This window comes from Stenella coeruleoalba (assembly GCF_951394435.1).
Source record: "Stenella coeruleoalba genome assembly, chromosome: 6".
Taxonomy (NCBI): Eukaryota; Metazoa; Chordata; class Mammalia; order Artiodactyla; family Delphinidae; genus Stenella; species Stenella coeruleoalba.
The window spans coordinates 77,905,641-78,193,998 of NC_137151.1; the positions used below are offsets into that span (position 1 = coordinate 77,905,641).

Here is a 288,358-nt window from a genome sequence, read left to right on the forward strand (position 1 = left end):
AGAGATTACAGTTTATTAAGTTAATAAATATCATTCATTTTCCTCCGTCCTTTCAAGGAAGGTGAAATACAGCAATATCTCGGGCAACATCAGGAAAAGCAGAATAGGTGTCAAATCCCTGGGTTTTGCAGAAGATAAAGATTAATCTTTGAGTTCTAAGAATTATGTAAATGTCCTCTTTCATATAAAATGTCCTAAACTGTGTTAGGCCCGAGGTTGGTAGGGTACTTACAAGATTTTTAAAATGCCAAAGGCATCCAAAGCTGTCCAAAAATGGCTCAGCTGGACACAAGGATGAAAAGAGCAGCACCCCCACCCCGCCTCCTCAACACCCCTCTGGCTGCCTGCTGCTGCACATCGCATACAGATACACCCATCCACACAGACTCACACAACCAGACATGTGCACACACACTGCAAACCTTGTAGACCACTTGTTCTCACACAGGTCTCTTTAGCACCTATACTGCTGGGAGCTGAGCCGCAGTGAGGCATTCACAGAATGCCCTCTGCGGGTGGGCTCAGCTGGGGCAGACTGGTGGTCTCTCTGCATAATCATCTTCACCTCTTCTGCTCCTTATGTGAGAGAAGGATTCAATTAAAACTCTCCAAGCTACCTTAAAAAAAATTGCTGGGGGCTTCCCTGGTGGCACAGTTGTTAAGAATCCGCACGGAACACGGGTTCGAGCCCTGGTCTGGGAAGATCGCAAGTGCTGCGGAGCAACGAAGCCCATGCGTAACTACAGAGCCTACGCTCTAGAGCCCGCGAGCCACAACTACTGAGCCTGCATGCCACAACTACTGAAGCCCAAGCACCTACAGTCCATGCTCCACAGCAAGAGAAGCCACAGCAATAAGAAACCTGCACACTGCAAAGAAGAGTAGCCCCCGCTCGCCACAACTAGAGAAAGCCCGTGTGCAGCAACAAAGACCCAACGCAGCAAAAAAAAAGAAAAAAAAAAAAAAAAGAAAAAAAATTGCTGGCTCTTTTAAAAAATACTTTACTTGAGCTTCTCTGGTGGTGCAGTGGTTAAGAATCCTCCTGCCAGGGCTTCCCTGGTGGCACAGTGGTTGAGAGTCCGCCTGCCGATGCAGGGGTCACGGGTTCGTGCCCTGGTCTGGGAGGATCCCACGTGCCGTGGAGCAACTGGGCCCGTGGGCCAAAACCACTGAGCCTGCGAGCCACAACTACTGAGCTCGTGTGCCACAACTACTGAAGCCCACGCACCACAACAAGAGAAGCCACCGCAATGAGAAGTCCACGCACCACAACGGAGACCCAGTGCAGCCAAAAATAAATAAAAAATAAATTAAAAAAAAACTTTTCTTCCTTGGAATTGAATATACTCAATATTGTTCCATCTATTCAATCAGCTATTGCTTTTTAAACAAAAGGTCTCACATATTTATAGCTGAACCAACCTATTAGTGCAGAAGCATAAAGAAAAAAAATTTTCCCAATAAAATATGTCCAACTGGACCGGTAGTGGCAATTTTTCAGCTTGATAGGGTAAAATGCTAGTGACCTTTATACAGTATAAATGTGAGCCTCGGATGTGCGATTCCTTATAGACACAGCCTGGTTCCTCGCCAGTGTCTCCTCTTGGAGCTGTACCTGACTGTATTGTGAATTTTCATTTGAAGTCTTTGGGGAATGAAATGACTCTGCTTTTGTTTCTTAGCCAGAAATCACCTGATCCTGAAGGTCTTGTAGAAGACATGACAAGGAAAGGAGTCAACCGCACATACCACGATGGTGGAGAAAGGAGTCGATCAGTTATTAATTATTACATCCACTACATGAAAGTCTCTGGGTCAAATCAAAATGTGTCAGACACAATCTTGCCATCAAAGACTATACACCCTTGTACAAAGATGAGAAACACTATTGGGTCAATAAATAAACCGGGTAGTTAGTAGGTATAAATTGTTTAAAGAAACAGGGATTAATCTGATCTCAGTATAAGATACATCTGGAACCTACCTTCCTAAATAAATTTATATGCTTAAAATATATAAGCAGTAGGGGAAAAAGCTGCCAACACGTTTTAGCTTAACAGCTAGCAGCAGAATTCTCCTTAGAAAGGAAACTATCTCAGTTTAGGAAATGTTTTCATAAATGAATGCCAGAGCTAAAGGTCAGCAGCCGCCAAGACAACAAACAGAAATGTGGGTGGCAGAAGAAAGAGAAGAGATAAAGAAGGGAGAGGAGCACCAGGCCACAGAGCGGCAGGGCAGATAACAATAAGAGCGATAATGATAGTAAGAGCAGAAGGAATGGCTAACCACTTCATGCCAGGCATTGTTCTAAGTGTTTTCCATGGTTTACATTATTCAACCCTCACAACAATCCTATGACTTAGGTATTGCTATTTATCATCATTTTATAGAAACTAGAGCCCACTTTTAAAAAATGGCCAAGGTACTTTCAAAATCAAGAATAACCAATATTTAATTTGTAAGTTAACATGTCTGTAAAATAAATCCTCTACCTGAAACTTCATCAAGTTTTCTACATACAAATAAATCTTTTGTGAGTACTTTTTGTGTATGTATGCAAAATAAAATCACTGGGTGACATGTCAGGGTCAAAGTGGCACAAAACATGGACACATTCATGGCATGGTGAGACAGTCCCTTAACAAATAATTTGGCAGAAGCAGGAGACGGTAGTCATAGGTGACCATGACCATAAACTCCTCAGGAATTCATAGTTATTTGTTGGGAAAACACTGGATTTTCTGCAGTTAGTGGAATGGTATTCAACACTTAAAAGGGCAAAGTAACCCCCAGTAACACCTAGTGGAGCCAACATACTTAATGAGAGTCCCAAATGATTGTTTATCTCACCTCCTAAAAAATGTTTTTCTGTAGGCCAAGCTTGTGCTAAACGCTGGAGCTACGTTATCTCATTTAATTCTAAGACACTGTGAGTTTTTAGGTCAGTCCAATAGCAAAGAGCTGGTGAGTAGTAGATTTGGATTTGAACCCAGGGCTTTCAGACCTCTGACCCAGTCCATTTAATATCACCAATTCCAGGACAGTATTCTCTTTTTACCACCTACAGCTGAAGGATGATGCCGCAGGCTAAATGGTACTAAGGTTCCATTCCATTATATGTTTACCTGTTTTATATTAGAGAAACACGCAGGGATGTTCCATTGGAGATAAAGGGAGTCAATATAAAGAATCACAATTAGAAGCAGATTCCCTCTTTTTCCTTCACTGGGCAAGGCTATGGAAACCTTGATAACCTAAAATAAAAGGAGAAGATAAAAGAGCAAGAAAAGATTGAAATATATAGAAAAGGGGAAATAAAAGAAGGAAGTCAGAGATGAGTGTGAAAGAAGACAAAGTGAAGAGGTAGGTGCGTATGTGAAAATGGCAGATGCTACACAGGGGCAGTAGAGTCTTGGGACACCTACCTCTACCCAGATCGTGCCTACCTCTATCATTAAGTACTTTCTTCCCAAATTGCATTTTCATGTGTTTTCGTTGATATGCTACATGAATCCAATGCAGATTATCCCATTTTACAGTAACTCCTAGAGTACATCTATCCTTAAGTATGCAGCATTGGTATTACACGTTTTATATAGCAGCCCCTTAGAGCTAGTTCCTCTTAGTTTGTGAAGATGCTCTTAAATACCATAGGTTAATATTTGAAAATGCAACAAAAACTAGGGTTGAATAAATTCTGACATATTGTAGACTTCACAAAAACTTCTTTTTCAAATATTTTGTGTTTAGCAAAATGTATTTTCCAACCAGTATAATTTTCTTAAGTCAATGAGTGTTGTCAGAAAATTTAATCTATTTTTTAAATTTATACTTTACTCACCAATTCTATTTAAAGGATATTTTGAAATCCAGGAATTTATTTTAGTTTCTTTTTACAAGTCTCTTTTGTTCTTTAGGAACTCTAAACACATTTTATTATTTTTTTTAACATTTTTATTGGAGTATAATTGCTTTATAATGTTGTGTTAGTTGCTGCTGTATAAGAAAGTGAATCAGCTATATGTGTACATATGTCCCCATATCCCTCCCTCCTGCTCCTCCCTCCCACCCTCCCTATCCCGTCCCTCTAGGTGGTCACAAAGCAGAGCTGATCTCCCTTTTACAGATCTCTTTAAAACCTATTTTGTCCTGAAGTTGCCCTGAATTAAACTCTCACATATTAGAATTCATTTTGAAACTCTGAACTGAAAAAAATGTATTACTATTAAAAAACGAACCATGCCACTCAACTAAAATAACAGTTCTTTGAATATATAGTTAAATGAAATTCTGGCAATATAGCTAAAAAAAAGAAATATAACTGGGAACTCTGCTGACCAGGAGTCTGTTCTTGGTCTTTGCTTGACCTAATCTTAGTTTCCTACTTCAGCCAAATATTGAATGTTTTTCACTAAACCAAGTATAACAACCCTTTTCACTCCCGTGCCTAGGAGAGAATAAATTGTTAAGTGGATGTCTGCGTGAAACTTTGAGCTATTCAGATAAAGAATACCCTATAAGAGTTTAAAGTAATGTTTGGTAATGAGGCAGGGAAGCAGGCCCTCTCAAACCCTGCAGGTGGAAGTAGAAACAGGAACAGACCATCTGGAAGACAGTGTTGTTGAATAGCAGAAGCCTTACAATTTTGGCTCATAATTCTACTTCTGCGAATGTATCTTAATAAAAAATAGGGGACTGGTAAAAGTATGGCACATGGAATACGATGCATTAAAACATTAAAAATGATTTAGTAGACTGTACTGTAGTAGAAGAAAATGACATGGAAAATGCATATGATATATGTTAAGTTTTAAAAAGTTATCAAACAGTGGGTACTGAATGATCTCAAGTAAGTGTATATAGATATAGATGCTGAAATAGATAAGTAGATCAATAGATAGATGTACGGGGTAGATGTAGATATAAATATAAATATAGAAATGCATATAGCTCTAGAATATATATATATGTATGTACGTATACATATCTATATTTATAGGTATATCTAGATATACATCTTTTTTTGTTTTGATTGTTTTTCAAAGAATGATTTCTTTTTTCAAGATTTACAAGAACTGGTATTTATTACCATGAGGGTCAAAGTATATACCTTTATAACTCATTAGTTTTCTCTTTTATACATAGTATCAATAGTGTATGTATGTTAATCTCAATCTCTATAGATATCTTTATACCTGTATCTAAATAAAATGTTAACAAAGATGGGATTTGGGGTGATTTAACATTTGTGTTTTTTCCTTGTCTGTATTTTTCCTGAATAAACATGTATTTTCTTCAGTAAATATATGTTTCCTTCAATAAACAAGTATTACTTTATAACATGGAAAAATTATTTAAGTAGATGACACTAGAAGAAAAAATCATATATTAACCAATTAAAAGACTATATCAGGGCTTCCCTGGTGGCACAGTGGTTGAGAATCTGCCTGCTAATGCAGGGGACACGGGTTCGAGCCCTGGTCTGGGAGGATCCCGCATGCCGCGGAGCAACTAGGCCCGTGAGCCACAACTATTAAACCTGCGCGTCTGGAGCCTGTGCTCCGCAAAAAGAGAGGCCGCGATAGTGAGAGGGCCTGCGCACCGCGATGAAGAGTGGCCCCCGCTTGCCACAGCTAGAGAAAGCCCTTGCACAGAAACGAAGACCCAACACAGCAAAAATAAATAAATAAATTAATAAGCTCCTACCCCCAACATCTAAAAAAAAAGACTATATCATACTCAAGGGAAAAAAAATGCATATTTTTATGTATTTACACTTTCCGAGCCCAAATCTATCAATGTAGTCTCATGCCCTTTAGGCTTTGTGGCAGGCAGAGCTGATCTGTGCTGTAGGGCCTGGTGACATGGGAACCAAGTCACAGCTGCCATCCCAGGCCTTGGGTTGAGAACACTTACACTTACAGCTTTTGAACTCCTAGGACCTCCTGAGGCTGCTGACTTTTCACACAAATTTGAGGGCAGTGAGCCTCCCATAATCTGAAACATGATAAAAGGGCATTTAATGGTTGCTTAATGTACTCTAAATTCATCTGGGAAACATCTTCAGATTTTTGAAGTGAAGATGAACCTAATTCCACACTGTACCTTTACACGGCAAGCAAAATGGTAGCTAACCTGTCAACCTAAGTACTGATGGCTGGGGAGTACAGGGAAAATTGTTTGTTTTAGCATCCAATTCCTTCCTGTTTTATCCAAGACTGCCTCCCCAGTTTAATAACAAAGGAGGAAATGTGGTTACCTCCACAAGGAAATACCACCTTAGAGTCGAGCAGTCCTAGTATATCCTCTCTGTAGAACGCCAGCTCTTAAGATGAAGGCGTTAAAGAAATAAATATGGAAATGTTATTTTTCAGCTATAGAAGACTGGGATTCAACCCGATGATGAGAGGCCTAGGTGTTGTACACGTAAAATATAGGAATCATTAGTGAATCCATTTTTGCATTATTATTTAAGCTATGGTATACTCCAGAAAATAGCACATAGAGTAGAAATGAATATATCCTAAAAGGTTCAGTGTAAAGGTCTCATGGAAGGAGATTCTTTTTTTTTTTAATTTTCTTGAATGTGGTTTGTAGGTTTTCCCCCCTCTTTTATGGGGCCCTCCTTAATTTATTCCTAATGTATCTAGCCATGAGGTAGCACTTCTTCGACACTCAGGAGAAATGCATTTCACTTAAGTCTGAACCCTTTAGTTAATAGTCCTGCAGTTTCTGGACTTTGTAGTCTGTTCTCTGACTCACAAACATGCCTTGCTAGAATTGTAGCCACAATCACAATATTCAGAACAAGGATCATGAGTGAAAACAGATGCAGATTGTCAAAAGGTTGAATCTGGGTTTCAACGCGTTTGATACTGAAATTCTGAATTTCCACTTGCCCGTCAATCCCTTTTCAGATGAATGCATCCTATGACAGAATTAGTCTTCTATTTGTATGGAGAAATGTCTCTTTTCCTTCAGAAAAACAGTCTGGTTGCAGCGAGATTACTACTACCACTGTGAAACCTTACACTCGAGATACACGGAGCCCAGACACCTCAAGAATTCAAAGGAGTTAAACTGGAATCTTGCACAGTGTCGAGGTAAGGGATACACCTTACAAGTCTCATCTTAATTACATCCATTCTTGCTGAGGTTATAGGTTGGAGATGCAAAGTCAGATGGGAGTGGTGCTGCAGGTATCCTGGAACACCACCAAACTTGGATCTGAGGTGCATAGACTTACCTGAACAAAAAGTTTGGTTCAAATCCACATATATGGTGACTCCAACATAGGCTTTCCAAATGAACTGGACTCAAAAAAGTACAATTGTTTCTCCTTTTCTTTCTTTTTTAAAGGTTAGTTTTCTGGTGACAGTAATTAAAGAATAACTGTTGAACTTCTCTTCAATGGGCTAAAAGAAAGGGCGCGGGTATCATTCAGGTTCATAAATAATGCCTCCTTGAAAAAATATATTGAGCCAATAAACCATGTGCTTGACATAATTCCTAGTTTTTAAGTCACCCTTTTTCTTTCCAAACTAATAAAATGTAGTGTATCTTTTTTGGTCTAATTTTTAAAATTAATTAATTTTTGGCTGCGTTGGGTCTTCGTTGCTGCGTGCGGGCTTTCTCTAGCTGTGGCAAGCGGGGGCTACTCTTCGTTGCAGTGTGCGGGCTTCTCATTGCAGTGGCTTCTCTTGTTGCGGAGCACGCGCTCTAGGCACTGGGGCTTCAGTAGTTGTGGCTCGCAGGCTTAGGTGCTCTGTGGCATGTGGGATCTTCCCGGACCAGGGCTCGAACCTGTGTCCCCTGCACTGGCAGGCAGATTCTTAACCATTGTGCCTCCAGGGAGGTCCTTGGTCTAATTTGCTCATGGGAAATGCCATTACATATAACCTTTCATGAACCTAGTGTCAAATGCCTCTTTTCTCTTCATTTCAATATCACAGCTGATTACGTGCTAGCTACAGTGCAGACACAAGCTACTATTACAAAGAGGTGGCAAATATACAAAACAGGTTATTATTCAGCAGAGGCTATTTAGCAATACATAACTTACAATGTAATTTACTTGTTTCCCCCACAAAGTTACATGACTATTGCAAATACCATAAACTATGTTCAATTCAGCCATCAAAGGAGGATTTATTGTATGTTTCCTGCTTCAGCTGAGATCTTATTATAGCTCCCACAGGTAGTCAAAACACAAGAGAATTTTAACTTCCTTCAATAACTGCTCAAACTTGAATGTAGCTAATATGGAAGGAAATAAGAATGGGCTGTAAGTCTGTCGTATCCTCTGGGTGTTTGAGAATCTCTGGTTTGTATTTCTAAATTGATATGTAATCATTTTGTCTTTTTTTTTTTTTTTTGCCGGTACGCGGGCCTCTCACTGTTGTGGCCTCTCCCGTTGCAGAGCACAGGCTCCGGACGCGCAGGCTCAGCGGCCATGGCTCACGGGCCCAGCCGCTCCGCGGCATGTGGGATCTTCCCGGACCAGGGCACGAACCTGTGTCCCCTGCATCGTTAGGCGGACTCTCAACCCTGCGCCAGGGAAGCCCCATTTTGTCTTTTTAAAAGAATTAATTTTAAGAGTTTTTTCCTTAAGAAAAAAAATCAACTAGCTTGTTAAATTTTACATAGTATATTGGACTATATCATCAAGGCCAGATTTCCTCAGCCACATTTTAGGCCCTTTCCTCAGCAATATACACTTGCTTCTTAAAAAATAATAAATAATAAAAATCATTTTCCCAAGCACCTCAGTCTAAAGTTACAGCTGTATCTGGTTACTCTTTGGATGGGAAATAGGCCGGTTGCTTTTCTTCTTGGTCCTCCAAGCCTTGCTCCTGAATCCTTTCCACACACATGACTCTTATTTCAAAGAGAAACCCCACTGGGAGGGTGGAAGACCTGACTGTGAGAGAAGGAAGTTATGCTAATTTCCCACCCCAAAGACGCCACTGAGCACTTCAAATACTAGCAGCTTAGGAGGGAAAAAAGGCTTCATTCTAGATCAATTCAAAGTTAGGTGATCACAACTGCAAGTTTTCAGGCTATGCCATCTCCTCCCCCACCTCTCACCAGTGCCTTCCTCAGCCCAAGAAACAGCGTTGCAGCCTGAGGAACAGAGCCAGGCAGAATGGGATGCAGTGTCCCCATGAGAGCCGGGCCCTGTGCTAATTGAAGACATGGACGGCTGTGTTGTTTCTGGCTGCACCACAGCCAGAACTTTATATTTGGAGGAACAAATGGCTCCCAAGTGTTCGGGCCACAACTTGTCTGTGTAGCTTCTCTGACGTTCAGGAGTACTTTGCCTCTCAAATATGAAAGATTCCAGAAAAGGGGAGTAGGGAGCTCTGGGAGAGGAAAGAATTTTTAAAAAATGTTTACTCATTTACCTTTGTTAGTTGAGGAGTTTCTAAAGGAGATATTGTTCAAGAAGAAATGGTACATATTAAAATAAATCTTTCAAGAAGAAATACAGTCCAATGCAAGCATTCATGTAACAAATATTTTATATATGTCATATGGTGCAATTATTCTTAACCTTTTCCCTAGCCTCTTTGAAAATCTGATGAACAATATGAATTATTTCCCTAGGAAAAAGCATACACATATGGAAGTACAGAGCCTTTGTCACAAAGTCCCTTAAGTGGAGGCAGGAGTGATATTACCAAAACAGTGATGGAGAAAACCCTGCCCTCCATCCCCCAGTAAAGATCAGCAATTAGACAGCTCTCCATGAATAAGAACAACTCTGGAGAGCTCTCGAGTCCACTTAAGAATCTTCAGCAACACAGTGGAACAAAAATCTGAGAATAACCTCATGAGAAGAGAAGGAAGAAAGCTTCATTTTGCCTGCATTATCCCATTCCTCAAGCCAGCACTGCTCAGGGTCAAGAGAGAACTTCCCAGCTAGAAAGAGCTCCCCTAGCCAGGAAACGAAGAGTGGATGGAGTGAGCAACCAGCTTCCCCAGCCTTTGGGGCACCATATGAAGGTCCCATTACAGTTTCACCCCACCCAGAGACTGGCAAAGCTGACACACAGAGAGACAGAAACAAGGAAGAAAAGCAGGAGTTACCAATAACAATCATGGTTTGTAGTGACTTGTGACTTGCTCTGCAGACAAATCCAGAAGATTTTGCCACTGAAGAAACGTGTTAACACCAGCACAGTTGCCAGAGACCCCCTGGGGATTTCACCAGCTTTTGCCCCACAGGTATTTGTATTTACTGACACCAGCCACCTGAATCCTTCCCTGCTACCTCCTTCTTCACCCATGCCAGACCCCAGGAACGTAGCCCAGGCCTCTGTGGCTACGTGAGTGCTAGATGCCAGCCTAGACCCCCACAGCTGACATCCACTTCCTAGTGTGTACTTGACATAGCCCCTCCAGGTGTGCATTTGCACGCCACTAGCCTGATACCTGTCACCAGTGTCCATTGCAGTGTGCACACCCAGGGGAAGACAATACAGCCACTTAAGAGCATGCTGACAGCCAAGGTCCCCATAACTGCCTGTGGGCTTGGATCAGGCCTTGTCTTCTGTCACTGTCTTGCACCACTGCACCACACTACCTGCAATTAAGGCCTCCAGCTGTGCACCTGCATACTCCTGGCCTGACCCCCATTACTGGCCTCCCCTGCAGTGCACACACAGAGGGAGACGATGCAGTCATAGGAGAGCACACCAACAGCCAGGGCCCCCCACAGCTGCCTGTGAGCCCACAACTGGCCCAGCCCTTGCTGCCTACCCTGGCCCCCACCACTGTGTATGTGTCTGCAGCTGATCCAAGCTACCACACAGGCACCTGCAGCAGGCCCCATAGCCCAGTGTATGTACACTACTGGCTCTAGCCACCATCATTGTCTGGCCTGGTCACTAGCTGCTGGACCTAGGGGCATAACTGAGGACCCCAACAGCCCTTACAGCCACTGTAGACCCCCACAGTGCTCCCAAGGACTACACAGTTGTTGATGTCGTGGACCTCAGCAGCATGAGCCAAGGAGACACCATGCACCCCTGGACCCAGTGCCACCACATGTCCCCACACTTAGTACCTTCCTCCACTAGAACCAGGGTCACAGCACATTCCAGCATGTCCCAAACCACAGGTGAAAGTCTTTCCTTGCTGAGATCAGTCCATGAAGCCCAGAAGAGGTGACTAGTTATTTAAATGTAGAGACATCTATGCAAGGCTACAAGGGATCATGAAGAATCAGGGAATCACGACTCTCCTAAAGGAATACAGTAAGCCATCAGTAATGATCCCCAAAGAAATGGAGATGCAGGAATTGCCCAACAAAGTGTTCAAAATAATTATTCTAAAGATGCTCAGAGAACTACAAAGAACACAGATAAATAATTTAACAATATTAGGAACACAACAGAAAAACAAAATGAGAAGTTCAACAGAAAGATAGAAAACATAAAAATGAACCAAACAAATTTTGGAGCTAAAGAATACAGAGTGAAGTGAAGAATTCAGTAGAGAAATACATAACAAAGAAACCTCCATAATGCTAAGAGCAAATTTCTCAGCACAGACCTTACAGACCAGGAGAGAATGAAATGATATATCCAAAGTACTAAAAGAAACAAACGGCCAATCAAGAATAATTTACCCAGAAAAACTGCCCTTCAGAAGTGAAGGTGAGACAGTTTCCCTAACAAACAAAAGCTGAGGGTGTTCTTCACCACTGTACCTACTTTACAAGATATGCTGAAAGGAATTCTTCAAGCTGAAATGAAAGGATGATAATTAGTATCATGAAACATATGAAAATATATACCACACTGGTTAAATTTGGCATATAGTTACATTCAGAATACTCTAATACTGTAATATAGTGGTAGGTTAACTACTTAACCTTAGTATAAAAGTTAAAGGACAAAAAGTATTTTTAAAAAGCTATAGCTACAATAATTTCTTAATGGATACACAAAATAAAAAGATGTAAATTGTGACATCAAAAATATAAAAGGGGGAGTAAAAGGTAGAGTTTTTGTAGGTAATCGAAGTTAAATTGTTATCAATGTAAAGTAGATTGTTGTATGTATAAGATGCTTTATGTAAGCCTCATGATAGCCACAAAGCAAAAACCCACAGTAGATTCACAAAAGATAAAGAGAGGGGTGAGTTCCCTGGTGGCCTAGTGGTTAGGATTCTTGGCTTTCACTGCCATGGCCTGGGTTAAATCCCTGGTCAGGGAACTGAGATCCTGCAAACCACATGGTGCAGCCAAAAAAAAAAAAAAAAAAAGAGAAGGGAATCAAAGCATACCCACTATGGAAAATAACTAATTTACAACAGAAGACAGCAAGAGAGAGGAAGAAAGGAACAAGGGAACTACAAAACAGCCAGAAAACAATTCATAAGGTAGCGTTAGTAAAGCCTTACTTACAATAATTAATCTAAATGTAAATGGGTTGAACTCTCCAATCAAAAGACATGGAGTGGCTGGATGTATTAAAAAAAATAAGACCTGACTATATGCTGCCTACAAGAGGTTCACTTCAGCTTTAAGGACACAGGAAGGCTCAAAGTGAAGGAATGAAAAAATATATTCCATGCAAGATAGAAACCAAAAGAGAAAGGGTAGCTATACTTGTATCAGACTAAATAGACTTTAAGCCAAAAATGGTAACAAGAGACAAATAAGGTCATTATATAATGATAAAGCAGATGATTCATCAAAAAGATTTAACAGTTATAAATATATATGCACCCAACACTGAGGCACTTATAGTAAGCAAATACTAACAGGATGTAAAGGGAGAAATAGACAATACAGTAAGTCCCCCACATACGAACCTTCAAGTTGCAAACTTTCAAAGATTCGAATGTGCTTTTGCATGCCCAATCACGTTAGTTCACGTGTCTGGCATATATTGTCACGTGTGTGCATCCTCTAGAAGTGGTTGCGCAGGAAATGGCAAGGGGATTTTCTTTATTTGAGGAGGCACTGTTAGCCTTTGAGGCACAGGACCCGAATGCAGAATGGTACACAAAGGGTGCAGCAGCAATTCAGAATGCAATCTAGTGCTACCATGTCATCTATGATGAGAAAAGAAGGGCTACTACCCAGACATCATTGGATCCTTTTTTTAAGAGGGTAGATAGAATTGAATCCAGCAAGGAACCAGAACCTGTGCCATCAACGTCAGGTGTGAGTGAAATTGCAGCTTGCCTTCCGTCTTCTATTGCTGACGATCCTTCGGCTCTACTATCTCCCACCTCCTTTCCCTCTTCCAGTCAGTAACTCTTCTTGCCTGCTCACTCGATGCCAGCCCCTGTATGCCAGCTGTTGTACTGTACTACTGTACTTTTCAAGGTACTGTACTGTAAGTTAAAAAATGTTTTATTTTTTATGTATTACTTGTGTGAAAAGTATTATAAACCTATTACAGTACAGTACTATATAGCCGATTGTGTTAGTTGGGTACCTAGGCTAACTCTGACTTACAAACAAATTGGACTTACGAACGCATGCTCAGAACCAAACTCATTTGTTTGTAGGGGACTTACTGTACAATACTAGACTTCAAAACCCTATTTTCAACAATAGATCATCCAGACATAAAATTAACAAGGAAACGTGGGATTTGGCACATACTTCAAACCAAATGGGCCTAACAGACATATAGAAGAGATTCCATCCAACAGCAAAAGAATATATATTATTCTCAAGTGCACAGAAAGCATTCTCCAGGACAGATCATATGATAGGTCATGAAACAAGTCTTAGCAAATGTAAGAAGACTGAAATCATACCAAGTATCTTTTCTAACCACAATGGTATGAAACTAGAAATCAGTAACAGGAGGAAAGCTGGAAATTTCACAAATAGCGGAAATTAAACAACACACTTCAGAACAACCAATGGGTCACAGAATTAATCAAAAGGGAAAAAATTATCTTGAAACAAATGAAAATGGAAACACAACAATATAAAAGCCATGGGATGCTGCAAAAGCAGTTCTAAGAGGGAAGTGTATAGTGATAAACACCTACACTAAGAAAAAAGATTTCAAATAACCAGCTTTATACCTAAAGAAACTAGAAAAAGAACAAACTAAGCTCAAAATTAGGAGAAGAAAGGAAATAACAAAGATCAGAGCAGAAATACATGAAATAGAGTCCAGAAAAACACTAGAAAAGATTAATGTAAATAAGAGCTAGTTTTTTGGAAAGATAAAACAAAATAGACAAACCTTTAGCTAGACTAAGAAAAAAGAAAGAAGACTCAAATAAGAGATTACTGTGAATAATTATATGCCAACAAATTGACTAACCTAGAAGAAATGGATACATTTTTAGAAACATACATCTACCAAGACTGAATTGTAAAAAAAACAGAAAATCTAAACAGACCCATAATCGCTAAGAAGATTGAACCAGTAGTCATACACCTCCCAATAAAGAAAAGCCTAGGACCAGATGGCTTCACTGTGAATTCTACCAAACATTTAAAGAAGCCTTAAGACCAAGCTTTCTCTCAAATTCTTCTAAAACACTGAAGAGGGTGGGAGACTCCTAAACTCATTTTACAAGTCCAGCATTACTCTGACACCAAAGCCAGATAAGGATACTATAATAAAAGAAAACTACAGACCATATCCCCAATGAACGTAGATGCAAAAATCCTCAACAAAATACTAGCAAACCGAATTGAACACCACATTAAAAGGATCATACACCATGATCAAGCAGGATTTATCCCTTGGATGCAAGGACAGTTCACACATGAAAGTCAATAAATGTGATACACATTAATAGAATAAAAGATAAAAATCATATGATCATCTCAATAGATGCAGAAAAAGAATTTGACAAAATACTATAATCCTTTCACAATAAAAATGCTCAACGAATTGGGTACAGAAGGAAAATACCTCAACATAGTAAAGGCCATATGTAGCAAGCACACAGCTAACAGCAGACTCAGTGGTGAAAGGTTGAAAGCTTTTTCTCTAAGATCAAGAACAAGACAAGGATGCCCACTCTTGCAATAAATTTGACATAGATAGTACTGGAAGTGTTAGCCAGAGTAATCAGGCAAGAAAAAAAGGTAAAAAAAAAAAACAACATCCAAATTGGAAAGAAAAAAATTAAAATTGTCTCTGTTTGCTGATGTAGAAAATCCCAAAGACTCTACCAAAAAACTTCCAGAATTAATCAATGGATTCAGTACAATTGTAGGATACAAAATCAACACACAGAAATCAGCTGCATTTCTATTCACTAACAATGAAAAACAAAGAAAACAATATCATTCACAATAGAATCAAAATCAATAAAATACTTAGGAATAAATTTAACCAAGAAGGTGAAAGATCTGTACACTGAAAACCATAAGACACTGATGAAATTAAAGAAAATGCAAATAAATGGAAAGATATCCTGTGTTTATGCATTGGAAGAATTAAAATTAACTTGTTCATAATACCCACGGTCATCTATAGATTCAATGCAATCCTTATTAAACTTCCAGTGGCATTTTTCACAGAAATAGAAAAACAATCCTAAAATTTGAATGGAACTACAAAAGATGTCAAATAGCCAAAGCATCAATTAAAAGAAGAACAAAGCTGGAGGCATCACACTTCCTGATTTCAAACTATACTACAAAGCTATTATAAGCAAAACAGTATGTACTGACATAAATTCCAATGGAACAGAAGAGCACAAAAATAAACCTATGTGTATATGGTCAGCTAATATTTGACAAGGGAGCCAAAAACACTCAATGAGGAAAAAATAGTCTCTTCAATAATGGTGCTGGGAAGACTGCATAACCACACGCAGAATGGAACTGGACCCCTATCTTATGCCATTCACAAATACAGGAGACCTGAAACCATAAAAGGTCTGGAAGAAAACAAGGAGAAAACTCCTTGACATTGATCTTTGCAATGATTTTTTGGATATGATGCCTAAAGCACAATCAACAAAAATAAAAATTAATAAGTGGGACTATATCAAGCTAAAAAGCTTCTGGGGCTTCCCTGGTGGTGCAGTGGTTGAGAGTCTGTCTGCTGATGCAGGGGACACGGGTTCGTGCCCCGGTCCGGGAAGATCCCACGTGCTGCGGAGTGGCTAGGCCCGTGAGCCATGGCCGCTGAGCCTGCGCGTCCGGAGCCTGTGCTCCGCAACGGGAGAGGCCACAACAGTGAGAGGCCCGTGTACTGCAAAAAAAAAAAAAAGCTTCTGCACAGCAAAAGAGATAGTCAACAAAATGAAAAAGCAATCTACAGAATGGGAGAAAATATTTGCAAATCTTATATCTGATACATGATTAATATCCAAAATATATAAAGAACTCATACAACTCAACAGCAAAAAAAAAAAAAAAAAAAAAAATCCAAAACAAAAAAAACCCCCCACAAAATCCAATTAAAAATGAGCTAAGAAAATGACATTTTTCTAAAGAAGACAGACAAATGGCCAACAGGTGCATGAAAAAGTGCTCTACACTACTAATCATCAGGGAAATGCAAATCAAAACGACAATGACATATTACCTCATACCTGTTAGAAGGGCTATTGTCAAAAAGATGAGGGAAACAAGTGTAGGTGAGGATGTAGAGAAAAGGGAACCTTTGTGCACTGTTGTTGGGAATAGATATGGGTACAGCCACTATGGAACAGTATGAAGGTATCTTAAAAATTAAAAATAGAACTACCGTATGATGAAGCAATCCCACTTCTGGGTATATATCCAAAGGAAATGAAAACAGGATCTGGAAGCGATATCTGCACTCCCATGTTCACTGCAGCATATTCACAATAGCCAAGATAGGGAAACAACTAAGTGTCCATCAACAGATAAATAGATAAGAAGTGGTGTATATGTACAATGGAATATTATTCAGCCATGAGAAAGAAGAAAGTTCTGCCATTTGTGACAACATGGATGAAGCTTGAGGGCATTATGCTAAGTAAAACACGTCAGACAAAGAAAGACGAATACTGTACATCACTTACACGTGGAATCTAAAAAAGCCAAAGTCATAGACACAGAGATTAGAATAGTGATTACCAGGCAATGGTGGGGGTGGGGGAAATGGGAGATGTTGATCAAATGGTACAAACTTCCAGTTATAAGATGAATAAATTCTGGGGATCAAATGATTATAGTTAATAATGCTGTATTACATACTTGAAAGTTGCTAAGAGAGTAGATCTTAAATGTTCTCGCCACAAAAAGGAAGTAGTAATTATGTGACATGATGGAGGTGTTAGCTAATGCTCTGGTGGTAATCATTTTGCAATATATATATTTGCAATATATAAGTGTATCAAACCAATACTTTGTACACCTTAAACTTACATGTTATATGTCAACTATACCTCAATAAAGCTGGGGGAAAAAGACTTTATTAAATTAAAAAAACATTTTAGGGGAAACCTTCCCTTATGTACTCTTTTATAACTGCCTTGACAAATTTGAGATGGTTATACTTTTTTCAATTTAATTTTTTCATAATTGTATTAGAAAGCAATAACTGCTTTTGTACCCTTTCTGATAGCCCACTTGAGGATGACTTTTGCGTTTTTTTTTTGCGGTACGCGGGCCTCTCACCCCCGCAGCCTCTCCCACTGCGGAACACAGGCCCCCGACGCGCAGGCTCAGCAGCCATGGCTCACTGGCCCAGCCGCTCCGCGGCACGCGGGATCCTCCCAGACCGGGGCACGAACCCGCGTCCTCTGCATCGGCAGGCGGACTCCCAACCATTGCGCCACCAGGGAAGCCCCTTTTGCGTTATTTTTCACAACAGACTTTTCATGTCTTTGAATTCTTTTAGCTGGAGTAGGAAATGCAAACAAATCAACAAATGCATTTAGCCCTTGAAAGTTGGAGTCCAGCTGAGTAGTTACAATATCAATTACATCATGAACAATTCCTTTTACCTAAAAAACTGCTAAAACTCAGAGGGTGGCAGTATTATTTCTCAACATAGGACCAACTGGAAAAGAAAATGTAGACCCCTTTTAAATCTCTCTGAATGTTGGCAAACCTGGGGAATTTTTTGATATGAGAAAAATATGCATTTGCTTTTAAGGCAACATATTGCCTATTATGTATTAATCAACTGACTTCAACAAAGACTATCTTATCTGTTGCTAAAAATCGACCAACAGCCACTAGAGTGCTATCTTTGCCAGTGCCAAAAAGATTTCCAAATCTTTTCAGCTAAAAAGCCAGCAAAGATCAAAAAGAGGTTTCACATGAGCTCTCTACGTGCCAATGAGATACAAGTGCCATTTTTAGCACATTATAATAATCCTGTTGTACAGCATTCTTTTCCAATGACCTGTAAAAATTATATATTTGAGAGAGGTACTTATTTTCAGCGTAAGAAAAGTATGAATTAGGAAAGGTACATTTAATAAGTTCAATGATCTATTGCTACAAGTTAATATACTTTTTTTCCATTCTATGGAGTTACAAATTCCTGGCCAATTAGCCATAATAGAGATGAAACTTGACTGCTACAGTGCAACTTGACAAAATGATTTATTACTCCTTAGTCACTGGAATAAATATGTGCTAACATTTACAGCTTTTCACTTATTTTGTTATGAACGCCTTCCACCAAATTAAAATATGTGCACTAGCATAATATTGTAGCCAGAGAAAGGAAGAGAGAGAGAAAGGAAAGAAGGAAGGAAGGAAAGAAGGGAGGGAAGGAGGGAGGGAGGGAGGGAGGGACGGAAGCCCAGCCCATGTTGAATTCTAGTTAAGTGCAATTTATTTTATTTGCTAATGATATCACACTAATTTTCTAATGCATTCACATATCGATAATCACAGAAGAAGGGAGCCCCCATTAGGAATATCTCTCCAAGATGAAGCTGTGAGTAGGGCAGGTCACCACAGACTAGTTAAACTGTATTTTTAGTTTTATCATTCTGCCCCTAGTATCTGGCACATAGGAGGTAAAGAACATTTGTTGAACCGCTGCTAGGATATGACATAATACATTGTTTCTTTTAATTTTAGAATTATGTGGCATTGAGAAGGAAAATGGAGAGAGATGAAATAATAGTTGCTGAGGTTTGGGATTCTGGAAAGATATATAATGCTCCAAGGAGGAGTAGAATTAGAGCTGGAAATTTGTTTCTTTAATTTCCCGACTCAAGCATTACTTTTAAAATGAAAACTCTTATCAAATTAATCTTTGAAAAATCAATTAAAACAGCTAAAACAGAAAACGAGAGACTCTCAGAAACCCGTTGTCCACAATAACCATTGTTGACAATACTGCACATTTGAAAAGTGCCAGAGTATTCTTTCCCTTTTCTGATTCTCTTTAGAACTTAAGCTATTTAGAATTACACAAAGGGCTCTATTAATTTCAAGATTGAAAAGGTAAGGAAACAAACCCCTCTAATAAACTTCCCCCTCAGAAAATATGCTGTGAGGAGGAAAAGGCTGACGGCTAGACAAATGTTACAGAAATCCGCTGGTAAAGATGCCCTTTGCTTCACGTTGGGAGCAAGTAGTTATGTCAGAGCATGTGGTGAGCACCTCTACCTGGGTGTTCCGCCCAAGAACACAGGTACTCTCACGGTGTCCTCCTTCTCACACGAAGAGAGAGTTAAACTCATTATTTTAACAGGGCTCACCCTGTGTACACTCTTTTAGGAATCTCTACCTCAATGGTACAATGAGGTTAATACATGAAGCAAAGCAAAATTCCTATGATAGGTTTACATAGGGTGGCCTGAGGGATTCATAAGCTGTTCTTGAAACACCACACCTATCTTCCAACTGTCACAGGCTGTATAGAATCAATATGCAGCCTGCTTTTCTAGAAGCCTGAATGGCTTAGGGCTGAAGAGAATATAGTTGGGTTGTGTGGTCTATCTTTCAGACGGGAGTCATGGTATTGGTCAACTTGCCAGCAACCCTTGGACTTGGGCTTGGATATGACAGGAATAGCAGAACTCACTAGAGAGGTCATCAGCTGCTTCCTCTAATCACTTTCTGGGTGCCGTGACCTCCAGTGGCAGAGGCATTTATTCTTCAAGGGTGTTTGGCTCTCTTGGAAGCCTATGAACCTGGTCGGTCCTCACTGTGTGATCAGCTGCCAAGGGAATTAATTGCCAGCGCAATGTTGAGAATAGATGTGAAGTTATACTGATAGGATAACATTTCAAGGTCTGCTAATCCTTGTGTCTAGTGACGTGAGAAGACCATCAAACCTGCTTGAGTATGGGAGGTATTTCTGCAAAGGGATAAGATTACAATTAAGTGTCTCAAAGCTCCTGCCTCTTTTATGAAGTACAGACTCTACCTAGAAGTAAGTCACCAGAATAAAAGGATCATTTCTCTATTTCAGAACAGTGACCTGAGCAGTCACTCTGTAATTTCTCTGGTGGTCCTTCTTCTTTGCCCTTGGCATTTCACTTAATTTCCAAATTAAAAAAATCATTTTCCTATAACATGTAACACCTTTTTGATCTCCCACCAATGTTCCCATCCTTATGCCTATTTATCGATATATAAGAACCTCAGATCCCTCATCTTTTCCCCCAAATACTCCAGACATGTGAATCGCCTCATTAGGAGAAATCACAGAAACCACTTCTTTGTATCACCAATGAGCTACGTCCATTCCAGGTGCTAGAAACCCCAACCTACCTGTAACTAATAATGCCCTCCTCCTCCACAAGAACAAAGGGAAAAATAACCACTTGTTCCCATCATGAAGCAATGGGTATCATCAGCAATGGAGTTCTATAGTATCTGTCTAGCCATCAGTCTTTTCCACCTCACAGCATATTTTCTGAGGGCTGTGCAGGGCTGGGGGGATGACTAAACTGAAAGGTGAAATGAACATGGACCCTGACCTTAAGGCATTCCCAGACTTGAAGAAGACACAGACACGTAACAAATACACTGTGATTCAGTGTATGTAATAAAGCTACCTAAAATGTTCAGTGTATGTAATAAAGCTACCTAAAATGTTCAAAAGAAACAGAGGATGATGTGCTAAGAAAAAGGGAGGTGATGATTTGCCAGCCAGAATATAAAAGAACATTCTATTTCCAGAGGTAGGAAAACAACATGAGGAAAAGTACAGAGGCTTCCAATGAGCAACTGTTGAAACTGTTCTGGATGTTGCAATGATATCTGAAAATACAAGCTTTACCTCTGTTGTATGTAGTATATAAAAACCAGTATAAAGTAATACAGTACAGAGCAGTCTTTAAAAAAAAAAAACTTTCACATTTAAGACAACATAACGACTTTCAAACCAGAGCTAGAATATAGACTGACACGAAGATGCCTCATTCTCACGAATGTAAATTGTGATGTTATACTATTCAAAAAACATGATGGAACTCTCAGAAGGCAATTTTATAAGCAAAACCAAATAGCCGAATAACACCAGAAAAACAACCACCATTAACTGAACGCCTATGTGGCAGGACCCAATCTCATTGATTTATATACATAATCTCCTTTACTTTAATTCTCATAATAGTCCTTGAGGTAGGTATTATCCCTATTCTACACTTAGGGAAACAAACTCAGAAGAGTCAAGCGAATCATCCCTAAGTGACAGAGTTGGATTCAAATCCCAGGTTAATTTGATGACATGGCATCATACCTCACATCCACCCCCGAAATCCTACCAAGAACCAGTGAAAGCTCATTATGATTAAGACTTTATGACTATGTAACTACAAGCATATATGCAGCAGCACTGCACAGCACAAAGAGCACTATACCAAGAATCATGAAGATAGTATTCTAATCCCATAGTCTTTTTCTAAGTAACTTGGTTTAATTACTTAACCCTTGAGTAAGATGAAGCAGACAATTTCTAAGGCTCTATCCAGCTGTAAAACGCTCCTTTATTACAATCACTGCTGCATAATGGGTTTTTCATTTAAGTATTAGCCATTATCTTAAAAATAAGGCCATCTTTCAAAAACGAAGAATCATTTAATCAGTCATGTTTACAGAGCTCCCTACACTAAGTCTAATGCTAGGCCAAGTGTTGAATAATCCAAAGTAGGATCTCACTTCAACAGCTGGGTTAGCTTTGGGACTTCCCTGGTGGCACAGTGGTTAAGAATCCGCCTGCCAATGCAGGGGACAGTTTCAAGCCCTGGTCCAGGAAGATCCCACATGACGCAGAGCGACTAAGCCCGTGTGCCACAACTACTGAGCCTGCACTCTAGAGCGTGTGTGCCTAGAACCTGTGCTCCAAAACAGAAGAAGCCACCGCAATGAGAAGCCCGTGTACCACAATGAAGAGCTGCTCCCACTCCCCACAATTAGAGAAAGCCCGCACGCAGCAATGAAGACCCAATGCAGCCCCCCTCCCCCCCAAAAAAAGCTGGGTTAGCTTCTCACTGTTATTTACCCAGGGAATGTTTTTCAGTGTTTTGGGAAAGAGCACAATACAGTAGTAGTAATGGGCTAGAAATCCAACAGCTGTAGATTTTAATCTCAGTGCTGTCACTCAATAATTCTGTGACACTGGGGCAAGGGATTTAAGGCTGTAAAACAGTTTCCCATTCACTTATGAAAATTGAAAAAAATAATCCTTACTAAGTAATTTGGTTTAAGAGATTAAATAAGGGACATGAAAATGCCTAGTATCAAGAGTGGCACAATATAAGCACTGAGTAAGGGTTATTCTTCTGCTCCTTGAGCTGCAGTTAAATTAGTGCAAAGCAGCTTTAAACACTACTGGAGTTTAAAAAAAGCCCACATTCATATCTGAGAGACAAAGTACTGATAAAAGTACAGTTCTGGGCCAGATTTAAATCTTGACCCTGCTACTTCCTTGCAGTGTGAGTCTGAACAGCTTACTTACCTTCCCTGAGTTTCTGTTTCCACATTGGAATGAGGATAACCATCAAACACAGTTATTGTGAGAACGAAACGAGCAACAGAGAATTAAATTAGATAAAACTTACCTTATACCACAGTGTCTAGTACATAATGAATTCTCAATAAACATTAGTTCTCATTATTACTCTAGCCAACATCTTCAGTTTGGACAAACCCCCTATTAACAGTCAAGGTCTTCAAAAAGAGTCATGTACCAAAATGTTCATTGCAGCTCTATTTACAATAGCCTGGAGATGGAAACAACCTAAGTGTCCCTCATCGAATGAATGAAGAAGATGTGGCACATATATACAATGGAATATTACTCAGCCATAAAAAGAAACGAAATTGAGCTATTTGTAATGAGGTGGATATACCTAGAGTCTGTCATACAGAGTGAAGTAAGTCAGAAAGGGAAAGACAAATACCGTATGCTAACACATATATATGGAATTAAAAAAAAAATGTCATGAAGAACCTAGGGGTAAGACAGGAATAAAGACACAGACCTACTAGAGAATGGACTTGAGGATATGGGGAGGGGGAAGGGTAAGCTGTGACAAAGCGAGAGAGAGGCATGGACATACACTACCAAACGTAAAATAGATAGCTAGCAGGAAGCAGCCGCAAAGCACAGGGAGATCAGCTCGGTGCTTTGTGACCACCTAGAGGGGTGGGATAGGGAGGGTGGGAGGGAGGGAGACGCAAGAGGGAAGAGATATGGGAACATATGTATATGTATAACTGATTCACTTTGTTACAAGCAGAAACTAACACACCATTGTAAAGCAATTATACTCCAATAAAGATGTAAAAAAAAAAATGTCAATGTCAAATTTTCTCTTCATTGCCGCCTCAAGTTCTGCCAGCTGGGCCTTGCTTCATGCTGCATACAAGGATCCTTGTACGTTTTGGCTGAAGGTAAGAACTAGGAATGAACTGAAGCTCAGCTTCAGCCTGGGAACTTGTACATTATCTGCTCCTCAACTTCAGCCTTTGCAAGGTTTAACAGTTGAATGCCTACTTCAGATTGCTTTCTGGCACCCACAGCTTGTGTATAATCAATGACTATGTGATTACATAGGTTATGGTCATACCTAATTAGTATGGCATCTTGATTTATAATTAATCATTGAATGTTCACTTTCAAATAAACATTTTAGATGTAACTTGGGAGTGATAATCTCCCTATGTGCTTAACATGTTGAAATCTATCCACCAGTTTAAGTGCGAATGTGCCTTTAGAATGCAAGTATTTCTTACATGATGCTTGCTGTAAAGATTCTCCTTCTACTGCAGGGAAGATGCTGAAATTGGTGTGCATACACGCAACTAAAAATGATATGCAACTTGAAATTCAGAAGCAATATTTTTATCTTGAGAGCCAGTCACATCACTCCAGTGCCAGATTTCTAGAACCAACATTTACTGACAATTGTTTTCTCAAGCAAATGTGTGATGCAGTAAATCCCTGCAAAAACATTAGAAAAAAAAATAAACAAGGGCAACATATCTTAGGTTTCTGAAAACTTTATCCAATTGTGCATAAAGTTTCAGTTAGTGAGAATACTTTAATAAAACTGTATCATCACCACTGACCCCCAAAACTTTAAATCCAGGAGTTAAAGAGGAAATACCTTTTAACTTACTAATGGAGAAAAAGCAAATGATTTGATAGAAACTTCATCATGAGTTGGTCTCTGCTCTACACTTGAAAGTAACTACTTAATACCTTAAATAAGTAGTTTAACATTGAGTGTGGGAGCAATTGAGAAGTTGAAAAAAGTGAGAAATTAATGATTCTGCACTACACTAAAATTTTAAAATATAATTGATGTAATAAAATTATAATTTTTGAATAAAATTAATTCATGTATTTTAGGACTTGTATACTATGATGGTACTTTTCAACTTAGGCCTTGGCCAAATATTAATTTCAAGAATCAACCATTGAGCATTTGGTCAATATGTGCACTATAAATGTGACTCAGCCATATACCACAGTTAAGACATGGCAGTCAGCAAGGTTGCATACCCTATCTCCAGCTTACCCACTTTCCAGGTTTGTGAACCTCATGTAAGAGGTTGACCAGAGCCTACACCAAGACTTGTCCATCCATCTTACTTCCGAAGAGAAAGAAGTAGAAAGCTAAGGGTCAAGTGGGTGCACTTAATCAGAAATGAGATATGGCCCTCTATGGCTAGGATCCTGACTTTAGATTGCTAATTTATCTTATTTTGTTATTTTCAGGTCAAAATGAAATGAAAACTTTTCTTGGAAATGAAACATTTCAGTTAGGCATGCTTGAAATGTTAACTACAGCAACGTGTATGGAAAGTTTGGTTCATACAAGGAAGAATGCAATTTTAATACATTTAAAGCAACTTTCCACTCTGAAAATAACCAGAGCAGAGTCGATAAATATTTTTCCTTTTCATTCAACAGGACCAAATAACTCAAAAATCATTTCTCATTAAAGATTAAAGCATTTAAAATTTCAAACCGATTCTTTTCCCCAAAGTCAGAAGTCATGGTATACCTTTAGAAAAAGAGGGCAAGTTGTCTATTTGGAAATTCAGGCCAAGACCATCAAATGAAATGATACTTCATGCTCAAGTGGCTATAAAAGAGATGAAGAACAGATATAAGGAGTTACACTACTTTAAGGATTATTCATTCACAAGTCTTTACAAATAGCACAGCTGAAATCTCCCAAAGGCAAGTCATTGTAATAGAAGGGTGGGCATGATTTCATATAAATTAACTGGAATGTTAAGGTTCACTGCCTGACAGAACTTGGGCTTGGTTTAGAAAACCTGGTGGTGTGTAATAGACCTTACCATTCTCAGATCAATGCCACAGCACCAGTGAATTCAGTTCATTTCCTTCTTTACAACCAACCTACCTTGACTGGATCTGTGAACTCTTAATATACAATCAAAGAACAAAGGAAGACAGGTAAACCAGAAAAAGGAGAAGCGCTAGCTAGCCAAATGAGGCTCTGTCAAGTGCTCCTTCTGACAGAAATGCTAATTTGTGTACTTCTACTTCTCATATATGCCAAGTTTATTCTTGTCTTCTGGGCCTTTACCTTCACTGTTCTGTCCATTTCTGGTTCCTTCTCATCCTTCATGTTTCTCTTACAGAGGCCTTCCCAGATGACACTTTCTAAAGTACTGCCCCCAAGCAACTCTCCTCCACTCCTCAGTTCATCATCCTGGATATTTCCCCATCACTATCAGAAGTTTGCTCCTTTACTGTCTACCATCATTAAAATGTGAACTTAAGTGTAAAGGGGAACCTTCTTTATTTTGCTCACTCTTATACCCAAGCATCTATAAGTATTTGCTGAATCAATGAATGAACGGAAAAGAAGAAAATGATTAGTAAGAGTGACAATGACTATAACTCGAAGATCCAGAATGGCAGTCATGGGAAGCACGTGTGTCAAGTTCCATGGTTACCTCTGGAAAAGAGGATGGAAAAATTAAGAGATAAGTTGGAGAAACAAAAGGCATGAGAGTCTAGCAGAAAGGAAGGAACAACTCATTTTTAACTCTTGAGGTACTGTTTTAATAACTGGGGAAACACAAAGACTTGGTAGGAGTATTGCTAGCTTAAACTAAATTGATCTCACCCAGCCAACACTCGCACAACTGCATCTCACAGCTATCAGCACAGTACTGTGCCAATTATAACCCATAAAGCCAGGCTCTTGAGTTTTTTTTCTGGACCCAACCTTCTCTTGCCTCTAAGTTCCCAACTGTCTTTTCTCCTGAATAGATACCAGAGCCCTAGTCCTATGGCAGTGAACTTCTAATATTTTCCTATCGCGGGCGAGGTGGGGTAGTTTAAGAAACTGGCAACACTGGCACAACAGAATAAATAGCTGACTAAATTATGACCTAAAACAGTACAAAGTTCACTCTAAGCTCCTGGAAGGCAGGGGCAAGATCTTACACATCTTTTTCATCTCCAACAGTTCAGACATCTGCTCTCAAACTGACTGAACAGAGGACACTTTGTGACCAGAGATCCTGCATTAGTTCAATCTATTAAATAGGTAATGATTACAGTAAATAAAGATGGATTAATGACCGGTAGGGCAGTGATTTCCTTTCTTAATTACATTTAAAATAATATATTGTATAGATTTCTATTTCCTCTGTATATTTAATAACAAAAAGGCCACTTTACCTAGGTTCCAAAACATTTTGTAAAATGGGAAAACTTTCCAAAAAAATGAAGTCTGGGCTGGAATGAGTAATACAAATGTGACTTTAGCAAGCATATTAAAATATAAAGAGTTTTACAAATTAACTTTAGAGGGTGTTATTTTACCTGGCTATTTTATTGCTAATTTAAAAGGTTAGTATTAATTACACCAATTTCGGGGGAAAATATTTTTTTCTTTTTTGAAAATTAGGTATACCAGGCTATTAGTATGAAAGGCAAGGAAAGCCTTACAACTTTTTACTTTCTGATTGGTTGATGTTTTTACTTGAGAAAGATAAAGCTTTCAAAATGACATCTCTGAGAAATGAGGTTAAAATTGGTATATAGTTTCCTACATACAGTATCTAAACACACAAAGGGCAGCTTTTGGAATTAGCTTATTATGTCATTTACAACACCTATTTAATAGTATAAATTTACAATTAAGGAATTAGAGTTTGGTATAATTTCAATCTACTCTGTAGTTCATATATTTAAACTGGACATCTTTTCAGTCTTTAACAGGTATATACCCTTTTTTTATCAATGCTGTTCTTAACTTGGATTTGGAAATAAATGTTTTCTACCTCTAAAAGTCAATTAAAATTCAGTAATCAAAGTAGCTGTATACTAACTTTAATTACTATGCACTGTTAGTATATTTTAATAGTCATATCACTATACTCAACATTGTATGGGGGTGTTTTCAATCCTAAATACATGCACTAAAAAATCTTATACATGCAAATGTGTTCAATTAGTATTTTAAGAGAAAATCTTTTGACCACTCCACTTGAAAACAACAAAAAGAATGAAAATGAATAATTCACTAAATAAAAACCAGTAAACATAAAAAAAGATATTCCACTTTACTAATAAGCAAATGTATGCAAATTAAAACAAGATTTATGTTTCATCTTTTAAGGAGGAAAAGATGCATCAACAATAGTAAAATTGGTATATAGTTTACTTATAGGAGGAAATTATCCTCACACAATTGCAGGACTAAAACTGATATAATCTTATTGGAGGGAAATTTAATAGGTATCAAAGTTTAAAATGTATATACCCTTCCACCAAGCAATTTTACCGGTGAGAAATTATCCTAAGGAGATAACAGTCCAAGTTCACTAAGATACAATATATTTGTAATACAAGAATACTTCATTTTATTGCGCTTCGCTGTACTACACTTCACAAATCCTGAGTTTTTTGTATAATGAATGCTGGTAGCAACCCTGCATTATCAGATGATGGTTAGCATTATTTTAGCTATGAAACATTTTAAATTTAGGATGTACATTTTTTAAGACATAATACTATTTCACAGTTAATGTACTACAGTGCAGTGTAAACATAACTTTTATATGTACCGGGAAACCAAAAAATTCGTGTGACTTGCTTTATTGTGGTATGCACTTTTATTGTAGTGGTCTGGAACTGAATCCACAATATCTCCAAGGTACGCCTGTAGTGAAAAAGAAGAAATCTGTCTAAATGTTCATCCAGATGAATCTTTTAAACTAGTTATGGTATATATGAAGGCTTTAAAAAGAATATAAATATCAAAGACCCTTTTCTACTTGAGTGAAATAAGTAGATTACAGGCAAGCATACATGGTATGATGACATCACTGTTGAGAAAATAAAAACAGTATGTTGTAGTATAAATTCAGAAGAAAATAAGAAAGTTAAGAAAAACAAGATGTTAAAAATAGTAGTCAATTTACTTTTAACTTTATTTTAAAAAATGTTAAATTTATTTATTTTTTGGAGGTAGAAAGACTCTGCAAAAAGCAATCACACAGGACACCAGTCAGTCAGTCAGTTTGAATATATGAGAAAAAACTGGGGCAAGGTAAACTTCACACGACTATAAAAGAGCGATTTTTTTCTTGGCCCGAAGAGGGGTAAATTATGTCTTATGTACATCCTTATACCCTTCAACATATCACCCCAGTCAAAGTGTATATACTCAAATGCCTACTGTACCTCCGAGGATATCATTATCGACAAGTTATTACCACTCTAGGATCCTAATATTTCAAAGCAAACAGCACTTAATCTTAGTTTCAGCTGTTACCTGTGTATTTAGGCTATTTCAAGTTTAAAATATTCCATTTAAAAATTCCTTCCCTTTTAGAAAATCCTCATGGAACCACTGGAAATTTTCAACAGATAGTGACAACTATTCCCTGCTTTAAATACAGACTGGAGAAATCATACACAAAATAGAAATATGATAATCTTGTGGCACTTCAATTTCATCCCAGTATCTGAACAACAAAAAATTGTAACTAAGTTCACAGGAGCTTTCTTTTATCTTAACATGAGTTACCAGGGTGTATACATAAGAAGCTGTGAACAACAGAAGCTCTATAAGATATCCAGATACACAGCTGTTGAGAAACAGTCTTTACAATGCCAATCAAAGAGCAAAACATCTGGTTAGTTTTCAAACTAAATGAGCTGCTCTGCCCTCTGTGACAACTGCCAAGCAATAGGTCCTTTATGTCTTTCCCATTCATTACTGACTGATGCAGTAGTTCTCAACATTTTCACTAATTCTATGATCATTCCATTTTTTCCCCCAATCTTTCAAATGTATCTGTCTACTTGCTCACAGATAAAATTAGCAAGTTGATGGCACACAAGATTCATTTTAGCTCTTAATTTTAAAAAAATGTTATGGAGGGACTTCCCTGGCAGTCCAGTGGTTGGGACTCCACACTTCCACTGCAGGGGGCGCGGGTTTGATCCCTGGTCAGAGAACTAAGATCTGGGGAGCGCACCCGCCCCCCCCCCAAAAAAGCTATGGAATTTTATTTTCTAATTTTAATATTTTTTCTAGCGGAATGTTTTTCAAAACATTTAAACAAATCTTATAATAGGTGACCTGGTATCAACATGCTACTTAGACATTCCTAGAATAAATTAAAGTTTACTTTAAACTAAGTTTAAATGAAAACTTTCATATTACTGAGTAAATTTCTGAGGATCCCAAATTAAAGAAATCATTCAAAATGTGATACAGTCTAGTGTTTATTTTATGTTATGGCAGGTACACTTGAATTTCAAAAATTTAAAACATATAAAAAGTGGTTAGGGACTAACATTTGTATCAACAGTTGATAAATGTCTAAGATTGTTTATTATACAGCAGGGTTCAATGGTAATGCTAATGCCAACAGGGCACCATGGAAATTAGTCTAAAAATTATCATTAGGCTTTATACAAGCAACAACATTTGCTGCTGTTTTAGAATTTTGGGACACAGCCTGCTTCTAATGCTAAGCAGTCCTTTAACATTTTTAATGTTATACAGTGTTATAGTAATTAGTTTGGCAAATGTTTCAAAATAAAGTAGAAATGTATTCATAACATCACAGAAATGCACATCCAGTTTTGTTTTCAATAAGAACCATAATAGGTACAGGTCAGAACTCTTCCCTATATGAAATAATTTACACACAGATGAATGCTATAATATCACTATCTAAAATAATCACTAAATACAATTCTTTTTCAGAAATAAACAAGCAAAGGTTTTTTTTTCCATATCAAATATCAAAAACATAGAGAATGCATGTTTTTCAAACAAATGATACTCTAAAATTATTGAAATAATTTCAGTGAATTCAGTGAATGTGCAACCTAAATCAACCAAGTATACTGAAGTACAACGATATTAAGAAACCAATGATCAGAAAACACAACTGTATGAAAGAAATTTATAATCCACGAAACTGTTTCTCAGGCCTTAAGGTAAAATAGTTCCACAGTTTACAGGTAAAACCGAGGCAACAAAAATGCGTGCTTGTCTTCAATAAGTAGGTATTTTATGCAGAAGATGTAACACTTTGCTTGTAGACAGCATGGTATGCATTTCTCAGCAAGACATAAGGAAAACAAGATTCCAAAAGATCCATTGTCAGGAATGGGGATTCCTGCACAATCTGAAAAATCCCAAAAATGCATCAATTCAACTTATTTATAATGGGAACATTTACTGACAACTAGTAAAGCACAATTTTATATTGCCGTTATTGGGAACAGACATAAGTTTTCCCTTCACTTTAAAATCTGAAATGCGAATGTGCCACAGTGTATGCTATCAAAACATTTTAAATCACTACTTTTCAATTAAATCAATTAATCAACAGGAAATACTGAGCACTTGCATTGCCCTCAACAATATATCACATTTAAAATGTGGTCCATATCATCAAGTCTAACTGGAACCCAACATTAAGCTAAAAAGCCAAATCAAACATGAGACCATCTATGATTAAGTGGAAAGCTGTTAAGTTCCAGAGAGTTCAAAAGAGTAGAAAAGTTAACATAGGCCAAAGTAATCAAGAAAGTCTATCTGAAAAAAGATTCGAGCTACGAGGTATGCCGAATCATTATTAGGATAGACACAGACCTCTGCAGATAAAGGAAATTATTCTAAGTGAGGAAAGAATCACATGGTAGAAACAAGCACAGGTGGTTTCATGGCAGTAAAGAGAAGGAACTGACGAGGCACAGAAAATTACAGGAAATGTTATTAGATGGGTGGGATGAAGTCAAAAAACAGAAAATTCGGAAAAGAGTTCAAACTGATACACTAGGAAAATATAAAGCCTGAGTGTTTCCCAATAGGTTGAAAAACTATTCATAAAAGAATACTCTACAGGTGATGGTGATCTTTTATTCTGTTGTTTTCTGATGCGATTGCCATATGGTAAAGTACAAGCGGTATCAGTCTATTTAGCAATTATTAGAAAGTGTGTGGCTTGGGTGGAGTGAATATAAATGGTCAAAAAAATACACCACTGTTATAAACCAGAAACTAACACACCATTGTAAAGCAATTATACTCCAATAAAGATGTTTTAAAAAAAATACATCAGCTCTTATTATAATTTAATGACTGAAGTATCAAGAAAAGACTATCAGGAATGACTGGAACTTATTTGTTGTTAGCAAAAATTAAAATAAGACTTACCATATCTAGCAGTAAATAAACAGATTCTCTATTTCTTGTTGTTGTTTTATCTGTCTCCTGGCCAATTTTCAGTAGACTGGAGGATGCAAGCTTAAAAGTGTACATACATTTTAAATAAATAAGTATTTTAAAATAAATGTTCACCACTTATTTTCAGTACGCTTCAACTTGCAACACATTTCAATCATAAGGTGAGCTTAGGCTCTTTACATTCAAGCAACAATTTAAGAGCTATTAAGGTATACACCAGATACAAAGGTAATAAATGTAATCAAATATTCTTATTGGTTTTTAAAACTGATTTTTTTCAGAACAAGTCTTTTTTTAAAAAACGATTTAAATTGCTTTTTCTCTTCCCAGTAACTGTATTAACTATATTTCTTAATTCCCAAATAAGAAGAAAATTTCACATTGAGTTTGAGTTAATAGGACCACAATGAGATTAAGACATTAAGTCTTAAATAAAGGAAATAAAGAAAATGAAAAGAAAAATTTTCACTCTTAATACCGTTTTCTTTGAAATAGATGTTATTTTGTCCTCAAGTTAGTTTGCTACTACGTTTACTTTAAAAATAAAAATTTTTTTTAAAGCTAACAGGATTTATAACTTAAAAAGAAGCAAATATTCTAGTGTTCTTTATACCACACTGCATCTTTCTTTTAATTAAAATATGAAAAAGGTTAAGTTGATAAAGGGAAGGAAGAGCTACACTACCATAGAAACTAAAAGCTATACTTCATGAGGCTAGAGTTAGCACTACTACCCTCTTTTGGCAGTGAATAGTATTCTTACTTTTGAGTTTGATTCCATTAACAGTCTTTCTCCAAATAAATGGAAATAAGTAAAACACATCCTTTTAGAGGGATACATTCATCTTTTGCCTCAATTTTCCTTTGTTTTGTTTTTTCCTCTTTCAAACTCTAGGCAAAATTCTAGGGCAGTCCAAACATCAGCTTAGAAAAAAAAGTCACATTGCAGAGCTCTAGAAATGAGAGACTTCTAAGTCAAAGGAAAAAATGCTAAACTAACTGCTCCTTGACTTCAATGCCCTGTCTTTACTTATTCCTTATTCCAAAAATTAATTAATTAATTAAGAGAATTTACTGTTACACTTCATAGTTATGATTTTTAATTTTCTCTAAAAATTGTCATGAGTTTTGTTTGATTATACACACCGCCAGAAATTCTTTAAGCCGATCTTCAATGCTTCCCTTGTGAATTGTAAACAAAGCTGCAGCGATCTGGTTGATGGCTTTGGCCAAGCAGTGTATGTTGTTGCAGTGCCCTGAGAAAGCGCAAATAGGGTTTGTGGTTTCTGTGTGACCCCAAAATATCAAATCTTTAATGACTTCATAATCTACATAAATAGTGGCATGATTAAAAACAGAGCTGAAGCATCATAACCTGCCTTGCTTGCTCTCCCTTCACTTTCATGAGAACTAGTGCTTTTAAGAACAGTGTAGAAGAGAACAACAAATAATTATATCTATATTAAACAGGCACATTTTCAAAACCCCCTAAAAGAAACCATGTATTAGTTTTATATTGTCTTGGAAACTTAAAAAATAAGTGCTTAGCTGCTTTACAAATATTTCCTCATTCAATCCTTAAAATAATCCTAAGAGTTGGATACTCCCTTCACCATCCCCTGCCACACACACATTCAGGCACCCACAGGCTCACATATACACATTTCATATGTGTATACGAAACTGGGGCTTAGAAAAAGAAAAACTGACTATCCAAGGTTATACAACTAGTAAGCGGCAGAACTTAACCCACTTTTTATTATAAAAAAAAATCAATTACTTGAAAAGTACCTACTATGTCAAAACTCATAACTTTTCCAGTGCCAAAACAATTTTAAACCACTATTACCTTCTATAGCAGGGCTATACTGAGACATCACATTACTGGCCAGTGTTGGCAAAGAAACTGCCACAAAGACCATGAGGAGGCAGGCAATTTTATATTCTTCTTCTGGACTTATGTTTTCTAAGGGATAAAAATTAAAAATAAAGTCAAGGTATTTCTGTCAAGATTAGTTAAGAGTTGATCACCTAAACCAGAAAAAGCATATTTTAATTCTTGTGTATTTTACTGAGTCTCTATAGAACTGATTACAATTTTGTTACAAGACATATAGAATGAATAGAAATAAAACACATTACTATTGGCTATTATCAAGTCCTTAGGCATATTTCAAGGACCTCTAATAAAACAATAAAGCAAAAAAAAATTTTTTTAAACTGTAAGATTTAAAAATATTAGTCCTGTAACTAAATACAGTTTTAGTTACAGGACTAAAAATATGTTTAGAATTACTGGAATCCTAAAATTTCCTAATTGAAAACTAATAATAACTTACTTTATAGGAAAATTCTATGTTTCAGTATAGAAAATTATGTCATAACTTACTCTGCAAAATCATCCAGAAAACTCTTAAGTTTTTTTTCTAAAATAGATATAAGTGAAATGTACTATTAAAAAGAGATAAATGTGGAAAGTAGACTGGATTTCTAATTTCTCCATTTTAGAAGACAGGAGAAACCAGTCATAAATGAATACAACTAGTATTGTCCTAAGGTTTTAAATATTTATTGTAAAATAATTTATCTAAAATATTTATTGTATCCATATACTAAAACTGTGGGTTATCTAGGTACTTCACTTATCGGGTACCTGGGAACTTCTAGTCACCTTACTATTTATCAACACATATAACTAAGAATTGAACATAAGAAAAGAGCCAGAATATATTTTAAAAATCTGGCTGGTCATGACTATTCACAATAGCTAAAACATGGAAACAACCTAAATGTCCATCGACAGATAATAGATAAAGAAGATGTGGTACATATATACAATGGAATACTACTCAGCCATAAAAAAGAACAAATTAATGCCACTTGCAGCAACACGGATGTAACTAGAGATTATTAAACTAAGTGAAGTCAGTCAGGAAGAGAAAGATAAATACCTTATGATATCACTTATATGTGGAATCTAAAATATGGCACAAATCAACCTATCCACAAAACAGAAATAGACTCACAGACATAGAAAACAGACTTCTGGTTGCCAACGGGGAGGTGGGTGGAGGAGGAAAGGACTGGGAGTGTGGGATTAGCAGATGTGAACTATTATATACAGGATGGATGAACAACAAGGTCCTACTGTATAACACAGGGAACTATATTCAATGTCCTGTGATAAACCATATGGAAAAGAATATAAAAAAAAGAATGTATGTGTATAACTGAGTCATTTTGCTGTACAGCAGAGATTGGCACAACACTATAAATCAACTATATTTCAGGGAAAAAAAAATCTGGTTGATTATGAAAAATATAGCTGTGGCAAATCAAGTAATTATAGTAATTATCCATGTAACTATAATTAACATACTGCACGAATGATGAAACAAAAGTAATGTCAAATCAAAAAAGAACTGATGAACTCAGTCAAACACCATGTTACATCCAAGGAAGTAGGGGAAGGTATTTTAGTGCCAGAAGCAGATGAAATGTTTTTACTTTGTAGAAAAATCTAGAAATATGTAGAGAATTCTGTGTACCACATTTCAAAGGGCTGATTTTAAAATATTCTGAACGTTTAATATTACATAATAATGCACAGACTCTTTATGGTAAGTAGCTCTAGTCCAATTAATATAGGACACCCTTTTCTATTTTTCTATACATTTTATCTATTTGTTTGTTTGGCTGCACAGGAGCTTGTGGGATCTTAGTTTCCCAAGCAGGGATTGAACCCTGGCCCTGGCAGTGAAACAGCTGAGTCCTAACCACTAGACTGCCAGGGAATTCCCAAGACACCCTTTTCTAGGTAACAATGCTTCTATCTATTAGACCATCTCCATCAGCACACAAATGCTATTATTTCCCCATGTGAAAAATATCCTTCTCTTGATTTTACTCTTGCCTCCTGCTACTATAATTTTACTTCTTTGCTCCCCTTTTTACAGTAAAACTCTGTGAGAGAGTTGTTTTATACTCATTATCTCTAATTTGTTTTCTCCCAAGCCCTCTTTAATGAGCCTTTTGCCTCTAAGACTTCACTGACATTGCTCTTGTCACACGTATTAATTCTACATAGCTGATCATTCCCTTTCCACTCTCCTCGAAGCGATTCTTTCCTGGTTTTTCTTCTCCTTCACAGATCCTTCCTTCTCAAATTTATCTTTTAGTAGTTCTTCCTTCTCCCTGAACTCTTAAACTTGAGAGTGTACCAGGACTCAGACTCTGATCCTCTTCATTTCTGCACACTAAATGGGCTTAATAACCTCATACAGTCTTATGACTTAAATATCTAATCTGTATGTACAACAAACAAAAAAAAACCTTGATATAAAGCAGGCAGTTGAACAAATAGATAAGTATCACAGCTATATCTGTGTTGTCCTGGTTATTTACTAAGACTACTACATAATTACTAATGCATTTTACCTGATTTTTGTGAGGAAAGAGCTACCACCAAGGCAGGATCAATCTCACACGGTAATCCAGCAGCTGATGACAATTCATATACATTCATTGCAACCTAAAAAATACAAGAATTATAGAGTAAGAAATATTCTAACAAATTTCTGAGAAATCTCACTTTAGTAAGAAAAAGTATAGTGTTTAAATTAGAGTCTGCCTACAAGAACACTAGAGAATTTCAGAAACTTGGCTATAGAAGGAACTACAGCACAACTAACTACACTGAACAAGCTGATTTAGTATTTTGTGTGTGTGCACTGCTGATTATAACTTGACACTACTAAGCCAAACAAAACTTCTATACTTTCTGTGGCAATTCCAACAGAATCATTCTAAAGCTATTATTTTTCTTGAAAGCATAAGTGTAAGACCAAGATCAAACCAACAGATATGAAAAAAAGAACAAAAGTGAATCAAAATTACCGGCCTTACGTTTTATGTCCATACTTGTCTAATTTAAAATTATAGTGCCTAATCATATTGTATCTATAAATACAGTAAATTACTTATTATAATAGATTTTTAAAGGAGTACTAATTAAAAACCTGATAAAGCAATTTCAAATGACTAATTTCTTTTGGTATCACATAAGGATTTCAAGGATACTCCGCTCAATAACTCAGTTAAAAACTACCTACACGGGACTTCCCTGGTGCCACAGTGGTTAAGAATTCACCTGCCAATGCAGGGGATACAGGTTCGATCCCTGGTCTGGGAAGATCCCACATGCCGCAGAGCAACTAAGCCGGTGTGCCACAACTACTGAAGCCCGTGCGCCTAGAGCCTGTGCTCCTCAATAAGAGAAGCCACTGCAATGAGAAGCTCGTGCAACGCAACGAAGAGTAGCCCCTGCTCACCGCAATCAGAGAAAGCCAGCACACAGCAACGAAGACCCAACGCAGCCAAAACTTAAAAAAAAACAAAACTACCTACATAATTGGTTAGCCTTGATATTACAACAACAAATGTTTACAATCTAGTATAAATTTAAGTGTTAAAACATAACTATAATACAGGGCAGAATATATTTAATTCTACAATGAACAAACAAAAAGTTCTCTGTAATACTAAAAAAAAAAAAGAAAGAAGAGATGAAATGATCACTTGGGGATCCAGCAATATTTCTTAGAAGATGGCAACTGAATCAGGCATTAAAAGATGAGCAGCATTTCAAAAGGCAAAAATAGAAGAAGCCAGGATTTTCAGGAAGAATAAGTTAGAGAACAAAGTAGAAAATGTGAGAATGCACACAACAAGATTTGGTCATCTTACAGGACCCAATGGAAGAGAGGGATAGAGTAAGAAAGTAAAGAGAGAGAGAGAAGGATAGAACAAGTAATGGAAGATAAGCCTCAAAAATAAATTTGAGACTTGAACGCCATACAAAAAGTTTAGAAATAACTTTTTCAAGTCAGAGCTTTTCAAAATATGCAAAACAGAAAATAATCTTTCCAAGAAACATTAAAGTTCAGAAAATATAGATATGACAGGTCACTTATTAGATGTGTAACCACTGGTAAATCTGCTGGGATTAAATCAGTGGCTGATTTAATAAATAAATGATCAATAAATTTACAAAACAAACAAAACCTGTGGACTCTGGTAAGGCTACCAACCTTCTTATATTTATTTAAAACAGGATACTAATTAAAAAAATTATAGCCTATAATTAACATCCTTTTATAAGATTTTAACATCAATTTTTAAAAACTGAAATTAGCTTTATTTAAAACAAAACAACTCTCATTTCACTGGCTTATCTTTTTTTTTTTTGCAGTACGCGGGCCTCTCACTGTTGTGGCCTCTCCCGTTGCGGAGCATAGGCTCCAGACGCGCAGGCTCAGCGGCCACGGCTCACGGGCCCAGCCGCTCCACGGCATGTGGGATCTTCCCAGACTGGGGCACGAACCTGTGTCCCCTGCATCGGCAGGCGGACTCTCAACCACTGTGCCACCAGGGAAGCTCTGGCTTATCTTTTTCATTCTGCTTATGACCATGTATAAACAGCTATCAGTTTAAGGAAAAGGTGATTGATATTAACCCATTTTACATTGCTATAGGTGATCAAGGAAGATTGACTTTCAAAATGCCTATATACTATTTTGGTGCTGAGCTCTCTAAGATGCATTTTCAAAGGCAAGCATGCTAACCCATCACTCTAAAATATAAACTTTATAGTAGCTTAGGATTTACTTAATTTTACTTCATATGTAAGTTAAATATGTCATTTTAGAAACTGTAAAATCCAAATAGAAATTTTATTACCTTCATATCAGTTTCCCTTGGAATGTGATCCTTGAAATCTTCAATTGAACTGACAAGAAAAGGAATGTGGTAGGACAAGACCTAGGCAGGAAAACAAATTAAGAATGCAGAATTATTTTTAAAAAGCAACCTCTAAACTTATGAGATATTACCATTCAATTACTTCTAGTTTGCATAAAAATTGTTTTACTTTGTCTATTTTCAAGTGATTTTCTGAAGTACTACAATACACATAAACGGAATGTATTTGATGCCAAACCAAGTATAGTCAAAATGGAAAATGCTCTAATGAAGAAAAAAGTTGAAAAAGTAGCACAATATTCAGGCAAGTTATATCCCCTAAATTTCAATACCAAAACAAAAAATGAGTTTAAGTAACTATAATTTTTATATGCTTTATTTCATATAAACTATGAAAACTGGAATTTTAATTATATTACTGCCAACTATAAATTTTTAAAGTTACTTTTAAATTTCTGGGAAATTAAACAGGATTATTTGGCTATAGGATATGTACTCGTAATGGTTTCTTACATCTCTAAGTGCTTCTTGTGCCAATGATCGGAAGGATAAAATTACACCAATTATTGTCATCCTCTTCAAGACACTGTCAACAGCTAAATTTGAAGGAAGGGGAGAAAAGAAGAGAGTGAATTGGATTCTTTCTCAACCATGGAGAAAACTCTTAGTCATAAAATCCCCATGATAAAAGGCACAATTAAAAACAATTTGATTACAACCAATGATTAAAGAGGCAAGGGTACTGAAAACTGATGTTAAAATTAGGAAATTATAGTTTACTTCCAGTGGAGTACACTCTGTTCTTTAAAATGGTTTAGATGGTTCATCAGAATCCTGAAACAGTCATGCAAGTAGCCACCTGTATAATCCTATCACATTAATGGTAGTGATAGGAGGAAGGAGAGAGAGACTAGGGGAAAAAGAAGAAGTTGATCAGAGCGGATCCTCAAAAATCAACTGGTGGGACTTCCCTGGTGGTCCAGTGGTAGAGAATCCACCACCTTCCAATGCAGGGGATGAGGGTTCAATCCTTGGTCGGGGAACTAAGATCCCACACGCCTCCGGGCAACTAAGCCCACGCACCACAACTACTGAGCTCACACACCTCAATGAAAGAGCCCGCGTGCTCTGCAGACCACGTGCCACAACTACAGAGAAAAAAACCTGCACACCACAACTAGAGGGAAGCCCACGTGACACAATGAGGAGCCAGCGCACCGCAACAAAAGATGCCGCATGGCTCAATGAAGATCCTGTGTGCTGCAACTAAGACCCGACGCAGCCAAAAAAAAAAGAGAAAATATCAACTGGCCCTGGAACTTGGAGATGCTAAATTAAGTAGTTGAGATCTAGAGAGTCCAGAAACAAAAAATGACTATTGAGATCATAAGCAGTAAGACCAGGTTTCTGAAGACTATGAATGGATTTGATCACTTACATTTTGGTTAGAGAACATTATTCTGAAATTTATTGCTATTATATTCAATATCAAAACTTGGTTAAATAAAACCAGGAGATATTAGAATTAGAAGGATCAATACCTTCATATTTTAAAAAACCAAAATTTATTGAATTACTCCCCATACACAAGTCATTGTACTATATAAGAAACAAATATAAACAAAATAATAATCTAGACCTTAATAACAGTCTAAATGGACTGTCAAGAAAACTAAGAAAATATGATCCTATTTATATGAGAGAAGATATATATGTATATACATATATACACACACATATTTGTATATACATAATAAATTTCTTGACAGATGTACAGAAAACCGTTAACTGTAGTTAAACCTTTGAGAAGTAGGACTGGAGAGAATTTTGTTTTGACTTTCTACCTCCTGTGTGGTTTGTTTAAACCTTTACCATAAGCATCTTTTATTAATACACATGGAAAGGCATAATAGAAGCCAAAATGTGATGAGAATTAAAAGTGTTAACAAAATCATGTAAGGCACAAATATAAATTCCACAGGAGCAAAGTCTTATCTTTTTATCTATCTATAGCACTCAGCAGAGTGCTTAAGACCCACAAGACTAGAAGATGTTCAATAAAATGGTTATTCAAGAAATGAGACTAAAGTTGTTACTATCCAGATAAGGAGAGAAGAAATGAGGGTAAAAGAAAATATTTCTCTGAGAATATGTCATCCAATTTATGGGCATAAAGGAGTGAGAACAAAAGGGCATTCCAGTCCAAAAAACAAGACAGCAAACCCAGAAAAAAGAATGCAGAGAATAAGGTGAACAATCAGAAAATAAGTAGTGTGATATAATCATATACTTCGATGTTACCCAGAATTTAATGAAGTTTGCAAAGACTATAGCTATAACCTCCTCTTGAATATGCACAATAACATTAAAAGTTCTGAGAAACTTCACATTAAGAAATCTTGTTTAACTTATTGTTTTAATAAATAAAATAAATGTGCTCAAGTCACATAGTCAGAAATTCCAAAAAACTAAAAGTTAATTTCAGGTTGTCTCCCAATTCAGAGCTACTTTTTTTTTTTTTGGCCGCACCATGTGCCTTGCAAGATCTTACTTCCCCAACCAGGGATTGAATCCGGGCCATGGCAGTGCAAGTACCTAACTATTGGACCTCCAGGGAATTCCCCAGAGCTACTTTTAATAAATTATATTGCTTTCTCTTTTTTAGGGTATTTAAAAGAATGTGTTTGTTGACTATGAAAATCAAACTGCTACAAAAGTAAATCAATTTCTGTATATGGGATAAAGGCAGCACAAAGGTAAAGAAGAGATCAGAGACAAAAGAGAGTATTCTGGAAAACAGTTCAACTCAAAGCGTAGCTTTCTCTATTCCCCTAAATAAGTCACTCTCAAGCAGATCTTTTCTTTTTCCAAATCACAAAAAAGATTTTGTTTCAAATCCACGAATAGAAGAGTTAAAGTAACAGTAAACATGCATTGAACACTGCAGTGGATTAGCTGCTTCTAACCAGATGACACAGTCAAAACGTTGTTTATTAGCATGAAATTAAGTAGGGTTAAGGCCAGCTGGGTGATCAAATGAGTATTTAAAAATTAAAGAAATGTGAAAAAAAAATAATAAAGTAAAACATACTAGAAAATATAAGTATATGGTATAACAATGAACAAAAGATTGCCGGCAAACACAAGAAAGGATGCTCAAAATCACTAATCATTAGAGAAATGCAAATCAAAACTACAATGAGGTATCACCTCACACCGGTCAGAATGGCCATCATCAAAAAGTCTACAGTCCCTGGTCTGATTCCGTCCTGCGTGACTGTTCCTTCGAACGGTAGTCTTTTATCTCCGTCCACTTTCTCTCCCACCGAAGTGCGTGCCACCAACCCATGGAAGATTCGATGGACATGGACATGAGCCCCCTGAGGCCCCAGAACTATCTTTTCGGTTGTGAACTAAAGGCCGACAAAGATTATCACTGTAAGGTGGATGATGATGAAAATGAGCACCAGTTATCTTTAAGAACGGTCAGTTTAGGGGCTGGTGCAAAGGATGAATTGCACATTGTCGAAGCAGAGGCAATGAATTATGAAGGCAGTCCAATTAAAGTAACACTGGCAACTTTGAAAATGTCTGTGCAGCCAACGGTTTCCCTTGGGGGCTTTGAAATAACACGACCTGTGGTCTTACGGTTGAAGTGTGGTTCAGGGCCTGTGCATATTAGCGGACAGCACTTAGTAGCTGTGGAGGAAGATGCAGAGTCAGAAGATGAAGAGGAGGAGGATGTGAAGCTCCTAAGTATATCTGGAAAGCGTTCTGCCCCTGGAAGTGGTAGCAAGGTTCCACAGAAAAAAGTAAAACTTGCTGCTGATGAAGATGAAGATGATGATGATGACAACGACGATGATGATGAAGATGATGATGATGATGACTTTGATGATGAGGAAGCTGAAGAAAAAGCTCCAGTAAAGAAATCTGTACGAGATACTCCAGCCAAAAATGCACAAAAATCAAACCAGAATGGAAAAGACTCAAAACCATCAACACCAAGATCAAAAGGTCAAGAATCCTTCAAAAAACAGGAAAAAACTCCTAGAACACCGAAAGGACCTAGCTCTATAGAAGACATTAAAGCAAAAATGCAAGCAAGTATAGAAAAAGGTGGTTCTCTTCCCAAAGTGGAAGCCAAATTCATCAATTATGTGAAGAATTGTTTCCGGATGACTGACCAGAAGGCTATTCAAGATCTCTGGCAGTGGAGGAAGTCTCTTTAAGAAAATAGTTTAAACAGTTTGTTAAAATTTTCCGTCTTATTTCATTTCTGTAACAGTTGATATCTGGCTGTCCTTTTTATAATGCAGAGTGAGAACTTTCCCTACCGTGTCTGATAAATGTTGTCCAGGTTCCATTGCCAAGAATGTGTTGTCCAAAATGCCTGTTTAGTTTTTAAAGATGGAACTCCACCCTTTGCTTGGTTTTAAGTATGTATGGAATGTTATGATAGGACATAGTAGTAGTGGTGGTCAGACAAATGGAAATGGTGGGGAGACAAAAATATACATGTGAAATAAACTCAGTATTTTAATACAGTAAAAAAAAAAAAAAAAGTCTACAAACAATAAATGCTGGAGAGGGTGTGGAGAAAAGGGAACCCTCTTGCACTGCTGGTGGGAATGTAAATTGATACAGCCACTATGGAGAAGAGTATGGAGGTTCCTTAAAAAACTAAAAATAGAACTACCATACACCCAGTGATCCCACTACTGGGCACATACCTTGAGAAAACCATAATTCAAAAAGAGTCATGTACCACAATGTTCACTGCAGCTCTACTTACAATAGCCAGGACATGTAAGCAACCTAAGAGTCCAATGACAGAAGAATGGATAAAGAAGATATGGCACATATACACAATGGAATATTACTCAGCCATAAAAAGAAACAAAATTACGTTATTTGTCGTGAGGTGGATGGACCTAGAGTCTGTCAAACAGAGTGAAGTAAGTCAGAAAGAGAAAAACAAATACCATAAGCTAACACATATATATGGAATCTAAAAAAAAAGAAAAAAATGGTTCTGAAGAACCTAGGGGCAGGACAGGAATAAAGACGCAGACGTAGAGAATGGACTCAAGGACATGGGGAGGGGTAAGGGTAAGCTAGGAAGAAGTGAGAGAGTGGCATGGACATATATACACTACCAAATGTAAAACAGATAGCTAGTGGGAAGCAGCCACAGAGCATAGGGAGATCAGCTCGGTGCTTTGCGCCCACCTAGAGGGGTGGGATAGGGAGGGTGGGAAGGAGACACAAGAGGGAGGGTATATGGGGATATATGTGTATGTATGTATAGCTGTTTTACTTTGTTATAAAGCAGAAACTAACACACTATTGTAAAGCAATTATATTCCAATAAAGACGTTAAAAAAAAACAATGAACAAAAGAGATCAGATAGGGATTTAAAAAATAATATCCTACTAAGATTTTTTTTTTTAAATTTTTTATTTTTGGCTGTGTTGGGTCTTCATTGCCATGCATGGGCTTTTTCTAGTTGCGGTGCACAGGCTTCTCGTTGCGGTGGCTTCTCTTGTTGCAGAGCATGAGCTCTAGGCACACAGGCTTCAGTAGTTGCAGCACGCGTGCTCGGCAGTTGCAGCACATGGGCTTCAGTAGTTGCGGCGTGCAGGCTCAGTAGTTGTGGTGCACGGGCTTAGTTGCTCCGCAGCATGTGGGATCTTCCTGGACCAGGGATCGAACCTGGATTCCCTGTATTGGCAGGTGGATTCCGAAGTGCCACCAGGGAAGTCCCCTTACTAAGTATTTACTCCTCCTCCCTATAATGCTACCAAGTCAATCTTTCCTTTTTTTCATTTCATTTTTTAAAGTTCCATACAGTAAACTTGACTTTTCCCCCTTTCAGTGTACAGCTCTAGGAAAAATTTAACATGTGTAGATCTGTGTTACCACCATCACCACAGTGGTGACCTTCATCACCCCAAAAAACTCCTTTGCTGCTTTCCCTTTACAGTCCTGGCAACCACTGATCTGTTCTAAAAGGCAACCTGTAGTATAGTTTTTTTTTTTTTTTTTTTTTTTTTTTGTGGTACGCGGGCCTTTCACTGTTGTGGCCTCTCCCGTTGCGGAGCACAGGCTCTGGACACGCAGGCTCAGCGGCCATGGCTCATGGGCCCAGCCACTCCGCGGCATGTGGGATCCTCCCAGACCGGGGCACAAACCTGTGTTCCCTGCATCGGCAGGTGGACTCCCAACCACTGCGCCACCAGGGAAGCCCCTGTAGTATAGTCTTATATTAACTTTTATTAAATAATTTTGTATTTTTTTATTCATTTATTTTTTGGCTGCGTTGGGTCATTGTTGCTGCGTGTGGGCTTTCTCTATTTGCGGCGCACGGGCTCTAGGCGTGCAGGCTTCAGTAGTTGTGGCACAAGGGCTCAGTAGTTGTGGCTCATGGGCTCTAGAGTGCAGGCTCAGTAGTCGTGGCACACAAACTTGCTCCACGTCATGTGGAATCTTCCCGGACCAGGGCTCAAACCCGTGTCCTCTGCATTGGCAGGCAGATTCTTAACCACTGTGCCACCAGGGAAGCTCCAAAGTTTCTATTTTTAAAAGCAGGATAAGATAGCCTAATAAAGTGATTCTCTAAATCATTTTATAGTTTTATAAAATTTGATATAGCTGCAAAACATTTAAAAGAAAAACATCAAAGGGGAAGTATATAAAATATATGCATCTTTAATTTACTTCAGGGTTATTTTTTACTTGGGAAAATAAACTCTCTGGTTTTCTCAAATACGGAGAATATTTTATTTAGGATTTCACTAAATTTTTAATGTTGTAAAGGCTTTTGAATGAATTAGTAAGAAGTATGACTTTAAAATAATTTTTAATTATAACTTTGAGTTCAAGGACAAAAATCAAATGAAATCAATTCAAGTACATCTAAAATAGGTACTTGGCTAAACATACTTTAATAAACACTTAAGATTCACTGCTATTTCACATATCTCCCACAAAGAATCAGTATCAAGAAGATATTTTTTTAAGTTGTAGGCTCAGGTTTTCATGCAATGAATACTAGTTAGCAATAAAAGGAATAAAATACTGATCCACTTAACACAGAGGGGTGAATCTCAACAATATATATGAAAGAGTATATACTGTGTGATTCTGTTTATATGAAGTTTTGGAACAGGCAAATTTAATCTACAGTGATAGAAATCAGATCAGTCACTGTCTAACGGTGTGAAACTGACTACAAAGAGTCATGAGAAGCTTTCTGAGGTGAATGGACTGCTCTACATCTTGACTGTGGTAATGGTTATGTGGATGTACACAACATTTGTCAAAATCCATCACACCGTTCACTTAAATGTGTGCATTTTACTTACATAAGCAATACCTCGATAAAGTTGATTTTCAGAAAATTACAGACTCTAAAGTTAAATCTCCTTCAGTCTAAATTAATATAGATTTATTGTATTTAATTTACTGGGTTCATGAACTAATTGATAATGATATCAAATATCTGACACATGGTACTAAGTATTGTAAAGAAAAAAAAATATGAAACAGGTAAGCCATTCACTTAAAAGTTCCTTTGACTGCAAAAATTTTCTAGTTCTCCTCATTACTGAAGAGTACTTTTCATAACTTACTATTTATAAAATTTGAGCAAAAGCTAAATACTGAGTGTCAAGGTGTTCTTAATGCTTATAAAAAGTATCATGATTTACTCACACGATAATCTTTTAAAGAGTGCAGCCATCTGGTCGGGTTTGTCAAAGCTGGTCCTCATTTGTGTTAGCACATCAACATTTTCCACCACAAGTTTCTAAAGAAAGGAAAAGGAAGATCCTAGGTCAGGCATAGACCTCCTTATGTTGATGAGATAAGAACATGCTTGGAAATTACAATCTAGCAAGTAGGAAAAATAATACATGAAATCTAGATGCTCTATGCTATGTTTCTGTTATTGTTTTCATAAAAGAATTTTAAAATTATTTACATAAAATTAATGTTTTCCTTCAGTTTGCAAATTCAAGAAGGGAGGAGTTCAGGAAAAAGCAATAAAGATAAGTAGTAGTATAAAGGATTATCTTCTGCTTAGACACAGAACAGCACCAATAATAAAAAGCAGACACTGAAGTGGATATAGAGAGCAATAAATTCCAACTAAAACAAAAAGAACTTGCTAAAGTTAAAGCTGGCTAAAGATAGCCTAGAGTTCATCATTGGATATATATATAATCAGAGGGAGAAAAACTTGTAGGGGTATGGTACCACTTCACAGAGAACAGAGCAATGTTTCCTAGCACAAAAAGGAAATGTCAACTATCTACCTCCTCTTTCAGGGATCACTGAGAAAAGGGAAGAGAAGAGAGGGAAGAGAGTGAAGGATAGCTAATTAAGAAAAGTATAACTCATTAAACAATGCTTTTCTTAAAAGGAGTACTGGAAAAGTAATTTCATTTAAAAGTTATAACTCAAACAAATATAATCAATTTTATTCTGGCAGAGATAGTGGGTATATGTATTTGGAAAGCCTGGATATCTCAGTTCAGCAGGTCTGGGTGTGGAGATGTATGTAGCAAGCATATTGTTGAAGTGCCATAGTGGTTGTGTTACAAGCCAAAGGCTGATGACAACTGATTTAAGGGGAGCATGAAAAACTCCATGGAAAATCTATAAAAGTAATTTTTCCCATACTAGTATGAATTTTGCTTATGTTCCACTTGAGATCATTTCTGTTTATGCTCTCATTCAGATGTTCAGCTCCAGTAACATTTATTTGCTAAATTCAACCTCTACAGTGTCTAATTAGACTACCTGCTCTCTCTGAGGCCTATTCAATACTTGTCCCATCAATCAGTATACACTCAAATATATGCCCAACCTTGACTGTGCTCACGCACCTTGAACATAATATCATGTATCAGTGAATCAAAGACAGCAATGAATATTAAATGCACCATTATCTAATGTGCCATTAAGAAAAAAAACTCGGGCTTCCCTGGTGGCGCAGTGGTTAAGAATCTGCCTGCCAATGCAGGGGACATGGTCTGGGAAGATCCCACATGCCACGGAGCAACTAAGCCAGTGCACCACAACTACTGAGCCTGCACTCTAGAGCCCGCGAGCCACAACTACTGAGCCTGCGTGTCGCAACTACTGAAGCCCGCATGCTGCAACTACTGAAGCCCACGCACATAGAGCCTGTACTCCGCAACAAGAGAAACTACCGCAATGAGAAGCCCACGCACCGCGATGAAGAGTAGCCCCCGCTCGCCGCAACTAGAGAAAGCCCACTCACAGCAACAAAGACCCAATGTAGCCAAAAATAAATAAATTAAAAAAAAACCTCTACCAATTAAACTGACACAATGTTTTCTAATCATATGACTATAAGACATGTATAATTTCAGAAATGCTAATATAGGATAATTGTTTTAGAATCAATAAATTATTGTATATATTTATTTATTTATTTATTTATTATTTTTATTTTTTTTTTTTGCGGTACGCGGGCCTCTCACTGTTGCGGCCTCTCCCGTTGCGGAGCACAGGCTCCGGACGCGCACGCTCAGCGGCCGTGGCTCACGGGCCCAGCCGCTACACGGCATGTGGGATCTTCCCGGACCGGGGCACGAACCCGTGTACCCTGCATCGGCAGGCGGACTCTCAACCACTGCGCCACCAGGGAAGCCCTGTATATATTTAATAGTAAGATTCTGTAATCATTTTTAAGCTCCTCTACTAGGCAATTTACAAACAATCCCATTTACCCTCATCCAAATGAGGGAGGTGACAGTCCAATTTCACAACTGAGAAAACTAAGGCTCAGAGAAGTTAGATAACTTACCCAAAGTTATAGATATTAAACAGTGGAATTTGGAATTTAAATTCAGGTATGCCTGATTTTAAAATCCATGCTCTTAATCCCCAAAGAAATGGTTGTTAATCTTCAGTGTGCATCAGAATGATCTGGAGGACTTGTTGGGTTCTAGCTCCACAGGTTCTGATTTAGCAGATCTTAGGTAGAACCAAAACTTGTGCATTTTTTATTAAGATCCAAGTGGCAAGGCTGCCACTGCTATCTGGGGACCATGGTTTAAGAACGATTACCCCGAATTATTTGTTTGCACATTACTCTTAAAAAAAAGTTAATGATGTCTCCTCTTAAAAGTATAGTTTATATAAATTTCTTTTCTCCCTCGATTGCACCCTGAAACAGAGCTTTCTATACATTTAAAGCCATTGATTAATATCTCTGACAAATGGCCCAAAAGCTGTAACTAGGAATTATAACTAAATGGTTTGGAACAAACTGAGACTAATCAAGTGAAAAGAATCAAGACTACTAAAAAAAATGTTGGTTTTCTGTTAGAAAGTGTTAAATTCTTGGCACAATTCATATTTAAATTTCTTACTTCATCCTTCTAGGACTCTGAAGAACTAGAAGAACTGAAAGAACTGGCAAGACTCGAAGAAGTTGACTCGATGGGCACAACTCCAAATGAAACACCCCAAGAATTTTAGTAGGAATGGAGACACTGGTTGTTTTCTTCTCCAGAAATAAACACGTTTTATCATTAGTACATGTGCATAGTGTTGACTATGTCTGACACACGATTTACTCACAACCATTAAGTATAAAGAAGCTTTCCTTTTTTTTAATTGGCCCACAAATTTACTCTGAAATAAAAAAGGTCCTCAGCTAAAACAGGAACTGAAACAATCAATTAAGGTAATCTTTAAGATAAAAAGAAGATGCAGCCACATAATATTTAGTTTATGTCAGTTTAGATTAAATATAAAAAAAATAGAGAAAATTAAAAGCTAAGATGTTACAGAACTATCTTAAAAATATTATAATTCCCCCCAAAACACTGTATTCACTAATTTCATAAAGATTAAAATGCTATTTCGGCATCATCATGCTCTAATATGGAGAGTGTGAGTTACAATCTTTTCTGAGGGATATTTGACAATATCAGAAAAAAATGATCCACTTTCAGAAATTTGTCGTATAGAAATGTTCAAACAAGTATGTAGACTACATGCTGGCTAAATGTAGAGAACTCTATATCTATGTCTAAACTCTGCTTCTTCCAGAAATACACTGAAGTGATAGGAAAAAAATAAAAAGGCATAAATCTTTGGTAACAAAGGAGATAAAAGAATGAGAGACACCAACAAAATTCTAGAAGATGAAAACCGGAGCAAAGAATAAGTGGAGATGAGAAATTTGAGCAGTTAAGTTCCTGTAGGGGAGATACTATGCAGAAGGCACGCTAATGGAAGCCTCAGGGCCTAGGTAGGACTCAGAAATTGTAGGCAGTGGCATAGAAAGGAAGACTTGGGCTTGATAACAAGAGGGTTATTACATGTCTGTAAGGGGGAGGGGGTCGTTACACACCCAGCTTCTCACCGTCTTAAGAAGTGATGCTGACAAGGAGGACTCTACATTCAGGAACATCAGGAACAGAAGGTGGCCAGAGAGAAAGGGAGAACGACCTAAGAATCATGATAGCCAGCCAGATGTATTAGACCTCCTCCCTCCTCCCTCCCTTAATCTCCAACGGACTTCCACTCTTCAGCTGGAGGTGACTGCATGTGAAAAATTATTTGCAGGAATCATTTGAATCCTAGGATGAAGATACCTTTCTCCAGAGAGGATTTTTATTAGCGTCTGCCAAGCACCTTGGGGCACTACTAATCTAGGACCGCTTTTAATCCACATTCAAGACTTGAGATTCAAAACAAAAAGAGTAACACAGACAGGGCTGAAAATCCTGGGGGGACGGGGGTGTGTGTGAATCATTTCCAGTTCACTGTTACCCTGAAGGTATAACTCTTTGGGGTATCTATGTAAAGAGGGTGAAAGGGAATTTAAGCAGAATTCCTTTCCACTCCCACTCTGGGCAGTCTTTGGGTTTTGATTATGGAGCCCCTTGCTCCACAAGACCACCAAGACTCAGCTGAATCTTAACAAATGTTACTTCTGGATCAGCGAATGTCCTCACATCAGCACAGTGGCTTCCAGTGCTTTCCTTGATTTTAGCCTAGAAATAAACACCTCACTGACCTTTTAGCTCTTTTTTAGAAAATGTTTTCTTTATATACATATATATATTTGTATATATACATTTCAAAAAAGTTGTCCTTAAGGGAAAAGTTGATCTAAATAATCTAGCCTACCAGTATTGGAAGCAGCAATCTGTATGTTATTTTACTTCTGTAATTTCATAAATTTGATTATTCTAAGGAAAGTAATTTTATAGGACACTGAAAAATGCAAAGCAATTAGAATCAGCACTGAAAGACAAGTACTTTTGGAGATTTATCTCAATGAGATATAAAACACACTGAACTTGTCTATATGAAACACCATTATATTATGATCATAAGATTTCTTATGGAATAAATTATAAGAATACACATTGAAGTATGCCTCAGTACACAGAGGCTGAGAATACAAAGTCATAAATAACACCTCCAGTTCTTAATAATATACAAGTAGTTAAATTCAGAGGGACTTCCCTGGTGGCTCAGTGGTTAAGAATCCACCTGCCAATGCAGGGGACATGGGTTCGATCCCTGGTCGGGAAAGATCCCACATGCCACGGAGCAACTAAGCCCGCGAGCCACAGCTACTGAAGCCCACGTGCCTAGAGCCCATACTCCACAATAAGAGAAGTCACCACAATGAGAAGCCTGTGCACTGCAACAAAGAGTAGCCCGTGCACTGCAACAAAGAGTAGCCTGTGCACTGCAATGAAGAGTAGCCCCCGCTCGCCACAACTAGAGAAAGCCCACGTGTAGCAACGAAGATCCAACGCAGCCAAAATAAATAAATAAATTAAAAAATATAATAAATTCAGAGAAATCTGAATTACAATTTGGGATTATTAAGAAGGATCTCTAAGAAAACCACTGTAAAGCACTGTGCAATTCCAGAAAACTAAATCCTCAGGACTAGCTTTGTTTTGCAGAAATCTAAATGATAATGGGCACAATGCTAGAAATGTAAAGCTTTCATATTTACGGTTGACCACATGAAGAAGACGTCTGAAAAATACTCAACTAAATCAGGATTTAGTGTTTGAGAAGCAAAAAAATAAAAATAAAAAGCCCCTAAATACCAAAACATAATTATGTGATTTTCTAAAAGTCTTACAGCTAACATTAAATCATTAATAAAATAGGCAAGTTTTTATGAAGGTAAAAAGAAAAGTTAAGGAAAATCACATAGATTACTAAAATCAAAAGTTTTAGAGAAAAAAATGTTTTAGTATCCTAAACCATCTTGGTTTTGGGGTATACTACATTTAATGAGAAACCCAAGCTAATTCACACCCACGTATCTCCAAAGATAATAAATCTAAGCTCTTACACAAAAAGTTTCTCTTGTCTAGCTTTTTAACTCAGGTTTAATATTACCAAATATTTGAAAAAGAATCCAGCCAAGAAATAACACTCGTGAGTCAGAAAACTCATAGTATTAAAAAAGAAGTCAACACTATACTATTATGACATCAACTTTAAATTAAATTTTAATATCTGAGAAAGAAAATATGGTCATTCCAAGATACAAAAGAGAAATGTTAAAACACAAGCTCCTTCCATTTCTTTTAAAGAATAGGAATGTATTTGATAACATTGATACTTAAGGACATAGCTAAGACAGTTAAGTTTATAAAAGGATTACTGAAAGACTATGACAAAATCTGAACTAAAAAAATATCCAGAAATAATGAACAATATCTAACAAGATAAATTATTAAAGGAACAAAAATAAAGGTCTAAAAAACGAAATCACACAAAATACAAGATGTAGAAAGCCTGGTTCAAGTCTGTATATGAAAACAAAAGGGGAGGGGGACAGGGGAAAGGAGGAAAGGAGAAGGAGGAAGGGGGAAGGGAAAAAAAGGTACCTGATTCCAAGTTGAAAACAGGATGGTATAGCTATGTAAAGTGCTGATGCTATCTTAAACTGTATCAGTAAATATGGTGTCCAGGGTAAGTAGGTGCACCCTCACTACTCAGATCTCTAGCTGATGTTTATTCTCAGCTCAGGGCACCAGCCTCTAAAAGTGACACCAATAAGATAGAATTTGTAATAGAAGAGAGTGAGACTAAATATGAATATACTTCACCTAGGGAAGAGAAATACCAACAAAAGTTTCTAAATATGTGAAGGGTCATGTTGTTAGAGGCAGTCTCTACCTCTTGATGTAAGAATGAGGACCAATCAAAAATTACTACTTAGATATTAACATAACTAGAGATATGCAGTAATTGATAAGACTGCCTCATTTTCAACAAGACCAAATCATCCACCCAGAAAAATGTATATTCCGGCATCAGATAAGGGTGGGTTAGCTGACTGCTAAGATCTCTTGCATTTCTCGAGACAGTGTAGTAGGGTACTAGTATAAACTCTGGAGCCAGATAGACTATATAGATTCAAATTAAAAGTTTCACCACTTATTAGCATGTGAGCCTGGACAAGTTACTTAATCTTTCTTGGTCTTACTTTTCTAATTTGTAAAATAGGGACAATAGCAGTTTTAAGAATTTAAAGGAGTTAATAAAAAATATATAAAGAGCTTAGAAAAGTCCTAGAACAAAGTAAAGAGTAAGGAAAGCTACCTGTTTTTATTTTTGAATCCAACAGATATTTACCAAGCACTACTATGTGCTGGACACTAATTTAGCACCAAGGTTTTTTTTTTAAATTAATTAATTAACTAATTAATTAATTTTTGGCTGTGTTGGGGCTTCGTTTCTGTGCGAGGGCTTTCTCTAGTTGTGGCAAGCAGGGGCCACTCTTCATCATGGTGCGCGGGCCTCTCACTATCACGGCCTCTCTTGTTGCGGAGCACAGGCTCCAGACGCACAGGCTCAGTAGTTGTGGCTCACGGGCCTAGTTTTTCCATGGCATGTAGGATCTTCCCAGACCAGGGCTCGAACCCGTGTCCCCTGCATTGTCAGGTAGATTCGCAACCACTGCATCACCAGGGAAGCCCTAGCACTAAGGTTTTAAGAGAGTTTATAATTGAGTTTTTATTCTAGTGAGTGACATAAGATGCATGACATGAAAGGTCACAAGTAAAATACAAATAAAGCTGGATAAAAAGAATAAAAAGTAATGGTTGCGATTTTTAGAAGTGTGTTCAAGGATGGATATTCTGATAATTGAAAATACATGAATGTTATGAGAAGACAAGCTGAGACAGTATCTTAGTGAAGAGTATTTTGAGATGACACAATAGCAAGTAGGCCAGCCAGGATGGAGGAGTGTAAAAGGTGAGAAAAAGTGGAAGGCCAGATCCTCTAGGGGCCTTGCAGCACTGTTAAGGATACCAGATACCTTGAATTCTCATAGATATGAATAGACTAGTTTTTATTATCACATCATAGTACTCAACCCACCACATTAAATGGCAAAGAAGCACTAAAAATACAAACAGTTCTAGAAGAATCTGCTTATTCAGTCTGAAATAAAAAATAGTTGGCAAAAGCTAAATTACTGGACCATAATTCTTCTATTATTTCATACTGAAAAGAACACAAGAAATTAAAGATGAGAAATTTGTTCCCTGAGGCTTCTAGGCTTGCTGCTCATATTCTTGAAATGTTTTAAAGCTAAAATCAATAAAGACTATATTACCTTAAGTTCAGCAACTTGTGACGAAATATGCCACATAAGGCTTTCACTTAGGAACTTCATACCATATGGGCCTAGCAGTTCTGATAACGACCTCATTTCTGAAAGGAAATGAAATTTTATACTTTGACAGAGCAAATATTTTAAGAAACAAATTATTAATGGAAAACCCGAAGAAAAGTCAGTAGAATAAATAAGAACACAAATGCAAAGCTAAGTCTAAGATACAACGTATGATTATCCATATAATTGAATAAAAATAGTCACAACAGAATCAAAACCAAAAGAATCAAGCTTTCTTCATTCTCTAAAACATGTCAGAGTATTATTCACCTGATATGTCAGAATATTCCTCTGCGTTAAATGTTAATTCATTTTCCGTAGGTAAGTTCACAAATGCTTTCATTGCAGGGAAATAAGCTATATGACCATTGCTGACTTGTCTTAACAAAGTTTCCAGATACCTAGGGCGAAAAGTAAATTTACAAATGGAGAAATTAATTCAAAATTTATTATGGTATACATTACTGCATATAATTTTAAAGTTGACTAATAACATGAATGAGCAATTATCCATTAAAAAAAAAAACTTTCAGAAGGCATTCATTACAAAGAAACTTTATATCACTCCAAATTTCTAAATACGTTCCTTACCAATTTGTGTACAGACTTGTAATGGTTGGCTCTCCATGACTGTCTAAATGTTGTGTTTGTTGAAGAAGCACATTATTAAATACTCTTGTAATATCAATTTGCACATAGTTTTCTATTGACTGGAGTACAGTCATGTATGCTCTTACACTTGTCAGAAGCTCTGACGGTTTTGCAATTTCCTGTGTGGCTTGATTATACATAGTCATTCCAACAATAGACCTGGGGGGGGAGGGTAAAAAAAAATTAAAAAGTTCTAATTGTTGTATCTATATAAACAGGCCATTCAATCTACTGATCTCTAATATTAAATAGGCAATGAAATTTTAAATACACTTTGTTACAAGTTCATGAAATTACTACTATGTTTATCTTCCAAAGAAACAACTTTAAAAAAGAATATACACCTAAAAGGTATAATGAAATGGGAATGCAAGTGATTAAAAAAAATACTAAGGGCATCAGTAATAAAAATTATTTAAGAATAAAGAGGTTTAAAAAATTCCTTTAACACGATATGCTGTCTCCAGCAAGTACAGTGGACTATTTAGTCCATAGCCTGAATTCCTTTGGCACTGTTATGTGCCAGTAGTTTTTTAGGCTTTATATATATTACCTACAATCTTCATATTTAATAACCCTACTATGCAGTTATCACCACCATTGCATAGAGGGGGAAAAAAAAAACAACTAAGGTGCAGAATTCAAGTAAACTGCTCAAGGTCACTTTGTTTGGAAGTGGTGGGTCTAGGATTTGACCCCACACCTACCTGACTTAGGGCTACCTCTCAACAAAATGCATGACAATCAAAGCATGGCAACAACAAAAGCTTTATTGTACAATAATCACTCACACCACATAAAACACAGATCTGTTTGGTTTATACCCCAAGAAACTGTATAAGCCTAAAAGGAAACAAATGTTGAAAATACTTTCCTAAACTATCTTTTCCCACATTAGCCACCTTCTTTAAAACTCCCTGAGCATTAGATTTACAAAGATCTTAGACTTGTATTTGTAAGGATGAATCCATAAAGACACCAGACAAACCCCATCACTAGTATCAGTCCCAGAAGAACAACTCAAGACAAAAACTGCTATCCTTGTACACAGCCCCTAAGTCCTAAGACTGTGCTCAAGTGATCAGCAAAAATCAACAAACTAATACTCACAAGCTATTTGTCCTGGCATAAAAATCTTTCCCAGGTAAACAAGTTTATATAGCCTTGCCTTGATCCTGATCACTAAGTAGATGTTTGGTAAAAAGAACATCTGCTTCTCCGTGGATTAACGGACCAGACTGTTTACAGAAGGAAAACAAGGGAGTTGTAAACTGAATCCTACCTTCCACCCACCACTCCCTACCCCACCCAGTTGAGAGCAATAAATACCAGAAGGCATAATGTCCCTTTGGTCTAAATACTGGAGCAGTCTGGGTTTCACTTTCAGGATGCCTACCTTACTAAAGAAGAGCAAAAGATAGTCTTTGCTCAACACTGGACTCTTCTCAGCTGATGACTTAACACTCAATTTACTGCCTATTTAAATATTCTACTTTGTTCTATAATTGTCGAAGCTCTAAGCTTTATACCGTTTCATTACTACTCATAGTACTTAACAAACACAATGTTATGCATATGGCACAAACACTTGTTAGTGACTACAACCTTTTGCTAAAGTTTTTGAAAAACCTTTGGCAAAATTTTGTTTCATAAATTGCCTTAAGGCCTTCAAGAAAAACATGTTGAATCAATATTTTCTTTAATAAATAAGTGTGTAATTTTAGAAAAAGGCTGAAGCAATGTTTACAAAATTAAGATTTCTGACTTGTTACATAAAATATCATTGCAAGAAACATATATATAACTTATAAAATTAGAATCGAGCACCTCAAGAGTCTAGAATTCTACTGGCATAACAGCATACGTTGGAATTCACAAGACTTAAGTGTTCATCTAGTCCTGAGGTTTTCACACATTTGACTGTGATCCACTATAAGATATGTATCTAGCATCACAACACAGTACACACATACATAAACAGTTTCATGAAGCAGTATTTCTACTTACTACATGCAATGCACTGATTTTTTTCCTATTTCTTCTTCCTTCTTTACTTCCCTCCCTCTTCTTTCTTCCTTTAAATATTGACTACAACCTTCTAAACTGATTTCATGATCCTACTGGGTTGCCACCTGTCCGCTGAAGTACACTGATTTGCTCTAATCTTCTCCCTTTTTCTTACAAGGAAGTTAAGACTCACAGAGATTAACTGGCTTGTCCAGTGTTACAACTAGTTAATAAATATGGGATAAGAATCTGGATAATTTAAGTAATTCCCAGTTCACTATTCTTTATACTTCCCAGTTCATTATTTTTTATACTACCGTTTCTACTAATTTATATATTATTTATATACCATTTCTACTAATGCTTTCCCTCATAAAAGTAAACATTGCATAGATATGAAGAATAAATATAACAAACTCATTAACTAAACCAACAAACAAAAACAGTTTATACTCTTTCTTACTTAGTAAAGCGGATTTCCAGATGAGAAGTCAAATATTCTCGTGGGGTAAAGGTATGTTCCCAAACCACCATGTTTGGTACATAATTTATAGAGAAACACAACTCAGAAAGTGCAGTGTGCAGTTTATCAAGGCTGAAAAAATATTATTAAACAGTAAATTAAAAATTTTTTTTAGCATTTCATCACAGCAATACAAAATTAATTTTATAAACATATCAGACTTTATTTGGGAGTAATAACTGCAAAATCGATTTTTTCTCTCTTAAGATCTGAACTGACAAGTTCAAAATCTCTAAGGGTATCACTAACCTTTGAGAGCAATTTTCTAAAGACAGCATCATTCATTTGTTTCTTCATTCAGATGATGACTATACTGACTTAATATATAAGAAAGAGCTTATTCTGCACTCATAAAGAATTATTTCCAACTCCTGCTGTATTTTCTGTTCTGGAGGAAGAAAGCTGTCTACAAAATGGCCAATAGCTTGCTCAACACAGGAAGCAAGGAAGTAGGAAATTTACTTTAAACAAAAAATACTCACCTATTATTGCTCATCTATACCTCCCCTACAAACAAACAAACAGCACTGAATGCTATCTAGTCTAATATACCCATTAAAAAAAAAGGACATCAAGTATTTTCTAATATATGACAAGATGCCAAAATAGTGTCAGACATCTGACTTTAAATAAACTGAAAATTATAGACTGCTTATAGTATACCCCCCCAAATTTTTAGACAGATTCTTGGCCTTCAATATTCAACATATAAAGACAAATGACATCTATTTCATGTATTTTCTTCAAAAATCCAAAATATGTATTTTGAGATGAAATAAGCACTTACTGGCTAATCAAGTTCAAAAAGGTCAAAAAAATTAACTGGGAAATGAAGAATTTACAATTACCAGCATTTCCTCAGTACTAATGCCATACAAAAAATGAAAAAAAACTCCTCTACCTGTAACAAAAAGATACAATAATAGTGGATGGCTTACTTGGTCACTACCAGCCTGTTTTTCCTCATGCTCTCAACTCCTGGTTTTTCCCTCTCAGGTTCCCCTTTCTTACCAGTCTGTTTTTTTGACTTCTTATTCACTGCTTGACTGATGGTTTTGGCACAATGCTTGGGCAGCAACTAAATTTAAAAAGAAATGAAATCATACAAACCAATTACTTTGAAAACATTAACTACTGAAACAAACCTTAGCTAAATCCAGACTATGTGGCAAATATCATGCTAGCACTAAAAAGAGAGGTAATAGGTGAGATGTAGAGTTTACCTAGCCAGCTTGGAGAGCCCACTCAGCTTGGTGAAAAACAGAAACAGGTAAATCTTGTGTGAAGAAACACTTCATAGAGGTAGTTATATCAAAGCTACAGTTAAAGGACAAGTTAAAAAATACCAGGCAAATGAGGAATAAGAAAGAACATTTTACTGAAAGGAAAATGGCCTATGAAGACCAAGACTATGATAGGACATGATGTGTTCAGAATCTAGTTAGAATGACTAGGTAGTGGAGTATAAAGTACAGGCTAGAGTGGTTTGAGCTACCTTAGGAAGGGACTTGAATGCCAAGCTAGAAGCTTAATTTTAAACTGTAATCCTAAGGACAGAGGGAATTTTTAAAAAACCTAATAATGGAGTTTCACAACATGAGGTAATGAGATTTACTGATAGTGTGAGAATAAAATTAAAAAATGGAAAAGAACTAGCTAAGAGATCATTTTCTTGCCTTCCTACACAATTTTCCTATCTGTAAGGGAACATTTAAATTATCACCTGGTCACTAAGAGTACACTGTTCCGTGCAAATATCAGTGATGAGATTTCTAGCTTGTTTGGCCATTTCATCGAGGAACATATTACATAAGGAAAGACTGCGATCTCCAATATGATGTCTCTGTTAAAGCAAAATAGTAACAACAACAATAATAAAAATTATAAGAAAGTAGTTTGAATTAAAACACTTTTTAAATAAACATGGAAAATAAGGTTCAAGTCTATTCTACAATAAGGAGTGAGGATGGGAGATGTTATAGATTTCTTTTATCTCTTTTAACAACTAACCTACCATACTGTATTTGCACACAACCGACATAAAGTAAGTACCTGGTGATTATACAATTATGATTGCAAGGAATCTGAAAGGATCAGTGTCTTCCTTAACATGAAAAACTATTAATTTTCAAATTCCAATGTCCTATATCCAGTTCTTAAATACTAGAATATCAAACACACAATACGAAAGATCAGACTTAAGAGTTATGTTTTCTGATCTCACCTAATTATATACAAAAATCTTGAAAACACAGAATTTTGTAGTGTATAAACAGAAATGTTAAAATATTTAAATAAAATCATTAGGTATCAACTCAGTAAAACAAACAAATGCACAAGGCATTCAACTCTCTAAAATCAAACTCCCCATCCCAGAAGAGAAAAAAAAGGCTGACCACAAATGCATTTTCTGAACACAACAGGGGAAAAAAGAACATTATATCTAATGTTTGGGAGATTATATACGTATATGTAGATACATACACTCACTCAAATCAATCTATCTCTAGCTACAGAATTCTGTATCATTTTAGTTTTGGTGGGCGTTGCAACAGTTTAATGGGTTTTTCTTATCAATGGTAACTGGAATGTTGAGTATATAATGCTGTACAACTTTGCACTATACATTTGCAATACTTACAAAGAGACAGCTTTTTAAAAAAATTTTATTGGAGTATAGTTGATTTAAAATGTTGTGTTAGTTTCTGGAGACAGATTTATAAGTTTTCCTTCCCTGATCTTCCATAATTATATAACAAACATATGCAGACATTACAAACATTATTTCTATGCTGAAATAAATATAAGATAATATAAAAGAATATAAAAATACTTAAACATGTAAAATAACTGTTCCTAGATGTACCATGCTACCTTATAATGTATTTTAAATGCCCTTTAAAACTTGAATAGGAAGCAAAACCTAAAGGGATCTACAGACCAGATACAATTAAATAATGGTTCACTTTATTTAAGGAAAAATTTCAAATTATAAACATTTGCGTTTTATTTAACCAAATTCTGACTCCTGAAAGATAAAACATATCCCTTGCTATCCCTTCTTCCTGAAAAAAAGAACTCTGAACCAGCATTGCTTCAAACTTAATAGACTAACTTATTTAAAATACAGATCTGATTTCACTACTTCTCTTCAATGGCTCAAAAATGCTAAGACTGGAAGGAAAACAACTAAGATTTCTTAACTCTGGCTCTGTGCTGAGAACAGAGGATAATGGCAGAAGCAAAGAGACCACTTAGGAGACAATAACAATCAACCAGGCAAAAGATGATGTGGCTTGTTCAAGGGTGAGAAGAGGCAGGAGTTTGAATATCTATATATACATATATAAAGGCAGAGCTCAAAACAGAAAGGCTCCAAGTTGGGGTGGATGTGGAAAATCAATAATTCTATTCTGGACATGTTACACTTCAGATGGCTAAAAATACCTAAGTTGCAGCAGGATATAGAGAAAATCTAACTCGAAGGGAAAGGTGTGGGCTGCAGATATAGATTTAGGAGACATTAGCATATGGAAGATTTTTAAACAATGAAACTGGAAACTGGAAAAGATGAGTGAACTACTCTACTGGATGGTACAGTTATAGCAACATGATAATTAGTTTCTCATTAGTACTGGCTACCATTATCTGGGAATCCTGCTGACCCAGGAGGGTGTGAATTTCAAATCTAGTTCAAAAGGTACCATCTTTCTTCAAATTCACTGTAAGTACTACAGCTTAAACTAAAGCCTCAGCATTAAGAAGTTGTTCTAGAGGCCTTTTCTATAACCTTTCTGATCTAAATGAGATGAATGGCTAAAACTAAAATAACAAAGCAAGACTGCACTGAGAACTATTAACTGTGCACACCAACTTACTCTATCCTCACCCTTAGGTGAATTCCCTCATCACCCTTAAGTAAATTCCCTCAATGTTCCCAGAGTGCCCCATGTATATTTCTACCACAACACAGATCATCAGATCACGGATTTGTCTAGGGTAAAGACTGTGTCTTTGCATCCTTTCAATCACAGGTTTAAGAAGGCACAGCTGGAATATAACAGGCTTTAACAAGTTTGCTAAATGAAAAACAGAATAGTACCACTTACTAGCTATATGAATATAGGGAGAAAAAAACCATCAGTCCACCAGAAATTATCAGTAGTTCTGACTATGCTGTTACTTTGTTGTAATAATCAAATGCAACAAAAGATGAGAAATGCTGTATAAATTTTATGGTTCTACATAAATATAAACACACTATTAATTACCTGTTGTAATGATTTGGTAAGAATTGAGTCTTACCCCATTAAGGAACCATAACTTTACCAACAAAATGAGGTAGAAACGTTAAAATAAATGATACAGGTTAGATGATGATAGATAAAATAATGATGAAAGTGCTATGAAAATATGGTTAAGGAGGGACAAATTTTAACTGGAGGAATGCTGAAAATCTTTTTGGAGGAGGTGGATTCAAGCTGATCACTGAAGAAAAAGTAAGAGTACGACAGGTAGAGGTGTAGTGAAATGAATTTTATGTATGAGGAAAAAGCCTCTAAGATGCCAAAAAGTAGACTAGTAAATGAGTACAGTTTACCTAAGGTGGGATAGTTACAGTAGGGAGTGGAAAGTAGAAGACTGTGAATATATAGTGGATAAACAAAATGTGATATATACATACAATGGATTATTATCATTCATGAAATGAAAGTTCTGATATATCTATAACACGGATGAGCCTTGAAACAGTATGTTAAACGAAACAGGCCAGACACAAAGGGACAAACATTGTATGATTCCACTTATATGAACTCTCTAGAAGAGGCAAATTCATAGACAGAAAGCAGACTGGAGTATACCATTCCAATGGAATGCTGAAGGATGGGGAGTTATTGCTTAAAGGTATACAGAGTCTCTGGTTGGGGTGATGAAAGTTTTAGAAATGAACAGTGGTGAGGTTGCACAACACTGTAAAAGTAATTAATGTCACTGAACTATACATTTTAAAATACTTAAAATTACATTTTTATGTTTATATATATATATATTTTTTCTTAAAGACATAAAACAAAAGAAAAAAAAGAATGGGGGTAGAGATCAAATTGTTGAGGATTTTAAATGCCTAAGAAATTTTTACTTTCTCCATATGCAATGGAGAACCACTGATGGTTCTTTAAGAAGGAAAGAGGCACTCTGGTGGCTTTGTGTTAGTCTTTAAGGCAGATATTGAAGGAAGAAAAATTATTTAGCAGTACAGATGAAAAACACTGAAAAGCTGAACTACAATATACCATACAAATAAAATGAAGAGGACTTGATGGGTAATTAATGGGAAGGATGATGGTGAGGAAAAAGTGACAATGTATCTTAGGTGTCACGATTGGGGGAAAAAAATCTTTTAATTGTAAAAAATCTACAAATCTATTAAAATTGGTGGTATTATATCCTCACAGGTATTAATCCTAAAAGCACTCCCTAATAAACTTCCTGTAGGCTAATTTCTGTCTGAGCCTGCTTCCAATGGAATGCTGAAAAACAATCTACAACAGATACTACCTAATGCTTAAAGATAATAATAATGCTATTTGTAAGGTTTTTTTTGACAAGTTCTGCAGCTCTAAGTAAAGGGATTCAACACTAAGTTAAACTATTTTTTAAAATACTATTTAATTTTAATATATATTCTTACCATACTCACAAAGTGATATTTCTTCTTGAAAGATTAGAAGAAATACTGAGTACATTTTTGATAGATACTTGGTATCTGTAAAACTTGAGTAGTTCAATTACTCAGTAACTGTGTGTGCCTGTATGTGAATATATTACAAATACCAGCAAATCTGGATTTTGCTTACTGTATCTATTATATTGACAAGTCAGTGAAATTCCTCTTTGAAATGTTTATGTTTAGTCAGTAATCTCTCCAATTTTCAAGTCTTTTCAATGAGCGTTTCAGAGGAAAACTAAGCATTCAAAAATCAATCACTATATAACTTTACCATAAATATTAATACCTGACTCACTATTTTAATAAAGGTAATTCCAAGTGACTTTATATGTTCTTACAAACATGTACGTATATTTATCTGATTATTCAGATATATATTATGTCTATATCATATATCTATTCAAGCATTCTTCTGATTCTGCACAGAGATGCATTAGTGGGCAGCTAGATTAGATAATTAGGACTTTGTGAGTCTTTGTGAACATTCGGTCAGCTTTATGTTTGGAGTAGTTTTTTCTGCATACCATATAAATCACAATACTACTCTGAAATTACCTCTTCTGGACACAGTTCATGTGTGCAACTCATAAAATGAGTGCAAAGTAGTGGGAATGCAATTGAGTATCTTGACTGAGAGGGTAACTCCAAACATTGTTGAAACATCTTCTCAAAAGCACGACTATAAAAACTATAAGGAAACAAAAATTAGAATCACAATTTTTATAGTTAAAATTAAAATTTTATGAAACAGTACCTTATAATTAATTTAATTTGATTCAAGTGAGTAAAAATTACCAACTGTAGCATTTATTCTCTTAGGAAAAGAAAAGTTATTTTTCCAAAGAGTTATCTCTTACACACCAATAATCATTTCAGAGTAATAAAAATATTATTTATATAACATTAACACATTTTTAAATAAAAAAATTAAAGAGAAGATAAACCATATCTATGGCATATGAATATATGACATTCAAATCTTACATCATCAAATTTTATCAAAGCTAAGTCACTATCAATTTTAAGAAACACCATTATTTTATGTACCACTAAGAAAGAAAAACATTGTCAATTAAACAATGACACACCATCAATTTTAAATTACTTCCGGATTTAAGAGATGTTAAATCTAAAAGAATGTGAGGTGATAAAATATAGTACATCTTGGAATAATGAAGACAAACAGAAGTCGTACACATGTCTTTATCTTGGATATGACAAAGTAAGACTGTGGTTAAGAGAAAATATGGATAAAAATTAATTAAATGACTGAAAATTTGCAAATTTTAAACATTATTCAAAGTGCCTTTATTTCCAAGAAAGAGAAGAGGAATTTCTGATTGCTGTATCCTTCTTTTGCAATAGGAACCTTTCTGTAGCTCAAAAACACCTAAACGTAAAATGTTCCATTTTCTTTCCAAGGTAGCCTTTGGGTCAGACAATAGGATAGGGTTCCAAATAATCCTTAAAATTCTTACAAACTTGTTATGTGATAACTGTGTTTCATGACTTGCATTAAGAGATCCCTATGTCTTCCCCACCTGGTGATTTGGATTTCTTCTGTAACACTGCTAATTAAAGCCATACTACAAACTGCAAAAATCAGTGTAGATTGGTTTTTTCCCCCAAAAATAAAAGCAACGAGACACTTTTCATAATGATCTCTATTCAATACAAAGAAACTACTATCACTATCCACTGAGACTATCTCAGCATTTTAGAATTAAAGGGATCGACTAGACTATTCCCATCAGCTTCCCTAAAGGAAAAAAGGTCAGGAAGCAGAAACAGAGTTGTTATTGTACAGCTCTGGTGTAAGAATACTTAAGTTTGAGTCCTGACACCACTGTCTATTAATTTTATTACAATCAAGCTCACTTATTCATTTAGATATTTATTAAGTACCTACTATATTAGACATTAAGGAAACAAAAACATGACCTTCTTCAAGAACCATATTATGGGGCTTCCCTGGTGGCGCAGTGGTTAAGAATCCGCCTGCCAATGCTGCGGACACGGGTTCAAGCCCTGGTCTGGGAGGATCCCACATGCTGTGGAGCAACTAAGCCCATGCGCCACAACTACTGAGCCCGTGTGTCACAACTACTGAAGCCCGCGCACCTAGAGCACATGCTCCGTAACGAGAGAAGCCACCGCAATGGAAAGCCCACGCACCATAACGAGGAGTAGCCCCTGCTTGCCCCAACTAGAGAAAGCCCACGCACAGCAACAAAGACCCAATGCAGCCAAAAATAAATAAATAAATTTTAAAAAGAACCACATTATGTGGGGGAGAAGAAGAGTTGTAAAGTACTAAGTATAACAAAAGAGCTATATGATAGAAGCAAAGGAGAGTGGAGCACAATGGAGGGAATAGTCACCACATCATCATAATATAAATGTCTAACTTAATACTGCAGAGTGAAATTATGTGCTATTTAATTTCCAATGTTTGCTCTATTTAACCCTGACCCAAAACTTTTTTCCTTTAGTCTAATGACACAATCTGAAGTGACTGTTTTCACCTCCTCAAAGAAAGTGTAAAAAATAAATTCACATCAGTAAGAGTTGCTCTTATAGAGAAAAATAGATATAAAATCCCAACTTGGTAAACTTCATTTTATTGGCAAGTTGTCCACTATTCCATTTATTCTTAAGAGTCTATTACTGAACTGTATTAAGCACCACACTAACATAAATAATCAAGAAATATACCTTTGGATAATAAAAATTTCAAATTCTGATTTAAAGAAAATTACAACATACCAAAATATGGAGAGATCTGATGTTTCCACCAACATTTCCACCAGGGAATCTACCATTTTTGTGTGAAAAATTATTGTATTCATCATCTTTCCAAGTTCTCTGTGATCTGAAAGACTAAGTGAAGCCTTAGAGACACTAGTATATGCCTGTAAAAGTAAAGCAAAAAACAAAAGTAGTTTAGGTAATGACTTTAGGTATAGACCAAGTCTACAGGGGGGAAAGAAAAAAGAAAAACACCCACTACTGAAAAATACTTAAAGTTTATTATGAGCAACATCACCTTTTAAAAATTGTCTACAGTGACCCAAACTTGAAATTCCTATCAAGAATTTCTTTAAATAAACTGAAATACTGTCCATAAAACAGAATCTAATACATGGGTCATTCATCTTGAATGCCCAAAATAAGTGAAGTTACAACATCAAAAGTATAAAACAATGAATTGTCACAGTGTCCCTACCAAAAGAGGTTTTCAATCTATTTCAAGAGAAAACATATATAGGAAACAATAAGATGAAAGTAGGTATTGCACATGTTGATTCAGGGAGGTTTTAGATTATACTGAATCATTAAAAACTGGATAACATAACACATTGTATTAACTGATGGATTCTAGAAAACCACTGTGAAGATGGTAAAATTAGTGTACGTTGACCAAAAAGGCAATAGGTTTTAACCGAAACCATCAGGATAGGTTGTGAGGGAAAGAAATTCCACTAAAGAGGTACCAACTCACAGAAAGCGAAACCTGCCCACAGATGGCGGACATTTCAGAAGGGTGGAGAACAAGAATAGGAGGGGTGCCTACAGAACAAAACACTGCTCACTATGGCTGTGGTTAGAGTGCAAGGAAGAGAAAGGAAATGGTAAAAGAAAAGATTCACCCAGATCCTGCAGACCCTTGAAAATCATGTTAAAGAATTTAAACTTTTTGGTGAACCACCGAAGGTTCTCTGTGATAGCTAATTATTGTTTAGAAAGATTATTCTTTGTGGAAGGGGAAACAGAGAGGGGTGGGCAGAAAGGGAACAGGAGGCAGAGATCTGTTAGGATGAAGTGGTGGCAATAATCCAGACAGGATTATGCTATGGTCTAGGGTCGTACAATTCAAAAGTGTTTAATCTGGGAATGACTAGATGTGAGAGGCAACAGAGAATTATGGATGATGGCCAGGGTTCTGGCTTTAGGGAGACATTCCTTCATAAATCTCATATGTGTGCCTACACACCCTGCTGGATATGCCAAAAACGCAAGGCCCAGACCACTCACTATCCAGGCCATTTCTGGGGATTATACTTGCATCTACCAAACTTGAGAAATAAAGAAATGTGTCCCTCTGGAACAAAGAGCAAGTATGCTTACTGTTGATGACAAAACAGAGGGTTCCTCAAACTCAGTCCTCCTTAGCTGCAAGACATGACCAATGCATAGCATTCATCTGGGTCTCTCTGTACTACCCACATGAGACACGGAAGCAAGGGAAAAATGATGTATATATACTGATGTTCATGCCACTTCCTGTGCAGTGAATTAAGTCCTTTGTCTCTGATCCAAGACCCCCATGTCTTCTGCTAGTACACATGAAATATTAAGAGACTAAATAATTATTGCCTTTTAAGTAGGATAAAAATCAAACCTCAGCTTCTACAATGGGAAATCTCAGCTTCTACATGGAGGAAATTACCATTCACTGAGGCAGGCACATCACAAAGCAGAGTTTTATATTTGTTGTTTGTGTCTGCCAGTAAAGGGAAGAGAATGAGGAATATGATGGCAGTACTCTAATGGCAAGATATATTCTGGACATTCATCACAAACTCAGTCTAACGGAAGTTTAATTTACTTTTCATCAGATTTAAAGTATAAAGAGAAACCAGTAGTGGCCATGAGTTCAATAAAGACTTCCATTAACTGAGCCTCATTTTAAAAATTCTGAATTAAAATATCACTGTGAAAATAAATTCAGATGAAATAGATGGTGACAAAATGAGATAATTTGATTTAAAACACTCATTTGAAATGCCTGACAACAATGGAAGAAGAAACATACATTACTAAAAAAGAATTGGTTTAAATAAAAGTCTAAGATTTGAACAACCCACGTAAATTAGAAGGCAGAAGAGAAGAAGCTAAAAGAAAGAGTGACTGAAGATGCTTAAGGGACTAATGAGACACAGTGGAATGAGGTGCCTTAGGAAGCAGAAAAAAATGGCAGAGAATACATGTAGAGAAGGAGAACTCTTCTTTTAAGACTACAAAGACTCCAGTGAAGGCACAAAGCATATTATAACATTCCCCCAAATGCTTATCCTTCTAGCCCTGCTCTACTCAAGAAGTGATATCTATAGAGCTCAGGACATCTCTCTCTGGCCATATGCTTATACCTAATAACTCTTGTCCTTCTACCAGATCACTGATCAAATGCAGATCATTCATATCTTTTGTGAAGATATTGATATTTTCCTTCTTGTAGTAATACTTTACACTAAAAAGTTTCTTTACTTGCCCTTTCCTGTGTAAGCTATGTTCCTATTCAAATTCTACCTATCTTTCAATGTCTGGGTTAAAACGTTGCTTTCTCTATAAAGCCATTACTAGCAATTCCAACTTGAATAAAACTTTCTCCTTCCTAAGAAAACTATAATTAATTGTTAATCATACTCTGTTGGTGGCATATTTCAACTTAAGCTTTTAGATTTTTAAACTGCTATTTAATTTTTCATGTTTTATGCCTTGTCTTCATAGCCAGATTTATAAAATACCCAAAAGAGGATTTGTACTCTTCTACAGATTATATAATACTACTGTCAATATTTTATATCCTGCATCCTATGGTCTAGTCTGTAGTCTTAGAACCCTCATTGTTGACCTGCTCTTAATAATCTCTGCAAACCTCCTAGATTCTGGACACTGCCACCCACCTCGCACTTCTGCCCCCTTTTCCTAGTTAAGACTTCTCTGGCTCAGTTTTATGTCCCATTATTTCTTCCTTGGTATGTTCTGACCTATTATCACTAAAAAATAAGAACCTATTATGCAACAGAAAGGGGTTGAGTGACTGTATGTCACAATCCTGGTTAAGAGCAATGTTACGGTTTAAATTATGTCCCCCAAAATTATAATCCCTAATACCATAGAATGTAAAGAGTCTTTATAGAGGTAATCAAGTTAAAATGAGGTCATTAAAGTGGACCCTAATCCAATATGATCAGCGTCCTTATAAAAAGAAGAAATTTGGGCTTCCCTGGTGCCTCAGTGGTTGAGAGTCCACCTGCCAATGCAGGGGACACAGGTTCGTGCCCCGGTCCGGGAAGGTCCCACATGCCGTGGAGCGGCTAGGCCTGTGGGCCATGGCCGCTGAGCCTGCGCGTCTGGAGCCTGTGCACCGCAGCAGGAGAGGCCACAACAGTGAGAGAACCGCGTACCACAAAAAAAAAAAAGAAGAAATTTGGATACACAGATAAACAAAGAAGGAAGACTATGTGAAGAGAGATAGCAATGTCATTACAGTGTTGCATTTATAAGCTAAGTAAAATTAAAAAATCTCACAGAGGGATATATCAATTCTATATCTCTAATGCTCACTCAGATGCTTTATATTCTGCTGTATGACTGCACTGGACAAAGGTAAAATTCTCAAGTAAATTTTTCAAATGAATAAGATTAAGAATCCTGGAAGTATTTAATAAGGGTATATTTGAAATGCATCTAAATCTCTAAAATTCTCTGAACCTAAATGTTGGTTTAGGCACTCCCACAAACTAAGAGTAAGAGACTGAAAGCAGTTCAAACTTTGTGACAATGACTTTTAAAATTTTTGATGTATATATCCTTTGGCAAAGTAATTCCACTTCTATTTTCATTCATTTTATAAGCACTGCTTATGTATTGTTTCAGAGGTTTTTTTTTTTTGGGGGTTTTTTTTTTGCGGTACATGGGCCTCTCACTGTTGTGGCCTCTCCCATTGTGGAGCACAGGCTCCGGACGCACAGGCTCAGTGGCCATGGCTCACGGGCCCAGCCGCTCCACGGCATGTGGGATCTTCCCGGACCGGGGCACGAACCCGTGTCCCCTGCACCGGCAGGCAGATTCTCTACCACTGCGCCACCAGGGAAGCCCCAGAGCATTTTTTAAAACAAGAAAATGTTAATTTCTAAACTTTATTTTTAACTGGAAGAAAATAACCTATAATATATACACATTAAACATTTGGGGATGGTGGTATCTCAAGTATTCTTCCCCTGATCTCCCACTAACCAGCTCTGTAATCTCAGGCAAGTTACTTAAAACTGTGGCTTAATTTATAAAATCTTAATTTCTAAAAATATGCTGTTGTAGAACACAGATCAACAGACACAAAAGTACCTATATATTTTGACACTGGAAGGAAAGAACCTAACAAAAGCAAAAGCACCTCAGGGAACTAAGCAGACTGCCAGAAAACTATGCTCTTTCTATGAGTCCTTCCTGAGACTGTATTCATCTAAAAATCTCTTCCTCAAACACATGGTGCTTATATTTTCACTTTTAATTAAAACACTTTAAAATTTTTTTATGTTGCAGAACAGTATACAGTATAACCTCATTTATAGGTTTGAACATCTAAAAGGATACTGCATAGGCCAATTATTAAGAGTTAATATTTCTGGGGAATGAAACTGGGAAAAGTGCGAATTTTCCTTTTCTACTTTACCTCTGGATACTTTGACTTTTTATAATGAGAACATATTATTATTATTTTTAAATATACAGTTATTGAAAATACCATGCCACAGTTTCCCCATAATTACTAGAAATATTTAAGGGGCAATTAAATTCTATCATTAAATTTACAGTACATACAAAATTTCAGGCTCGAATTTTAAAAAGTCCTTAAAAACTATTTATGTGATGGTTATATATTGAATAAAAACTTTTTAAGTCTAATATTTATTTCTGCATTTCATAAAAATGAAGCTTTTAGCACTAGATCAGGGGATGGTAAACTATGGTCTGTGAGCCAGCTGCCTGCTTTTATAAATAGTTTTATTGAAACGCAACTATGCCCATTTGTTTACATATTAAATAAAGCTGCTCTCACACTACAATGGCAGAGTAGTTATAACAAAGACTACGTGGCCCAAAAACCTAGTTATGTAAAAAATATGATACTGTAATCAAAACTTTTATATTGGTATAAGTGAGAAATATATTTATCCAAATTTAACAACTAATACAAATTATGTCTTCTATATATAGAACTCAATAGCAAAAAACCAAAACAAATCAATTAAAAAAGTGCAGAGGATCTGAATAGGGCTTTTCCCAAAGAAGACATACAGATGGCCAACAGGTACATAAAAAGATGCTCAACATTACTAATCATCAACTCACACCTGTTACAATGGTTATTATAAAAAAGACAATAAATAACAAGTGTTGGTGAGGATGTGGAGAAAAGGAAATCCATGTGCATCATTGGTGGGAATGGGAATGGGTGCAGCTATTATGGAAAACAGTATGGAGGTTCCTGAAAAAATTGAAAATAGAACTAACATATGATCTAACAATTCCATGTCTGGGTATTTACCTGAAGAAAATGAGAACACTAATGCAAAAAGATATCTACACTCCTTTGTTCACTGAAGCATCATTTACAATATTCACAACATGGAAACAACCTAAGTGTCCACTGATGGATGAATGGATAAAAAAAGTTGTGGGACACACACACACACAGGAATATTATTCAGCCATGAAAAAGGCAGGAAATCCTGCTATTTGTGACAACATGGATGGACCTTGAAGGCATTGTGCTAAGTGAAAGAAGTCAGACAGAGAAAGACAAATACCATATGATCTTACTTATATGTGGAATATAAAATAACAAAAAAACAAAACAAAATGAACAAAAGAAAAAACCAAACTTGCAGGTACAGACAACAGATTGGTGGTTGCCAGAGGCAGGGAGTCAGGGGTAGGTGAAATGGGTGAAGGTAGTCAAAAGATATAAACTTCCAGTTACAAAATAAGTAAGTCCTGGGTATGTAATGTACAGGATGGTGGCTATAGTTAATAACACTGTATTATATATTTGAAAGTTGCTAGGAGAGTAAATCCTAAAAGTTCTCATCACAAGAAAAAATAAGCTTTGTAACTACATGTGGTAACGGATATTAACTAGACTTACTGTGATCATTTCAAAATATACTTATATATTGAATCATTATGTTGTATACCTGAAACTAACAGAACCTTTCATGTTAATTATACCTCAATAAAAAAAAGTTTCTTTCATGAAGTAGACTATGTTAGTTATACAAAAGGAGTCTTTTCAATAGGTATATAATGAATATCTTTTTCATATTAAGTTATGTTTTCATGTTAACTAAGGTATTCAATAACAAAACAGAATGACAATGAAAATTATTCTTACCTGTAATCTAAACCAATCTAATCTCATTCCTCTGAAATCAAATACTTCCCCGTCTTCAACTACAATAATAGAAAAAAGATTACAAACCAAATTAATGTAATTAAGTTGTAATTAATATAATTTGTAATAATGTAATTATACAAACCTATAATCACATTTTAAAATTTAAGAGCTAAGACAATTCCACTTCTGGACATATATACAAAAGAATAAAGCAAGGTCTTGAAGATATGTGTACACGAATGTTTATAGCAGCATTATTCACAACAGTCAAAAGGTGGAAGTACCAAAAAGTCCATCAACAGGGGCTTCCCTGGTGGCGCAGTGGTTGAGAATCTGCCTGTTAATGCAGGGGACACAGGTTCGCACCCTGGTCTGGGAGGATCCCACATGCCGCGGAGCAACTAGGCCCATGAGCCACAACTGCTGAGCCTGCGCATCTGGAGTCTGTGCTCCACAATGAGAGAGGCCGCAATAGTGAGAGGCCCACGCACCGTGATGAGGAGTGGCCCCCGCTTGCCACAACTAGAGAAAGCCCTCGCACAGAAACAAAGACCCAACACAGCAAAAATAAATAAATAAATTAATAAACTCCTACCCCCAACATCTTAAAAAAAAAAAAAAAAGTCCATCAACAGATGAATGGATAAACAAAATGTGATATAAACACACAATGGCACATTATTTAGCCTTAAAAAGGGAATAAATTCTGCCACATACTACAACATGGATCAAATGTTGAGGACATTATGCTAAGTAAAATAAGTTAGTGACAAAAAAGACAAATACTGTACAATTCAGTTATGTGAAGTATCTAGAATAGTCGAACTCATAGAAACATAAAGTAGAATAGTGGATCCAGGGGCTGGAGGGAAAGGAAAATGGGGAATTGTTATTTTTTAGAGTTTTAGTTTTACAAGATGAAAGGTTCTGATTATTTATTACACAACTATGTGAGTATACTTAACACTACTGAACTGTACACTTAAAAATGATAAGATAGTAAATTTCATATTATGTTTATTTTGCAATTTAAAAATAATAGGTAAGAGTGAAATAATTCTCATATCCTATAAAGATGATGATAAAGGAGGCAGTTATGCTAAGAGAAGTGTAAAGTACAGACTTCTCTCCTAAACCCTGTGACTCTCAGTTTGCTTACATGTCAATTTAAAGGACCTAAAATAGAGCATGAGGAATCCTGCAAATAGAAACTTTGGATAGCATGCTGAAGTCCCACAAAATAACTTTATATAAACCAAACACAACCAGGCAAGGTTACAGTAGATTCATTACTTAAGTGTGATAGGTTAATAAAACTAAATAAATTTATTACTCAGAAATTTTCAAGGTTTCTGATACCTTTTACTTAAAGATTGTAAAACTAGAACATCATATCAGTCTACTGGAATAGAGTATTCAACTAATGGAGAGGCAGTCTATTATATGACATCAACTTTTGAGATGGACAGACCTGAACTTAAGATCCTACTGTAGTAGTTAACATCTGTTAGAGTGTGGGCAAACCATGTTAAATAATTGGGCGGTTAACCCTTAAACCTTAAGTTTCCAAATCTGTCAAATAAAAGTAGTAACAGCTTTTTAACACTGATGAGGATTAAATAGGATAATACATATAAAGTGCCTGCCCAGATTAACCATTTTATTAGTGGTATCCATTACTGTCATAGGTAATGCTTGGACCAAATATGCACTTTGTTACGATGTGGAGTGCTCATTTTTCTTTATTATTTTTTTATATTACAAAATGCTTTCTTCCCCCTGCTGAATAATAAGAAATGTTAAGCTATACTTCTTATGATTTTATAATCATCACACATCCATTCTGGAAACCTTTGCTTCAGAATGAACAAAGTTAAAACAAAAGAGAACAGGTTAAATATGTCCCAAAATAAGATAAGTAATTCTGTAAAAACTAACTGCTAAATCCTCTCCTTAATAATCTAATTTGAAACCTGATTACAAGAAAATGTTTTTATTTAAAAGACTTATTACCTTGTTTTACACTTAGAGAAGTCATAGTGTTCACAAAAGAGGACATGATGATTGATTCATCTTCAGGGCAAACAGAAAGATTCTGAAAATCAAAAAATAATGATAAAAACATCTAGCTGGGAAGAAACTCATAGGTCCATCAACTGGTAGATGGATAAACAAACTTGCATATCCATAATATGGAATATTTTTCTGCAATAAACATTCCTTTCTGGAATGGAAGGTTGATACACACAATAACATGGATGAATCTCAGAAACATTATGCTAATTGAAAGAAATGAAAAACAAGAAATTATATCATGACAATTTCATTTATAGGAAAAACTTTTTTACAAGGCAAAAGGTGACAAAGAGCAGACAAGGGGTTGCTGGGGGTCTAGAGAGGGAATCAACTACAAAGGTGCAGAAGAAAACTTTTAGTGTTGGAAATGCTCTACATCTTGACTGGTAATGTTACATGAATGTATACAGTTGCCCAAATTCAAACAGTACACTAAAAATGGATGATTTTTATCATACATAAATTTTACCTCAACAAAATTACGGCCAAAAAAAAATCCCTCTCAAACTGGCTAAAAAAAGTGAATATTTGATAACTGCATGTAAAGTAGATGCTAAATGATTAACTTTTTAAAAAGTGGATGCTTAGCTCACAAAAAGCATAAATAATTTTCAAAACATTTAGACTTATACAACAATGTAAATGTACACAATGTCCTATACTATACACTTAAAAATGGTTAAAATGGTAACTTTTATGATATGTATATTTTACAATTTAAAAAAATTTAATACCTATTACAATGAACTATTTTAACAGGTTAATCTTAGTTCTAAATTTAAATCCTAACAAATGGTTAAAAACACTATGCATATACTTTACAACAGAAGTGGGTGGTAAAAAGCTCAGACATTTGAGTTAAGACTTGAGTTCAAATAGTGGCTCTATTACTCATGAACTGTGCAATACTGATCAAGTTACATAAGGTCTTTTTTCTTCACTATACCTACCGTCACAAAGTTGTTGTAGAGAAGTAATATACTATCAATAAATTTGCCAATTATTAATATTAGTATTATTATTGCTGCTGCTACTACTATTACTATAATCCCAGAAAAAAATAAAAAATTAATTCTCTCAGTATTGTTAAAATCCAATTTATATAAAAGACACCAAAAGACATGGAGTGACTTAAAAATTCTAACACTTTAACATAAATCTGTAAAATATATTAATAAATATCCAACTAGTCACAGTAAGTTTCAAAATGCCATGAAACCAAGAGTCTGGTTTACTTTTTTAGATTGTGATAGCACAGTAGACTTTGGTTTATCTGGTAAGTAATAAGTATTCCAAAAAAAACTGCAGCAAAGCAATAACACTCTAAGCATAAAATCAGCTTTTCTATCCCCCCTTTTAATAGACATTATTAAAGGAAGCATATGAGCTCCATCTAGTGGATAAAAGAAATAAACTAGTTTAGGATAGTAAACTATAAACTGTATATAATCCAGGGTAAACAATTACATGAACAATTTTTTTTTAATTTGCATTTTTAGGTAGGTTTGAAAGAAAATTCGGATATCAAAGTATGGTTATTTATGTGGAAAACGAGTAGTTTTAGAGTAGTCTTAATATAAAGATAATTCGTGATGCTCTTCCTCTGTACCATGTTAGCTTATAGTAGTTTATAGACATTTGATTTTTTAAAATGAAAACACTGAAATATTATTTTCCTTAAAGTCAATTTATTTGGCATAAAAATAAATCTATATTAAGATTAAAAAGACTGAATCAAGAAATTATGGAAAGCAAAAAAATGAAAAAAGCTAAGACTAAAAATCAATAGAAGAAAATGCAAACTGAAAATAAAATTAGGACATTTTATTAAACTATGACATCTAGATGAATTTTTTTTTTTACTCGCCATTCTCTAACACACTATGCAAAAAGATTTATCTTCTGTTTTCCTCTAATACTTAATTATCAATTATAATGTCTCCATGAACTCTTCTTGATCTCCATAGCCACTGCCCAAGTTCAGGCTCTCAGCAGCTCTCACTTAGCCTACTACAGTAATTTTTCTTCTGATCTCTCTGCATCCTCACTTGGCCCCAGGCAATCTATCACCAACACTGAGTCAGGGTGATCTTCCTAAGTATTAAATCTGATTTATGACTAACCTCCTCTTTTGCAAGACCCTCTATAATTTGGTTACTGTACCTCTCCACCCCCAAGATAAAGAATTATTCCCTGCATGTGTTCACTATGAGTTTTATACACACGTAAGCATAATGCCCATCACACTGAACTACAACAAAATGTTTTTGCCCCTCTAGATGATGATCCCCTTAACAAAATATGACCATGACTTACTTACATTTGTATCTTCACCACTTGGCAAAAGATTACTTTCGTAAATGTTTACTGAGCAAATAAATCAGTTATTAGAGAGGAGGGAAATAAGGAACAAAAGGGAGAATATGACATAATTTTTTACCTGCACAAGTTCATTGAGGACAACAGCATCAAAGCCAGAAAGGTACTGCACGTAATACCTCTGCATTACAGGTCCGTATTTCCTCACATGTGCTCTAAGCTCTTCCATGTAAAATATTAATTCAGCAATGTGCCTTTTTAAAAAAATTCAAGAAAAATATTTCAAAAATTAAATTCACTGTTATCAAGGAAAATATGAAATGCCTTTGATATTGCTACATTAAGTTTTTTCCTTAGAAAAAGCACTGTTAAATATTTAATGTCAACTAATTTCTTTTTATATTATTTCATATAAATAAATCATGGAAAGCAAAAAAAAGCTAAGAATAAAAGACTGATAAAGGAAAATACAAAATAAAAATAAAATGAGGACATCTCATAAATACATCATTAAAAAATCATAAATGAAAGAAGATTACAGTATTAGGGAGAAGTAAGATTTTTCTGTATGCTCTTATTTCTCTGATTCATTTACCTAACTTGTATTGAGGGACCGTGGACTAAAATGAGAGAAAGATATTACAAATGACACAGTTGCAACTCCATTAGGATTCTTATTCAAATTTTTGTGTAGTACATAGTTTTGAAACATGAATTCCATAAGAAATACTATACTATAGCAAGAAAACAAACAAGAATTCTATGACCACCTAGAGTACTAAAGAGAAAACATTTAAAGCCCTAATTCTAAGCTAAAGTTGACTTTGCATTGTAATTCATATCACCTAACGATATATTATAAATACTCCCTCCATTACGACAAATATGAAAAGCCTTAAAAAAAGTTTTTAAAAATAATGTTACTTTAGTCCCCAAATTCCATAGCCCATAAATCAAAATATACAAATATTATACTTTTTAAATGTTGCTAAACTTACTTATCTATAAAGTCATCTGCACTCTTCTTTGGCATGTTATCTGCATGACGAAGTAGCCAGATAATTTCATCACGGGCAAAGGATAATGCCATAAAAACAAAAAGTGCCTGATAGATATTAAAAAAATAATAATAACATTATTTACTCTCATGCAAAGATTAAAAACAAAACGTATTCATAATCTTTCTCCAAGTGAAAAGTCATTAGCAAAACTGATAATACCAACTTTAAAAGACAGAAATGAGAAAACAGAGGAAAACTTCAATGTATCAAGGAAAGCATGCACATAAGCAAGATGTGAGGAAAATGCAGGAAGGTCTGATTTACGAGTGCCAAGTCAGCAAATCCACTCTCAGCTAAATATAAAATACACTTATGTAGTCCCTGACTCAAAGTTTTGTAAAATTTCACAGAGAGAGAAGAAAAAATTTTTTTTAATTTTAATATGATACACTGATTGTAGTTGAAATAAGGATTAAATCAATTACCTTGGGACCTAGCAAGCCAGGTTGATCAGAGAGGACAGTAGCCAATTCTTTCAGTGCAGACCTTAAAAACTTGCGTCTTTCTCTGTGCATTGAACCGCTATAGGGAAAGACACCCACCATTACAGTTTATCTGTTTCTTGTAAACTTATTATTGGCAATTAAATAACATCATTTCAGGGTCAACTTCCAAAGTTTTCTTAGGAAACAGAAGCCCTTACAAATATCTTCTATGTGTTTGTCATTAAGTGACTTTCCAATCTCATCTTTATCCCTGCCTTTCTTGTGCTGTTTTTAACCATGCTTATTTTCTTCTCTCTAGCTATCAAAATCCTACCCAAACTTCAAGACCAATCCTTCAAGAAGTATTTCCCAATATACAGATGTCTATTTCTGAATAATTTCTGCCAGTTTAGTACCATATAGACTAGCACTGTATAAACTATACTGTGAAATCCTCAAAAGTAAGCACTGTTCTATTGTATACTTGTCACCCCCACATAGAATCAATAAATATAACTTAATAAATATCTGATAATCTATATCCTCCTTTATTAGGTATATTCCTATTAAATATATAAAACTGACTAAATAGGGGCTTCCCTGGTGGTGCAGTGGTTGAGAGTCCGCCTGCCGATGCAGGGGACACGGGTTCGTGCCCCAGTCCGGGAAGATCCCACATGCCGCAGAGGAGCTGGGCCCGTGAGCCATGGCCGCTGAGCCTGCGCGTCCTGAGCCTGTACTCCGCAACGGGAGAGGCCACAACAGTGAGAGGCCCGCGTACCGCAAAAAAACCCAAACAAAACAACAAAAAAGAAACTGACTAAATAAAAGCTATATTCAATAAGGTACTGGGATGAAATCTATTTGGTGCTACTGTTCAAAAACAGAAAGATGAGGAAAGGATAATCATAGATATTCATGTACTAGGTATCTTAAAAATAAAATACAAATTAGAAAAATTTATTCTCACACATTAACAAGGAAAAAAAAAATCACAGAATATTCTATGAATTCCAACTCCTCATACTATTCAAAACATACACCATTCCAAAAAAGTTTTAAAATTTAGATAGTTGCAAAAAATAAATGGCCACACACACACCACACACACCATATGCCAAAAAACTAAGTATTGATAGAAGAAATATGCAACACCAGAAATTAAGCTGTGACACAACAGATTAATTTTAGAAGACACATTAAAACCCAATCTTTGCCTATGTGACCTCAGGTTCCATCTCTCTAAGCTTCAGCCTCTCATCTATAAAGCAGGGATGATGACATCTGACTCAAAAAAATACATCTTTCATGATACCTAATATATAGTACCTTTACAATGTCAGTATAATTCTAATAACAAGCTCTCTTTTAACTGACAATAATAAACACATCTGGTGTAATAGCTAAGAAGAAAGTGGGCAAATGTTTTGATTATTTTGCTACTCAGGGTCGCTGCAAGGAATATTAACATCCAGAGAAAATATGGAGTACTATGGCACGTGTTAATGAAGGATAAGAATTACTACTCCTCACTATTTATACCTGTTTTATATAATAAATAAAGGGAATAAAAATGCCTTACTTTTAAAAGATCTTTATAAAAGATAGCTGAGACACCATATATCTGCCTAGGGTCTAACACATGAATAAGTCATAATCATATGTATTTCTGTAGGTCAGGAAAGAAATTCTAACACATTCCAAAGTATGTTATTTGTACTAGAGAATAATTTTATAATAATATAAGTACTTTATTCAAGTGAAAAAATGCATGGGAAATAATATACTACAGTTAGCAATGAATAAAGATGATTTAAATTCCCAATATCCATTTTACAGGCTAAACCTAAATTCTAAAACTTCTTGTGGTTTTATATTTTTACCTGTGACCATGGTGCTTATCTTTTCTCTGCCTTATAGAAATACTGATGGATCAGATAATGTTATCTCTACATTACCTAGACTTACTGGAGAAACTATTCTATACAAGTATATCATACATAACAATTAAATGAAATATCAAATTATTCATGAGAAAATTGAAAAGTTGTTCAAACATCTTAAATACACTAATTTATATATTTACTAACAAAATATATTTACTAAAATTTGGGAAAGGTATGGGATTAACATACTTTGAAAAGTAAATATCATTTGGGAGAGTGTAAAGATATGTCAATTTTCATGAAGTATCATAAAAATCATCGTAACTTGCAAAGTATTGGCACCAAAGCATAGTGGCAGTAAGAGAACTGAATGATACCAAAATAAAGTCCTCTGTATAGTATTCCTTAGAGCATTTTTAAAAACAATTCAAAAATACTTAAAATCTGTCTGCATTAGCACCAATACAGAGATGTTGGTGTTAATACACTGTACTCTGGTACAGATACAGAGGTTATAAACTTATTCCTCATTGGTTGAAAGTCCTTCACTTCTACGACCATATCTTACACACCATTAATCTGCACTCACTTCAACAAAATAATGCTTTAAGAAAGGAATTCTTGATTAAAAGTTCCACAGGTAAGTTAGAACTACTTACGCATGTGACACAGCTGCCTCTTTGCATTCTCTTATGTCATTAATACGCTTATTATAGCTATGAGCAAAAAGAAAAAAAAAGGAAATATGTTAATCTTAATTTGGTCAATAACAGTAAAAATAAGTTAGTCAAATACTAGTCAATTAAAAATGTCTTATTATCAACAAGAAAAACTGGCCTTCAAACTGGAAATACATGGAAGAAGTCTATCCACATCCTTTTCTAGCACCTTAAGTATCCAATCAACTATTCTTAGAAAAATAAATCTCATATTATATTAAAATCCAGTAATAAAATTAAAATTTACCACGTAGATTTTTATTTTATTAAATACACTTCCTTAAACCCCCAATAGAGATATTAAAATTATACTTCTAATATAATTAGCAGTGATTTCCAAAAATTGGAAGTGCTGACAAAGCTATTACTTCTGGCTTTTTATCACTTGACTTTTTATGCTATCTCGCAAGCATAAAAAAATTTCTCAAAGGACACATACTAGTGATCAATACTAGTGACTGGGAATACGGCTTTTGTGGTGGAGAAAACTGGGGCAGGAAAGCATCTGACTACTTTAAATCATTTTAAGGAACAGAATTATGGGTGATTTTTACTCACCATTTTTAAAAAAACACTTTTTTTTCCGAATTAAAAACATTTAAATAAAAGAAACCGAACACCAACATCAAACAGTTTGAAGGTACCATCTAAAAAATAAACACTAATAAATATATGCTAATTTCCTTACTACTAAACGCAAAAACTCAAAATTCCTAAAATGTTAAAGAAAAATTATCTTCCTGACAACCTGGCTAAAACCACTTAGACCAAGAACTTCAACTTCTAAATTAAGTACGCTAAGATTTTTGTGTTCTTTAGGGAAATGTCCAAAATACACTAATTCTGTAATCACTGACCTGTATAAATAATGAGCTTTTATACTTGTGGTCTGACTTGTAATTACTATAATAATTCACATTTTAAGTTGGATCAATCACTCACGATTTAATAAAAAATTAAAACTTTTCAACTTTAAATACAGAGATTCTTAAATGGTAAATTTAACAAAAATTTGCATAACAAGGGAATTCCCGGGCAGTCCAGTGGTTAGGATGCAGGGCTTTCACTGCTGTGGGCCCAGGTTCAATCCCTGGTCAGGGAACTAAGATCTTGCAAGCCGTGTGGCACAGACAAAAAAAAAGGCGTAACAAAAAGACAATCAGTTTCATGATGCCATTAAACTTATCTGTACCATATGTACCATATGCTCACTCGATATATGGAGACTGTCTGGTTCTAAATGTTTACATATATTTAAATATAATTCCACAGACAGGATGTCAGTATGCTAAGACATCACATAAGTTTCAGGATTTTTGAACTGAATCAATCAGAAAATGACAAAGCCCACAACGACACAGGATATTTCCAGGTACTCCACCCTATATAATAAAAGGTGAACTAAGAGTTGAAAAATACAGAGGGTACTGTTTCTCGTACTATGACTGAGAGACTACCTGCATGAGAATATCAGAATCACTTATGGTGACAAAATCAAAACAGTGGTCACTTGAGAAGGCTACAGCGAGAGGGATCAGGGGTGGCAGTACTGATCAGAAAGAGGCACAAGAGAATTTTCTGGGGATAACGGAAATATTCTGTATCTTCATCTAAGTGGTCACCAAGGGTATTCATATGCAAACTTGTTGAGCTGTACACCTAAAATTTATGCATTCTTCTGTTTGTAAATTTACCTCAATAAACTACTGGGGGGGGGAAGGGCAGATTTCTTTAATCTCTCTAAGATACAGATAAAGGAGATACAGAAGGTTAGAGGTGATGCCCAGGAACCTGGATTTTAATCTGCATCCCAGGGTACTTCACATGCACACTAAAATTTGAGATAATATAGTGGCTTAAACTGTCAGTACTAGACATAGCTTTACGTTTTAATAACTAATAGATTTTTTTAAAATCTCAATTTCTTTAGGACATTACTGAATTGGATATGAAACAAATGTAGGTAAATTTCACTTCTATGAAGCTGACAAACCCAACACAATTATTCAATATTTTCAGGTTCGGGGGACCCCCAGGATATTTTAGATGCTCCTAATTTCAAAACATTTTAAAACCAAGCCTGAATTCAACAAATGCAGGCATTAAAAATTCCAAGAAAACAAATTTGAGGATCATTTGTGTTACAGGGAATGAATCACTTAGAATACTTCCTTATTATAAGGAAACATGATTTCCTTTTTGCAGTGTCTGACTTCTGTACTTGTTATAATTAATGAAGTGTTTTTGATTGATTCATATACTTTTCTAAATGCAAGATATTCTAAAATACACTTGTAAAATAGCACTTCTAAAAATTTCAACTCTTAAAATGTACATTGTGCTTTTAGTAATATTTATGTCTAAAACCATATTACAATATGCAAAACAGTACATATCTTCTTTCTCCTAGAATGCACATTTTGAAAGGGCAGGAACACTAGATTTTTTAACCTGTGAAATTACCTGTAAAAAATATCAGGATCATTGCTAAAAACAACTTGGTGTGACTGGTAAGTTGGTATAGGCTACATCTTCTTGTGTAATATGATCCTTCTCTATCCCCAAAACTTTAATAGATATTCCACTCACTACTCTTCTCCAAAAAAGACAAAAAAACTGAAAATGCCATACCCTCGTATGTTTACGAATAAGTCTTCTGCAGCTTTGTGAATGTGGAAAACTTCATCCCGAAAGAGAGAGAGGCAAGAGCTACTTTGAAGAGCTAGCTTCCAAAGGTTCAGTGCTGTTGCATCAGTATTTAGGATCCCATGGCACAAAATAAATCCAACTTTAAACAAATGAAAAAGAAGTGCAAATAGAAAAGTATTCCAAAGTTAGATTATTTCAGTTACAGGGTAGCTTTTTAAAAGTAAAGAAACATTAACAGATCACTAAACTGAGGCTTTTAAGTGACAGTTAATAATACATATACATACAAGATACCAGCAATATTTCTCTTTTTCAATTATAATTTTCTGTACTCTGCAAAACCAGTGCTTTGAACCTACACTGATGAAATGGGAAAAAATGTCACTTCTGGGTTGAGAAGGAAGTGGTTTTAAAAAATGAGTAAAAGATACTTTAAGCCAGAGATCAGAAGCTACCAATTTACACATAATACAGTAATCATTACAGTTTTTACAAAAACTGAAAAAGCTAATCTACTCTTCTAAATCTCCAGAAGAAATTAAATAGCATCTCACATTTTCATAGCAAATTATAGTTACTAAATAAGTCCTTTGACATGATTATCCTATAGTGTAGAAAGAACCAGTGGTATCCTTTTCTTATAATTGAAGAAATGAAGGTCAATGACTTGACTAAAGTTATACTAATAAAGTATTAGAGCTAGACTTTGCCTCAAGCAGTTACCATTAAAGTCCAATATTCTTTCAATATATTACGCTGTTCTCTATCATATGAATTTGAGTATCTTTTACCTTCTGTCATCTAATTTAGAAATCCTACACAAATGTGTAATGCTGTATGTTTGTTGATGTCCTCCCTAGCGCTCTATTCTAGGCCATAGAACCTCATCTTTCATTCTTTCAACATTACTGAGTGCGTATTATAAACTAGGTACCGTACTGGCCAGTTACAAATTCAATCCTATTTTCTGAGATTTCCCTCTGACTCTCAATAGTCACTCCCATCTTTAAACTCCTGAATCGTTAACATTTAACTTGCCATTTGTCTTTTATTCTTAGCTCAACCTTCCTTTTAAAGGGTCACTATACAAGCAAGCTAACTGTTAAGCATATATTGAGAAGTCATACATACAGAAGTACATTGGGGCTTCCCTGGTGGCGCAGTGGTCAAGAGTCCACCTGCCGATGCAGGGGACACGGGTTCGTGCCCCAGTCTGGGAAAATCCCACATGCCGCGGAGCGGCTGGGCCCGTGAGCCATGGCCGCTGAGCCTGCACGTCCGGAGCCTGTGCTCCGCAACGGGAGAGGCCACAACAGTGAGAGGCCCGCGTACCGCAAAAAAAAACAAAAACAAAAACAAAAGTACATTGAACTTCCTTAAATTTCCTGAAATATATTAAGATGTTTTTCATACAACAGGGCCCCTAAATGCAAGCCTAATTATTTGATCTAGTACGTAACCAAAGAAATAGAACATACTGTATGAAAATTTTAAAAATCCTTGAGAAGTTTTGTAAAAATTTTTGCCTCGTGTACTGACTTTTTTTAAAAAATAAATTTATTTATTTATTTTTGGCTGCATTGGGTCTTCATTGCCGTGCACGGGCATTCTCTAGTTGCAGCGAGTGGGGGGGCTACTCTTCGTTGTGGTGCATGGGCTTCTCACTGCAGTGGCTTCTCTTATTGCGGAGCATGGACTCTAGGCACACAGGCTTCAGTAGTTGCGGCACGCAGGCTCTAGAGAGCAGGCTCAGTAGTTGTGGTGCACGGGCTTAGCTGCTCCGTGGCATGTGGGATCTTCCCGGACCAGGGCTCGAAACCATGTCCCCTGCATTAGCAGGCGGATTCTTTTTTTTTTTTTTTTTAGCAGGCGGATTCTTAACCACTGTACTACCAGGGAAGTCTCATATACTGACATTTTATACTCTAATCCCCTTAGTACAATGAAATTTCACTTAGTGCCTTGTACCTCAATGTATACTTAGATTCACAAGATTGCTGTTGATAATAAAATTTCTCTGAGAATATTATCAGTTTCATTATGGGTTACTGTATATTTTACTTTTTTAAGATATGAGTCACATTATACATTAAGATATATTCATTTGTTTATGATAAGATCAATAAAAGGTAAATTAATTTAAAATAGCCCAAGATTAGGAAGACAATTTATTAACTGAAGCACACATTAACCTCCTTTCCCCACTAAGGTCCCAATAAAAGGACAGGAAAAAAAATTTTTTTAAGCCATAAAAATATTAGAAAACAAGATAGAAGACCAATACTAGACAAGAAAGTTGGAGAAAATCTTTGAAGAAAGACAGACTGTACTATCAATTTAAAAAGAGGTCTTTCCCAAGGAGTCCTCTTAGTGTAATTAATAGAGTAAGAACAGACCCTGAAAAGAATATCAGGATAAGTTATGGTGTAACTGCATTCAAAAGAGCAGGGTCCTCAACATTGCAGACCCTCAACAATGCTTGGTCCTAGGCTATAATCTAGATCAGTGACTCTGAAACTTTAGCTTTCTAGCAGGATCACTGGGAAGGCATATTAAATCACAGGTTGCTGGGATCCATTCAGAGCTTCTCATTCAGTAGGTCTAGGGTAGAGATCAGTATTCTGCATATCTAACAAGTTCCTAGGTGATACTGCTAGCCTTTGAACTAATCTAGAGCAAAGCTCTAAAGAAAGTAGACCATCTTCTATAGAAAGTCCTAGAGTGGGAATTGATGTCAAAAAGAGAAGTGCACAGTTTGACCTAATTCTATTAATTCTACTCAAGGCTCAAATAAATGAAAGCAGCAAAACTGAGTAAACATTCCTTACTTTGGGCAGTTGTGGTTATCCCAAATCTGTTTGCCTTTTCCATGCCCAGGTATCCTCCCCTTAGGGTAGTCTGTCTTCTGACTCACATTCCTGGCTCATTACACAAAGCCTGCATTCAGCATTCCCTTTTAAGGTAAAGACTGCGGGGAAACAGTCCTATTTAATGCTAGAGGTCACCTAACTCATGCCACCTAACTCTACTAATCACACTAGTTCTTTATCCACACATCCATAAACATAAAACAGTCAAGGATCACCATACTTTTGAGCAAAATCAATACTCTGAAAGTTGTGTTTTTAAATCAACAAAGCACGAAAACCTTAACTACCATTATAAAAGAAAATATAAACATCCAAACCTGATCAACATAAAAATTATAATTAATAAAAATGGCGAAGGGCAGGGTGTGTGTGCTAAATTCTTCCTCTTTCATACTAATAACAGTGCTACTCAAACTGCCAGTGCATACTGAGATTAAGTAGAGAACCGAGAGTATTTAGAAACTTTAATTTAGAAAACTTTTCACTGACAGCAATTTATAAGTAGAAACCTAATAACAATCAAATTGTTAGATTAAATTGAATCTAATAATTAAAATGTGGGCTTTCATTTTGTCTTTGCTTATTACTTTATTTCTGATAATGCCAGTAATTCAGTTCCACTGTATTTTATAAAAGTATCAATCTAAAAATCACTAAAAAAGAAAAACTGGTCCTTCACCAGTTTTAGAAACAGTATAATAAAAAGTCATCAAATAGTACCTAAATGTTAATAAATTAAGAAACAAGAACTATAAGAACTAAAAAGCACAAACTGCTCAAAATTATTCCCCTCTGCCAGTGGACCTGGGGTGGTAGAAAAAATTATAGCAATTCTCATTTATATTATATCTGTGTGTCTATTTCTCCCATAGTTTGTGAACTTCCTAGGAGTGCAAACAAGTAATTTTATCTCCCATGCAAACATATGAGTCATCTATTACATATACTAAAGTAATTAAGACCAAAAACTTTAACTGAATAAATGCAATATGAAGAAAATCATTAAAAATAAAATAAAAATTTAGTTTGGATGGCCGTGTTGAGAGGAAATATAATGTAGACCATCAGCCTTGGATTTAGTGTGGGTTCTCTGTCTTTGTCACTTACTAGCTGTGTGGACGAAACTTTAGATTCCTCATCTATAAAATAGACCATCTACCCTAACAGGGTGAGTATAAGGATTGAATGAGGTAATGTACATAGAAGTCTTAGTACAGTGCTTGGCACAAAAGTAATACATGTTACCTGTTATTTTTCTCTAAAACTTAAACCTGAGGGGGTAATCAAAAACTAACCAATTTTACTTACAGATAATCCATTTTTCCATGGCATCCAAAGAGAGATATTCGCAAGGCATCTTAAAAAGAGAAAATATAAATTTGTGGCTTAAAGAAATTCTTAAAAAAAATATTCTGTACTGAGTCACTCCTCCTTCTCTTCCTCCTGAGAAGTCTGACTACTCAACTCTTGGTTCAAATACCACCACAACATATTTGAAAAGTTGGATGAAAGTTTTATAACCTATATTTATACTTGCAGTCCATAAAGGACAATGAAAGCTGTGCCTCTTTCACAGTTACACACCCTGAAACTTCTCTTTAAAAAATATTGTTGCTAAATTGTTTTCAATCTGGTAAATGACTACTTCCAAATTTCCCAGGTCTATCGCAGAGTTTGCAGTATTCCAAAGGATAAAATTTTAGTCAAGTTAAAGAAAAGATTTATGTACCTCGATGTTCACTGTCTCACCCAAATCAGTAATTATGTGTGTGTATTCTCCATATGCGTAACATCTATGTTCATATACACAGAAAAAAGCTTGAAAAGAAATGTAACAGAATACAACAGCGATTTTCTCTAGCTGGTGAGATTTGGGATGATTTTTGTTTTCTTCTTTATAATTTTCTGAATCTTCCAAATTTTCTACCATAATAAGGCTAAGCAAATTTTTAAACCTTAGAAGAAAATACTCGTACTACTAATTTTACTAACTTAGCATCAGAATCTAGAAATACAAAAACTAAATGGTATGATTTAAATACTGAGCATTTTACAATAAATAAACTTCACTGACAGGCTAATACTTATTAGAAGAAAAACTGCAATAGCACTGCTTAACTGATATTTTTTTTAAAAAATCAACTTTACTATTTTCATTCAAAAAAGAAAATACAGAACCATACAGTGTCAGACTGTGCAGGGTTAAGCATTGTACTGGGTGCACTGATGAGACTCAGTAATTGAGCATTTCTCCACTGGTCAGCTGAAAGATTCCTTCGTGGATACACCATCTGAAGAGAAATCAGTGCATCTGAAAGAGACTAATTAAATAGAAAAAAAGAAAGTTGAGGAATAAAACGGGTTTTTTTTCAATTTCCATTTAAATTCCAGCTACAACTGCTGTTGTGTTTCTAACTGTATCATCGTAAAACAACAAGGGTATAATTACAACTACGCTCCATATAATATTTGAGGTGGGTTCCAGTTATCCTCCTCTAGATTTTTTTTTTTTTAACTTCATGAAGCTACATAGATTCTGCATTCCTCAGCAAAAGCTTAGCTCAAGAAATCATGTTACTTTCTTCAGGTGAAAATGTTTGGCAATCTTGAGATCTTTATTTCAAAAAGGGTAGAGAGTCTAGGGTAATCATTTTGTGCATCACTTTCTACTCAATAGCTCTCACTGAAAGAAAAAGACATTAAGGTTACATGACTAAGTGTTAATAGAGCTCAACATGTTTCATATTTCTTCAAAGAATGCCTTCTAAAAATAACCCACTGTACTTTATCTTAATAAATTACTTAACTTCTATTTGCCATTTGGTCTATTAATTACAGCTTTACTATCTAGGTATTTAATTTTTCATCTCATCTGATTCTTGCTTGCTTTTAACTATTCTTTGCTATTCACTCCTCCTTCCTAAAAATTCTGTACAAGTGGTTCTATAATCTGGCTGCACATAAACTGCCAGGGAAGTCTGTCCAGAAAAAGAGAATCCAGGGCTCTGCCTGAACCAGAACCTCTGGGAGTAAAGCCCAGGAATCTGTTCTTATCACACTCCACCAAGTGATTCAGAATAGCTTTTTAAATTAAATTAACTGAATTTTAACAAATCCTAGCAAATACATGATGGTCTTTCTATCAAAACCCTGAGATATCACAGAACATCGGAAAACTCAAGATTAGGAAAAAACTGGTCTAATTTAAATGGACAATTCTCCTCAAGTAATTATTAATTGTCTAATATAAGCTAATGGCTATGGAGAACTTAGAGATCCAACAGCCTTTAAAAGAAATTTTCATCAACTAACTGGGAAAAAAACCAAATTTGAAGTGGCTAACTAAAAACAAGGCCATACATGATTGGCAAGAAGTTAGAAACAGATCCAGAGAAAAAACAGGAAAGGAGTAGGGAAGACATTTCTAGGTGAGGAAAAAGGACTATCAAAATCAGAGAGACAGACAACAATGATCTGCTCAGCACTTTGAGGAATCCTGGCACTTTCATCTACAATGCTGATTTTTACTTCAAAACTAATGTCATCTACTAGCCTCTTTCAAACTAATGATTCAACTAACTCCAAGACATTAAACCTACATAAATTTGTAGATATAATACAGCTATGCAAAGAAATTAAACTGGAAATGCATCTTCAGAATTTTCATGGGAGTAAGAAAACTGAAGGAAAATTCTTGCTGTCAACTGTATGTCAAAAAAAAAGCATAGATTCATACAAAATACTGTATTACTAAGAAGTCTAACTCCGGGCTTCCCTGGTGGCACCATGGTTAAGAATCCTCCTGCCAAGGCAGGGGACATGGGTTCGAGCCCTGGTCTGGGAAGATCCCACATGCCGTGGAACAACTAAGCCTGTGCACCACAACTACTGAGCCTGCGCTCTAGAGCCCGCAAGCCACAACTAGTGAGTCCATGTGTCACAACTACTGAAGCCTGCGTGCCTAGAGCTTGTGCTCCGCAACGAGAAGCCACTGCAATGAGAAGCCCATGCACCGCAACGAAGAGTAGCCCCCACTCGCCACAACTAGAGAAAGCCCGCGCACAGCAACAAAGACCCAACACAGCCAAAAATAAAATAAATAAATTAAAAAAAAATTCTAACTCTCATCATTCAAAGAGAACAATGGGCCAAGATTCTAATATCCTGGGTTTTAGCTCTAGTTTTGCCACTATTGCTACCAAATGGCTTACTTCATCATATCACTTCTCCAGCCTCAATTTCCTTATCTATAAATAATGAGGATACCTGTAAATTTCCTTGATGTGCTTAGGAACTAGCCCTCCCTCAGAGAAGCCATAAAGGCAAGACTCTAAACCAAAACTATTTCATTAAGAACTAGTTTTTTAATATACCATAAAAGACAGACATGCCAAATTATCACAAAACTCCTGTAGTATTTCTCTCATTAAGAGGCTATATTATAATAATATAGCTAAAATTTATTAAATACTATGTACCTAAATACTCTTTACAAAGTAACTCATTTAATACTGCACTTTTACAGGTAAGAAAACTGAGGTACACTGAAGTTGGTTAAGTAACTTGCCCAATATTACACTGTAATTGGCAGAGTTGGGATTAGAACCCAAGCAATCTGATACAAATATAGACATTCTCAAATACTAAACTTCACTATATACACTATATTGAACCTAAAAACTACAATGGATCAATATATTCCTGAATCTCTATTCACTATTCTGAATCTAATTAATGAGTTCTCTGGTTCACAATTAGATAAAACCATGCATAACTATTATTCACATCTCATTATAATTTTCTTTCTTAAAAGTAGTTTATCACTCTAACTATCCACCCTTAAGCTATCTCATATGCCTATTGAAGCACCCCTAAAAACCAGCTCTTACCTTGCTATGGGGTACAAATTCTTCCATCATCTTCTTTAAAGGGTTTTCATAATCCACAATCATCTGACCAAGACGTGGGTATTCTCGGTCACTTAAAACAGACATATCAAATATCACTGAGTTGTAAGCCATAAAATTAATTGGGAATTTCACACAGATTTTTATAATGCAGGTTTACCTTGCTCCATGGGTCATTTCATGCGCATAGTTGTATAATCCAATGATTGCCTTCCTTTCTTCAATTCGAGACAGCAGTATCATTAGTGTTGTATATGTTATGATCAAATCTAAGTAGTTCTTCGTTAAATCAAAGTTTACAGTCTAGGGGAAAAAAACCATTAAGTTCAACTCCTTCCTATTCCACAAACTTTTAAGCACACACACAAAAATCTTCATGGCAGCTACTGAAAGCTAATAATTTTCTATAGTTATTTGTTTTATCCCCATTTCTGAAATTCTATCTAATTCCTTTCACCAAAAACATGCCTATAATTTTGGAGTTATAGATAATAGTTTTGTGCTTGTGACACAATTTTATGGCTGAAACAGAGTCTGTGATCACCCTATTCAAACTGCTAACAGTTTAAAAGAATAACCAAAACCAGAAAAATAATAAACATGAAAGCAAATCTCACTAAGCAGGAAAAAAGGAGTATTAAATAAATAAATAGGTTCACCATTAAGTCAGTGGAGACGTTTTTCACTTTGACTTCCTATATCTAGAAATTGACTTATCAAGAAAGATTTTTATCAAGTATGCTTTTTATAGAGAAAAGGATTATTTGTGTAACCTTTTAAAATTGGGCCTATTAAAATACTAAAATTAACAACTATTTCCAAATATGTACAAGATTTATATTCAATGACAATCAAATAAACAAGTGAAAATACAGTATAACTCCTTACCTTAAAAAATACAAGCCAAATTAACAATGCTGAAACTTTATATACTAATCATTTACATTTTCTCTAAAGAAAAGCATTTGATCCCCTTAGTTCTACTAGAAACAGACAGAAGAATTGGAAATTTTTCTGAAAATAATACTTACAATATCAAAGAAGACTTGGCAAACATCAATAGTATTCAGCAATTCACAAACATGGTCCTGAAAATAAAAGTTTATTTAAACCTTTTACCTATATGTATACTACTAAATTCAGAAAACACACACAAATAAAATGTATTTTGAATTTTTGTTCTAGAAGAATTCTAATTTTATTATCTACAAGTGACAGAACAATTTATATGATTAACAAATATCAATCTATCTCTGAAATGTTAAATTCTATACATTAAAATACATACCTTAAATTCCATAACATCTACAAATGTGAAGTAATATAATGCCAGATTTTTCAGAATCTCTGATTTTTCTTTCTGTAGTTGTGCAAGCTGTTGCTGTGAAAACAAAATTAGAATGCATTGTTTACAGAGAACAAAATTATTTAGTTTTACTACAAACTATCTTCTTTTATGATTGCTAAATGGAAGCACAAGCTTTTAGGAAAATATTTCTAGATGATTAAGGCTCTTTTAAAAAACCAAAATACTTGAGACAGCAACTGCTAATAGTGACCAGCAACTGACATTGTGAGGCTATAAAACGAATCAAAGCAGATTAGTACCAAACTGCACTACTATTAAGGAAAATTGGAAAGTGTTAGGAAAAAATAATTATCAAATGAACTCTTTAAAAAAACTAAAAACAACTCATGAGCATGACCACATTACTAGAAGTGGGAGAAAAGAAGGTGAAAAACATTATAACTTACACTACAAAAAAACAATATGCTTTATAAATTTGGAACTTACCAAAAAGAACATCCAGGCAAAGCCACGTTACGCATGCAAAATAAAATGTAGATACAAACATAAAATACAGTAACGGTTCCCTGACCAGATCCACAAAACACAATAATACATTAAAGAAAAGCAAAAACCAAAACAACAAAAAAGATATGAGAAAGAAGCAAAACTAGAGTTAAGACACTGGTAAACATATGAAGAAGGAAATGTGAATACAAAAGACAAATATTATTTCAATCAACTGTATTATTAAATTTACAAAAGTCCTAAGTTTTCTCTTTAAAACAACTATTAATATAATTTCTGAAAGAATCCAGCCATATTTAACATCATATATCATAAGTCTGCCAGAATTCCGGAAAAACATCTAGAACCTATCTGATACTCTGAATGTAGTCTACAGAATAGAAACTTCCACATCTTCCACTTCTGTTAGAAGAGCAGAATCTCAGGCCCACCTAAAACCTACCAAATCAGAATCTGCCATTTAACAAGATACCCAGATGATCTGAATGCACATTAAATATAAAATAATTCACCTAGAACATGAGAAAACCAGAAAATATGAGAAAGTGCTTCAAAATATCAAACTTGCTATCAAAGCCCATACAGTTTTGAGGCCCTCAATCAGTTCTTAAACTTACACCTACACAGGAGTGTTGGGGGAGAGGTGCCTCTACACATAATTGTATTGAACCATTATGATAAGTCAGAAAATTTACAATAGTGAGCATAACATCAGGAGATTAAAAAAACTATTAAAAGACTATTTAAAAAGCAGCAAGCACAGAGGCTTCCCTGGTGGCGCAGTGGTTGAGAGTCCGCCTGCCGATGCAGGGGACGCAGGTTCGTGCCCCAGTCTGGGAAGATCCCACATGCCGCAGAGGGGCTGGGCCCGTGAGCCATGGCCGCTGAGCCTGCGCGTCCGGAGCCTGTGCTCCGCAATGGGAGAGGCCACAACATTGAGAGGCCCACGTACAGCAAAAACCAAACCAAACCAAACCAAACCAAAACAAAACAAAAAACAGCAAGCACAGCATTCTGGTAGACCCAACTATTGTAAAGTGCCCTAGACACGGCAGTCCCTGAGGACATGTAAAAAAGTGTAAACGAAGTATCTCTACTTCCCCTATATGCCAGGCAAACTGAGACATATACTTATAGTGATGTATGTAACCGTTCTAACTTTATCTGTGGTAGTAGTTGACTTTATTTTGAATATATGTTTCAAAACAATTCTATGTTTATAAGCACACTTTTAATCATTACCACTCACAACATCAAGCAGACACCTTTTTAAATGACTCTGTTTCCTCTGTTACCTTGTTCAATAACATTAAATACAATTGACGTCTTAATCCTTTCCGCTACTTTTCAGTACTTTAAATTTGAACTTTGCAAGGTAACAGGTGAAAGTAAACTCATAATATAATAGGATAAAAAGCAAAAGTATAATTTGGTTGCTACTGGGTTAATTATTAACAGTGCCTCCTTTCAATTTCAGTGTCCTACTTTGGACAAAAAATGACACAGTCACCATCTTATTATGGGCCTTAAGGATCTTTTATACAAATTCTCATTTTACATATTAAGAAGCTCATGCTCACAGAACTTAAAAGAATCTTCCCAAGGTTATATAACTACTTAATATGACAAGGCCAGGATTAAAAATTTCATATCCATGCTCCTGATAGTGTTCTTTCTACCATTCCACATGCCCCCCCATCTTCCTTTTTAATAGTAAAATCTCATTATGGTCTCAATTTCTCATTCAATTTTATTCCCCCCCAAATTGTATGTAACTAGCCTCTACACTGGCTAAAACAAATTTACTGAACTAAAGGATATCTAAATTCAAAATAACTACTCAAGTTTTTAAGACCCTATATAATTTGGTCCTAATTTACCTTTCCAATCTAAATTTCCCCTACATCCATTCACACACTATACAGAGTAGCCAAAACAAACTATTCACTATTTTCTACACACATCTCATGTTTTCTTTACTGTTTTCTCTCTTGAGATGTCCAAATTCCACCACTCACGTATGTCCAAATCCTACTACTCCTAAACTACTCAATTTAAATGTTGACTTTCAAGAAAACATCCCTGATTGAACTTTTTCCCTCAATGCAAATAGCATCTCCCTACTCTAAATGTGTATAATTTCTAATAATATCACTTTCTACCTTATATCAGTTACCTGCAACACTATGAGACAGTGTATCAAACTCCACAGCCCATATCAAACAGCTCTGCACATAAAGAAGTACACAATATAAACATCTATCAGATGAGTGATTAGGACAATATTAAAAAACCTTTATATGTCAGCGTCAGATGACATGTTTTAGCAAGTGACACCCACCTCTTACTGTGAAATCACAGCTAAATGACTTAACCTCTCAAGAGTCTAATACCCCCATTATCAAAATGCGAGCTGATGTGGGCAGTTTAGCCAAGATAATATACATGAGAACACTTTACAGTGCCTGGCACCCAGAAGCTGCTCATTAAATATTAAGTGAATAACAGAAGATGCTCACAGACCACTTCTCCAAAATAAGCAAGAATAAAGCTGTTTTAAATAATCCCAATACTACTCATAGTACTTCTAATAAGACCTGATATTTAACTGAGCATGCTCTCTTTGCCAGGCAGTGTTCCAAATAACATACAAGTATTTCACAAAATTCCCTCAATGTCTCTACATATAGTTACAATTATGTTCCTTATTTAATGAAAATAAATTCCATAAAGCTCTGCATGAAAGTTCAACTATAACAACAAAGAATAAAAGTGTCTACAACTCCTGGGCTTCAACTGAAAAAAATGCTCCTATTTTAGTTTTTAAAGTGAAGTAGAGCAGACACTATCAAAAAGTATTTAACTTCTAGGTTCAACAACCAGAACAAGTTTTTTTCCCATTATCTCTTTGTTTTATAGTAAATAAAAAGTAGGAAATGGTTTAAGAATATAGATCAGTAACAGATTGTTTGATGCTACAGAACAGAACATTAGAAAAGTACAATTTTGAGAAATGATTCTATCAATATTCGCTAACACTTTAAAAGCATATAATGGATACATGGGTTAACTATATGAGCAAAATATCTGTACAATGCTTTCATTAAAGCTTCTGACTGTGGAACATTATTCTTAAAATTTAAGTAAAATGTGTAGAAACAAAATAAACAGGATAAATAGCCATGCAGATCACAAAATAAGATCATATCTTTGCAATGAAAAATCTTGGTAATTAATCTTTGTACAATTAAGAAGCATTTTCTACACAAAATATAAGTATCTAAAAAACTGATTGAAATTTAGTATTTACTAGCTTTCATTCTTTCAAAGAAAAGATACTAGCAAATTACAATAAGGAACCAATGACTAAGAGAGCTAACTCAGATTTTCAACATAAAGGAAAGTGACTGAAGTCCTTTATTCACCCATTTCAAATATTCTTTCATCATCGAAACTGCTTATGCATAATAAATTATTTTTCTTGACCTAAACTATGCTAGTATTTTGTTCCTCTTAAAAAACAACCAAGTACAGAAATTTGGTTCAGGGAAGGCTTTGTTCAATTTCTTAGTATGATATTCTAAATCAGGCTTTTCTTTCTTTTTTATTTAATTTTATTATTATTTATTTTGGGGGGGCTAAGTTGGGTCTTCATTGCTGCATGCAGGCTATCCCTAGTTGCAGTGAGCAGGGGCTACTCTTTGTTGCGGTGCACGGGCTTCTCATTGTGGTGGCTTCTCTTGTGCGGAGCATGGGCTCTAGGCCCGGGGGCTTCAGTAGTTGCAGTGCAAGGGCTCAGTACTTGTGCCTTGCATGCTCTAGAGCGCAGGCTCAGTAGTTGTGGCACATGGGCTTAGTTGCGCCATGGCATGTGGGATCCTCCCGGACCAGGGCTTGAACCCGTGTCCCCTGCATTGGCAGGCGGATTCCCAACCACTGTGCCACCAGGGAAGTCCCTAAACCAGGCTTTTTAAAATAAGAGTGCTGAGAGGCTATTTGTGTAAACCTCTTTTTTTTTTTTTTTTTTTTTTTTTTTGCGGTACGCGGGCCTCTCACTGTTGTGGCCTCTCCCGTTGCGGAGCACAGGCTCCGGATGAGCAGGCTCAGCGGCCATGGCTCACGGGCCTAGCCACTCCGCGGCATGTGGGATCTTCCCGGACCGGGGCACGAACCCGTGTCCCCTGCATTGACAGGCGGACTCTCAACCACTGCAGCACCAGGGAAGCCCATAAACCTCTTTTAAGGAACTGTCCAGCCACCACTCTACTCATCAACACTCATGTGGACTACTAACTACTAACTGATCTCTGTACTTCTGCTCTTGCCTCTTCAGTCTTCTCCATATAGTGGCAGGAGAGTGGACATTATAAGGTAACACACTACCCTGAAGAGATGATTCCAATGAAGGTTATACAAGATATTAACACTGGATGAAGAGTATACGTGAACTCACTGTATTATTTTTGTTTTAGTCTAATATTATTTCAAAATAAAGGGTTTTAAAAAAATTTTTAATAAGTTTCCCATCACACTTAAAATACAAAGTCTCTTACCAATGTCTCAGAATAAAATTTGAATAGGACCCCTGCCTGTCTCTACAACTTCATCTCCCCTCATGCTCCTCCAGCCTCTCACAGTAGTTGTCATACTGGTCTGCGTGCTATGTTCATCAAATAAATTCACCAAGGTTGGTCCCACCTCTGAGCCTTTGCACTTGCTCTTTATCATGTCTGGAATGCTCTTCTCTACTTCTTCACATAGCTCAATCCTTCACTTCACTTCTCTTCAGAGAAGCCATTGTTGTGCACTTACCTAAAATAGTCTTCTCACCCACGTTACTCTCTTACTCCTCATCCTGCTTTCTATTTCTTCCTACCACTTATCTCCAAATAAAAGTACGTATTTATTCACTTTAGTTGTTTGTTGTCTAACATCCTAACTTGAATTGAGATTCCACAGAGGAAAGGAGGTTTGTATTATTTCATGCTCTTGTATCCAAGGTCTAGATACTAGCACACAGTAGATGCACTTTAAATGAATAAATAAATGATCTTCAAGTTTCTCAACATAAGTCATAGAATCAACTTTTAAATTGTACTAATTATCAATGAATGCAATATCAGGTATCAATTCATGTCTCAAATGAGTTTATGTATCCTAACACGGAGTGGTAATTTAATCCCTTGAATAAATCCCTGTTGGATAAAATACTTCATTATGTCCTTACAGGATAGGAAATGAGAAACATTTAAAGAAAATGACATATTCATATCAAATATAAGCAAATCTCCTAAGATTATATGAAAATCCAAATTAACACAAAGATTACTCATTTTAAAAAAGGTTCATGGGACCTTGTTGAACTTTCATTTTATTATATACAAATGATTCTACTGGCATTCAATATTTCATAAATGCATTTTTCTGAGCAAAAGGTAGTAAATAAATTTTAGGTAAAGTTATCCTAACACTTGCCTAGTAAATAAGCATTACTGAATGTTTAATATTTGTTACTAAACTAAATCCTCACCACAACTTTGCAAGGTTCATTTTTTAAATTGTGGTAAAACATAACAAAGTCTACCAATATAGCCATATTTTATAAGTGTGCAGTTCACACGTACAAATATATCTGCATTGCTGTGCAACCATCACCCCACCTATCTCCAGAATTTTTTTCATCTTCCCAGTCATGGTATATTTTTATCCTCATTTTCCAGATATAGAAACAGACTAGAAAAGGGTTAAGATGTTAATCCAGGTCAATCAGATTTCAAAGTTCAAAACACCTCTTCAATACACTTTAAAATTCAAGTTGCCACACCATGACAAAAGTAGTATAGGGATAAGCAAAGCTAAGGCTATTTTCTTCTCAGAAAATACTTCTATTTAATTGTAGCTTCATCAATCTCACAGATTGAAGCTTCTAAGAACTCTAATTCAACCTCTTCATTTTATATACTAAAGTGATCTTTTTCAAGTTTATATTGCTGCCATCTGTTCAAATTAATTCTGAAAAGCAAAGAGTTTTGTTTTTTAAAGAACAGAAAGGCAAAAAAAAATTAAAGGTTTTATGCATGCCTCTTTGCAATAGGACTTTACTGTTCCTCTCATCAAGAGATGTAGTTTATTTTTCCACCCTTACAATCCCAGCTGGCCTTGTGACTTGCTTTGACCAAGAGAAAGCAGCGGAAATGATACTCTTAACTTACAAGGCCTTATAACTTCACATTTTGTTCTTTTTTGGAACACTGTCCTAAAGTGTCATGTGTGAGAAAGCTAACATATCCCACAGAAAGGAAGGTTCCACATCCTCTATCCCAACAGGCCCCATGCCCCAACCACCCACCAGATGAACGCAGCTGTGACCTAAGGCTGGTGAGACCAGCAGAGGAACTGCCCAATCAACCCCAGAATATGAAATGAGTTGTTGTTGTTTTAAGTCCATTAAGATTTGGGGTGGTCTGTTAGGCAGCACTCGGTAACTGAAACAAAGATTAATAAAAAGTTCAATAAAAGAAATTAAAATAATCTCTATTTCACCACCTGAGCACATTAACTTGCACCAGGAAAAATCTTGGAAGTTTAAGATTTCTGGTCACAAGATGGTTAAATTAATGCAAACGAATGAAACTAATTTTATCATTAGTACTAGAAAAGCACTAAATATATGCCCCAGTATAGTGTGGTCAGTCAGATCTAACATCTTTGTATGAAAGATATCACACTGTATTAACGAAAATACAATTTACCTCATATAATGGTACCATTTTCCATTATGAATGAAAATGTAAATGAAGCTAGCCCCTTTACACTCAATTTTAATAATATTTTTTAAAAGTCTTTCAGATATGTGATTAGCTTGCTTTCACAACCTGGGTGCAGCGAAATAAGTCAGGCTTTTCTTACTGATTAGATATCATAACTGTAATCAATTATACTGAGCTAATTATGTCAAGATGGCCTCAGGTGCTACTGACATGTGCAAGGTAACATGCCAACATTAAACAGTCCTTGCTGGCTATACTTTTTACTTTTTAAAGTTTTTATTTCTCTTCCTATCAATTACCATTTGCTCCTGATGAGAATACCCTTTAAGGTACAATGCATTAGAAAATATACGTGTTAACAATTTTACCTAAGCAAACTCAACAAGCTTGGGCACAGTGAGAACCAAAAAGCTTACTTCTGAATAAACTTCATTTTTTATAAACTACCATTTCTGGTTGCTCAAAATCATTTGTTTTTTACAGGTTTACTGAGGTATAATTTGTATACCATAAAATTCATTCATCAGAAGTGAACAATTAAATTATTTTAGTAAATCTACAGAGTTGTGCAACCACCAACCCTACCCAGTTTTAGAACATTTCCATTATCCCAAAAAGTTCCCTTGTGCCTATTTACAGTTAATCCCATTCTTACCCGCATCCCTAATAATTACTGATCTGCTTTCTGCCTCGATAAATTTGCTTTTTCCAGACACTCTCTATAAAATGAAATCAAATAATATATAAGCTTTCTACATCTAGCTTCTTTCATTTAGCCTAATGTTTCTGGAGTTCATCCATGCTATAACATGTATTGGTAGCTTGTTTCTTTTAATTGCTAAATAGTACTCCATTAACTGCATATACTACCAATTTACTTTATTCATCAGTTGATGGGCATTTGAATTATTTCCAGTTTTAAGCTCTTATGAACAATGAATGCTGCTATAAACATATCTATATGTGGACATGTAATGTACTTCCATTTTTCTTGAGCAGATTCCTACAAGTGGTATTGCTTCCTAGTTCCCAGATGTGATTCAGAGAGGCTTGTGATATGAAAAGTAACCTCTAAAAAGAGACAAGTTACTGTAATAATATTATTATTCATTTAGTTAACAATTATTTAGTTAACAATTATATTATTCATTTAGTCAACAAATACCCCAACATGATATTATATTGTCAGACACTGTTGGAAGAGCTGGGGATAAAACTATGAATAAAATGATGACCCTGCCCCTAAATGAGCATACAATCTAGTGAGGACTGTATATCTAGATATACAGGTAATTCTCACTTTTTTTAGATAACTATCCAGTTTTAGAATCTGGTTACACCACACTAACTTCTAAGTATAAGGTTCAAAGATGGTGAAAAACTACAATGATTAATTCCCACCTTCCCTTCAAGACAAAGACCCTCACCAATTTGTAATAACATGAAAGAGGTTTATAAAAACAACAACAACAACAACAAAAAAAACCCACACACAAAATAGTATGAGAAAGACCATAACAAGAAAGGTCAGAGCTTCTAAGGGTGGTGAAGATGAGAAACAAGACGGGGAAAATTAAAGGAGGGCCTAAAACTCAGAGAGCACTCAGGGATTATTTTTGTTAATTGATTACATACTAACAGAGAGTGGTGGCTCATATTAAATTACCTCAACCAGTAGGCCTGTAAAGAGGAATAAAGTTTATGCTTAGGCTGTCTTGACTTCTGGCCTTTTTGGACATCTGTTGTTCTTGGGAGATTTGGAGATAAGGTGAAGTGGCATCAGTGGAAGAATACTTCCCACTTGATATCTCTAATACCCTCTTAATACCCTACCTTCATCAATTCTTTGAGCTTGGAGGGAGCTCCTATTCATTCACCCTACTATCTTTTTATTGAAATACAACCTCTCATGTTCGGTTTCCTCTTTTGGCCCATCATTATATTACTCCCTTGTAATATAATGGTCCTTCATTATATTACTCCCTTGTCCCCCTATCATAATTATCTGATAAAACCCACAGCAGGAGAAAGCCTATGTCTATGCTGACTCCATCTCAACCTGAATTCACAATCATTAAATATAACTGAGTAGCAACATTATGCCATTTTCACCATCAATTCACTCTCACACTCTCCTCAGTGATTATCCCACTCCTTCTCCTCTCTCTCAATAATTCCTCTTCAACTTGATTCTCAGCTTAATGCTAGCCTGAGCCCTAGGCTTATATATACAATTGGCTACTCAGCATCTCCACTCAGACTTCTAGCAGGTCTCTCAAACTTAACATAGCTAATATCAAGCTACTGAGTACTATCCCTTCTATACTCCCACCCCAAACCAGTTCCTCTTGCTTCTTCACTCCAGTAAAGCTTGATATTTCCTCAATCCAAAAACCTTGGGGTCTTACATTTCTCACTGTCTCATATACCCCATACCCAATACATTGGCAAATACCATAGGCTCTGTCTTCAAAACATCCAAAATCTGAACATTTCTCACCTGTACCACCCTAGACCAAGCGACTATCAGCTCTCCTCTCAATGACTGCAAATTTCCTAACCAGTTTGTTTTTACTTCTGTTCCCCTGCAGACTATTTCTCAACCCAGCAACCACAGTGATCATAGGTATATCAATTCATTCTTCTACCACTCTTATCCAATAACATCTCTACTCAAGATTAATTAGCCAAAGTCCTTACTATGTCCTAGAAAGCCATATCTCATCTGCTGACCCCTTCAATCACTGTCCTCATCTCCTACCACTATCTCCCAGCCCCTTTCCCCAATCACTCTGGTCTATTCATAATGGCCTACTTCCTGTTCCATGAACAAGACAGGCACACTCCCGCCTGAGCCTTTGCCACTGCTGCTCCCTCAGCACAGAAGGCTCCTCCCCCAGCTCACCTCACTTCCTCCTATCTTTAAATCTTTTGCTATATTGCCTCCTCCTCAGTAAGGCTTTCCCCAGGTCAAGTAAATTGGCATCTTCCCACTATCACTTTGTTCTTTTTAGAACTCAACTCTATGTGGCACTATGTGTTTTTCCATTTGTTTGTTTGGGTTTTTTTTTTTGGTCTATCTCTGCCCAGCAGAATGTAAGCTCTACAAAGCCCAGTGACTTGTTTATTTACTGCTGGATTCCCTCTCCCAGAACAGGACTTAGCTAATAGAAGGCACCCAGTAAATGTTTTAAATAAATAAATGAATAATAGAGAGGACTATGAGAACATACACAAGCAGCACTTAACCTAATTTGAAAGAGTTAGAAAAAGCTTCTCTGGAATGGTGACATCTAAGGATAGACCTGAAAGACAAGTAGAAATTATCCTAGTGAAAGAATATGGGAGAGAAAGATTGTTCTAGATAGGAAAAACAGCATAAACAAAAGACCCAGAGGCAAGAGAAAGAATGGCCATTTGTGCCATGAAAGTGTATACTCTCACAAAATAAAATATTTCTTTAAAAAATAAAGCAATTAAATCTACTTCCCCATTTTCTACATTCTATCCTACACCAGACAATGAGGACTAACACAGTATACTATCCTATATGTTCTTGGCCAAAGACCATTACTGTACATATTTAAAACATTTTTAGCCAAGATGAGTGAGTGCTAGGAAGAACAAAAGAAAAGTATTTTACAACATCTGTTATTCATTCCCTTATAGTTTCTTTTGCTGTCTTCAATTTTGGATCTTGGCAAATAACTTTTGATTTGACAACAGGTAAAACCGGACTGGCCATGAAAACCAATAAGATACCATGTCAAAGGTACTCAAAGGATAGCAGGTTAAAAGTGGCTAAAGACCCCTTCAAACAAATGACCAAGAAAATAAAAGCTAAAGATCAACAGGTGATTAGGTACTGGTAACATCCTTTGCTATTATGAAGGGAATCATTATCACCATTGCAGCCAAAGGGATTGGCTAACAACGTTTGGGAGATAGCTGAAAAACTGGCAAGATATAACTTCAGGAAATTTGAAGAAAATGGATAAATGATTGCAAATGGCAGGAATGCATCTCCTTGGGGACTATGCTATGAAACCCCAGTATAATGCTCATTGGCCATTTCATTTGCAGAAAAACTGACAGCATCCTTGAGCTAAAGAAGATATTACTGCAGTTTAGTATGATTAGAATATAGAGTGGGCAAGATTCACAACATAAGGTGATTTTAAAACAGATGTGTTTTGGGATCGTAAGAACCACCCTTGGGAACATGACAAAAGCTGAAAAATACATTCACACAAGAACTCTGTACACAATTTCAGGGGATTTCCAAACTCTATGAAACTCAGTGTGAAAGTTCAGGTGAAAACCATTACACTCAGGACAATAAAGAGAAATATGTCCCAGGATGAGAGCTATGCAGCAGGCTTATGCAAATTATCCACAGGGAAGTTAGAAGACAGAGGATTATAGGAAAGTGGGCTCCAGAAAAAAAAAAAGCTTACAGAAAGGTGGTATGATTATTAGACTGGATAAATTTTAAAATTCTATAAAGGCACTTAACTAATTCAAGAAAGTCAATATATCTATGTAACAAATTTAACTGTGAAATATTCTGGAAGAGAGAATCCGTTTCACTTTGATAATAAATATATGATATTATGTATATAAAAAAACATATAATGTAAACATATTATATATTTGGACTTATAAGAATAAGTGCAAAGTGTGATAATGGAGTGCAGCAATGCAAACCTAACACTCAGGTCTTTATTAATTTTAATTTTTAGAATCAGCATATAATTCAATCTCAGAACACTTCATGATTACAGAACCAAAGGAAAGCATTAACAATTTTGACAACATGAAAGTATAAATGACCAAGGGTAAGGGTACAAATATAAAGAACTATATACTATTTAAAGTTTAAAAAGAAGTAACCAATGATCCAAAAATGTTAGCAAAAAAACTATCAAACATCAGGAAGAGGGGAGAGGGTAAATGAGGGGAGGAAACCTAATGAGCTAAATCTTCATATTTTGTAGCAAAGAATTAATAGATCCTGTCTAAAGTTGGCAAATGAATATATAAAAGAATCAGCATATTCCTTATAGTTCTGGAGGTAACCTCCAGATACACTAAAAGCAGAAGTTCCCCCTGAGAAATATGACCAGGGTGGGAGAGAGTGGGGTAGGATTACATACACTCACTTTTCATCCTTAATTCTTCTAGACTATTCAATTCATTATCATGTATTCATGTTAGCATGGTAAAAATTAAAAATAAAAAGATTTAAACGTTTAGGTAGGTCATTAGGGCTGATGCAATTCCCTGCCATCACTTGACCTATTTCAAATACTTTTCAAATATATTAAAGGCTTAGTTGTTTCTTCTAGTGAGGGGTTCATTCTTATATTTACTTTCTTTATTCAAGGCAGAATTAAAGACTATTACATGTAGAAGAGATATTAACTAAATGTTGAAGATACATTTTTAAAAGAATATTGACACAAGTTAGTTCTCACTGTATTAAAATTCTTTGAATTTTGGTAAAGTTTAATTGGTCAAAACCAATATTTCTTTAAGTTGCCATTAGGATACACACACATACTTCTTCACAAAAGTACATCATCAAAACTGTTACAGGGCTTCCCTGGTGGCGCAGTGGTTGAGAGTCCGCCTGCCAATGCAGGGGACACGGGTTCGTGCCCCGATCCGGGAAGATCCCACATGCCGCGGAGCGGTTGGGCCCGTGAGCCATGGCCGCTGAGCCTGCGCGTCCGGAGCCTGTGCTCCGCAACGGGAGAGGCCACAACAGTGAGAGGCCCGTGTACCGCAAAAAAACCCCACAAAACTCTGTTACAGGGCTTCACTGGCGGTGCAGTGGTTAAGAATCCACCTGCCAATGCAGAAGACACAGGTTCAAGCCCTGGTCCGGGAAGATCCCACATGCTGAGGAGCAACTAAGCCCACATGCCACAACTACTGAGGCCGCGTGCCTAGAGCCCCTGCTCTGCAACAAGAGAAGCCACTGCAATGAGAAGCCCACGCACTGCAACGAAGAGTAACCCCCACTTGCCGCAACTAGAGAAAGCCCAGGCGCAGCAACGAAGACCCAATGCAGCCAAAAATACATAAATAAAATAAAATAAATTTATATAAAAAAAGTTAAAGGGGTTTCCAAAGGTTCCAGTTTAGGTAACCAAGTGAATGGTGATGGCTCAAAACAGAGAACACAGAAGAGAAACAAAATGGAGGATAATCATGTATTCAACACTGGATACAATGTTTGATATTTAGCTTGTGGAGCTGTCCAAAGGGTAACTACAGATAGTATATTACTAGATAGTATACTATCTAGTATATTACTTAGTTGATAGTATATTACTTAGTTGAAGCCATGGAAGTAAAATGTTTTCATACATATATACTGCAGGGTGTGAAAAAAAAGGTCATTTAGAAATACCCATGTTGAAAGAGCTGCTAGAAGAAAAGCCAGTAAAGTAGACCAAAAAGTCAGAGAAGTAATATAAATAACAGCTTCCATTTTTCAAAAGTAATTTGTTACACAAATCTGCTAAGTGCTTTAGGAGATATTAAATTGCTTCTTAAGATTGGAATTATCACCATTTATTTATTTTTAATCTATTTTTAATTAGATTAATTAATCAATTTATTTAATTTCTGGCAGTGCTGGGTCTTCGCTGCTGCGCGCGGGCTTTCTCTAGTTGCGGCAAGCAGGGGCTACTCTTCGTTGTGGTGCGCAGGCTTCTCATTGCGGTGGCTTCTCTTGTTGCAGAGCACAGGCTCTAGGTGCACGGGCTTCAGTAGTTGTGGCATGCGGGCTCAGCAGTTGTGGCTCACAGGCTCTAGAGCGCAAGGTCAGTCATTCTGGCGCATGGGCTTAGTTGCTCTGCAGCATATGGGATCTTCTTGTACCAGGACTCGAACCTGTGTCCCCTGCATTGGCAGGCGGATTCTTAACCACTGTCCACCAGGAAAGTTCCTATCACCACTTTAGAGATAAGCACAAAGAGACCTTAAGATGTTGAATGATCTGTCCAATATTATTCAGTCAAGTGGAAAGACCAAAATTCAAATTCTGGTTTGTTGTCCATCCTCTTAACCAGTATAATACCATCATAATGGAAGCCATGATAAGACAAGTAATGCCCATTTAGAGACTAGGAACGAGTAAGTTTTCTTACCCTTTCTTTCTGACTCCTGACTAAACCACAGTGCATGTGTCAAGAGCCTCCCCATCCCCATCCCCAATACCATCACCCCACCCCCAGAACACATTTATGTTTTCAGGAAGCTGGGACTCCACTAAAAATAAAAAGTACAGTTATTTTTATAGCTAATAACATAATGAAGTTTTTTAAAAAAGTGTTGGTAAGTCTGAATCCTGACATAGTTCTAAGACAATGTTTGAATAAATGAAAGTTAGCTAAATTAAATCATATCAGTTAGGTTCATTCACTCATCATTATTTAGTGCCTCTTATCTGCCAAGCACTAGGGATAAAATGGTGTCTAAAAACAGACTCTAATGCTGTATCTCTGAACAAACCTTACTGCAATGATGACACCTTTAGAGTTGCTTTATTTTGTCTTGCCTTGAGTGACAGCTGTAAGCTACTTAAATAAAAAATATAATTGCATAGTATTTGTAATACTGTGCTCCTTGAAAGAGGAAATAAACAATATCTATAACACAAAATATTCCTCTAAGTCTGAAAGCTTAATTTCAAATTATTTCAATAATGGCCTGTATCTAAGTCCAGAATCCCTATATTATTATTGTGCCACTCTACTCACAATGTCTTCATTCTTAGGGCATTAAGATCTAATTTAACATATACAGGACAGTAATTTATATCATTTCCCCCTTAATTTGGGAATCAAGTCCAAAATTTTGTACTAAAATGGACAATAAAGAGGAAAATCCCATAATGACACTTTTGTGCCAGATACTTTTACTGTGTAGAAAGAAAGGGGAAGGGAAATTAAGTTTTCTAACTTTTAGAAAAAAAAATTTCTTAAGAAAAGTTTTAACATACACCTGAATATTAGCTTTTAGGATTTCTTGGGCAAAACAATTTTTACCTGTTGATAAAATAAGGAGTTTCTACTATTTTCTCCATCCAGGGAAATAACAGATTTCCCTCTATATGCTCATAAGAAACCTATGAGAAACAAATCATAAATCCATTTGACAGTTACACTTTCAAAATAATGGAAGATATCATGTTATAGGCAAATTAGATAATCTCTCAACTCAGAACCGCTTTCCTTAATCTAAACTAAATAAGAAAGTCTATAAAGTCTATTAAAATATATAGCCTGGCACATATTAGACACTCAATTAAGTGTCTGTTATAATTATAAAACTGGATGGCTTTTATTCATATGAATTTTACTTAATCAAGCTGCTTTGAAGCGTATAGGGCATTTAGTTCAACACCATGACCCAGGAAAAAAGCAGAATCACATTCCTTGGTACAGACTCTCCCTAAGTCCAGAATTGGGGGGGAAAGTTTGTAAGTTTATAACTGGTCACAAAGAGGCCTAAGCAAGACAGTAAAAGTGACTCGACAGAGTGCAACATCATCACTTATTGAAGCCATGTTAGGAACCAATTCTGCTATTAGTCGGCACTGCCTTCCTTCATTGTATACTAGATATCTATGTGCTCCCAGCTTCTACTGGATTTCGAAGTATAGGAGCTGGAAGCAGGAGCAGTTACTAAAGAAACAATCAAAAATCAACATTTTTTTTTTTTTTTTTGCGGCACGCGGGCCTCTCACTGCTGTGGCCTCTCCCGCTGCGGAGCACAGGCTCAGCGAACATGGCTCACGGGCCCAGCCACTCTGCGGCATGTAGGATCTTCCCAGACTGGGGCACGAACCCGTGTCCCCTGCATCGGCAGGCGGACTTTCAACCACTGCACCACCAGGGAAGCCCAAGACTGGCTTTTTTGTAAGGATCTATTTTAGAAACTTGAAAGCAAAAATTTTGCTGAATTTTTCACTGAAGAAATCTTCATTTTCGTGACTGCCTTTTCTGAAATTGGGGACAAGTGGTGCTTGTATAACATAAATCAAAACAAAAAAGTGCTAACCAGTAATCTTCTTGATCCCTGAGATAAAGTAAGCATGTTCTGAAGCACATATTTATACAATGGCCCAAAGAATAAGAAAAGAGTAAGGAATAAGAAAGAAAAAAACCAACTGTGATATCAATACTATTTCTTCAGTGTGCTTTAGTAGCCAGAAATCTGCAAGCTCCTATCAATACGAGATGCTACTGTCATTCCCTGTCCTTAAGCTTCTATTAACTATTTCTCTAGAATTAAATATAACAATAAAACTAAACTCCTCACTTCTCATTTCCTAACCTAAACTGGCTAGGAACTTCTCAAAGGATTTTAGCAGGCCCAAATCAAAATAAGATCACAAAACTTCACAAATACTCAAAAACTACGCAGTGCTTCAGGAGGTTAAAAAAAAAAAAGAATAGCATTACATAGAATAGTTGTAAAGACCATATGACAGAACTCAGACTTTGCAAACAAAACAACCAGAGTACATTCTACAAGTAGTCATAACATTCAACAACGTTGTATAATTGATTTTATAGGTTAAACATAGAATTATCACATGACCCAGCAATTCCACTCCTAGGTATATATCCAAGAGAAATAAAAAACATATGTCCACATAACTTTTACACAAATATTCGTAGCAGCATTATTCATAATAGTCAAGCAGAAACAACTCAAGCATTCATCAACTGATGAATGGATAAATAAAATGTGATATACCCACACAATGGAATATTTTTTGGCAATAAAAAGAAATGAAGTACTGATACATGCTACAACTTGAATAGACTGAAAACATTACACTAAGTGAAAGAAGCCAGTCAAAAAAGACATGTTATTTGACTCTATATAAAATCTCCAGGATAGGCAGGCATACAGAAAGCAGATTCATGTTTGCCTAGGGTTGGGGGCAGGGGAGGGTGGATGTTGGCAGGAGTGACTGCTACTGGGTCTGGACTTTCTTAGGGGGATGATGAAAATGTTCTAAAATTGATTGTGGCATTGGATGCACAACTGTGTGGAGATACTAAAACCCACTGAATTGTATACTTTAAATGGGTGAACTGCATGCTATGTAAATCATATTGCAATAAAGCTGTTATTTAAAAAATCAATTTTGTACTGCAAAAGTTAAAAAGGTAAGTAAAAGTATTAAAAAACAAACAAGCAAAAAAAACCCCCCAACAGCATTATTGTAAACAGCTTGCCCAGCAAATCAAGAACAAAGATTCTCTATTTATTCTTTAACAAAAAATTTTACTGTTATGAAACAGTGAATATATATTTAATCAGATCTTGCTAATTTTCTAAGAAAATGCTCATTCTCACACAGAAATTTACATATATATGTATATAAATTAAACTGAAAAGATTCTCTGAAGAGCTCATATCACAGAGATTTTGAGCCATGAAAAAGAGAAGTGTATATGAAATTAAACATAAGACAGATTTTATTATAAAATCTCTTTAATTTAGAGTGAGTACATAATCTCTCAGATGAGTTAGCTAATTAATGTCAATAACTAAAAAAGAGTTCTCCACACAAATAACAGTGTTCTTAAGGATATGTGCTTTGAATCACTCACTTGTAATCAGGAACTAATTGTGATACCTTAATATACCAATGATAAAACACAATCTTCTGTGAAACAAAGAAAGACTTCTATTAACCCATACTCACAAAAAACATAAAAACTTTTTAAAATTAATTCTTTAAAAAGCACTTTATCAGATGTATTTTGTTAATTGTGACTGGTATTTTTCCTCTATATTAAAATATTTTTAAGTGAAAGATGAATCAACAGGCTAATACAAATCTTCAATGAACATACATGATTTGAGGAAACCAAAAGATGACAAAATATTTCTTAAGCAGAGCTTCTTAGAAGTAGGGAAATCACATGTAAGAGGAAATTTCTAGACTAAGTTTGTACATTAAGAAAAAGAGATAGCAAGAATTATAACATAAGACTATCAAAGAAAAAAATAAAGGAAAAAGAGAAGACATGCAGAAAGACTCCAAGTCAACAAAATTTAAATGAAAAGGCCACAGCAAGGTGAAAAATAACTCCAATTTCCTAAAATTAGTTATTCATAGCAGTTATTATAAGTAATTACCAAAAGATATGTGAACATATTGGGAAGACTAAATATTTCAATAGAGTACTATGAAAAATTTTCCCATCAGAGAAAAGTAATATGGGATAATAAAGATCCTAACACCATCAGCTTGTTATATTATTTTTCAAAAATGTTTTTCTCAATTATAAAAAAAACTAGAGAAACAAATACATTTTAAAGCTAAACACAGCTAATTACTAAAAACAATACAAGCCCTATGAAGACATTTTCTAACTTCAAGACAGTTAAGTCTATGACTATAAGAAAACACTCCCCAACTAGTCATGCAAATATTTGAAATACACATGTATCTATTACCTTACTCTTTGTTGCAATTTGAAAGGTAATAAGTGTATATAAGAAGTTAAGATCTTATGTTTTCTATAATAAAATGGCAATGTAGCTCATTTTTTTTCCAGTTTAGAGATAAGAATATTATCTCTAAAAGCCCTTAATCAATGTATGCAATTTGTATGTCTAAATATAAAGTAGATAAATAACAGCTACTTCAAGCATTATACTGACCACTACTTCCAATACAGATGGCTAAAATCAAGTAATATAAAAATTTAAATGACTTACATTGTTGTTGCGGGTTTCTACAGCAGGGAATTTTCTGACTATGAATTTCACAGCAGATTCCAGGTTTTTGTCAATAAGGTAGGATGGTTTTGCCTTGGGGTCTCCACAAGCCTATAAAACAACAGTAATAAAAGTGAAATGCATCCTTCTTCTAAAACCAAGGAATAATAGCAAATCTGTAATCAGAAATTAAGGAGATATTTGTTTTTGGTGAGCAGGTGACAAAATGAATAGGCAAAGTGCAGGGATTGTCACAGCTGAAATATGCAATGGGAGACAGTACAGAGATGTTCTTCTACTGAAAAAAATGCATGGAAAGTTTCAAAGCAGTTAGCGCAGAACAGCAGTGAAGGAAAAAGCTCAAACCTAAAAAAAAAAGAAAAAGAAAAAGAAATTCTTGGTTTGAGGTAGGATTGTATTCATTTGAAGCTATTAAAATATTACAAAATTAAATATTCAGTAGAGTACTGGAAATGTTTCTTTCTACGTGTTATATAATAAAAGCTTATGTTTAAATGTCTCTTCCAAAATGTTTTCCTCATTCACTTTAAACATTTTAATACAAGAGCCCTAGTTCAAAAGAACTGGAAGCTGCTAAAATTGTCTTTACAGCACTAAAGCTGTGTTGCCTGTTCCTCTGAACATCTGAGTTACAACATTGGTTTCCATCATACCAGCAGCACTTCAAACAATGAAATCTATACCTATTCTATATCTCTTAAACACAGAACAAATGGAAATGTTTACATTTTGACCACATCAGCAGTACAGCATTCTCTCTAGTAAACTGTAAATCATTGTACAAATGTAAGGTATTATTATTAGAAAGAACTTTTTATCTGAACTATGAGCAATACAGAATAATCTTCAATACTGTTCAGTTTCATTCTGTGACATTTAATTAACTGCTTTCTAGTGAGATGCTATTTCTTAGGGAATTACTAAAATTATAACATTCTTACTTAACTTCTTTTTATTGCATTTTAAAGAGGATGTGTCCTTTGAAAAGTTAACTATTATGTGTGAAGAAATACAGTTTTGCAATTTAATGTTTTTTCATCATTCACTATGGCTATGTTGTGGATTGCAGAAAGAGAAGTTATGAAACATGAAACTGATCTGAAAGCGGGCAAGCGGGCAGAGGGAAGGTGAAAAGCTTTGCAAACCTTCCAAACTTGTCCTTGCTGGGGAAGCATTGTAATAAAAAGAGAGAAAATTACTTGTAAACAATGATTGTCAAACTATGACACACGTTTCAGTAGAGAACTTATGCACTGCAGACTATGAATAACAAAACAAGATGAGAACTGTATGGTGCTATAATTTTAAAGGTATTTTAAGTAGCAAATTTTAGTATACAATAGATTTATAGAGTTTATATTATTTATATATATTTAAATACTACTGTGTAGGTGTACAACCATGTCACTTTCTTGGTGCTCTTTCTAAATCAACTTAAAATAATACTAGAAGGAAAAATAAAGACTACATGCAACTATAAAAACAGGAACAAAACCATCAGTGAAATTTTACATACCTTAAAAAGAAACGGTAGCCAAGAATAAAAATAAATCGTTATTGGATGACTTTTGCACTTCAGCTCAAATTAAAACTATTTTTCAAATATCAACTAACTCCTTTCCAAGCCAAAGTATAAAAATCAATGCAAACATTCCTATATTTTCCAAATGGAAATAGGAATGCAATAAGAATTATCTTAATTCTCAAACATAATTAGATAAGAAATTTAGAACTTTGTAATCCTTAACCACACCAATAAGAGGCTATTTTGTAAATTCCATTTCAACATCATAAATATTAAAATATATCTGACTTTTCCTCAGACTATCATTTGCTTAAAATATTATTTCTCATAAATTAATCTTCCAATTAATCTACTTCCCCCAAAAATATTATACTATAAAGAATAACTAAGAACCACATAACTAAGAATTTGTCCCAATAGAAATAGTTACATATTAGCATTTCCTTATATCAATGATAAAATGAAAAGCAAGTTTCATAAACATGCCTGAGGCCGTGAAGAATCCCAAAGTGATTCCAAATTCTTTTTAAATGATATGTATTATCTTTCATACTCTAATTACTTAAAAATTCAGTTATCCATCCTAACAATATTAGTGCAATCAACAAATGAAAATATGATAGACTATCACACCCATTTCCAATGATCACAAATTATGTAAGAATTTAATCAAGTAATTAAACATATATCTATATATGAATGGCTCTTCCTTATTACACTGAAAACATAAAGAATGGAATTTCATGGAAAAATAAATGGTTATATAGTCCTTCCTTGGAATTAATTTATCTTTTTCCACACTACTCAGTGAGCCATAACTAAACAAACTACACTGGGAGGCAGTATGCCATAAACATTAAGAATACAGACTCTGGAATAACACTGGCTGAATTTCAATTTTCATCACTTACTATCCATCGAACCTTGACTATATTACATAACATCTCCTAATCTCAGTTTCTTCACGTGTAAATGGGGACATCAGTACTTACCTCATAGAGTTAATTATGAGGATTAAAAGACAGATAAGCTATGTACAGTATTTAGCAAAAGGACTGGCACATAGTGCTCTAAAAATGTTAACTGTTGTTAATAATAGCTATAATTATAATTACCTAAGTAAAAGTCTCATATGAATAGTAACCACAGAATAGTCTTTATCAGAGTATACAGAACTAGTAATAATGACTACAACTCCTTCCCCCAATCACTTATTTCTTTATTTACTCCAAGTCTAAACATGCTAAATTTGTTTTACTTATAGAAAAAGATTAGCCTAGTAGTTAAAAACATGGATATAGGCTGTCCATGTTCAAATCCTGGCTCCTAACGGTAATATAACCAAGTGATTTTCTGTGCCTCAGGTTCTTCATCTGTTAATTACATGATAATAATTACAATGTACACAAAAAGGTTTTAAGCCCATTACATGAGTGTCTGTATGTGTGTACATGAGCAGAATTCTTAAAGGTATCTGGTATACCACAAGCACTCAAAAAAGGCCAATAAAAAATATAAGATTAATAGACACTATACGGAAGTACTAGGCACATTTTATTTTTTTCTGAAATCAACCTACTTGATTTATTTACTTAACACCCATACAGACACTTGCAAATACTCCGGCCAAAAAAAGTGCAAGAAGAAAATAAAACCCTACTAAAAGTACCTAGGTAATAACAGTATCCTCAGTTTATGGGTTAGAATACTGAGGCTTAGGTTAAGTAACTTGCCCAAGGTCATCTAGGTAAGTACATCTTGGCAAAGAGCCATACTGAATAATTTAGTTAAGAAGAATGTCCTACTATACTGAAAGAGTACAGCAAAATTCCAACTAACCAGATGTCTTGTTTTATAAAGATTAATCTTCTTTCCCACTCTAACTCAAAAATTTCATTTTGATGACATTGAGGACAAAGGAATCATAAGATAACAACTTATATTTTAAGAACACAGCCTGCACTTGATACACCTAAAACCCTATCTTACTGCAATAACAATATTACACAAAATTAATCTTTCATTCTTAAAAGTAACGCCCTTTGAAATAGCAGATTTAAGAAAATGATATAGACTACTATAGTTATCAATTCATTTTAGACTAATACATTCCAGAAACGCTACCAAAAAGATTGAATCAAAAGGTTTAATAAATTACCAATTCAATTACATAAAACTCTTGAGTACTTCTAACCTGCAAACCGCCGCCCCTGCCCCCCACCCCCAAAAAAAGAAAAGGTGAGTAGAGGGCAAAACTGTGTCTAAACCCCTGAATCTTAATAGCCCTACAATAAAAAGTTTTTTGCATAACTGGCTAAAAGGGCTATTTCACCAGACAAAAAGGAAACTATATCTGAACTACAGAATTTTTTTAAAAAGCACCACACTAAAACCTTATGTTTTACTTTATCTTGACTCAGCATGATTTCATAATGCATAAAATACTGTAATTTAAAATCCCAGAAGATCTAAAGCAAATTTAAATATTTATATACTTAAATTTCCAGTTTTCAGAATTGGAACTTTATTTCCCATGAATATTCTAATTATCTTTAAATTCAACAAAGTTAAGACTAATGTGGCAGATAAAATTACACAAGTGTTAAAGGAAATACTGTTAAACATAATAATTAACAACTCTTGTCTCTAAGTGGATCACAACCCATATGACCTTAGGCAAGTTGCTTAACCTAAGCCTCAGTACTCTAACCCATAAACTGAGGATACTATTACTACCTACTTCATAGGGTAGACTGTTCAGATTTTTTAAAGACAAAATGCACATAAAGTACTTATTTCAGGTGCCTGGCCCACAAGTACTTATAACTTTTAAACAATTCTATTTTTTTAAGTAAAACTTTTCAAAACACCTGGATATCTATAGTGAGTTCCCAATTATCAAAATAAGATTTTCCAGGTAACCAATTCAATGTCAGTATTGTCAATTCAGTATTTCCTAATTCGTTTTTTCACAAAACACAAATATAACATTATTACCCAAAATAAAGAACAAAGATGTTTCAAAGAACCACATAATATTCTATTAGGGGCACAAAATAAACATCTTTGATTAGAAACCTCAAGATCAGACTTTATGTAATTTTAAATATGACTTTAAAACAAATCTTTCTGCCAATCTACCACCAAAATTCCTTCCCAAGGCCTTTCCTCAGATTGTCTCAATATAGATTATGTACCACAGCTTAACTTCATATGGTTAATGTTACGTAGTTTTTCAAAAACTGCCTTACCACAATGTTAAAAATATATATACATAGAGATAGTCCTCTCTCTATTCATAAGAGATTAAGCAACAATCATTAAAAAGGAAAACAATAAAGACACAAGAGTAGAGAGTAAAAGGAACATTTACTGGGTTGCTGTTGCGTGCAAAACACCTTGGTTTAGAAATTATCTAAACCATCACTCAACAGAGAGGAAAGGAGCATCTGAAATTCAGTGACTTGCTCAGGGTTTTACAGTTAACTCTGAGTACCCAAAGATTCCAAAACACTAAAAACACTTATTTAAAAACATATGCTCCAACTTCCCTGGTGGCACAGTGGTTAAGAATCCACCTGCCAATGCAGTGGACACGGGTTCAAGCCCTGGTCCAGGAAGATCCCACATGCCGCAGAGCAACTAAGCCCGTGCGCCACAACTACTGAGCCCACGCGCCACAACTACTGAAGCCGCGCACCTAGAGCCCGTGCTCCGCAACAAGGGAAGCCACCACAACGAGAAGCCCACGCACCGCAACGAAGAGCAGTCCCTGCTCGCCGCAACTAGAGAAAGCCCATGCACAGCAACGAAGACCCAACACGGCCAAAAAATAAAATAAATTTAAATAATAATAATAATATAAATAAATAAATAAAAACATATGCTCCCATGGACTTCCCTCGTGGCACAGTGGTTAAGGATCTGCCTGCCAATGCAGGGGACACAGGTTTGAGTCCTGGTCCAGGAAGATCCCACATGCTGCGGAGCAACTAAGCCCGTGCACCACAACTACTGAGCCTGCACGCTGCAACTACTGAAGCCCACATGCTGCGACTGCTGAGCCCGCGTGCTGCAACTACTGAAGCCTGCGTGCCTAGAGTCCATGCTCCGCAACAAGAGAAGTCACTGCAATGAGAAGCCTGCGCAGAGCAATGAAGAGTAATCTCTGCTTGTCGCAACAAGAGAAAGCCCACGTGCAGTAACAAAGACCCAACGCGGCCAAAGATACAAATAGATATATAAATAATTTTTTAAAAAAATAAATAAAAATAAAAACATATGCTCCCAGCTCAATATCAAAAACACAAAACCCAATCAAAAAATGGGCAGAAGATCGAAACAGACATTTCTCCAAAGAAGACATACAGATGGCCAAAAAGCACAGGAAAAGATGCTGTACATCACTAATTGAGAAATGCAAATCAAAACTACAATGAGGTATCACCTCACACCAGTCAGAATGGCCATCATCAAAAAATCTACAAACAATAAATGCTAGAGAGGGTGTGGAGAAAAGGGAACCCTCCTACACTGTTGGTGGGAATGTCAATTGGTACATACACTATGGAGAACAGTATGGAGGTTCCTTGAAAAACTAAAAACAGAGCTACCATACGATCTAGCAATCCCACTCCTGCACATATATCCGGAGAAAACCATAATTCAAAAAGATACATGCACTGCAATGTTCACTGCAGCACTACTCACCATAGCCAGAACATAGAAGCAACCTAAGTGTCCATCAACAGAGGAATGGTTAAAGAAGTGGTACATATATACGATGGAATATTACTCAGTCATAAAATGAACAAAATAATGCCATTTGCAGTGACATGGATGGACCCAGAGACTGTCATACTGAGTGAAGTAAGACAAAGATATGATATCATATCATATGATATCAAAGATGTATCGCTTATATGTGGAATCTAAAAAAATGGTACAAATGAACCTATTTACAAAACAGAAAGTCACAGATGTAGAAAACAAAGTTATGGTTACCAAGGGGGAAAGGAGAGAGGGATAAATTGGGAGACTGGGATTGACATATACACACTACTATATAAAAAATAAATAACTAAAAAGAACCTACTGTATAGCACAGGGAACTTTACTCAATACTCTGTAATAACCTATACGGGAAAAGAATCTAAAAAAGAGTGGATATATGTGTATGTAAAACTGATTCACTTTGCTCTACAGCAGAAACTAACACAATATTGTAAATCAACTATACTCCAAAAAATTAATTAAAAATACATAAATTTAAAAAATAAAAATATATGCTCCCAAAAATGTATACAAAAATAGTTCCAGGGCTTCCCTGGTGGCGCAGTGGTTGAGAGTCCGCCTGCCGATGCAGGGGACACGGGTTCGTGCCCCGCTCCGGGAAGATCCCACATGCCGCGGAGCAGCTAGGCCCGTGAGCCATGGCCGCTGAGCCTGCGCGTCCGGAGCCTGTACTCCGCAACGGGAGAGGCAACAGCAGTGAGAGGCCCGCGTACAGCAAAAAAAAAAAAAAAAAAAAAAAGTTCCCTTCTTTCAATACCTCAGCTGCTCAAAACTTTTATTGGAGTAATCACTATTAAAGGAAAATTCCTATGATTTCAATAAGTTTTATTTTTTAATTTCTAGTCTAACTCAGCAATAAAACACATTCCTTTGCCAAAATACTACAGAACAAAACGATTCTTTTAATATAATAACTTAATTGAAAAGACCATGAACAAAATCCCAGGGATCAGAGTGAGAATGCTATTTTTGAGAGCATAGGAAAGAAATTAACCTCATCTGAATCATATCAGGAAAGAGGAGAAAAATACAAAATGTAACCAATTTATGCTAGAAAGAGGAATTTAACTTTTACTCAATAAACAAGAAATAATAAACCTGTTTTAAAGCAGGCTTTGCAAAATTGAAGGCATAAAGGGACAAAGATTCTCCCTTGAGTCTTCAGCAAATTGAAATTAATGCCTAGAGGAAAAATGGACCCAATAAGATCATGGACCATAAAAGGAACTTGTGTAAAATTCTTTTATTTTCTAATTTTAAAAATAATGAAATACGGTGTGAAATTTTCCAGTAAGTATTGGAAAATCTATCAAGACCAAAACAAGCTTCAAATTCTATTATTACTGATTAATTTTCCATTTTTTCCCCTCATTTGTATCACCTATATTTTGCCCAACCAATCTGCTTTCAATTTCCCCCTTGAGCTGGGGTAGGTGAAAAAAAAAAAAGGAAGGAAAAAGAAGTAACCCACTTCTACAGTTTGGATTAAGAAGCTTGATAGGAAAGTATACTGAAATTATTAGAAATGCTTTAGAATTAATGTAATTTTATACATTACCTCTTAATTAGAGTCAACAGTAGCAGATTTAAAGGTATATAAATTATGATTACTGTTTCCTAAGCACAGGTTCTGGGAAAACCATAAACTTAAGAAATATTTCAATGCATTATATATTTCAAAATTCACTGTTAAACATTTTAATGACTCAAAAGTTACTAATTACCATTCAATTCTCAAGAAGATGTCTATGTCCTTGTTCTCAAACATTTTTCAGCTTCTCATATACAGAAACATTTCAGTTTATAAACAAAGGCATTCTGTTATAGTTTTTTAAAAGTGTTATATCTGGCCACATTTTTACTACTCTAAAGAAGTTGCTCTTTAAAGGACTGCTGAGAAACATACTTCTGAAGTACAAATAGTTATTTTGTATTAGCAGTAAGTAGACATCAAACTATAATATCAGACAGTAAAAAGGAATAATTAAGAAATGTTTCCTAAAGGTGGTCTTGAGCTGCATTAATAGAAAAAAAATGAACACTTAGTAAATGTCCACTATGTTTCAAGCCCCAGAAGTAGAACTAATAGCTAACATTTATTCACTTCTTACTCTTGTGCCAGGCACTACACTAGCACTTTATGTGAATTAACTCATTTAATTCTCAACCTTATAAGGCTAATTAAAGAGTATTCCACAAATGTGGGAAAACTGGAATATCTAAGATTGCAAGAATTAGAATCAATAAGACTACTACGGCTTAGAAAACCAAAAAATATAACTTGAAGCATAAGAGAAGCTGAGAGCAAATAAGTACCCTATAGATGGTTTTGCTAGTATAGGGTCTACGTGCAGCTTAGCATTACAGAAATTTAGTTATCCCCAAAAAACAAAATTAAATCATTATAGCGAACGATTATCAGAAAAAGAAATCAGAAGTATTAAGAAGTTACACTTTACTTATTTTAGTGGTTCTTAACATCAAAACCACTTCAGGGGCTTTTTCTTATTCAGTAGGTTTGGGTCATGACCCAGATATATGTATTTTTAAAAACCTTCTAAAATGATTATATTGTGTATCCCTGACTAAGAACCACTGGTCCCCTCAATTTCTAAATAAAGAAACCCTAATTCAGAAAGACTAAACAACTTGTCCAAAGTTAAAAAAAAAAAATAAAATAAAGGATCAGAGCTTTACCTAGAATCTAGCCCTCTCAATCCACAGAATATGCTACAAGTATGGGAAAATAACAGAGAAGTTTAGAGGCTATATACCAGCAAGAAGGACATTAGATATTACTAGGGGATTTTATAACTTTATATTTTGTATCTTTATATACTCCACTGAAAAAATGTCTGAAATCTTGAATAATGACTGGCTGGCTACTCCTTGTCACTGCCCAGCTAAAGTTTCTATTCATACTTCAAAACCAAGCACAAAAGTCACTAACTCTTGTTCCCATCTCTCCCAGACAGGAATCTTTAACTCACTTTTCAAGACACCCACAACCACACTTAAACACTGTTTTTTAGTTAGTTATCTATACATCTCTCTCACCCACTACAATATGAATTTCTTGGCATTGGAAACTGTATCTTAATTTATCTGTTTCCCTAGTGTCCAGGAAGACATTCAATAAATGAAGAGTAAATGAATGAATGAAAAGGAAACTCCCAGTTTTTGGTACTGACTAAAAGAATAGTTCATGTGACTTATAAAATAGTTTTAAAGACACAGGTTTATTACTGTCAAATATCTAAAATAATCAACTGTGCAGTAAGAAAGTTTTTCCAGTACAGGCTCTTTTACTTAAAACAAGAGATTCCTTTGAAACCTTTAACCCATTATATATTTCAAAATTCATTATTAAAGATGTTAAAGATTCAAATAAAAGTTACTAATTACCATTCAATTCTCAAGAAGATGTTTATGTCACTGCAAGTGGAATTGAACAACATAGACAAACTAACACTTCAAGAGCTTATTAACTTATTTAAGTAAAACATGTCAGTACAATAGTATGTGACGAAATGATTAAGTAGGAGATTCTCTCATCACTGTCAGATTAAGTAAATCAAAATCTAATAATTACAGTACTGCAAATTTTTAATAGGATCAAAGTTAAGATTTTACATTTACTAATAAAGACAATATTAAAAACAGTCAACAGAAAAACATGCCTTGGGAATAGAAAAGAATACTGCTATTTTTGTAAACTCCAAGACAGAAAGAAACACACTTACTGGTTACACTTTCTTAATTGCATTTCTTATAATTCATGCAGGGTTTTTCAATGAAAAAACTGTTACCATTTGACTTCAGAAATCAAAATATAAAATGAAAAAGTATATTTAAAATCTCAAAATTAAAGATAGAATATCTGCAATGAGGAAATTATTGTATGCGTCCTTAAAATTAAGGAAGATAAATGCTATTTCACTGTTTCTTTGAGCTTACACCTTCCTTCCTGCTTTATATATATTCTACCCCCAGTTTAAAGCAAAATTTCCTGTTAGTTTTCTTAGTATTACTTGTATGGTCAGTCCTTTCAGTTTGTATATTTTAATATGTCATGAACTAAATATTAGAAATAATCACAAAGGAAAAATGCATATAATATGAAATGTAAATACAAAATACATGTTCTCAAAAATGCTAATAAACTGAATTTTAAATTTCCTAATTCTAAACTATTTCTCATTTTAATACATTACGAAGCTAAACAGAAGTCTTTAATAATCACTGGTATACTGATAATTATGATCTCAATGATCTTTTCATAACAAATCCGTACAAAGTTCATACAAAAGTAGTCTAAGAGGAAAATTATTTCTGTAATATAACTGCATATTTCTTTAAGGTTATTGTGTATTCAAAATCTAATTATGTCTACCACGAAAATTTCACTAATGACTATAAATCTAATGGCAAAAATAAATTAAGAGCTCAGACTTAGGGGTTAAGAAAGAAAGGTGCCAATCCAATTCTTATTTTTTAAAGTAAGAATTGGGCAAATTTAATTCTCCAAATTCAATTGCTTTATCTATAGAATAGGTACCTACATCACAGATCTATGAAGAAAAAAATTTTTTTTAATTTAGCATATAATAGAGTCTCAATAAATAGCAGCTAGCATTACTTTTATTACACCTTATTTTTGTTGAACAATAAAGAGATAAAACTATTTAGTTCTAACACATAAAATGTACATCTACTGAACGTGATCTGAAATTATTGTTAGAATTTTACTTAACAGTAACACTGCTAGTAAATTATCGAAGAATACAAATTAAATTTTTAATCATCCTAGCCAGTTAAGGACAAGAATTTTCAATACTGACACACTTTCTCATCTGGCTCCACTCATTTTTAACACATTGGATGTAGCTAGATAAATATGTCCATCCCTGTAATTTTCTTAAAATATAAGTATACTAGCAATAGATTAAGAACCCTAATTTCATTGATATATAAACTGTACCATGCTGCTTCCTCAATTTTATTTTTGGAAAGAACCTAATTGAATCATAATACAAAATATGCATGCACATATGTCAGCATTTGTACAGAAAATTGTTTAACCATATACAGCTTATTTTTAAAAGTGGGAGATGAGCAGGCAGAGAATTTTTGAAGTCATGTTTGAGTTTTTGACAATAAACCTGTATTCCTTTTATAATCATTAAAAAAATTAATATTTAAGTTATCTAACAATTCCACAAAGGAAACACAAGATGGATAATCTACCCCTGCCACTTAAAAAAATAATTTTTTTTCCTATGCAATTTTTCAGTGACCTTAATCTCCTCAGCCTACCATCCAGCATAACAAGAAACAGAATTATCAAATCTTCATTTTTTACAAGCAGCTTCCTTGAAAGTTACAGATGTAGTAGGATTTGTTTATGTAAATATATATATTATTTAAATACAGATTTATGAAGAGACTGTTTTCTTCTTAACACGTTTAAGGATCTTGATAATGAAATCTCCCTGGGGAAAAAAATCTTATGCATACTAACAATGTTTATTAGTCTACAACTTGCCAGAATCCCAATCTTTGGAACATGTTTCTGTTCCTGATCAACCAACACAGAAAATAAGGCCCTAAATGAAGAGAAACGTAACACTGAAAGGGAAGACTAAATCTGATTCCCCTCGCTTTACCTCGACTGCATCCTTCACATACATTTTTTTTCCTCCATTAGATAAGCAGATACCAGCTAAAGACTTGCAATTTTACACTGCTATTCTATTAATTTCTTTCCTCATGAAATAAATTCATCCAAAATCACGGGGAGAAGACTGTGGGAAAAAAGTACTCCTCAAATAAAGAAGTAAAAGTACATTGAAACCTGCAAAAATACACCATTAAAAAGAAGTTTGCGATAGTTGGGTAGGTCTTTTCTCCTTTTCTATCCTTTAAAATTGAAGCAATAATTTAACAAGATGAAAAATATGAAAGTATTAACTGATACCTTTTGTTATCCGTTGTTATCAAGTTCATGTTGGTGATGGTGTAGGAAAAAATAGAAAAAACAAGAAAGAGTAAACAAGAAAAAAACATTTTTAAGGTTAGCTAAAATGTCTTCTGTTGGAATTTCGGCATATGTGTTTGCTAAGCAGTAGTAAATTATTTCAGAGAAACAAATGTTGCCCCAAAAAGTTACTGAAACTCCTAAACAAATACTATCTTAGATTCAGAGAAGTTTTAAACTGTTTTCACATTGTTATTATCTTTTATCTTCACAAAAACAATTCTGTAAAGTAGGCAGAGCACACATTACCATCCCTATATTAAGGAAAACTAAACTGAGCTCAGTTCCTGTTTAAAATAGGCCTTAATGTCTACTTGAAAGATAACATAATCAGAGCTGGAACAGACTTTAGTGTTCCGTTCACAGTTAATTTCCCCCCATTTTACAGATGAGGAAAAATGAAGCTCAGGGAAGTCAAGACACCTACCCAGTATTACAAATCTCTCAGAGACAGACTGAAACATTGGAAGGCAGGTCTCCTAACTTCTGGCCCAGTACACTTTATTTCCACCACCACACTGCCTGCCATGCCATAGTAGCAGATATAAAAGTAGCCTGAAAATGTTAAAAATCACTATATAAGTGAGTAGCATTATTAGGTCCAGAAAAGGGAAGACATATTTTTAATTTTAAAAAAATTAAGGAATTATGCAAATAAATTTAAATGTGAAACTATCTACCACCTTTTTTTCCTAAAATCCTCCTTTATGTGTTCTTACATCCCTGATTAGACTACAAATTCCTTAAAATTTTCATAACCTGTACATATAAGGATCTCAAAAAATTTTCAGTTGATGAAATTTTATTTAAAAAAGCAAAACATTTTCCAGAAACCATGTTACATTCCCCTAATAAGCATTAAAGCCTATTACTCTTGATTACAGTAACTTAAAAAGTTATTTTACTTAGGTCACTGAAGTATTTTTCACTGTGTATGCTCACTAAAATATTGCCATTGCAGACTTTCAATTGAAACAGAGCAATCAGATCTGATAGACAATCTAATGCACACATGCATTAATAAAAATGTGATAATTGACTGGCAGGCACGTATTATGCGGTAGAAGTTTTTTTTGAGGTATAAGAGATAGAGATTGAAAAGATTATGTGGTTTATACTGTCATAAAAATGTAAACAGCAGGAACCTTATAAACACATGGTAAACAGATCTCACTCACTTTTTTGGCAAGATTTTTGAACAAATGTTTCAATCCTAGCCAGCCAGGAAGCTATGCCAGCCTTTACAGACAACTCTATACAGGGCAAAAGATTCAAAATCCATCTGATGTATGTGTATGCAAAATCACACAAGGAGAGCAGAGCAAAAGCTATTACTATTAAAACTAGAGCAAGATTATACACATATTCATATATATGTTGCATATATATAAAATATACTATACATAATGTATTCATCCTTTTCAACAAGTCCTAACTGAAGGCCTCATGGACCAGGTAGGACCCTAAGTACCAGTAATTCAAAAATAAGTAACACTGTCCCCACCCAGAGAGAACTCACAATCAAGCAAGGTAGAAAAATATTTCTCAAGAAATTATAAATGCGTTAAGTGCTGAAATATAACATTTCAATAATTCAAAATATTAGCCACTTGGATATAATGATCACATTCAACTCATTTTAAATTTTACTAGTTTAATAATACAAGAGCCTGGAGTTTCTCAAAACAGGAAGTGAAAAAAAAATATGCTTTTGAGAAAAGGCAGTGAACTGGAATTATAAGCATTCAAATGCTTAGAATTTAGTCCAACCTTATTTCATTTATGAAGATGAAATATGTAAAGTTTGATTGTATTTATGCCATAAAAACGTTCAATGAATGCTTTAAAAAAAAGGTATTTTGCCCAAATACCCAAATCACTTTTGATGTTACTCTCACTTCCTCTTCTGGAAACCATCATAACCATTTCCTTTAACCACAATACCACATGTCTAGAAACTTTTAGTAATGTTTGACTTGCTCGTTTTTTGCACAAAGGGCATATAGGAACCAATTTCCAAGTTTGTTAAGGAGCATAATTTCACAAAAAAGTTCTGGTCAATACAACCTATAAGTAATACTATCTAAAATTAAATTATTCCTAATTTACATAAATTTACAACCAAGGCTCATTGGTAAATGCAGAGGGTTTCTTTATAATGACCCTGAGCTCCTGCCACATAAAATGTAACAAAGTGAACAGGCTACTATCCCGATTGCACTGCGTTTAAAGTCAACCAATCCTCACGTCCAGGTAAGCGACTGGAACATAGCTATCTTTACACAAAATTTACCACTATTAAGCCAGGACAGTTTTTCCTCCTTTAGAATTCAGTGTCTACATCAAATTGTTCAAATAAGTCAGTTTTACACAACCCCATGTATGAATTTTTTTAAAATATTCTTTCTTCAGGAGTCCTAATTCACAAGGGCTACAACTCTACTGCTACGATTAAACTAAAAAGAAACCTTCAGGATGCAATAAAAAGCCAACAAAAATAATTACGAAGATATAACATCAAATACACATTGGAAACTGTCAGGATCTAGATTGCCACAAAAAATCTTAACTTTCTCTTTATCAAATTATTTAAAACTTTAACTTTGTCTTAAAAGAAAGAGGATTTTGGTCTTTCTTTCCTAAGATAAATTAATATTTGTTCTATCTTTACATCTATTTTTCTTAACTCCAACTCAGCCCCTCATTCCTTAATCTGCTGAAGCCACGTAAAGACTTTCAATGGGCCTATTAGCTAGATCTACTCAAATTATCAGAATACGCTATAAAATCAGCAGTAATAGCAACATATTCACAGTTTTTATTTTGTATAGACGCCGAACTTTAAGAAATGATGTTTTGGTATTATCAGACATGGTTGGAAAAACTAAGATGAGGAGGAGTAAAGAGGGAAGGGAGAGAAGGTTGTTATTCCTGTTCTAGTGACTCACAACCCAGAAGTATTTCAGGAGAAAACTGGTTCCACCCTCACTTCCCCCTCCTCTCCACCTTCAAAATGAAATAATTCCAAATCGTCAACACGCTCTCTAATGGCTTTTATTTGGCAATCTAAAATAAAATGGCAAAAGTGGAGGGGATGCGGGGTTCATCCTGATTAGCCATTCCCTTCCCACATTCCCACACTTAACAAACCCAAAACAGAAAACTGCTTCCATCTCCGCCAGGTTCCTACCATCCGACCTCAGTTATTGAACACCCAAGTTTTCCTATCCCCCTCTTAGACTCTCGCCCGCCCACCCTCCTCTCTTTCCCGTAGAGCCCGTTCCGGGAGCCGGGGCGCCGAGGAGGGGGCGAGAGCGGCGGCGGCGCCCCTCACCCCGCGCCGGGCCGGCCGGATCTGGCCGCTGGGAGCGGGGAAATGGCTCCTCTCCGCCCCTAGCCGGCCCGCGAGCCAGCAGGAGAGGCGCTGGGACTCCGCAATAGGCCGCGGCGCATCCCGGCGACCCCGGCCGGGCCTGCAGCCGCGAGGCGGTGATTTCTGTCCCGGGAGCCGCCCGCCGCCCCTACCGCCCGGGCCTCCCCCGCTCTCCATCCCTCCTCAGCCCACCCGCCGCCCCCGCCGCGGCCTCGCCGGCCCGTGCGCACCTTCTTGATGTTGTAGAGGCGGGTGAGCATGCCGACGCCCCGGTCGTTGAGGATGGTGAGCTTCTCCGCCAGCTTCTGCTGACTGGGCTGCAGCACGGAGCGCGACATGGTGGTGGTGGTGGTGGTGCCGCCGCCGCCGCCGGCCGCCTCGCGCCCAGTCACCGGACCGCGGCCTCCGCAGCTACCTCTGTCGGGCCTCCTCCCCTCCCGCCCGCGACCTCCGCCTCAGGGGAGCGCGCCCATGGCCCCCGCGCCTTTAACCCGCGCCGGTGACAGAGCGAGCCGCGGCGGACGCCTCGGGGTCCCTTTCCCCTCAGCAGCCCGCGCCCCGGCAACCTCCTGCCTTCCGCCCGCCGCCCTTCCGTCCCCACCCCCGGCGCTCTCCGCCCCAGCCCCCACCGCGCCGCCTTCCCGGGCTCCTCCACTAGGTGTGGCGGCGGCGGCGTCGTCTCCGGCGGCTGAGAACGAGGCCGCTTCCCGCAGCCCGGGACGAGTGCTCGGTCACCTGATCGGCCGCGCCGGCGCCCCCGCGAGGCCGGACAGAGAACTGCGCCTGGGGGCCCTCGCCCTCCCCGCCCGGCTCCGCTGCTACCGCCGCTCGGGACGCGGCCTCGGCCCCACACCCGTCTCGACCCGGCCTGGCCCGCCCACTGCCCCTGAGCCCGGCAGGGGAGTCTAAGTCGGAACCTGATGAAGTCACGTTTCTCTGTTCGCCACACACCCTTCTCCTTCAAGTTCCCAAAAGTTGCCTTTCCACACCACCTCCCTAAAGAAACCACCAGAAGCCCGCGGGGAGGAGTGGGGCGGGGGCAGGGCGGGTGTTTTTCTGGCGAGTTTCTCCCGAGAGTGGGCTGGTGGCTCCATGCGCTTCTCCCTCCCACTGCTTGACAGACGTTCCCGGCTGAACACAGCAGATGTGCTCTGCGAGGCGGGCCTCGCCTCTCTTTCCCTCCCCATCCCATCCTGACTCTCCTGCCTCAAGGCAGTTCGTGAGAGAGGAGGTCGGAAGTGAGGGCAGCTCAAGTTCCTGAGATAATCAGAATCTGGAATTTGTCGACGAGGATCACCCTTCCGGAGAAGACGCCAATAGAAGAGGCCCTGGCATGTGGGAGGCAGAAAGAAATGTTTGTTCAATGAATGAAGGAACGGTCCCATTTTTTTTTTTCTGGCCTCCACCCCAAATCCCACCCCTTCTTGAGAGCATTCTACTTTTCCATCTCTCTTTTCTTTTTTCCTGATCAATTTCCTCCCAGTCACACCCGAAGGCTACTCCCTCTGGTCAAATATATTAGATGTGGTTCCAAAAGTGAGCAAAATTAAGGATTTATGTCATTGACTGGGGTGAGGAATTCCAGCAAAGAGGAGTCAAGCTGTTCTGATGGTTTTTTTCGCCCTAATTTCCTCTGATATATTAATCTTTTATATTATATTCATTAATTTTAAGTGAATGACAAAATATTCTGCCACCTTCAGTAAACGACATTGTAAGAGTAAATATCATTTCATTCATCAAAACACTTTAGGGAAAGGAAATTTTGACGAATATCTTTTGAAACATTTTTTAAGCTAGTATACGTACAGTTCCTACAGAAATCTTCGTTTTAATATGCCAAGGAGAGAAAGGCAGTAGACGGACTGAATTTGATTTAAGAAGCTTTAAATAGAGTCCTAAGTCCACCAAAAAGTCCTACCTGCCTTTGTGCTTGGAATCCTATACACAGAACTTAACTTGAATGAAGGTTTTTAATGCAAACACCTCAGAGAGATCACCTATTGAGCTATTATTAGTCATTAGCACGTTGGGGGGATTTAATTTATCTGGTTACATTCCAACCTGATAGTTTAAATATTAATTTAGAGGAGGTAAGAGTCTGGAGCCTGAGATAGTGAGAGCAGACCTGGGAAGGAGAGGTCCAGGGAGGGGCTTGGAGAGTAAAGATGTGCTCTTTTCAGGGACCACAGACAAATTTAACCAGAGGCAGAATTACAGAATCACACCAAAGAAAGGTTATATCATTTTCTACTTTTTCAAAACTCCTGTATAGAGAGAACAAGAAAATGGTGCCATATTAAAATTTGAACACAACTATCACTCAAGAAAAGCCACTGTCATGTTTCCATATGAACTTGAACATTTGTAGCTGCTTATAACTCAGAGTACCCAATAGAGGGAGAACTCTGTGGATTCTAGTCTCATTATTGAATTTTTATTATAAACAACTTTTAGACATATTGGCCCTAGATTGAATGGAACATGTCTATTCGAGTAAAAGATATTAGGTCTAGATGAAGTATTCACAATTCTTGCATTTCTCTACATTTTCCATCAAAAAGCATTTTGTTATTAAGAGCCAACCCTTTGGAAGTTTGACTGTATGTGTAGTATAAACTATACTGTCAGTGCTAAGGTAATAATCATATATTTTGCCATGCATGTATGATTTTATGGCAAGTGTAATTAGTATGTGTCATTTTATATTTCCTCTCAGTTTTCATACCATGTGAATCAGTCTATAAAGTTATTAAAAGAATTGCCCCTCTTGTAGATTTTTTTCCTGCTATAGTTTTCTGGAAAAGCATAACATTTTAAGAGTGATTAGGAAAGTTAAAAAAAGACATTAGGAAAGTAAGTTTTAAAAAGCATGATTGGGCTTCCCTGGTGGTGCAGTGGGTGAGAGTCTGCCTGCTGATGCAGGGAACACGGGTTCGTGCCTGGGTCCGGGAAGATCCCACGTGCCGCGGAGCGGCTGGGCCCGTGAGCCATGGCCGCTGAGCCTGTGCGTCCGGAGCCTGTGCTCCGCAACGGGAGAGGCACAACAGTGAGAGGCCCGCGTACCGCAAAAAAAAAAAAAATAAAAAGCATGATTGAAGATTTTATTTCCCTCATCATATCAAGCACGCTCTTCACAGTTCCCTTCGTACTAAAGATTTTCAAATAGTTTCTCTTCAGTTAAGAGATTTCCACTGTTTGGCTCAGAACATAAGCATTCAGAGAGATTTAGAAAGTAGAAGACAGCTTCATATTTGTAGTAATCATAGAAAGTTAGCTAGCATAGACCAGTATACCTTAAAAAATGTGAATTTTACTGTACATAAAGTATATCTTAATAAATCTGACTAAAAGTTCTATATCTATGTTTGAAATTTTATTTTTTTATTGAGAGAAGTATAATAGTACCCACTCTAAGGAAAGTAAACATTTGAAAATCCTAATTGGAAAACGTTCAATCATTCATAGTAACAATCCTGGATGGATTTAAAGAATATTTTTCTATTCTATATAATAATCAAACTTATGTGTTTGATTGAACAATAAATACTTAAATTGTGCAAAGTGCTGTTGTTCTAGGAGGAGATATAAAGCTGTATAAGATATAGATTTTAATCTCCTTGAGCTCACATTCTCGGTGAGAATAGAAATATACATAAGGCCTGAGATACAGGGCTACAAGAGAAACCTAGGGAGAAGAGTTCCAACCTGAAGTTCCTGAAGTTCCTAACAGTTATTCTAAAACTTACATTTGGGCTTTGAACGAGAAGTCAGTCTTGGACTTAAAAACGTATAGAAAAAGGGTTTCCCTGGTGGCGTGGTGGTTGAGAGTCCGCCTGCTGATGCAAGGGACACGGATTCGTGCCCCAGTCCGGGAAGATCCCACATGCCGCGCAGCGGCTAGGCCCATGCGCCATGGCTGCTGAGCCTGCGCGTCTGGAGCCTGTTGCTCCGCAACGGGAGAGGCCACAGCAGTAGAAAGGCCCGCGGACCGAAAAAAAAAAAAAAACTTAGAGAAAAGGACACTCTAAGCAGAAGGTGCAACTTTAATAAATGCAAAATGATTTTTAAAAAGTGCAGGAAAATAATAGGAATGCTCATTACGTACATGAAAGAAACAATGGGAAATAAAGCTGGAGGTAGAACAGAAAATATGTAGGCCTATGATTGCTAAAGCGGGAGAAAAAAATTCAATGGAGAAGAAGAAATATCCAAAAAAAATGGGAGAACTAAAGGTAACTCTTGGGAATTTGAGGTTAATAAAGAAAATTTGAAATAGTTGCTGACTGTGACAAGGATTCCTAATTATCCTTCAGTATATTTCTCTTTCTTCCTTAGAATAAAGACTACATCTCCCAGTCTCCCTTGCAGCCTAGTATGGCCATATGACTAATGTTCTGGCCATTAGGATGTAAGCTTTCAGGAACCTTCCTTAAGAGACTGCTGTGATCTCTTTTTGCCAGTCTTCCCTTCTTACCTCGTTCTTCCACATGAAACAAGGATGCAATGACCACTATCTTAGGCCATGAAGACAATGGCCACTCACTAAGGATGGCAGAACATAGAAATAGAAGGTACAAGTGGGCTTCTTAGAACAGAACTACCATACTAAACCTGCCCTTTCTACATCTGGATTTTGTCTGAAAGAGAGTTTTATTTAAGCTTCTTTTATCTGGGACTTCTTTAAAAAATTACTCACAGCCCAACCTTATACTAAATGATAACAGTTTTTGAGGTCAACATTATAGTATCATTACTAGGAATAAAACAAGGACTAATAATCAGATTTAATATTGACTAAGTGTTTTTGTACTGTGTCAGGTGCTACTATTTGAGTTACATTTTCTCATCACCTCTCTCAACAATACTTTGAGCTATTATTATCCTCATTTTATAGGTGAGGAAACTGAAATACAGACAGTTTTTTTGTTTTATAGGTGAGGAAACTGAAATACAGATAGTTTTTTTGTTTTTAACTACTGAAGTGATAAATCTGGTACTAGATTCTTTATCAGTCTAACTCCAGAGTTCATGCATATTCTTAACCACTGTGATGTAACTGACAACAAGTTGGATGGCATACATTTGGCATGCATCAGTGAACATGATTCTGTAGTTTCTGCTAGAGTTCCTTAACTCTGCCCAGACCTTCATAAACAGTCCCTTCATTAAAGTTTCTTCAGTTAACAGCTAGACTCTGCCATATTTTTCCCAGATTGGTATACCAGTCTTTTAGGTGGTTTTCTTTAGCTTTGCCTCCTCCAGAAACTAGAATGGGAATTATTTCTGTAACACTTTTTGCTAATCATGAAGTATATTTCAGTTTGCCTTTTTAAATCACCCAGCCTTCTGTTCCTTCCCTATTGAAGACAAAAAGAAAGAAAAATTGAGGAAGAGCTTCTTCCTGGGTTCTTAGGGTAAAGCCCTTTGATTAGGATATCTCCTGACAAAGTTAATGTTCCACTTATTTTTTTTCCTCTTTCTCTCCACTAATTCTTAAAGACAAATGCAACATTTTTCCTCACATCAGACTTCAAACCAGGTAGCTATGTATGACTAGAAAAGTATGACGAAATTTCTCTGAGAAATAGCCTAGAAATATCATAGTAGACATATATTGGTTTTGTCTGTCTTCCATCCCTTCCTATTGTGAAACTGCTACCTTCTGACAAAATTGAGTGCAGAAAGCAAAAAATGAGTCAGGCTGTGGGGAAAACGATCAGGCATATGTAAACAAGAAATTAATGGAGCGTTGCAAGGAATTTTTACTTTTTAAATTGTTTTAAAGACTGCATGGACTTCCCTGGTGGTGCAGTGGTTAAGAATCCACCTGCCAATGCAGGGGACACGGGTTTGATCCCTGGTCTGGGAAGATCCCACATGCCACAGAGCAACTAAGCCCATGCGCCACAACTACTGATTCTGCACTCTAGAGCCCGTGAGCCACAGCTACTGAGTCCACGTGCCACAACTACTGAAGCCTGCGCAACTAGAGCCCGTGCTCAGCAACAAGAGAAGCCACTGCAGTGAGAAGCCCGCACAACGCAACGGAGAGTAGCCCCCACTCGCGGCAACTAGAGAAAGCCCACGCACAAAAATGAAGACCCAATGAAGCCAAAAATAAATGAATAAATAAATAAATAAAGACTGCATATATTTGGACCATACCAAAGACAGAGGAACCGACTTTGGGTGAAGAACTGTGGAAAAGGACAATAGGAGATTTCACTGTGCTTTAATTGTGGTCATAAAAAGGATAGACAGTAAGATATATGCTAAATCCATACTTAAACTTCTGTTCTCCTACATATCCAAAGACCACAGGGTATGAAAATTTACTCAACTAAAAATGATTAAGAAAATGAATAGGGAAAAGATGGAGCAACAGTATCCCAGTATCTGTAGTAAATGAATAAGGAGTTAAGGCTTAGCCAGAGATTGCAACTTGGTATTGCAAAGGAGTAACCAAGACAGGTCTAAATGAAACATAAGATGTCTCCAGTAGTCAGCAGAAGACATGCCAGAAATAGAACTGATCCAAAAAGTTCAAAAAGAAAACAATGAAAAATTCATTACAGCCTTGATCTTGACCATTCACATCCAATGAAATTCATCTTACAGCCTGCCAGATCTTGATAATGCACTTCACACATGTTTATTTGCTTCTGTTCTGCAAACTGAAGATAGATTTATCTTTCCTTTTAAATTCACTCAAAGAACTTCAGTTTTTTCTGTGGAAAAACTCTAATGTAATGAACAATTTCAGTTTATGATTGGTTTTAAACTTTCTTGGTTCTTTTCTCAGTACAAAGGACTTGTGAGTTTTGGGGTCTTTTTAAAGAAATTTATTGTGCTTAGACTTATACCTAAATAGTAGATGACGTATCAGTGTATACATACACTTATTGGTTGATCTTTGGAGTTTGGTCTTAAGTATTTTTAAAATATTAGAATGCTACATGTAAAATTGGCAAAAACAATGGTAGAACAAAACTTGAGTTAGAATACAGGCTAAGCCTACGATGATAACCAACTTCCAGCTGAACATAAAATCCATTTATATTTTATGTTTAGTCTACCTTAAAGATGAACAGTTTTTCAAAAATTGGGAAGGATATTGAACATACTGAACTGGACCTCCAAGGAGAGCTCTAGACTAGAGATGTAAATTTAGGATCATCAGAATGTGGGTGGTATTTGGAATCATGGCAATAGATGAGATCAGTTTTGGAGAGAGTATTTTTTTTTTTTTTTTTTTTTGTGGTACGCAGGCCTCTTACTGTTGTGGCCTCTCCCATTGCAGAGCACAGGCTCCGGACGCGCAGGCTCAGCAGCCATGGCTCACGGGCCCAGCCGCTCTTGGCATGTGGGATCTTCCCAGACTGGGGCACGAACCCATGTCCCCTGCATTGGCAAGCGGACTCTCAACCACTGAGCCACCAGGGAAGCCCACAGGAGAGAGTATTTTAAAAAGGAAACTAGGGCCTAGTCCAAAGCCCTGAAGAACTCTGAATTTTAGGAATCAGATACAAGAAGAGTAGTCAGCAAATAAGACTGAACAGGAGTGTGAAGGGAATCAGAGACTAGGGCAATAGCTGGAGGGGTCAAGGGAGGGTTCTTCATCTATTTTCAGTAGTAGTTGTCAGATTATCCTGTAGAGAGGGAGAGAATTATAACTCAGTACAGAGAGAAAGCATAATCAAAGGTACAGAAGCCTTGACAGAACAGGAAGGAAAGAGATGAAGGGGAAGCTGATGATAAACAGCCAAACTAATGTTGACCAGGTGTTTCAGGAAAAGACAGGATAATGATACTAGCTAACATTTGTTGAGTACTTGCAATGTGTCATGCTCTGTTCCAAGTGTCTTACATGTATTAATGTGTTTTTATCTTCATAACAAACTCTGAAATAGGAACACTATATCATTCCTATTAAAAAGATGAGGAAGTTGTACCTAAGGTCACAACTGGTAAGGGGAGGAGCTCAGGCTATTAACCACTTGATGTGTACACTGATGTAGGTCAATAGAATTGGTTTGTGGAAGATCAGAAAGTTTTCTCATATCTTGTATTTTCTCAATAAATTAGAAATAGTTCATCAGCCTAAACAGGAGGTCATGTGTCAGAAATTGTTGAATGTTCATTTGAGTTTGATGTCATATATTTAAATGTCTAACAGAAAAAAGCCTATGCTCTGGGGTCAGACTGACAGGGTCTGAATCCTGGTTTTGCCACTTACAGTCGACCTTGGATATGTGACCAAAGCACTCTAAACCTCAAATTTTCACCTTAAATGGAAATGATTGTACTTACCTCACTGGATTGTTTGAGGAATGTATGGGATAATTTTTAGGACTGTACCTTGTGTAATTCAGTGAGTATAAATATTTGTTGTTACTACTATTATGGTGATTATTATTACTGCCTCAGTCTGCCCAGTTGTGTGATTTTCTACATTTGTACATGGCACAAAAGAGATGGAGGGTTGTAGATTTTTCTTTTTTTAGTTGAGTGCCATGGAGAGAGAGAGTGGCAAAGGAGTTGAGAGTAGTGGTTAGGGAACAATATAACTAACTCTGTATTTTAGCACTTAACCAAAAAAATTTTAAAACCTACCTAATTATATTAACATTGCTTTGCTTGACAAATTCTATTTCAAAGTAATAATTTTTGAAAATGACATTTTCTCTATTTCATGTTAGACACACAGCATAATCATTAAGCTTCTAAGTGCTGATTATGTGCAAATGTTAGGGACACTAAATAATTTCTTATTATAAAATATACATTATGCTAAAATATTATAAACGCATTATAAGATGATTTCCCTCCATTAAAACATCACTGAAGTCTAAATGTTTACAATAAGTCAAGTGTTCACTGATACATAAATTCAACTTTCTATTCCCACTTAAATTCAAATCCAGTGTTACTTAACCACCATCATACAAAACTGCTACTGTTTCTCTGCTTTAAAACTATGAACATTCACTGTCCCACCCAGATTATTTGCATGTTACATTTTTACCATTTCTTCCATTATTTCTAATTAGTTCAACTGGTTACTCTTTTCCCAACAAAACTTTAGAATCAGAATTTATTCAAACTTTCCACAATTACTTTGTGTATTTCTCTCATTCCCAATGGTCTTTATTTGTGCTGTATTTGAAATGATAGGATGAACAGTTAACTTTCAGTTTGTGAAGAGAGGAAAGCCATGTTTCCCAGCTAGTATCAAATTTTTAAATTATTTCATATCATAGATTCCACATTTACAATATTAGGAGCATGTTAAAACAAATTTTAAGGCTTCCCTGGTGGCGCAGTGGTTGAGAGTCCACCTGCCGATGCAGGGGACACGGGTTTGTGCCGCGGTCCGGGAAGATCCTACATGCTGCGGAACGGCTGGGCCCGTGAGCCATGGCTGCTGAGCCTGCGTGTCCGGAGCCTGTGCTCTGCAACGGGAGAGGCTACAACAGTGAGAGGACCGCGTACCGGAAAAAAAAAAACAACCCACAAACTTTAGCATATACGTATAAATAATTTCTTGTGTCAGCTTTTAATTATAGAATGGTTTGATATTTGTAAGTCGATTTAAATAAAAAATATTTATGTTATCTAATATATTAGATTTAAAAATGGTAGTCATTCTGTTATGTAATAGATTAGTTAAAAATGCAGCCACTAGCTTACAAACTACAGTACTTCCAAACACCAGAAGGGAAGGTTGGTAGTCAATCAGTTCTGGAAATAACAAAGTTAGCCTAGCTCACGCTCTTGTTTTAAGAGAGGGTGTGATAGACTTAAAGCTCATGAATTGAATCAGAAGAAAGGAATGAAGTGAACAACTCATCTTTACTCATTTCCCCCAAGGAGTTGAAGCAGAAACAAAAGCAAAGCTGCAATCATTTTTTCCTTACATGTTGGTCTTTATAGGCCAAATTAATTCTTGGTTCTAACTAAGGTTCCTAATTAGCTTTGGCTCATGGACCTTATATAAGTCTAGTAAAACTAGGCATCCTATCCATAAAAATATACAAAATTTTAGTGCAATTTTAAAGAGTTCATTGTCTCACTAAAGCCAATATAAAGACCCATGGACACAAGATTCAGAACCATTCTGGATTGTAATGCGTCCATCCAAAAAGGTACAGTAAGGGCAATTGTATACCCAAAGTAATCATGTGTTAAATGTCCAGGTTTAACCTGACATAAATGTTGAAAAACAAATTTTTAGACCATGATCCAAAGATGCAAAAAGTATCTCTTTCCTGATCAGTTCAATGCATTAAAACCGACTCTATGGAAATCTTTCCACAGAAGTGATAGGGTAGACTTTGTAATCTACATGCTATCAGGACAAAATATCCCACCATAGTTAGATTACTCAAGTTCCCTCTTTATCTGCCTCCGTCTGGCTGCCAGACCTTTGTCACCTCCAACAGAAGGTAGGAAGGAGAACCGAAAGCACGCAACCCAAGTTGTTTTATTTTCAATTGAATACCTTGACTAAACAGTTTAGTGCAAAGGAAACTGCTATTTAGCACTAAATTTTTGAATTACTTGCAAGTTATCATTTGCCTACGTAGCCTTTCTCTTTCTGCTATGTATAATTCAGGGTTGGCTGCCTCCTTAATGAAACATACAGTACTTAAAGGGATTCTATGGCTTCTGCACATTACATAAGCCATAGTTAGTCTGCCTCAGGATGACTGCAGAAAAATTGTAAATTTAGTCTCAGAAGTCTGGTGCTAAAGCAGAGCCAGCCAGCTTTTCAGCTTTCAAAGCTGCTTTGTATAAAGCAGCACATTTGGAAATCTGTTGCTGGTACACTCTATTCATACTGGACTTATAACAAGTAAAACTTAACATGAAGAAGAAAGGGACATAGGATATATGAAAGGATCACAAAAATGCAAAAAGCAATAAATTCTAAGAAAATCCAGTATTGGTTAGGTTTTCAAATACCTAGACATTTATATGTCTTTGAATGTTGACAAGGTACTCTTGTTAGTGAAATGTCCCCTCTCTTGACCTCGATGCCTGGTGGCAACTTCTCCCTTTACACTGTACGATATGCCCTAAGTTTCATACTGCTATTGCTTTTTCAGGTAGGCAAAAAGTAAATATATAGTAAATACCACCACCATCATTTAACATTAAATAACTGTTTGACACAAAACAGTGCGACTTGACTACAATTATCAGAGTTAGGTGAGGTGGCTTAAATTCTTTGTGGAATGAGATAATGTGAAAAAGATAATCAAAAAACTAAGATTGGGCTTCCATGGTGGTGCAGTGGTTGAGAGTCCGCCTGCTGATGCAGGGGACGCAGGTTCATGCCCCTGTCCGGGAAGATCCCACATGCCGCGGAGCGGCTAGGCCTGTGAGCCATGGCAGCTGTGCTCCGCAGCGGGCGAGGCCACAACAGTGGGAGGCGCGCGTACCGCAAAAAAAAAACAAAAACAAAAAACTAAGATTAAGGGTTTTTTTTTTCTTCCCTCCATGGGAGACAGATTAATTTATGTGAAAGATTTCTTTTTCTTTTATGTCTCTTTTATTTCAAGAGGTGTTCCTACCTTTAGTGGGAAGATTTTTTTATTTTAACCTTTTGTTACAAATTGTTTCAAACATAAAAAGAATAAAGAGTATAATGACCTCTCATGTACTCATTACTCAGCTTTGACACTTACCCAAACTTGACTGTAAAGGGTTTTAATATGTCTGTAATCAAAACTAGAATTCCTTTATTTATGCAATAAATAATATATAATTAGAATATAAATAATATAATGATAAATAATTAGAAACTCTTGGAAGAGATCATTTTGAATTTTTTTTTTTTTTTTTTTTTTTACGGTACACGGGCCTCTCACTGTTGTGGCCTCTCCCGTTGCAGAGCACAGGCTCCAGATGCACAGGCTCAGCGGCCATGGCTCACGGGCCCAGCCGCTCCGCGGCATGTGGGATCTTCCCGGACCGGGGCACGAACCTGTGTCCCCTGCCTCGGCAGGCGGACTCTCAACCACTGCGCCACCAGGGAAGCCCTTGAATTATTTTATAAAGACAACTATTGTTCCTTCAGAAAGGAACTGGACTTATTAACGGAATTCTTAACAGAAGTTAATTTTATTTTCATGGTGCTTGATGGTAATTTTTAGAAACATTTTTAAAAGAGGAGACTGTAAGAATAAATATCAAAGTGACATGCTTAGCAATAGCCAAACCAAGTGGTCAAACTTATTAAGATCAGTTAAATACATATCTCTCTATCAAACTGAAGCTAAGCTAATAGCATGTGATACACCACTGTGTGAGTTGGGCTTCCTAAATCTTGATTTCTTCGAGATGCAAATGAAGAATGCAGTCAGTGCATTCATTGTGCTGAGTCACTGGATTGAAAGAGAGAAAGATAAACCACCTACTGAACAATCACATTTTTTTCTTCTAGGTGATTCACAATTCTTTGAAGACTGGCAGGCATGAAGCCACCAGGCATTGTGCTACCTGTCCTGTCTACAATAATACTCACCCAGTGCTTGTTTCATATATTTTGCTCTCAGGCAACTTTGATTATGGGAATTTGATTATGTAAAAAGCTCTCTGACTGGTATGTAGGTGTAAACAGAAACAATTTTTAAAAGATTAGATAATTTTCAGAATCATAGTGTTTTATTTACTAAAACCTTTTTCAGCTAGTATTAAACATTTACTAGATATTTGCACTAATTGACAAGAAAAATTACAAAATCATTTTGATTGATTCTGTCTAAGAATAGTTTATCCTTTTTTTATTTTCAAAGAATCATAGAAGAGCATTTTTGCTGGCAGTATTGGCTATAGCTTTGGGATATTTAACTTATTATATTGATAAGCTTGATTAATATACTCTTCATTTAATTTTTGTTTATTAAATTTTAAACTAAGCCTAAGATCCATTGTAAGAAAAAGAGCTGTAATAAAATAGAGAAATATTAGTCTTTATAATTTTGTATTGTTTGTGATATCAAGTGCCTTTTTCTCTCTATAACATACAAAAGTCCAAACTGTATTTTCTTCATGAATTTACAATGTGGGAAAAAAAAGAAGTCTCTAAAATTTAGAGCAGCAAGACTCCATGCTTTGGAAAAGAAGAAAAACTAAGTTTAAAACGAAACTGCTTTTGTAGTGAAAAGAGCACTTTCATACAGCGCTGTAACCCCTTTGAAGATTAATTTGGGCATATGTATAAAGAACATTCAAAATACCCATGCCTTCTAAATATGAATACATACTAATATATTCAGCTCCTAAAATATTCCCTAAGGAAAAAAAATCCTAAATAAAAAAAAATTCTGCACAAGGATATTTTTATAATAACTTAGATGAGACACAACCTAAATTCTCATGGTAAGGAATAGTTACAGGAGTTATAGAACATCCACACCAAGAAAATTCTAAGCAATTCCATGTCAATGAAAGACAACATGGATATCCATGTCTTAACCAAAACCTGTTGTATATCTCCTGCTAGCTGGGGCTTTTGTTAAAAGTTCTTGGTCTTCTATTAGCTTTTGAGAACTAAAAGTTATGTCTTTGTAGGTAGAGTAGGCCCTATACTGAAACCAAGTACATCACCAACTTGATGTGATATGAGTAACACAATAAGCTCTTGGTACTCAAGGTATTATAGTGATACTTTTCCTCAGCTCAGATTCTACAGCAGAAGGGAGAAAGTGAGTGAAATACTAAACTATCTTTCAGTCCCCTTTAAAGGTCGTAATCCAAGATTAAGTGATTCAGACAAATAGGCCTTCAAATAAGGGAACCTGAAACCTTGGTAGTCTAACAAGGGGTCAGGACAAGGCAGGCACAGCAGCTTTAAGAGCCACTTGGACTTTGGACAATGGCTGATAGAGTTGGAATTTTGAAGCCTAAAATCCACTAACCTCTGGGGACCAAAATGAAGTTTGCACTCTGGATTCTTTGTATCTTCTATGGTTAACCAATGCCAAAACCATCCCTTTCATAGACTGAAAAGGCAATTGTCAAAACTCTCCCTTTCATAGGCATTCCATGGTGTGGCTCTATCCTTTTAAAATCCCCATCATCCTTTAGTTTAGCCCAAAAATGTAGCCGCATTGACCACAAAGAGCTGCTTTTAAAATGTACTTATGTCAAAAGGTAAATGCAAATTCTCCAGTCCCTCTTTTTCCTTTGTGAAGCATGGATTAGGTCAGGAGGCAGCTTCATACTGAGGGTAAGACAGAAGAGAACTTAGTATATTTACTAAGGGGAAAAATGACAGTGATACTCATAGTGGTCTGGCCACGTTGTGGAGTAAGGAGTCTGTCTTCCCTGATAAGAAGAAGAGGACGTTTCCCTTTGCTAAAGAGTCAGCATTCAAGAATGCTGTAGGAGTAGATGTGGAACTCCAAAGGCAGGAAGCAATTTAAAAGGAATTTACCTGTAGAGTTGGGCTTAAAGTAAGGCCTGCTCTCAAAGGAAATGTATGCTGCCATAATTCTGCCTAAAGCTGCTAGAATAACGGTTTAGGACACCTGCCTCCTCCCTCTTCCTCTAAATCTTGGAGCATAGAGAATTTAATGTCACTGGAGGTTGTGATGGGAGGGGAAGTAGTAGAGATACCAAAACCCAGGAAGTCAGCTTTCCATTTCCCTGGAACTGAAAAGGGTTGGGTAGAACCAACTCCTGCTTTCTACCGTTCTCTCCATTGGCACAGGCTCTGGCCCAGCCCATCTGAGGATCATCATGACTCTTCCAATTCCTTGGAGGGCTTTGACTCTGAAACTCCATCAGAGGAGATGTGGAGGTGTGAGTGCAAAATGAGTATATTTAAACCTACAGAAGTTGTTTTCCCCCATGTAAGAACCCCTTTCAATCTGTCCTCATTTTAGAAAGTTAAGATATTCTAATGCAAAGAAAATGTAGCCAATTTTCATAGGAAAAGCAAGACTGAAATATTTAGGATTTGTAGGAATGGCAATCCAGTCATTATGGTAGTTTAAAAACTCTCCTTTATCTAACCTAGTAAGGGGAAAAGATTGCCTGACTTAGGTTTCAATTATTTTTATTTCCTGAGCTCATGTTCTCATAATGGTTCAAATTGAGTAGAGATATCAGAAAATCATAAAATTTGAGAGCTAAATAGACCTGGGAGATCAGTTCTTCCTTTTCATTTTATAGCACAGAAATTTCAGAAAGGATAAATGGCTCAAATGTAGGAAGCCAAAAAGTTGCAAGAGAAGCAGTAAGTATAGATAATCCATAAAATGAAAATCAGACCAAATGAAATCTTGAGTAACTTCCTGGCAGAAAGAATAACTTCCCGGCAGAAATTGTCATTACATTTAAACATATTTTCTCTGCAGTTTTGGGTATATGTTTGTTGTCTCTCTTTTTGTTGGTTAGAAATGGAACAAAGTTTTCCAAAACTATTTTTTGCTGCTATGATGGAAATCTACAAAAATGGGTAATAGACTATTTCGGGACCATTGTTCAGAAGCGCATTTGTCTTAGAAATGGTTACCATGGAGATGAGCACATGTTGTATGACTCTATAGCTTTCCAGTTAGAGTCTTCTAAGCTACTAAGACATAAATAGTCATATATACACATAGATGCACATGAGCCCAGGCACATATGCACACTGAAGTTACATTGTTCCTCTCTTTTTGTAATATAATAATAATAAAATTCCATGCAGTGCTGATCTCTAGTGATGGAAGAACCTGTAAATTCTAGACATTTTAAAAAGTAATATTGTATAATGATATAAAAATTACTTTTTAAGAACATTGTAGTCTAAACCAAGCTTAAAAACTAATAACATATATAACTTGTAAAATAAACAATGTGAATATACTTCTTAGATGTCACTGCTCTTTCAAGTGGAAATATAAAAATAAGAACATTAAAAAAAACCCAGAGTATATTACAGAAAGTTTCCTGAGTTACTTTCCCAAAGCTTTCAATAATACTAGGGAAAATTATTTGCCTAGTGATTTTCTGTCTCCATCTTGTTGGCTATGTCATTTCTTTTTTTTTTTCTTTTGTTTCCTTTCCTTTTTTTGCCTTTTCTTTTCCTTCTCTCTCTCTCTCTCTCTCTCTCTCTCTATATATATATATATATATATATATTTAAATTATTTATTTATTTATTTTTGGCTGTGTTGGGTTTTCGTTGCTGCACGCAGGCTTTCTCTAGTTGTGGTGAGCAGGGGTTACTCTTTGTTGTGGTGCGCGGGCTTCTCATTGTGGTGGCTTCTCTTGTTGCAGAGCACAGGCTCTAGGCACGTGGGCTTCAGTAGTTGTGGCACGCAGGCTCAGTAGTTGTAGCTCGCGGGCTCTAGAGCACAGGCTCAGCGGTTGTGGCACATGGACTTAGTTGCTCCGTCGCATGTGGGATCTTCCTGGACCAGGGCTTGAACCTGTGTCCCCTGTATTGGCAGGCAGATTCTCAACCACTGTGCCACCAGGGAAGCCCAATAAATATATTTTTTAAGATTTTTAAGACTGACCACTTTCAGGGGATTACAAAGGCACTTTTGATTAAAAGTTGTTTTTTTTTATTTTACTTTTTTGTTTATTTTTTTAGTGGACATTTTCAAATTTTCAAACACCCCCGCCATGTACCCATCACCCAGCTTCAATACCTGTAACCATTAGGCCAGTTCTGTTGGTTACCTGCCTTCCCCCATCATTTTAAATCTAATCCAAACCATCATGATAGAGATTATTTTGAATAATTACAGTAGCCAATAAAAAACCTTTTTTTCCTCCATAATTTGGATTTTTTTCTACTTTTCTTGGAAATTTCAAAGGTTTCATTGTGTATAGGGTGCAACATGAAGCACTAAATTCAGTAGTGTAATAATGACTAGAGCTAGAATAATAACAATAATAATCTTGTTTCCTCAACCATTCAAGGAATTTAATACACTGATGATTTAGCCACATTTGGCTTTGAAGTTACACAGCATCATTTGTGTTTCTTTTCTTATAACAGAGTTAATTTTTTTCAAGGCTAATTAGTGCATATGTATTTAGAAGTATATTTAAAAGAAGCCATGCACCTTGACTTGTTTTTTTTTTTTTTTTTTTTTTTTGCAGTACGCAGGCCTCTCACTGTTGTGGCCTCTCCCATTGCGGAGCACAGGCTCCGGACACGCAGGCTCAGCGGCCACGGCTCACGGGCCCAGCCGCTCCGCGGCATGTGGGATCCTCCCAAACTGGGACACGAAGCCGTGTCCCCTGCATTGGCAGGCGGACTCTCAACCACTGCGCCACCAGGGAAGCCCCCTTGACTTGTTTTATAGAAACATGAGAAATGTACATCAAATAAACAAAATCAGTATATGTTTTTGCTTTTTTCCCCCAAGACAGCTATTTTAACATATTTGATTTGTAAACAAATACTCTATAATTGCTAAAAAGTACCAAAAAAGTACAACTATAAAACAGCACATCATCCTTCACAGTCTTTTCATAAAAATAGTCATGCGAAGCTTCTTAATTTTTTTTTAAAAATGCTGCCATTTTCCAACTGAAGCATCATGTAGTTTTACAGCTGGGATAAATTCTTCAGCTGAAAAGCAACAAAATCAAAAACCGATATCAGCAAAAAAGTTGGTAATATAATCTTTATTCCCTGACTTTCACTTAATGCTCTTCTCACACTGCTTTCTTGAATTTCAGTACTGAAAGATTTGTGAAATTTGTATTTTCCCCTCAAATTCATCGATTGAATATGCTTTATTGTTCATGTTAAATACTTATTTATAATGTATTATTTTAAATCCAAATCTTTAAAAATCTAAAGTCTTTACATCTTGACCTTTTAAACCAAAAAGTAACAGGACTTAACTATCATAGAATGAGATACCTCTCCAAGATGAGAAAAAAATCCTTTTACTCTATGTAGTCTCATCCTAAAGTAATTAATATAGTTTTGAATACACATTGTTTACAAAGAATGAGCGCTTTCTCCTATATGTATAGGTGTAGTGATTCTAGTTTCTGTTCATCATCATAGAATATCTATAGGAATATTCCCAGAGAAATATTTATTCTTTTTTTAAATATAAATTTATTGATTGATTTTTGGCTGTATTGGGTCTTCGTTGCTGCGCGCGGGCTAATTGATTTACGGTGAGCAGGGGCTACTCTTGGTTGCGGTGCTCAGGCTTCTCATTGCGGCAGCTTCTCTTCTTGTGGAGCACGGACTCTACGCACATGGGCTTCAGTAGTTGTGGCACCTGGGCTCAGTAGTTGTAGCACGTGGGCTTATTTGCTCTGCGGAATGTGGGATCACCCTGGACCAGGGCTTGAACCTGTGTCTCCTGCATTGGCAGGCGGATTCTTAACCACTGCGCCACCAGGGAAGTCCCCAGAGAAATATTCTTTAGGAGCATTTCTAGGGGAAAAAATGTTGTGTGGAACTCCTGACTCGATTGAGAGAGGATTGAAGATAAAAATATGACACGTCATTTTGCTTTGGACCAATTCGTCATCCAGCTAAATGTTGACACTAAGATACATTTTGAGAAGAAGTACTATGGCTTTCTAATTCATCCATCTAAAAATCCAGGAAAATAGATGGTTTCCTTAATAAACTGGATCATGTAACGTAAGATCCAAATGTTTTATAAACTTCTTGACCATTTTTCCATTGTTGGCTTATTCCAGTGCTTTAGACAACATATTCAGTTAGCTTTACCACTGATCATGCTTTTTTGGTTGACATAAAATTACTTATTTCATTTTATTTTATTTATTTACTTTTTTGGCCACGCTATGTGACTTGTGGGATCTTAGTTCCCCTACCAGGGATCAAACCCAGCCCTGGCAGTGAAAGCTCCAAGTCCTAACCACTGGACCACCAGGGAGTTCTCAAAGTTACTTCTTTTAAATTTCAAGATACACTCTTTAGTATTTTTATTTTTGTAAATATTTATTTATTTTATTATTTATTTCTTTAGGGTGCTCTGGGTCTTAGTTGCAGCACACAGGCTCTTAGTTGTGGCATGCAGGCGGAATCTAGCTCCCCAACCAGAGATGGAACCCGGGCCCCCTACATTGGAAGTGCAGAGTCTCACCCACTGGACCACCAGGCAAGTCCCTTTAGTATTTTAAATGTTCTAGGATTTTATTAACTTAGTTGACATGATCCATATTATTCCTGATTTAAAATAATTTGGTCATGTTTCTTCTCAGTTTTTTATCATTTTAAATAAAATACCACATATATTTTATTTTTTCCCTTTTTTATAATTAATGTAGTTAAAGATGTTTAAAGAAGAATAACTTCCTGACAGAAAGTGAGGAGGTCAACATTCCTTGAGTTTACACCCTGGAATGGAATTTTCTGTCATTGACAATCTAGCACTTTCTGAATATTACCTCTGTCTGCCCCCACTTCCAATCTATTAAATCCCTTTAATCTCTCTAATTGGACAGCTGTCCCTACCACTTTATTGAGGCTCTTCTATGTAAAATCATCAGTTGATTTCATTTTATTGTGTCAAGTTATCTCTTCTTGGTTCTCTGACTTCTCTGTAATTTTTATACAACTTTTTGTTTTAAAACTCTATTTAGCCTTTGATTATATGGCCCAGGTTTTCTACAGGCTCCTATAGCTTCTCCTTATGTGTTTTTTTTTCCATGTTTCACTTGCTTTTTCGGTCCCCAAGATTTGTCCCCCATGATGTTGTCCTTGGCTGGGCTTTCTCCTAAACTGACTCCTTTGAGAAATTCATTTCTTCTCTTTAAGCCATCACCTCTACATGAATGATCTCAACTCAACTCAGATATTCTGGCTTCACTCACTCACTCATCCATCTGTGAAATATTTATTAAATTCTTACATTGTGGCAGGCACTAAGTAAATAAATTGTGTTCCTCAACACTGTAAAAATACAACTCATAACCCTCTAGAGAGGTTATGAGACTAACTAGAAACTGTGACTAGCTAGAAGACTAGCTAGAAACTGTGAAGTTATTTTTGATGAACCTCTTTCTTCAATTCCTATATTCATTCTTTCATTAACTTTCATTTATTTTTAAAAAGTACCTTTTGAGCGATCAGTTTTTCTTATGGGCTTCAACATAATCCAAGTTGCCATGTCCCTTATACCTTGGTTATTATCTTTGCTTCCTGATTGGTCCCCTATTTTCTTCAGCTTGTACAGTAATATTTCTTACTGCATCACTCTTACTGTTCATAAACATTACAAGCCCAAACATCTCCACCTGGTTTTTGAGGCTTACATAACCTAGACCTAGCATACCGTGTAAATTGTATTCCCAAGAAGCACTTTTCTTAAACAGCCAGAAAGTTCCCCCCAGACATGTATTATTTTCACTTCTATGTTTTTGCTAATACTGGTTTTCTTATTCTGTGATTTATTTTTTTCTCTGTTGATGTTTTTCCCCTCCCAAATGGAACTATAAGCTCTTAGAAATCAGGATCTATTTTTAATTGTTATTGAATTTTATCTATTCCAAAATGCACATTTTTTCACACTATTAACTTCCTTGAAGTCAAGATGCATCTTAATTAACATCAATGATGTCAAACATTGTAACAATGTAATTGGCAGTACTTCCTCTTTCCTGGTGTTACATAAAATAATGGTGTGTCTTATAATCAATGGTATCTTAAATTTAATGAAATACCATTTTTTGGTAACTTCACAGCCGTTGGTGAAGTATTAAGCTCATTGCAGATACTCCATAAATGGTTGTTGGTTAATTTAGTTCCTGGTTATATGGTTTTGAACCACAGATGTGGCTGCAATAAAGATAACCTGCATATCCAGCATGTTACTAATTTCAAAAATGAAAGTAAAAATAGTTTTTTTTTTTGGAGTGGAGGTAGAAAATGTAAAAAGGAATTAGACAAGTGTGTGGCACCTACCTTTTAAAAAATGTATATCACAAAAGATTGAACTTTGAATTTCTGAATTATATCCTAAGCTCTTTTGCTCCAGACTTTGGAAAAGACCTCACTTGTTTTGGGCTATATGAGGTCCTTAAATATCACCACAGACATATAAATAATTAATATTTGGAAGGAAATACAGAAAGTTCCTGCTTCTGTTTTGTTGCTTCTTTTGTATTATTACTGTAACCATGCTATATAAGCAAACTATGTTTTGTAATCAAAATGCTCCAGTAACAAATTCATATGAGGCGTTGTATTCATAAAGAAAATTTGCATTCAAACTTGTTTTAACTGAACTAATTTTTTAAAAAAATGTCTTTAAAAAGATTGCAAAGGGAGCAGTGTTATAACCATGCAAGGAATTTGGTATATTTCTGTATTCATTTCAGGCTGTGTCTTGTGTTCTCAGTGAAATGCAGAATTGAGACTATTAACTCAGCCAAAAATTGTAAATGCAAAATGGATTTTTGATTATTTATAACTATTTTTTTATCCATATAAATCATATCTGAGATGATAAAGATTAAATATTTCCATGGTGATTTTATTATGTGATATGTCAGAATGTGTAAATGTAGTGGGATGAACGTGGGCCTTGGGATCCAACAGATCTGAGATTGAGTACAAGAGTCACTGCTTACTAGCTCTTTGCATTTCAATTACAGTTGACCCTTGAACAATGCAAGGTTAGGGGCACTGAGCCACCAAGTAGTCAATAATCTGAGTGTAACTTTACAGTTGGCCCTCCGTAGCCATAGTTCCATATCCAGGGATTCAACCAACTTTGAATTGTGTAGTACTATAGTACAGTATTCATTGACAAAAATCTGTGTATAAGGGGGCCCTTGTAGTTCAAACCTGTATTGTTCAACTGTCAACTGTACTTTATCCAAAAGTGAGATTCTTGTGATGCTTAGAGATAATACTAGGAAAATGCATAGCATTTGGCATAGACACTTTAAATCTGTTAGGAGAGAGAAATTATATGGTGGGCATGGGAACAAATTCCAGGATATATTCAATTCACATGTTCCCCTTTTCCCCAGACCCCTTAGTCCTTGTAAGGATGTGCTCCCTCTTCCAGGACAATCTTTTACCAAACCTGTCCCAGGATAAGCAATGCCTCTCCCATGGGTGGGTTCCTACCTTCTTCCTCTGGCCTGGGTCTCCTAACAGTTTATTTCTTCTTTTTCTCCTGCCAGAACTCCAACTCTTCTGCACTCAGGCTAGCTTAATGAAAAGGAATTTTTCCCTTAAAGGACTTTTTAGATAACCATATAATGCAGTAGAACAAGCATTAGATACTAAGTTAAGAGACCAGGGACAATGAGTGATGTGACATTGGGCAAATCAGTTTACTTCTCTGGACCTTGGCTCCTCTTTTGTAAAATGAACAGCTAAGTGGGATAGAGTCTAAGAATCAGCATGTTAGTATACAATGCTATTGCAGGCATGTTAGTATTACAGTATTATAAACAGGGACTGCAGCTATCAATCTGTAATCAACAATTCTACTCATCCATTACAGAATGATGTGGTGCAAAGAACATGGCTTTTTGAGTAAGATGGAACTGTGTTCAACCATCTTTGCTACTAGAACCTAACAAACAAATACAAACTCTGTGTCCAAAAATGAGACTAACTTGCACATTAAATGTCCTGCTCTGTAAAAATGTGGTAGATATTACTTCCCTCACTGGGTTGTCATGAAGATTGAATCAAATAATGTTTGTTTAGTGCTGGGACATAGCATCTGGTCTTGCTGAGGAGGCCTTTAATCTAGTGTAAGAGCTCAGTCTCCATCTCACCCATCACTATCAGCAGCATATGACACAGCTGATCACACTGTCCTTCTTGAAACACTTTATTTATACCCTCAAACCTCTATTTCTTTTCCTCCTACTTCCCAGATCTCTCCTTCTTTGTCTCCTTTTCTGGATCCTTCTCACCTTCCTGACCCCTAAATGAGGGCACATATCAGGCTTCTCTATCAACATTCACTACTAGATCATCTCATTCAGCGTCATGGCTTTAATTGGCATCTTTAAGCTGATTACTCCAGAACTTACATCTCCAGCAGAGATCTCTTCTATGAAGTCCAGATTCATAAGTACAGCTTCCCACTTGACATTTCCACTTGGTAGACTAATAGGCATATTAAACTTAACATGTCCCAAACTGAACTTTTCATCTCCACACCACCCCTTTCTTGGTAAATGGAAAAATCTACTTTTCAGTTACTCAGGCCAAAAAACTTTGGAATTATCCTAATTTTTCCCACATCTGTCTACGAATAAATCCTCTTGGCTTGGCTCTCATATATATCTAGCACATGACTATGTCTTCCCTCCCCCTCTACAGCCATTCTAGCCCAAGTAACTGTTGTCTTCCATCTGGGCCAATGTAATAGCCTCCTAACAAATCTCCCTGCTTCCATTTTGCCCCCTCTCCTCACAGCAGCCAGGAAGATCCTTTTGCAGCATAAGCATAGTACCATGTCACTTATCACAGACTGGGTATCTCTGGAAGTGACTGAGGTAGTGTTTAGCATGCAAGACTTTTTTAAGGAGTGCTTTTGGGATCAACATTTGTAGAAGGGAATGGAAGGGTCAGGAGTGGACAGAAGTCAAGAGGTTATGCAGGTCCAATGACAGTCTTGGCCAACCACATGTTGGCCTTTGAAGCTGGAAGGGCCCTTTAAAGTTGTCTCAAGTTGGGCTAAGATAGCCAGGCCTTTATATTCCCTCATCAATCAGTCTTGGTTATGGTCTGTTCCATGAAGGGTACTACCTCAGGCAAGGCAGCCCTCTGTAGCTGAGGCAGGCCCTGAAGGGATCATGACCAGTCAGCCAGCAGCACTCCCAGACAGCAGGTATTCATTGAACGGGGAAATGGGTAGCACAACACAGGATCCACCACTCCTCTCTTCTCTCTGGTGGCTTCCCATCTCACTCAGAATAAAATCTAAAGTCTTTACCATTTCTCTCTGACCTCCTCCTCTCCCACTACTCTTCCCTTCAATCACCCTCTGAAGCCACATTTGCCACCTGGCAGTTTCTTAAACCTCCCCAACTCTTACCTCTCACCAGTATACTCCTGTCTTAGCACTTGTGGTTCCTTCCACTTGCAAAGCTCTTGTCCCAGGTATCTACAGAGCTGGCTCCTGCACTTCATTCAAGTCTCTGTTCAAATTTCACTTTATCAGAGGAGCCTTCTCTCACCAACCCATAGTGAATAGCACACTGCCCTTTCACTCTGTTACCTTATTTCACTTAGTTTTTCTTTTTAGCTCTTATTTCATGACCTAACATAGCTATATTTGATTTATTTATTGACTGTCCATGTCCTCCCTCCATTTAGAAATAAGTTCCAGAAAAGAAGGGACTTTGTTTTTATTCATTGTTGTATCACCAGGGACTGTAACAGTGCCTGGCACATGGTAGATGCTCAATAAATATTTGTTAACTACAACTATTTTAGGGGCAGGGAGTATTCCATAGTAAACAAGAGCTAAGGCATTGGATGGAAACAAACCTAAATTTTACCTGTGGGTCTAAACTTATGATCTGTGAAATGTAGGATATGTTATTTGCACTCTCTGCATTTGAGTTCCCTCAGCTGTAAAATGTAGATGATTTAATACTATATACATAATAAATTTGTGATGAGAGCAAATGGGATAATGTGTGTAAAACATCATTAAGCACCTGACATATAACACTAAGAATCTAAAAACTGCTTATAAGCACAGGACCTAGCATGTAGTATGTGCTCAATAGCTGGTAAATTTTTTGATCATTTTATGATCAGAATTTATCATTTTGTGATAAATACACGGAATGATATATGAGAGTTAGAGTTGTTTTTGATGAACACGTGATGGTTTAAATGATGCAAAAAAGTTCTTCAGTTCTTCATTTTAGAATGCCCTGTAGCTAGTCTGGGCTGATTTATCACTCTTTTCAATATGGAGAAATTTGGTTTATTTTAAGTCAGTTTCAACAACAACAAAAATTTTAATAAATTGTTGTGAATAAGTGTTCTCTAAGTGCAGCTTCACTTTATACATGTGTTTATACATTGTGTCTAAGCCCATATAAAATTGCATTTTAAGTGGGGTAAGAAAATTTTCTATTTAAAGGAATCTTGTGACTTCTTTGGTAAAACATATCATCCTTTTCTAATCAAAATCATTCTATAATTGATCAATTTTGTAAACTTGGATGTTTGCATCCCCAATTTCTGAAATTATGTATGAAAAGACTTGCGGCCAATGCCTCTCATAAACAGAGCGTATATTTATTGCATGAAGACTTCTTCTGCAGTTTTACTGATAATGAAAATGTAGGCGAGAAGTTAGGGGAAAAAATGTACTAAGCTCTTATTAACCTGCAATATAGGAACATAATTAGAAAATTACTTTTGCAGGTTTCATTTAAATTGTAACCTTGCAAGTCTGCACAACAGTTTTTTGTTTATGTTTTTAATCTAGTAAATGTTCCTCTTGGCAATAACATCAGAAAGAAAGAGTGTGAAACACATAGGAAGCGAGGAATAACTTTCAACGTCTGCTGTAGCCCCCCGGATTAGCCGAAAAGCAGGCGGATAGGCACGGTTCTGCACAGTAGGAAGGTTTGCACTGTGACTCCGCAGCTGTACTAGAGCAGGAGGGATACCCAGGTCACCACAAGCAACACCGATCGAGCATATCCAGAAAACCACTGCTTTTAAGGAGAGAGGAAATGTCAGCCTTCTCTCCCATTAAGTCTTATATTTTATCATTGGGTGTGAATAATAAAGCTAGCTTTAAATAGCAACAGTAAGAAAACTCTTTGAAGGGTAATTAATTTTCGACCAACCGGAAGGAGAAACAGCATCCAATCGGCGCCCGTTTCTCAGTGGCCAATCAGATTTCCCCTTACATTGCAGCGCTGGGAAAAACGGAGCTGGACCCTTGTGACTCCCAGCGTGTGGCTGATACAGTTACCTGCAGGACAGTGAACTACTGAGGCTGCATTTGTTACTTGAACATTAAGAGACTAGCAGTTCGGTCGTTCACTGTGCTGGCTGGATTTGCTTGTGTTTGTTCTTAGCCACTGCTCATGTAATGCACTCCCTTAACCAGGAAATTAAGGCATTCTCCCGGAATAATCTCAGGAAGCAATGCACCAGGGTGACAACGCTAACTGGAAAGAAAATTATAGAAACGTGGAAAGATGCCAGAATTCATGTTGTGGAAGAAGTAGAGCCGAGCAGTGGGGAAGGTTGTGGTTATGTGCAGGACCTTAGCCTGGACCTGCAAGTTGGTGTTATTAAGCCATGGTTGCTCCTGGGTGAGTATATTGATTTGCCACTAAGTTATTGAGTTCATTTAACTATATTAATTAACGTTTTCCTCCCTAATAATAATAGTCTGTACTATCAGCTAAACTGCTGGAAAATTGAAATGTTTCCTTTTTCGGATATGGAACTTACACTAGCTAGCTACACTAGCTAGTCAGGGATGTTTCTGCTCCACTATATACATAAGAGGCATAGATTCTAGTAACACATAGCACCTGGTATTTGAATTTTCTAAAAGCTTTCTTCCTGTTTTTCTAACTTCTCTGGAGGATAACACATTGATGTTGTATTTTCTTGGATAATAAAAGGATATAGCCTTAAAGATTATCAAAGTAAAAAGAATGCTTTTATTAGGCAAAACTACAAGTGACAGGGGTTGAAGTTATAGAAAAGTTAATATTTCAAAAGGCAAATGCTTTTTTGCCTGCTCTGGGGTTGCAAACCATATGGAGTGCATGCCTCCTGTGGCCACATCTGTTCATGGTGTCTGTTTTTGTAGTGTTAAGGAGAAGGTGGACTGATATTTTATAGCTATGAATCTGATGGTTTATGATTTCCTGTATTACGGAAAATACAGATTCCCTATACAAAGCATAATCCACAAATAACAAATGAAGCACAGTTGTAAAAGTACAAGCTTGTTAGCTTGGCAAGAATATGATACGATATTCTTAAAAAATAGTCAACAGTGTTTTAAGTAGGTTTGAATTATTTTTGATTTGTGAATAGAGAAATTAAGACTTGGAAAAATCAGTGATTTGTTAGTATTTATACAGCCAAGCCTCTCCGGAGTAAAAAGAGCACTGAATTGGGTGTCAGAAATGGCCAGGTATTATGTGGAGTGCACATAGCATCTCACTCCTTTTAAAAACTCTGTGAAGCAGGGATCATCAGCTCCATTTTACAGATGGGAACTGGATTTAAGATTGGTTAAGTAACTTGCACAAGCTCAAGTCTGATACACTCCGGCTCTCCATTGTTACATAGACTGACTCAGGGAGTCCAGGCTTTTAGCCATGCTCTACGTAAAGTTAGATGAGCTAGTGAAAGTCATTTATTCTATTTGGTCCTCCAGAAAAGCCATCTGTAAAGCTGAAGTAACAGTATGTGCTTATCTTATAGGGTTGTCCTCAAGTTGGAAAAGGTTTTTGAAACATATCAATTGCAGTATACATATGAGTTGTTATTGTATTATGTATTATATGAATTGTTACATGACCTGTCTTTTCACCAAATAAATATATCCAATTAGTTTCTGCAGCCCTGTGAAAAAATGAAGTGGGTCATTTAGCTAGTCTGGAAGGTGCACCCAGGATTTGCACATTTCTAGGAGAGGAAATAAGGCACATGTTTTGGTTATTTGGCTTCCATTGTAGTAATAATGGTTTAAAATAATTATGGTAGAATTAAAAAATATCATTCACCCTTTCAGAGTTTTCATGAACTTCACTTATTTTTTTATCTAGACTTATGCAAAGTGAGCTGATCAAGGTAGTGTTCTCAGATTGGCATTGGAACCCTTCCAGGATCTTGAGCGAGTGCTGGGAGGGACTTCTGAGACTAGTCCTTATATGGTCGCCTCTTTGGACCAGGAAATGGGATAATTTCATCAGGTACAACCTCCTTTCTTCTGAGAGGTAGATAGACCTTCTTCTGCCCAGTTACAAGCGACTTATTCTGAGGGACCTATGGATGGTTACATCTAAAGTTCTTCCACGTGAATGATGCAGGGGTTGTTTCTAGGTTGCTTCAAAGAGCTTCCTTCATCTATTCAAAGCAACACAGCTCCCACCTAGCACTACATGAAATTAAATTTTGTTTTGGGTGGGAAATAAAGAAAATAGAAAGCTGTCAAAATATAATGTCTTTTTCAGTTAGCTCATAAATTCACCCAAGCTTCTGCATTTCAAAAATCTTACATAGGCCCTTGAACTACCTAACAAGTTGATAAAAGATCTTAGTCAGTGAATATTTTTGTCCTAGGTTTTGCAAATTATATTTTTACAACAAAAATCACTAGGACTTTTCTTATATCCAACTTGATTTGTAAAAGTGAAAAATTCCATTTCTCTTGGGTAGTTAAAAGGGTACAGTTATTTCTTGTTATGTCCATCCTGTTAAGAAATCCCAACTGGTAACATTTTGAGATCTTTGCTTCAATTCTAGGTGAAAATCTTGGGATCCTTTATAAGGTTGTAGAGGATTTCTGATATCCTGGAAGCCCAGTATTTTTAGGAGGCAAATCATACATTAAATTTGTATAGCTCTTAATTTTGTAAAATTCTTTCACAAATATTATTTTACCTTATCCTTATAGGAATTTATGCTCCTATTTCTATCCATTTATGAATGTTCACTCCTACAAATTTTCTCAAAACATTTCTCTTTGGAATATTATTTATTTCCCTTTTCAGTAATGTAATAATATCTTTTTGGTTTATTTCAGTAATAATTTTTTGATGATGAAAATAGAGATTTGTAAATCAAGACATGCTGCACCAGAATTTATGCAGTATTTAGTATTTTCATTAAAAAAGATCTCTTAAAAATAGAAACAGGATTCTGGAGATCTTACGTAGCCTATTTTTTATGATACATATATTATGATTGCAACACATTGAACTTGTTAGAAGACCCAACTCCAGTAGCACGTAATATACTTTCTAAATCAGTTACTTCATCTGTAATATTTCCTTAATAATTCTTGGCCAAGGTCTTGAATATTAGTGGTTTGTGTCATTGTAAAATATAACTGTAAATTATTATTATTATTATTAGACTTCTTTCTTTAGTTGTAGTCCTATTTATCAACTTCTTTTTCTGTTATTTAAAAAATTGCCATACTGTTAAAATTGATTTGCTATTCAGTTCTATTAAGTTTAACACAATTATAGATTCATGTTGCCACTGTTAAAATCATAAAATTATTAAAATTGATATTTGTTTTAAAATCTCAATTAAGATAGTTTATAAAAGGATAACATTCTGCTTTTTCAAAACAAAGATTTAAATAACACATTGTTATAATGATTTATAGTGTTTATTTCTTTTAATGATAAGTGTTTTTCCAACAAAATTTTAACGCAAGACTGCAACACAAAGCAGTCATTTAAAATTGGAGAAAAGCTGATGTTTATGTCTCGAATTTAGAGAGAATTAACGTGAACTGAATACTACCAAGTATTAGATGAAACATACAAGCCAATTACCTGAAGTCCATTTATGCTGACTAAAATTATTCCCCCACACTATTAAAACTCATGTAATTTTCCTATTGTTTGAAAAGGCAGTGATACAAGTTGATTTTTGGTCTCAAGAACACTAAATTTGTACCAATATATTCATATTCTGGAAGTCATTTTCAAAATATAGCAGCCAACTCTGGAATATAACTGACCTGTTCTGTTTGGTGTGTGTGTGTATTTAATGGAAATAATGAAAGTATACAGGTTTGATAAATATAATAATGACAGTTTTGGGTAAGAAAAGAAAGAATTTCATTCATGCATGTTTCTTTTTTTTTTTTTTTTTTTGCTATTTTAAGAAATAGGCCATGTAGAATTATTATTTAAAAGATAACATGCATATTAAACCACCAAATTTCAGTTAACTTATTTGAACCCATTTCTCCCCCTGGAGATGAATAGGACTTCCTACAGAAAACTGAGAAATTATTTTTAAATTATGAAGTATTTCATATGTGTAAAAAATTACAGACTACACTATAACAGACAATTACATATCCACCATCCAGCTTTAACAAATGTTAATATTTTGATATGCTAACTTTTAAGTAAAGTTGAATGTAGACTCAGTAAGGAGCCTTTGAGCTTCGTATTACCAAGAGAATATTGGCCAATCAGCATACTTGCTGGCCCTCCACCTACCTAAAGTCACATAATAGAAGCTGGCAGATTTCCCAGGTGGATAAGGTGAGAAAAGTGTTGTTTATAGAAATGGAACCTAATTCAGGAAAGTAAAATACTTGAAATCTTAATATAATAAATGCCCTATTTTTTCAGTTGTGTCACTCACTTTATTTTAACTAGTTGTTCTCATGTATAATAACCTTGCGTATTACCTAGAGTCATTTTCCAAGTGTGAGAGCTCTAGAAAGCCAACTTTGACAGGAAGAAACTGGAAAAGGATACAGCCCTAGTGGTACACAGAATGTGGGTGGAATTCAATAGACTAGCAGTGTTTGCTCTAAGCTACTGGGTGTTCCCAGACCAGCTGGCACTAAATCATTTTGTGGGTGTCTTTTTTAAAATATCCTTTTTTAAGTTACAAAAGAAATAGATATTTATTGTAAAAAGTACACATGAGCATAAAGAAAAAAATCACCTATAATCCTACTGTTAACATTTTATTCTGTATACTTCCTGTCCATTTTTAAGCATATACATAGTTTTTGTTTTTACAAAAATGGTTGATGTTTTGTAACCTGCTTTTATCACATAATATATTGAGAATATATTTCCATGCCATAAATATTCTTCTACATTTCTCATTTCAAAGGGCTGTATATATTTTCACTACATAATTGTACTATCTTTAATATAACCCAACCCCCATCATTGGGTTTGGTTGGTTTTTCTGTTTGTTTTGTTTTTATAGAGTTTATTTTGTATTACAGACAACACTGTGAAGAACATCCTGATAGCTAATCTTTGCAATATCCAGGACTTTTAGGAAGAATTCCTACAAGTCAGATTTCAGAGTCTAAGAGTATATATAAGATGAATATTTTTTGATGAATATTCCTGAATTATCTTTCAGAAAGTTGGACTGAGGTCCTCCCAAGTTGCATTTCTTAAAATAAATGAATAGCTAACAGAGTTGTTGCAAAAATTAGATTAAAAGTCAGGATGATTATTTTTATATTCAAGGTGATGTTATTTATTTCTTATAGGGTCACAAGATGCTGCTCATGATCTGGATACACTGAAAAAGCACAAGGTAAAAAGAAATGCTTCAGGTCTGGCACTGTGTATAGGAAGTATTTTCATTGTTACATTTATTTAGGAAAAACTGCATAGGTCCATTTCAGAGTTGGATTGGTGAGATTTGGCTATCATTTTAATAAAGTTACAAAAATTATTGCACTTAATTCAAATATGTGAATTTGTAATCCATCTTTCCAGTTTTATTTTCTCTCAATCTCCCTTTACTTTTCCTCATGAACCTGACTTTGGAGGCACTTCTTCCTGCTTCTGCTTATGTAGTTCCTCTGTGTGGAATAGACCTTCCCCTCTTCTCTTCTTGTCCAAGATTTACCCATGCCTTGAGTCCCAACTCACATACCACTTCTTCCCCAATGCTGTCTCTTCCCACCTTCCCCCACACAACTGATGTGATTTATTACTTATTTCAATATTTACTGAAAAAAAATTATCCATCAACTATTTTGTTCAGCACGATTTCAGGGTCATGGAATTGCTGTGGTTTGAGGAATGCAAAAGGTTCTTGTTCACATGAAGTTTATGATTTGAGGGGCAGAGAGGGAAGAAAGACAAATAAGCAGCTACGGTACAGTGTATTATATGTGTTGATGGGGATGTGCAGGTGCTATGGGAGAGCATAGGAGATGATGCCCTTAACCCATGTTTGTTTGGGTTGGGTTGGGGATAGTAAGGTCAGGGAAGTCTTCCTGGAGGAAATAATATTGAAGTTTTGCTCTGAAGGGGGTGAGGAGGGAGCAGACAGAAAAGTGTTCAGATAGAAGAAATGGCTCTGTGAAGGCCCAGAGACAAGAGAAAGGCTGATGCTTTCAGGAACAGAAAAGAAGTTTCGTAACCCTAGAATAGACAGTGTGAGAAAGAAGGGTACCAAGAGACAAGGCCAGAGAAGTAAGCGTGAGTCAGATCACAAAAGTCCATGTAAGCCAGAGTAAACTGTTTGGAATTGATACAAAAGACAGTGGAAAGCCTTTGAAAGGCTTTATGGAGGGAAGTAACAGGATCAAATTTGCATTTTAGAAAGATGGATGGTTAGAGGCAGTGTGGAAAATAGGTTGGAGGATTGCTCAAGCTAGAGATGGGAAGACTAGTTTTGAGGCTGTTGCAGCAATCTGAAAAAAGATGATGGTAGTTTAGATTAGGATTCAGTGGGGGTAGAGAGAAGTGGATGGATTTGAGGGGTTTTTAAGAGGGTAGAATTCTCAAAAGTTAATGATTGACTACTTGCAGGACAGAGTAGAAGTGGGGGGGTGAAGTTGAGAAAGAAGGAGGAGTCAGAGGTGATATTCAGCTTTCTTGGGTTACTAAGTAGGGTTGGTGTCGTCCCATGAGATAGGGAACAAAGTAGGGAGGAGCAGGTTTTGCAGGAAAAATAACGAGCTCAATTTTGAATAATTTAAATTTCAGATGCCGTGGATAATCTCAGTAATGTTATTCAATAGACAGTGTGGGTATATGGGGTCTGAATTCAGGAGAGAGGTAAAAATAGAGATTCAGGAATCTTCAGCTTATAAGTAGTGATTTAAATTGTTGGAGTAGATGAAATCACCTGGGGCAAGGTGAGCAGAGAAGAAGGCCTACACCAGAACCCTGAGTAATACCAACCTACAGGGAATAGTCAGAGGAAGAAGAATCTGCAGTGGGAAAGGAGGTACTGTAAGAGTTTGTAGGAAAGTAAAAAAATTGTGGTGTCATGGAAGCCAAAGCAGAGTTCTGTGGAGGATAGAGTCAGCGGTGTCAGATGCTGCCCAAAGTTTAAGTACTGTTGGGACTGAATTACAACAGTTGGACTTTAGAACAAAAAGTTGTTAGTGACTTTAGTGGGAACAGTTTCATTTGAATTGGAGGCCCAAGCCAGATTTCAAAAGATTGAGAGGTGGAGGAAATGATCACACCAAAAACGGGCAGAAGAGAGCAGGAAGACCCATAGGTGATGAGATCAAATGAGGGAGATGGGAGAGTTTTGAGTGTGTATAAAGCTGATGGTAGAGAAAGGAATTGAAAATACAGGAAAGCAAGAATTGTGGCTAGAGGGCCAAGAAAGTAGGAGGCAGTGTGACCCCAAACACAGGTGCCAGAATGAACCTCATAAAGGATGTGGGAGCACATCATGCTCTGTATTAAGAAGGTAGAAGGAAAGGGTGAATGCAGGTGTAGGCGAAGTTGTTAAATTTGATGGTAAGATTTGATGGAAAGGGTTCCTATGTGATGACTTGTCTTTTTACTGTAAAATGGTAAGTGAGGTGATCTACTGGGAGTCGGGAAGAGGTGGTAGGGTTGAAAGTTATTAGGAGAGTAGGGAATGTTTGAAAGAGCTGATATGGGGAATGAGGGAGAGAGCCTACTAGGGAAATATAGTTGCTAAGCATCACTAAGGTTCAAGAGAGGTTGGCTCTCATGAACTAATGGTGGCATGAACTGCAGTATTGTGTGAATTTTTTCCAGCAGTGCTTAGCAGTCTGGGTATAGAGGGGACTTTTACCAGTCAGGTGCAGGGGAGGTAGACCATGGACTATAAGCTGAATAACAAAGGAAATGAAGGCAAGAGGGGGCTGATAGATAAAATAGAAAGATCAAGGAGTTGATGGTTTTTGTGAGGTGTAGAGGGAATAACTGAGTGGAAGATGGAAAAATAAGTGGGATACCTGAGTTAATGGGATCAGAGCTGGATCAGTCCTGGGCATTGGTCTTGCAGAGGTGGTGAAGGAGAGTGGTGATGAAGGTCATTGGCGATGAAGTCGTCAGGGACCTGTTAAACCCAAGTGGAAATTGATGTCACCCAGGATAATGGTAGGACGTGGGGTAGGACCCAGAAAACTGAGGGTCAGGTGCCCAAGGAATGCAGGGTATAAAATGGAATAATCAGCTTGTATGAATCTCAAAAGAGCAAGGATTTTTACTGGAGGGTGGAAAAGAAGTGATTTGAAAGAGTCAGGGAGTAGCCAAAAGAATGCAACCCTGCCTCTCACCCACGATGTAAGTGGGGTGCTAGGCCCTTTTCTAGTTGCAGGGGACATAGAAATGAACAAGCAGTAAGGTCCTTGATTTTAAAATATATTTTCAGATGAGAATAAATTCTCTGAAAGAATTGAAACAAGGCAGTGAGAGGAGTGGCAGGGGAATAGGCCTCTGAGGGTATTATATTTCAACTGAGACCTTAGGACAGAGTCAGCTGTGCTTAAATCAGGAAAAGAGCCCTCAAGGCTGAGAGAACAGCAAACGTGGAGGCTCTTGGAAGGAACAAGTTCAGTATGTGTTCCTCCCTTCTGGTCTCATAACACTTTGTTCTTCTCCTGTAGCTCTTAGCACCTCTACTTTTTATTATTACTGTCGGTGAACATGTTTTCCCCTCTATTATTCAGCAGACTTCTAGAGGATTAGAGACCCTGTCCTACTCATCTTTCATCCCACAGCTCTGAGAAAAAAATTTGATTAAATTGAGGCTGAAAATTTTATGTGATAAACACTTGCAGTTAATTTCTTCAAGGAAATAAATACTAACGAATTCGCTAACTAATTTGATATGTTTACTAGTCAATGTACTTATTTGTGTTTAAATTGGACTCCCCTTGTTTTATTATAATAATAACTGCCTGACAATAAGAGACAATGGCCTGAAATTGCATAAGGATATGAGAATGACTGTATATCCTGATAAGAACCCTCTTAGATCAATATTTCAACATAAGTAGAACATGTTTTAGAGTCTTGCTTACATGAATAAATTAATATTTCTCAGGGTAAAAATGGAAATTAGAAAAACTGATAAATCTTTTCATTGGCAAGTGTTTTATTATCTAGGCCCTGTTATGATACACTAGTTCAAATTCACTTTCATCCTGGTGATGTGAACCCAGCTGCTGTTTAAAAGGTCATTCTGTCTCTGTATAAAAGATCCTGTTAGATGGATGCCTGTTCCAGATGCCTGGAAGAAGCAAAAGTAAGCTGAGCAGCTGAATAGAGGGTTTCTACAAAATCTTAAGGATGCTGTAAAACAAAATTATTGATTTAAATGCATGACACATTTCAAAGGGATTTCTTGGGGTTTAAGTAATAACTAATAGAAATTCTCTTGTGGCAGATCATTTCAGAAATTTCTATAGGAATTTCATTGTAATGTTTAGATATGGTAATAAGAGTTGTTTTATTAGTAAGGTACTCATTGAGTGCCTGGTGTATGCCCAATAAAGCATGAAGGAGGATAGAAAACTAAGTGTAACATAAAATATTCCAAGTTGTTTACTGCAGCACTGTTTATAATAGCAAATTTATTGAAAACAACCCCTATTTCCATAAGTAGGGAATTGGTTAAATGACCAATAGTCCACCCACATGATGGAATACTATATAGCTTTTTTTTTTTACATCTTTATTGAAGTATAATTGCTTTACAATGGTGTGTTAGTTTCTGCTTTATAACAAAGTGAATCAGTTATACATATACATATGTTCCCGTATCTCTTCCCTCTTGCATCTCCCTATATAGCTTTTTAAAAGAACACAAAAAAAATGGTCTCTAGATACTGATATGAAAAGATCTCCAGGACATTTTAAAAAATTAATTAATTTACGTATGGCTGTGTTGGACCTTCATTGTTGCATGCGGGCTTTTCTCTAGTTGCAGCGAGCGGGGGCTACTCTTCGTTGCGGTGCACGGGCTTCTCATTGCGGTGGCTTCTCTTGTTGCGGAGCACGGGCTCTAGGTGCGCAGGCTTCAGTAGTTGTGACGTGTGGGCTCAGTAGTTGTGGCTCTCAGGCTCTAGAGCGCAGGCTCAGTAGTTGTGGTGCACGGCCTTATTGCTCTGAGGTATGTGGGATCTTCCCGGACCAAGACTTGAACCCATATCCCCTGCATTGGCAGGTCCAGGACATTTTTAAATAGGGGGAAAAACCCAAGGTGTTGCCTTTGTGTAAGAAAGGGAGTACATAAAATATTTGCATAAAGATACTCTAAAAGAATATACAAGAAACCAACAAAGATGGTTACCATATGGGTGGGAGATGATGGAGTGGAAAGAGGGTGAGAGCAAGACTTCTTAATGTTTCTTTTTTTTTATAATGTTGTGATTTTTGAACTAGTTCAAAAGATAATTTTTTGATAATGCCTAAATGTGAGGATTAAGTGAGTTAACCTGTATGCCTGGCACATACTACGTACACAGTAAAGGGGCTATTCTTATTATCCCTATTATAAAGGGCATCACAAGGTCAGCCATTGTTAGGACCTCTGTAACTGCATTTTGGAAATATGCTTGATTACTTGAAGGGTTTTAGGCTAGGTCCCCATCACCATCACCACCATGACCTGAGACTCAGTACAGTTCTTTTCAAGCATGATCATTCAATCAATATATATGTAAGTTGCATTTCCAAGCAGCTAAACTACCTAGACATTGGGTAGTTTAATGATCCACAATATTTGTAAAGCACTTTTACCTTTCAACAAGTTTCCCCAAGATTCTCACTGGGTCGTCTCTGTAATCCTGTGATGTATAGGGAAGCTATATAGATACAGATATATTCTGTAAGTGGTCAGACCTCATTTTTGGTCTTTTGGGAATGCAGAATATAGTTCTAAAGGTAAGGCAAACACATCAATATTATAAAACATTGGCACATCTATTAATTCAGGGCAGAATCATGTAGTCCTGGCCAGAAGTCCACTTGGAGTGAGAGAGTAGCTTGGCACAGTCAGGTGGGACTTCACTGGGGAAAGCAGAAGGACATTTCAGACTGTATCTTCTAAAACTGGTCTTCCCTTCTTTCTAGGTTCTTCCATCTCCTCTCTATTTAAGAGTCTCTCTTGAGAAGATCTGAGGTTTTTTTCTGTTTTCTTCTTTCCACAAGGCAGTTAAGTTAGTAAATAGCCTGTGGCCTTCTCTTCATGAGGCCTAGTTCCCTGAGTGTCTTAATACTCTTTCGATTGTGGACCACAGAAACCTGAGCGAGGAGAGAGAATGTGTATGATGATTTAGGGGGCTCTCTGGAACCTGAGGGAAGAGAGTGGCCATGCCAGAGAATAGAAGGCCATCCAGGACAGCCTCTCTCTCCCCCTGGCACATGGCCCCTATCTGCACATCTGTGTTGTTCTTCTCATTTGGGAGCAGAGATCTTTCAGCTTCCCTGAGCACTTAATAGAAAACGGCTGTTCTTAAATCTCCCGTTTGTGGATCATTCTTGCTGTCTCACACACCTATTTTTTAAATTCCTTGAGATAATCTGCTCAGTCTAGCTTAAGTCAGGCGTCCACCCGAAACCAATTAGCTGTGCTGAGGGAGGGAGTGGGACACAGCCAGAGTCATAGCTGGGAGGGTAGTGGGGGCAAGAGAGGCAGGCTGGACAAGTACTCTAAAATATGATGAGATACAAGAAAATACCAAGGTCAGGCAAACCCTAAGATCCAAACTAAGAGAGACAATAAGTTCAGTGAGAAGCATGTCCTGATAAGAAACAGGGACTCATATTTCTGGTCTGTTTAGCCTTTGGATTCTCTTAATAGACTTTCCACATGGCTCCTTCCATTTGCTTGGTGGACTCCAGGAAAGGAGCCTGAATGTATAGAGGGATGAGGAGGTTGCTTATGTGTGCCACTTAAAAGAAAATCTTTCATGACCATCCCACCTTTCAACCAGACTAATTCATCAGAATTTCCGGGTTTGAGACCCTGTGGCATTGATATTTTTAAAACGCTTACTGATGGTTCTAATGTGCAGCCACACTTGAGAACCACTGTACTTACAAAGAATACAAGAGGAAAATAGGGAAATAATTATTGAAAGGGAAGTTGTGTGCTACTGATGCACTTCCCTTATGTAAGTTTTTATATGGACATTAATTGATTTATTCAATAAATATTTTAAGTACTTTCTGTGCTAAGGTCACTGCTCACTCACAATGCTTACTTACAATAGTGAGTAAGCTAAACCTGGTCCCTGCCCTCATGGAGTTTCTAGTACAGTGAGGGAAATAAACAGACTCTCAGTGGTAAGGGCTATAATGAGGCAAGTAAAGGGTGCTTTGGGGGTATATAGAAATAGCACTTCTGGTAAGGGATGAGGCAGTCAGAAAAGGCTTCCTGAAGGAAGTGTTATTGAGTCATGCTTAAATTGTTTATTCTTGTTACAGCTCTCAACATCTCAGTCTCTGTTTAATTAACCTAATTCATGAGAATTTTTAAAAATCATCCTTTTTTTTCTCTTTAAGGTGACTCATATTCTCAATGTTGCATATGGAGTTGAAAATGCTTTCCTCAGTGACTTTGTATATAAGAGTATTTCTATTTTGGATCTACCTGAGACCAATATACTGTCTTATTTTCCAGAATGTTTTGAATTTATTGAACAGGCAAAAATGAAGGTAAGTTTTTTTTTAATTAATTAATTTATTATTCATTTTTAGTTGCATTCGGTCTTTGTTGCTGTGCACAGACTTTCTCTATTTGCGGTGAGTGAGGGCTACTCTTCATTGTGGTGCGCGGGCTTCTCATTGCAGTGGCTTCTCTTGCTGTGGAGCACGGGCTCTAGGTGCACGGGCTTCAGCATTTATGGCACATGGGCTTAGTAGTTGTGGCTTACGGGCTCAGTAGTTGTGGCTCATGGGCTCCATAGTGCAGGCTCAGTAGTTGTGGTGCATGGGCTTATTTGCTCCGCCACATGTGGGATCTTCCCGGACCAGGGCTCGAACCCGTGTTCCCTGCATTGGCAGGCGGGTTCTTAACCACTGCGCCACCAGGGAAGTCCGTAAGTTTTGTTTTGATCCACAGTTCTTCAGAAGCAGATATTTAAAAATATGGGTCCATTATCCAATATTTATTCTTTCTGTAATGAATATGTAGAGAACAATTATGAAATTTCCCCTTCAACAATATTTCATTAATTCCTACAACTATTTAGTTTTCCAGTTGCTCTTTTTTCAGTGAAATATTTATTTTTAACTTTAATTTCTCATATTCCTATGCCTTCCTGAGAAATATTCGGATTTAAAATTTTCTGCTTACTGAATTTTCCTGTGTACATAGGTATTGCGTTGGCCCAAAAGTTCTTTCCGGTTTTTTGTAAGATGTTATGGAAAAACCCGAACGAACTTTTTGGCCAAACCAATACGCAGGTTTCCTTTGATAGTTTCTAACCACCTGCCCTCTGACCACTTTGCAAGGTAATCAGGTGGACTGTGGGATAGAGGCTGCTCTAGTCCTGTTAGTGTATTTATGAAGATTAATATTCCTGAGATTGTATAAAAATGCTGATCAGAAGCTGTCCATTGGTTCCCTGACTTTAGAAGACCAACAAAAAATACAATACTTCAATCTTGGTACTGATCCAAGGCAGGGCTTCTAGGCTGGCTGTTACCAATAATTATACCTTGAAATGACATCATTTTTAGTCAGTATATAATTCTTACAAAATTTATGTTAGATAAATAGATGGGAATGTAGAAACACTACAGAGAAAAGTTAACTGTCCTGGAGCACCTGACAATTAATGACAGTTAATAGAATCCAACTTAATTAAATTCTGATGATCTCCCTTCTACCTTATCTCTTTCCCTCTCTCTCTTCCTTCCTTTCATTTAGTAATATTTATTGAGTGCCTTAGGTGCCCGGCACTCTTCTCGATACCCTTCCCTAGATTACTGGAAAAATGTAACACTTTTCTACCTTATTTAATAGCAGATATTTGGATGAAAGAAAAGGAGGAGATTTTCTAATTCAGAGCCTAGTATTGGCCAGTCTGTTCTCTTGTGAAAAATTTTACAGACTCTAGATTGTCACATTCCAGTGTGCCAGCTAACAGTGTTAGAAATAAAAGTGACAATGTTTCTGTATTAGCTGCTTTCCTAAGGAGATGTAGAATGTACGTTAGACGGTAAAGGAAAAATGTAGACATCATCCATATTCATATTAGAAGATAGGCACATGTTGCAAGTAAAAAGTGAAATGGGTAATAGTTAAGAAAAATGGTCCTTAGTTTGGGTTTCCCAAAAAACAGAACGTGAGCCAATGATTAAGAGCTGATGCTTCATTTGAGAGGTGCAATCCCTAGGCAGTGAGAGTGAGAAGAAAAGGAAGTGACTCAGGTAAGGATGAGAAGCAATGTAAGATGATGTGTTTACCTTGCTGAACACAACTTCACAATGAGCTGACAGCGAAATAGCTGGGTACTTGGTAGGGTGGTACCCAAGACATCCCCAGGCAGGGAGTCCAAAGAAACTGCACCTCAGTAGATTTTGGGAGGGAGGGAAGAGAGAGAATTTATCTGCCTGGCCATCTGTCAGCTTCTATTTCCCATTGGTCAAAGTTTACCCATGGAGAGGTAACTAACCTCACGATTCCAGGTTGTAGCACCCCACCCCTTCAGCAGCCACCTTGAAGCCAAACCCAATGCCCTGTGGTGTGACTTGCCATTCAAGTTCAGAAGAAGCAAGAAAATCCAGAACTCAGGGTGTACCTATGCAGAGACTGCCATCGGGGAAGAGCCAGGTGTTCTTAGGCAAGCAAAACTTAATAGGCTTAAAGGCACAATAGGCAGTCAGCCACAGAGGTTGTAGCTGAGGTGGAGCAAGCTGAGGGTGAGATGATGGCATCAAAGGCATCCGAAGAGATGCATAAAATGTTTCTGCTACAAGATGTATTTGAATTCTGTAATATGTTCTAATTTCTCAAGCCTTATGTTTTTCACTGAAATCTTAGCCTCAGCCAATATTTCCTTACCCTGAAAACTCTTTATTGTTTAGATTAATACATATTTAGTTTTAGCAATAGAAGTCTTGAATTTTCTTCATTTTTTTCTAGAAGAAATCTCTTCATGATTTTGCCTATTGTATGTGCACGTATTATTAAATGTGATTACTCAGTGAATTGCATATTTCAAAACTACCTTTCTAGGTCCTAGTTTGTTTTCGTCTTTTTACATACAGCTGCCAGATGGAATGTCTTCCATTTTCCCATGTCTTTCCTCATTTCTCTCTGTACTTATAAAACCCTGTTTTGTTTGGTTTCTCTGTCCTTCATCTATCTCTGCCTAATGCATTATTTGTCAGGTTTATGCCCAAAGGGACAGAAATACACATGAGAGGGAAGTAGTAAAGTAACCTCCATAGTCTCAAGAGTTCTTTTAGGAATATTTACTTGACCCCCTTTTTTTTTGCAAAAGGTTTTGTTTGTTAGTATGAAAATGTGTATTTGACATTCCATGTTTACTTTATTATTTATAAGATGTGATTTTAAAAACATGTAATTTATAACATTGTAGAAAAATTGGAAAATATAGATAGGTAAAAATTAAGGTCACCCACTTCCACCATATAGATATAACCACTGTTAGTATTTTAATATATTTTTCTATATATCAAAAGACCTGAACTTGACTAAGTTCATCTGTCAAAAAATATGAATTACTTACTCTGAGAAGATACAAGAGATGTATATTGCTGCCCTTAAGGAGCTGGCAGTCTAATTGAAAGGCTGTTCATAACAACACAAGAACAAAGCAAACTGCGTAAAATGGAAATACTATAACATAATTCCTATCTATCTGCCCATAGCAGAGTGATTTGATTCTTTTAAGAGAATGGTTTCTCAGAAATGCAGAACAAAATTAATTTGCTTGCTTAGCAAACATTTATGGAATACCTACTCTGTGCCCAAAATTGTACTAAGTATTAGGCATACAAAGATGGCTTGGATATTCCTCCCGCCTGCCTCTCACGCAGAGAGAGACAGCCTTCTTAGAACAGAAGCCAAAGTTAGCTGGACCAAGAGAGGAGCAAAGGCCTTTCAAGCAGAGGACAACAGCAAGTGCAAAAGAAAAAATTTCTTTATGAATGATTTAATTGTCACTACTTTGAGTTCTGGAAAGGGGATATGAAGCTAGTAGTTTGTTTGGAAATACTTTCAAGGGCAATATGATACCCAAGGAATAATAAAAGGTAAATAGGTAAATTCAAAGGTTGTAGAAACTAACAGAAAAGTAGCTGTTTATATAAGGAATGTAAGAGGGAAGAAAATACTAACATTTTTGAACATTAGCTAAAACTGATTGCACCATGTATAAGATTGAAAATAAAGCTAGTTTCATTTTCGAAACCGTATGTATGGATCATAACAGAGATAACTAGTATACAGTCAGGAAACATTAAAAATGACATGAGGCACCTCTTATTAAGCTTATGATTCCAAGTTTTTTTGGAATAGCTAATTTGTTTTGAGTTAAAAGAAGTTCATTAATACTTTTCATTGGTTACTGTAATATGATTTTAAAATGTCTTAAGTCTCATAAAAAAGCCATTATACAAAGTGAGAAAAATTCTGTATATGTAGAGTGAATATTTGCATTTCGCTTTTCTTGTACAGAAAGTTAATATCTGGAAATGACTCTGAAATACATAAATATAAATAGACAATCTTATTTACAAAGCAGAAATAGAGACAGACGTAGAGAACAAATGTATGGATACCAAGGAGGGGAGCAGGAGTGGGATGAATTGGGAGATTGGTATTGAAATATATACACTATTGATACTATGTGTAAAATAGATAACTAATGAGAACCTACTGTATAGCACAGGGAACTCTACTCAGTGCTCTGTGGTAACCTAAATGGGAAGGAAATCCAAAAAAGAGGGGATATATGTATACATATAGCTGATTCACTTTGCTGTGCAGTAGAAACTAACACAACATTGTAAAGCAATTATACTCCAATAAGAAATTTTTAAAAAAGGAAAAAAGAAAAAAATATATATATAAACAATTGAAATTGTCTTTTTGATATGAGGATTTAAAATATTAACTAATTTTCTTGTGAATCATCTGTGTTTCTTGAAATGAGTTACACTTGCAAATTTGTTACAGTAGACCTAGGAAAGGAATTTTGCAATAGATTTATGCATCTAAGAAAACTGCCTTGTAAAAGTAAAATAATCCAATAAGCCATAAACAGCATTGTTAATGTGTACTTTGGGCAGAGAATTTTCAGTTGTAAGATTTTTTCCCCTTTTCCCTGTTCCCATCTTTCTTGTGTTGTAAGAAAAGAAGAATCAAGAAATGAAGTAATTAAAATGTCTGGTTCTGTTGGGTGTGCTCACTGTTCTCTACATTTCATTTAGATCATTAACTTTTTAAAGGCCTGAGATAAGCTAACCTGTATCAATGCTGATCCATCAGATCTATCACATTCATTATTAATGCAATATTACCCCCATCAGCATTGGCCTTGCACTGTGTCCCTTTTCACTTGTGAAGTATCATTTGCAAGTTACCTGAAACGTTTTTCATTTATTGACCTCCTGCTGGTGTCTAATTACCTTTTCCACTTCACATTGTCGTGAGCTATTTGTGTCATCATTTTACTACCTCATAAGTTTAACTATTTTTTAAGTCACTTCCCTCCAGAATAAAATATATCCAAGGGAAGAAAATTTTTTCTTTACTGATCATTTTACCATAGATTTCTAAGGAATGATACTAGTTTCTTCATGGGAGCGCTATGTGTACCTAGAATGTCTCGAGCTTTCTGTTTAGTTTATGATTATGGTTTTATTTATATTTCCACATACATTTCCTGTGATATTTCTCTTATTTATAGACTCGTGGCTACTAAGTTACTAGGCTTTCATGTGTACTTTACTAGATTACTTCAGTTTAATAAAAGATAGTTTCAGAATTCCAAATATATCATCAAAGCATTTCAATTCTGGGAGGTGGGACGAGAAGGTGTTGGTTAATTGATTGATTTTCCCCATTCATTCCCTACAATGAATTGTATTTTGATGATTGAATAGATTGAATCAAATAAATCAATAAAGTAAATATTTTTATTTTATAATTTTAAGTAGTATAAGATTATATTATACTCTCTCTTAAATGAATAATGAAGATTTTTGTTTGGTTTTATTATAGGATGGAGTGGTTCTTGTTCACTGTAATGCAGGAGTTTCCAGGGCTGCTGCAATTATAATAGGCTTCCTAATGAATTCTGAAGAAATCTCATTTACCAGTGCTTTTTCTTTGGTGAAAAATGCAAGACCTTCCATATGTCCAAATGCTGGTTTTGTGGAGCAGCTTCGTACATATCAAGAGGGCAAAGAAAGCAATAAGTGTGACAAAATACAGGAATTAGAAGAAACAACAGTTCCTGAGTTACATTCTAGCTGATGATGGACAACTCTAATTTCTGAGTTGGTCTCTAGAGCCACCTTTCCCCTTTTTGAGAGTAAACTAGTAGAAACTTCCTTCTCTCATGCTTTTTTCAAGTGGAAATAGAGGTCAATTGATTGTCCTAAGTTAAGGTATAAATAAATTTTTTAAATTATATCATGTTTTCTTTAGTATTATATGTGATTAAATGCTTCTTTGATTTGCTAAGGGAAAATAACAATGTATTACCAATAATTGATTTCTGTAGAAAGAAAAGGTTTAAATTTAAAATCTATATCAAAGCATGAAAGATTAAATTAGTTGATTAAAACTTTTGGTAGTTTTCTATTCCAGCAACTGTTTCCATGAAGGAAAAAACTTGAAGTGCTACTTGACTTACTATTTCAGAGGGAGGTAAATTTCTTTGTGAAGAATTTAAGATTAAAAAACAATACCTTAAACCTCCCAAAAGAGGCAACCAAAATCTGAAGGTTTACACAATATTTATGTAGCAGTTACAATATTCACAAGATTTTTATGTCCTTTTATGAAAATGTACCCACTTTTCATTTTGATTCTTTAATTTAACTGTATTCCCGGTGTTTATTTTTAAAGTTTTTTGTATAGCTATTCTCTCTTACTTTATTGTGAGCTTATGGTTCTTTTATTAGGTGATTAGTCTCTTACATTGTATGCTTTTTATTCTGGGTCCCTAGCATTCTGTTTTTGCGTCTGACGTCATAATTATCTGATCTCCTTGGATCTGTGGGAAAGTGTTTTATACTAAAAAATCATTTTTAAAATGTGGTTTGATTAATGATCTGTTTTCTAGTTCAGTATTCTACTAGGGAACATATTTTTAAGGAAAGAACAGTTATGGTTTTGTAAGAAGTTTTACATACATTTTTAAAAAGCCCAAAATCATTTACAATTTTATTTCTGGCCAGAGGCTTTGATTAGTTTTTTTTTTATTAAGTCTCCATATTAGCAAGGCTGAACTCTGTACGTTATGAATTTGCTTAAAGATATTCTTTTAATTATTCAAAATGTACTTAAAATTAATTATAATAATTAAGATAGAATTTATTTAATAGCTTTCAAGTAGACTTTCAAGACTTAGAAAATATCATTGCCCTCTAGATTTTATTAAGACAGTCCTGAGCTCTTCTTAATTACACATTATAGAGAGCAAGCATTTTCCTATACATAATTTGGGAAGTGCACACTGAGCACATCTGTGCATTTGAGAAAGCAGGCTTTCTTATGCTGCCAGGAGCAAAAAGTAGAGATGATAAATGCAAATTATGTTTCAAGATTGCTTATAGCCTGACAAGATGCCATCATATGCAAAGCTATGAACTTTGCTTCTATTAAGAGGCAGCATAAATGTAATCAACCTTCTGTGAGCTGTTTGAAGCCTAACAAGGCAGACAGAATCCTCTTAAATATGAGACTGGTGTATAATACTGTCTTTATGGTCAATATTGCTGAGGGTTTGCTGGGTGAACCTTTTCCATTCACATGAAAGCATTTATTTAAATACATTCTCCTTTGTTATTGCTGTTTAGTTTTCAGCCATTAAATGTTGTGAATATGAAGCCTTAAATTGAACTTATTCCTTATGGATAGTTTACTATTTTTGTCTGTAGTTTGCGTAGTTTTTTCCTGTAGTGATCTGGTTACAGTACAAACATGTATCTTCTGTATCATCTACAGAAGTGCTTTGAGCATCAATTTTGTTTTCTCTTAACTGATAATAGTTTGCTGTATGTAAAGGTAATTGTCTTTTAAATTAGGGGTACTATGTAAGGCAATGATGGGTCATACGTGGAGCATGTTTATTGGGCTTCTCATGGATATGTCACTGTGTCATACCTAGTTATTTATAAAAAGGAACTTTATCATTATGATTCTCTGTCTCACATATTATAAACAGATCTCAAATATTCTTCTGTTTCAAGGGAGTGGAAAAAGTATTTCAAGGATTTTTGACCTCTATATTAAAATAGATGTTCCTATTTTAGGAAGTTCCCTTCAAAGGTAATTTCTCCAAAGATTCTGGAATGTAACAAGTATAAACAGAGTATTGTCTTAAAACCTTACCCAGTGAATTAACTCAATGAATTAACACCTTTATAAGCAAAACCACAATACATTTTAAAAAAAAAAAGAAATGTAGCACAGTTAATTAATTGATTTTGTGAGTTTAGCTAATTGCTTTTTCTGCCCAAATCATCCTGAACATATTTAGTCACCCTGTAGTTATTTAAGAATTTAAAGCAGAAGAATTTAAAGCAGAAGATTTTAAAGTTTTATATTCTTGTGATACATACAGTGACATTTTATGATTAACACATTTATGGTTCGTTGCCTTTGATATACTTTAAAAAAAGCTTATAGTTAAGCTTTTCTACTTCAAGTGAAACTTTGACTTACTGTTTTGTATCCATATTTATAACGTGCCCCTTATTGTTTCTAGGTATTGATATACTTTAATAAAAATAATAAATTTACTATTTTTCCAATTAATATCTTTAATTATTTGAGGTTATTTGTTTTAAAAGACAACAATTATTTGCTGTCAAATCCTGGATTAAACAAATCTGTTGGCAAAACACAAAATTATACATTTTGGAATATAAATTAGTTTAAGGTCTGTGGAAATTTGATCCTCCAGCCACCTCAAGAAGTGAAAAGCTAAAGTCAGATCTTGTAATTGGAATTACTGTGGATAAATTGGCAGTGAAAATTCAATAGAATATTCTAGTAGTTTAAGTCAAGAGATACTGAATTACTCTCAGACTAAACTGAGATTTACTATCTTAGTAAAGCCTTCCCTGACCACCTTATTTCAAATTGTTCCCATCCCTAACACTTATATCTACCTTTCCTGTTTTATTTACTGCATATCCCTAATTATCCCCCAAATTTTATATATATATATATATATATATATATATATATATGTGTGTGTGTGTGTATAAAATTTTTTTTTTTTTTTGCAGTACACGGGCCTCTCACTGTTGTGGCCTCTCCCGTTGCGGAGCACAGGCTCCGGACGCGCAGGCTCAGCACGTCAGTTTTGTCAACAGTTTTGTTTTGCCTGGCATCCTAGAGGGTGGATTTCCAGCAAGTTCTTCCACATCTCTGCCATTCAGTGAGCCATAGCTTCACTCTGCAACAAGACCCATATTTCAACCCTGGGAGTCTTCTTCCTTGAACACTCATCCCCAGGGGTGGTGGCTGCTCTTTATATCTTCTATTCCTATGTTGTTTACTTCTTCCTTTCTTACCAATCCCTCATTACTCCAATCCTATTATGGTTAATAAACTTATATCAAGCTTTTCTGGCCCAAGTTATTGTGTGGTTTATCTCTCCTGATGGACCCAGACTGTCTAGCCTATAATTTACAGTCACATTTTTTAATAATTGTCCTTGTGGAGTGTTTCTGATAGCAGGTCAAGCTATGTTACAACCATGCAGATTATGTAATAAAAGCTGAAATGGCAACTAATGTTGTCGGTAATTTTTTGAGAGTCTAATTCTATCAATATAAACAGTGTTCAGCGTAAAGTATAAACACAATGACCTGATTTTGTTAATGCTTCTTGTCTACAGAGTGACGAATTCTTCAAAGTTGAAAAAAAAGCACACAAATAGTGCAATTTGCTATTGTTCTTATGTTTTCACCCACTCTTCCCATTTGTATATCATACCAGCAGGAGAGGAAATTGCTTTCTTTGCTTGCGAGGAGTTCCCACTCCCCTCTTTCCACAGTTCAGTTATTCTACTAAATTTGTGAATCTACTTAATAATAGTTGTAATTAGTGCTAATGCAACTTCATGAACTCTGGGGGGTAAATGAAGACAGCTAATGTCTCATCACTAGAGATTTGTTTATATTTACCTCTTATAAAAGCAAATGCAAGCTTTTATAAGTGCTCACAAACAAAAAGTTCCCTATATCTTCCCCAGGATTGGCATACAGCTTGCTGTGTATAATTTATAGCATTCTCCCTTTCCCCTTTAAAAAATCTGGTATAATAATTGCCTATCTTCAGTTTTATGACACTCTAACAGCATGTCTTAAATATGACTGATCTTGCTTTGGGAATATCATTAGCAGTTTTTCTCAGTATTTCTTCAATGCATAAAAAGAACTTTTTTTCACGCTCAGGGGCTCCCCTGAAGACTCTACTTTTTTATGCAATAACTATTTTTTTTTTAGCATCTTTATTGGAGTATAACTGCTTTACAATGGTGTGTTAGTTTCTGCTGTATAACAAAGTGAATCAGCTATACATATACATACATCCCCATATCTCCTCCCTCTTGCTTCTCCCTCCCACCCTCCCTATCCCACACCTCTAGGTGGTCACAAATAAGCAACAACTATTTATTGATCATCTACTACATGTCAGACACTGTGCTAGGTGCTGGGGATATGATGATAAGCAAAACAGTCAAAAATCCCTGCCCCCATGGATCTTGCATTCAAAGTAACACCACCGTGTAATAACCAGACATATCTGCATTGCTCTCTCAGTCTTCTGCTGGTTAGATTTTCCCCCGTTTTAAAATGTCTGAACCACGGAGGTCTTTCTTAGGAGAGATGGGCAAATGACCAAGGGCAGAGTTTTCTAAGGATCTCCCAACACGACTGCTCCTGGTCCTACTGAAGTAAATAGCAGCCGTAAGAAGAAGTACAAAAACTCCTCCTCACTAGCATCTACCTACAATGATAACATTAACAATAAATCCCAAAGTTTGAAGAAAACAGTTTCCTAGAAATCACTAGAAAAAATGTTGTCTACAGATACCAATTGTGTATTCCTTTTGTTATAAGACAGAGTCCTAAAATCATATTTTAAAAACTTCCTTCCCCAACGTGCAGCCTATTTTTTTTGGTTTTCATCAAGCTACACACACACACACACACACACACACACACACACACACATTCCTTTTATAAGTGATTTTCAAAAGACCTTTCTTCTTTTTTTTCTTTTTGGCCGCACCACGCGGCATGTGGGATCTTAGTTCCCCAACCAGGGATAGAACCTGTGCCCCCTGCATTGGAAGCACAGAGTCTTAACCGCTGGACCACCAGGGAAGTCCCAAAAGACCTTTATACTTTAAAAATATTAATCAAGCTGATATTTAAGGAAATAATTGATACTCTTTTCTGTTCTGTCAAGATATAGGGTCCTTGGATGACCGTATCTGTATGGGTAAACTGTTAACTGTCCTCACAAGAAAGTTGAAAGAATTAGCAATTGAATGTTTATAAATTTTTTTGTTTCTTTGAAAGTTGTTGCAATTATTATTACAATAGGATTAAGTTGCAAATATTGAAGAAGTTACAGTGATAGCACCTAGCTTAGTAGTGGGCACTTGATTTAAATAAAAAATTGATGTACATTTCCAAATGATGAGTAGCTTAGAAATAAAATTATCTCACTATATAGTCCATATCCTTGGAATAGGTTAAGCACTTACTTGTATTTCAAGAAGACTCTTTTTTTTTTCAGTAAGTACTAATATATTCTACAATTCTCATTAATTCCAGACAAAAGAAGCATTCATTGAAACTTTACTTAAGAAGTAAATTTCCTTTTCAGTAGGGTTAAGAAATTGGGAAATCACTAGAATTCAATTCTGTGATCTCTTTCCATTCAGCAAGGATGGACAGCTGTGGACCTTGTTCACAAATAATACAACAAGCTGGCCAAATGCCACAAGTGTATGGCTCCTTGACATTGCAAATTCATGGTCAAGTTGAGGCTCAACTCCACTCAGACTGGTCAACGATTGGTCTTCCCATTGCAATACTTTGGTCAGAGGAACCTGGAGCAATTAAAGTCATTGTCTTTTATTATCTGTTAACTTTTTTTTTTTTTTTTTTTTTGGCGCGGTACGCAGGCCTCTCACTGTTGTGGCCTCTCCCGTTGCGGAGTACAGGCTCCGGACGCGCAGGCTCAGCGGCCATGGCTCACGGGCCCAGCCGCTCCACGGCATGTGGGATCTTCCCGGACCGGGGCACGAACCCGTGTACCCTGCATCGGCAGGCGGACTCTCAACCACTGCGCTACCAGGGAAGCCCATATTATCTGTTAACTTGATATCATCTCTCCTAATCAATGGCTCTACAACTGAGCTGTATGAAAATGTGTTTTCTAAAACTGTATAGTGCTATACTAATAATATTATTTTGTTATTCTAAATTGGTCAGGAAAAACCTTTTAGTCATTCTGTACATACTTCAGAAACTTCTCTGCTTTTGTAAAATATATGTTGATAGCACAGGATGTGTTAGTCTTCCCCTGTAACACAGAACGTACCAGCCTCTCCTGATTCTGTAGCACAGAGTGTACGAGGTCTCTCCTAGCCCATAGCACAGGGTGTATCAGTCTTCCCTCAGTCTATAGCATGGAGTATTCTAATCCTCCTCCAGTCTATAGGATAGTCCCTTGAATTATCTTTACTTTAAATGATAAAGTGTTAAGTTGTATAATATAATTCATAGTTAATGAACATGCAGATATTCCAAACAACAAAAAAGTTTTTTGTTATTAGTGTTAGAATTTTATTTTCTCTTGTAATTTATAGAACCTCATACAATGCAACCCAAAGTAGACTTAGAACTAATGCTCTTAACAAAACTCTTAATAAATATTGGGCTTCTTAGGACCATTGGGTTATGCTTAGTACTACATACATACTATTTGAATGGATCTCAAGTAGGATAAACTGAAAGAAATACACACCAGGACACATCATAATTAATCTTCTGACAACTAAAGGCAAAGAAAAATCCTTGAAAGGAGACACAGAAAACACCTTCGCTATAAAAGAAAAGCAATTTGAATGACAACAGATTTCTCTTCATAAGTCATGGAGGCCAGAAGGACATGGCATCATATTTTTCAAAAGCTGAAAGAGAAAAACTGTCAAACTCAAATCCCATACCCACCAAAAACATCCTCTAGGAATTAGGAGAAAATCAAGACATTCTCAGATGAAGGAAAACTAAGAATTTTTGGCCAATTGCACTACCCTAAAAGATTGGCTTAAAATCATTTCTCTGAACAGAAACAAAATGATAAAAGAAGAAATCTCAGGAAAAAAGAATATGATAAAAATATGAGTGAATACAATAAACTTTCCTTCTCCTCTTGAGTTTCTACATTATATTTCATGGTCAAAGACAAAATTATATCAAAATCTGATATGCTTCTAAATATATATAGAGAAACAATTATATTATAAATGGGTGAGGGTAATAGCTACTTTTGCCTGATAAAATGGTGGACTTTACTGATTGATTTTCAAATGTTGAGCCAAGGCATAAAGGTTTCTATAGTTCATTTGAAATGGTAAATTATGCAAAATTTAACACCCATTTACCATACTCCCAGAAAAATAAGAAAAAGAGAAAATGTTCCCAACTTGATAAAGAGCAGCCATAAAAAGAAAAACCTATGGCTAACATTATACTTAATGGTGAAGGACTAAATGCCTTCCTGCTAAGATTGGTAGCAAGGCAAGGATGTGCATTCTCACTATTTCTTCAACATATTGCTGCAATTTCTAGCGAGAGCAATAAATCAAAAAGAGGAAATTAAAGGTATACAGATCAGAGAGGAAGAAATAAAAGTGTTCCTTTTGCAGACAGCACTATTGTCTACATAGAAAGTTCCTAGGAATCTACAAAAATCTATAATTAATAAGTGAGTTCAGGAAGGTTGCAGGATACCAGATACATATAGTAAAGTCAATTATTTTTCTACATACTAGCAATGAACACTTGGTCACCAAAATTAAAAATACAATATTAGTTACAATCACTCCAGTGTGGGGAGAGAGAGAGAGAGGGAGGGTGATAGAGGAGAAATACTTAGTTGTAAATGTAACAAAACATGTATAAGACTTATATGCCCAAAACTATAGAATGCTGATGAAAGAAATCAAAGATCTAAATAAATGGAGAAATATACTCTCTTCGTGAATTGAAAACTCACCATAGTAAAGATGTCAATTGTCCCCAAGTTAATATACAAGTTTAATGCAATTCCTATCAAAATTCCAGCAAGAATTTTTATAGATATAGATGAGATTATTCTAAAATGTATATTGAAAGGCAAAGAACAAGAATAGCTACAACAATTTTGAAAAAGAAGAATAAAGTATACTTTATATAAAGTACTAGCTATAGTAGTATTTATGGCATAGCTAAAAGACATTATACAGCTACAGTGATCAAGACTGTGTAATATTGGCAGAGAGATAGACACATTGATCAATGGAACAGAATAGAGAACCCAGTACTATACTCATGCAAACACTCTAATTTTTAACACAAGTTCAAAAGCAATTCAATGGAGGAAAGATAGCCTTTCAACAAATGCTGCTGGAGCAATTGGACATCTGTATTTCTGTAGGGAAAGAAAAAAAGAAAAAGAACCTTGATGTAATCTCATACCTTCAACAAAAATTAACTCAAAATGGAGTATACACTTAAATGTAAAAGTATAAAACGTCTAGAAAAAATAGGAGGACATATTTGCGCTCCAGGTCTAGGCAAAAAGTTCTTAGACTTGACACCAAACTCGTGATCCATAAAAGGAAAAATTTATAAATTGGACTTAATCAAAATTAAAAATTCTGCTTTATGAAAGCCCTTGTTGAGAGGATGAAAAGATGAGCTACAGAGTGGAAGAAAATATTTGCAAACCACATATCCAAAAGAAAAGACTAGTATATAGAACATATTAAAAACCTCTCAAAACTCAACAGTTAAAAATCCATTTCATTAGAAAATGGACAAAAGACATGAAGAGATATTTTACAGAAAAGGATACACATATGGCAAATAAGCACAGGATAAGATGTTCAACATCATTAGCCATCAGAGAAGTGCAAGTTAAAATCACAACCAGATATCACTACATACCTATCGGAATGGGGTTTTTTTGCTTGTTTTTAAAAAATTGTTTCCATACCTTATTTTATTTTATATTTTATTATTTTTTGGCTGTGTTGGGTGTTCATTGCTGCGTGTGACCTTTCTCTAGTTGTGGCAATTGGGGGCTTGTCTTGTGGAGCGTGGGCTCTAAGTGCGGGGCTTCCATAGTTGCAGCACGTGGGCTCAGTATTCGCAGCGCACGGGCTCTAGGACGCGTGGCCTTCAGTAGTTGTGGTGCGCGGGCTCTAGAGCACAGGCTCAGTAGTTGTGGCGCACATACTCTGTGGCATGTGGGATCTTCCCAGACCAGAGATCAAACCCGTGTCCCATTGATAGGCGTATTCTTAACCACTGCACCACCAGGGAAGTCCTTGGAATGGTTAAAATGAAAAATTGTGACCACACCAAATGTTGGTAGGGATGTGGAGAAACTGAATCACTTATATGTTGCTGGTAGGATTTTAAAATGGTACAGCCACTCTGGAGAACAGCTTGGCAGTTTCTTTAAAAAGTAACCATTCAACAACCATATGACCAAGTAACTGCAATCCTGGGCATTTTCCCCAGGAAACAGATGATGTATATTAATACAAAAACCTGTGAATCGATATTAATAGAAGTTTTATTTGTAGTATCCCAAACTGGAAACAACCCAGATGTTCTTCCATGGAGGTATGTTTAACGAAACTGTGGTGCATCCATACCATGGAATATTTATTACTCAGCAATAAAAAGGAACGAACTATTGATACCTGCAAAAGCCTGGATGAACTCCAGAAAATTATGCTGAGTGAAAAAACCAATCTCCAAATATTAACATTGTGTTATTCCATTAATACAACATTCTGATGTGTTGTATTACATATGTATCTACAAAATTATAGAAATGGAGAACAGATTAGTGGTTGTCAGGGGTTAAGAAGGTGGTTGCGACAGAGGGGAAGTGGGCGTGGTTATAAAAAGGCAACAGGAGAGATCATTGTGAACATAGAAATATCCCATATCTTGATGTATCAATATTCAGTATCCTGGTTGTGACATTGTACTATATAGTTTGGCAAGATGGTACCATTTGGGGAAAGCCAGGTAAGGGGTATATAGCATCTCTCTGCATTATTTTTTACTTCTTGTGAATCTACAAACATCTCAAGATAACAAAGTTTTATTTAATAAAAACCTTAACAAAAACCTCCAAGTACCTGACTTCATGAAGCTTACAAGCAGGGGGGGATAGATAATAATTTTAAAATTACAGAAGTATATAATTCAAATCATAACCTTGTCTAGTTATAAGGGAAAACTTTCCTGACTTTTGAGTGACGTTTGAGATCAGTGCTGAAAGATAAGTAGGAGTTAACTAAGCATGGGGGAGTGGGTTGTTGAAGATCTTCCAGAACTGAGGGAAGAACACATGTAAAGACGCAGGGGTGGGAAAGAGCATGACACCTTGGAGTAATGAGAAGAAGGCTGAGAGGCTGGAGCGGTGAACAAGAGGATGTGAGATGGTGTCAGATGAGACTGAGTGGTTAGTCCAGATCAAGCAAAGGCTTGTGGGCAGTTTCAGGATTCTGGTCTTTTAGAGCAGTGGAAGAAATGGAAAGACTTTAAGCAGGAGAGCAGTTTGCTCAGAATGTTATTTTTAAAGGATAACTCTAGCTGTGCTTTGGGGCGTGGATTAGGGAGGGGGAGTAAGACTAACCAGGAAGCTAATTCCAGGTATCAGATGGTAAAGCTGGGATTTGGTTAAAGCAGTAAAAGTGGAAAGAACTGGATGCACTTGAAAGGTATTTAGGAGGTAGAATTCATAGGATTGGATTGCTGTTGTAAGGCGGTTTTAAAGACCATTTCAAGATTTCATTCTTTAAAAGCTAGATAGCTGGTGGTGCCATTCTCTGAGATAAATATTCAGGTTTTACATTAAAACCACAAGTTTGGCTTTTTATATTTGATTTTGAAGTGACTTTGAGATATCCAAGTGGAGATGTCCCATAGACAATTGGATATATAAATTTGGACGTCAGAGAATGATTTGGGTTGGTGGTATGAATTGAGAGTCAATAGGGCAATGGATGTGAATGCCATCATATAGAGAAAGAGTTTAGAGTAAGACCAGATCATAAGACTGAGCCTTGGGAACAACATTTCTAGGCTAGGTGGGGGAGGATAAGCCAAGAAAAGAGACTTAGCCACATGGTCAGAGAGGTAGGAGGGAAACCAAGAGAGTCAAAGAAATTAGGGAGAATTTCAAAGAGTGTTTACTGTTAACTAATGCTACTGTGAACTAATGCTGAAAATCTTGGATTTAGCCTTATGGAGGTCTTTGGTGACTTGGCAAGAGCTGTCTGGTGAATTAATTGGGGAAGAAGACAAGTTAATTTGTTAAAAGCTATGTAGTAAGCTGAATGACATATAGGAGCATTAGGATAAATTTCAGTTATTGAATATATTTTATATATAATATATATCACTGGGTGAATAAGTCAATGCATTGTAGCTACTATTATTTCCACTATTCAGATTAAAAAACTGAGTCCTAGAGATGTTAATGTCATATAACTATTAAGTATTTAAAGTCAAGATTTGCACCTGTCGTCAGCAAAATGCTACTTCTCTAAATGAAGACATTATCAAGTAAGGAAAGATTAATTTTTTCATTGATTTTTCACTCTTATTTTTTCCAATAAGCTGGGACAGAATGTATGACCTTTGAATACCCTAGAATTTAGGCTTATTGATTGAAAAAAAGAATTTAATTATGGAAAATGTCAAAATACACAAAATTATAAAGAATATCATAATCAATTAGCCATCAACAATTATCAATTCATGGCTTTTCTTGTTTAAAGGACACCCTCAACTATCATGCTCCTCCCCTGCTTCTGCTCTCCCTTATCTCAGTAGATTATTTCAAGGAAAATCCGAGACAAAGATTTTTCTAAAGTCAATCCTATTTTTTTTCAGTGTTGCCCATTTTTTCTGCTGAAACTTCCATGGGGCTTTCAAATAACCAGTTAAGCCTATCTGATAGTTCAAATATAAAAGCAGAAAATAAAATTTTATTTATAACATATTTATACTTATAAAATATAATATATAACACCTGAAAGTTATGTTTTTTAGAGCAGTTTTACATTAATAGCAAAATTGAACAATAGGTACAGAGATTTCCCATAAACCTCTGCTCCCACACATGGTTAACCTCCTCCTTTATCAACATCTCCTTCCTTTATCAACAATGGTGCACTTGTTACAAGTGGTGAAACTACACTGAAATATCATTATCACCCCAGATCCGTAGTTTACATTAATTTGTATTCACTCTCGGTGTTCTACATTCTATGGGTTTGAACAAATTTATAATGACATGTATCCACCATTATAGTATCATACAGAATAGTCTCACTTCCCTAAAAATCCACTATGTTCTGCCTATTCATCCCTCCCTCCCAAAGTTATGCAAGTTTTGATGTTACCTTTTTACTTCCAACTGGTGATAAAAACCATTCATTTAATTGATTAATAGACAACAAGTGAGTCAGCTAAACTGATGTATCTTTTGATGTTTCATACACCCTTTCTGCCAGCTGTTTATTGTAATGAAATGATAAGAAAAAACTCATAAGTTTCCAAATGTATTATTTATTTTAACTTATAAAGACACAGCTTTGGTCATCATTACTTAGAGCAGTGAGATAATGCTAATATAAATAACGGATTTGTATTTTTCTGGGTACAATCCCCACATCTTAAACACCACGAAGCTCTTTTGGAGATCACTTGTCTGTGGGCCCTAGGAAATCATGATTCCTCTGTGTGCTTTATGTGACATCACAGTCTACGTGACGGACAGCCCATGCTACACCAGCTGCCAAAGGCTGAAATGATCAGAAAAAGAGTGAGAAGATGTCGCCTCTCCTCGCTCTCTTTACAAAGGTGACAAACTCTATTCTTTCTCTAAATTCTTACCAAAGGTGGATACCGTTTTTCTTCACTTCAATTAAAAAAATTCTTTGTTTTTATTTTTAAAATAGTCTAGGAGTGGGATTTAAGAATTTAGGTTTATATACAAATACTGCATATTAATAGACATTTATAAATAGGTTGATGAGTATTCAGTATGTATGATAGATACACAGCGGTTTCACTGAAAACATATCAAATATATTGAAAATAAATAAATTTTGAGATTTCACATATTTCTCACTTTTTAAAAATTTGTTTTGTGTTTAGAAGAAAGTTGAAATATATATAGCCCAGAGCTAATTTTCAGGTTAGACTCTCTATAGCCCTAGGTACTTTACCCAAGTGTTTCAGGGGGTTACTTGGAGGCGACAGTTGACAGTTTGGGGGTAAGAATACTGAGTTAGAGGTGCTTGCATTTTTCCTGTTTTTTATTTTTCCCCAACCAGAGTGGCTCTGTTGTATGTATTATCTGCGCAATACCTTGTTAAGTGAAAGCGTTCTCCATCTAAGCTTGAAAATCAGTGGTCTACAAAAATAGCACTTTGATGGAATCATATGTCACTGGAAGGCAGCATTCAGGGAACCACAAATCCAGAATAGAAATAGGGAACAGGTGTTCCACTTTATGTGACATTTTATTTACTATGTTCAGAAAAGAAAGTAGGAAAACAAGTATTGCGGTTAAGATAATAATATTCATGTACAGAAGAGTATGATGAAAGTGCAATATTTCTATAGAGTGTAGTTTAACAAGAAACACAAAAAGGTAAAATGGTACCATGCAATGTTACTCAGTCAAGATAATCCAAGTTATAAAAATCTCATTTTACCAGAAAAAGGATAAACAGAGCTACAAATAGGTCTTCATTGTATAATATATATAAGCCCTTCTAATAGAATTAATGTGCAAAATTATTATTTTAAACATCTGAAAACATGCAACATTGCATCAAATATGTTATATCATATAATTACATTTTATTCAATGTTTATTATTATTAATTTAGAGCTTATCATTAATTTGTTCATTTATTTACTTTTTCAACATAGGTTTATTGTAAAGTGATAGAAATACAGAATAGAAAAAGTTATGATCCTGTCCCCAAGAAAATTCATCTAACGGGGCTGAAAAGAAAACTTACAAAACAAATATCTTGGAACAAATGAGTTGCAGAAATGTGTTGTACATTTTGAAATGAAATGATGATTGAGGGCTGGCAGGGCTGGGGCAAGTTTCATGGTGGAAGAGAGCTGCTACTTGTGAGAAGGACAGGGATTTGCAAATTGCGGTGGAAAGTAAAGGGATGCTAGGCAGGGAGATTGCTGTGAGCAAGGAATACAGTGTGAAGATCTTTCACAAGAGGCTGAAGGCTTGCAGGGGGGAATGATGGGAGAATTGATTGGAGCAGAAGGTTAGGGTGAGAGGGTGAAGAGACTATTTTCAAAGCCATGGTTCTCAACCTCCCTTAGTGAAGGCAGGGTGACAGTGTATATTCCTTTTAGGGTACCTATTGAAATCACTAAAAAAAGATGCTCCTACCCTCCTCTTTCAGTTTGTTCGGGCTGTTATAACAGAATACCATAGACTGGGGGACTTATAAACAACAGAAATTTATTTCTTCACAGTTCTGGAAGCTGGGGAGTTCGAGATCAAGGCGCCAGCAGATTTGGTGTCTGGTGAGAGCCTGCTTCCCGGCTTACAGACAGCATCTTGTTGCTATATCCTCACATGGCCAAAGGGGATAGGGAGCTTCTGGGAACTCTTTTTTTTTTTAAATAAATTTATTTATTTATGGCTGCGTTGGGTCTTCGTTGCTGCACGCAGGCTTTCTCTGGTTGTGGCGAGCGGGGGATACTCTTCGTTGTGGTGCACGGGCTTCTCATTGCGGTGGCTTCTCTTGTTGTGGAGCATGGGCTCTAGCCGCGTGGGCTTCAGTAGTTGTGGCATGCGGGCTCAGTAGTGTGGCTCACGGGGCCTAGAGCGCAAGCTCAGTAGTTGTGGCGAACGGGGTTAGTTGTTCCGCGGCACGTGGGATCTTTCTGGATCCGGGCTTGAACCCGTGTTCCCTCCATTGGCAGGCGGATTCTTAACCACTGTGCCACCAGGGAAGCCCATGGGAACTTTTTTATAAGGGCACTAATATCATTCATGTGGACTCTACCGTCATGACCTAACCACTTCCCAAAGGTCCCCACCCCCAAATAACATCATACTGGGGGTTAGGATTTCCAACCTATGAACTTTGGGGGACATAAATATTCAGTCTATAGCACTTTCCACCCCAAGAGATTCTTTATTTAAAAAAAAAATTTTTTTTTTGGCCGCAGCCGGTCTTAGTTGTGGCACGTGGGATCTTCACTGAGGCATGGAGGATCTTTCATTGCAGCACGTGGGCTCTTGGGTGCACCACCCGGGCTTCTATCTGGTTGTGGTGTGTGGGTTTTTCTTTCTCTATTTGTGGCGTGCGGGCTCCAGGGCGCCTGGGCTCTGTAGTTTGTAGCACTCAGGCTCTCTCGTTGAGGCACACGAGCTCAGTAGTTGTGGCGCCAGCTCAGTTGCCCCATGCGCGGCATGTGGGATCTTAGTTCCCCGACCAGGGATCGAACCTGCATCCCCTGCGTTGGAAGGTGGATTTTTTATCACTGAACCACTGGGGAAGTCATCCCATCCCCACCCCCAAGAGATTCTGATTTTCCTCTTCCATTGCTGCCTGGGTGAGAATGTATATGGTGTAATGGAGGACACTATTGGTTGGCATGTGCTGCACACGTGAAGTTTGTGGCGTTGGGCTGCTGTAGGGAAGAGGAAGTCAGTGAGGGTTTTGGACAGCTGACTAATGTGTACAAGGAGGGGAGCATTGGCTAGTGGTGTGTTAGATTTGGTGGGAGAGACTGAAGGCAGGGAGATGTTAAGAGTTGGCTGCAATTGTCTAGGCACTGAGGAGAGAGAAAGAATAGGATTTGGTATTTGAATGTTTGATGGAAGGGAAGGTGGAAGCCAGGAAAAGCAAAGTGGACCAGGCACTGTACTAAGCATAACCACCTTTCAAAGTAGGTATTGTTTCTATTTTACACAAAATAAAATCTATAAAGATGTAATACAAATTGAAGTAATACAGGATTTAAGTGGGAAAGTTAGGCTTCGAATTCAGGTCCGTCTTACTTTAGATTCTGCTCTAACATACTGTGCTTTTAATTTTGGATTTCTGAGACTAATAGAAAAAGGGACAACTGGAATGGGGATGATTTTAGGGATAAGATGAGTTTGTTTTTGAGGTTTGATGTGCTGGGAGATTGTTCATCAAGCATCTGGAAAAGTATCATTTGGCTTAGAGAGAGCTGAGGCATATAATATTTGGGACTTTTTTCATAGATGTGACAATTGATGAGGACTCCAGGAGAGACTATAAAGAACTGAAGAAGAGAGAGAGGACAAAGGCTTGACTACTAATAATTAAGTGTCCAGGTTAGAATGAAGTAGGATCAGGTATAGAAAAGCCAGAAAAAGAATAGAAAGTTATGAGGTGAAACAGGAAGTGTAGTACCACCAAAAATAAGGAAAACACTGTATAGAGGAAAAGATTGTCAAAGCTGTTGAATACTTCAGATGTCAAGGAGACAGGCTTAATCTAGCCATTAGGACAAAAATAGTTGGGGTCAGTAGTTTCAGAAGAGGATTCACACAGGAGCCAGTGTGTAATGAATTAAACAATAAGATGGTGAAGTTAGGGAAATAGATCATCTACTAAAGTCTGTAGTCTCTTATTTTGAGATACTGAGAAAAAGAGAAAATGTGAGAGGAATTAGTGTATGGTCACTAGAAAAAAGAGCAGTGCCTAGGGAAGGTTTTTTGATAGGGAAAACTGGGCATCTTTATAACTCGGTAAAGAAAGAGACAATTGAAAGAGTAGAAGTTTGAAAGGCAAGTGAAGAAAGGAAAATGACTTTCTTAAAGGAAAAAAAAGTTTTAATTTGAAGAATACTAAAAATAGTAAGTAACGCCTATAATCAACCACTAAAAATTATATAAGGTAAATTGAAGGCCCTTCTTAAGTCCTCTAATTTACAAACCCCTCTCCCATTTTACCTTCCCTGTTAATGGTTTGGCAGAAATATATTCTAGGTTTTTCCTTTATTTAAACAAGCATCTGCCTTTCTCTTTGCATCTGTTCCCAAAAGCACACTTTTTGTTAAATTAAAATAAAATGATGCTGTATAATGTTTTCAAATTGCTTCTTTCATATCAATCATGGAGATTTTTCTAGGTCAATACACACAGTCACATATCAAATCCATTTTATTCTTTTTAACAGGTGCATAATATTCTTTTGTTTGGCCAGACCATAATTTATATCAAAATCCCTTCATTGATGAACATTTTTTGGTACATTATTTCTAGAAAGCGGGTTGCTGGGTGTGGTGGGCTGAATGGAGCCTCCAAAGATATCCACACTCTAATCCCAGGAATCTATGAATGTTACTTTGCAGATATGATTATTAACTTAATCACTGCAACTGGATACTGCAATGGGAAGATTATCCTGGATTATTTGTGTAGGCCCTAAATGTAATTACAAATGTCTTTATAAGAGGGAGGCAGAGGGAGATTTTACTATAGAAGAAAAAGGCCATGTAATTACAGAAGCAGAGAGAAGCAGTGCCAGAGAGATAGAAGATACTATGCCACTGGCTTTGAAGCAGGAGGAAAGGGCCAAAAGCCAAGTAATATAGTTAGCCTTCGGAAGTTAGAAAAGGCAAGGAAACAGATTCTCCCCGGAGCCTCCCGAAGAAACCAGCCTTGCTGAAACCTTGATTTTAGTCCTTATAACTCATTTCAGGTTTCTGGCCACCAGAGCTATAAAAGATAAATTTGTGTTGGTTTAAGCCACCAATTTTGTAGTAATTCAGTATGACTTCATCTGAACTTGATTACATCTGCAAAGACCCTATTTCCAAATAAGGTCATATTCATATGTATTGGAGGTTAGGACTTTAACATATATTTGGGGGGACACAGTTCAACCCATACACCTGTTAAAAAAAAGTCAATTCATCTGTAAGTGGTTTTACATTTTGATTTCTGGGAACTTGTCATTTAATGCTGGAATTATTATTGCCTCACAGAAATTACACAATTCTTGGCTGGATTTGGGATTTCAGGAAATCCCGGAGGGAATAGGGAGGATGGGTGGGTATTTTGAGGATAATGAGTCTGGTATGGATCAGAGAGTGTTTCAGAATATATACATGTAGCACATCACTTTTATAAAATTAGTGAGCAAAACAAAACAACATATTTTTTCCTTTCATTTATTCTTGTTCGTTTTTTAATTTTTATTCTATATTGGAGTATAGTTTATTAACAATGTTGTGTTAGTTTCAGGTGTACAGCAAAGTGATTCAGTTATACATATACATGTATAAATTCTTTTTCAAATTCTTTTCCCATTTAGGTTATTACAGAGTACTGAGCAGAGTTCCCTGTGCTATACAGTAGGTCCTTGTTGGTTATCTATTTTGTTTTGTTTTATTTTATTTTATTTTTGGCCGCCCCACACAGCTTGTGGGATCTTAATTGCCCGACCAGGGATTGAACCTGTGCCCTCTGTGGTGAAAATACAGAGTCCTAACCACTGGACCGCTCGGGAATTCCCTATCTATTTTAAATATAGCAGTGTGTACATGTCAATCCCAAATTCCCAGTCTATCCCTCCCCCCACCACCCTTTCCCCCGTTACCATAAATTTGTTCTCTAAGCCTGTTTGTCTTTTAAATAAGTTCATTTTAATCATTTTTTTTTGATTCCGCATATAAGCGATATCATATGATACTTGTCTTTGTCTGATTTACTTCGCTTAGTATGATAATCTTCAGGTCCATCCATGTTGCTGCAAATAGTGAAATAACATATTTTCACACACACATATATAGAATATGTGTGTGATATTTGAATACGCTCTAAAGAAAAGCAGCAAAGTAGGGGGAAGAGGACAGCAGGGATGGCATAGGGAGGAACACAGAGGATTCTGCAGTGTGGTGACTTCACGGGTGTTTATTATTAGCCTTCATTATTTAATACCTTTTGCATGTATTAATATATAATAAAACAGCAAGTATGAGTTAACGCTTTAATGTAAAATTGTGCCTATATAACACAAAATTTTTAAAAATGGCATAGAGATGGTAGAAAATATGTTTTGAGAATTGAGGTTCATGCAAATAAGGCCGGAAATCTACATTGGAAAGCGGCACAATCTGTTTCTTCAGGCCAACTTTTCCAGGTGGTACTTGGAAAAGCTGACGGATGACAGAGCACCGGGTAAACTCACGCTAATTATGAAATCGTGAGTAAAATAACTTGTGCTTCTATAAAACTCAAGCACCAAAAAATCAGGAGGCTCACAAGGTGAGCAGAAGAATTCCCAGAACCGCAGTTTCCACACTGTTTCATCACCCTACCAGTAAAAACCCTCTCGGAGATGTTGCATCTCCGAAAAGACTGTTTTCCCATTCCAAAATGACGACTCCGGCGTCACAACTTAGGTATAGCGCATGTCCGGAAGTTACGCAACCCCATAAGGCAGCGCGCCCCTATCCGTGGGGAGAATTTCCGCCATTTTTGAAAATCGGGGAGGTGCGGGGCCAAGTGTCGCCGCTGCTGCGATGGCAGCGTTTGCTGTAGAACCCCAGGTGCCCACGTTAGGTGAGTAAAAAACTGCTTTTCCTCCCTAGCATTGCGATGCACGCCGTAATCTTGGAAGCGGGCAAGCCTGAAAGGCAGTAGTCATAGGGCTCTCGTCTCTAATTTCAGCCTCAGAGGGGCAGCCTCTGGCTCGCACCCAACTTCTTAGTCCGCCCCCTACTCGAGGAGTCTACACCCAGCCGCTACCAAAGCGGCTCCGGGAAAATGCGGGCCCCGAGGAGGGCGAAGAAACGGCGGTCTTGTGGTGACTCAGCTGTTTTGTGCCCCCTTACGCCGGAGCCAGACCTATCCATACCTGGGACTCCGCCAGCGCGTAGACGCGATGCTAGGTTCCGGGATCCGGGGAAGAGTTGGTGGGAAGGAACTCACCTGTGAACACCTGGGTGGGCAGTGCTCTGGAGTGTGGTTACCTTTCACCGCTGTTTGGTCACCTAGGCTTCTAGTTCCAGTTTGATTCCTTCCTTCTCCCGGCTTTGCAGAAGAAATCAGTTTTTAATGGAAGCTTGAATCGTGCGACATTTAATTAACCAGGTGATGCAGCCATTGAGATATTAGCCTTAATAGGAGGCCAGGAGTTCGCTCGATTTCCCCCGGCTTTATCTTGGGAAAATGACTAAGTATTGTAGGTGGTCTTTTCCTCTAATCGGTCACGTCATGATTTTTTAAAAAAAAATTCATTACCATTATTTAATGGGGGCGGGCATTGTTGAGATGTGTTGACTTCAGAAAATCTTGCCAAGTTAGCAGGATGTCGATTTTGTGTGTGTGTCTGCTGAGTTTTGTGAGAACCGTTGAATATCTTAGAACAGAAAATAAATCGTCTATTGTCATAGAGATGTATTTGAAAGTTCGGTTACAACTTTATGAGTTTGAAAGGAGAGCAAGCAAGCAGGATATGTATCTGTAGAATGAGTTTTATTAGAGTTGAAGGATGTATAATGCTTGCCATGTTTTGTGCAAAATAAGTTTCTTTTGAGAATAGAGGAACGTGTTTTAGCATTAGTTATAAAAAACTAAATGCATAATATCAACAGAGATACTCAGCTACATTTAAAGTTGGTCTAGGTATTATGTCTTGTATTATTTTAGAGGTCAAAAAGCTTTTCATTTCCAGTTCCAAAGTTTTCTACTCAACAAAAACATTTTGGAGTGTATGTTTTTTTGGGTTACAAATATGAATAAACCTCTGGTCAGAAATCTGACATTAGTTGTATTAATTGCTCAAGTCCACATATTGCAGATATTCCAGACGAGGAATAAACGTTTTCCCAGCACCTAATGGTACAGTAAAACTAATGGTTACTTCAACAAACAATGCTAGCTGAGTAAGACACTGTACTTAACATGTTAGGAGTACAAGACTGAAATGGAATTTAAGACTTTCCAGATCCATTGGTATAGCTCTCTAAGTGAAAGGGTGGGATGGTAAGTGACAGTTCAGTTAAGAGCCCTTTGTGCCCTCCTCACTCTGCTGCTTTCTACTGTATCACAATATACATTCGGATGTGTCAGAAATTTTCTTGACTTCATTATTTCTATACTTGCCATATATGTATTTTTTTTCTTTTGGGGCTGGGAGAGTGAACGTAGTTGGTGGTACCTAAAGCTTTGTAATACATTTATTACTATGGGTTTATAAATATATGTTCATAGTATGCTTTTGTTTAGACTTTTGGTTTGATTTTAGTGGTATGTTCTTTGGAAATATGTAATAGTACTGTGGTAACATTGTAACTAGCACTTTGAAGTAATTACAATGTAGTATAGCTCTTCACACCTTATTTCAGTATTTGCTTTATTCTTTTCCTGAATTTCTTTTCCTTTTTCCTTTTTTATGTGTTTGCATTGTTAATATCTAGGTCTACTATGATTAGAAATAAGAGGAAGAATAAATAATTGACAGCATTTGGATAGCAAGAAACACATTTTTGAGGCTGTTTAGAAGTTAAGGAATAGTTAATAAAGGTAATATAAATAACATACCAAATGTTTGACCTTTCTGAGTACCATGAATCACATTCAGGCTTGTCAGATAGTTGAAAAATTAAATTTTCATAAGCAGAAATTGCAAATTCTACATATACACATCAGTTCCTCAGTTTTGGCTATTGTAAGATACTATTAGAATAATAATAACTAATATTTGGTGAATACTTACTGTATGTTAGGCACTTGAGATAAGTGCTTTACTTGCTGTAAGTCTAATCAAAGCTCTGTGGGTGGGTACTACAGTTATGTCCATTTTGCTGAGACGGGAACCGAGGTCTCTTGACTCCAGAGCCCATGTTTTCCTTACTGGGCTATTTTGTTCTGAAATTAGAGGAAGTTATAGCTTCCTTATTTTTTCATAGTTGGAATAATAATAATACCTACCCTATAAATTGTGAAAAATAATTTTGAATTGATGATTGTGAAGTATCAGTTCTTAAGTTGGTTTTATGTTGGGGAGACTTTTATTGGTTATTCTTAACTTTAAAATGAATGGTTTTAAAAATGACCCAAAACAACCTTTCCAAATCTTTTCAATATAATTCTTAATTGGTGTGCTTATCATCACATTATTTCATATGTGCTTTAATGTGTGCATGATTACACTTTTATTACAAAAATGACTGACAGTTGTATATGGGGAAAGAAAAACGGGACATACAGCACGCTAAACCTATTGTGTTTGATTTGCTTAGACTTTGTGTAACTAGTGCACCTTGTTCTTGTTTTCGGTTGTTACATAGTAGAAGCTGATCCAGAAATGGAAGGAAGTTATTCTCTATGTATTAGGGATTTTTTTTTAGATAATAAGCTAAAATTTTAAAATTTAAAAGTAAGTGTTGATTCTTAAATCTATGAAGTAATGTAAACAAAAACAGCTGTCAAATATTATTTGGTTAATACAAAATGTTTCACATTTTTCTAGAAATAATTTTTATTGGTTTTTAAAATAATAAAATGAACTATGGTTCTGTAATACTTAACAGTTTTGATTAAATTCTCAAAATTGTTTATGCTGAACATATGTATATGTATAACTGATTCACTTTGTTATAAAGCAGAAACTAACACACCATTGTAAAGCAATTATACCCCGATAAAGATTTTAAAAAAATTGTTTATGCTGGATTCTTGCATCTTTTTGTTAGATATTGTTACGTTAAAGTCCTTTCTTTGTGTTATTTTATTTTCTGATTCATTTAGGATCTGAACCAATGATGCTGGGTTCACCCACGTCTCCAAAGCCAGGGGTTAATGCCCAGTTCCTACCTGGATTTTTAATGGGGGATTTGCCAGCTCCAGTGACTCCACAACCTCGATCAATTAGTGGCCCTTCAGTAGGAGTAATGGAAATGAGATCACCTTTACTTGCAGGTAGGTAAATTGCTTATAATAGTTTTATAGTACTATCAGTACATGTACAAGAATTTTAAAAAGGGTAGTGATGCAGCGTTCACCCTCAAACCACATTTATTTTAAAAAATTAAGCAGTGTCTCTATTTTTTATTTTAAGATTATTGTAATAGAGGTGTAAGCAATATAAGTTACTATAATTCCAAGAACCACTCACTAAAAATATGCATACTACATTTTATTCAATCTAAGATGCCATTGATTGTAAAACTCACCATTTTTTTAAAATTTAATTTAATTTTATTTTTTTTTGTGGTACGTGGGCCTCTCACTGTTGCGGCCTCTCCCGTTGTGGAGCACAGGCTCCGACACGCAGGCTCAGCGGCCATGGCTCATGGGCCCAGCCGCTCCGCGGCATGTGGGATCTTCCTGGACCGGGGCACAAACCCGTGTCCCCTGCATCGGCAGGCAGACTGTCAACCACTGCGCCACCAGGGAAGCCCAAACTCACCATTATTTTAAGTACCACTAAGAAAGAAAAACACTACATATGATAGAACAACATTTGCCAGTTTTTGTAAATTATCCCTGTTTCGGAGATGTTAGTGTGTGTGGGTGGGGGGAGGGGAATATGGTCGTTTAACTTCAGCTGAATTCAATTTGAATAATACATCTTAAATGTAATAATAGCAAATAGTCAAAAGAAGTGTAATTTGAAAATCTGTAAATATGAATTCTACTTCTAGTCATAGTGAATTAAGAGTCTCACTTATAGTGTGTTTAGTGAAAGGACTTACTCCACAAACTATGATTTGCAGTTGCCAGCACAAAATGTTATGTAAATGAAACATATCTTTTACAGGACTCTTTTAGCAAACAAATATTGGAAAAGATAACTTGGAAGTTTTGACTGTGAGTAGTGAGAGCTACAAAAATGATTGAATTCCAAATGTGAGCTAATATCCTTTTAATAGATGTTTAAATGAAAATTCTTCTTACTTTAATTGTCCTTAAGGTATTATTTCAGTTAAAGTGGTTTATTATCTTTTTTTTTTTTTTTTTAGGATTGATCAGGGAGAATTATAAGTTATATTTGAAGTGATTCACTTAAGAACGTTATTCTGGACAGATTTTTGTTTTTTACGTATTTCAAGTGTATTATTTTATTACTGTAGCTACCGTATATTGAGTGTTTATGAGCCAGGCAGTATGCTAAGCATTTTATATGTTATTTTCATTCTTTTATCAGTCTTAAAGGGTAGTTAGTAGTATCCTCCAAAAGAGGAAGCTGAGGCTAAATGCAGTATAGAACTTGCTGAAGCTCACTGGTTAGTGACAGCAGGAGGTTAAAGCCCAGGTCAATCTTGTTCTATAGCCTGTGCTCTAATCTAAATACCTTATGCCGTACTGTCTAGGCTCAGACATTAGTCTTACAGAGGGCCTGGACTGCTTTGCTACTTGGCATTGTTGATTCTCTGACTTAACGAAGATCCCTTTGTATCCCCCAAAGTTGGTCCTTTTCCTGTATGTTTATTATGTACTTAAATATATTTCTACTGTGAGAAACCTGAATAGAAATTTGACAGTCAAATTCCACATTATGAGATTATATTCAAGTGTATACAAACTGGAGCTGTTTAATACCTACTTTCAAGTGAGAAATAGGATCAAATTTTGTATTGAAATGTTAAGCATCTTAACATCTAGAGAAAACAAAAGCATCTAGAGAAAACAAAAGTTGCATGTGTTTACTAAAAACTAAAATTTCTATTTACTTATTCTGGAACCTTTTATTCAAAGTGCAGTCTATGGATCACCAACATTGGCATCACTGGGAGCTTGTTAGAAATTCATAGTCTCAGGCTCCATCTCACATGATCTGAGACATAACCTGAATTTTAACAAGATGCCCAGGTGATTCTTCTGTGTATTAAGATCTGAGAATTGCTGGGAGACAGGAATTTAAGTCATTATTTTAAAAATATTAATTTAAAAGATCTTACCAGAAAGATGGAGGATTTCTTTATTTTCTCACCTGTCTATATTTTTTGTGCATTGTTAGGTGGGTCACCACCACAGCCAGTTGTACCAGCTCATAAAGATAAAAGTGGAGCTCCACCAGTTAGAAGTATATATGATGACATTTCCAGCCCAGGACTTGGATCAACACCTTTAACTTCAAGAAGACAGGTGACACACATATCCTCATTCAGGACCATACATGTCCTTATTTCATGTTTTTATGTGGTTTTACAGGGAGGGTCAGTGATTTGAAGTGTTTGCCTGAGGTCTGTTTTAGTGTAATTCTATTGCACAGAATAAGCATTAGGGATAGTTATCCTAGAGTCTAATTAAATTGTGTTTATCGTGAAATGTACTTAAAAATGTGATAGAACTTAGATAATTTTCTCGTATAGATAATTCTGTGGTTTTTAAAGGTGTGCCTATTCACCTGTCCATGCCCCCAACCTCCTTAATAAACATGTAGAAATGATTATCATTTAAATTGTTCATTGTTTAACAAGTTCAATATTTATACATAATTTTGTGAAAGAACAAGTGAGGATTCAGGGTTTATCCAGATCTAAGGCACCTTGTAATGATTTGAGGTCTTTATTTTAGGGATGGTTTTATTAATATAAGACCAATATCCTTTTAGAGCTGTGTTCACTGTTTACTTATTTTACTGAAAACGCTTCCTTCTGCATGTTTATGAGCTGATGGTTTAGTGTGTTCCTGGTGTTGGTGTTCTGATGGTGATGTTAAATTTTGGTTGGTGTAGATGTAGGTGTTCTGATGGTCATGTTAAGTTTTGGTTGGTGTAGATGTAGGTGTTCTGATGGTGTTATTTTCAGTCAGGTTATACAAGGTAGAGATTCTCTGTTTTAATGGTACTGATAGCACAAAAAAGTATGTAATACTTATGAAGTACCTACAGTGCACATGGCCTGATCTTATAACTTCCCACGTATTGTCTCATTTAATCCTCACAGTGAATCTGTGAGGTAGCTCTTACGAGCTTTATTTTATCATTGAGGAAACTAGGACACGGAAAGCCTAAGTAATTTGTCAAGGGTAAGGCAGCTAGTCTAGCAGAGCCAGATTTTAAACCTAGCAATCTTGAATCTAGAGCCAGTGTTTACAAGAGCAATGTTCTGCTAATACACACTACTGTGATTTCTCTTGATTGTCAGTTGAAAGGTAGTGTGGATTTTTCTTTTAAGTAGGAAGTTTAGTAGCTTTTATAGTCAAAAGTTTTCTCTCCTATTACTATTATGCCTAGAAGGATATGTAAACAAAGTGTATCAGCTAAACTGGTAAGTTCTTTGTATAACGACATTTCTGCTGTTTGATTTGGAGAAATATTTTATGGCCTTTCCCTAAATCAAATATAGCATATTTTTTGGCAAGTTTAAAAAAAGTAGAAAAATCTTTCAGTAAATTTTGATTATAGGCTTGATATGCATGGCATACTAGGCCTGTTTGTCAAGCAAAGCAAAATTAATTCATTGAGTTAAACAGATTACTTTCTTTTTCCATCACTTCTACACGTGCCCTCCTGTCGAGTGTAGTAGCTACTAGCCAAGTGTGGCTGTTGACACTTGAAATGTGGCTAGTCCTATACTGAATTGAGGTATACATGCATACTATAAAATTAACAACTGCTTGTGTGGCTTGTGTTATATGTGGACAGTGGTGTTATAAACTTAACTATGTCCATGGGGCTTCCCTGGTGGCGCAGTGGTTGGGAGTCCGCCTGCTGATGCGGGGGATGCGGGTTCGTGCCCCGGTCCGGGAGGATCCCACGTTCCGCGGAGCGGCTGGGCCCGTGAGCCATGGCCGCTGGGCCTGTGCGTCCGGAGCCTGTGCCCCGCAACGGGAGAGGCCACAGCAGTGAGAGGCCCGCGTACCGCCAAAAAAAAAAACAACAAAACTTAACTATGTTCAGAATATTCTGGTCTGGAGTATTTTTCTAAAGGTTGATAGATAAATCTGATGTTTAGTTTGATATGAGGATCTCTGACTTATAAGTTTATGCCAGTTTTTATTACTTCTCTCATAATACATGAAAAGAAAGGTAGTTTATAGTTATTGCTATGTTCAAAATGTTTAAAAATCTTGTGGATCATAATTTGTAGAGAAAGTTTTTGATTTGAAAGTTGGTAAGAATATTATTAAAGTCCAAATTAGTTTTGCCACCTGACACTTTGGTCAACCTCTCTCTAATCAGGAAAGAAGTTATCATTAAGAATTGAACAATGCATTTTGTATCCCTCCTAACAATCTCTCAGCATTTGGTCTGGTTGCTGGATAATAGCCAGATTTTAGATTTTCTTAGTTTAGTCAGAATCTGTTAAAAAATTTTCTCTCTATATGTTTACTTCTAGAGAAAGAGTCTGTTTCTCATTCTGAATTAGATATTTCTGTTTTTGTTTATAGAAGGACTTTTAACTACTTTAATCTCTAATTTTCTCACATTTAAAGGAGTTAGTCTTTGTTACTTTCTGCTAGTAAGGGCAGAGATATGCTGTCTTTTACTGTATAGACTGATTTGAATCTATAGTATTTCATGGTTTGTAAATGTCAATTTAGAAATATAGTTTTGCCATCTTTCTATGTTTCAATGTGAACTTGATGATTTGAGGAATCACCATTATCTCTGTTATTTCAAATATTGTATCTTAGGAACTAAAAACAAATAGCAGTGTTACTGTCTACTAAAAATAATGTCTTTTTATCTAATGCAACTTTTCTTATATTAAACATATACTACGCTAACAAGTCTGGCATTTTAGATTAATACTGTTCAGCTTAAAAAAAATAAAAAAACTTAGAGAGTACTCTTCAATTGTGAGCTAATAGGCATTTCCAATACCTGGTAGACATTCAGTTGTCTGTTGAATGTAGTTTTTCAACACTTATTGTGTTTGTGTTATGGTTAGAACTTTGCATTTTTACTTTAACACTTCTGTTTTCACATAGGCAAACATTTCAGTAATGCAGAGTCCTCTTGTCGGAGTTATGACAACTACTCCTGGAACAGGTAAGCAATGCCTTTTAACACCAATGACTATTCTTTACTCTTTGAATGAAGATAATATAAGACCTTTGTTGGTCATTGCCAAAATTTTGTCTTTTATATTTCAAACTTGGAGACTTTTCTCAAATGTCAATAACTTCCTTCAGCAAGGAAATATTTATTTGTATATTATTATTTTCTGAACTTATAGATAAGATGAGATATTTTACTGAAAAATATTAAAAAATTTAAAAATATGTATTTAATAGTGTCTCCTGAATTGTTAAAAACTAATTTTAAAAAAAGTAGTTGCAATTGAGAAGAAGAATAATACAGAGACTGAATAATAAAGATGTTTTGAGAGATATTAATGCATAGCTATAAATCTAAATGTCATTGACTACAAACAGCCACTGATTATATCTCATTTTTCTTTAAGATTAATGGTTTTTTTAATCACGGTTAGCATCATCATAAGCACAGCTCTTCTAACATATTTGTATATTTATAATCTATCAAATGTTCGTTCAGTAAATATTTGAGCACATAACCAAGTATCAGGCCTTGGGAAACTGAACAAAATAGGTAATCTTTGCCTTTATGGAGCTTACATTTATTTATAGAATTCACATTTATAAGTAAAATAGTTTGTTAGAAGGTAATATATTTTATGGAGGAAAATTAAGCAGCAAAGGGAAGTAAGGAATGAGGGCTTGTATTAACTAAGGTAGTGTATTAGTTTTCTTTTGCTGCCATAACATATTACCACAAACTTAAAAGTGGTTTAAACAGTTCAGTGTACTGTTTTACAGTTCTGGAGGTGAGAAATCTGAAATGGTCTCAGTGGGCTAAAATCAGGGCATTGGTAGGCTGTCTTAATTTATGGAGGCTCTAGGGAAGAGTCTGTTTTCTGCCTTTTCCATCTTCTAGAGGCTGCCCACATTTGTTTGTGGTCCCCTTCCTCCATCTTTAAAGCCAGCAACATTGTATCTCTGACCATTCTTCTGCAGTCAAGTCTCCCTCTCTCTCTTTTAAGGACTCTTGTGAATACTTGGAGCCCTTCTGGATAATCCAGGATAATCTCCCTATTTTAAGGTCAGCTGATTAGCAGTCTTAACATCTGCAACGTTAATTCTCCTTTGCCATGTAATGTAACACTCCCAGTTCCAGGGATAAGGACATGGACATCTGGGGGTGAGGGGAAGCATTATTCTGCTTACTACAAATAGTTATAGGAAAAGTAACATTTGCTTAAAAACATTTAGGGCAAGTTTTCTAAACAGAGGAAATAGCAAGTACAAAGGCACTGAGGTGGGATTGTGTCTGGGGTGTTCAAACAAGTATAAAGTATATACTGTGAAATGGAGTGAGTGAGGGGGCGAGTAATAGCAGATGAGGTCAGAGGGGTAATGTGGGCTGATGCAACAAGGCTTTGTAGGTCATCGTAACAGTTGGTCTTTACCCAGAAAAGGTGGAAGAAAATAGGATGAGATTGGTCCTGTGATGTGAATAGACTTTGAAATAAGGAACAGGGTGGAAGCAAGGAGACCATACAGTTGGCTACTGCATTAGTCCAGGTGAAAGATGGTGGTGGCTTAGACATAAAGGAAGGCAGGAAAGAAGGAAAGGAGGAACAACAGCAAAAACAGACGGAACAAAAGAAACAAGAGCAAGACAGTAGGTTTAAATGAACCAAATGGACAATTATATAAAACGAAATGTGCTAAACACTCCTGTTTAAAGGCAAGATAGTAGCAAAAGTAATATCCAATGACAAGTTAGATCTTTTTATCCTCCAAATCTTGATTTCTTCAAGCAGTCTGAGTCATCATGGCAGTGTTCTTAAAGTCTAGATTTCTACTACTGGTTTGTTCAAGGCTATTTCTATTATGTTCCTCAAGTTTCTTCCAGCCTCCACCCACTGCCCTATTCGAAAGTCATTTCCACACTTTTACGTATTTGTTACAGCAGCATCCCTTTTGGTACCAAAATCTGTATTAGTTTTAAATTGTTGCCATAACAAATTACCAAAAACTTAGTGGCTTAAAACAACACACATTTATTACATCATAGTTTCTAAAGGTCAGATGTCTGGGCACAGCTTGGTTCTTTGCTTTAGAGGTCAGGTGTTAGCAGGGCTCTGTTCTTTTCTGGAAGCTCTGTGAATGAATCTGCATCCAGGTCGTTGGCCAAATTCAGTTCCATGTCGTTGTAGGAATGAGGTCTCTGTTTCTTTGCTGGCTGTCACCTGTAGGTTGTTTTCAGCTTCTAGAGGCTGCCCTCATTCCTTGGCTTATGAAGACAGCAATGGCAGATCAAGTCCTTTTCTATGATTTGAATCTCTGATCTCTCTCTTCTGTTGTATCTCTGATTTGACTTTTCTGCCATCTGCTGTTAAGAGCTCATCTGATTACTTTGGACTCACTGGAATAATCCAGGGTAATTCTTTAAGATCAGCTGATAAATAACCTAATTCTGTCTGTAAAGTCCCTTCACAGCAATACCTGGATTAGAGTTTGATTGAATTACCAGTCAATCAAACCAGAGGACAGAAGATTTGGGGTGATGTCTTTAGATTTCTGTCTGCCACATATATATAATGGTGAAAAATCTAGGATGTCACCTCTGTCTCAGTTACATACTTGAGGCGAAATGTTCTAGGGGAATTAGGTTTTAACAATCCTAATTTGATCAAATAGGCAGATGACAGTGCTTTGTTACGTGATAATGCTTTGCTACGTGACTATTTGTTATAATATTGACTATTCGGTTGAGTCAGTCAGTGATCCCAGAGACACTGAAGATGCAAAAGCACATGTTAAGTAATGTATTTTATGCTTTAAAGGATCTCTTAGTCTCCTGAAAAGCATGCATTGTAATATTCTGATTGATGTCAAGTGGAAGAGTACAGGATTAAAGTTAATTAAACCTCCTTTTGTTAATTTATTTTTTCTAATTCTGTAACTTCTATGAGGTTTTTGTAATTTTAGAAATCATATGTGAAAATATAAGAACTATGATAGGAAAAGATAACTGTCATAAATTGGCCACTGGGAGCCACTGCTACTTCTTATTTGAGTTTAAGGAATTTATGTAAAGTCTTAATGGGGCATAAGTGAAAAAGAATACTTTCTTTTTTTTTAAGAATACTTTTGAAAAGATGGGATAAACATGAGTACTGTCATGCATGGTCAATACCTAAAGAAGACATGGAAAAAGGGAGTTGAGAAAATTGAGGTAGAAAATGAAGACTTTTCACTTAGAGCTATTTTTTTTTAATTTTAATTTAATTTAATTAGTTAATTTATTTATTTTTGGCTGTGCTGGGTCTTTGTTTCTGTGCGAGGGCTTTCTCTAGTTGTGGCGAGCGGGGCCACTCACTGTCGCAGCCTCTCTCGTTGCGGAGCACAAGCTCCAGACGCGCAGGCTCAGTATTTGTGGCTCATGGGCCTAGTTGCTCCGCGGCATGTGGGATCTTCCGAGACCAGGGCTCGAACCCGTGTCCCCTGCATTGGCAGGCAGATTCTCAACCACTGCACCATCAGGGAAGCCCTAGAGCTATTTTAAACTCTTATATTTAGTGTTAAATAAATGAAAATTTCTTGTATGATTTGTAAATTTTAACTTTCTGAGATTGGCACCTTTTAAAAAGAGACATCACAGGATTTAATGGCATGAATTGCTATTTTATGCTTAGGTCTTTGTATCCAAAGGTGACTTTGGTTAGTTTATAATTCTGAAAGTGAGGTTAAAAATCTCTTTTAGAATCTTATTTCTGGTGTAGAAAAACCTTGGTCATATAACAAAGTGGGAAATCTAGATTAAAGAATTTCAAAAACTGTTTTCAACCATTATCGCCTCTGATAAACAGTACTGAATGTTTGCCCTCTCTTTCCCCATCCTCACCCCTCAATTTTCTTCTGCTACTATTTAAATATTATGCTACTTTTCATCCTATTTTTATTTAAAAAAATTTATTTTTATTATTTCTTTAGTTTTTTTTTTAACATCTTTACTGGAGTATAATTGCTTTACAATGTTGTGTTAGTTTCTGCTGTATAACGAAGTGAATCAGCTATACGTATACATATATCCCTTCCTCTTGTGTCTCCCTCCCATCCTCCCTATCCTACCCCTCTAGGTGGTCACAAACCACCGAGCTGATCTCCCCGTGCGATGCAGCTGCTTCCCACTAGCTATCTATTTTACATTTGGTAGTGTATATATGTCCATGCCACTCTCTCACTTCATCCCAGCTTACCCTCCCCCACCCCCGTGTCCTCAAATCCATTCTCTATGTCTGCATCTCTCTTCCAGTCCTGCCCCTAGGTTCATCAAAACTTTTTTTTTTTTAGATTCCATATATATGTGTTAGCATACGGTATTTGTTTTTCTCTGTCTGACTTACTTCACTCTGTGTGACAGAGTCTAGGTCCATCCACCTCACTACAAATAACTCAATTTCGTTTCTTTTTATGGCTGAGCAATATTTCATCGTATATATGTGCCATATCTTCTTTATCCACTCATCTGTTGATGGACACTTAGGTTGCATCCATGTCCTGGCTATTGTAAATAGTGCTTCAATGAACATTGTGGTACATGTCTCTTTGAATTATGGTTTTCTCAAGGTATATGCCCAGTAGTGGGATTGCTGGGGCATATGGTAGTTCTATTTTTAGTTTTTTAAGGAACCTCCATACTGTTCTCCATAGTGGCTGTATCAATTTACATTCCCACCAACAGTGCAAGAGGGTACCCTTTTCTCCACACTCTCTCCGGCATTTATTGTTTGCAGATTTTTTGATGATGGCTGTTCTGACCAGTGTGAGGTGATACCTCATTGTAGTTTTTTTTTTTTTTTTTTTTTTTTTTTTTTTTTTGCGGTACGCGGGTCTCTCACTGTTATGGCCTCTCCCGTTGCGGAGCACAGGCTCCAGACGTGCAGGCTCAGCGGCCATGGCTCACGGGCCTAGCTGCTCTGCGGCATGTGGGATCTTCCTGGACCAGGGCACAAACCCGTGTCCCCTGCATCGGCAGGCGGGCTCTCAACCACTGCGCCACCAGGGAAGCCTGTATTTACAGGTTTTTTTTTTTCTCATTGTAGTTTTGATATGTATTTCTCTAATGATTTGTGATGTTGAGCATCCTTTCATGTGTTTGTTGACAATCTGTATATTTACTTTGGAGAAAAGTCTATTTAGATTTTCTGCCCATCTTTGGACTCGGTTGTTTGTTTTTTTGATATTGAGCTTCATGAGCTGCTTGTATATTTTGGAGGTTAATCCTTTGTCAGTTGCTTCATTTGCTGATATTTTCTCCCATTCTGAGGGTTGTCTTTTCGTCTTGTTTTTGGTTTCCTTAGCTCTGCAAAAGCTTTTAAGTTTCATTAAGTCCCATTTGCTTATTTTTGTTTTTATTTCCATTTCTCTAGGAGCTGGGTCAAAAAGTATCTTGCTGTGATTTATGTCAAAGAGTGTTCTTCCTATGTTTTCCTCTAAGAGTTTTATGTGTCTGGCCTTACATTTAGGTCTTTAATCCATTTTGAGTTTATTTTTGTGTATGGTGTTAGAGAGTGTTCCAATTTCTTTCTTTTACATGTAGCTGTTCAGTTTTCCCAGCACCACTTATTGAAGAGGCTGTCTTTTCTCCATTGTATATTCTTGCCTCCTTTATCAAAGATAAGGTGACCATGTGTGTGTGGGTTTATATCTGGGCTTTCTGTCCTGTTCCATTGATCTGTATTTCTGTTTTTGTGCCAGTACCATACTGCTTGATTACTGTAGCTTTGTAGTATAGTCTGAAGTCAGGGAACCCGATTCCTCCAGCTCCGTTTTTCTTTCGCAAGATTGTTTTGGCTATTCGGGGTCTTTTGTGTTTCCATACAAATTTTTTGTTCTAGTTCTGTAAAAAATGCCATTGGTAATTTGATAGGGATTGCCTTGAATCTGTAGATTGCTTTGGGTAGTATAGTCATTTTCACAATGTTGATTCTTCTAATCCAAGAACATGGTATATATCTCCATCTGTTTGTATCATCTCTAATTTCTTTCATCAGTGTCTTATAGATTTCTGCATACAGGTCTTTTGTTTCCTTAGGTAGGGTTATTCCTAGGTATTTTACTCTTTTTCTTGCAATGGTAAATGGGAGTGTTTCCTTAATTTCTCTTTCAGATTTTTCATCATTAGTGTATAGGAATGTAAGAGATTTCTGTGCATTGATTTTGTATCCTGCAACTTTACCAAATTCATTGATTAGTTCTAGTAGTTTTCTGGTAGCATCTTTAGGATTCTCTATGTATAGTATCATGTCATGTGCAAACAGTGACAGCTTTACTTCTTTTCTGATTTGGACTCCTTTTATGTCTTTTTCTTCTCTGATTGCTGTGGCTAAAACTTCCAAAACTATGTTGAATAATAGGGGTGAGAGTGGACATCCTTGTCTTGTTCCTGATTTTAGAGGAAATGGTTTCAGTTTTTCACCATTGAGAACCATGCTGGCTGTGGGTCTGTCATATATGGCCTTTATTATGTTGAGGTAAGTACTCTATGTGCCTAGTTTCTGGAGAGTTTTTTATCATAAATGGGTGTTGAATTTTGTCAAAAGCTTTTTCTGCATCTATTGAGATTATCATATGGTTTTTATCTTTCAGTTTGTTAATATGGTATATCACATTGATTGATTTATATATATTGAAGAATGCTTGCATTCCTAGGATAAACTCTACTTGATCAAGGTGTATGATCTTTTTAAAGTGCTGTTGGATTCTGTTTGCTAGTATTTTGTTGAGGATTTTTGCATCTGTGTTCATCAGTGATATTACCCCGTGGTGGTTTTGGTATCAGGGTGATGGTGGCCTCATAGAATGCGTTTGGTAGTGTTCCTCCTTCTGCTATATTTTTTAAGAGTTTCAGAAGGATAAGTGTTAGCTCTTCTCTAAATGCGTGATAGAATTTGCCTGTGAAGCCATCTGGTCCTGGGCTTTTGTTTGTTGGAAGATTTTTAATCACTTTCTATTTCAGTGCTTGTGATTGGTCTGTTTATATTTTCTATTTCTTCCAGATTCAGTCTTGGAAGGTTGTGCTTTTCTAAGAATTTGTCCATTTCTTCCAGGTTGTCCATTTTATTGGCATATAGTTGCTTGTAATCTCTCAAGATCCTTTGCATTTCTGCAGTTTCAGTTGTTACTTCTACTTTTTCATTTCTAATTCTGTTGAATCTATTTGAGTCTTCTTTTTTTTTTTTTCTTGATGAGTCTGGCTAATGGTTTAGCAATTTAGTGTATCTTCTCAAAGAACCAGCTTTTAGTTTTATTGATCTTTGCTGTTGTTTCCTTCATTTCTTTTTCATTTATTTCTGATCTGATCTTTATGATTTCTTTCCTCCTGCTGACTTCGGGGTTTTTTTGTTCTTCTTTCTCTGATTGCTGTAAGTGTAAGGTTAGGTTGTTTATTTGAGATGTTTGTTTCTTGAGGTAGGATTGTATTGCTGTAAACTTCCCTTGTAGAACTGCTTTTGCTGCATCCCATAGGTTTTGGGTCATCATGTTTTCATTGTCATTTGTTTCTAGGTATGTTTTGATTTCCTCTTCGATTTCTTCAGTGATCTCTTGGTTATTTAGTAGTGTATTGTTTAGTCTTCATGAGTTTGTATCTTTTACAGTTTTTTTCCTGTAATTGATATCTAGTCTCATAGCATTGTGGTCGGAAAAGATACTTGATACGATTTCAATTTTCTTGAATTTACCTAGGCTTGATTTGTGACCCAAGATATGATCTATCCTGGAGAATGTTCCATGAGCACTTGAGAAGAAAGTGTATTCTATTGTTTTTGGATGGAATGTCCTATAAATATCAATTAAGTCCATCTTGTTTAATGTGTCATTTAAAGCTTGTGTTTCCTTATTTATTTTCATTTTGGATGATCTGTCCATTGGTGAAAGTGGGGTGTTTAAAGTCCCCTACTATGATAGTGTTACTGTTGATTTCCCCTTTTATGGCTGTTGGCATTTGCCTTATGTATTGTGGTGCTCCTATGTTGGGTGCATAAATATTTACAGTTATAATATCTTCTTCTTGGATTGATCCTTGGTCATTATGTAGTGCCCTTCTTTGTCTCTTGTAGTGGTCTTTATTTTAAAGTCTATTTTGTCTAATATGAGAATTGCTACGCCAGCTTCGTTTTGATCTCCATTTGCATGGAATATCTTTTTCCATTCCTTCACTTTTAGTCTTTCTGTGCCCCTAGGTCTGAAGTGGGTCTCTTGTAGACAGCGTATATATGGGTCTTGTTTTTGTATCCATTCAGCCAGTCTGTGTCTTTTGGTTGGAGCATTTAATCCATTTTCATTTAAGGTAATTATCGATATGTATGTTCCTATTCCCATTTTTTAAATTGTTTTGGGTTTGTTATTGTAGGTCTTTTCCTTCTCTTGTGTTCCTGCCTAGAGAAGTTTCTTTAACATTTTTTGTAAAGCTGGTGTGGTGGTGCTGAATTCTCTTAGCTTTTGCTTGTCTGTAAATGTTTTAATTTCTCCATCGAATCTGAATGAGATCCTTGCTGGGTAGAGTAATCTTGGTTGTAGTTTTTTCCCTTTCATCACTTTAAATGTGTCCTGCCACTCCCTTCTGGCTTGCAGAGTTTCTGCTGAAAGATCAGCTGTTAACCTTATGGGGATTCCCTTGTATGTTATTTGTTGCTTTTCCCTTGCTGCTTTTAGTATTTTTTCTTTGTATTTAATTTTTGATAGTTTGATTAATATGTGTCTTGGCATGTTTTTCCTTGGATTTATCCTGTATGGAACTCTCTGCACTTCCTGGAGTTGATTGACTATTTCCTTTCCCATGTTAGGGAAGTTTTCAAATATAATCTCTTCAAATATTTTCTCAGTCCCTTTCTTTTTCTCTTCTTCTGGGACCCCTATAATTCAAATGTTGGTGCGTTTAATGTTGTCCCAGAGGTCTCTGAGACTGTCCTCGATTCTTTTCATTCTTTTTTCTTTATTCTGCTCTGCTGTAGTTATTTCCACTATTTTATCTTCCAGGTCACTTATCTGTTCTTCTGCCTCAGTTATTCTGCTATTGATTCCTTCTAGAGAATTTTAAATTTCATTTATTGTGTTGTTCCTCATTGTTTGTTTGCTCTTTATTTCTTCTAGGTCCTTGTTAAAACGTTTCTTGTAATTTCTCCATTCTGTTTCCAAGATTTTGGATCATCTTTTCTATCATTACTCTGAATTCTTTTCTAGGTAGACTGCCAATTGCCTGTTTATTTGTTTGGTCTGGTGGGTTTTTACCTTGCTCCTTCATCTGCTGACCATTTCTCTGTCTTCCCATTTTGCTTAACTTACTGTGCTTGTGGTCTCCTTTTTGCAGGCTGTACGTTCATAGTTCCTGTCGTTTCAGGTGTCTGCCGCCAGTGGGTAAGGTTGGTTCAGTGGCTTGTGTAGGCTTCCTGGTGGAGGGGACTGGTGCCTGTGTTCTGGTGGGTGGGGCTGTATATTGTCTTTCTGGTGGGCAGGACTGCGTCCGGTGGTGTTTCGGGATGTCTGTGACCTTATTATGATTTTAGGCAGCCTCTCTGCTAATGGGTGGGGGGTTGTGTTCCTGTCTTGCTAGTTGTTTGGCATGCGGTGTCCAGCACTGGAGCTTGCTGGCCATTGGGTGGAGCTGGGTCTTAGTGTTGAGACAGAGATCTCTGGGAGAGCTCTTACTGATTGATATTACTGGGGCCTAGAGGTCTCTGGTGGTCCAGTATCCTGAACTTGGCTCTCCTACCTCAGAGGCTCAGGCCTGACACCAGGCTGGAGCACCAAGGCCCTGTCAGCCACATGGCTCAGAAGAAAAGGGAGAAAAAGAGAAAGAAAATAAATGCATAAATAAATAAAATAAAGTAATTAAAGTAAAAACATTTTTAAAAAGTATTAAAATAAAAAAGTAATTAAAAAAAAGAAGAGAGCAACCAAAGCAATAAACAAATCTACGAATGGTAACAAGAAGTAAAAACTATACTAAGATAAACATAAAAATTAGGAACAAGTCAGTCGCAGGCAGCAAACCCCAAGGGTACAGCTGCTCCCAAAGTCCACCACCTCAATTTTGGGTTGATTCGTTGCCTCTTCAGGTATTCCCCAGACGCAGGGTACCTCAAGTTGATTGTGGGGATTTAATCTGCTGCTCCTGAGGCTGCTGGGAGAAATTTCCCTTTCTCTTCTTGTATGCACAGCTCCTGGGCTTCAGCTTTGATTTTCGCCCCAGTGCTGCGTGTAGGTTGCCCTCAGGCTTCTGTTCCTGCTCAGACAGGACAGGGTTAAAGCAGGGGCTGATTAGGGGGCTCTTGCTCATTCAGGCCGGGGTGGGGGGGTGTATGGGTAAGGTAGTTAGTGACAGAGGCCGTGACATTGCCACAGCCTGAGGCACGCTGTGTGTTCTCCCAGGGAAGTTGTCCCTGGATCATGGGACCCTGGTAGTGGTGGGCTGCACAGGCTCCGGAGCGGGTGTGGGTAGTGACCTGTGCTTGCACACAGGTTTCTTGGTGGCTGCAGGAGCAGCGTTAGCATTTCATTCCCGTCTCTGGTGTCTGCTCTGATAGCTGCGGCTCATGCAGTTTCTGGAGCTCGTTTAGGCGTCTCCTTGCACACTCCATAACAATGGTCTTTTGCCTCTTAGGCAATTCCAGACTTTTTCCCTGACTTCCTCCTGGCTAGCTGTGGCTCACTGGCCCCCTTCAGGCTGTGTTCATGCAGTCAACTGCAATCCTCTCCCTGGGATCTGACCTCCCAAGCCCGAGGCTCAGCTCCTAGCCCCCACCCACCCTGGCTGGTGAGCAGACAAGCCTCTCGGGCAGGTCCACACCGATCTTCTGTGTGAGAACCTCTCCACTTTGCCCTCTGGCACCCCTGTTGCTGCGTTCTCCTCCGTGGCTCTGAAGCTCCCCTCCCCCGCAGTCTCCACCAGTGAAGGAGCTTCCTAGTGTGTGGAAACTTCTCCTCCTTTACAGCTCCCTCCCCAAGCTGCAGGTCCCATCCCTATTCTTTTGTCTCTGTTTTTTCTTTTTTCTTTTGCCCTACCCAGGTACGTGGGGAGTTTCTTGCCTTTTGGGAGGTCTAAGGTCTTCTGCCAGTGTTCAGTAGGTGTTCTGTAGTTGTTGTTCCACATGTAGGTGTATTTCTGATGTATTTGTGGGGAGGAAGGTGATCTCCACGTCTTACTCCTCTGCCATCTTGAAGGTCCACCTTTCATCTTATTTTTAATTAAAATTTTTTTTTTCTTGAGAAGTTCTTTCATTTATCTATCAGCTCTCTTCTCAGGTGGTATACCACTTATATGTACTGAACTAGAATCCTTATTTGTGTTAGCATATTATTAATGGGGTAAGTGTGATATTTAGATTATAGCAGTTTTTGGCTGCTTTTGTTGATGCCAGGAACTCAGAATTCTGTTAGCGTTCCCAGAAGGCGGATAAAGGACTAATTTATCTGTGAGGAAACTTTCCCTGACACTTCTTTTTCTTATCTGGGTTAGCTGTTCCTTGTATGTGCTCCTATAAAGCTCTCTCTGCTAGGTTCTTATCTTTCTCCATTACTGGGTTATGAGCTAAAGGGCAGAGATTCCTTCTGTATATCTTCATTGTTTACCTGTGACAGAGCTGGATATAAAGGGACCTCAGTAAATGTTGGTTGACTGAACAGATTGATGGATATAAGTTGTGAGTTGAATGGTGGCCCCCAAAATGATATGTTCACATTCTAACTCCTGGAACCTTGAATATTGCTTATGTGGCCAAAACATGATTAAGTTAAGGATCTTGAGAGGGGTAGCTCTCAAGGACAGTTTAGTGAGTTAAGGAGACAGGAAAAGAGGGGAAGATAATCCTGGTAATTACCTGGAAGGGCCCTAAATCCAATCACAAGTGTTCTTAGAGGCACAGGGAAATTTGACACAAACAGGAAAGACACAGAGGAGAAGGTCACATGAAGTGAGGCAAACTTTGGTGTTGTAGCCATAAGCCAAGGAACACTAAAACTTACCAGTGTCACTAGAAGCTACAGGGGCCAGTAATGAAGTATTTCTTAGTGCCTTCAACAGGCGTTTGACTCTGCTGAAAACTTATTCTTGTACTTCCGGCCTCCAGAACTGTGGGAGAATAAATTTCTATTGTCTTAAGCCACCCAGTTTCTGGTAGTTTGTCACAACAGACAGAGGAAACTCATGTATGTATATTGTGTTTTGAGGCAATGACATCCCAAAACCAAATGATGATTGGAATATTTGTGTCCATCTTGGCATTGCGTAGTTTTTCTTTGATAATATTGAGTCACCACTAGCCTTAATCTAGATTATATTGGTTTCGTATTGCTGCTGAAACAAATTATGACAGATTATAGTGGCTTAAAACAACTCAAATTTATTATCTTAAAATTCTGGAAGCCAGAAGTCTGGAATGGGTTTCAGTGGGCTAAAATCAAGGTATTAGTAGGGCTTCATTCTTTTCTGGAGGCTCTAGGGGAGAATCTTGGGGTTTTTTTCCTGTTTTCCAGCTTCTAGAAGCTGCCCATATTTCTTGGCTCCTGGCTCCCTACCATCTTCAATGCCTGCGATGGCTAGTTGAGTCTTTATTTCACATCATTCTTTTCCCTCCCCATTTATGGATCCTTGTGATTGTGTTGGGTTCACTCTGTTAATCCAGCATAATCTTCTTGTTTAAGATGAGATGATTAGCAATCTTAATTCCATAGCATCCTTAATTCTTCTTTACCATGTAATATAACATATTCACAGCTTCTGGGTATTAGGACATGGACATCTTTGGGGGACCATTTTCTGCCTACCAGGTAAAGTTTTTAAAATTAGTCACCAAAATTTATTTAGTTTCATGCCAGACTAGCCATAGTGCCATTTATTGGTCTCTAATTTTGGTGGGATAGTATTTTATATTTTAGTCAAAAGCATAAATGCAGATTGTTTAAAAAAGTCAAATAGTACTTAAATACTTATAATGAAATGCAGCAGTCTTTAGCTTTATTCCTCACAACTAGCCAGTCCAGATCTTAGAGCTCTTCCTTTTGGAATTTATCTCCACTTAACTAAATGAGAGGCTGTATTAGCTTTCTGTTAGCACTGTGACATATTGCCATGAATTTAGTGGCTTAAAACAACTCGGATTTATTCTCTTATAGTTCTAGAAGTCAGAAGTCCAAAATCAATTTCACTGGGCTAAAGTCAGGTGTTGGTAAGACTGGTTTTCTGGAGGCCCTAGAGAGAATCCATTTCCCTGCTGTTTTTTGTTTGGTTTTTTTCCAGTTCCTAGTGGCTACCTATATTCTTTGGTTTGTGGCCCCTTCTTTCATCTTCAAAGTATATTGTATCACTCCAGTCTCTTTCCTATCATCATATCACCTCTCTTGTAAGGACAGTAGTGGATATCTTGGGGGTCCACCTGAATAATCCTGGTTAATCTTCCCATCTCAAGATCCTTAATAAATGCAAAATCTCTTTTGCTATATAAGGTAACATTCATAGGTTCCAGGGATTAGGATGTAGTCATCTTGGAGGGCCATTACTTAGCTGTATATGATTATATTGCTAATTCTTTTTTTTTTTTTGGTGTTTTTTTAAAAAAATTATTTATTTTTGGCTGCGTTGGGTCTTTGTTGCTGCACGTGGGCTTTCTCTAGTTGTGGTGATCGGGGGCAACTCTTCATTCTCGTGCGAAGTCTTCTCATTGCGGTGGCTTCTCTTGTTGCAGAGCACAGGCTCTAGGCACGTGAACTACAGTAGTTGTGGCATGTGGGCTCAGTAGTTGTGGCTCACAGGCTCTAGAGTGCAGGCTCAGTAGTTGTGGCACATGGGCTTAGTGGCTCTGCGGCATGTGGGATCTTCCCAGACCAGGGCTCAAACCTGTGTCCCTTGCATTGGCAGGCGGATTCTTAACCACTGAGCCACCAGGGAAGTCCTATTGCTAATTCTTTCTTTTCTTTTTTTTTTTTTTCTTGCAGTACGTGGGCCTCTCATTGTTGTGGCCTCTTCCGTTGCGGAGCACAGGCTCCGGACGCACAGGCTCAGCAGCCATGGCTCACGGGCCCAGCCGCTCCGCGGCATGCCTTCCCGGACCAGGGCACGAACCCGTGTCCCCTGCATCAGCAGGTGGACTCTCAACCACTGTGCCACCAGGGAAGCCCTTTATTTTCATTTTTAGTATTGCTATATTTATCTTAATGTAGGGGAGATAAGATATAATTATCTTTAATTACCTTATCTGAATATAATTAAAATATATCAAACTTTATTCCTTTGTCAGTGTATTATTATGATTATGTAAGCACTGTTTAGTTTTGCACCAAGTAGTATTACTATAATTTATTCTTTCTGTAAAATGTTAATTTTTTGTTAGTTAATAATTGTTTCTTTTTTCCATTTGTCTAATTTTTCTGTGTGCCATTTGCTCATATTTTAAGCAAATATTCTGCTGCTATGATACATATATATCTTTTTAAAAATGCTCATAGTTTCAAACACACCTTTGTTTTGTTTTAAACTGAGAACTTCTCATTCTCAGCTTCTTTTTTGGCTGTTTCCTATATCAGCATGATGTACAGCTATCATCTTAGGACTTGCCTTAGCAAGTTTCTAGAGTTGAGCTATTTTTCCTAGTTAACATGTTTTCTTCTTAGTTTATTTCCTAATTTTGGTGAAGAAATATATGAGTAGCTTTCTAAGAAAGCTTGCATGGGAAATTAAATTGAAGACCTTAAGTTTGAAATGCTTTTTATCTCCCTTAAAATGGATTGCTAATTTAACCAAGTATAGAATTCTAGGTTGGAATTTTGGAGGCATTATTTCTTTGCCTTCTAGCTTCTAGTGTTCTGCAGAAGTCATTTGTAGTGATGATTCCTGAGTTGTTGTATGGGGATTGGTTTCAAAAAATTTAAGATCTCTGTAGGGTTAGTGTTTTCAGTTTCACAAATGTGCCTTGGTCTGGGGCTTCCATTTATTTTTCTGGGGAATTGGTGGATCCTTTAAATCAAGACACTTACCCTGAGTTCTGGGAAACTTGCCTGTATTTGATAATAGCTTTCCCTCTGTTTTGTCTGTTCCCTCTTTCTGGAATTTCTTCTGTTTGTGAGCACTGCAAAGATTTCTAAATTTCTACTTTTTCTCTGCGAGAGTGTGTTTTATATTTGTATTCTACTTTCTGAAAGATGTCCACAATCTCAATTTCCAACACATCTAATAATTTTTTATTTTAATTTCCAGTAACCTTTTTTTTTTGTTGTTCTCTTAATGTACTTAAAATGTAGTATCCTTTTCTTGTTTCATGGGTAAAATAACTTATCAGTGAGGTACATGTTGGTCCTTTATTCCTGCTCATATTGTCTGTTTCCTTCTAGTTCTTTTTTTTTTTCCTCTCTTTTTGTTTTTTTCACCTCTTCTGCCGTTCTTGGTGAAATGAGGCACTAAAAAGCTACTTGGAATCCATGTGTGTATGTGTCTTAACAATGGTAAGAAGGGGGACATTGGTGGAGAGAGGCTGTTTTGTCTCTTTTTGGGCTTCACTGTAGGAGGATTGGACAGTTAGGTAGATTTTTGTTTGGAAAAATCTCTGATTTTAGCATATATAGATCTTTCTCTTAAGTTTCCCAAAGAATAATTCTGTAATATTCAGTCTTAATGTCTAAGCTGGTGTTCTGAATATAGAAAGGGAGAAGTCTTCTTTTCTTTTTTTTTAATTAAAAAAAATTTTGATCTTTATTGAAGTATAGTTGCTTTACAATATTGTGTTAGTTTCTGCTGTGCAGCAAAGTGAATCACTTATACATATACATATATCCACTCTTTTTTAGATTTCATTCCCATTTAGGTCACCACAGAGCATTGAGTAGAGTTCCCTGTGCTATACAGTAGGTTCTCATTAGTTATCTGTTTTATACATAGTAGTGTGTATACGTCAATCCCAATCTTCCAATTCATACCATTCTCCCCTTGGTAACCATAAGTTTGTTCTCTATATCTGTGACTCTATTTCTGCTTTGCAAATAAGTTCATCTGTACCACTTTTCTAGATTGTAAATGTAAGTGATATTATACAATATTTGTTTTTCTCTTTCTGATTTCACTCTGTATGACAATCTCTGGGTCCATCCACGTCTCTGTAAATGGCACTATTTCATTCCTTTTTATGGTTGCGTAATATTCCATTGTATATATGTACCACATCTTTTTTATCCATTCCTCTGTCAATGGGCATTTAGGTTGCTTCCATGTCTTGGCTATTGTAAATAGTGGTGCAAGGAACATTGGGGTGCATGCATCCTTTTGAATTCTGTTTTTCTCTGGATATATGCCTAAGGGTGGAATTGCTGGGTCATATGGTAACTCTAATTTTAGTTTTTTAAGGAACCTTCATACTTTTCTCCATAGTGGCTGTACCAGTTTACATTCCCACCAACAGTGTAGGAGGGTTCCCTTTTTTCCATACCCTAGAAGTCTTCTTTTCAATATGCAGATTTTTACTTATTCTTTTACATAGATTTTCTCCACTGTGACTGGACCCACTGAATCCTGAGCCACTGAGATTCCTTTTCCTCAGGGACTAAAACCTTGGTCTCTTGGTGGTGGAGTGGCTGGGTAAGATGAGGAAGGGCTTGCCATTTCATCCCGTATTATACACTCTTAAACTAGTTTTCCTTAATTTCAACGAGGAGCCTCTTTCACACTTTTCACAGTTTCTGTGTTCTCCAAAACCTGGGACTTTCTAGATTGACTGTCATTAGGTGTCTGACAGGGATTAGAGATGAATACAAGTGTTCAGGTCGCCATATTGTTTTGGTTATTCTTGTATTCATTGTTCAATATTATTCTGGGTACAAAGACTTTGTCAAACTGAAGAGTCTAAGGAAACAGTACCTACAAGATTGCTCTCTCTTCAGGTGCCAGCTGCAAGTTTGGGGGTCCCCAGGACCACCCTCACTTCAGACCTGCTGGCTGCAAATTCAAACTTTCCCAAGCCCACTCTAAGGTTGGATAATTCACTGGAAAGACTCAGGACCCACTGAAAGTGCTATACTTACGGTTACAGTTTTATTATAGAGAAAGCAGACAAATTAGAACCACCTAAAGAAAGAGATGCACAGGCTGAAAACAAGAACTTCCGTGACATGTTACCCTCCTGGTATTGATATATGGCACTACACAGAGTATTGGCTAGTAGGGAGCTTACTGGAGCCTCCATGTCCTGAGTTTTCATTGGTGTTTCATTACGTACAAATGACTGATTGAATCACTGATCAAGTGGCTAAACTCAGTCTCCATTCCTTCTGCCCAGAGGTGACCTTTTTTATAACATGGATGGTCTTCATGGTTGGTCTTTATGGCGTGACCTACCCTCACCAGGAGTCACCTTGTTATCATAAACCATCAGGTGCTCTTGAGGTTGAGGGGCCTGCCACGAGTAACAAAAACACTCCTGTCACTGGGGAAATTTCTGGGGTTTAGAGGTTGTCTCCCAGGAACCTGACAAAGGCCAGACATCTCTCTGGGCTGAGGCCAAATTCTTTATTATACATTGTGCTACGTTGTTTCATGGTTAGAAGGTAACAGCACTGCCAGGAACCTCTTTTTCTCCCAAGTTTCATATGCCATGTGTCTGTTTAAAATTCCTACTCTTTTAATCTCTTTTATTTTCATTTAGGTTAGTTGTCTATTTTGAAATAATTGAATGTGGTCTTCAATTGAAGACATTTTCATAAAGGGTAATAAGTTATTTTGCCCTCCACTTCAGTCTGATCTTAAGACAGAGTAGTGATTTACAAAGGGAGACACATTACAGTTAAATTTGATGTGGTTTGCTAGGCACACTTTATTTTCATCTTATAAAGCATTGCATGTGAGTACCAGAAGTCTGATTGAAAGGAAGTAAAATCAGTGGAGCAATGAAACGTTAACAAGGTGGGGGGCAATTATGCTAAAGTTATGTAAATAGTTTTAGATTATGTATAAGTAATTATGTTTTTCAGAGTAGTTGACAGGGCAAAAATTAGATTGCTTATTCGTTTGAGACTTAATTTTGATTTGTTTTATTTTTAAAAGTCATAATGGTAGTCTCATTTTGAGATTTCCATTTAATTTCTTGCTTGAAGGTTATTACATAATGTAGCAGAACTAAATTGTACCTTCTTAATGGTAATGCAGGACATAAAAATTTTGAATTGGCTTTAGGTTTTATACTAGAATGCCTTTTACCATCTTTTTTGTGTTAAAGGCATGTCTTTGTAGTAAGAACTAAACTTATTTAAGCTTATCTTCCGCTTGCTTCTCTTTATTTCCTAAAGGGGTAGTTGATAAGTTGGTTGATTAGCAGACACTTGTCAAAGTGGGGTGGTTCATTTTAAATCAGCCTCATTTTAGAAATGTTTTGTACCTATTAAATGCATCCGTGGTGATGAGGAAAAGAAGAATTGCTAGGAAAAAGAAAAATTGCTAGATATATTATAGCATGTATGCAGTTTGACATTCTTTTCAGTTATTTACTTCGTATTGTCTCTTTTAAGCATGAACTCAATTTTAAAATTAGATAAATCTGTAAGACTGAGCCATGTAATGTACTAGGATTCCATGTCCTTCTTGTACATCTTTTTGTTTTCTCTAGAGTTAATAACTGTTACATACTTTCTTTTGCTTGATTACTATTGTAAAAATATTTGAATATTTGTTTCTCATTGCTAAATTCTTTTTTGCCTGGTTACTCAACAGCAGTCAGTTTTGAGCATCTTTATTTTCTAGTAGGGTCTAGGATAGTGTTCTGAATCAAATAGATTCTTTAATAAGCCTAGTAGATCTGAGGTGATCTGAAATGTATTTTTATTTTCCCTTAAGGAAAGGCTACATTAATGGGTTAAATTAGATTAATTCTGGTCTCTAAATTTGACTCCAGATGAAGTAAAGGGATTCAAGTTGTATGGCATAAAGAATTAAGAATTTTGAAATCCTTAGATGACCATATTTTTCCTCTTTAGTTAGAATCACATTGTTGCATTGTAGTTTTTACTTGATTGATGCCTTTGGCTTTTAATTCTGTTGAGGGTATAGTTTCGGTTTACTACTGTTCGGAGGCAAGAGAATGGACATCATTCCTGGAAATCTTTTATTTTAGGTTTGACTGAATATATTTGTGCTGTTGATGCAAAAGAATAATTGTACCAAGTGCATCATTTATAGTATTGAAGTTATATATTGTTAAAACAGTTAACTTTTGTGAGTTCTTGTCTACCTAAAGTTTCATTTAATTCTTGGAGTAACATGTTAAGTCTTCTGCCACAGGTTAATTTATGGATATAGTAAAGGGAAACTAACATTTAGTAGAGTTAATGAGATATAATTGACATTGTGACATTGTGTAAGTTTAAAGTGTACAGTGATATATGGCACGCTCAGCCATATGTCCATAGCAGTTGGGCTGACTGCTGCTGCTTCTTTTTTTTTCTTCCCTTTTATGTGTTTAAATTTTGATACACACTGTTGATTTGATACACACTGTGGTCATTTTGATATTACAAAATGACCAGTGTCTTAGCTGACATTTTTCATCACGTCACTTAATTACCATTTCTTTTTTTGTGGTGAGAACCTTTAGATCTACTCTCTTAGCAGCTTTTAAGTATATAATACAGTATTATTAGAGGTAATCACCATGCTGTACTTTAGATCCCCAGAACCTACTCATCTTATGACTGGACGTTTGTACCCTTTGACCAACAACTCCCCATATCCCCCAGCCTCCGGCCCCTGGTAGCCACAAGTCTACTCCTTCTGTGAGTTCTGCCATTTTTACATTCCACATATAAGTGAGGTGATAGAGTATTTGTCTTTCTCTGTCTGACTTCTTTCACTTATCATCATGAACATCATGCCCTCAACATCCATCCATACTGTAGGATATGGCAGGACTTCCTTCTTTTTCATGGCTGAATAACATTCCATTGTATATACGTGCCACATCTTCTTATCCATTCATCTATTAATGGACCTTTAGATTGTATCCATATCTTGGCTCTTGTGAATAGTGCTATATTGAATATGGGAGTGCAGATGTCTGAGATCCTGTTTTCATTTTCTTTGGATATATGTTCAGAAGTGGGATTGCTGGATCATATGGTAGCTCTGTTTTTAATGTTTTTGAGGAACCTCTATACTATTTTCCATAGTGTGTGCAACAACTTTATTGTCCTGCCAACAGTGCACAAGGATTCCTTTTTCTCCAAATCCTCACCAACACTTATCTCTTTCTTTTTTTTTGATGATAGCTGTTGATGAGGTTATATCTCATTTTGGTTTTGATTTGCATTTTCCTGATGATTAGTGATATCGAGCACCTTTTTTTGGTACCTGTTGGCCATTTGTATGTCTTTGGAAAATGTGTATTTAGTTCCTCTGCCCAATTTTTAATTGGATTGATTTTTTGTTTGTTTTTTGCTATTGAATTGTATGAGTTTCTTATATATTTTGGATATTAACCCTTATGTATATACATGTTCCTTTTCACCTTTCTCTTTGTTATTATTTTTTTCCTGTAAGATTTTCTGTTTTCTAACATACTAGGTATTTACTTGTCTTTCTTCCACTAGAATTTAAGCTCTATTAGAGATTTTTCCCCCCTTTGGTCTAACTTGTTCATTACTGTATTTTTAATACCTAGAATAATGCTTGGTGTACATTTAAGTGCTGAAAAAATATTTCTTGTATGTGAATCATTATTACTACTCCAAAGATGAAATAGTCTCTGCTTCTCAGAAATGTGTGGTCTCAGTAGGACAGAGCCTCTGAGATAAAATGAACACATAAAGTGTTTAGCTTGACATGTTGGACGTGAAGTACTCATTAATTGGTAATTATTGTTGAAGAATAAGAAAAGAAAGAACAGAATCAGACATTTCAGATAGAAATGACCTCAATAAAAGAAAACTGCGTTCACATCTTAGGAACTAGGGTAGATACTGTTTAGGGGTACATTGAAAAAATAAGGTTGGAACTATATTGTGGAGAACAACCAAGACATTTGGATTTTGTTTTGTGTGTAATGAGGAGTTACTGAATCTTTTTAAGGCAGAGGTGTCATAATGAAAGTGGTAGGTTTGGAATATGAAGTCCTTGAGGTTGACTGGAGATCCTTCTGCTGTAAGTTTAACTGGAAATTAATAAAACATTTAGCAAATTTATAATAAATAATAAAACATTTGCAAAATGATAAATTATGCTCAAATTTTAATGACTTCCTCTCAAATTGGTAGTATATAATTATCATTTGATTATAGTGTGTATTTTGAATTATTTATGGAATTGCCAACTTTTAATATACTTTCCCATTTAAAACTAAAGCTTTGATATTTTAAATCAAGATGTTTATATTGGTAACTAACTTACTAAATATACTAATATAGGGCAGAGTGTGTTTAGTCCAGCAAACATTGGTCAACCACGAAAGACAACATTATCTCCTGCCCAGTTGGATCCTTTTTATACTCAAGGAGATTCTTTGACATCTGAAGATCACTTTGATGACACTTGGGTGACTGTGTTCGGGTAAGGTTTCTAGATTATTTACTTAAAAAAAAAAAAGCTCTCACATTTTCTAATGAGTATTATCAAACATAAAAAAACTAAAACAGTGGCACAGCAAACACCCATATGTACCGACCACCTAGATTCTGCAGTTGTTAACAGCTACATTTGTTTTATCTACTATTAATTCATCTTTTTTGTTGTTGGTATATTTCAGAGTAAGTTGCAGACATCAGTACATACCACCTTGACATTTCAGCATGTATTTAAGTAATGTTTGATTTTTGTATTTTAAGTAATGTTTTAAGTAAGGTTTAAGTAATGTTTGATTTTTAATAGTTTTTCCATCATTTATCTGTGTGCCTCTTCTCAGATTATCTTCTCTTGAGCACATTTGCTGGATATTGGAAGAGGGTTGGTTGTCCCTTTAGACTTAGGAAGCTCCTTTCTCTCTTTGTTGTGACTGTGTCTATGCTTATATTGGACTTAACCAGTTTTGAACTAACAGATTGAATTTCATTTGTATATATATGCATACTATTTCACAGGGTTGATACTTTCTAGCTACAGAATATTGAATATTAATAGAAATTGTGCATGACAGTCCTAGTTGAATGGAGTTTTAGATCTAATAAAGTACTTTAAAGCGTCTTAGAGATCATATTGCATCATTTACATATGAAAAACCTGAGATATAGACAGATGAAGTGATTTACTCAGAGGCTTACATCTAGTTATTAGTAAAGCTTCATCGAAAACCCAGGTCTTTTATTTTCAGGCTGTGATTGTTTATACTGTACTACATAAGGTTGGTTTCTGAAAGTGTGATGTCATACTGTTACTGGACCTTACTATATTTAGTTTTGGGGTTTAAAAAAATATAAAAACATGTGAACTCCTTGAAGGAAGAACAATGCCCAGTAAATAAATATTAGTGGACTTTATATATTCAATTTATTTAAAATTCAGAAGAATGTGTAAGAATATGGTGAAAAGTTTTCCTTCCCACTTTTTCCCCCAGATAGTTTTTCTCCCTTGTAAGGCAGTAATTGCCACCTGTTTTTTGTGTAACCTTTCAGAGAGATTCTTTGTTACTGATTCTGTTTAGGTAGTAAGCAGGGTCATTGCTTTCCCTTGTTCTCCAGAAAGGGCACGCTCAGCCATATGTCCATAGCAGTTGGGCTGACTGCTGCTGCTTCTTTTTTTTTCTTCCCTTTTATGTGTTTAAATTTTTGTATTCTCTTGTGAAGTAAGTGGCTGTATGTTTTTGAATGTGTCTGTCCACTCTCAAGTGTTTTTCAGGTTCGGTAGTAATGGTGTCATTTTTAAGATTCCTCAGTAATTAGATAAATTACTTGAAGTACTTCTGTTAGCCCTTCATTTTTAAGATGTACACTTTCCCAGCTATTTATTTTCTGTTGGTTTTATGTTTCAGTAACCCTGCATATAAGTTTAATTGCAAGCACAGAAACATTTTCTTCTAAGGGATAAAATATTTTATTTTGATTATTTATAGGGAAGTACATCTAAAGTACATTATATATCTTCTTCCTTTGATAATTTAACTTTTTCCTGCTGATTCAGGGTCATCATGAAATACCATTTATTGTTGTAGGGTGATTCTGTGACAGGATATTCTGCTGCTTCTACTCAGAGTGGTCCTAGACTCTTGGAATTATGTTTTATTTCTCAAGTGCCTGCATCACTTGCAACCATTATTTCTCCCTTTCATTTTAATTTTTTTTTAGTTCTGCTTGCAGGCATCCTGACTCATTTGTTGTTTTCTTTGGGATTAGAAATCTTATATCCAAATTTACGTAACATAAAATAAATTTCCAGTCCTGAATGCAGTGAGTATTTTAGTCACATAGATTTTAACGTGTGGAGTTTCTCATTTATTTTTGTGACTTACATTTTTTCCTTTAGGTTCTAATCCAAGCTCCAGATAACTGAAGTTACTGGTTAAGGAAACTCCAGATTTTCAAGCTGAAAATAGCTTTATTATTTGGACTATAAAAGTTATATCTCATTGTAATATTCAAAGCATACAGAACTTTATAAAGAAGAAAGTAAAAATCACTTAAAATTTTCCCATACAGAGATATGGCTATTAAAATTTTGGTAACAGTCCTTTTAATTGATTGTTTACCATTGATATTGGTTCGGACTGTATTTTTGTTTCAGGAATACATTTCTGAATTTTCAGGTAGTGCTCAATATATATTGATATGATTCTATATAATTTAAAGTTCTTTCCCCTTTAATAACCATAGTAGTATATTGCAACATTTCCCTTTCTCTCTCTCTCTCTCTCATGGATGTGCACACACACACACACACACACACACACACACACACACACACCCATGTAAAATAAGTTATTTACAGAACTGTAACTTCATAGTACTTTTCTAAGGATTATGATAATGACAGTGAGAGTAGAAGGTGGAATTTGGGGCTGGAGAAAAGTGGCTGAGTCAAAATTAATTTTAACATAATTTGCTTTTGGGTGATGGGCAAATGAATAGATTTAGCTAATATAGGGGAAAATAGGATGTTCAGGGTCTCTTATTAATGTACTAGACAGTTAGGGGGAGTTTATTGTGAAACACTTGTAAGGTAATTTGCATTTGTATTATCGAAGTTGACTGTTCAGACAACTTTTTGTCCCCCCCAACCCCAGGTTTCCTCAAGCATCTGCTTCCTATATATTATTACAATTTGCACAGTATGGAAATATCTTAAAACATGTGGTAAGTCTTAATTCTTTTCATTTCAAGATTTAAGCTGAGGAAAGATAACCTGTGAATTGAGGGAAAACTTTGCTGCTGAATGTTGTCTGTTTTTTTCCAAACTTGAAAATTTTTCTTTTTTTTAAAGTTTTCATAGGATGTATCTATCTATTGGAGTTTGGAAGGCTGGTAGTTGCATAGTATTTGATAAAAAGGGATAAAGAGAGAAGATAAGCAAGAGAGTGAGAGTTTCAGGTTTCCCCCTTTTAAAAATAGTTCACAGTCTCTTAAAAAAGATCATGCCAAGTTTTCCAATTTGAGCTTGTTTTATTGGGGATAAAGGAAAAGGGAGATGTTTCTAACTTAGAGTTCTTAGAGCTTTTTTAGCTTGCCAGTTATAAATAACAAATCTTTTTTCTATTACTAGAAATTGACTTAACTCCTATGCAAAATCAGATTGATGAATACAGTTTTTAAAAAAATTTCATAGCAAGTGTTGATAAGACCTTTTTATAAGAAACATTATCTTTTGAGAATTACTTTGCTTTCAGAGAATATTTGTCACATATTCTTTATATAAGAGATTTGAGAACTATTGAAATGTATTGAAATAGTTTAATAGGATTTTTGTTGAATCCTAGTATACAGCTTTTTACAGGGCATCAAATAAAAAGTGGAAGCAGATTTATTTCATATGTTTCTGTTTTCTAATAGAACTCATTAAGTTTAAATTTTGTATACTTTGTATTTTAATTTAAGAGAAAACTTCATTTTTTGCAGATGTCTAACACAGGAAATTGGATGCATATTCGTTATCAATCTAAACTGCAGGCCCGGAAAGCTTTAAGCAAAGATGGGAGAATTTTTGGAGAGTCCATCATGATTGGTGTAAAACCATGTATAGATAAAGTAAGTTATTGCTGGTGTAAGGAAAGCAGTTTAATTTATATGTAGTGCACAAGTCTAAGTACTAACATGGGTGGTTATGGCACTTTGCTTCACTGTGCCTCTTATTTTATAAAATGTGATGGATGATGTTACAGCACTCTTTTATGGTAAGTCAAAGATATTTAGTCACAAGACTTTAGAGGTAATACACGCCAACCCCTTCACTCTACAAATAAAGAGGCCAAGGAGACTTAGGTAACTTACCCAGAGTTGTTAAGGTGAAGCCTACATTCTAGGTCTTTTAACTTTTAACCCATTCCCTTTTTTGTGCAAAGCAACTTCAAATTCTTTACCTCAAAGGAGTGGTGCTATTTCAGAATGAAATATTTCATAAGAATGGTAACTGAGGGTTAACTTCTAAAAGCTGAAGCTTTTTATTAGTCATTTCTACTTTAAAATATTTAAATATTATTATATATTTGTATACTGATAAAATAATCCTGGGCACAATTTAAACTTTGTGGCTTGTAAAATCATGATCATTCTTTAAGTAAATATATGTGAACTTCTGCTACCTACCAGGCACTGTGCTTGGGACTTACGTATACACACTAGTGCACGAAGCAGACATGGCTCCTGTTATCATAATCTAGGATCACTGAGTAGTTGTGTAATTATTACGTTGTACTGTAGCAGGTGTTTGCAGAGGCTAGAGGAAAATTTGGGGTTACTGGATACTAAAAAGCACTGGACTTTGATGCCCCACACCCCTCAGTTTCCCTAAGAATTCTTTTTTTCTTACTGATTTTCCGTAGTGTTTGTTAGGAGACTCTTACTCTTGAGAGTCTATAGTTTTCTTGAGGATATTTGAGGTCATTCAAGTGAGATTTCTGGTTGAGCATTAGATCTCATATGCTAGCTGAGAAGCACATACTGTTTTCTCAACCCTAAAGTTATTTGAAAGTTTAATTAGATTAAATAAAGTACGCTACTTTTAATGAAGTTTTCTTTGTAAGTAGGACATAATAGTGGATGATATGTATTATGTTAATAAACAGAGAAGTTCTTTGTCTTTATTTTTCTAGAGCGTTATGGAAAACAGTGACAGGTGTGCTTTATCATCTCCATCTGTTGCCTTTACACCACCAATCAAAACCTTAGGTACACCAACCCAACCTGGAAGTACTTCTAGAATTTCTACCATGAGACCTCTTGCTACAGCATACAAAGCTTCTACTAGTGACTATCAGGTATTTTAAAGATTGGATAAAAGAATATACTTTAAGGGCTGCAGTACTTAGCATGTTTAACTTTTTCATTGGATTGATTTGTATGCCATTAAATATTTCCTACTGAAGTTGATTGGCTTGATGAAACCTATAAACTTTGCATTTTTAAATTTCCTATTTTAAAAATTAGAATTTTAGCCAGTTGGAAATTTATCTTGAGTTTTTAAAAAAATTCTTTGCCATTTTAAAAAACATTTTGAGAGTTAATTAGTTTAGTTTTTTCTAAGGTATGTTGCATACGTAAAAAGTTTCTCTTGTGGACGTCTCTGGCATGAGGGAATGTTAAATCCCTGTTAAATTGATAACTAAATTTGATGGTGTTGCAAATGAAGAACCTCAGATTGGAAGTAGCTTTGGTTATCAAAAGAAAACATTGACCAGTCCCCATTTCAAAACTTCTTATTTCAAAAAAGTTTAAAGGAAAAGTTCATTATATTCATGGAAGAATGCTAGAAGTATTATGACTGTCATTCAGCATGCTATTGTTGCCTACTTAATTAGCCAGTAGTTCTGAACTTGCCTAGCTGCAGACACAGGTCCTGAGATAGCAAATAAAACACTTTAGTAGGGCAGTTTGACTTCCCTTGAAATTTGGGGATCATTCTAGAACTGGTTTAATTTTTCCCTTTAGTTTTTTTTAAACTAGTGTTTTAAAGTCCTTATCTCTTTTAGCTTTTGTGGTGTTTGTTCAGTTTACTAATTTAAGGAGCAGATGTAATTTGCCTTGCCAAAGGAATACAATTTTGTTATTCTTAAAAGCATAAGGATGTTCCAAGCAAGCCTATATTTTAATTTTTAAATATATAATTTATTGTTGCAAATCCACTTTAGTGTTTGGCACTTTTAAATTAGCCATTAACTGAAGAATTGACTATAATACTAAAGAAACCATAATCTTACAATTGTGTGTGTTTTTTTTAATAGGTTATTTCTGACAGACAAACGCCAAAAAAAGATGAAAGTCTTGTATCCAAAGCAATGGAATACATGTTTGGCTGGTAATACAGTAAGAGCTAAGAACTCAGCTACAAAGGAGAAGGTTGCCACAATAAAACAGACTTAGCAGGGTACTGCTGGGTTTCCTTCGGTTAGTTATATAACCACTCTTGACAGTATCGAATAGCTGTCTCATACTTCCTTTAGAAGCCTTTTTCTTAAAGGATACAGCATATTTGTAGCTCGCACTTTAAACGATGCTTGAGATACATTTTAAAGAAACAAAAAATCCCTGTATATAAGATTTTGTGCTTTCTGTGATAGTGCATGCTTAAGTGCAAAACACTCATTGATTATTGTAAATTATGTAATTGAGTTTGTAGTGAGGCTTTGTAGTCTTCATGAGTTGGTGAGGTGAATTTCATGACGGGTAACTGTACAGCTGATTCTGACAAGACACAAAGATTATAATTAATTTGAATTATGGTCTTTTAATTTAGATGGTATTTAATATTTTAATTATCCTTGTTTATATTTGTCCTGTCATGAATTGTCATCTTTCAGTCTTGTAAAACCAACACAGCCTTTGAAAAAACCTACCGAAGTTTCTTGATAATAAACTTGTCGATTATATGTATTGAGCAGTTTTTGAAAGGGTGATTTATTAATTAGTACAAGAAGTTTGAAGTCTTCGCAGAAATAGAGAAAATATGTAATGAACCTCCATCCACCTGTAATCCAGCTTTAATAACCATATAACCATCACTATTTTCTTAATTTCTAATATCCAGTCCTTTTAAAAATTTCCCAATTGTTTCCAAAATTTGTTAAATTTTATGTTTGGTTTGTGTGAGTCTCTGTCGAGACTAGGTCTACACAGTGTATTTGGTTTTGTCTTTGGAGTGTCTTGAAGTTTAAATTAGAGTTCCCCTGCTTTTCCCCACCGTTCAGTACACCATGATTTGTTGAAGGAACCATGTGAGTTGCCTACAGAGTGCACCACAGACTGAATTTGATCTAAACAAGAATAGCATTCTTGTTTAACTAGTTCTGTCATTTGTCCCATATCCTAGAAGTTATATCTAGAGAAGGTTAATTAGATTCTGCAATCTCATTTTTTTGAGCAAGAATACTTGATAGTAGTATGGTGTACTTTATGTCAAACGATGAGGCATTTAGTTCTGGTTGTCCCACTTTTAATGGTCCTCAGGTTGTTCATTGGGCATGTGGGCAAAAGCCAAACACCATCATTGGAAAGTTCCCCATAAACTTTTTACATAATGTATTTAAAAGCATGCATTAATGATACTTGCCTGAATCAGTTATTTCATTAAGATTTGCAAAATGAGGACTTTCCAAACCTATCATTCCTGTTGCATTTATTAGTTGGAATTCTTTCATATAGAAGAAACTTGTCGCATCCATCCATTAGGGCTATTTGGTTATCATGGAATACATTCATACCAGGATAGCAGGATAAATATTTAATTCGTTTCCTTTATCAGCTTTCAGAGTTATTTTTGGTGCCCTGGCGACCTCCACTGCTGTCCTGAGTTAAAATTTTTTTTCCTTTGGTATCACTATGCACTTAATGGCTTTTTTTTTTCTTTTTTAAATTCACTGTTTCAGTCACTTGCAGTCATCACTCTTTTATTCAAATTATCCTCCTTGGCCAGTGAGAACCTCATCAAGCTGGCACTTGTATGAAAAGGAGGTTTTAATTGACATGATATTTCACCATAATACATGTATCTAGGTAATCTGCATCTTTCTTTATCTTTAATACATATCTATAAAGAATAAAGTAACACATTGTATAGAAGGTTTTGATACCCTTTTTAAATCACAGCAAACTACCATTGAAGACTTGTTTAGTTCTCTGAGATGAAGTGAAACTAAGGAATGTACTGGCATGGATGAAAATCCATTTATCATTACATTTATAGAGTATTTTTCATCTGAAACTTTTAAAGTCTTTTCCACCTTAAAATAGGAGTATATTTTTTATCCTGTTTCTTTACATACAGAACTCAGTTATTCAAGGTAGATCTGGATAGTTTTCCTATTAAACTGTTGGATTTGTATTTGAGTTATACACATTTTTGTAAAAGGGCTGTGGGTTTTATTTTTGAGAGGGCATTTTATTTCCGTAAACCTCTGTGGAGCATGAAGTTTGCTTTCTGGCTAAAAATATTTGTTTGCTATGTTTGGGTTCGTTATTTTTACCCAGTATTGTATCTTACCTGTCTTTGTATCCATCACATCCTTTATTTAAAAAGAGCCAGGAAATACATAAATATATCAAACTAACACTTTGTATACCTCAGACTTATACAATGTTATATGTCAGTTGTATCTCAACTTAAAAAATACAATAAAACCAACAAAAATACAAAACAAAAGTAAAAGCCAGGAAAATCTGAGGAAATAAACTGCCACATTTTCCAGTACTATACAAAAACAGTAGAATCTGTGAAACTGGAAAAGTTACCTTGAAACAAGCCTCATTTTAAAGTTCAGAAAAGCTGATTTCACACAAAAATAAGTAACATAAAACTGTAGTCATGGGACTTCCCTGTGGTGGCACAGTGGTTAGGAATCTGCCTGCCAGTGCAGGGGACACGGGTTTGAGCCCTGGTCTGGGAGGATCCCACGTGCCGCAGAGCAGCTAAGCCCATGTGCCACAACTACTGAGCCTGTGCTCTAGAGCCTGTGAGCCACAACTACTGAGACCACATGCCACAACTACTGAAGCCCACGTGCCTAGAGCCTGTGCTCCGCAACAAGAGAAGCCACCGCAATGAGAAGCCCGTGCACTGCAACCAAGAGTAGCCCCCGCTCGCCGCAACTAGAGAAAGCCCGCGTGCAGCAACAAAGACCAAATGCAGCCAAAACTAACTAACTAAAAAAAACAAAAAAAAGTATAGTCATGCAAAGTTGTTAAAAGAAAAATAAAGAGGATAACGAACAAAATTTCCCATAGACATTGAAAGCACACCAGAAAGGCATGCACATAAAATAGATCAAAATTATGACCTGTTATTTAAAAATAGGTTCTAAGATGTTTTGGAAATGCTGCAAAATATGAAAGGATACTAAAAATCAGAATTTGAAGAACTTGGGAAAATACTAGAAATAAAGGAAAAAAATTTAGAAATGAAGACTAAACGAGAATACACACAAAAGTAGATGAACAACAGATAATGCCTTATGGAAATACAGTGCAAAAAAGGATGATGGCTTTAGAAATCAGAAAGAAAAGGTATAGAAAGGATTTATAGAAAAGTGACATTTTAGAGATTAAAAAAATATAGTGAACAAAACTGTATGAAGAATACTTTGCTGAAAAAGAATATTTGGAGCTATATACTGGAAGAACATCTTGTCTACTAAGAATATTTTCCCAGATATAAACTGGGTTTGGCTATCTAGACGAAAACAGTGACTTAGAAAAGCAAGACTTAAGTACAGTACTGTGCCAGGAGAAAATGATACATTTAAGATATTTGCGGGAAAAAAATGTGAGCAGATTTTATATCTAAGAAAACTGATCTTTTAAAAAATTGAGGTAGCAGTGGTTTATAATCTGTTTTTTGTGTACAACATTGTAACTTGACTTCTGTATACACTACAGCATGCTCACCACCAAAAGTCTAGTTTCCATGCAATTGACCCCATTTACACATTTCCCCTTCCCCCACCCCCCTTTCTCCTGTGGTAACCACCAGTCTGTTCTCTGCATCTACATGTATTTTTTTTTTTTTTTTGTGGTACGTGGGCCTCTCACTGTTGTGGCCTCTCCCGTTGCGGAGCACAGGCTCCGGACACACAGGCTCAGCGGCCATGGCTCATGGGCCCAGCCGCTCCGCGGCATGTGGGATCTTCCCGGACCGGGGCACGAACCCGTGTCCCCTGCATCAGCATGTGGACTCTCAACCACTGCGCCACCGGGGAAGCCCTACATGTATGTTTTTGATGAAACTGATTTTTAAGTAAAAGTCATTGCTCAGACAATATCAGTATGCAAGAATTCAGGAAGTTTCCTTTGAGCGCTTCCTGAGAAGTGGACTAGAGAATGTGCTCAGACAAGCTAAATAACTAGGAAGATGTTGACATAAAGTCTGCGGTGAGCATTAATTTTGACATCACATCACTAGACCAAAGTGCTGACCAGGTTTATTGCTTGAAGCTCAGCCCATTGGGTGGATTTTCCCCTCATCACTGTCATTCAAGTCCACTCTGAATCTAATATGGCAGCAGTCAGGTTTTGGCTTACAGCAACATATCAAGCCGATCTGTCTGAATCAAGCCTGGATTTTTTTCTCCTGTCAGCTGATGGTAGTGAACTCAAGTCATAGATTGTGAGTTGAGGGAGAGGTGTTCAGTGTCTTGGAGGTAAGTGACATGGGCTTCTGGGTCACCTTGTCATGAAACTTGGAGCCTGTGGACCTCATTGTGCCCCAATCTGAATGTGCCATAGGTTACTGTTACGCTGGCCCGGTCTCAGGGCTTTGTGGATCTGACAGTACCGAGCTTATGAGGGACAGCTCTGGTCATGTATTTAATATGCTCTGATGTAATTGATGATTAGGTGTTAAGTCACTTGTCCCAGTGCCCTCTCTCACTCTGGGCTCCACTAGAATCTTCTAAGTAATCTGAGAAATGGTTTGAAGCACTTTCTCATTGATATTGGGTTGTCTCCAAAATCCAGAAGCTTACCAAAAAGAGATTTACCAAATGCTGTGTCTCTTTTTTAACGGTAGGAGGAGCAAGGTGCAACAATTTATCCTTTAGGAGGAGGTGTCTTAGTGTGCCCCAGACCACTGGACTCATAACTTCACCAATGTGGTAAACCTGAATTTTTGTGGTTTACCTTCTACCCTCTGGCATACATGTACCTTACCAGAATGTCCAGAGTATTTCCCACTTATTTCTTGCAGGTTCAATGAACATGATGCCATCAATGTAGTGGATCAGCACAATGTTCAAATGATCAAGAGTTCTCTGACTATATATTGTGACTGGCCTACTGTGAGACAGACATGGGCTAAGTTTCTGTCACCTGGCTTCCTTATGACCCCACTTTTAACAGGAACCATGAGAACATTTTGATTCATCATGTCAACTAAGACCCTGAATTTAACAGCCCTTGGAAATATCACTGTATTCCTCTTCTTCAGTGCACTCTGAAAAATGAGGAAGACTTGCTGTGGCATTGAAAATTACTTCCTCAGTTGGAGGTGGGAGAAACTAAAATACTTTCTGTATCTTATTGAGTTTTCCTTCTTTTCAGTGTCTTTCCTTTAAGTCTTTATTTCTTGTATTTATTCAGTCTTGTGTGCCTTCTGGTTTAGTCTTCATTTTGAAATGATTTTGCCTTTGGTTTTTGATTCTTTTCTGAATTCTGTACATCATTTTTAGGTTTCTAATTCTGATTTATGTTGTTATTTCATGCTTGTATCATTTTATTGATGTCTTTTAGCTCAGTTTGAAACAAGTTTATGGGTTTGATCTTTTTAGGCTTATGTCTTTCTGGTGTGCTTTCATTGTCTCTAGGGATGTCATTCTTCTCTTTTTTTCTCATAATAACTTTGTATGGGATTTGACCTCACTACTTTGGTCTTACTCATTTTTATATGAAATGAGTTTTCCTGAAATTTAAGAAAGGGTAAGGTTCTAGGAAGCCTTGCTAACTTCACAGTGGTTCCTTTTGTGTGTATGTGTGCAGAGTTGTTGGATGTTTTTGTAGATGAAGAACTATGGTTTTGTTACCAACTATATTTTTTGGCAATTAGAGTGAAGAAATGCAGAAATGTTTTTAGGAGATGAAGTTCCGCAAAGAAACTTGTTGGCTAAAAAGATAGTAATTTCTAGCTTGAAGGTTTGTGGTTAAATTCCCTCATTCCCTTCTGAAATGTTTTGCCTTTTCTCCAAAATGTCTTAATCAGGTTTTATAAAGTGTTGTAAATCTAAAGAGTACTTTTCCTTTCCTTCCTTCCTCTTGCTACCTGATCCTAACTCTTTTAAAGTTATTATCATTCATTTGTCAAACGTTTATTTTGTCTTATTCATTATGCTAGTTGCTAGAGATTGAGCAGAAATAAGGCATGGGGCTTTGATCTTTTTTCTGGGACTCAAGATGATTAATTTACTTAGTGTTCCCCGCATTCCCCTGCCATTTTTTACTCTTGTTTACCCAGTTACCTTAGTCTCACTGCCTTTCTTGATTCTCCAGCCCCTATCTTTTCCCACACTATGAAGAAAGAATAATAGAAAAATAGAAAGATACTAGAAAAAAAAAACTAAAAAGCTTCCATTGCGTTTTGATTTTTAAAACAAAGTTTAATTTTGATACACAGCTTTATTCATCTTCTAACATGCAAGTAAAGGAAAGTTTATGGCCATAAACAAATCTTGAGCTAGGTGACATTGTGTTCTGATTGTAAGCTTTGTGTTTTCCAGCTCATCTGTATCTCAGATTTCCAGTGTAACTTGAATGGCAAATGCTCTGTGTATTTCTTCCCTTCTGTTCATAACACTGGATACCCTCATGTTATGATAGTAGGGAGAAAGGTGAGTCTCTGTTTCTCCAACTTCCTGTGAATTGGTTGGCAATAGCTCTGTGATTTAGGGCATGAAGACACTCCTGTGAATTACAAACTTAGCCTTAAATATGAATACTCTTTTAAACCTCAAGTACTTTCCAATACATTTTTTTATCCCTATATATATAATAAGTAGGAATAGACTAAAAGTAAAATACACTAGTATATGTTGTGCAGACATTGTAGGTTCAGACAGACTTGAAAAGGGCTGAGAATTCTATTTGATGTAGAAAGCTGATTGAAGTTAAAGTTCTTAATGAGCTTGTAAGACTTTTGGATGTTAATGAAGCAAAAGTGTAGGTATTGCGACTCATCCAGTTTTGGAAATTCACCTCACATTAAATAAATAAGTTGAATAAAAATTATTTTAACTTAAAAAATTTTGACTAGGTCATTAAAAGGAAATGATTCAAGGTGAAAATAATCCCTCTGACATAATTTTAAATAGCTTTCCAAAGTGGATATCTATCTGATACTCATTTTCTTGACTCAGTGTCCTTACATTAATTTCAGTAAGCATTCTGTTATCCTATGCAGTTCACATTACTGTACTACTAACTGGTCGATTAAAAGGTAATGGTTAGGGGCTTCCCTGATGGCTCAATGGTTAAGAATCCGCCTACCAATGCAGGGGATGCGGGTTTGAGCCCTGGTCCGGGAAGATCCCACATGCCACGGTGCATCTAAGCCCGTGTGCCACAACTACTGAGCCTGCGCTCTAGAGCCCGTGAGCCACAACTACTGAGCCCACGAGCCACAACTACTGAAGCCTGCACAGCTAGAGCCTCTGCTCTGCAACAGGAGAAGCCACTGCAATGAGAAGCCCGTGCACCGCAATGAAGAGTAGCCCCCGCTCGCTGCAACTAGAGAAAGCCCACACACAGCAATGAAGACCCAATACAGCCAAAAATGAAATTAAAAAAAAATTATATATTAAAAAAAAGGTAGTGGTTAAAGTTACTGGAATCTTAGAATTTTCTTTTTATAAAGATTAAAAGCCTAGATTTTGGACTGAGACTATTTTTAAGTCCTGTCTGATAACTGTATAAACCTTGGACAAGTTACTTAACCTTTTTGTGCCTCAGCCTCATCATCTATAAAATGGTGATAATGATAGTATATTCTTTATAGGATTGTTAGGATTAAAGGAATGAATACATATAAATCACTAAGAATAGTGTCTGGCGTGCACTAAGCATCCATTAAACATTATGTAGTTAATGTTTGCTAATTACCCTTATTAAAAAAATGAGTATGCCATGGATTAAAGATGGGTGCAAACTTTTGACATTCTTCCCCATTGAGACGCAGGATCTATTTCTCCTTGTGTGTGTGTGTGTGTTTAACCAATATAGTACAGGGGAAGTGATGCTATGCCAGTTCCAGAACTAGCCTGTAAGAGGACCAGCAACTTCCACCTTGGTCTCTTGAAGTCGTGATCTGCCAGGTAAGCAGACCTATCACCCTGTGGGAGAAATGTGGAAAGGGCCTGAGACTACATGGAATGGGAAAAGGACTTAGCTAAACTAAGCCTTCTAGTTGACCAAGGCACCAAGTATGTGAGTGAGGCTGTCACAGACCCTTCCACAGAGCCCAGCTGCCAGCTCAATATCACTGGGAGTCCATTCATAACATGTGGAACAGAATTAGCCAGCCAAAACTTGTGTGAATTCCTGATTCACAGGATTGTGAGATACAAAAATAAATGATGGTTGTTTCAAGCTACTGAGTTTTAGGGAGGTAGGTTATAGAGCATTTGGAACAGAAGATAAGAACACAGAACACATGTCTTGCCTAAAATCACATAGAAATATACTGATAGCAACTGGACAGAAACCCAGATTCTTTAGAGTGCAGTGTTGTGGAATTATAGTGTATTTTCTTTAAAACTTAGGTTATTTGATTTTTAAATCATTTAATTAAGATGCACTGGAGTTGAGAAGTTTGTTTTTTTTTTTTGCGGTATGTGGGCCTCTCACTGTTGTGGCCTGTCCCGTTGCGGAGCACAGGCTCCGGATGCGCAGGCTCAACGGCCATGGCTCACAGGCCCAGCCGCTCTGCGGCATGTGGGATCTTCCCGGACTGGGGCACGAACCCGTGTCCCCTGCATGAGCAGGTGGACTCTCAACCACTGCGCCTCCAGGGAAGCCCGTGAGAAGTGCTTTAAATGAATCTCCTGGGTTCTAATTGCAGCTCTAGAAATATCTACTGTGTAATAGAATATTTGAAAAGAAAATATTAAAAACAGCATAAAGCAAATGAGTTATTTTTGGTCATATAAAGTTTCTTAAAAATTTACGATATACAAAGGATCATCTCAACATAAATCACTGCACATGTTTGTTCATTGTGAATATTTAAACATCATTAAAGTTTGATGAATTCCTCATATAAATAGTTATTTTGTTTGTGCCAGCACTTAATCTAGGTTTAGGCATAGGGAAATTCTTGGGACAAAAAGGCATCTCTGGCCCAGGACATATGCATGCTTTAGCTCCAAGTCTCTGCAATCTGTGAGAAACCTTAGGGCATTGTGTGCTGAAGTAGAGATACTGACACTGGGAAGGGACTTAGAACTTTTTTCTGAGGTGGGTCAGTGAAACAGGTGTCTTTGGAGCCTGTGGGTTGTATCTTAAATTATCAGGTTATTTCTTGATTAAGCAGTAGAGATATTTTATAAATTTAAGCCATCTGTCTCTTCCTGGCTGTTTCTTATAAGTTGCTATAAGTCTTGCAGAGGTAGTTTTTGAAGCGTAATTTCAAAGTGGAATTTAAGTAGTTAGATTTTTTATTGTTGAAAACATCGTTTGTGTTCCTAATACTTAAGAAACATATTTGACTTAAACTACCTCCATCTTGTGGTGACTGTCAGAAGTGTCCAAAATGAAAAGGTTTTAGAGTAAACTTTAAAAACAGAACCTGGAAAATCTGAGCTAAAATGCCATTGCTGTATTTAAGCTTTTGGAAATAAAGACTTCTTTTTTACATCTTTGTTTCTTCTTGCCTTTTTTTGAGGTTTGGTGTTAGTCTTACTGTACATCTTTGCTTTTATCACAAAGGATCAAAACTATTTTTTAGAGGGAATGGACAGGTATAAATAAGTCATTTTTTTTCAAAGTTTTCTTTTGAGCCAGAATAAAAGGAATATTGATCTTGTTGAATTAAAATATGGAAACACTGAGTAATGTCATTGATTTAGAAAGGAGAAATTAGTAAGGATCAAGGAGATAATTCAGTATTTCAGGCACTCTGGCAGTTTACATGACCTACAAAAAACATAGAACGTATACATGTAACCTCATCCATCAGTCAATATTTGGAAAACTTTGTTCAACAACCAATTCAAGTAATATTTATTGAGCTCCTAATGTGTACTACAGCCTTGGGATACATCAGAGGAATAAAGACACTCTTGTGGACCTAATATTCCAGCAGAAAGATACAGCAAGAAATAGTAAATAAGTTGTAGTGTAAGTTAAAGGGTAATAGGTGCTATGGGGAAAAAACAATCAAATACTGGAGTATCAAACAAGGCAGTGATGGTAGGCCTCATTAAGATGATGAGATCTGAGCAAAGACTTGATGGGGATGAAATTTTAGAGTGGAATCTGGGGAAGAGCCTCTGGCAGAGGAACCAACAAGGACAAAGACAGGAATTTGCCTGGTGTGTTCAGGGAACAGCATGGAGGAAGCCAGGGCTGCGTGAGCAAGGGAAGTGTAGGAGGAAAAGAGGTCAGAAGTAGTAGAGGCTCAGATCACACAGGATCTTCTAGACCTTTTAGGACTTTCCCTTTTCCTCTCTATAGCAGACACAGTAATGGTCCCCAAAGACGTCAGTGTCCTAATCCCTAGAGCCTGTGACTATGTTACATTACATGGCAAGGGGAACTATGCAGTTGTGATAAGGGTATGGCCCTTGACAACAGGTAAACATGAAAAGATGCTCAACATAACTAATCACCAGGGAAATGCAAATCAAAACCACAGTGAGGGGCTTCCCTGGTGGGGCAGTGGTTGAGAGTCCACCTGCTGTTGCAGGGGACACGGGTTCGTGCCCCGGTCCGGGAAGATCCCACGTGCCGCGGAGCGGCTGGGCCCGTGAGCCATGGCCGCTGAGCCTGCGCGTCCGGAGGCTGTTCTCCGCAACGGGACAGGCCACAGCAGTGAGAGGCCCGCGTACCGCGAAAAAAAACCCACCACAGTGAGATATCACCTCACACCTGTTACAATGGCTATTATCAAAAACACAGTAAATTACAAGTGTTGGCGAGGATGTGGAGAAAAAATCCGTGTGCATCGTTGGTGGGAATGGGAATGGAAATGGGTGCGGCCACTATGGAAAACAGTATGAAGGTCCCCCCAAAATTAAAAATAGAACTACCATATGATCCAGCAATTCCACTTACAGGTATTTATCTGAAGAAAACAAAAACACTAAGTTGAGATATATGCACTCCTATATTTATTGCAGCATTATTTACAGTATCCATAATGTGGAAACAACCTTGCAGCATTATTTACAATATCCATGATGTGGAAACAACCTAAGTGTACATTGACAGATAAGTGGGTAACGAAATTGTGGGGGATATATATATATATATATATATATATATATATATATATAATGGAATATTATTCAGCCATAAAAAGAAAGAAATCTTGCCATTTGTGGCAACATGGATGGAACTTGAGGGCATTATGCTAAGTGAAATAAGTCAGACGGGGAAGACAAATACTGTATGATCTCACTTACATATGGAATGTAAAAACAAAGAAACAAAAGAAAACAACAAAAAACCAAAACCAAGCTCATAGATTCAGAGAACAGATTGGTGGTTACCAGAGGTTGGATGTGGGAGGGCAAAATGAGTGAAGAGGGTCAAAAGGTACAAACTTCCAGTTATAAAATAAATAAGTCATGGGGATGTAATGTATGACATGGAGACAACAGTTAATAATACTGTATTGCATATTTGAAAGTTGCTGAAAGAGTAGATCTTAAAAGTTATCACAAGAAAAATAATTTTGTTTAACTGTGTGTGGTGATGGATGTTTCCTAGGCTGATTAGTGTGAATCTTTCACAATAAATACATTATGTCATACACCTGAAACTAATATAATGTTATATGTCAATCATACTTCAATTTAAAAGAAAAGAAACCAACCAACCAAACAAAAGGGTGTGGATCTTGAGATGGGAAGAGTATCACTGATGGTTCAGGTGGGCCCAATCTAATCAATTAACCTTTAAGCTCAGAGGATCCCCTCCTTCTCCTGAGTCCGAGACAGAGCCTCTGGAATCTGAGAGGAGCCCTCAGCTGACAGCCAGAAAGGAATGGAGACGTCAGTCCTACAACTACTGACTTCTGGCAACAACCTGAATGAGCAAGGAAACAGATTCTCTCCTAGAACCTTCCAAAAGGAGCACATCCCTTGATTTTTGGCCTTGTAAGACTCTGAGAATCATCTGAGCTCACTGGACTTCTGACCTATCGGAACTGTAAGGTAATAAATTTCCGCTGTTTTAAGCCACTAAATTTGTGATAATTTGATTTGGCAGTAATAGAAAACTAATACACTCTGAGTGAAACAGCAATTGGATACTTTTTAGTAGAGGAGTATCATGATAGAACTTATGTCCTTTTTACCAATTACGTAAATTTCTGTGTTCTCTTGACAGCACAAGTGGTTTTTACAATTAATCTCTCTCTAAGGGTAATCACCTTTCGACTTCGGTAGATGAAAGTTGAGTAATTTATACCCTTGATTTCAGACACTATTTTGACGGTTTGAAAAGCCTTTTACATTTTCTGAATTTCATCATTAATATATATTTATTTTCCAGGAAATCCAGATTAACATGATCTGGAACAATTAAATGAATTTAAAGTTACTTCATTCATCTAGGGAAAAATGATACCTATTATCTATAGCAAAGCCAAGCTTGAATTGTCTCTGAAGCCAGTCTTAATCCTCTCCTTCCCTTTTTTCCCGTTTTTTGCATTTTTTTCTTCCCATAAACTAAGTTTTTGGTAAAACCAAAGTTACTAAAGATTAAGAGAAGAATAAAAAGCTATTAAGGTTGTCCTTAAGCTCCTGTCTCAATGTTTCTTAAAATTTGGGTACATTTTCCACAGCATTCCATTTTGGCTGTCTGAGGCAGAAGCAGCATATGAGTTTTGTGAGTCAGTCCTAAGTAAATAACTTTGTTTTCTACATTTGTATAGAATAATAGCTCAGTAAAACCTAACTTCATTTGAGGCATCACATTTCAGGTTGGGACCACAGAGCTTCTCCATAAGCTATGGATAAGAAGTTGTAGTTTGTGTGTTTGTTTTTTTTAAGAAGTTGTAGTACTAAGAGAATATGACAAAGGAAAACCTCTAGACCAACGTGCAGGAAGGCCCAAAATGGGACTTAGCAGAAACTAATAGAATGTTCTTCAAAAGAGGTTTCCTCGGGCTTCCCTGGTGGCGCAGTGGTTGAGAGTCCGCCTGCCGATGCAGGGGACATGGGTTCGTGCCCCGGTCCAGGAAGATCCCACATGCCGCGGAGCGGCTGGGCCCCTGAGCCATGGCCGCTGAGCCTGCGCGTCCGGAGCCTGTGCTCCACAACGGGAGAAGCCACAGCAGTGAGAGGCCCGCATACCGCAAAAAAAAAAAAAAAAAAAAGAGGTTTCCTCAAAATCATCTGTATTCAATATAGTATACACATTGATGGAAGCTAATCCTCTATTGTGCTTTTGTGTTTCAAAATAAATTGACCAACTCTGTGCACGAGAAGAGCACTAGCTTTAAAAAAATATTTTAAAGTGATAGAATTATAATACATAAGCATTCTTAGGGAGAAACTCCCATCTCTCTGGAGAGGAGCGAATTTAATCCTTTTTTTTTTTTTGTGGTAAAGTGCTGGGCAAAATAGATGTGCTGCTTCCGCAGCTTTCTTTTTTAAAAAAAATTATTTTATTTTTGGCTGCTTTGGGTCTTCGTTGCTGCACGCGGGCTCTCTCTAGCTGCTGTGAGCGGGGGCCACTCTTCGTTGTGGTGTGCGGGCTTCTCATTGCAGTGGAGCATGGGCTCTAGGTGCACGGGCTTCAGTAGTTGTGGCATGTGGGCTCAGTAGTTGTGGCTCGAAGGCTGTAGAGCGCAGGCTCAGTAGTTGTGGCGCATGAGCTTAGTTGCTCCGTGGCACGTGGGGTCTTCCCAGACCAGTGCTCGAACCTGTGTCCCCTGCATTGACAGGCAGATTCTTAACCACTATGCCACCAGGGAAGCCCTCCACAGCTTTCTAAACTAAAAAAGGTGAACTTGCTTTACCTAGGATTTGCTTATGCATTGTAAATTGCACCAAACATTAAGGCACTTGGTTCTCTAAGGGTCAATAAAGCCTGGTCACACCGAATCTTTTGCATAATACAATTTCTTATAGCAGCAAGTTCCTATTCCTACTGAAACCCTAACTCCAATGTAACATTGTCAGATTTAAGTTAAATCTACAAATTAAGACTTTAGTAGGTTGCCCTTCTAATTCAGTCCTAGGGACACCATGATCAATTACCTATGCCAAAGATATATATTTATGCCAAATTATTCTGATTAATGCTTTGACTTTACAACCTTTTATGGCAACCACATCAACCTGTTTTTGGCAATTCAGTGTTGCAACTCAGTCCCTGTCACCCTGCCACTACCCCTATTGAGTTCAAGGAGCGTGGTTCAGTGGCAGCAGTTTCCTCTGTCTTTCCTGGCTTGCAAAGAACAGCCACCACAGAGCTTTGAGGATTACACAGTCTTAATGAAAGGAGTGTCCTCTGGACCCTTCCAGGGGATATATATTTAGGGGGTAGATGAGCAAGTCTCATATGATAAATTCACTCTTAACATTCCAATCTACCTAAGCCTTTGGAGATCTTCCTCTTCAGATTCTCCAAAGTGTTGTCTGGGGACCCCTGGGGGTTGCTGAGAGCCTTGCTTAGTATCCGTGAACTCAAAACTTTTTCGTAATAATAAGACATTATTTGCCTTTTCCATTCTTACATGAGTACGCAGTGGAGTTTTTCAGAGGCTACATGATATGTGGCGGTAATATCTCTATGAAGGCTAATGGAATGTGTGATTGTGTAATGCTTGTGTTTTAAATTTGGGGACAGGGGTATTCTCAATAATTTCTAAGAGTGTAAAGGGGTCCTGGGACTAAGTGTGAGAACCAATGCACTATAATATTTCAAGGAAGTTCTCATTTCACCTTTATTTAGTGTGAGCTGCCTTTGATTTCATAGGTTTTTCTCAGTTGTATTTTTGATTGTACTGGCTTCTGCCATAATATTTAGTTTTTTATTCCATTTGCTTTAGGTTTTTTTTCCTGGCTTCTTAAAGTAGAGCTTAAGTTATTGTTTTTAGATCTTTCTTCTTTTCTAATATAGGCATTTAATGCCATACATTTTTCTTTAAGTATTGCTTTAGCTGTATTCTACACAGTTTAAAATGTTGGATTTTAATTTTCATGTAGTTAAAAATATTTAAAAATTTCCCTTGAGACTTCCTCTTTGACTTATTTATTTATAAATGCACTGCTTATTTTCCACATATTTGAGGATTTTTCAGACTCCTTTCTGTTATTGATTTCTAGTTAGTTCTGTTATGGTTTGAAAATGTAATTTTATGATTTCTATCTTTTAAAATTTGATACTATTTGTTTTATGGCCTTGAAGATGATCTATATTGTTGTATGTTCTGTATACACTTGGAAATAATTGGGAATAGACCATATATTAGAATGTTTCAGAATAATACAAAAGAAATGGCATATGCAATGGTAGATAGATCACAAAAGAGCCCAGTTATTCACCTTATCCCCCCCACCTCCCCACAATGTGACTTTGCAGTTTCTTGCATCGCAGAGTGGGGTCCATTTCTCTGCTCCTTGAGTCTGGGATGGTGTAGTCAGTTGCTTTGGTTAATGGAGTCAATGGAAATGATGGTGTAAAAGTCCCAAGTCTAGGCATCAAGAACTCTAGCAGTCTTGTTTCTCTTGCAACAACCCTGCCATCACCGTAAAAGCAAGCCTAGGTTAGCCTAGTGGAGGATGAGAGAGTAGGTAGAACAAAGTTGGGTCATCCCAGGTATTTTGAATCAGCAAAACTGCCTGCCTGACCCACAGCTGATGACAGAGGTATGAGTGAGGCTAGCTGAAACCAGGATTGCCCAGCTTACCGACAAAGAGGAGAAACAATAAATGGTTATTTAACATTCTATGTTTGGGGATAGTTTATTAAAGTGCAGCATTATTGTGCTAACTGATAATTGACACATGGTCTAAGCCTAAACTTATTTACTCAGCATGTTTACATGGAAACACATATATAGACGTTAAAAAAAAGACTTACGGACTCAGGTAATGAAATTCAAAGTATCATAAATTTTGTGGTGACAGAAGTTCATGATTCCTCCCAAAGGCACATCTCTCCCTCATTCCACCTTTGATTACCTGCATCCATAAAAAAAATATCCTATTCAATTATGCTTTTAGAAATAATATCTATTTCCCAAACAGACAAATGAAAGACCGTTTAGTGTAATGATTCAGAATGTGCACTCTGGAGACAGATCCTTCCACCCACTAGCTATATGATCTTGGGGGATAGTACTAGTGTCTACCACATGGGACTGTTGAAAAAATGAATTAATGTATATAAAGTGCTTAGAATAGTGCATGGCAAGTAGTAACTACAGTTGACCCTTGAACAAGAAGGGCTTGTACTTCGCGGGTCCACTTATACATGGACTTTCTTCCATTAAATACAACACATACTACAGCAGGACACCATCTGAGGTTGGTCAAATTCGTGGATGTGGAACTGCGGATACCGAGGGCCCACTGAAAAGTTATACACAGGTCTACTACGTGGCAGGTTGGTACCCTTAACCCTAGAGTAGTTCAAGGGTCAACTATATTATATAAGTAAATGTTAAGCAAGCTATTCTTAGTTTTATAAAGTGCAGACTTCCTATTAGTGGGAAATTACAAAGTTTATGCACTTAAAACATTACTTCATAAAGAGGTTAGTCTTCAAGAAATAATTATTTTTTAGTAAGTTTGATAAATCTTAATGTGCTTGAAATACTTTATTCCATTTCCAGTCACAGCACTCAAAATGCTACTGAGACTTACTTGCTGGTAGAGAGTGGGGAGCAGGCAGTAGAACAGTAATAGCACTTACAGATCAGTTCACAGAACAAGTATGCATTCTGTTAAATGTTCTAAAGCAGCCTTCCCTGAGTGATTTTAGAACCATAGAAGTTTGAGGTCAGCAATTTTGTGACTGTACAAAAAAACCCGAACCCTTATAGCTTTAAAAACACCCTTAAAGTTTTCGCTTTGGTTTTTTGCTGGGCATAAGGCTAATTATATTACCATTTAACTATAAGGCCCTTTGCATCCTGCTAAGAATAGTGATATTTGAGGCTCCTAAAATAGTTATTTACATTTATATTAAGCTTAATAGATGCAGCTTTAACGTTTTTTTTTTTTTTAAAAACACACAGTCTGTGTAAAAGAGATTATTCCGGAGTGGGGAAAAATATTTTTATAGTGATTAGAATGTGAAGAGTCAGAAGAAAATATAACTGTGTTATGTAAGTATATATGTTTACATTTGTACTTTGGTCCTTTCCAAAACAGCATTTGAATATATATGTGTGTGTGTGTGTGTGTGTGTGTGTGTGTGTGTGTGTGTGTGTGTGTGTGTATATATATATATACACACACACACAAAATATTACAGGATAAAAACTATTTAAAAGGAACATCAACTGAAGAACATAAATAGGAAATTGTTTCTTCCTTTCATCTCTTCCCTCCCTTTTTCCTTGTTTTTCTGTTTCAGAATTTTTTGTGTAGATTACAAAATCAGATGTTATAGGAAAGCTGATATCAACAAATTAATAATGAGGAGACTATATTAGTTCTGAGAAATGGCTGACCCATCTGGAGGTTGAACTACCTAAGCAAAGCAGAATTCTCAGGACCAAAAAGTCCTCAATACATATAATAAATTATATTATATTAATATCTATCTAATCTATCTATCTAATATGCAGTTAACTCCAATCCACTGACTACTCTTTGGGATGAAATTTCATTGGAGCAAAAGGGTTGGGGAATCCTGGAGTCTCCTTAATGTAGATTGTATAGAACTCTTCTCTATAGGGCACATATTTCTAGTTACAACACTCAGTCATGTTTTCCAAATACAAAGTCTCCTTTGGGGAATGCTGTATAGAAACTATAATTAATCTCATATGCTGAGAAACAGAGGCAAAAAAGGGTATTTATTTAATTAGAGTTGAGTCACTAAAAGGTTTTAATTTTTATCTTTCAATAGACTGTATAAATGGTTTCATGGTAAATAATACTTTAGAGAATTTAAAAATGAATATTTAAATGGTCTCACAGTTAAGAAATCAAAAGCAAGTGACAAATTCATAGGAAAGGAGAATGTTGGAATGCTAGCTTCCTAATCTGTTTAATGTGGTTAGTTCCTGAAGAAGTGAAAGTCCATCTTGGAAGGATTTTGGAGTTCATAGACAGAAAGCACTTGAAGATGGAGAAAACAAGCACAGGAAAACATATGAGGTAGACTCTAGTGACAGTTATAATGGCCCAGATACCATAGAGTAGCTCAGATTTAGGAACTTCTGGTCTGGCTCCAGATTTGGGAGGATGCAAGAAATATTATAATCTGATGAGGTACAGAAGGGCCCAGAACATCTGAGATGGTCCCTAAGACAGAGCCTAAGAGGGAGAGCAGAAGCGTTATAAACCAATTGGGATATATGAGTAATAAACATTAATTTGGAAATTTGAGAAGAATTTTGTTCGGCAGAATTCTTGGGGACTTGTCTTTTAAAAAAAGGAGTTATCCTGGGGAATGAACCCCTTATCCTGTGAGGCTGGTAAGAAGGGTCATAATTTGAAAACATACAGACACTGTGAAGAAAGTTTAATAATGGCCATGTATGTGGCACTTTAGGAGGAGAGAGAAATGTTAAGAAGAATTTTAGGCAACATTCTGTGTGATGTGCTAGGTAAAACTTACCCTGTACTGCCCCTTTCAGGAAAACTCTGGTAAATATATTATTTTTCAAGGCTCGTGCAATACTTATTTTTTGTGTTTTGGTTGATAAGCATGGCTTCATGGAAACTCCATTATACTTAGATTATGAGAATATCTCCTCTTACCTACGGTTATCTAGTATATTTCCTTTTAAAGAAATTGTTCTTCCCTCTAAAAACTTGACATGTACACCAAGAATTCTCTAAGAGATAAAAAATTATTTCTCAAAATTTAGGGGTAGGAATACAAAATATTAATTCATTTTTTTTTAAAAAAGAGAATAAATCATTATCTCTTCTACAGACACCTACTCCCTAACACTCTACATCTAACTCCTTTTTATGGGCATGCTGTTTGTATAAATGAAATAAAACACACTTTATACAAACCAAATTCTTCTTGTAGTTTTCTAGATAACTGGTATCATAACTCCTCTCTATTTAAAAAAATTGGGATCTATTTCATCACCCTATATTACTAGTGTAATGAAATACTTTCATTTAATGATCTCATATCCCCCCAGTCCACAACTGTAGATTGAGTAGCGTTGGAGAAAAAGTCCCTGAGGTCTAGTAGAGGGACATGTTGTAGACTGTTAGCCACTGTATATAAGAAAGTTCTAAGCAGCCAACTAAATTAGTTGCAGTATGAAAGTGCAAGCAAAATCTTCATCATTATTCGGTGATTGCAGTAAGGAGCATCTGTAATTTTCAAAGACTACCTAAAATCAATGTTAAAGTGAAGATCAATGCTAGTCGTAGCCCTGAAAATGCAGCACAGTCCTATGGCTCCCTTTCTATAACAAATGTTTTAATATGCCTCCCTTCCTTATTTAACATGGAATTCATAGATAATTAAAAAATTTACACACACAAATTTAGGAAAATAAATATAATGCCCTAATTGTAACAGCAAAAGGAATAGAAACAAAATAATATGTAATAAACATGTATTCCAGTATGTAAATCCATAAGCACAATTACACTGGAAGACATGATGATGTCATGAAGGGCTTGCATGTATACCGAGGAGCACACTGAATGCAATAGCTAACAATGCAGGTTGTATTGTACTGATACATTGAGGAAGCATGATTGATGAAAGTATAATTTTCCAAAATGATGAGCAGTTCTTGGTTAAGTTCTGAATAAAAAATACACGTTTTGCTTGATTATGTAGTACCATGTATATGATCATTGCATAAAAGAATGCAAAAAATATTTTGTATTAAAAAAAGAGAAAAAATACTTTGTATTTACATGTAAAATGGAATTAGTTTCTAGGTCTAAGTAATTATAAACAGGTTTTTACCTACACAAATCATGTGGGTTGTCATTTCTTACTTAATTTGTGTCGTCCTGGTCCTCATATTGTGGTGTATCTGGCATGTCTGACCCCCACCCATTAAATGCCACTTGTGTCCCTTCCAATCATTTTGACAACCAAAAACATCCCCACTAACTACTAACTAACAAACTAATTAACATACTCACCAACTACTCAGTAACTACTAAAAAATTAGTCCTGTCTTTGTTGAAAACATTGTTGGTAGGAAGAGTATGAATATATCAATTGCTTGTATGTGTATGACTCCCACAAACAATAGGCTCCTCTTGATGGTTTTAACAGGGCTAATTTTCTCTTTTTGACTTTTTCATATACTAGGAATTGACTATCTTTAGGTCTTTAGATATTGCATCCTCCAAATGCAGTCAGTTTCTGAAAACTTCTGATAAAACCCCATCTCCTGGAAGTGTTTGTGAAAAGGTTTCATAGAAAACTAATCATAAAATAAAACCTCAGTGTGGTAGGCAGAATAATGGCCCCCTAAAATGTCCATGTTCTAATCCCCAGAACCTATGAATATGCTACTTACTTGGCAAAAGAGACTTTGCAGATATGATAGAAGTAGGGATTTCGATTATTCTGGATTATCTGATTGGTCCCAATGTGATCACAAAGATGGTAATAAGTGAAAGGGGGAGGCCAGAATATAAAGGGTCAGAGTCAGAGGGAGATTTGACGATGTTGCTCTGCTGGCTTTGAAGACTTGAAGAAGGGGCCATGAACCAAGTAATGCAAGGTACCCTCTAACAGCTGGAACAGGCAAGGAAGCTAATCCTCCCTTGGAAATTCCAGAATAAATGCAGTCCTGCTGACACCTTGATTTTAGCCCAGTAAGACCCATTTTGGACTTCTGACCTCTGGAACTGTAAGATAATAATTTCGTGTTGCTTTAAGTCATATACTCAGTGATTCCACCTTAACCTCAAAGTCAAACAGCTGCATCCATACCCACAACTGTCTTTAGTCGCCGAGTATAGTTTACTTTAATTGGACTTTCCCGGTTTGTTGGGATTCAGCACCAATTCCAAACTGAACAGGCAAGCCAAATATAATGGTATTTATGCTTTTCTTTTCCAAAGCAGGTATATCTCAGAATGAGAAATATAGGCTGCTCTTGTCTCTTGTTTCTTATAATAGCCATTAGGAAACATTCAAGCATAATTCAAACGAAGTAACAGTTTTCTTTATAGACAGACTTTATTACGAAGTAACATAGTTTTCTTTATAGACTTTATTAACAGCATTCAAATTAGCTTCATTGGGTCAGGAACTGTTTTATTTAACTCTGTATCCTCATTCCCTCACAGAGTACATAGCATAGAGTAGGTTTTGAATGGATGAATGAATGAATGAATGGGTGTTATTTATAGCTCATCAGGAAAGTATCTGCCTTCTAGTATCTCAGCACATCACAAACGTGTTTCTCTGAAATTATTTAATATTCTTCTCTAGGTTTTATATATAAAACCAATCAATTTGAACAATATGTTTTATTTACAGTCTTTAATTTGCTGGTAGGTCTCCTTATCTAATTTTTCTTTTCCTTTGAGTCTTTGCTTTTCTCCATTTTCCCTTTTCTCCTTGAAGAAATGACCCATTCTTAGGGCTACAAATATTTCCTCTTTGTGGTTGTTGTTTTTTTTTTTTTTAACATCTTTATTGGGTATAATTGCTTTACAATGGTGTGTTAGTTTCTGCTTTATAACAAAGTGAATCAGTTATACATATACATATGTTCCCATATCTCTTCCCTCTTGCGTCTCCCTCCCTCCCACCCTCCCTATCCCACCCCTCCAGGCAGTCACAAAGCACGGAGCTGATCTCCCTGTGCTAAGCGGCTGCTTCCCACTAGCTATCTACCTTACGTTTGGTAGTGTATATATATGTCCATGCCTCTCTCTCACTTTGTCACAGCTTACCTTTCCCCCTCCGCATATCCTCAAGTCCATTCTCTGGTAGGTCTGTGTCTTTATTCCTGTCTTACCCCTAGGTTCTTCATGACGTTTTTTTTTTTCTTAAATTCCATATATATGTGTTAGCATACGGTATTTGTCTTTCTCTTTCTGACTTCACTCTGTATGACAGACTCTAGGTCTATCCACCTCAATACAAATACCTCAATTTCGTTTCTTTTTATGGCTGAGTAATATTCCATTGTATATATGTGCCACATCTTCTTTATCCATTCATCCAATGATGGACACTTAGGTTGTTTCCATCTCTGGGCTATTGTAAATAGAGCTGCAATGAACATTTTGGTACATGACTCTTTTTGAATTATGATTTTCTCAGGGTATATGCCCAGTAGTGGGATTGCTGGGTCATATGGTAGTTCTATTTGTAGTTTTTTAAGGAACCTCCATACTGTTCTCCATAGTGGCTGTATCAATTTACATTCCCACCAACAGTGCAAGAGGATTCCCTTTTCTGCACACCCTCTCCAGCATTTATTGTTTCTAGATTTTTTGATGATGGCCATTCTGACTGGTGTGAGATGATATCTCATTGTAGTTTTGATTTGCATTTCTCTAATGATTAATGATGTTGAGCATTCTTTCATGTGTTTGTTGGCAGTCTGTATATCTTCTTTGGAGAAATGTCTATTTAGGTCTTATGCCCATTTTTGGATTGGGTTGTTTGTTTTTTTGTTATTGAGCTGCATGAGTTGCTTGTATGTTTTGGAGATTAATCCTTTGTCAGTTGCTTCATTTGCAAATATTTTCTCCCATTCTGGGGGTTGTCTTTTGGTCTTATTTATGGTTTCCTTTGCTGTGCAAAAGCTTTGAAGTTTCATTAGGTCCCATTTGTTTACTTTTGTTTTTATTTCCATTTTTCTAGGAGGTGGGTCAAAAAGGATCTTGCTGTGATTTATGTCATAGAGTGTCCTGCCTATGTTTTCGTCTAAGAGTTTGATAGTTTCTGGCCTTACATTTAGGTCTTTAATCCATTTTGAGCTTATTTTTGTGTATGGTGTTAGGGAGTGATCTAATCTCATACTTTTAATGTACCTGTCCAGTTTTCCCAGCACCATTTATTGAAGAGGCTGTGCTTTCTCCACTGTACATTCCTGCCTCCTTTATCAAAGATAAGGTGACCATATGTGCGTGGGTTTATCTCTGGGCTTTCTATCCTGTTCCATTGATCTATCTTTATGTTTCTGTGCCAGTACCGTACTGTCTTGATTACTGTAGCTTTGTAGTACAGTCTGAAGTCAGGGAGCCTGATTCCTCCAGCTCCATTTTTCGTTCTCAAGATTGCTTTGGCTATCCGGGGTCTTTTGTGTTTCCATACAATTTGTGAAAATTTTTGTTCTAGTTCTGTGAAAAATGCCATTGGTAGTTTGATAGGGATTGCATTGACTCTGTAGATTGCTTTGGGTAGTAGAGTCATTTTTACAATGTTGATTCTTCCAATCCAAGAACATGGTGTATCTCTCCATCTATTTGTATCATCTTTAATTTCTTTCATCAGTGTCTTATAATTTTCTACATACAGGTCTTTTGTCTCCTTAGGTAGGTTTATTCCTAGATATTTTATTCTTTTTGTTACATTGGTAAATGGGAGTGTTTCCTTAATTTCTCTTTCAGATTTTTCATCATTAGTGTATAGGAATGCCAGAGATTTCTGTGCATTAATTTTGTATCCTGCTACTTTACCAAATTCATTGATTAGTTCTAGTAGTTTTCTGGTAGCATCTTTAGGATTCTCTATGTATAGTATCATGTCATCTGCAAACAGTGACAGTTTTACTTCTTCTTTTCCGATTTGGAATCCTTTTATTTCCTTTTCTTCTCTGATTGCTGTGGCTAAAACTTCCAAAACTATGTTGAATAAGAGTGGTGAGAGTGGGCAACTTTGTCTTTTTCCTGATCTTAGTGGAAATGCTTTCAGTTTTTCACCATTGAGGACGATGTTGGCTGTGGGTTTGTCATATATGGCCTTTATTATGTTGAGGTAAGTTCCCTCTATGCCTACTTTCTGCAGGTTTTTATCATAAATGGGTGTTGAATTTTGTTGAAAGCTTTCTCTGCATCTATTGAGATGATCATATGGTTTTTCTCCTTCAAGTTGTTAATATGGTGTATCACGTTGATTGATTTCCGTATATTGAAGAATCCTTGCATTCCTGGAATAAACCCCACTTGATCATGGTGTATGATCCGTTTAATGTGCTGTTGGATTCTGTTTGCTAGTATTTTGTTGAGGATTTTTGCATCTATGTTCATCAGTGATATTGACCTGTAGTTTTCTTTCCTTGTGACCTCCTTGTCTGGTTTTGGTATCAGGGTGATGGTGGCCTCGTAGAATGAGTTTGGGAGTGTTCCTCCCTCTGCTATATTTTGGAAGAGTTTGAGAAGGATAGGTGTTAGCTCTTCTCTAAATGTTTGATAGAATTTGCCTGTGAAGACATCTTGTCCTGGGGTTTTGTTTGTTGGAAGATTTTTAATCACAGTTTAAATTTCAGTGCTTGTGATTGGTCTGTTCATATATTCTATTTCTTCCTGGTCCAGTCTTGGCAGGTTTTGTATTTCTAAGAATTTGTCCATTTCTTCCAGGTTGTCCATTTTATTGGCATAGAGTTGCTTGTAGTAATCTCTCATGATCTTTTGTATTTCTGCAGTGTCAGTTGTTACTTCTCCCTTTTCATTTCTAATTCTATTGATTTCCGTCTTCTCCCTTATTTTCTTGATGAGTCTGGCTAATGGTTTATCAATTTTGTTTATCTTCTCAAAGAAGATAAACAAAGAACCAGCTTTTAGTTTTATTGATCTTTGCTATCATTTCCTTCATTTCTTTTTCATTTATTTCTGATCTGATTTTTATGATTTCTTTCCTTCTGCTAACTTGGGGTTTTTTTGTTCTTCTTTCTCTGATTGCTTTAGGTGCAAGGTTAGGTTGTTTATTCGAGATGTTTCCTGTTTCTTAAGGTAGGATTGTATTGCTATAAACTTCCTGCTTATAACTGCTTTTGCTGCATCCCATAGATTTTGGGGGATATGTGTGTGTCTCCATTGTCATTTGGTTCTAGGTATTTTTTGATTTCCTCTTTGATTTCTCCAGGTATTTTTTGACTTCCTCTTTGATTTCTTCAGTGGTCACTTCGTTATTAAGTAGTGTATTGTTTAGCTTCCAAGTTTTTGTATTTTTTACAGATCTTTTCCTGTAATTGATATCTAGTCTCATAGCGTTGTGGTCGGAAAAGATACTTGATACAATTTCAATTTTATTAAATTTACCAAGGCTTGATTTGTGACCCAGGATGTGATCTATCCTGGAGAATGTTCCATGAGCACTTGAGAAAAATGTGTATTCTGTTGTTTTTGGCTGGAATGTCCTATAAATATCAATTAAGTCCATCTTGTTTAATATATCATTTAAAGCTTGTGTTTCCTTATTTATTTTCATTTTGGATGATCTGTCCATTGGTGAAACTGGGGTGTTAAAGTCCGCTACTACGAATGTGTTACTTTATATTTCCCCTTTTATGGCCGTTAGTATTTGCCTTATTTATTGAGGTGCTCCTATGTTGGGTGCATAAATATTTACAATTGTTATATCTTCTTCTTGGATTGATCCGTATCATTATGTAGTGTCCTTCTTTGTCTCTTCCAGTAGTCTTTATTTTAAAGTCTATTTTGTCTGATATGAGAATTGCTACTCCAGCTTTCTTTTGGTTTCCATTTGCATGAAATATCTTTTTCCATCCCCTTACTTTCAGTCTGTATGTGTCTCTAGGTCTGAAGTGGGTCTCTTGTAGACAGCAAATATATGGGTCTTGTTTTTGTATCCATTCAGCCAATCTGTGTCTTTTGGTGGGAGCATTTAGTCCATTTACATTTAAGGTAATTATCGATATGTATGTTCCTATTCCCATTTTCTTAATTGTTTGGGGTTTGTTATTGTAGGTCTTTTCCTTCTCTTGTGTTTCTTGCCTAGAAAAGTTCCTTCAGCAGTTGTTGTAAAGCTGGTTTGGTGGTGCTGAACTCTCTCAGCTTTTACTTGTCTGTAAAGGTTTTAATTTCTCCATCAAATCTGAATGAGATCCTTGCTGCTTAGATTAATCTTGGTTGCAGGTTTTTCTCCTCCATCACTTTAAACATGTCCTGCCAGTCCCTTCTGGCTTGCAGAATTTCTGCTGAAAGATCAGCTGTTAACCTTATGGGGATTCCCTTGTGTGTTATTTGTTGTTTTTCCCTTGCTGCTTTTAATATGTTTTCTTTTTATTTAATTTTTGACAATTTGATTAATATGTGTCTTGGTGTATTTCTCCTTGGATTTATCCTGTATGGGACTCTCTGTGTTTCCTGGACTTGATTAACAATTTCCTTTCCCATATTCGGGAAGTTTTCAACTATAATCTCATCAAATATTTCCTCAGTCCCTTTCTTTTTCTCTTCTTCTGGAACCCCTATAATTCGAATGTTGGTGCGTTTTATGTTGTCCCAGAGGTCTCTGAGACTGTCCTCAGTTCTTTTCATTGTTTTTTCTTTATTCTGCTCTGCAGTAGCTATTTCCACTATTTTATCTTCCAGGTCACTTATCCGTTTTTCTGCCTCAGTTATACTGCTATTGATCCCATCTAGAGTATTTTTAATTTCATTTATTGTGTTGTTCATCGCTGCTTGTTTCATCTTTAGTTTTTCTAGGTCCTTGTTAAATGTTTTTTTGCACTTTGTCTATTCTATTTCCAAGATTTTGGATCATCTTTACTATCATTATTCTGAATTCTTTTCCAGGTAGACTGCCTATTTCCTCTTCATTTGTTAGGTCTGGTGGGTTTTTATCTTGCTCCTTCATCTGCTGTGTGTTTTCCTGTCTTCTCATTTTGCTTATCTTACCGTGTTTGGGGTCTCCTTTTTGCAGGCTGCAGGTTCATAGTTCCCGTTGTTTTTGGTGTCTGTCCCCAGTGGCTAAGGTTGGTTCATTGGGTTGTGTATGCTTCCTGTTGGAGGGGACTAGTGCCTGTATTCTGGTGGATGAGGCTGGATCTTGTCTTTCTGGTGGGCAGGTCCATGTCTGGTGGTGTGTTTTGGGCTGTCTGTGGACTTATTATGATTTTAGGCAGCCTCTCTGCTAATGGGTGGGGTTGTGTTCCTGTCTTGCTAGTTTTTTGGCATAGGATGTACAGCACTGTAGCTTGCTGGTCGTTGAGTGAAGCTGGGTGCTGGTGTTGAGATGGAGATCTCTGGGAGATTTTCACCGTTTGATATTACATGGAGCTGGGAGGTCTCTTGTGGACCAGTGTCCTGAAGTTGGCTCTCCCACCTCAGAGGCACAGCACTGACTCCTGGCTGCAGCACCAAGAGCCTTTCATCCACACAGCTCAGAATAAAAGGGAGAAAAAGTAGAAAGAAAGAATTAGTAGAAGGAAAGAAAGAAAGAAAGAAAGGAGGGAGGGAGGAAGGAAGGAGGGAAGGAAGCAAAAAAGAAAGAAGAAGATAAAGTAAAATAAAGTAAGATAAAATATAATAAAGTTATTAAAATTAAAAATAATTATTAAGAGAAAAGAAAAGAAAACAGAAACAAACAAACAAAAAAACTGACGGGTAGAACCCTAGGACAAGTGGTGGAAGCAAAGCTGTACAGACAAAATCTCACAGAGAAGCATAAACATACACACTCACAAAAAGAGGAAAAGGGGAAAAAATCATAAATCTTGCTCTCAAAGTCCACCTCCTCAATTTGGGATGATTTGTTGTCTAAAGGAGGGAAGGAAGGAGAGAAAGAAAGAAAGAAGATAAAGTAAAATAAAATTATTAAAATAAAAATAATTATTAAGAAAAAAAATTAAAAACAACAACAAAAAAACCCGGACGGATAGAACCGTAGGACAACTGGTGGAAGCAAAGCTATACAGACAAAATATCACACAGAAGCATACACATACGCACTCATAAAAAGAGGAAAAGGGGAAAAAAATCATAAATCTTGCTCTCAAAGTCCACCTCCTCAATTTGGGATGATTGGTTGTCTATTCATGTATTCCACAGATGCAGGGTACATCAAGTTGATTGTGGAGCTTTAATGCGCTGCTTCTGAGGCTGCTGGGAGAAATTTCCCTTTCTGTTCTTTGTTCTCACAGCTCCAGCGGTTCAGCTTTGGATTTGGCCCCGCCTCTGCGTGTAGGTCGCTGGAGGGCGTCTGTTCTTTGCTCTGACAGGACGGGGTTAAAGGAGTCGCTGATTCGGGGGTTCTGGCTCACTCAGGCCGGTGGGAGGGAGGGGCACAGAGTGCGGGGTGGGCCTGCGGCGGCAGAGGCCGCCGTTACGTTGCACCAGCCTGAGGCGCATTGTGCGTTCTCCCGGGGGAGTTGTCCCTGGATCACGGGACTCTGGCAGTGGTGGGCTGCACAGGCTCCACGGAAGGGAGGTGTGGAGAGTGGCCTGTGCTCGCACAGAGGCTTCTTGGTGGTGGCAGCAGCAGCTTTAGCGTCTCACGCCGGTCTCTTGGGTCCGCGCTGTTAGCCGCGGCTCGCGCCGTCTCTGGAGCTCCTTTAATCAGCGCTCTTAATCCCCTCTCCTCGCGCACCAGGAAACAAAGAGGGAAGAAAAAGTCTCTTGCCTCTTCGGCTGGTCCAGACATTTCCCCGGACTCCGTCCCGGCTAGCCGTGGCGCACTAACCCCCTGCAGTCTGTGTTCATGCCGCCAACCCCAGTCCTCTCCAAGCGTTCCGACAGAAGCCCGAGCCTCAACTTCCAGCCCCGCCCGCCCCGGCAGGTGAGCAGTCAAGCCTCTCGGACTGGTGAGTGCTGGTCGGCCCTGCTCCTCTGTGTGGGAATCTCTCTGCTTTGCCCTCCGCACCCCTGTTGCTGTGCTCTCCTCCGCGGCTCCGAAGCTTTCCCCATCCGCCACCCGCAGTCTCCGCCCGCGAAGGGGCTTCCTAGTGTGTGGAAACATTTCCTCCTTCACAGCTCCCTCCCACTGGTGAAGGTCCCGTCCCTATTCTTTTGTCTCTGTTTTTTCTTTTTTCTTTTGCCCTACCCAGGTACGTGGGGAGTTTCTTGCCTTTTGGGAGGTCTGAGGTCTTCTGCCAGCGTTCAGTAGGTGTTCTGTAGGAGTTGTTCCACGTGTAGATGTATTTCTGGTGTATCTGTGGGGAGGAAGGTGATCTCTGCGTCTTGCTCTTCCACCATCTTCCTGGAAGCCTCTTTGTGGTTGATTTTAAAGCACAAGTATTAATAGAAAAATTCCACTGATAAGATAAAACATTAAGAACTACAATAAAATATAAAGTTTTGGGTTGTTATAGACCCAATATTATAAAGTTTCTCCTGCTATACAATTTAAAACTTGTTTGTTCATTATAAAAAATTTATATTACTACCTTATCAGTCTACCTAATCTCCAATATATTTGTAGTTTAACTCAAAAGATCCATGTTCCCACATTGCAAAAACACATTTAGCACAAATGAATTGACTCCTTCCTTCATACAACCACTCTGTATGATTAATGAGTCTACTAAACCTTGAATTGAAGAGGAACAATCAATGGAGCAAATATTTTTGATCCATTTGGTACAATGTTAACTCTCAAGCAAGCCTCTTTGGTGAAGCTATATTTTCATATAATGTTTTCAGTGTGTTATTTGACAAGAAGAAAAATTCTCAGCAAGGTCATGGTACATGAGTATTAATAAGCATTGAAGGCCTAACAACATTGGCTGTCAAACCTGTGTATATTAATGTGAATTAATGAGGTTTTCTTCTCCCAAGAGGAAAATAGGTTGTCATAGGTTAAACAATAATGAGCAAAACACAGGCAATGTCAGCTTGATAGAAAGCCTTCAATTTAGAAGAGTGACCTTTAAAAGGGAATGCATAAATAATCTCAACATAATCACTTGGTACAATATTTTGGGTTTACAGTTAGGTACCAATAAAGTATATTTATTGATTTGATTTTTAAAAATTTTGCCCTTTAGGAAATCACCTCAGTACAGAATTAAAACAAAAAGACAGTGATGACAAGAAAATATGAACAACTGAAACAATCATAGAATGAAACACTGGTTTGAAAAAGTCACCCTTTTAAAAGACATACTACTGTGGAAAGTCAAGTATTTTCATCTCAGCTCCAAATTACACAGAGCAAGTAGAAAGTAGTTGTTGGTGTGGAGCTATTAAACCAATATATTTTTATCTTTAGTAATCCCTAGTTCCAAGTTGATCCAATGCTTCTGTTGCTTAGAATCGTGCAAAGAGGATTCAGATCCCATATCTTCTTCTATAATATAGCAAAGATAACCATTCTTCCATCCAGACTGAGCATTAGGCTTAGTACCCCAAAGGAAAGGAGAATGTCATGCTCTGGAAGACTCTGCCAGAGGAAAGTGGAAGACCTGTTTCTTCTGGTTCCAGAAGAACCATGTGGGTTCTTTCGCCACCATGTGGGAAAGACCTATGTCTGACTTCTCTTCACCAGGCTGGTAAATTTGTAAGAAAGCAAAAAAAAAGAAGAAAAGAGTAGCTTTTGTATATTCTCCTTTTGGAATGTTGTCATGAGGCTGCCACTCAGGGTGGCTCTGTGTCAGCATGGGAGACAGTAGTGTGGCCATGGTTGAGGAAGGGGGATGGAAAGATGAGTCTGGGGCAACATTCCTGGTTCCCATGATCCAACTATATCTGGAAGGGATCTTGCTGGGAACTTGCTCAAAGTGGTTTGCTGCACTGGTAGGTGATGCTGGACACTCAGTGAGAGTCACTTCCAGACTCCATGAAGACATCTGCACAGCAGGGAAGGTGTGATAAGGGGCTGAATCGCTGAGGGTGGGTGGAGGTGGGGGGAGTCTCACTAGAGAGTCTCACTAGACCATGTTTGAGTAAAGATAAGGGAACTTGTATTCTTCAGTCATACAATTTGGTACACCCAGATCACATCTGCCATCCCTCAGCACAAGAATGGCAGGCTACATGGAAGGGATAATCCCTTGAATTCTGTAATCTTTCCCTTATACTCAGATGTCAGCTTGGGAAGAGGAGGGTGAGAAGATCAGCTCTGATAAGGAGCTAAACTGAGAGTTGATTGAATATTTTTACATTATAGAGACTATTTAAACTGGAACTGTTAATTGGAAGTTTTTAGATAAATCTCTGTCATCTCACTTCTCCCCAAATGGGATGGAATATTGAGAAGAGTATTAAATGAGTTACAGAAAATAGAGAAATTAGACTTTTCTTTGCTCATTTCAGGAGCCGTGTAAATTTGAGAATTTGCTAGTGAATTTGCTGTACTTCTCCCCACTCTCAATCCCCTTCACTTTGAGTTGATATCCTGGCTTCCTTTTTCACTAAGAAAATGGAAGAAATCCAAAAGAACATCCACAAGTTTCCATTACTACGAATACTCACCTACAGACTTCTGTGACCATATAGTGTATTTTCACTTCATAACTATAGAGGAATTGTTTGCTGTCTCATCCATGGGCACCACCTCTGCTAAGACACTAGATCCTGTCCCTTCTTGCAACAATTCTCACGTCTTTTTTGAGTCATGAGTTCTTTCCTTGCTATGGATTATTCCATCATAAAACAAACATGGTGCTATATCTGTCCTGTCTCACTCAGTTTTAGGTGCTGTAACAAACTATCATAGATGGGGTGACTTAAAAAACAAAGTTTTATTTCTCACAGTTCTGGAGGCTGGGAAGTTCAAGATCAAGTTACTGGAAGGTCTAGTGTCTGGAGAGGGCCCACTTCCTGGTTTGTAGATGGCCATCTTCTTGCTGAGAACTCACATGGTGGAGAGCAGAGAGAAAGAGGGAGAGAAAGATAATGCAAGATCTCAGTGTTTCTTATAAGGGCACTAATCCTATCATGAGGGTTCTATCTTCATGACCTAGTTACCTCCCAAAGGACCCACCTCCTAATAGCATTACACTGAGGGTTAGGATTTCAATATTTGCATTTGGTGGGTGGTGCAGAGAGGGGGACACAAATATTTAGCCATGCCCATTGGAAAAAAACCCCAACAAAACAACAAAAACAACAACACTATTATATCCTCTTAATGCAATTTCATCCCCTCCAGTCCCATATCTTTTCTTTCTTTAAGCAAAACTTCTCAAATACCTCTAATTTCTCTCTTACAGTTATTTTTAAATTTTTAAATTTTATTTTATTTTTTTTGCGGTACGTGGGCCTCTCACTGTTGTGGCCTGTCCCGTTGCGGAGCACAGGCTCCGGACGCGCAGGCTCAGCGGCCATGGCTCACGGGCCCAACCTCTCCGTGGCATGTGAGATCTTCCCGGACCGGGACACGAACCCGTGTTCCCTTCATCGGCAGGTGGACTCTCAACCACTGCGCCACCAGGGAAGCCCTCTTACAGTTATTTTTAAACATGCTGCAATATGTTTTCACCTCAAACATTCCACTGAAACTGCTTTTATGGAGGTAACCAATGACGCCCATGTTACTAAAATGCGATGGTTAACCCTCCGTCTTCATCTGATTTGACGCGTCAGCAGCATTTGGCACAGTTGATCTTTCTTTTTTCTTCTTTCTCTTACGTTAACGGCTGCCCCCCTCTCATTCTCTTTTGTTGGCACCTCCTCATCTTACAACTTCTCAGTGATGTAGGTCCTAAGAATTCAGTGCTTGAATGTCTTTTCTTTTCTAGCTACACTTATTCCCTTTGTGATCACACCCAGTCTCATGATTTCTAATATCATTCTTCTGCTGGCATCCACATGTTTTGTCCAACATGAAACTGTTTTATGAACTCCTAACGTCTACAGTAAATTGCCTATTCATCAACTCCACTGGGATATCTAATACACATCTCAAACTTACCATGCCCAAATGAAGCTCCTCCTTCTCAGGTGATGATAGCTGCATCCTATGGTTATTCAGACCAGAGAGCCTTGGAGTCATCCTTGACGACTCCTTTTCTCTTAAGATTCATATCAAACCCATCATCAATTCCTAGAATCCAGACCTTTCTCACTATCTTCACCACCACCATTTCCCACTATTTCCACCTTTGTCTCCCTGGAGTCTATTCTTAATATAACCAGAATGATGCTTTCGAGTGTGAGGTCATGTTACTCCTCTGCTCAAAACCCTTCAGTGGCTCCCTGTGTCCCTCAGAGTAAAAGCTAACATTCTTACCCTGGTCCCTAGGCACATACATAGTCTTCCATCCCCCTCTCTCCCACCTCTTTACCTCATCTTCTATTACTTTCCCCCTTGTTTACTCTGTTCAACCTCACTGGTTTCCTGTTTTTCAAACATACCAGGCACATTCTGATAGGGCTTTTGCATTTGCTGTTCCCTCTGTCTAGAAAGCTCTAACCTTAATATCTGCATGACTCAAACTCTCAACCTATTTGTTTTTATTTCTCAAATGTTGCATTCTCAGTGGCACCTTCTGACTACCCTATTTAAAATTGCAGTCTCCAACCCCCATAATCTGACATTCCCTATCCATTTTCTGGCTTTGTTTTTCACCATAGCTTTTATGACCTTCTCATATCCTCTGCAACTTATTTATTTTATTTTTAATAGTGTTCTACCTTATTTTTAATAGCTGTGTAACTATGTCAAGAAGTAGAGGTTGACTGTAATTTGCTAAAGACAGAGCATTCAGTTCACAGCTAGATAAGGGCAAGGCTAAGTACACTTGGAAAGAACTCTGTTATCTGAGACAGTGTGAAGAAATATAGAATCTGTTTCATGGGCAGCTAGTAGAGGGAAATTTCCAGGGGATCTAAGGAATACCATTAGTTTATATGGATGTAAAACAAGAAGTGAGAGACCTCATGCAGAAGCCTCTGCTGTCTTCATTCTACCTGAGTTAATTAAATTCATATTTACTGCAAATTTAAGTTTATTGTCCTGTTCTAGGAGTGAGAGTCCTATAGAAGTCCTATGCTCCATTTTATTAGTGATATCATACTCCATCTAGACCAGGGCATAGGAGGTAGCGAGGACTACAGCTAAGACTCACCAAACCACAGCGGTTCTCCAAAATTAGTGTGGGTAGGAATCACTAGGAGTAGACTGGGGGGTGGAGAAGCTTATTAAAAATGCACAACATTTCCTGGCTCTACCATAAGTCCCTCTGAACCAGGAGGTTTGGGGGCTGGCTTGGTAACCTGCAGTTTTAACATGCTGCTATGGTGATTCTGATGTAGGTGGCCCACCTACCTTCCTTTGTGAAACTGTCCCATTGATTATTATTGCAGAATTGAATAATGTAGTCAGAAGAAATCTGAAAGAAATTTCTAGAGAATTTTGTTTTGGTAGAACTTCGAAGGAGTCAGGGATCCAGATGGCATTACTTCTTTTTTCTGTTGATTATTATTATTTTTTTTTTATAAGAGCAGATGAGGAAATTGAATAGCTGGAGACACTGATGATGCCAGAAATCTGGATTTCACTTCCTGTATTACTGTTCATAAAGTTGGAACAACAGAGTCCTAGCAAGGGATTAGGTTTATTTTACAAACACCGAAAGAATCTGTTGGACTGAAAACTAGCACCTGATCGAAGTCAATATTTGAGATGGAGAGAGAAATTCCTGTGAAGACTAAAACTAGAAATTATGTAGTTTAAGAAAAAAGGAAGCTGCATAGTAGAGAGTATTTGTGAAATAACAAAACATTAGACCTTTCTTTTGTTTGAATTATTTACAAGAATATAATGCTTTTGTAGTAAAATATTTAAACGAATACACAGATAACTAAGAAAATAGGCACAGGCTGCATTTCTGGTCAAGTGGGACAGTTACAGAGACGTGAAAGTTACCTAAGTTTTGGTTTGCTGACATGGCAACCCAGGTAGGAGCTGCTCCATCTTGGGCCTAGATAATTATTTCAACATGCTCTTTCTCAAATTCCTTCAGCTTAAAATATCCAGTATGCCAAGGTGCCATATTTGGGGGTAGCATGTCCTGAGCCCTGTCAAAGACATTTCAACTCTGGAGGCTTTCTATCCCATTTAACTAGATAGGAGAGCATTCTTATCCCAACTAACTAGCTGATTGAATTAACAAGTTGCTCAATCTCTCTGGACTTTATTTGCTCATCCATGAAATCACAGAAGTGCATTGTATGATCTATACAAGACTCCTACATTAAAAACAAATTTATGAAATTAAAATATGCATCTTTAAAATTAACTTGCAGCTCAGAGACAGACTGTATTTCTGTTTCTTGCCAATCAACTTAAAAAAATATAATGTTCATTAAAATGAGACTATTGGATATTAAAATTCCAATTGTATTTTTAAGGAGAATCTATGTATCTTACTGAGAGTTTTAAAATTTTTTGCCTCAGGTTTTAGCTTGTTGATTTTGAATTTTCTATTTCACTTTTGAACACTCAATTCTACATAAACCCTTGTATTTTAATAAAATTAAACTAAATTATGTTACTTCACATGTAGGAATGAACAAACAAATAAACAGTAGATAGCCACATATTTCAGTAGATTAAACTGAGCTGAAAATCCCTAATGCTGGCACTATAATAGGCTATTGATCTCAGATTGCATTTTTCTGTTTCTCTATAATTGAATTTTGTTCCCAAATGAAAGAGCGTGTTCATTTTCAGGTTGCATTTCGTGAAACAAAAACTGCATCTGGGATCAGTTTGATCACGTGCTCAATGGAGGACTAAGGCTTTCATTGAGTTAAGCATGGAACACTGTGACTATTAAGAAAAAATGTACACCACCTTCCTGGAAGAAATTTTTTTCCAAAAGAGCTAAAATTTAGATCTTTACTGTTTAAAAAATTCTGCATAATTATACCGATAAATCAGAATGTATGCAAAACTAAAGAACTTTCTTCCATGAGTGAAAACTAACGGAAGATATGCTGTAATCACATAAATTAACCCATTTATAGGAACTAAAAGAAATTAAAACTAAAGGAAATAATTTAAAAATAAAAGGATTTTTAAGTAGAAAATAGTTGTCTGCCAAAACTAGATGTGATTTTCTGTTTTAAGCTAGACCTTCCTTTGATTTTTTTAATAGTAATGAGATGGAAATTTTAGGAAGCTAAGAGAGACAGATTATCTTTGTATGCCCTTTATTCTGTCACTTGCAATGCTCCCAATAATATTCAGATATTATTCACACCACTTTGTCCTCTGCCTGAAGGTGACAGTCTTCAACTGTCCAGCATGTACGTCCTGTGTCCCAAAGTTCTTAATTTGTTCTTTGGTGATTGTGTGCAGATAATGGAGGGTCTGATTTGCATCCAATGACCTGTATAGGGCACAGGGTTACTGTTGAAACAAAGTGGGGGTATTTCTGACCGTTTTTATTACTTTCTTTTAGTGGGGGAGGGGAGAGACATGTCAATGGTGAAATTCAATTACAGAACATTCACTCTCAGGACTCATTGTTCAGGCCTCTGGGAAAACTTCCCTACTTCTCTTGCCCGAAGTCCTTGAAACAAAATGCTGTGAAGGTTGTGTGTTGTGGTGTTGTTCACATTGGAAAGGACACATCTTCAAGGCATGGGGAGAATGCTAACAGAGGAAACACTTAAGTGAGAAGAAAGACAAATGGACTTATCAAATCCTTCCTAGTGGACAGCATGAATGCAGAAGATCCAAGCAGTGCCTAGTGCCCTTTTCTTGTTTCACTTCGTGTTCCAATGTTTGGGTTTGGAAGTACTCATGAGTTAGTGAAGTATTCTCAGCGGTTGCACATGGTGACTGAGGAATATTTTGCAATGGTAAACAATTTGTTTTATTCTTAAATTCGTATGCTTTTATGTTTAGATATAATATACATTAAGTGTGATACCACATTGACAACTAGATGGCTATTGAAGGCTAGCATTGGGAATAGTTTTATTTTTCTAAAGTATTTAATAATATTAATTAACTTTTTTAAAAGTTAAACAAATCTATTGACTTAATTTCTATTTAAAAATTAATTCCATTAATAATTATGCCTTTTAATTTTAAGAAATAGTTTTGAATATTTCAAGATGAAAATAAACTATCTGAAGATATATGAGGAATAATTTAATTTTTTAACATTAACTCACATTTTTATACAAATATATCCACATTTGAATCCTTTGAAAACAATTACATTTACTTTTTAATTCCTTAAATCATTGGGGATGAGTACATCAAGATTGTGATAAAAATAGAAAAAAGTGGAGTTTTACTTTTTAAGCACTTCACTTGAAAGTGAAGTTCAGGAAGGAAGAAAATAGGGGAAAAAAAGGAATAGAAAATTTACAATGAGGCAGTTTGTTTAAATTTTTAAAAACTAGAAACAAAGCAAAAAGTTTCTTTTGAGTGTGACCCATATAAAAATCATGAGTAGGATTATACATTTTTATTTAATGATAATTTAATTATTGGCCAAAGCAAGGCAAATGAGCAAGAAAAATATTCTCATCAAATCCACAATTTGAATAGGTTGTATGAAATCCCTGAAACTTCATATTCTTTATTAAATACAAATGGATTTAATTACTGGTTAAAATGATGAGAATGTATGTTAGCTTCCAATTGTACTTGTGTCCGGGTCCCTCAAACGTTAAGGATGGCTCTTTCTATCCCTTCTATTATCTCTAAGCTCACTCCTTTCAGGCTTTTGTCCCCACGACTTCCCTGAAACTACACCAGATGAGGTTACTAATATCCTGCCCCTTCCTAATTCCATGGTCAACTCTCAGTCCTCATCTTACTTGGTTTAGCAGCAGCTAATACAGTGGATCAATCACTCCCCTCCCCTTGATACACGTTTTTATTTTCTCCTAAGACAGCATACTTTCTTGTTTTCATTCTAACATTGATTAATCCTTCTCGGTCTCTTTTTCTCTCTGTCTTCTTAAGCCTGCAGCGCCCCAGTGCTCAGTCCTCAGCCATCTCCTCTGTGTCTGCTCTCATTCCTTAGGTGAGCTCATCTATTCTCATGCTTTTAAACACCACTTTTGCTGCCAACTTCCAAATTTATATCTCCTCTCCAGCTTTTCTCCTGAACTTCATATTCAAATATTCAACAGCTTAATTGACATCTCTCCTCAGGTGTCTATGTCATACTTAAAATGTCCAAAATTGAACTGCTTATACTAACCCCAAAAGTTGCTCCCTCTGCAGTTCTATCTCAACTAATGAATGATAACTCTATCCTTCTGGTTGCTCAGGCCAAGCAACCTGAAGTCAGTTTTTGACTTCCCTCATTCTCTTATACTCCTCGTCTTCTCATCCCTCAGGAAATCCTGCTAACTCTATTTTCAAAATATATCAAGAATCCAACCAATTCCTATTATCTCCATTGTTACCACCTTGTTCTACCCTACTTTCATCTTTCACTGCATTAGTCTCCTAACTAGTCTCCTGTTTCTACCCTTGCCCTTCTGTGGTGGTTTAAAATATATTCACAAACTCTGACTCTTCAAAAGATAGAGCCTAACCCTCTCTCCCTGAGTGTGGACTGGACTTAGAAACTTGTTTCTGATAAACAGAATAAGGCAAAAGTGACAGTGTGCATCTTCTGAGAACTGGGTCATAGAGGACATTGCAGTTTCAGCCTCTTTCTCTTGGATCACTTGCTCTGGGGGAAACCAGCCGCCATGCTCTGAGGACTCTCAAACAACCCTCTGGAGAAGCCCCATGTCAAGGAACTGAAGCTTCTTGCCAATACCCAACAGGGAACTGAGACCTCTTGCCAGCAGCTGTGTGGGTCAGACTCTTGGAAATGAATCCTCTGATTCATTGTAGGAAATGAATCCTCTACACCAGTAGAGCCTTGTGATGATTGTAGCCCCAGCTGACATCTCAACTGTGAGAGATGAGAGACCCTGAGGCAGAATGACCCAACTTAGCTGCTTCCAAATTCCTGACCCACAGAAACTGAGAAACAATAAATGCTTATTGTTTTAAGCTGCTATATCTTTTGGAAATTTATGTAAAAATAGATAACTAATATACCTTCTTTTAATCTATTCTCAAAACAGCAACCATATGGTTGCTTTAAAAATATATCAGATCATGTCATTCCACTTCTCACAGTTGTCCAATGGCTCCCCAGTTTCCTTAAGGTAAAATCCAAAGTCTTTAATGGCTGTTATGGACTGAAGGTGTCCCCCAAAAGTCTTGCATTGAAACCCTACTCCCTGATGTCATGGTATTGGGAGATGGGGTCTTTGGAGGTAATTAGGATTAGATGTCTTTATAAGAAGAGGATTAGTGCCCTTATAGGAGTCCTGAAAGAGCTTACTTCTCTCTGCCATGAGAGGATACAAGGAGAAGACACCATCTGAGAAACAGGAAGTGAGGCTTCACTAGACACTGAGTCTGCCAGCACCTTCATCTTGGAGTTCTCAGTCACCAGGACTGTGAGAAATAAATGTTTGCTGTTTAAGGCATCCGGTCCATGGTATTTTTGTAGCAGCCTGACCAGACTAAAACAATGACCCACAAGATCCTACAGGATATGACCCCTTCTCCCACTCTGTTTCCTCACTGACCTCACCTCCCCCTCACTTATTCAGCTCTAGCCACCCTGTTCTGTTTGATGTTCCTCAAACATCCTAGGGATACTCCCACCTTAGAGCCTTTGTACTTGTGGTTCCTGCCAAATGGAAAGCTTAGATATCTGCACAGCTAACTCCTTTATTTTCTTCACATCTGCTCAAATGTTACTGTTTCAATGAAGTATACTCTGGCCACATTATTTATTTAAAATTGCACCCCTATCCCTACTCTGGGACTCAGCATGCCATTGATCCTGCCTTAACATATGGTATAATTTACTTTTTAATGTTTATGGTATGTACTGCTTATTGTTTTACTGTTTCTCTCTCCAAAGAGCAGAAATCTTTGCCTATTTTGTTCATTTATTGATATACCCCAAGTACCTAAAATAGTGCCTGGCCAATAACAGGTGCTCAATGTATATTTGTTGACTGATTTCCCCTTTCTAGAGTCTCACTTTTTAAGTACTTCCTTCAATACCAGAACCCACTTAATTTAAAGCACTGAATCCTGAGGCTTGTATGACCCATTTGAAGCTTTTGAAGGATATATGCAAACTTCATGAACATGGCCTTCATCATTCATTCATTCAACAAATATATTTTTCTTGAGTTTATTTTACATGACAGGCATTTTGCTTGGTCCTGGGAATACAAGCATAAATAAAGCATAGCTGTAGTCTAAAGAAAATTACAGTTGAATAAGAAGGAAAAGACAACAAACAGTTCATGATAAGAGATGGGATAGGGTGGTAATAGTAATTAGTTTGGATTTAGATATGTTAAATTAAAGGTGCTTTTGGGATATCCAGGTAGAGCCAGATGGGTCTGGAATTTATGAGGGAGGTTTGGGCAAGACATGTAGATTTGGTGTCATTGTCATATAGGAAGTGAATAAGTTCTCTCAGGAAGAATGTACATAGTGGAAAAAGGAGATTAAGAGTCTAATTTTGTAAAACATTTATAGTGGGAGAGAATATAGTTAAAGGGGTTGTTTCTTTTCCTTCTGGACGTAAGGTAGTATTGCATTTCTCTAGCCCCTGTGAAGTTATGGCCATACAACTTGCTCTGGTCAATGGAGTGTGACCAGAAATGATGTGTACCACTTCTTGGGAGAAGCTTTAAGAGGCAATACAGGAGTCAGCTGGTTCCCTTTTCGTTTCCTTGGTGATTATAAAATGTGTTGAGATGGAACCTCCGTCACCTTGATTCCCTGAGTGATTATCAATATTGAAGCCCCTTAAGACCTGTCCTGGACTCGTAGTGTGAGTGAGGAATATATTTTGTTGGGTTGTGCCAGTGTTTTGTTCATTATCATACTATAACCTGGTATGTCCTAATGATTCAGAGGGGGTTTAAAGAAAAGAAGACTTTCAGGGAGATTAGGAAAGAATGATGAGAGAAGTTTTCAAGAAGATAAAGATATCAAATGCTTCATTGCAAAATAGAGATTGAAAAATGTTCATTTGATCTGGCATTTAGGAGATCATTTGTAATTTTGCAATTTGTAAGTTATGCAATGTGAAAAAACCACAGTCCCTTTCAAATAGTTAACAATTAAAGAAACATATTCAGGTCTGGACTGCAGGAAAATTGAGGCTCTTACTGTTGCCCTTTCTTGCCTCTCATTTACTTTGCAAATATCAGCAATTGGCTTATGAGCCCACCAATTTCTCCCTCCTCTTTTCCCTGATCACTTTGAACTTACGTATCTTCATACTCCTTCCTTCTTTCCCTCCTGCCTGTCTCTGTTGGGGCCCTTTAGATTCTATAATAGCTTCCTCCATCTTTTCTTAGTAGAACTTCTTAAAAGAGAAGCATGTAATTTTAATTGGCACTTCTTCACCTCTTCAGCCTATTGCAAATTGACTTTTGACCTCATCGATCTAGTGAAATGGCTTGTGCCAAGGACATTTTTCATAAAAAACACATATAATTAGTCTTTAAACCTTCTGCATAAATCTCTTTAATTTTGTATTAGGACACAGTGCACGATTATTAGCTGAGTAGTTCATTTTGTCTTAGCCAGAGAGAAAATTGAACCTGTCAGTCAAACTGCATGGAATAAGAACTAACATATTTTTATTAGCAGTAAACAGAAACTTGTACAATAACAATATTTTTGTGTCACTTGAAATATTACCATTGGTTTCAAGTTTTGAAAGTATGCGAGGTGTTTTCTGTCCTTGTTTATGTTAGTCGGGATTTTGATTGCAGGTAGCTTACCTTTCATTTTTTTCCCTTCTGGCTTACCGTCACAGTACTTGAGCACAATATAAAGAAGCCTTGTTCAATTTGAGACATCTCTATAGTAATGCAGTAACATTACAAAATAACATTTTCCCCCTCTTTACAGATGGAAACTCAAAGAGGAGGATAAATTGCCACATTCACATTGCCACAGGGTATGAGTGTGTGTTTACTCAAACCTAGGTTTTCTGACTCCAAATTTAGAGCTGTTTTACTATCCCCAGCTACTTAGATGCAATGCATATACATAAGTAACAACATAGATATTGTGACTCTTCAAAGGAAATTAATTTTTTAAATGGACATTTTTTTTTTTTTGCAGTACGCGGGCCTCTCACTGTTGTGGCCTCTCCCGTTGTGGAGCACAGGCTCCGGACGCGCAGGCTCAGCGGCCATGGCTCACAGGCCCAGCCGCTGCGCGGCATATGGGATCTTCCTGGATCGGGGCATGAACCCGTGTCCCCTGCATCGGCAGGCGGACTCTCAACCACTGCGCCACCAGGGAAGCCCTAAATGAGCATTTTTGTTCAAACATTACAAGAACATACATTTCTCTTAACTTTAAGTTATTTTGGTGCCTTGTTGAAATCTTATATGTTGAATGAGTTTAGATATTAAATGAGTTTAGGTAGGCAATAAAGAGCTGTTGTGCAGTTTGATATTCTGCCGCATCACTCTTCTCTGAACAGATGGTTACATTGTCTTTAACAAAGAAATGGATGTTTGATACTCTTTAGCAGTGAGAAGAGGTTAAAGAAGTTTGGGTAGAAATGATGAGCAGAGTAACTGGATATGATTGTTAACTTAAATATAGCCACCAGACTGTTGAGTTAAGTTTCAGTCTGTCCTAAAATATTCATGACAAAATTTTGTCAGCATCTCTGGCTCATTTATCTGTGTCTAAGAATCTACAAAACAGTACTCTATCTGTAAGGCTGATATGTATATGATTAACATCTAGGCTCTTTAGATGATTTTTAAAACTAAAGCAATAGATATGTGGACACCAGATTAAAAAACCTGGCTTTGCTTTTCCCAGTTCAAATTTATATTAATAAAAACCTTCTCAAAGGCAGCCTCCTTGAGAATATGCAGACTACTGGAAACACTCAAGACAATAAGATTAAAAAGATTAATTGGCTGACTCAGCAAGAAAAGGAATTCAGGGAATTTGGTTCTAGAAGGGAACTAGAACAAGCAAACAAGATGAGAAACCGTTTGTTGGAGGAAATAGAAGTTTTTAGTTTCAGGCATATTTAAATTGGGAAAGGTGAGGTTTTTTCCCAGGAGCTAAGAGCATGATCAAAAGCCTGGCGCTAAAAGGATATTACATGTGGAAAACAATGAAGCCAACTGCCTCACTGGAGGAGGTGGACAGGTGCAGTAAGGCCAGATTGTAGAGGATACTATACATGTTGGAATGAATGTTGAATGGAGCAAAGAGCTGTTGAAGTTTCTCTCTTTCCCCATTTTATTTAGATATAATTGACATACAGCAATATATGTTTGTTTTTTTTTCTGATGTGTCTCACTCTTTTTTTCCAGCTTTATTAAGGTATGATTGACAAATTAAAATTATATTACTTAGGGCTTCCCTGGTGGCACAGTGGTTGAGAGTCCACCTGCCGATGCAGGGGACACGGGTTCGTGGCCCGGTCCGGGAAGATACCACATGCCGCCGAGTGGCTGGGCCCTTGAGCCATGGCCGCTAAGCCTGTGCGTCCGGAGCCTGTGCTCCGCAACGGGAGAGGCCACAACAGTGAGAGGCCCGCGTACCGCAAAAAAAAAAAAAAAAAAAAAATATATATATATGTATATATATATTACTTGATTGTACAATGTAGTTTCTTTCCTTTTTAAGATGCACAATAACATGATATATCATTTTTTTGTTTCATGTATTGGGTTGGCCAAAAGGTTCATTCGGGTTTTTGCGTAAGAGCGTACAGAAACCCGAAGGAACTTTTTGGCCAACTATATATATATATATATATATATATATATATATATATATATATATATATATATATATATATAGTTGTTGTTGTTGTTAACATCTTTATTGGAGTATAATTACTTTACAATGGTGTGTTAGCTTCTGCTTTATAACAAAGTGAATCAGTTACACATATACATATATCCCCATATCTCTTCCCTCTTGCGTCTCCCTCCCTCCCACCCTTCCTATCCCACCCCTCTAGCTGGTCAAAAAGCACTGAGCTGATCTCCCTGTGCTATGCAGCTGCTTCCCACTAGCTATCAGTTTTACATTTGATAGTGTATATATGTCCATGCCACTCTCTCACTTTGTCCCAGCTTACCCTTCCCCCTCACCGTATCCTCAAGTCCATTCTCTACATCTGAGTCTTTATTCCTGTCCTGCACCTAGGTTCTTCAGAAACATTTTGTTTCTTGTTTTTTTTAGATTCCATATATATGTGTTAGCATACGGTATTTGTTTTTCCTTTCTGACTCACTTCACTCTGTATGACAGACTCTAGGTCCATCCACCTCAATACAAATACCTCAATTTTGTTTCTTTTTATGGCTGATTAATATTCCATTGTATATATGTGCCACATCTTCTTTATCCATTCATCTGCTGATGGACACTTAGGTTGCTTCCATGTCCTGGCTATTGTAAATAGAGCTGCAATGAACATTGTGGTACATGACTCTTTTTGAATTATGGTTTTCTCAGGGTATATGCCCAGTAGTGGGATTGCTGGGTCGTATGGTAGTTCTATTTTTAGTATTTTAAGGAACCTCCATACAGTTCTCCATAGTGGCTGTATCAATTTACATTCCCACCAACAGTGCAAGAGGGCTCCCTTTTTTCCACACCCTCTCCAGCATTTATTGTTTCTAGATTTTTTGATGATGGCCATTCTGAATGGTGTGAGATGATATCTCATTGTAATTTTGATTTGCATTTCTCTAATGATTAATGATGTTGAGCATTCTTTCATGTGTTTGTTGGCAATCTGTATGTCTTCTTTGGAGAAATGTCTATTTAGGTCTTCTGCCCATTTTTGTAATTGTTTGTTTGTTTTTTTGTTATTGAGATGCATGAGCTGCTTGTATATTTTGGAGATTAATCCTCTGTCAGTTGCTTTCTTTGCAAATATTTTCTCCCATTCCGAGGGTTGTCTTTTCATCTAGTTTATGGTTTCCTTTGCTGTGCAAAAGTTTTTAAGTTCATTTGGCCTCATATGTTTATTTTTGTTTTTATTTCCATTTCTCTAGCAGTTGGGTTAAAAAGGATGTTGCTGTGATTTAAGTCATACAGTGTTCTGCCTATGTTTTCCTCTAAAAGTTTTATACTGTCCGGTCTTACATTTAGGTCTTTAATCCTTTTTGAGTTTATTGTTGTGTATGGTGTTAGGGAGTGATCTAATTTCATTCTTTTACACATAGCTGTCCAGTTTTTCCAGCACCACTCATTGAACAGGTTGTATTTCTCCATTGTATACTCTTGCCTTCTTTATCAAAGATAAGGTGACCATATGTACATGGGTTTATCTCTGAGCTTTTTATACTGTTCCATTGATCTGTATTTCTGTGTTTGTGCCAGTACCATACTGTCCTGATTACTGTAGATTTGTAGTATAGTCTAAAGTCAGGGAGCCTGATTCCTCCAGCTCTGTTTTTTTTTTCCCCAAGACTGCTTTGGCTATTTGGGGTCTTTTGTGTTTCCATACAAATTGTAAAATTTTTTGTTCTAGTTCTGTGAAAAATGCCATTGGTAGTTTGATAGGGATTGCATTGAATCTGTAGATTGCTTTGGGTAGGATAGTCATTTTCACAATGTTGATTCTTCCAATCCAAGAACATGATATCTCTCTCCATCTATTTATATCATCTTTAATTTCTTTCATCAGGGTCGTATAATTTTCTGCATACAGGTGTTTTGTCTCTCTAGGTAGGTTTATTCCTAGGTATGTTATTCTTTTTGTTGGAGCAGTAAATGGGAGTTTTTCCTTAAGTTCTCTTTCAGATTTTTCATCATTAGTGTATAGGAATGCAAGAGATTTCTGTGCATTAATTTTGTATCCTGCTACTTTACCAAATTCATTGATTCACTCTAGTAGTTTTCTGGTAGCATCTTTAGGATTCTCTATGTATAGTATCATGTCATGTGCAAACAGTGACAGTTTTACTTCTTCTTTTCCGATTTGGATTCCTTTTATTTCTTTTCCTTCTCTGATTGCTTTGGGTAAAACTTCCAAAACTATGTTGAATAATAGTGGTGAGAGTGGGCAACCTTGTCTTGTTCCTCATCTGAGTGGAAATGGTTTCAGTTTTTCACCGTTGAGGACAATGTTGGCTGTGGGTTTGTCAAATATGGCCTTTATTATGTTGAGGTATGTTCCCTCTATGCCTACTCTCTGGAGGGTTTTTTATCATAAATAGGTGTTGAATTTTGTCGACAGTTTTCTCTGCATCTATTGAGATGATCATATGGTTTTTCTCCTTCAATTTGTTAATATGGTATATCACATTGATTGATTTGCATATTTTGAAGAATCCTTGCATTCCTGGAATAAACTCCACTTGATCATGGTGTATGATCCTTTTTATGTGCTGTTGGATTCTGTTTGCTAGTATTTTGTTGAGGATTTTTGCATCTATGTTCATCAGTGATATTGCCCTGGAGTTTTCTTTGTTTGTGACATCCTTGTCTGGTTTTGGTATCAGGGTGATGGTGGCCTCGTAGAATGAGTTTGGGAGTCTTCCTCCCTCTGCTATATTTTGGAAGAGTTTGAGAAGGATGGGGGTTAGCTCTTCTCTAAATATTTGATAGAGTTCGCCTGTGAAACCATCTGGTCCTGGGGTTTTGTTTGTTGGAAGATTTTTAATCACAGTTTCAATTTCAGTGCTTGTGATTGGTCTGTTCATATTTTCTATTTCTTCCTGGTTCAGTGTTGGAAGGTAGTGCATTTCTTTTTTTTCTTTTTTTTTTTTTTGTGGTACGTGGGCCTCTCACTGGTGCGGCCTCTCCCGTTGTGGAGCATAGGCTATGGACGCGCAGGCTCAGTGGACATGGCTCACGGGCCCAGCTGCTCCGCGACATGTGGGATCTTCCTGGACCGGGGCACGAACCCGTGTCCCCTGCATCGGCAGGCGGACTGTCAACCACTGCGCCACCAGGGAAGCCCAGGTTGTGCATTTCTAAGAATTTATCCGTTTCTTCCAGATTTTCCATTTTATTGGCATATTGTTGCTTATAGTAATCTCTCATGATCGTTTGCATTTCTGCATTGTCAGTTGTTACTTCTTTTTCATTTCTAATTCTATTCATGTAAAGCTTCTTCCTTTTTTTTCTTGATGAGTCTGGCTAATGGTTTATCAATTTTGTTAACCTTCTCAAAGAACCAGCTTTTAGTTTTATTGTTCCTTGCTATGATTTTCTTCATTTCTTTTTCATTTATTTGTGATCTGATCTTTATGATTTCTTTCCTTCTCCTAACTTTGGTTTTTTTTTTAAATTTCTCTGATTGTTTTAGGTGTAAAGTTAGGTTGTTTATTTGAGATGTTTCTTGTTTCTTAAGGTCAGACTGTATTACTATAAACTTCCCTCTTAGAACTTCTTTTGCTGCATTCCATAGGTTTTGGATTGTTGTGTTTTCATTGTCATTTGTTTCTAGGTATTTTTTGATTTCCTCTTTGATTTCTTCAGTGATCTCTTGGTTATTAAGTAGTGTATTGTTTAGCCTCCTTGTGTTTGTATTTTTTACAGAGTTTTTCCTGTAATTGATATCTAGTGTTATAGCGTTGTGGTCAGGAAAGATACTTGATACAATTTCAATTTTCTTAAATTGACCAGGGCTTGATTTGTGACCCAAGATATGATCTATCCTGGAGAATGTTCCACGAGCACTTGAGAAGAAAGTGTATTCTGTTGTTTTTGCATGGAATGTCCTATAAATATCAATTAAGTCCATCTTGTTTAATGTATCGTTTAAAGCTTGTGTTTCCTTATTCATTTTCATTTTGGATGATCTGTCCATTGGTGAAAGTGGGGTGTTAAAGTCCCCTAATATGATAGTGTTACTGTTGATTTCCCCTTTTATGGCTGTTAGTATTTGACTTATGTATTGAGGTGCTCCTATGTTGGGTGCGTAAATATTTACAATTGTTATATCTTTTCCTTGGATTGATCCCTCGATCATTATAGTGTCCTTCTTTGTCTCTTGTAATAGTCTTTGTTTCAAAGTCTATTTTGTCTGATATGAGAATTGCTACTCCAGCTTTCTTTTGATTTCCATTTGCATGGAATACGTTTTTCCATCCCCTCACTTTCAGTCTGTATATGTCCCTAGGTCTGAAGTGGGTCTCTTGTAGACAGCATATATACGGGTCTTATTTTTGTATCCATTCAGATAGCCTATGTCTTTTGGTTGGAGCATTTAATCCATTTACATTTAAGGTAATTATCAATATGTATGTTCCTATTCCCATTTTCTTAATTGTTTTGGGTTTGTTATTGTAGGTCTTTTCCTTCTCTTGTGTTTCCTGCCTACAGAAGTTCCTTTAGCATTTGTTGTGAAGCTGATTTCGTGGTGCTGAATTCTCTTAGCTTTTGCTTCTGTGTAAAGGTTTTAATTTCTACATCGAATCTGAATGAGATGCTTGCTGGGTAGAGTCATCTTGGTCGTAGGTCGTTTTTCTTCTTCATCACTTTAAATATGTCCTGCCCCTCCTTTCTGGCTCGCAGAATTTCTGCTGAAAGATCAGCTGTTAACCGTATGGGGATTCCCTTGTGTGTTATTTGTTTTTTTTTCCTTGCTGCTTTTAACATTTTTTCTTTGTATTTCATTTTTGATAGTTTGAATAATATGTGTCTTGGCATGTTTCTCCTTGGATTTATCCTGTATTGGACTCTCTGTGCTTCCTGGACTTGATAAACTATTTCCTTTCCCATATTAGGGACGTTTTCTACTATAATCTCTTCAAATATTTTCTCAGTCCCTTTTTTTTTCTCTTCTTCTTCTGGGATCCCTGTAATTCGAATGTTGGTGCATTTAATGTTGTCCCAGAGGTCTCTGAGACTATCCTCAGTTGTTTTCATTCTTTTTTCTTTATTGTGCTCTGCAGTAGTTATTTCCACTACTTTATCTTCCAGGTCACTTATCCGTTCTTCTGCCTCAGTTATTCTGCTATTGATCCCTTCTAGAGAATTTTAAATTTCATTTATTGCATTGTTCATCACTGTTTGTTTGCTCTTTAGTTCTTCTAGGTCCTTGTTAAACGTTTCTTGTATTTTCTCCATTTTCTTTCCAAGATTTTGGATCATCTTTACTATCATTATTCTGAATTCTTTTCCAGGTAGACTGCCTATTTCCTCTTCATTTGTTACGTTGGGGGGTTTTTATCTTGCTCCTTCATCTGCAGTGTGTTCCTCTGTCTTCTCATTTTGCTTAACTTACTGTGTTTGGTGTCTCCTTTTCGCAGGCTGCAGGTTCATAGTTCCCATTGTTTTTGGTGTCTGCCCCCAGTGGCTCAGGTTCATTCAGTGGGTTGTGTAGGCTTCCTAGTGGAGGGGACTAGTGCCTGTGTTCTGGTGGATGAGGCTGGATCTTGTCTTTCTGGCTGGCAGGTCCACATCTGGTGGTGTGTTTTGGGGTGTCTGTGGTCTTATTATGATTTTAGGCAGCCTCTCTGCTAATGGGTGGGCTTGTGTTCCTGTCTTGCTGGTTGTTTGGCATAGGGTGTCCAGCACTATATCTTGCTGGTCATTGAGTGGAGTTGGGTCTTGATGTTGAGATGGAGATCTCTGGGTGATTTTCACTGTTTGATATTACGTGGAGCTAGGAGGTCTCTTGTGGACCAATGTCCTGAACTTGGCTGTCCCACCTCAGAGGCACAGTCCTGATGACTGGCTGGAGCACCAAGAGCCTGTCCTCCACACGGCTCAGAATAAAAGGGAGAAAAAGAAAGAAAGAAGAAGATAAAATAAAGTTATTAAAATAAAAAATAATTATTAAAAAATGATTAAGAAAGTAATAAAAAAGAAAAAAAGAAAGATAGAAGAGAGCAACCAAACCAAAAAACAATTGCACCAATGATAACAAGTGCTGAAAAGTATACAAAAAAAAAAAAAAAAAAGGACAGACAGAACCCTAGGACAAATGGTAAAAGCAAAGCTATACAGACAAAATCACACACAGAAGCATACACATACACACTGACAAAAAGAGAAAAAGGGAAAATAGAAATATTTCGTTGCTCCCAAATTCCACCTCCTCAATTTGGGATGATTCATTGTCTGTTCAGGCATTCCACAGATGCAGGGTACATCAAGTTGATTGTGGAGATTTAATCCGCTGCTCCTGAGGCTGCTGGGAGAACTTTCCCTTTCTCTTCTGTGTTCGCACAGCTCCTGGGGTTCAGCTTTGGATTTGGTCCCGTCTCTGCGTGTAGGTCGCTGGAGGGCGTCTGTTCTTCGCTAAGACAGGTTGGGGTTAAAGGAGCCGCTGATTCGGGGGCTCTGGCTCACTCAGGCTGGGGGGAGGGAGGGGTACGGATGCGGGGCGAGCCTGCGGCGGCAGAGGCTGGCATGACTTTGCACCAGCCTGAGGCGTGCTCTGCGTTCTCCCGGGGAAGCTGTCCCTGGATCACGGGACCCTGGCAGTGGCGGGCTGCACAGGGTCCCGGGAGGGGAGGTGTGGAGAGTGACCTGTGCTCACACACAGGCTCCTGTGGCTGCAGCAGCAGCCCTAGCGTCCCATGCCCGTCTTGGGGGTCCGCGCTGATGGCTGCGGCTCACGCCCGTCTCTGGAACTCATGTAGGTGGTGCTCTTAATCCCCTCTCCTCGCGCACCCCGAAACAATGGTTTCTTGCCTCTTCAGCAGTTCCAGACTTTTTCCCAGACTCCCTCCCAGCCAGACTGTGTTTACACAGCAAACCCCAGTCCTCTCCCTGCGATCCGACCGTAGCCCGAGCCTCAGCTCCCAGCCCTGCCTGCCCCGGCGGGTGAGCAGACAAGCCTCTCAGGCTGCTGAGTGCTGGTCGGCTCCGACCCTCTGTGCAGGAATCTCTCCGCTTTGCCCTCCGCACCCCTGTTGCTGCGCTCTCCTCCGTGGGGCTCCGCCTGCGAAGGGGCTTCTAGTGTGTGGAAACCTTTCCTCCTTCACAGCTCCCTCCCACTGGTGCAGGTCCCATCCCTATTGTTTGTCTCTGTTTTTTCTTTTTGCTTTTGCCCTACCCAGGTACATGGGGAGTTTCTTGCCTTTTGGGAGGTCTGAGGTCTTCTGCCAGCGTTCAGTCGGTGTTCCATAGGAGCTGTTCCACATTTTGATGTATTTCTGATGTATTTGAGGGGAGGAAGGTGATCTCCACGTCTTACTCTTCCGCCATCTTGAAGCTCCCCCTCCAATATATAAGCTTAAGGTGTACAACATAATGATATATCATTGATATATCGATATATGTATTGATACATTGATATATATAAATGCATTGTTACATAAAACAAAATGATTACCACAATAAGCTTAGTTAACATCCATCACCTCACATAGTTACACAATTTTTTTCTTGTGATGAGAACTTTTAAGATCTATTCTCTTAGCATCTGTCAAAAAAAAAAAAGAAAAAGATTCTATATTGTTGTTAATTATAGCTATCATGCTGTATATTACATCTGTTTGGCCTTGATTTCCGGTGGCCTCGGCCTGCAGCGGCTTGAAGCAGGGTTTTGGTTCCTGGCCAGAGATTGAGGTCGGGTCGCAGTGGTGAGAGCACCAAATCCTAGACACTAGACCACTGGTTACTGACAAGGCCCTGACCCTTAGGATTTGCAGAAAAAGAATTCCCACAAAGATGGAATGTAGTGAAACAAGTAAAGTGTTTATAGGGAAGAAAAAAGAGTACAGTACATGTGGATAGACACACCACTGGACTCAGAGAGAATCGAGACCTCGTGGCAGTTTAAATCACTTATAGGGGGCATTTTTTCCTGGTTTCCTTTGGCCAATCATTGATTTGCCTGGTTCAGAGTTCGTATTTGGTATATCTCAGGATCCTTCCATGTGTGCATGTGCATCTCTTAGCCGAGATGGATTCTACCAAAGAGGCCTATGGGTAGTTAGCATCACTTACTATGGGGTGGCACCCTCTCCCTTTTTGAGCTCCAAGGAGCTTTTCTGCACATGTGTAGTCGGGGAGGTCCCCTGACTTCAGGAATGAGAAATATGTGGTCTCTTATCTTCTATCTGGACAGGGCCCAGCCTCCTCCCTTGATTGTCCTGCTATTTTCGTCTTGGAGTATCAGTCCACAGAGAACGGACTCCAGCTGTTTGCCCCTGCGGCCAATCTATCTCTTCCCTCAGCCTGATTTTGGGTTTTGGAATTTGGAAGGAAGTAACCAGGCTCAAGGAGATCAGCAATTACTGTTTTACAAAATTTTGATTTCATATGCCAGTGAAGTTCCTAAAAAAATCTTGAGGACTAGCATATAGTTGTCAAATATTTATTTACCTACGGAAGGATTTAAAAGAAGCAACACCATATTCTATCATCACTATTTCAAAAAAGAATTGAATTTTAACCTCAAATTATAGGGAGCACAAGTGTGTCCTTCCAGAGTAAAGGACAGAACATTAAAAATGAATAACCTTGGTGTTATTAAAGACTTACTGCATTGTCTTTATTTTCTCATTTCTTCTTGTACCGGTAAAACATTGTCACATGCCTGCATGTCTCCTCAGACTGATGGCTGAGATTTACTGAGCTAGGAGAATATCATAATTATTTGGGCATAAGATGATGAGAACCTGGGAAAGGAGGAGGAAGAACAAACGAAGGAAGGAAGATGATGATGGAAGAATGACAGCACTTGGTGACAGACTGAATGTAGAAGATAAAGGAAGAGAGTGAAAGATACCTACCAAAATTGTACTGTGCCCTTATAGTTTTTAATAGTTGGCATTGCACATAACATTGTCCTAATTCGTCTCATAACAGATCCTTTGGAATGTCATATCAATTGATTGCTGTCTTTCTGTCATTTTCATCAGGACCAGAAACCAGAAATGCAATTTGCCAAACATATGAAGGTCATGTTTTTATTGGTGATTGACGAGTTAAAATATTTCTCCATCTAAAGGCAAACTGATCTTGAGTAAGATTTTAAAGGAGGCAAGAAATTTCATTTAAAGAAGGTTAGAAAGTTTGCTTTAGTGAACCACCATCATATAGTAGTATCAAGCTTTCACAGATTTTTTTTTTTAAAACAGTTACCAGGATTTTTAGTGTTTAATTTTTTTTTTTTTTTTTTTTTAGTGTTTAATATTGATGTTTTGTTCTTGAGTGAGATTTGCCATTTAGCAATTGCCAGGTTTTACTGTTGTAGAGATTCTGATTCTTTTTCTTTTTCAATGGGCTGGTGCCGTGATATAAAAAGAGGTATAAGAGTTTTTATATTTGTAGAAAAAGAGCAAAGATGCTTTGTGACTTTGGAAATTATATTTCAAGGTTACTCACAAGAGGATACCTTGTTTGGGAAAGAAGGTGAATTTTTTTTTTTCTTTTGAGCAGGAGATTTATTCAAAAATAGTTAATGCCAAATGTGTTCTTTGCTGAATGTTAATCTACAGCATTAATTTAAGATGTTCTTAATCTATGATTCTGGACTGCTTTTAAATGTCAAACTCTGGAAAGGCTAAACTGGCTCACTCCACTGCTAGGTAATAGCTAGTATTGTCTTTGCTGTAGGGCATTTAAAATGAAATTTTGAGGTATATTGAAAAAAGTTCCCAGTTCACTTACTATACAATATCTTGGAATGTGAATATCTGAATGAAAAAAATTCAATAAACAGCTGTGGAGTTATTTGCTGGAATTCACAGCACAATAAGGAGAAAAGTTTTGTGGCTTTGATCATAAAGGAAATGAATCATTTAATTTTACCCTTAGTGATGGTACACAGTTTCAGCACCCAGTAAGAAGTCTGTATACATTTAAATAACTTAAACAATTATTAGAAGAAAGTTGCTAGAAATAAATGACATTTATGTAAAGAGGACACTGAGTTCGAACTGGTAGTGCTTTAAAATTTCCATAAGAGCAAATTCAAGTTCAGAACAAGGTTTAGGATTTAGTAACAATTAAAGCAATTTCAATCCCTTTGTGATAACTATATTCATCATTTAATCATTTTACAAGGAAAAGGATAAAAATGTTATTGTTGATTCCTATCACACTTGTGACTGAAAATTTTATATATTATAAATACTTATGGCCCCCAAAATAATGAAAATTTCTGCTGTGTTTGTCATCACTGCAATAGCAGTATGAATCATACTTCAGATAAACATACTTCCTTTTTTGACCTTTTCCAAAGATGTTTTAAAGTACAAGAATGGCTCTTTTTTTTGGTCTGATGTCTCCAGACCTTTACTAATCATCTTGAAGGTGATTATTTTCTTAGTTGATCCTAGCCTCGCAAAAGAATTCTATCTAGAGATTTAAATATATTATTAATTTAGAAAATAAATTTCAAACTACTCATGCTGTTTTACCTAGAATTATTACATTATTAAGAGTAAATATCTTATTAAACTCAATGGGGAGCCGGAAAGTGAATAAACAAGATTTATTTCTAAGGGAGGTACCTGAGTGAATATAAAATAACTAACAAAAAATTAAAGTTAATAAAATGGGGCAGCTAAATCATATAAGTCAACAAAATTTATATTGAAAAGGCCTTGTAAATATTAACTTCGATTTTCCTAGATTGCCATATGGAATTGCTATTATTTGAAATCAAAACAAAACATGTGAGATATCTGACATTTTACTTAAATTTATTTAAACAGAGTTTGTATGTTTTCTGAAACAGCTACAATTTTTGAGACACCGTTCCAAGTGCTCATATTTATTTATTTTTAATCCTTACAACAGCACCATGACCTGGAAACCCTATTATGCCCATCTTCTAGATGAGGAAAGTACAATGTAGAGCTCCTAATGGACATATAGTGCTTAGCAGCTGTGTGGTTTTGGGTATGAGTCATGTCACCTACTGAGAATTCTATTTCATGATTTATACTCGTTCCCTGTAGTCCTTCTGTCACAAAGTACTATAATTTCATTATTTCTTCAGATTGTTCTTTCTTCTCCTTTTTTGGGTTCTTGCTACTTATACCTGAATAACCATCGTATTATGGTCTCTTGGTTTAGCCAATCTCAGGCATCATTCTGAGGACTTGAGAGGATTTGTGATGAAATTTTAGTACCTATCCTCTTAACCTATTAATCCAGTTCTGGGTTAATCTAGTTTAAAAAATCGTTCTTACACAACAGCCATTATTTATATACTGTTATAGGAGCCACTATTTGTAGTCACTTATTGGTACTTACCAAGGCACTTTATTACTTTATGATCTCCCAAATGGTCTCCCTGCATCTACTCTTGTTCTCTCTATTTTGTTCTTTATTATTCAGCTGCCAGAACTACTATTTTAGAATGTGAATTGGATCATGTCACTTCCTTTCCAAAAGCCTTGCTCATTTGCATGCTTCATGTCTCACCTCTCCAGAGAGGCATTCTTTGACTCCCCTGGCTAAGGTACAGCCTACTGCTATTCTCTAATGGCAGTTGGTTCTTATCCTTCAGGATTCTAACTCTGGATCATGATTCTATATTTATTCATTTGTTTAATTTTTAAATATATTTCTTATGCACCAAACTATGAGCTCGCTGAGGACAGGGACTCTGTCTGCTTTGTTCACCAATGTGTTATCAGCATTCAGCACAGTCTTATGTGCACACTGGATTCTCAATAAATATTTGTGGAATATGATTACAGTCGTATGTATTTCAGTGTTTTTCAATGATGGTGGCAGAAATATGAGCTTGAAGAAGATTTGTAGAGTCCAAATTTGAGATGAGTTAGAGATAAGGAATGCAAAATCTCAAAAATGGTGGAGGTGGGACTATGTCTTTGAGAAGGCTGAACTCTATATTTCTGGCCCATTTTATTTTTGTACAAATTATTATTATTATTATTTTTGTGGTACGCGGGCCTCTCACTGTTGTGGCCTCTCCCGTTGCGGAGCACAGGCTCCAGACGCGCAAGCCATGACTCACGGGCCTAGCCGCTCCGCGGCATGTGGGATCTTCCCGGACCAGGGCATGAACCCGTGTCCCCTGCATCGGCAGGTGGACTCTCAACTACTGTGCCACCAGGGAAGCCCTGTACAAATTATTTTAAACAAGGAAGAAATTGAAAAGATCATCATGGAAGCAAATAACTTGTCTTCATGCAAAAACCAGTAGTGATAGTGAAGGGGATCAGAATATGCTACCCCAAAATATGCCACTTAATAAATATAAGGATTATTTTGAGCTGAAGGCAATTAAGAAACAGTACATACAGAAAGAGGTCTCTGCCCTTCCCCTTTCTGTCTAAAAGCATGACAAAAATTTCCCTTTTGGAAGATCTTCCTCTCCCGTCTCCTGTACCGGGAGGAGAAAAACAACTATTATCACTGGAGTCAGAAAGCATTGAGGTGGATCTGCATGCACAACCCTTACTAAAATAACCTCTGGTGTCCTCTACTTTCTTCCAAATGTTTACCTTTGCACAATTTACCATGCTAGAAACCCAAATCCCTTTTCCTTTGTCTTAGCAATTCTTAACAAATTTATTGCCTTTTGTTAAACTGGTATGGAAGGACCCTGCCCCTCCCCCACCCCCGAATCTAATGGCTTCTGTAGGTTTTCATTTCTTTTTTATGAAGACCTCCATGCACATAAAAAATTAAAATATTAACAAATAAAATTTGTATTCTTTTTCTCCTGGTAATCTGTCTTTTGTCACTTTAATTCACAGGCCTCAGGTACTAAACCTAAGAGGGTAGAGGAAAAAAAAATTTTTTCCCCCCTACAATAGTAAGTCTTAGATGATTTCTAGCTGTATGAACAATTAGAATTATGGCTCTTGCTTTCTGGATAAGGAGATGAGGGCTTGCCAGATCTGGCCTCTTGCCTGATAGCCATAACTTTGAGATGTCTGTTTGCACTGCATTAAATTTCTTTGCTATGCTACATGGGCTCCTTTGCTAGGACCTCCTAGCCTTTCACTGTTTGTTTCTCTCCTTTGTCTAATGGGTACATGTGGCTACTTAAATTTAAATTAATAGAAATTGGCTAGTGGCTACCCTATTTGACAGTGCAGATGTTGAACACATCCATCATTGCAGGAAGTTCTATTGGATAGCACTGCCTTAGGTTGTTCCTAAAGGACTTGGACTATAAGTAGACATAACAGTACAGCTTCTTAGCCTTCAGGTGGCTATATTACCTTCTTGACATCTAAATAAAATTAACAGTCACATAGGCTGAGCTAATGGAGCAATAATCCATATTTAATTGTCACATACTTTTGACAGATAATGAAACTGATAAAATATTAACTACCCGTATAAAGCACTGAGGAGCAGGAGTTGTTTGGCTTAGATATAAAGAAAGAGGAGAGGGCTTCCCGGGTGGCGCAGTGGTTGAGAGTCCGCCTGCCGATGCAGGGGACACGTGTTCATGCCCCGGTCCGGGAAGATCCCACATGCCGTGGAGCGGCTGGGCCCATGAGCCATGGCCGCTGGGCCTGCGCGTCCGGAGCCTGTGCTCCGCAACGGGAGAGGCCGCAGCAGTGAGAGGCCCGCGTACCGCAAAAAAAAAAAAAAAAAAAAAAAAGAGGAGATGATATTACTACAGTGTTCAGAGGAAAGGGAAATCAACTGTAGATATGTCATGCCAGGGTTGAGTTGGCTGATCCTGGCTGGCCAGGCAGGTGTCCATTTCCTCCCATGCCATTCCTGACCTCCCCAGTGAAAGAGATCTAGGTGAAACAGCACAATTGTTTTGACAAAGATCTGGAAGCAGTAATAGTTGTTTGGTGTATGAGATTGATCTAGGAATTGTGTGGTTGATAGTGCTAGCTGCAATTACTAATAAATGAGGCTAAATGTAGCAAAATAATATATCTTTTGTTTTGCAAAACTTTCTTAAAGAAAAGCCATAGGTGAGGTTAGAGAGGTTAAGCCTATGGCATTTCCTCCAGCAAAATCTCAAGAAAAGATAAACTAGGTAGTTAAATAATCCTAAGGGTTAGATTACATGAGCAGTCCAACTTGCTTTAAGTAAGTATTTAAACAATTCTTGTTAAATGACTAATCTGTTTTCTATTTATAACTTTATTCAGATTTACCACCATAATGAATGTTCAGTCAACAACTTTTCACCCATCATGATGACTCTTGAAAAATGATACCATTTTGACCAATGATTCTTCTTCTTTTTACCCCCTGAAACAACTTGTTCACCAAAAGATACATTAAATAAATATACTATAAAAAGTGACATTTCAACATTATGGTATCAGGCAAAGACACATTCAACAATTGACTTGACATAATTTCTGGACAGAGGTTATCATAGGGAACATATTTGAATTGCCTGCCATTTATGGATGAATCCAAAATATTTTGCTTTGTGTGTGTAGGGAAGGGAAAAATATCTGTCCACTCTAACCTCCTAGGTTCTCTCTGGCTGGGACCCTGACTGACAAAAGACAGATTAAGAAGGGAAAAGCATACAAGTTTCTTTCATATAAGTTTTATGTGACAAGGGAAGCCTCAAAAGGAGTGAAGACCCAAATAAATGGCTAAATCTGAGTACTTTTATACTAGGTTAAATGAAGAGTGTAAAGTTATGGAAAAATGTGTTAGGACAAAGCGTATGAGCTAAGGCTATAAACTGGGGGAAATTAGCAAGGGCTGTTCATTCACATTCCTCTCCAGGTCCTTCCATCTTTAGGGATAAGGTTGATCCATTCCTCTGGGAATAGGGAGGGCACCTCTCACATGAGGGTTACATGACCTGCTTCAGGAGAGAAAAGAAGGTCAAAGAGTCCTTTCTGGGCCTGCCATTTGTCAAAGTCCTTCAGTTTAAAACAAACTGCCAAGGCACCTGATTTTAAGATAGCGTGTTCTGAACTCCATGGTATGCATACTCTAAGGAGAGAGTTGAAGATGTAGTATCTTCTGTGAATCTTCAGTCTTTCATGCCCTCCCATACTTAGCTTATATTTTGCCCCAAAAGTGGTTCTTTTGGCATATAATTTTAAATGCTGTTGAAGTGCAAAATAATCATGAGCCTCCAAATCTGAAAGATTGGTGAAGAAAATGTTTCCGAAATAAGAAAAAAGGACAAGTACAATAGCACTGCATTTTATATACAAGCTGTATTTGTTTCCTTTCAAATTGCTGTTTATTACTAATATAAACACGTTTTCATTCAACTGATATATTTTTCTAGCTGTGAAAATTGAGTATCTTGTGTTGAGATGAAACACATCACAATTTTCCCATTAAATTTAATGGAAACACTTAAAATTTTTTTTTAAAGCTCTTTACTTAACGCAGGGTTTTCAAGCACTAATGAAAATCATTAAGCAGGGGATAGGTGTACTTGAAAAACAGCATTTTGATTGGGACATGTAATGACTACTAAGCCCTGTAGAAGATCCTGCAGTTTGAGAAGCCATCACTATAAATGAGAAGTCTGGACAGTTTTGTCATCATTTCTGCCTAATATTTATCTAGGTTGAATTCTTTTGCCATAAAGCTGTCAGATTTTCCACTCTGCTTTCTATCTCCCACTTCTTTTTTTTTTTTTTTTATCTCCCACTTCTTATGGGCTCTGACAAGAGTTAGCAACTTCACCCGCCTTTGCTAAATTAACATTATTCTCACTGCAATTCACTAACGTTTATGAAATAATACAGATGGTTGAGAGTCTTCTCTTTTTTTCCCACATTTAAAATTATTCACCACAAATCCTTGCTTTATGTTATTAAGTCAGTAAAAAGTTTTGCTTTAAGCTATTTTTTTTCTCAAGAAATGTTTAAAAAAAGACCAAAATACTTTTGAAAAATCCTTTGCTATTCCTCAATGCACTTGTTTCTTAACATCTTATTTCTCAAAATAAAACAAGGGCAATTTAGATAGTATAAAGCTATACAACTATGTATGTACATATAATTATATATAAATATAGCTATAACTATATATGTATATATTTATCCTTTCTAAAATGTGTAGGCCATATTTTTCATACTGCTTTAAAAAATCCTGTTTAGTTCTTCTGATGTATGTAAATATGTCTCAGTAAATCTGGTTTCCTGAGCTAAATTTTGGGGGCTAAATAACTCAATAAACCTTTATTGTGGGTGGATACGAAATGTGGCCTGCTTCTCCATAAGTAACTCTTCTTGTATACAATGGAAGGACCCTTTATTAGTCAGGACTAGTGGTCATTTTATTGTGGTCATTTATTTGTACCTCTAATACTCTTAAGGAGAGGAAGACAAAGAGAAAATCAAATTATCTCACTCAGTTATTTATTTGATGGAGGAGGAAAGTTAAAGTTAATGACTAATGAGATATATATGACTTCCTGGTCATAGATTGTTGAATAGCAATTTGTAGGTCTAAAATGTGAGACATCATTCATTTCATCAAAAATGATTTTAATCAATGATTGTATCATGTTGCACTGCACAAAATAAGCTTTCAGTAAATATTAACATCAGTTTGTACAAACTTATATATTATCTACTTTAATAGGCATTTTATTAAATTTATGTATGTAATAATGTGAAAGACATTAATATTAAAATTAAATTGTGAACATTCTGTATCACATTACCATAAATATCATTGTTTAGGTACCAAAAATGTGTCTTCAAGTAGTTTCATCTGATTTACTTCTGAGAGTAACTTTTATTTAGGGGCATTTTAAAATATAAGAGCTTGGATTTTAAGTATTTAGGCTGTGCTTACATGAGTTAGCTAACTAAAGAAAGAATGAAAAATATTTTGGTTTTTATCTGGGTAGCTTTAGACCAAAACACATCCATTAGTAGGGAAAATTTTTTTCAGACTAAGCTTTTAAAGGGCTTATGTCGGCTGAATTAGCTGTCCAGTTTCTACATTCACTCATTTATTATCGTTATATGGTACATTCAGAAAACAATATTAACTGTCTGATTAATCCTATGGAAAATCTCTAATATTTCTTAAATTTGTGGGTATAATTTTTCTGAATTAGTGCTTTTAAAAC

General features: G+C 36.7%; 5 protein-coding genes across 11 annotated transcripts; 3 read left to right on the plus strand and 2 right to left on the minus strand.

Annotated features, from left to right (window-relative positions):
- Nucleotides 1-6,691: 6,691 nt before the first annotated feature.
- CUZD1 (CUB and zona pellucida like domains 1) lies at nucleotides 6,692-26,001 on the minus strand (the record flags this gene model as incomplete). Its single annotated transcript, XM_079924350.1, is given in 13 exon segments — nucleotides 6,692-6,863; nucleotides 6,865-6,902; nucleotides 6,906-6,947; nucleotides 6,951-6,978; nucleotides 6,980-7,007; nucleotides 7,010-7,026; nucleotides 7,028-7,131; nucleotides 7,135-7,183; nucleotides 7,185-7,256; nucleotides 7,258-7,279; nucleotides 7,282-7,348; nucleotides 18,110-18,205; nucleotides 25,960-26,001. Coding segments are annotated over 13 exon segments (777 nt in total).
- Nucleotides 26,002-28,597: 2,596 nt separating this feature from the next.
- NCKAP1 (NCK associated protein 1) lies at nucleotides 28,598-128,160 on the minus strand. Its single transcript, XM_079924861.1, has 31 exons — nucleotides 127,910-128,160; nucleotides 111,930-112,040; nucleotides 92,872-92,964; nucleotides 92,615-92,671; nucleotides 91,744-91,886; nucleotides 91,566-91,656; nucleotides 88,860-88,997; nucleotides 87,985-88,033; nucleotides 83,789-83,945; nucleotides 81,098-81,154; nucleotides 78,553-78,649; nucleotides 78,065-78,171; nucleotides 77,188-77,320; nucleotides 74,685-74,766; nucleotides 72,669-72,727; nucleotides 66,254-66,399; nucleotides 64,043-64,175; nucleotides 59,480-59,599; nucleotides 58,695-58,834; nucleotides 57,697-57,828; nucleotides 55,167-55,385; nucleotides 54,846-54,976; nucleotides 54,516-54,613; nucleotides 46,580-46,673; nucleotides 39,376-39,458; nucleotides 38,842-38,922; nucleotides 36,541-36,634; nucleotides 33,953-34,069; nucleotides 33,250-33,359; nucleotides 32,074-32,163; nucleotides 28,598-31,039 (listed from the first exon to the last, which is right to left on the minus strand). Exons 1-31 carry the CDS (start codon nucleotides 128,015-128,017, stop codon nucleotides 30,923-30,925), a joined length of 3,387 nt encoding a protein of 1,128 aa, XP_079780987.1. The 5' UTR covers nucleotides 128,018-128,160; the 3' UTR covers nucleotides 28,598-30,922.
- On the plus strand, nucleotides 41,261-43,821 carry LOC307188123 (nucleophosmin-like). The gene has a single exon (XM_079924862.1). The coding sequence runs from the start codon at nucleotides 42,210-42,212 to the stop codon at nucleotides 43,092-43,094; it is 885 nt and encodes a 294-aa protein (XP_079780988.1). The 5' UTR covers nucleotides 41,261-42,209; the 3' UTR covers nucleotides 43,095-43,821.
- A 25,180-nt stretch (nucleotides 128,161-153,340) lies between the features above and the next one.
- Nucleotides 153,341-175,363, plus strand: DUSP19 (dual specificity phosphatase 19). Of its 4 annotated transcripts, none has more exons than XM_079924910.1 (4): nucleotides 153,341-153,956; nucleotides 158,879-158,925; nucleotides 166,128-166,280; nucleotides 175,065-175,363. In XM_079924910.1, exons 1-4 carry the CDS (start codon nucleotides 153,731-153,733, stop codon nucleotides 175,218-175,220), a joined length of 582 nt encoding a protein of 193 aa, XP_079781036.1. In that variant the 5' UTR covers nucleotides 153,341-153,730; the 3' UTR covers nucleotides 175,221-175,363. The 4 variants fall into 4 exon arrangements, with proteins under 4 accessions (XP_079781036.1, XP_079781035.1, XP_079781038.1 ...); XM_079924909.1 differs by lacking the exon at nucleotides 175,065-175,363 and adding an exon at nucleotides 171,823-174,918; XM_079924912.1 differs by lacking the exon at nucleotides 175,065-175,363 and adding an exon at nucleotides 171,823-171,937 and having other exon boundaries at nucleotides 166,246-166,280.
- Nucleotides 175,364-191,607: 16,244 nt separating this feature from the next.
- NUP35 (nucleoporin 35) lies at nucleotides 191,608-229,902 on the plus strand. Of its 4 annotated transcripts, XM_079923469.1 has the most exons (10): nucleotides 191,631-191,691; nucleotides 193,551-193,656; nucleotides 194,884-195,054; nucleotides 197,096-197,223; nucleotides 200,017-200,077; nucleotides 221,488-221,629; nucleotides 224,292-224,361; nucleotides 225,121-225,249; nucleotides 226,314-226,478; nucleotides 227,442-229,902. In XM_079923469.1, exons 3-10 carry the CDS (start codon nucleotides 194,895-194,897, stop codon nucleotides 227,517-227,519), a joined length of 933 nt encoding a protein of 310 aa, XP_079779595.1. In that variant the 5' UTR covers nucleotides 191,631-191,691; nucleotides 193,551-193,656; nucleotides 194,884-194,894; the 3' UTR covers nucleotides 227,520-229,902. The 4 variants fall into 4 exon arrangements, with proteins under 4 accessions (XP_079779594.1, XP_079779595.1, XP_079779597.1 ...); XM_079923468.1 differs by lacking the exon at nucleotides 193,551-193,656 and having other exon boundaries at nucleotides 191,608-191,691; XM_079923471.1 differs by lacking the exons at nucleotides 191,631-191,691; nucleotides 193,551-193,656 and adding an exon at nucleotides 195,896-195,984 and having other exon boundaries at nucleotides 194,928-195,054.
- Nucleotides 229,903-288,358: the final 58,456 nt, after the last annotated feature.

Coding starts and splice junctions, on each gene's coding strand:
- NUP35 (XM_079923468.1), top strand. CDS start 191,652: ATGGCAGCGTTTGCTGTAGAACCCCAGGTGCCCACGTTAG. Junction 200,078..221,487: donor GACAACTACTCCTGGAACAG/GTAAGCAATGCC, acceptor ATACTAATATAG/GGCAGAGTGTGTTTAGTCCA. Junction 225,250..226,313: donor TAAAACCATGTATAGATAAA/GTAAGTTATTGC, acceptor TTATTTTTCTAG/AGCGTTATGGAAAACAGTGA.
- LOC307188123 (XM_079924862.1), top strand. CDS start 42,210: ATGGAAGATTCGATGGACATGGACATGAGCCCCCTGAGGCCCCAGAAC.
- DUSP19 (XM_079924909.1), top strand. CDS start 153,731: ATGCACTCCCTTAACCAGGAAATTAAGGCATTCTCCCGGAATAATCTC. Junction 153,957..158,878: donor TAAGCCATGGTTGCTCCTGG/GTGAGTATATTG, acceptor TATTTCTTATAG/GGTCACAAGATGCTGCTCAT. Junction 158,926..166,127: donor ATACACTGAAAAAGCACAAG/GTAAAAAGAAAT, acceptor TTTCTCTTTAAG/GTGACTCATATTCTCAATGT.
- NCKAP1 (XM_079924861.1), bottom strand. CDS start 128,017: ATGTCGCGCTCCGTGCTGCAGCCCAGTCAGCAGAAGCTGGCGGAGAAG. Junction 57,829..58,694: donor AACAGGCTGGTAGTGACCAA/GTAAGCCATCCA, acceptor ATATTTTTTCAG/CCTTGATAAACTGCACACTG. Junction 46,674..54,515: donor CACAAGTTGCTGAACTTAAG/GTAATATAGTCT, acceptor TCCTTTCTTTAG/AAACTTGTGGTGGAAAATGT.